Source organism: Mastigoproctus giganteus, chromosome 13 (genome assembly GCF_048544385.1).
Source record: "Mastigoproctus giganteus isolate SK-2022 chromosome 13, ASM4854438v1, whole genome shotgun sequence".
Classification (NCBI taxonomy): domain Eukaryota; kingdom Metazoa; phylum Arthropoda; class Arachnida; order Uropygi; family Thelyphonidae; genus Mastigoproctus; species Mastigoproctus giganteus.
This window is the reverse complement of record NC_143587.1, coordinates 125,964,492-126,173,765: the sequence shown is the minus strand read 5'-3', so window position 1 is coordinate 126,173,765 and position 209,274 is coordinate 125,964,492. Positions and strand designations below refer to the sequence as shown.

The 209,274-nt window shown below is 37.1% G+C and overlaps 2 protein-coding genes across 2 annotated transcripts; one reads left to right on the top strand and one right to left on the bottom strand.

Annotated features, from left to right (window-relative positions):
- Positions 1-1,103: 1,103 nt before the first annotated feature.
- LOC150076425 (uncharacterized) lies at positions 1,104-1,853 on the bottom strand. The gene has a single exon (XM_090387356.1). The coding sequence runs from the start codon at positions 1,851-1,853 to the stop codon at positions 1,104-1,106; it is 750 nt and encodes a 249-aa protein (XP_090243482.1).
- Positions 1,854-38,462: 36,609 nt separating this feature from the next.
- Positions 38,463-202,066, top strand: LOC150076424 (unconventional myosin-XV-like). The gene is made up of 16 exons (XM_090387355.1): positions 38,463-38,519; positions 58,667-58,800; positions 65,776-65,917; positions 78,530-78,602; positions 78,715-78,791; positions 94,244-94,326; positions 103,621-103,751; positions 117,186-117,280; positions 127,620-127,794; positions 133,972-134,201; positions 144,234-144,298; positions 159,375-159,514; positions 170,834-170,883; positions 181,033-181,116; positions 184,312-184,443; positions 201,953-202,066. Exons 1-16 carry the CDS (start codon positions 38,463-38,465, stop codon positions 202,064-202,066), a joined length of 1,782 nt encoding a protein of 593 aa, XP_090243481.1.
- The last annotated feature ends 7,208 nt before the right edge of the window (positions 202,067-209,274 follow it).

Here is a 209,274-nt window from a genome sequence, read left to right as displayed (position 1 = left end):
GTCAAATACAAATGCATGAAGATGTTTATGTTGACATTGTTTGCAAAGTAAAAAGTTACACTCGAAAAATGTTCAAGGTCTGATGCAGCCGAGTGGTCAAAGCGAGAATGCATTAGCACACGCTGTTTGAGTGAACGGTAGTTCAAGCCCTGACTAATAAATACGATTAATTATTGTATTCATGATTTAATGCAGTGGCGTAGCTACCATGCAGGCAGGCAAGGCAATTGCCTCCGGGCCCGGCGTCTTTGGCTGTCTTCTCTTTTTGCAATTTTCATTAATTAAGTAGGGGCCCGAACGTGTTCTTTGTCTCCGGGCCCGAAAAAGGGTAGCTACGCTACTGGAACATACAAAATGTGTTCAGGAGCCCTCAGGAAACCTAGAATTTTTTTTAGTTCTCTATCCCAATTATCAATGAGCATCTGACCTTTCTCAGGAAAACAGCAGATAATAAGTACTGTAATTGTAATAATGCAAACTTCCTTAATTCCCAAAAGTTGCATTATACGTTAAGTTCACTTACAAAGTTTTGGAATAGGATAAGAACTTCTGTGGCTTTGGGAATTTCCATTCAGAACAGCCAGCTCTCATCAGTGCCGCCCCGTGGGCAAGAGGTGCCTTTGTTCAAAGTTATATTTCAGTGCCCCTATAAAATAGAATTTGCAAATTAAAATGAAATTAATTTCAAGACATTTTTTAAATTTATTTAGTATATAAATACAAGATATACATATGTGTACATAAAAATAGAGCAGCTCAAAAAAAAATTTTTTTTTTTTTAATTATCAAAAAAATCACAAACACAATAATACATTTTGGACTTTGGTATATATGATGTCACTTATTACATATTTATCGTCCTAGCTTTAGCCACCATAAAATTCTTAATTATATCCTTTATATCTAAAGTATCCATAATATTATTTTCTATCGATATTATTGATAAATCGGTAAGGCGTTCTTCGGACATTGTTGATCACAAATAATTTTTTATTAATTTCAGCTTTGAAAAACTCCTTTCCCCGGAAGCTACGGATACAGGTAACGTTAAATAAATACGCAATGCAATGGCATTATTTGGAAACTTATCGGTTAATTTATTTTCATATATATAGTTTAAAACATCGTGAGGTGACATCTTTTTTTATAAAACATTGCAAAGTCTTTAATTCCTCAAACAAAGTCATACCGTCAATATCCTGATCGTCCGAATTTTTATTGTCGCTTAGTTTTATGTGTATATCTTTGCAGTGTTTCAATAAATCTTCATCACTCCATTCTTTTAATTTGCTTATGTCGCGGATAAGTTTAAAGTCTTCATTGTGCTGTTTCAACTGTACAAATCTTTCTGTAATTGTTGATATTGTGGTGTCTAAAACCGTGAAAAAAAATTGGATTTTAAAATTTTGTTTAGCATCATTTATTGACTCATCTGATGCTTTGTATCCAAACATTCTATTTTTTGTTCTCTTTCGAATTTCTGGAAAAACAGGATCGATGTTGAGATCGTTTACCACTTCCTTTGCAGCAGTAATAATGTTTTCAAAATTTTGATCGGTCCTGCGATTCTTCAAATCCTTTGTAATGAGATCGAGATTTTCTGTAACTGTTTGTAAATTAAATGTTGGATTCTGCATCATTTTGCTTACAAAATTTACGAGACTTAAGATGTCGTACCAAATATTAATAGAGCACACAAATTTAAATGAACAAATTTTTGAAATTAAGTTGTCAGCCTGAAATCTAGAATCTATATCTTTAGTATCATCTTCCGTAATATCTAAAAGAGCCTGATAAATTTCTCTGATGTTACTTTTTAGCGGCCTTATTGCTTCAATTCTACTTTCCCACATAGTAGTCGAAAGCGGTTTTAAACTTAAATTTTGAATATGTTTTTTTAATATAGCCCAACGCTTCACAGATACTGAAAAATAATTGTGCAATTCCTGTATTACTCCAAAAAAATTAACTGTTTCAATGAAATTTTAGCTGCATCATTAGTTACCAAATTTAAAGAATGAGCAATACATGGAATGAAAAAAAGCTCTCGAATTTATCTCAATGATTTTTTGCTGCAGCCCGTTATGTTTGCTTCGCATATTGGCACCGTTGCCATACGCTTGTCCGCGTAAATCCGAAATATTGATATTCAGCAATTTTAAAAGATTTATAATAAATTCGAATAATCCCTGACCAGAAGTATCGTCTATATACTGAAAACCCAAAAAATGTTCACGAATTTCTGCGATATTTGTATCTTTATTACGATAAACAAATCTAATAACAATAGTCAATTGTTCTGTGTGGCTCAAGTCCGGGGTAGTATCAATAATTAAAGAATAGTATTTTGACTCTTTAACCATTTCTAAATTTTTTTGTTTTATCGCTTCAGAAATAATATGAATGATTTCATATTGTATCCTGTCACCTAAATAATGAGCAACACACTGTTTTTTGTGATGTTTGGATACGATGCAAATGTTCTGCCATTATCGAGTCAAATTTAGCGACAGTATCCACTAATTTTAAAAAGTTACCGTTATCAAATAGATTCTTTCAGGAACCTCTAAAAACTATACGCTGTTTTTTTGTTTTGTTAGCGCACGGACTTCTGTGGCTATAATGCACTTCCCAAATCCATTTTCGAGATTCGAATCTGCGACCTTAGGGTTATCAGGCAAGCACTTTACCCACCTGGTTAGCCCGGTCGGCTCTATATACTGTCTAAACAAATATTGTATTATATAGATTAACCGTTCTATAACAGATTGCCAATATTTTTTCCCAGTTTCATATAATCTTTGTTGTGTTGAATCAATCGTACATTTATTACTTAACGACCATTTAAGTTCGCTATATTTTGAACCGTTTTTAATGTGCGCGTTTTTTTAATATATGACTCAAGTGTTTCCAATCATTACAACCGTATTCATTAGTAAGTTGCGTATTTTGATCACCAAATATTATACAAAGATAACAAAAAACCGAATTTCGCGATTCTGAATAAACTAAATAACTTCTGGTAATTTTTTCTCCATTTGGTAACATTCGATTATAATATGATTTGGAAAACTTGCGATTCGATTCGTCTTTAGGAAAATCCCTATTAACTACTTGACGGGGACAATTTTCAACTAAACAATCTCTAATTTTTATGATTACATGTTTTGGCCAAGTACCTGGATCGTTAACATTAAAATTTAAAGTAAAATTCGAAGTTTCGGGTTTCTTTGAATGGGAATCCAAGATTTCTCTGCAACTTCTGGTGACATTATGGTGGGGCCAGTTTCATCTTCATTAGATATATCAGTTTCTTCGGAGCAATATGGCCTTAGTTGCTAACGCTCCTAAAAACCAAATAACAAACAACAACAAACAACAAACAGTTTCTTATCTTGTTGTACTGTTGGTTCTTCAGTGTTCTCCTTTGAAGTAGGGGTGCTCGAAGTGCTTGCTTCGTCAAAACTTTCCGTTCTTTGTTTCTTAACAGTTACTGTTGGTGGTATTGAAATCAGAAATTTGTTCAGTGATCCGGCTAATTTATGTTCGATCTGTTCGCGTTGTAATCGTATTTTTCTGCTGTGAGCTCCAGATAACTTCTTTGACGTTTTTTCCGACAAACAGGGTTCAAATTACATATTATCTAAGAAAATATATTTTTTTTCCAACAAAATATTTTCTTTTTTCACAAAATACATCATTTTTCAACAAAAAATATAGAATTTACTTTAAATTAACTTGCACGGGAAGTAACTAACTTTCACTTTGTTTCAACACGATACGGCTTATTTTATTTATTTATATTTAAGAATAATAGGTATAATTGTGAAGAACCAAAGAAATACGAGTGAACAGTCGGGGGTTAACTATCGAATGCCTTTCTTATACTTTAAACCTATGTATAAGGGGATAGGTTTAAACATGTTTAAACCTATCCCCGAACTAAAAATCATACAATGCCAGCTTTATTGTCTTTATGTCATTCTTCGGTATAACCCAAACATCGTTATCGAGCGCTAAGACATTCAACAATGTTGCGGGTTCGGCGCCAGCTGCCCCGGTCTACGAAAATGTTGCTTACACAACGCGGCTACAATCAAAATTTCAGTTCGGCATTACACACACATTGGGGGTGGCATTATTCGCATTACTGAAAATAATCAAAACAAAAGTCGTTTCTGAGAATGTGGAGTGCGCGGATCACAAATCGACACGCTGATATCAACGCACTGAACATGTTCAAACCTGCTTTGACGCACCACTCATGAAGCGGTACGTCAAAGCAAAGCGGCTAATCGGTTGTTGAGTTTACTGTTCATTTTTTATCGCCTTACTGTTTATTTTAAGTCGTTCAATCTACGTAGTAAAGTTTTACTTCACGAATAAGAGCACTGTATAAAAATTTACTATTATTTATCGTCTTGAAATGGCGCCCCTCCTGATCAGACGCCTTTGTGCGGGGCACAACTGCACACCGCACGGGGCGGCCCTAGCTTTCATGTAATGCTTGGGGGCATAAACCAACCTGAAATGTTAATAAAATGCCTCTGTGTCATATTTTCCTCTTCAATCGGAAGCGTTTCTTCCACATAACGGTTGGCTCTTGTAGACTTTGAATTCTCTTTAAATATTCCACTGTGAACTTCGAGTTGACAATAGAATATTTTTTTTAAAAAAAGACCTGTATGCAGGAGAGCCTTGGATAACGGGCCGTACCTGAGGTGAAAGGTATAGATCACACATAAAGCAGTGCGCAATTCTGTCTATACCATGTATTGGATCAAGAACTCTCAAGTCTTTGAACAGACCCACCCTGGCAAACCAATGAGCAGACTCAACTTACACGGGCCTTCTTCGTTTTATACTTTATAAACTTTTTATATCGTATACTCCTTTACAATAATATATAAACAAGTATAATATTATACTTTTATATTTTACACCTTTATGACTTGGCGCATTTGTAGGTCTGTTATTGGGAGGGGAAAAAAAAAAAAAAAAAATCTGTGCATTTAAAAATAGCACAAACTTCATTAAAAACTGATATAGCCTTAGACGCTAATTTAATCCCCAGTTAGGTGTAAGATCTTTCTGCAGAGCCGGCCCGAACAAAAGCGGGGCCCGGTGCAAAGTTGACTTGCGGGGCCTTGATACAAATTTCATACAACAAAATAATTTATTGCATTTTGATATTTATTACATTGTACAAATTGGTTTAGTAAGGATTACATGAAAATGATAAATAATTAAATTATTTTAATAAACTTAACATTTCAATCACAAAAAAATCTTTAATAAATCAAATAATAAATAGGATTTGGTATGCGACTTAATCGAATAAGGTCACAATATGTGATTTTTGTTTCATTTTCTTACATGTTTTATAGCAAATTCGTTGATAATATCATCATAATTTAGTTTTTTGGCTATTTCAGATTCGATAGATAAAATGGCTAAGGAAGTAAATCGTTCTTGATTAATGCTAGATCTCGAGTAATTTTTTATTATTTTCAATCTTGAGAAAGATCTTTCTGCAGATGCGACGGTAATTGGTAAAGTTAATATATTTTTCAGAACAGTAACAAAATTTGGATACAATTCAAATAAATTATTTTTCAGTAAATATTGTAATAATTGTAGTATTGTGATCCCGGAAGGCAAAACTCGACGACAAATTTTGATTTCATTAAATAAATCAATGCAATCAATATCGTCTTGTAAGGTCGCATTTAAGTCTTTGCAACATTTAAGAAGATCGTTTTCGGTCAGTTTTTGAATATTATCCGAATTATATAAAAAACCACATGATGTCTCATGTTCGTGATAAATTTCGAATCTTTTCTTAAACGAAATAATCGCACCATCGATTATGACTAGAAAATATTGAATTCTGAAATATTCTTCGCCTGATGAAATAGGCTGATCGGTTCCTTCATAACAAAATTGCTTTGTTTTTCGTCCAGTTCTTTGATTCTTAAATTCAGATGTCACCTGTAATCCTTCAGCTATTTCCTTTGCAGTTATTAAAGAAGATTCGAATCCCGATTCACGATACTGTTCAAAAAATTTAAAAGGTCTTTTAAATGTGCATTTGCAGTACCGATATCTATATTTGAATTTTGAAATATCTTGCTTACAATATTTACTTCATTCAGTATGTCATACCAAATGACCAAACTTAATAAAAATTCAAATGAAGTAAGTTTATTTTCGATTGATTGGATTTCGGATTTCGTTTTCATGTCGCTGGTATGTTCACAAAGGTATTTCAAAGCTAGAGAAAATTGTGGTACTTGGTATCTCACAGATTTCCCACTTTCGAGGCGACATTCCCACCTCGTTTATGACAGTGGTTTTGGAGTAAGATGTTTGACACGCTCTTTTAATATAACGCAGCGTATTACAGAACTTGCAAAAATATTATATATGCTTTGTAAAATCCCAAAAAATGAATTTGCAAGAGAAGATGATTTTGAAATGTCTCCAAGAACTAAATTCAAATTATGACCTCCGTAGGGCATATACTGTGCTTTGGAATTCTTTTGCAGGATAAGTGCTTGCACGCCTTTATATAAACCTCTCATATGAGCTCCGTTATCGTACCGCTGTCCTCGACAGTTCCCTAAATCTAATTCCTCCTTTTCTAATATGCTTTCAGTTTTAGCTGATAACCCTTTTCCTGTCGAGTCTTTTACTGTTTCAAAACAAACAAATCGTTCTTGTATACTCACATCACTTTCAGAATTATCTACATTAACATATCTTAAAATAACAGATAATTGTTCTTGATGGCTTACGTCTGGAGTGCAATCTAATAAAACTGTGAAATACTTAGCTTTCTTAACTGTATTTATTATTTCCTTTCTAACTTTTTTAGCCAAAGCAGAAATCAGTTCATATTGTATTCTATGAGATAAATAGAATACAAGAATGCTGATTCTATCCACCAAATGTTGTTTCATGATTGGGTCAAATCTTGCAAGTAATTCTACAAGACCTAAGAAATTACTGTTGTGCGGTGTATATAAACTTCTGTTATTTTTATCTTTCGGAAAATCGTAGTTTTTTACTTGTGTTACGCCATTTTGTACGATAGCCATTCTAAATTTATCAGTTATAATTTCGGGCCAAGTACCAGGATCATTGATATCGATATTTTCCGTCTTCGCCGCTTTGTTGATTCTCTTGAAGCTGCGGTCCTCGGAATAATTCATCTTGTTCGACACTGACAAAAAATCCTCCGTCCGTACTTTTCCCTCTGCTTCGTGATTATCTTCCCGTTCTACGGTTTTCTTATCATCGCTTTCCTCTTCATTAGGACGAGAGGTGGCTTTATGATGATCAGGATCGTTTTCGTGGATGTCGCGCGGCGTAATTTCATTTCCGCGAGATTGATCTTCCAGTAACTGTGAATTATGAGTTTCTTCAGTTTGTTGCACATTTTCGGTTTTTAAAAATTTTGCGAGGGAGTTCCTCTGTTTTTCCTTAATTTCTTCTCTCTTTCTTTTTTTCTTCAATTTATCAGAGCCACACATATACCTTCTTCCTGCATCTCTGTCTCTACTAGTCATGTTGCGAAATTGATATTAATATGTTATTTATTTTCAAACCTCGCGAATCGCGATAAAAACGTACGATGTACGATCAGCTGTCATATATTCGTATTTGTGGGGAATATTTATTCAATAATTTCAAATGAAACTCCAATAAATTATTATTTTTATTTGTAAGGAGAGATATTTTAAATATGTTTGAAAGAAAATATATTTTTCCGTGTTCTTTGGGGAATTCTTGGCGGGCTTTCAGATAATGTTAATAACATGATTATTGACATTTTATTTCTTATGTATATTAAAATTATAGCCATTTTATGGCGATGTCGCTAGATTTTGCGACAGTATTAAAACAAAAAAAAAAAAAAATTAAATCATTTTTATTTTGCAAAATCAGTCAGCGCCGCAGGGCCTTCAGAAACGCGGGGCCTTGTGCGCTCGCACCGTTCGCACCCCTCCTCGGGCCGGCTCTGTCTTTCTGATTACTAATTAGGCATTTCAGGACATTGAATATAAAACTAAAGCATTACTGAATTAGTTCTCGATATCGCCTCTAAATAAAATCGCGAAAATTTCCATCAAAAGCTGAAGTATGTAGTGTCAATTAAATTCGCATTTAATTGACACTACATACATGCATATGGCGTACATTTTATAGGAAACAGAGCGTAACTTTCAAATTCATGCGCTTCTGTGGACTAATGCTTATCATGTTCAAATATCATTACTGGATGTAACTACTTTGTAATAGAGAGAGAAAGAGAGAGAGTCGTGATGTATTAAGTGAATGACCGCATTTTGAAACAAATGTGCATATTCTAATTAATAAAAAGAAGGAAGTATCGTTAGAGCATCTGGTTATAAGCACTGAACTGTAAAGAAGAGATTTTGCATTTCCTTAGCCTTCGCAGGTATTTTCATTTTAATTTTTGTATAAAGATTTTGTTAAATTCTGCAAATGTACTAGACACACAAATGTAAACAGATATATGAGATTAAATAAATTCAATATTATCAAACGCATAAGGCTATCTATTTATTATTTCATATCAAAGATTATTTTATGTCAAGCATCCTACTGTCCTTGTTCTTTGACAGAGAATATTTATTCATCAGTTAATGTGTATGACAGAAATTTTTTCTTGAATAAAAATCAAGCCCAAATCGCTCTGAGCAGAGCTAGCGTTAGGCATATGCTCCAGCATCCTGTTTATTAGTAATCAACTGTACGTTGATTACAAATTATGTCGTACCTAACCTTGAGTGGAAGGGGAAGGTATCCTTGCAATCTAGACGGCCGAGGCCAAAAATGCAGAAAATGCATCGAGAAAATGAATGGCAGCTGGATTTTCGTCGTCAGAGTCAACGATCGTTCAATATTTGGTGGCGGCGTACGGGCTGGAACCCTCAACCTCCTAAATTGTGACGGCATATGCTAACCACAGCGTTTATAATCACTGTGGTTATAAGTCTTCGCAGTAGCACAGTGGTTATAATTACCATCCTCCCCACACCGGTTCCCAAAAGACTGGTTCGAATCCCATCATTAATGAGAGGAACTTTAATGGGCTTTTTTCGCTCTGTGGCTGAATTAGTCGGTGTCAAGCGAATATAGCAAGGTTGCACCCCCCCAACCCCGGCCGGAAACTCGTGTTTTTCCAGCAAAACAGACAAACCGACCAGAGAACACACGAATAGATGAGGTAATTCTCGGGTGGCCCTATTATGACAGTTTTAACCACTACACAAGCCATCTTTCTCTGTAGCGGGATTTCCTTCTTTTTCCTTTTTTTTTTTTTTTTTAATCTGGCTATTAAAAACTTCTTAACAATCAACTAAGATCCAAAAAATATTGAAATCAACTGAAATATGTAAACTACATTAAAAATGAAACGTGATGCGTTATCTCTCTATACATTAAAAAAGTTTTCCGCCTAGTGATATTTATTCGAGCCAATGGGAGAAAATGACGGGGCAAATACGTCACTACAAATTCGCAGGTAAATAATTACATTGTTGTCATCCAATGAAAGACAACCGCCTCAATAACGTTCACCAACCTCGTGAACGTGCTTCACTCCGTAATACATGACCACACACGGCATCATTTCATGTTCCATTGTAATGTCAGCTGAAGAAGGAACACTGATATAGATTGTATATTTATAAATACTGTAGTTTAGTATTATGTAAATATTTTAAATATTTGTATATTTGTAAATAGTTTAGTATTTTGTAAATATTTGTATAGTTCGTAAATACTTTAGTTAAATATTTTAGTCCTGCTCTTTGAGATGAACCAATATTGCTCATGCATTATGGAACCCGAAGCAAAAGTCCTTTTCCTAAGTGACCTATGTAAATGCAGGTAAATAATTACATAGTAATATTTATTCTACCTTGAGAATGCCGTGTGGATGGGGGGGGGGGGTAGCCAATTGGAGACGAGGGATATGGGTCACGTGATACAAGTGAGCAGAGCAATTACGTCACTACAAATGCACAGATAAATAATTAAATAATTACATAGGTCATTTCCTGATTAGATAGCAATCATAGTGCCATAGTGTTGGGTAAGGTGCCACTTGTGGTTTCCCACATCTACACCATCAGTACTCTTGTGGTGAACACAGGACCTCTGTAAAAGCCAGAAAAGTGTTGTGTGTTGCATGTGTAATTTAGTGCTGGGTTCTGTTGTTTGTGCTGGCTTCTTGGCCACAGGTCCCCTAAAGTGTAGAGTGAGTTTAGTGTCAAACGGCACCAAGGGTTTCCCCCCCCCCCTCTCCATGTACTATACATTGTAGGTTTGAAGCAGAACACTGTCAATGCCAGAGGTTTAAAAGTGTATGGATTTTGTACATGTGTAGCGTCGTGTACGGTTGTTTCTCTGGTCATTCAGCTGCTGGGCCTCTAACGGGACCCAACGTTGTCGACACTCCGCCCAGTGGAGGCAGATCAGGTACACCAGTATTACAGTTATTTACTCTGGCAGGTCCTGCCACCTAATTTCCTGTGATTTCAGTGGCTGGGACCTAAAAAAAAACAAAAAAAAAAACTGTTATAGATAGGGGTCAGCCAAAAGGAGTGTTAGTTATGCGATTTGTTATTAACTTTTTGGGTGTAGGGCTCAAGCAATTTAGAGATGATTCAGACACTAGTACATTGGTGTGCAAAATTTAAGGACCAGTCAGGTTTTCACCTGTAGCTTCTCATAGGAGTGGCCTGGATATGGGAAAATTATACCAAAGAAACCTCGTGAGGTACAGAAATTACGAAGGAAACAACACCGGAAACAAAACGGTACAGAGGGACAACACTGGAAACAAAACGGTACTGAGGACCACCTCTCCCCTTTGTTCCGTCTTTGCCAGATGCATCACTGCCAAAGATGGAACAAAGGGGAGAGGTGGTCCTCAGTAGGAGATATGGCCACCCCTAATGTCGATGCAGGCTTTGCACCGCCTGTCCATACTTAGAACAATGTTGTTGATAACTTCTTGCGGTAACATTGTCCGTACGGCGCCTCCGTAGCCAGGTGGGAAGGAGCAGCAGTGCTTAGCACACGCTTCTTGATTAAACCGGGGTTCGAGCAGATCACCACCAAATACGGAGGATGCGGAAAGGTCAGGGAATGACCACCGCATAACCCGGAGCAATATGGCCTTAGTTGCTAATGCTCCTTAAAAAACCAAACCAAAACATTGTCCGTTCCTCTGTCAGCGCCGTCTTCAGCTGGTGAACATCACCCCAGAGCTTCCCATATGTGCGTTCGATGAGATTCAGATCGGCAGAACGGGCAGGCCAATCCATACGAACATTGTCTTAACTTTCCAAAAGCATATCAGCAGCTGCAGTGCGATGGGGTGTGGCGTTATCATCCATAAACACGAACTCGGGGCCAATGGCACCTCGGAACAGACGCACATGGGGAAGGATTACCTCAGTACAGTAGCGTGCACCGGTTACAGTACTGCCTTCCAGTATCTGGAGTTGTGTACGTCCATCCAAGATAACGCCTCCCCAGACGAGGACACCTCGACCGCCATATCGATCCCTTTCAATGATGTTTGCGGGGGTGATACCATGTGCCAACCTCTTGCCAGATTAGCTGACGTCCAGAATCGCTCCTGAGACTGAATCTACTCCCATCAGTAAAGAGTACTTTAAGTAAAGGTTTTGTTGTTATAGTGTTGTTATAGAAATAGTGTTGGTCCTTAAGTTTTGCACACCAGTGTAGTTGTAAGTTAGATAGAGGGGTGGGGGAGACTGAAGGCTGAGGGGAAAAGAGAGAGATAAGGGATCATTGGAGAAGATGACCCACAAATCAGTTGAGCAGGCCCATGCGCACAAGAGAGAAAGAGGGGCGGCGAGGGGGAGGAGACCAGGAGTCACCTCCCCCTCGCCCAGGGAATGGAGTCAAAGGACCACGCAAGGGAGCATGGCTAGGAAGGCCTAATGGCAGCTTCTGAGTTGTGCCGCAGGTCCCCTAGTGGGACTCTACATTTCCCGCCGCCACCACCACTGGGAGGTGAGTCAGGCTGGCCACAGTACGCTGGCTGCTCTCCAATAGGGGTCGCCTCTGCTTCCTGACGGAGAACAAAAGGAAAAATAAAAGCATGAGTGAGGGAGATAGCAGAAGGATGGGAGTAAACAGGGAGAGGAAAAATATCAGTGCGTTTCGACAGGTGTGTCTTTTACATAGAAAAGATTTGGATTACACCGTCATACCTCTACATTTTACGTAGAAAAGCGTGCGCGGGGGTTTACGAGCAAAGCGAGCAGGGGGAAACCCCCTAGTTTTCACTAAAACAGTTTTACTTCCGTAATTCTTAACCATTTTAAATATATTATTGATGAGGTTCTTAACCATTCTGAAGTACTAATCGCAAAATGAATATTAATAAAAGTTTAGAATACTGTATATTATTTTCTAGTCGGTAAGAGAGAGGAAGATCAAGGTGGCAGATCGGCGAAATCGAAAATGTTTAAAATAATTTGTTGCTTTGCTGTCACGTACTGCTGGAGGTTGGTTTCGTTATTATTTATAGCAACCCGGTGTATCTGTAATTCAATAAAGTTCGAGTTCATTGCCTAGCTTTGGTGGTCTTCCCCGCCAACGATAAACGTGTGGAAAAGACCATCAGGCTTTGTCCCTATCTTCGTGAGAAAAGATAGAAACAAGTACATGTATATCAAAGAGTTTAACAAATCAAACAGTTTATGGCTTAGAAAGTCATCTGTTACTGCTCATTCATTTTCTGTTCAATTGTAAGTAAAATAGCATTACAAGAATAAGGTACGAAGATAATAACGAATTATTTTCGTTATTATCTAATCTGATTCTCAGCAAATTCCTTAGGTTCCTGTATATCCCCCTGTAAGCCTCCTTTTAAATGTAGTCAAAGTCGTTTTCTCTACAGCAGGATTACTTTCTTTTTCTCCTTTTTTTTTTCTTCAGTATCTGGCAATTAAAACATTCTTGACAATTAACTGCGATCCTAAAAAACATATTGAATATGATTACTGTATTTTACGTGTATAAAGAATTAAGTGATCAGTTCGAACCGAATTTAACCTCCCCATTGCATTTATTGAATAAGATAGCTGAACAAAAAATATGTTAATGTATTATGAGAAGTATATTAGGTGGAAATTTTAAATTGAGAGGCTCACGAAAATTAATATAACATCAGGTTTAATTATTATAATTATGGTTATAAAAATGATTATTGTTATTATATAAATAGTATTCAGTTTACTGACATTAAATATGTCAAGTACAAATACACCAATTTCACTAATGCAAGGTCCTAATCAAAGTGCTATCCTCAACCTTTATCATCAGGATTCCACACGAAATAGTATGTAACTGTAGTTACTGGAATAATAAGCGACTGGAGACAGTATTTAAAAATAATTGAACTCGCCTCTGACAAGGTTTCCACATAAATGGTATTGAGACATATTATTATTGTTATTATTAGCCATATAGTGCAAAGAAGCCTGAGGCTTATGCTGCACCAGCCAAAAAAATGAGTAACCCTGAGAGAGAGAGAGAGAGAGAGAGAGAGAGAGAGAGAGAGAGAGAGAGAGAGAGAGAGAGAGAGAGAGAGAAAGAGAGAGAGAGAGAGTAGAAGGAAATCATCAAGAAAGAGAAGAATGATGATATCCAGCTCAGGACCCTGGGTGTGCCAAGCCCATACTCACCAGATGTGAGCCCCTGGGGTTGTATAAAATATAAAGTGAGTTCAACAGAATACTCGCAGCTCGCCTTTCCAGAATATGCAAAGCTCTCTGCTGGCCAGAGCCTATTACTTCGCTCCCCGCACAGCGTGCTGGATTATACAAGGTGTCTCAAAAATACACGGCATAACTTCAGGAATGAGTTCCTCATATGTAGACAATAAAAATATTTTATATCAACATAGTTCCGGAAATGCTTGGTTCCCTAGTTATTAATCTGAATGTCTTATCTCCCGCAGGTGATTTCATTCATCACAAGGTACTGACAGAATCTGGTAGTTTTCCATTCCGACCATGTACTCATATCAGGAGCAAGCGGATATGCACTTTATATACGGTTTGGCGGACGGCAATGCTCTGGAGGGTCGTCGTTTGTACCACGAAAGGTTCCCAGAACGAAGATGTTCAGACAGGAAAACGTTTGAAGGTATCCATCGCCGCCTTTGTGAACATGGGACCTTTACACCTCGTGCTGCCGACAGAGGACGACCAAGATCTACGACTCCTGAAGTAGAGGAGGAGATTTTGGATGTTGTGCATGCTTGTTGTGGGGCCATTCTTCTTGTGGGGCCATTTAAAGTCATTGGTGTATTCGACTCCGGTAGCTGATGTGGAAACTCTCCGAAATCGAATTGTGGCAGGTTGTGAGACAATACGAAACATGCCGGGAATTTGGCATCGTCTTCGCGAGTGGCAGAAGGTGGTCATTTTGAACAATTACTATAAGGTGATGTGAACAGTTAAGTGTCATAGACAGACCTTCAAAACTCGGAAACCAAACATTTCCGGAACTATGTTGATATTAGAGATTTTTATTGTCTACATATGAGGAACTCATTCCTGAAGTTATGCTGAGTATTTTTGAGACACCCTGTATAATCTTCAGAAATTCTTCCTAACAAATGCTTGAAAATATTTAGTACTTTGAAGGTTGACTCCGAAAGGCTTTATGACGATCTGATATACCGAGATCAAGTTTTTAGACTTTTTCTTCTCACTCTATTATGAAGAATCATTCCCAGTTTATTATCTTTTGAAATATCTGTTCTCTGTTTTTACGCACACAGCTGCGACAACGATTATGTGTCTGCTCAATACGGTGAATCCTGAATTTTAAGAATAATAAATGAGTATAGCTCACCCAAGAGTAACTGATTCCATATTGACAAAAGCTGTAGCGCGATTCTTGCAAATTCGGGTAAAATCGGATCGACACTGTTTTAAACAAATCTTAGATTGTTTAAAAGTGTATCGATTTGATTTAAACAAATCTTAGATTTTTGTTTAAGTCAAAGCTTATTCATTTGTAATTAATCAGATCAGTTGTAAATAAGACTTATGTAAACACATTTCGTATACACCTTATTTGTATTTCGAGAGGTGGAGCCTACATATTCCTCAATGTAGCAGTAGGTGCATTAACTAAAATTGCATCTTAGTTTGTAATAAGCATTCTTCTAACCTATGATTGTCCAGGGTTGGGAACACTAATGGATAATAACAAAATTAAAACTCTTTAATTTAAAAGTGAACGAATGACAATAAACAAAATCAAAACAAATGTTGTCCTTTAATGTCAATTTTAAATGAATATGTTCAGAGGAAAAACACTTTAGCAATGGATAAAAAAATATATATATTTATTCTTCTTAAGGAAGAATTATTATAACGATTAGAATAAAATCTATAGTTTGTGTGCGTCGGTAGGTTGGTGTTTATGGAAGAGATTAATCATAGATTTAACGAAGCCTTTCCAGCTGTATCCGCACTGGGCATTTTCATTCTCTCTTTGCTTTCAGTTTTCCTAAAGTGATAACACCCTAGTCACCGGTCACGTAAGCTCCGCATGACTAGTCACACTGCTGCAATTTATTATTATTAGTAGTAGTAGTCAAATGGTGCAAGGAAGCAAGATGTAGACATGTAGACATGTATAGTATCTTATGTAGGACGGCACCTGAACGAAAGTTCAACTCCGTCTTTGTGCACTGTGATGGTTACAGAGCACTGTAACAGGCCAGAAATGTGTGTAACGTTATGTTCGTGCAGTGTGTGTGTTGTTGTGTTGTTTAGTTGTTTCTGGCCGGTTTTGTCACCAGGCAGGCGATCACCTGGAAGGCCTGCCCAGTGTCCGTCTACACCACGGGGAGGTAGGCCACAACTGCGCAAGAACCATGGCCAACCTCAACAGTCACGTACTGAATGTCCAAAGAGGGTTTGGAGCCATTCAAAAGAACCCCGTGCCAGCAAGCCGGCAACAGCGCACGCACACACGCACACACACACACGCACACACACGCACGCACGCACGCACACGCACACACACACACACACACACACACACACACACACACACACACACACACACACACACACACACACACACACACACACACACACACACACACACACACACACATTCCCAGGAGACAGGACAGCAGAAGACGAAGAAATAAGAATGAGAATAGCATAAAGTAAAAAAAAATAAATAAAAAATAATAATAATAAAAAAATAAATAAATAAATTAAAAAAAAAAAATATATAGATATAAGAAGAAAAGAAAAATGAAAAATATATAGAAAATATATTTATTAAAAAAAAAAAAAGTAAAGTAAAATCTTTATCCATTTCTTGCCCACATCTTTATGTAGTGCTGCCCAAAGTGGTCCACAAAGAGAAAAGGTGTATTGTCAAACAGAAGTAGTAATGTCATTCAATCATGATCGGCAGGAACAAATTCTAGATATAATTCTGAATTCTGTTAAACTGGAGTGGTGTCAGAAGTCTCTGGTAGATGACGGTATCACTGAGCAGAGGTTTAGTTGAAGAGAGTCTTGATAAAGGATGAGTCAGAGAAGTGCAGCATCTGTTAAAATCTTTGCGTGTTCTTGAAAGCCACAACAATTTTGTATATGACGTCATCAAGACGACAGACGAGGCAACAGGCTGGATTGTGATTTCTCATCTGTTTTCAGTTTAATTTCTTGAATTAACATTAAGGTTAAAAGCCTTCCTGCGATTAAAAGCAGCATTGCAGAAGGTTTGAAGGGCCTGGAAATTGTTGACAGAAATGAGTATCTTCTCACCTCCGGGACACAGGTTGGGTACTGTTGCCTTAAGAGCCGATCTTAGATCCTCGTAAATGGAGCATTCAAAAAGTACGTGAGGAGAGTCTTCCGGTAGCCCACATCGACAGGAGACTGTATTCGAAAGTCTGAATTGGTAGAGTTTTGCATTAAGCGAACCATGCCCAGGAGGTAAACAGTGAGGGTGAAAACCATTTTCTGGTGGATGATGAGAGTAGTGCAGTTACGTCGGGAACGAAGTTTTTGGTGATAGCTCCTTTTTCGGTAGAATTCCATCTATTCTGCCAGGTGTTCACTAACAAATTCCAGCATCTGGTTCGCTCAGTTTTGGGATCAGTCTGAGGGTTAACAATGATTCCCTGAAATTCCGTAGTAATGCCTTTGCGGATGTAAAAGCAAAGCCCTCTAAACACAACATGCAGGTCAAGTGGTATAGTGCCTGCAAGAGTCTGTAAAGCTGGAGTTGATACTGTTCGGCAAACGTGAAGTAGGCTGAGGAGGAAACAACGTTGAATAGTGGATAACTTGGTCGGAGTTCACAAGATAGACAGAATACAAGAAACAGCACCTGAAGTATTTAGCAGTCACGGACTTGAACCCCGGTCACTCAAGGCACGTGTACTTAGCACCGCGCGTTTGACCACTCGGCTACGGCGGCCGTGACATAGCTAAAGCTACATGGTCTGAGAATTAAAAGTTGATTGCAGGAATATCTTGTCCTTTCATCTGTTCCTGATGTCGCAGGATTTTAAACTGCATTGACAGCACAATGGTCTTAATTTTCACAGCGGAATAAACTTGCATTTGTAACGCGTTGCCCTGGTGTTACACTACTTTCAAACATATCACTTCGCAAAGGGATAATTGGCCATTTGCTTAAAGGATGAGACTTTTACGACAGCATGCTTCAGGACTAACAGCTCTCTTATCAGATAGCGGGTAGTCTCTAGTAACAACACAGACAGTTTTATTACTAACCCCAGGGGCTCACATTTGGTGAGTATGGGCTTGGCACACCCTGAGCTGGATATCATCATTCTTCTCTTTCTTGGTGATTCCCTTCTACTTCTCACTCTCTCTCAGGGTAACTCGGAATTTTTTTTTTTAGCTAGTGCACCATAAGTCTCAGGCTTCCTTGCACTATATGGCTAATAATAATAATAATAATAATAATAATACCTTTGAAAACAATTTTTTTTCCTGATTTCGTATACCGCATGGCAACTCATATTGAACAACTTCTCTACTTCTGTTTTGTCTGGGTGTTGCCGCTAACGACCACCTATTAACTGATGAGGACCAATTAGCCCTGAAACAGGCTGTTATCGAAACATCTTTTAACCGTATTTTTATGGAATGGTCGATTAACCTTTTAGCAAGGCCATCGGTTTGAAAATAGTGCAATATCAGAGCAACTCGTTGGTATGGAAAATTTGATTGTATTATGAGAATTAAGGCCATTGCATTATCTTGAAAAATAATTTTCAAGATAGCAAGCATCTCAAAAAGAGAGAAATGTCCCATTTTTTTCATTAAATCCTTAAAGGCAAGTGCGATACTTGACACGAGTGCCGGCTTGCTTTCTTCATATTTCCGATTTTTAAAAATGTTGACTTTTTTGGGATGGGGTTCCCCACCCCGTGACGGGTACTGGTATAAGAAAAGAAAAAGAAAAAAAAAGTGAAGAAAAATATGGCTTTTAAAAAATACAGCAAAAGAATTCAATGTTATACCCACTTTTCCACGTTTTTGAATGAATCGTGTGCTTCTCCTCCGCCGCATGCAACCGGAACAGCGTTCCGGCAGAGTTTCACAAAAAAATATTATTATTATTATAATTAGCTGTATGGTGCAAGGAAGCCTGAGGCTTTTGCTGCACCAGCCAAAAAAAAAAAATTCTTTACCCTGTGTGTGTGTGTGTGTGTGTGTGTGTGTGTGTGTGTGTGTGTGTGTGTGTGTGTGTGTGTGTGTGTGTGAGAGAGAGAGAGAGAGAGCGAGAGAGAGAGAGAGAGAGAGAGAGAGAGAGAGAGAGAGAGAGAGAGAGAGAGAGAGAGAGAGAGAAAACAAGAATTAGAAGTAAAAGGGATTCACCAAGAAAGAGAAGAATGATGATATCCAGCTAAGGACCCTGGGTGTGCCAAGCCCCTACTCACCAGATGTGAGCCCTCGGGGTAAATATATATATATATCAAATAATGTGTGATTTGAAATTTGGTACCTATAGTTAATTTTTTTTCCATTTATTTTGCAGAACAGATTTAAAAAAAAAAATGCTCAAATCGAAGAAAACACACGAAAAGCAAATTGGAGACAGAACAAAACAGGTCTAGCTTTTTCATTATTTGAAGCTCATCCGCAAGCAGTTCACTCGATCAACAAAAAAAGTATCAGAATTAGTAACTGAATTCAGCTTGTTCTAGTTGAATCGGCATAAATAAAATATTACTTTTACAGTACACGTATTTCGTCCTTTTATTTATTCATTAATGGCTTTAAAGGTAGCTATTTAAGTAAAATTAAACAGAAATTGCTACTTCTTCGTACTGCATTATAAAAGTGCAGCAGAATTTATTTGGACAAATAAATAGTAATGATTTTTTTAAAAATAATTTTCAATGATATTCATTAGAAGGAAATTTCGATATAACGAAATATTTTGTACACTCCCGTGAAGTTCATTGTAACGGAATTTTACTATACTGTATCAAAACGTTGAGACATATGATTACAGTATATCTGTGCAGCCTTGAAGTTGATCGATGTTGTGCTAGAGCTAAAGTTTTACATTTTGCCTCTAGGGTGTGTAATTTTATTTCCTATAGCTTTCAAAAATTTTTAGCGGGGTGAGTTAAACCTTGTTGTGCATCGAACCCGTACTGTGAGAATCTGTATTCTAAAGTAATATAGGTTTCATAATATTTTTGGATTATAATGTGGGGGTGGTTTTATTATCTTTATTATTCTGAAAATCCTATTCCTCAAAGAGGCCTACAATTATATTATATTATGTTATATATATATATTTTTTTTATCCCCTTATTTTAACCCCTCCCACTTTAACACCTGACTTGATTGATTTCAGAAAATTCCCAGACTCACGGGGACCCCTAATATATTAAGGTATTCTTCCACTGGACTGGCTGAGTTTAGAAATGACAGACACACACACAAGAATGTAGAATATACAAATTTGTTTTTTATTGTCATATTATATATAAGAAAATTACAATAACCTTTAACAGAATATACAGTATTTAGTTTGACACTTGTTATTTTACTAATTTTTAAATGTGTATATATCTTGTAATTTACAGTCAACCTTGTTATCAAAAGAACTACTAAATCCTAATACTTATATATATCTACATATATATCACTGTGTCTCTTCATGTTGCTCTACAAAGATTTCAGTAGGTCCGGGCATTTTTTACCCCTCACAATGCACAATCTGTCTCTTTGCTCCTTAACAGTCCATGTAAGTCAATAAACCACCATCAGCCAATGAACAGACAAAATATAATTTCATAAGTGCTCGTTTCCCAACTTATTAGGAAATACATATATATTCATTCCAGAATCCTTACTTGCAAACATGTCAACAGTCAACAATATCCAACCAATTTACTTAGTTACCTTTCCGTTCAATTAATCCACTATTTCACAATTAGGGCTAGATGCTCATTTAATTGTTTACCTGTTTAATCATTTTCTACCCCAAATAAGTCATACTCACAGCAATTTAACATTCACAATAATTCAAGGACAAAATTTTTACTTCCTACTACAGATTAACTTACTCTTAAATTGCATTACTCTGATCTCTATACTAAATTGAATTATCACTCCTTAAGTATTACACTCGTTCAAATATATATGTATATATATTTAGTACTTTGACATTCTCTCTTAAAACTTATAGCGTCCTCCTAGAGTCCTTTTCATTATTAAATTAGTTCCCCTTTTTTTTCAAATTATATTCTCAGTACTTATTCTAACACTTACGCAATGGTCTGGTATTCCTCCCTGCTCGGTCTCTCTTCCTATCTGCTCGGGTTGAGGACTGGAAAGCGAAAGGTTGCTCATCCGGGGAACACAGTAATCTATCCTGGGTTTCTCTACCGGGTACGGCACGGCTGAAGATAATACCGGATCTTATCTCCTTTCTTCTTCCATCTGCGTTGCGTCCGAGGACTGGGATACCTTTCGGGTCGACTAGTCACTCAACTGCTCAATCGAGAAATTTGCTTCTAGGGCGTTTCACCATTCTTCCTCCATAGACTGCATTAACTTCTTCAAGGGAACGATACTTCCGACTCTATACTTTCACAAAATAAATTCTTATAATCAATTCTCCCACTACAGCTTCCATCTCTCCAGGACTGCTTCCACCACAAAAACTCCTCTCCGAATTGATCAGTATCAATTTTTTTTTCCCTTCTCTCCTTTCTCTCAAATTTCCCACCGCTTTCTTACTGGCCAATCGTTGACTTCCACATCCTTTCATTCGTGATCCTATTCGTCTCCCTTCATTTCCGTGGGCGTGCTTTCTTTTTCCTAGTGTGACCGAACTTCCGATAATCTGGAAAATACTGGTAATTTCTCGAAATTAAACGTAAGTTCCGGTCAGCTAAGAGTTTCAGGCTTTCTTTGTGACCTCACCCCCATATCCATTTCTAGTCGCCCACACCTGCTAGAGGTCGAACCGTGAAATCTATAATAGGGCCACTTCCGCACTCAGTGCCCTTTCTATAGAGTATGTGCTCCTGTCTTAAGTGGGATTTGTTTCGGTCCATTATGATTGCTTTTACTGACTCGCTTAAGGAATTTTTCCATACAACCGAGATTTAACTAACTGGGTGTGTTTGGACTAACCTTCGAATTTCAGTGTTTCTTAACAAATGATACTTGTCTGAAACTAACTATATACGCCACAATTAATTCTTCCAATATTTAACAAACTTTATAATTTATTGTAAGGCTGGGACCTTACATTGCATCTCTCTCCCCCTTAAAATTTATATCCCATATATATAAATTTTATACAGGTCCTCAGGCGGATGTGCCTTCTTCCAGGGCCTACTTATTAACTACAATCTATCCCTCCTTCTAAATTTTCTATATACAATTATATACATGACATTACTTAACGTATATTAAGCTTCATTAAACTACTCCCATCCTATATTTTCATCGAATACTGCTCCTAAATACATCTGCTGTATCCTGTTTATCTCCTTCAGTTTGTGGACCCTTTCCCTATTGGAAGCTTCAGTTCTGCATTTCCCCAATCCTTCGATTCTTTTAATTTCTGTTGTTCCATTTAGTTTGTGGTCATTCCCATTCTTTTCACCGCCACTTTCTTCCACTTTATTTAAAAGTTCGCTATCTTCATGTGTCTCTTCCCTTCGAGACGTTTTCTTTCCAGAATTTCCATTGACCCTTTCTGTCATTTCCAAAACTCCCACGTGTAACATCCTTCCACTTTCTCGACACTTTCTCTCATTATTCTTATTAGTTTTGTTGTTCTTCTTCAATTCCCTTAATTCTTCTTGTGCAACCAGAACTTTATTAACAGTGTTTGCCTTATACCCTTCTAATTCTTTCACACTCGTTCCCTTTGAAGATTCCCCTCTCTCTGGCTCGTACTGGGCTCTGCTGCCAGCATTTTGCCTTCTGTCTACTTTAGGCCTCACCTGGGTATCACTACCGAAGTTAATACTGCCATTTCCCACATCTACCTTGGCTCTTAATTTCTTTAGTAGGTCCGTGCCTAGTATTGCGTCATGTCGACGACTGTTTACTCTATTTGCCACTAAATATGAATGGGGCACCATGTTTTCACATCCCTGTAATCTTATCTTGTCTCTGACTATATAGTTGGTGTGAATTTCTTCAGCACCTACCCCTTTCACAAGAAATTCGCGGCAACATCTCACATCTCCCTTATTTGACCCTTTGCAGTATCTGATGAGGTAATCCCACATTAATATTGACCTCGAGGCTCCTGTGTCTACAAGAAATTTACCTGGTACCCCTCCTAAGCTTCCCTTTACATATAACAGGTCGTTCCCCCTTCCGTTATCACTTACAGCACCTAAAGATATGTTTTTTCTTTTGGCTGTGTTTATGTGTAATGCTTGTTCACTCCTCCCAGGGTTTTGCTCCTGGCTGTAGTTACTACCTCCGCGGTATCCCCTTTGGCTATTCCTGTGTGGACAATATCTAGCGAGATGTTCCTTGCCCCCACATATGTAACACCTCCTCTGTCCATTTCGCCTATCTTCTCTGACTTCCCCTTTCCACCCCTCTGTGTTGTTGTACTTGCCTCTTGTGCTCTGCCCTGTTTGTGGTCTTTCGCCCCCCTGCCTATTATTTTCATCTAGTGCATTCTTTTTTGTGTTTAATTGCTCTAATAATTTATTTAATTTTATTTCCATTCCCGCTATCTGTTTTTCTAGCCCTTCTAACTTAATTTCGCCTTCCCTTTCTTTATTACCTTTCGGTTTTGTCCCTTCTCCTGTGGCTAATACATTTATGTCCCCTCTTATTGCCCCCCGACCTTGGAGATCTAGCTTTTCCTCATCAGTGGCTAGTTTCATGGCCTCGGCTAATGAATTGGGTTTTCTTCTTAGAATCTCTCGCTTATATTTATCCCTGACCCCCATCAAAAATTGTCCCATCAGGATTTTGTCAAAGGCACTTTTTTCTTTTTCTGATACTTCAGTATTTAATTTTACTGTTAAAAATCTTTTGTAATAGTCCTCTATGCTTTCGCGATTATTTTGACTGTAATTATTTAATATCCCGATCCCTTCCAGAAACGTGATCTTTGGTGAAAATAACTTCTTTAATATCTTTTCAAAATTATCTAATGTTTCTATTTCCATCCCTTGGGTTTCCTCTAAATACCTAGTCTGGGCCCTGCCTTCCAGTTTGAATTCCGCCATCATGACTATTTCTAGTTCCGTTAATTCTTCCTTTTCTTTAATCATTTTCAGTTTTCTCAGAAAATGTTCCACATTTTCTGATGGTTCCCCTTTAAATACTTTTAAAAATTTGCTTAACTTAATTGGGCCCCTATTATCATTCCCTATACTAACAATTGTTTCTCCTGATGTCTCCTGCCCGTTGATATTTTCCTCCCTTTCTCTATCCCTACTGCTGTTCGCTCTCCTTGTAGCCATGACTTATCTTTCGAGGTGGGGTTTATTCTAATTAACTAGCTATTTTCTATCAATACCTTTCTTATTCTATAACTTATTTCATCTAATTCTAAAACACATGAAATTCTAATTCAGTACCCACTTTAACCTTTAACTACTTACTTTTTTTTTTTTTTTTTCTTTTCACTTTCTGGCTCGCCAGCTGAATTTTTTTCTATCAGTTTCAGCAACTGGATTACATATATATATACATATATATATATTTTTTTTCTGTCGTTCTGAACTCAGCCTTCCGTCGTGAAGAATTATCCTGGCTCTGGCTCGCCAATTGTGGGGGTGGTTTTATTATCTTTATTATTCTGAAAATCCTATTCCTCAAAGAGGCCTACAATTATATTATATTATGTTATATATATATATTTTTTTTATCCCCTTATTTTAACCCCTCCCACTTTAACACCTGACTTGATTGATTTCAGAAAATTCCCAGACTCACGGGGACCCCTAATATATTAAGGTATTCTTCCACTGGACTGGCTGAGTTTAGAAATGACAGACACACACACAAGAATGTAGAATATACAAATTTGTTTTTTATTGTCATATTATATATAAGAAAATTACAATAACCTTTAACAGAATATACAGTATTTAGTTTGACACTTGTTATTTTACTAATTTTTAAATGTGTATATATCTTGTAATTTACAGTCAACCTTGTTATCAAAAGAACTACTAAATCCTAATACTTATATATATCTACATATATATCACTGTGTCTCTTCATGTTGCTCTACAAAGATTTCAGTAGGTCCGGGCATTTTTTACCCCTCACAATGCACAATCTGTCTCTTTGCTCCTTAACAGTCCATGTAAGTCAATAAACCACCATCAGCCAATGAACAGACAAAATATAATTTCATAAGTGCTCGTTTCCCAACTTATTAGGAAATACATATATATTCATTCCAGAATCCTTACTTGCAAACATGTCAACAGTCAACAATATCCAACCAATTTACTTAGTTACCTTTCCGTTCAATTAATCCACTATTTCACAATTAGGGCTAGATGCTCATTTAATTGTTTACCTGTTTAATCATTTTCTACCCCAAATAAGTCATACTCACAGCAATTTAACATTCACAATAATTCAAGGACAAAATTTTTACTTCCTACTACAGATTAACTTACTCTTAAATTGCATTACTCTGATCTCTATACTAAATTGAATTATCACTCCTTAAGTATTACACTCGTTCAAATATATATGTATATATATTTAGTACTTTGACATTCTCTCTTAAAACTTATAGCGTCCTCCTAGAGTCCTTTTCATTATTAAATTAGTTCCCCTTTTTTTTCAAATTATATTCTCAGTACTTATTCTAACACTTACGCAATGGTCTGGTATTCCTCCCTGCTCGGTCTCTCTTCCTATCTGCTCGGGTTGAGGACTGGAAAGCGAAAGGTTGCTCATCCGGGGAACACAGTAATCTATCCTGGGTTTCTCTACCGGGTACGGCACGGCTGAAGATAATACCGGATCTTATCTCCTTTCTTCTTCCATCTGCGTTGCGTCCGAGGACTGGGATACCTTTCGGGTCGACTAGTCACTCAACTGCTCAATCGAGAAATTTGCTTCTAGGGCGTTTCACCATTCTTCCTCCATAGACTGCATTAACTTCTTCAAGGGAACGATACTTCCGACTCTATACTTTCACAAAATAAATTCTTATAATCAATTCTCCCACTACAGCTTCCATCTCTCCAGGACTGCTTCCACCACAAAAACTCCTCTCCGAATTGATCAGTATCAATTTTTTTTTTCCCTTCTCTCCTTTCTCTCAAATTTCCCACCGCTTTCTTACTGGCCAATCGTTGACTTCCACATCCTTTCATTCGTGATCCTATTCGTCTCCCTTCATTTCCGTGGGCGTGCTTTCTTTTTCCTAGTGTGACCGAACTTCCGATAATCTGGAAAATACTGGTAATTTCTCGAAATTAAACGTAAGTTCCGGTCAGCTAAGAGTTTCAGGCTTTCTTTGTGACCTCACCCCCATATCCATTTCTAGTCGCCCACACCTGCTAGAGGTCGAACCGTGAAATCTATAATAGGGCCACTTCCGCACTCAGTGCCCTTTCTATAGAGTATGTGCTCCTGTCTTAAGTGGGATTTGTTTCGGTCCATTATGATTGCTTTTACTGACTCGCTTAAGGAATTTTTCCATACAACCGAGATTTAACTAACTGGGTGTGTTTGGACTAACCTTCGAATTTCAGTGTTTCTTAACAAATGATACTTGTCTGAAACTAACTATATACGCCACAATTAATTCTTCCAATATTTAACAAACTTTATAATTTATTGTAAGGCTGGGACCTTACAATAATCAGTGTAGTAACTGATTATGTACCCAGGTTTTTCCTTGAGGGGCAGCAAAGGTGACAAAATAGGCGCTTTTACTGTCTGTTTGTAATATGGTCTATTTCCCTGTCAAGAAATTGTGCACCCTTCCATAGGTGCAGGGGGAGCATTTGCTCCCCCTGCACCCCCCTTACATAGGTACGCTACTGATCATAATACAATACTTGGAATATGTATCTTCTAATTTTGTTTCTGCTCGTGGCATCCAGGAAACTTTTTTTTTCTTTTCTTTTTTTTTACATGAATGATTATTATAAACACCCATGCTTGTGTATTGTGCAACTACAACAAAAATTTGGTCGTTTCATGCTAAATGAACACAGGTATCGCCCACATCACAGTCGTAATGAAATAGTTATTCGTCACTCGCGATGTGTGAAGTTGAATAAAACATTCATGTTAGTTCCGTTTCGGTTAAGTAACAGTTGTCACGGGTCAAGTTGTTGGTCTGTACAAAGTTGATTTCGATCTAGTTGGAAGCATGCATACGCGACGACACGCTTAACATGGGCATATTATAGTAATATTAACGAGAGTAGAAAGAAAAAATATAGAGAAATGCAGAAAGCTTTCTTACTATTTCTTGATTAGTGACCGTTATAAACGTATCCGCATCCAACAACGTGTAACGAACCGAGTAGCAGAAACATCAACCAGCACTTCCTTTCGACATTCACTGTGCATTCGGAGACGCTGATATAAGGTAACTCTGTATAAATATTATCTGTATGTTCCCTTCAGATCTGGATTTAAAACACAAGTCCAAGTGCTGCATGCAGAAATCTGTAAGTAAGACCAAAGTTCTTTTTATGAAATCAAGATTTGTTAATGTAATGCAGTCACATGTGATCACAGAAATTTGTGAATAAGCCTAAGCCACAGAGTAATATGGCCTAAGCCTTCTTGAGTGTATCTCTGCATTTAAAGTTAAAAAATTACAATAACAGTAATTTCGTATTCCCTGAATTGTTGCAAGCTAATGATAATCAGAATAAATATTGAAGATTAGTAATTACAGTTATGTCGAGTATATAATTAACTATAGTTTATTATTATAAATAATAATACAATTCAATACAGTATTTATTTATTTGAATAATAAATTTTACACTGAAAAATTTGTTAAGGAGTGGTTCCCTCCAGTTGTACATCATCATCATGAGCTTGGGCAGTGGAGAAATTTATTTAAATTAATTTATTTAACTTCCTCATTTTTCCCTTTCCTTTTGTGTCCCCATTTTGGTTTTCCCCTCCCCGAACTCAAAACCCTGGTGCAGCTGCACAATTAGATGATACGCCACTGGTTATCTTCTTATTAAGAAGTAAAGAATATTTATAAAATTATTACAAAAATCAGTACAGTGAAATGCTTGTACTGTTTAACGAATTTGTGTGGGTGAACAAAATATATTCGTTATAAGGAAATTTCGTTGGAGGGAAACACAATAAAAAAAATAAAATAAAATAAAGAGTTACATAAGTGGCACGCTTTTCCGTTTATACCACTTCGTCCAACTTTTTCTGCTAAAAGAATTGAAAGAATATTTAGGGGGGAAAAACGAAAAAAGAAGGGCTTTACGTCTAGATTTGATCAGCTTTAGTAATAAACAAATTAGTTAATGTATGCAGTAATGTTTTTGTTCCTAAATCAACTGTTTTTTTTTTTTTCCTTTTTCTGCGAATAATAGAAGTGAAAATAAATATAGTTATCTCCTTATCAATTAATTACTAATATTATAACTTTATAGAAAACTTAATAAAGCTCTATAGTTTTTTGTTCTCTAAACTTGGTCGTAATTTGTGTGAAGAAGAATCACAACTGGCCATGTGAAGAAGAATCATAACTGTATAATATTTATTGTTCTTCTCCTGTACACATTGTTTTGTCTCTTTTTCTCTCTATGTATATACAGTATATGTATCTCTTGACAAGCAACTACACGTTCGTTCACGAATCTTACATAATACACGCAAATCGTCCACTGCCTGAAGCTAACAATAACTGCATTAAAACTACTTTTAAAATATGAATTTCTTTTCCATTACAATTTGTATGGAGAAAATAAATATTAATTACTGGATTTATATTGGTCTGATTTTAATGAGATTTGGAATAGTAGTAGTAGTAGTAGAAGTGGCATGTGATGCAAGAAAGCAAGTGTATGAGCTTATGCAGCATCAGCCAAAAAAAAAAAAAAAAAAATGGGTGCTAGACAATTTTTTTAAAAGGCCCAAAAATAAAATTTCGTGAAAATCCGCTCATCGGGAGTCACTCTGTTACAGGCGGATGGACAGACGGACGGATATCGTGAAGACAATAGGCGCATATGCCTGTTGTCTTCACCATATATATATTTGTAGCTATTACTTTACAGATTCAATTGTTAACATTGTGTTATATTACTTTTCCAAACGAATCAATTACTTAAGTATTTTAGTATTTTAAAAATTAAATCATTGAATTCTGGTTGATATCATAAACTCGATTTCGGTTGAGCCTTTTCGAATGGCACACGATATCTTGTAGCTGTAAAACTCGAAGCTAATGTCATGATGAAACATGCATTATATTCAAGGGTTTTGATAAATAAATATTTTTCCGTTTATACTCTGGACGGTCGAGTTTACAATGGCCAGAAGAATTTACAACTTCACTGTAATGTTTCATTGCAGCCGACATAACAACGCAGCATCTAACTGCGTGGGCTATGCACCCATTTTAAATTTTGGCAATGCATACATTTTAAATAAATTTTAAAGTCCTTTATTTAAATTTTCACGGAATATTTTAAATAAATAAAAGAAAAATTTCCCCTTAAAATACTTTATTATACGCCTCATACTATTTTTAAATCTTTAATGAAAACATCTGTCTTTTCTGGAAAACAAAAATTAAGATGACATTTGTGATATTTTTCGTTCCTAATTTCACTCTGAAATGAGGAAGTCAAAAAAGCGCAAGTTTAACCCAGTCTAGAAATCCAATTTGCGGCCACCTATGCTTGACAGGAGAACCGTCTTTGGTATTTCTGTTTTTTACCACATTTTTATTGGTATATATTTATATAAAAATAACCTACTTATAAACAGGGGCGGCTCGTTGGGGTGACTGCAGCACCCCCAGCTTTTTAAATCGAAATGTACATTCAACGGAGTTATATTAAACTTTGTGAAGAACAATGCATCGCAATGAATATTTTTATTAACAAGTCCTACATATAGTATACTCATCCCCTATTTCCAATAATCAAAAAAAAAAAAAAATAAATAAATAAAATAAAATAATAATACTAATAAATAAATAAAAGAAAATATAAATTAATTAATTTAATTAAATAATTGCTTTATTTAATACAAGTATTAAACAGAGCCCGGGCCATCTAGGCCTAATGCCTTTGGTTCATGGGAAAACAACGATTTCCTATAATCGTTTTCAACTTTGAAGTTTAATCGTAAGCGGAATGGTGCGCTTGACAGTTCCACATTTTGCTCCCAGTGGTTGAGTCAATGCCTAGTCGGTGGGTTGCCAGTAACGATTTTTGATCTACACAATTATTGCAAATTAATTGACTTGCTGAAATTTATCTCAGAAAATAATTTAGCCAAAGTTCTTGGTGAATTTACAAAACTCATAAAAATTCTTTTGACCATTCTGATGACTACTTCAGAGCTCGAACCTACCATTCGACATTAAAAAGAATAAAAACATTTTTAAGGAGCACTATGAATCAAGAATGGCTAAATGTTCAAGCAGTGCTTTCAATAGAGAAAAGCTAAGTCAACAGTGCACCAAACTGGAATGAAAAAGTTATTAATCTATTTTCAACAAATAAAAACCGAAGAATGGATTTTATTTTTAAATAAAATTTCAAGATTACCCAAGTCTGTTAATGGTAAATGTCCAGTTAATGTTTTTTTAGTATTTTTAACTTGCTTATTATTATTACTATCTATGTCTATATGTCTTATAACCAAGGCAATTTAATGTAACTTTAAAAAGCAGCGCCCCCATACATCAGAGCCGCCACTGCTTATAAAATCTGTAAAAATCTATATTCTCGCTTTTTTTTTATTTGTAAAAAAAAAACTAATGTAATGGAGAAAATTTCAGGTAACTTTCTAAATTTTAAAAGTATAGTTCAGATTACTTATCTGCAGTAAAACACCACAGAACTTTCCTTAAAATGCAAACCGGTGTTATTTCCAGAACAAATGATAGTGTTATAGTGCAGTGATACGCAATATAGTTTTTGGATTAGATGACACCAGCAGCGGCCACGAGTAATTTCAATGGGTAGTTCCAATATATATATATATATATATAGCGCTTTTTTTGGGTCGGTACGCAACGGTACGGCGTAGCGGCACCTTTATTAACAGTGACATGTGACATTTGGATGCAGTACACTTCGAAATTTGTAATATTCCATAATTTTTTTTCACATGTTTACCTACTATTCAAATAAGCTTAAAATTATTTAACTAAATTTGCATTTTTACTGTCTATATTTAAGATATTTTCTATATAAGACTGTCTAACCATTTTTATAATTCTAAATTACTCAGTCGGGCCTCTGTTTGACGAAGTCCTTTTATAAAGCGAATTATTTTGAATTCCCCTTGGAAGTTACATTTAAAATAGTTTCCATTGAGTGAAGAAATTTTTCATATAGCGAACGGATTAAGAGAGAATTAACTTGGTATGCACTGTTCGCATTTCTGGCCTTCAGGCAATTAGTGCTGCTGCGCGAATTAAGAGCGCTAACGCATTCTACAATTAGCGTTACCTGGTAAAACCTATCCGACCACCTGTCCCACATACGGAGGAGTTGTGCTAGTCAAGAGTGAGCAGATCAAGGTGTATTCCCAATGGGCTCTGGCCCACCTTCTACTGCAGTGGTGTCCAACCTTTTCCCGTACAGGCGCCATATTCAAAAAAATTCAGTTAGATTTCTTTAGTGTGTTATATTTTCCATATCTTGTTGCATGTAAAAGTAAAATTGAAATATTCGAAAATTTTATTCAGTAAATTTGAAATATTCAGTAAATGTAACACAATTACATTTACTGAACATTATATTTAATGAGAAAATTTTTTTGATAATTAACAAAATTTAAAATTCTGTTTTAGTTCACCTTCCTCGCAGGCCGTAGGCCGGACACCTTTGTGAATCAACCGTAAGCGCGCCCCGTTCGAGAATTAGAAAAGTGATTTTCTTTCCCCCCGACAAATAACCATCTGTTGTTTCGCGGAAGTACGTTATCCACATTTTCCCGTAAAATTTCCCTATTTCTGTTTACATGGTCACAGTACGTGTATATCGGAATGACAACGACATTTTGGACAGCTTCAAAAAAAAAAAAAAAAAAAAAAAAGAATAGAAAAAATTCAAATTTAAGAACTAGTGACAATACCGATGAGGAGAGAAGGAAAACGAGGACAACGATGGTATTAAACCTTCTAAACATCAATTGTTGGCATTTGGTGAAAGTGAAGTTAGAAAATTGTCAATCAGGTTACAGTTAAATGAAAGAGAGGCAATTCGTGGAGACCCAAACGATAAGAAGGTTTCAGAAGAATTGAAGCATTTGATGAACGCTCTGAGTACGATACCAAATTCATCAAGTGAATGTGAACGAGGATTTTCACAAATGAATCTGATCGCCAGCCCGACCAGCGCTTCGTTGATGACAAAAACAATTTCTTCACTACTGTTTCTTAAAAATTGTAGGCCGACTGCTGACTCGCTTCGATCCAGCAAAATATGTCGATTCGTGGATGCTTCGGAAACGTCATTCAGGAACAACACACAAAGAGGAAGAAAAGAAGTCGGCAACCTACGGCTAGCGAGCCGCATGCAGCTCTTTTAACATGTAACTGCGGCTCTTTAACTTTACAACTCACATGAAACGCAATTTGAAATGGAGTTAAAGGACTGAAAAATCAAGGACATGTGAAGTGAAAGACTAAAATGCCTTAAAACTGAAATTGGGGATTTGGAGAGGCAAAAGGCTGCCCATGCCATTCTACACAAGTGGACGGCGATAGATGAGCTCAAAATGTAGACCAAATTGTGTTCGATGCGTGGTGTAGCTTACAGGACCCATATATAAATTCGAAAATATTTGCGTTTGGACTTTTCTCGATTTTTGGTTCGACGTATTTCTGCGAGCAAATATTTTTGAACATGAACTATATTAAAAATAAATCAAGAAACCGTCGTCTGAACAATGCGAGCATGTTTAACGCTCAGCATGTTTAATTACGACATACTCGCATGATGTTGGAAGACACTTGCTCAAGAAGTTCATCAGCAAAAGTCACATTAATTTGTACCTAATTGGATGTTTGTTACTTTTTTTTCAGTATTAATAAATAATATTTCAAAAAATAGATATATTTTTTAATAAACACCTTCCTACTCTATTCCATTTCTTAAACAATTTTTGCCCCATCCCCCTCCCAGCTTGAGCTGAGGTGCGGCTCTTCGAATTCTCTCTTCCTTTTTTTTTTTTTTTTTAATTAGATCAAAAATGGCTCTTCACTCAAAAACGGTTGCCGACCCCTGGCATAGGGTGGCGGATGAGAACTTAATAAAAATTTGGAATATTCTACAAAAACTTTATTATGAAATTATTTTTACTTATGTTATTATTTTTTACTTATTTTACTCACATTTTACTTATTTTTTTAATATACTTGGATAATAAATTTATGCTTAATAAACTGTGTGTTAATACACTTAATTTGTTGTTCTTATTCTGAAAACATTACCTACTAAAGTAACAATATCAGGAGAAAAAGAATTTCAGAGTACTTTTCATATCCTTTTAATTTTCAATTTTTTTGGATAGCAAAGAATGAGTACCGCACCTATTTTTTTTTTACAAAAAAAGCACTGTATATATACCAGTGAGTTAAAACCAGTAGAAAAGTGTGAACAAAACTTTGGATATGACAAATGCATCAGAGGTGGCAAAGCAGCAGCAAAGGATGCAGATGTATATACAGTATACGTATATTGTAAGGAATATAGCTGTTATATTTCTTGCAATATATATATGTATATATTAAAAAAAGGTTAAAAGTTAGACTATTGATTTCCACCCATAACATTTAAATCAGGTAGAGTTGCGCTTAATCGTTTAATTTCACATTTATGCTCGTAACACAGCGACGAAAAGTTTGTTTTTTTTAATAAATTCTTTACTAACGTATAAGTTAGTGCAATAGCATCAGTTTAATTCGTAGTCATCTACCAAAGTAGTTAAATTGGCATCGTTTTGATTATATCTCATATTGTGAATGCTTTCACGGCGAGTTGCCATGGTATTGTACTACCTGGAATAAGTAACATTTCACCAGTGGAGAAGACCACTGTTACTTATTCCCGGCGGATACCACCACCCAGACGGCACCCACCGTTTGAAAAATGTTATGGAATAAAACACTGTGTTATCCACATACTGTCCCTAATTAGACTTAGGAGAGGAAGGAGGAAGGAAAAAATGCCATCGAAAGAGGAAAGGGACAGTTACTCCTCACACTCACTGAACTAAACCACTCGTAAATTCCCCGAATAGGCAACGCTTCCCCATTAGGAAAAACTGTCGTTACCTATTCGCGGTAACGAGGAGCCCATTAATCCCCCCCCAGACGGCTCCTCATCGATGGGTGGGCAGGTACCCTGGTGTTGCAATAGTGACAACCCAGTTATGAAGTATAACTCCACAATATGAAAGATGCCTGATGATTATAATATGGTGTGCAGTAGTATAGACTATAGAGTATTTTGGGGAAAGAGCCTCATGCTACGTGGTAGAATAAAACGTATAGGTTAATGCAGTAGCATCAGTTTAATCCATGGTATTGTACTACTTCGAATAAGTAACACTTCATCAGTGGAGCAGACTACTGTTACTTATTCCATTCTACTACGTAGCATGAGGCTCTTGCCCTAAAATACTCCATAGTCTATACTAGTGGTCTCCAAAGTGGGGTGCGCGGATGTTCTATGTGGTGATCCGCGGATGATCCATGGGGTGATTTGGTAAGCAGAGCGAGCCATGCAATCCTTCCATTTGGATCAACGTACCTATGTGAGGTGACTTTCTCTGCAATGACTATTATTAAAACCACGTTTAGAAATGAACTTAACTTGGAACCAGATATTCCGGTAGCTGTGTCCCAAAATATGAAACCAAGATACACAGCAATAATAAAAAAATATTCAAGCACATTGTTCCCACTAAAAAATGCTGTTGATTTGATTTATTCCAATTTGTACTTTGATTTCAATTTCGTTTTGTTTTGTATTTTTGCATCGAATTAGATCGTGATTTTATATATGTGATTCTAGTATAATGCATACCATGTAAATTATTTATAAATAAAACAAATAGTATTACATTACATTTACCACAGTTGTTACCTTAATGATTTCATATCATTTTGTGCTTGAACTTCAATTTAATTTTATTTTGTATTTTTTAATTGTAATCTTTTAAAATTACATGTGATTTTAGATATAATGATTTCCATGTAAATGATTTATAAATTTAAAAAATATATTAAACTTATATATTTAATTTTTTATTGGGTGCGCAACTAAAAATGTTTGGAAACCACTGGTCTATACTACTGCACACCATCAGGCATTTCTCATATTGTAGAGTTATACTTCCTAACTGGGTTGTCACTTTTGCAAAACCAGGGTACCTGCCCACCCACCGAAGAGAAGTCAACAAGCTTGGAAACGGTGTCGTCTGGGGGCCTGATGACCACTGAGTTTCCCCGAATAGGTAACAACAATCTTCTCTACTGGGGAAGCGTTGCCTATTCGAGGAATTTATGAGCTTTTCAGTAGTATGAGTTGAAGGAGCAACTGTCCCTTTCTTCTTCCTTCGACGGCATTTCTTCCTCTCCAACTACACCTTCCTACATCTTTTTTGCTTGCCTAAGTCTAATAGGGATAGTATGAGGATAACAGAGATCTTTATCCCATACCATATTTCAAACGGTGTTGTCTAGGTGGTGGTATCTGCCGAGAATAAGTAATACTAGTCTTCTCCACTGGTGAAGTGTTACTTATTTGAGGTAGTACAATACATTGGCAACTCATTGTGAAGGTATTTACAATATGAGATATAATTAAAACGATGCCAATTTAACTACTTTGGTAGATGGCTGCGAATAAAACTGTTGCTAATGCACTAACCTATACGTTAGCTGTTCTACCCACGTAGCATGAGACTCTTGCCCTAAAATACTGTATAGTAAATTATTTACTTTATTCACTGCAAATAAACACTAACAAAAGCATGAGAGATTAGAAACTAAAGCTAATCTTGCTTTCTCACAATCTAGCGCCATCCTTCGACCTCTAAGAGAAAAGTTCTAAAGTATCGCTAGCATATATGCGGATTATTTCAAGAGTAGTAAGATATCTTACTACTCTGTGGGTTATTTGCTATATATAAGCAGTACGTGCAGGGGGCTCACATTTGGTGAGTGTCCTGAACTGGATATCATCATTCTTCTCTTTCTTGGTGATTCTTTTCTACTTCTCTCTCTCTCTCTCTCTCTCTCTCTCTCTCTCTCAGAGTAACTCGGGAATTTTTTTTGGCTGATGCAGCATAAGCCTCAGGCTTCCTTGCATCACATAGCTAATAATAATAATATCGCTTCATTGTGACGAACTATATAATTTATAACACTGATTATAAAAAAAATGCAAAATAAATAAAAATTAGTAATAAGCAACAATATAAATCAGTAATAAACAAAATGAATATAAATCAGTAATAAACAAAATTAATATACATCAGTAATAAACAAAATGAATATAAATCAGTAATGAATAAAAAAAGACGCAACGGTGTTTACTTTTATTTTTTTCAGGTTACTGTGGGAGTGTCATGGATCAATAGCACTTAATAGCCAACCGCCACTGAATTATAGTAATTTTTGATTTACTATAATCCAGTGAAAGATTGCTGTTAAGTTGGTTATTATTATTTGATTATAGTAATTTTTAATTTTTTTCAATCTTGGGATTTCACAAAAGTCCGTAAGGAAACGATTAACCTCTATACGATAAGTTTTTTTTCGTCCAAGTTGGATAAATAAAAGGGGGGAAACAAACAAAACGTATTGATAATATATACGGGGTATCCAGATAAATGAAATAAAAGATATTGAGACGAATGAAATAAAAGGTATCCAGACAAATGAAAAGATCGGAATGATGGTACAGTATCATTGTAGTATATCATTGCAGAAATCGCAATCACGTACCAGATATCAGAGACAATAACGCCTGCTACTTAACTAGAGGAAGAAAGCTGCGTAGAGATTCCACACATCAAATACAGTAGTTGCAAGCGACATACAAGAATTGAGCAATCGTTGCAGCAGCACTAACATTATACCATTAGTAAATAAAATGTGGTAGCCTGTGCAATGAAGCCATGGAAAAAGCAGGACATTTTCAGCCTCCTTCTTAACTGAACTCATCATTAAGCTGCTCTGTTGTTGGAGACCAGTAAGAAGAAACTATTTTTCTTTACTGTACAGTATTAGAGTAGGTGACAATAACCGTATTCTATATAAATATATATTTACATTTTGAAAACTAAATGCACAAGGCATAATGTATTATGGGTTGAAATTAACTATATAATATCGGTGTAAATACACCATAGTTAACTTCGCAACCGCGATGGCATGTTTGCATTATCAGGATACCTATCCGCCCACCGATGAGTGAGCCAACAAGCTCCGAACGATGCCGCCGACTGGGCTAGCCAATTGGGTAAAGTGCCTGCCTGACAACCCAAAGGTCGCGGGTTCGAATCCCGCCTCGGGCTTGGATCAGAATAAAATGCAAAAACTTTGGGAGGTGCATTATGGCCACAGAAGCCGATGCGCTAACAACTAACAAAAAAAAAAAAAAAAAAAAGAAAAGAAACGGTGCTGTCTGGGTGGTGCTCACCGACAACAAATAACAGTACTCTCCTCTACTAGAGAAGCGTTATTTATTCGAAGTAGTGCAATACATGGTATCTCGTTGTGAAGGTAGCCACAATATGAGATAAAATCAAAAGATGCCTTTACACTACTCAGGTAGTTAAATTTATGGGTAAACTATGGTGTATTTACACCGATATTATATAGTATATATTTACATTACATAAAAATCTCCACTTGCTTTCGAATTACTGAATACAAATTGCGGATGGAATTTACCAAGCAATATCACCGTTGTTTGCTCATTTCTGACTATACATACAATTTAAGCTACGAAAGTGATCCAGCTTGTATATACACAGAACTTCCAAATAAGACGACGGAATCTTACAAGAACCTCGGAGTGGCTGAGTACTGTACTACATAGTCAGTTACTCCAGGAACTATATGACAGTTTTAAAATAGCCCTTTTTAGCAGGGGTATGGAAATCGGATATTCTTCACTAGTCGGTTAAAATGCACATACTGTACTTGCTATTGTCTTGTTTTTACATGTTTTCACATTTTTTTTTTTATTATGGCTGGGATTCTCAAAAACTGTAAGTGGCCTTTGTAATGACCACTGTGAACCTTTGAAAACACTCATTTGCTGACTTTGAAAGCTTTTAATTTTTTTGTTATTAGTATGAACTTATGGGATCCAAAATATTATCGTCTGTAAGTATGTTTGTAGTTCTTCTTATCTTAAATTAAGCATTTTTATATAATTATAAACCATGCATTGACAACTAGTGAAATGCGAAAATATACGTGTGTGTGTGAGAGAGAGAAACAAGGTGAGAACTAAGATTGAAAACTCAGTTTATTTTTTCATTTTACTTCCTGGTTTCCAGACAATATTTCTCCTTTCCATGAAACATTCAACCCACCGTCGTGTTCTCTTTACTGACTTTCGTGATGTTTTTCAGAATGAATATTGAAACTTAAAAGCGCTTCCGTCACACGCCTGCGATTATAATATGATCAAGGCTGAAGTTTTGGACAAAGGAGACTCCGTATGGGCACAGAGCGTAAAGGTGAGTGCATATAATACAGTTACTCCCATTTGTCCTACATTCATTACGTGAAAGTCTCTCTCTTTTTTTTTTTTAATAAAATAAATACGAAAGAAACGGAAAAGTTTTTTTGTTGTTGTTCATTTTGTTATATGCAAAGCCTTTGTACGTTCATACTTTGTTTTTTGTGACGTTTTCGGGTAACGCTTTACTCGTTTGCAGAGGCGTAACTAAGATATGGCGAAAGCGGTCCTGGCCACTGAGTTAAAAACTTTAAAATAACTCAGTTTATAATTCATTATAAAAATGATTGCAACCGATATTATGCACACAAATAAATTACTATAATAATGCAAAATCTCTATATAAAAGCTATAGAATTTTCGACAATAATATAATTATAATTATATTTTTATTTTAGCGAGAGAGAGAAACTTTTTGTACATAGCTACATGTGTCCAGCTGTATACAAGTTTGCAGTCTAGAAACGATAATTTTCAAGGCTTTTTTATTTTTTATTTTTTTTATTATAAGTTTTTATGAAATTTCCAAGGACCTGCAAGATTCAAGTCCCGATGATGGTAGATTTGAGAGGTTCGGCAGCATAAAGGCGAGCAGGTGCGAGTGTCTTGTTATGGGAGAGTTCAGCCGTCTCTTACTGATTACAGCAACTGGGAGGGAATACTCATCATGGAGAACAAACTTTTTAAATCAACTAGAATGACTGCAGGCCGACCCGGCTAGCCAGGTGAGTAAAGTGCCTGCCTGGCACCCCAAAGGTCGCGGGTTCGAATCCCGCCTCGGGCTTGGATCAAAATACTGCAAAAATCTTGGGAGGTGCACTATGGCCACAGAAGCCGATGCACCAACAACTATCAAAAAAAAAAAAAAAAAAAAAAAATGACTGCAGCCTATACCAGCGTGTTCAAGAAATTACTGAGGTGGGGTAGAAAAGAGAATATTCTGACCAAGAATATACGTACATTGCCCGATTTAGGTAGTCCAAGGCCTCGTGGCACATAAATATTTAAAGCTAAAACCTTTACTACTTAAAGTAAATGAGTTGATCTGTGGTCCTTGCGACGTAGAGGTTCTACAGAAAACTGCACAGTTGCACCTCTGTAAATCACACGGATCCATATCAATTATGGAAAAGATATTGTTCAAAACTCTCTCAATTGTGCGAAATATTTAGCTTTTCCTCTTCCAAAATATATCATACTTGATCATTACCTCTGAGCTTGACAGTATTAGTATTAGCCAAGGAAGTCACAGACTTTTGCCACACTGGCCAAATATAATATAAAAAATAAATAAAAAGTAGATAAGAAAATACAAATTATGAGCTTCCCTCCTTATGTAGGTAATTATCCAGTTGACCTGTGAATTAGTTCAAACTATGAGCCTAAACTACCTGCTTAGGCAACTAATCTACATCTAATCTAAATCTCCTCTTCCCCTGTTATTTGAATTTATGGCCCCTAGTTCTGGAATTCTTTATTACAGTAAACATTCCACCTTCACTCATTTTACTAACCTCTCTCAGGGCCTTACAACCCCGATGAGGTCCCCCAATCTGAGTCTTAAAACCCCCAGTGAAGCCCCCTGTCAGTGCTTGGTTGCCAAGCTGTGTAGCCCACATAATCGAAGTATTTCCTTGTAGGGTCGCGCTTTGTCTATCTCACCATGTGAGTTGCTCGAGTTTGAATCCTTTCAAGAAGCTCAGTGTCTTTTCTTTTTTTTTTTTTTTTTTTCGTTAAGTTCTCCGTACTTGGATAGCATTCAACTTGCAATTCTTACAATTGTCTGATGCAGTGGAATTATTACCTCTGTAATAATTCTACTGCATCACATAATTCCTTTGTAATAAATCACCGATAGGACACCATGGGAGTAGTGACGGGAGGAATACTAACCGATTTCGCGGGGACGGGACGGGTTCCCAGGAAGATGCTGTCCTGATTAGGCGGGAAATAAACAGGTTTGTTTTTCTTTCAATAGATGGCGGTAGTTGTAATTTCAGAATTAAGTTAACAGATATAAGTTAACCTTAAAAATTTTCTGTTTATACAGAAATGGCTGTGTATTATGATGCTAAGCACTTTATATACATAGTCTAAATTTGTTCGCAGCTTGAGGCTCTAGCCCTAAATGCGCCTTAGTTAACAGATAACAAATAATTCTTTTCCGATTACGAAAATAGTCCTGAAACCAAGTAAGAGCAAGTCCTATTACATCCAGATCAGCAAGTTTATTACATAAAATTTCATGGGAAACAGAATCAAAAGCTTTTTGAAGATCTATATAAATGACGTCCAATTGTCTGTTTTTGTCAAGGGCTTCCCTAATTGTCATCTTATGCAAAGTATTTCGCGCTCATATGCATTTTGGTATGCGCGTGCGCATGTTAATTTACGTATGCACGTGCGCATATGCATTTTCGTATACGTGTTTTCGTTTCGTAATTCGTATAATTGCGGGTATTAATTAATTTTCGTGTTTCGTAATTCGACAAACAACTTTAGTCGACACTTGCTAATTTTCGTAAAGTATTTCGCGCGCGCATATTAATTTTCGTATGCGCATAGACATATACATTTTTGTATGCGCGTGCGCATATGCATTTTCGTATGCGCATAGGCATATACATTTTCGTATCCGCGTGCGCATATGCATTTTCTATATAATATTGGTGTAAATACACCATAGAAAACTCTTAAACGGAAAAAAACTTCATTTGTAGTTTGCAGGGGCATCATTTTATCTGTATCTCATATCTGTATCTCCTCCTTTACAACGAGTTGCCATGTTATTGCACTACCTCGAATAAGTAACGCTCACCAAAAGAGAAGTCTATGTATGCGCTTGCGCATATTAATTTTCGTATGCGCGTGCGCATATGCATTTATGTATGCGTATGTGTATACGTATTTTCGTTTCGTATAATTTAAATAAATAAGATCTTTATTGTAAAGTTCAGCGCAGGTACCACGACCCTACAATACCCTTCACGGCACCACGCCAGGGGTTATTTTGTGTAATATAATATTAGTTTAATATACTTCGTATAATTGTGAATATTAATTTTCGTGGGCGTATTTCGTAGTTCGACAGACAACTTGAGTAGTCGAAAACCGTTAATTTTCGTAAAGTATTTATCGTGCGCATATTAATTTTCATATGCCTGTGCACAAATGCATAAAACGAAAATGCGGACACTTGAAATAGTGGCTTTTAGTTACAATTTGTGCAGCCAGATATATTGCCCATTTAATAATTTTAAATTTAATAAATTTTTTATTTTAATAAATTTAAAAATTTGGTATGTTGAATTGTGATTTTTTTTCACAGTCCATCACTGTAATTAATATGTGCGCTCATATTAATTGCACACGCATAGGAAAACCGGAGCAATATGGCCTTAGTTGCTAATGCTCCTAAAAACCAAATAACTAACTAGCATAGGAAAATTAATATGTGCATGCGCATATGCATGCACAATGCACATGCGCATATGTATTTTCGTATACTGTACGTATTTTCGTTTTGTATTTCGTATAATTGCGTGTATTAATTTTCATGTTTCGTAGTTCGACAGACAACTTGAGTAATCGAGACCCGTTAATTTTCGTAAATATTTCGCGCGTATAATTTTTATATGAATATACATTTTCTTATGCGCATATGCATTTTTGTATGTGCGTGCTTTTCGTATGCGCGTGGCATATGTGCATGCGTTTACGTATTTTCGTTTCCTATTTCATATAATTGCGCATATTAATTTTCGTGTGCGTAGTTCGACAGACAACTTGAGTAGTCGAGATCCGCTAATTTTCGTAAGTATTTCGCGTGCGCATATGCATTTTCGTATGCATATGCATAAAACGAAAATGTGGACACTTGAAATAGTGGCTTTTAGTTACAATTTGTTCAGCCAGAAATACTGTCCATTTAATTATTTTGAAAATTTCGTTTCTTGAATTGTTTTACGGTGGCCCGCCACCATAATCACATACTTATGGCGGAAGGCCAAGGCAAAATTTTAAATGTGTATTTTATTTATGATGCTGCATAAGCTCATACACTTGCTTTCTTGCATCACATTCCACTACTACTACTAATACATGAACAAATTGTGGCACCTCAGTATTATGGACCACAGTAAATACACAATGCATCAGTTACAAGATGCCATTCTATGGGCAAGTGTGTATATAAGCAAAGTAAAATTGTACTCTTCTAAAAATAACATTTTATCTTTACACTCAAAAAATCTAGTCGAGGAATACTACAGAAACGCATAACGCATGTTAGGAGATGCCATTTTATGAATATACATATAGAAGCATAATAAAATGATGAACTTAGAAAAAAAAATTTTATCTTCGCACTCTCATACAAAAACATGAAATCGTCTGTCTTATAATTTTTAGTGTTACAAATGCAAGCACATATCTGTGTACAATTTTGGAATAAAAAGTTACACCACTTACAGGAGAAAAAAATCAAAATCAAGTACCTAATGCCTTGCGTAAGGAAAGATAGTTATTTACCATTATTTAGAAGTTTAAAAACTGGAATGCTTTGAACTTAATTTTAGAAAAAGTAAACTAAACAATCAGAGCACTGGTTATTCAGTTTACCAGAATGCTTGTTATTATGTTGAATTTGAGCATTGCACTAGATCGGGGTGGCCAACGAGTCGATCGCGGATTTAAACTTGGTCGATCACGACGAATTTTAAATATACAGTCATCCCTCGATTTGTGCACCTTGCGCAATGAAATTTTTGAGATGGTAGATCGCAGCACATTTTGAAGGAAAAAAGTAGATCGCAACACAAATTAAGTTGGCACTCCTGCACTAGATTATTGTTCTGCTTGAAAGCTACACAAAGTTGGCAGTGAAGTGGTCAAATTTGTTAAGCTAGTCATGACATAACTTAGCTATTTATGTTGTTTAATAACCCTATTCAATACCAAGGCTTTTTTTGGGTGGGGAAGGATTTTAATTTATGTTGAGGAAATTAAGGCCACGAGGCATCAGTTTCAGAGTGTGACATGTTCATTCACATGTGTGCATTCTGTTTGTGAAAATTACAACCTACAGAAATTCAAATCTAATGTCAACAAGTATCTTCTGTCTTCTCAACCTGCAACCAGTACATGTTACTAAGTTAACGTGACCATTTATTTTTTTCCTCAAAATGGGACATCCACTAATTTTACTAATTCAAAACGGGACATCTACTAATATCGCTGGCACCTCCATGGGCTATGCTAAATTCTGTACAACACTTTTCACATCTGACGTCCGATGGAGTACTTCTTTGCTTTATAAACGGGTGCTTAGTTTCTAAGTTAACATTAAAAATGCACTTGCGTTTAGCCAATGTTAAAATGAAGGGTTCATGTACAAGAAATTTAAATTGACAACAGTAACACACGTCGATAAAAAAACAATAATCAATCATCAAGAAAGATGCGCAAGCCATCTGTGTACTCGCAACCGAGGAGCGAGCGAGCTACCAGGCTTCTGACCGACTTACATATGTGTGAGACGTATTGCCATGCGTCATCGCTGCGTTACTAGGCGCTACTGTTGGATGATTTTTTGATTTTTCGCGCCTTTTTTTGAAATTGTTACTGTGGGTTGCTCTCTTTCTGAAAACGAGACATTTCGGCATCCTGAAGCTGTGCTTGGGGACAACGGGATAGGCTACCTAAAAACAGGATGGTCCCGTTCTACAAAGTACCATAGGTTATAATACTTTTTTGTGTTTGGACTTTTCATACAAAAAAAAATTGGGTTACCATGCATGTGCCTAGTTTCTAGAGACTGCAGTTTATAAAATGCTACTCTTTCTTGGTAAGAAAATCCTTTTGTGCACCAACTAATCTTGTTGCTCTTTTCTGTATCATTTCCAATAGATCTAAGCTCTTTCAAAAATGAGGTTTCCAATATGCAGTATTCCAGATGTGGCCTAACCATTGCCTTGTACAATGAGATGATTACCTCTTTAGTCCTACTGGAAAAGTTTGTGTATATCATTGACAGAATCCCATGAGCTGTGAATCTTCTCAGAGAATTTCATGTTGGTCTGTATAGTTATCCTTAGATTTTTTTCACACTTGACTACCCTTGAGGTTGGTGTCACCAAAATGTGAAATATCATATGCCATTTTTCAGCCCATTTGTCATCAGAGAATTTAGACCTCAAACTAGAAAAACCTATATTACTATCATTAATAAATGTTTAAAAAAGTAAGGGGATCAATATTGAATCCTGTAGAATCCCCACTCATCACATTATTCAGTGAAGAGCAGTGGCTATTTAATACTACTCTTTGTCCCTTACCACTAAACCATCCCTTTATTGACATTAGTAAATTGCACTAATTCTACATTGCTCCTATTTATACTACAATTGTATACATATATACAGGGTAGTAGTACTGATGCAAGAAAGCAAGCGTATGAGCTTATGTAGCATCAGCTGAAAAAAAAAAAATATTACAAAACAATCCCCTCTAAATATTTGTCCAGTTCCTCCTTAAATTTATTTAACCTATCAACTTCCAAAATGACAGATGGAAGTTTGTTCCACCATTTAACCACCCACTGGCTAAAGGCAAATTTCCGCACATCTGTTCTACCTCTGTCCTTCCTCAATTTCAATTTATGCCCAATTAGGTTTGTAATCTGTACAAGTGGAAGAATCCCATCAGAATTCAGCGTGTTCAACACATTCAAAGCCTTATTCACCTCAATCAGATCACCTCTCAGGTGCCTAGTCTCCAGCTGTTGCAGAACTTAAGCCTCTCCTGGTAAGAGGATCCCTTCATTCCCCTCACCAATCTTGTTGCCCTTCTCTGTACACGATCAAGCAAATCTACATCCTTCCTAAAATGAGGCCTCCAGACCTGCACGAAGTACTCAAGCCGTAGCCTGACCATTGCCTTATACAGAGGGACAATCACCTCCTTCTCCCTGCTAACAAAATTCCTGTCTGCATTGCTCAGAAAACGTCATATCTGACTGCACAATTACTCCCAGTTCTTTTTCATTTTCAACTTCCTTAAGTGTAGTACCACACAGTTGGTATGTTTCTCTGGGGTTACTTCTACCGATATGCAGTACTCCAGTGGTCAGGAGCGAGAGTGCATAGCACGCGTTCCTCGAGTGGACCGGGGTTCAAGCCCGTGACTATTAAATACAATAAATATTTGTATTGACGATTTATTGTAAACTCTACTGACTTGGTTGTCATGCCGGAGTATAAACAGAAAAATTTATTTATTTACTTTGCATTTTTCAATGTTAAACTTCAGTTGCCACGTCTCAGCCCATCTGCCCCAATTTTCTAGATCCTCTTACAGTAACACACTGCCATTACTGCCATTAACAACCCTGCCAACATTTGTATCATCTGCAAACTTCAACACTAAGCCTGATATACCTTCATCAGTATCATTAATAAATATACAAAACAACAGAGTACCCAACACCAAACCCTGTGGGACTCCACTAATAACATTAGTCCACGAAGAGCAGCACCAATTGATCACCACCCTGTGTCTTCTCCCACTCAGCCATCCTTTTATCCATTGTAGCAACTTACCCTTAATAACATTCTGCTCCAATTTGTAACGTAGTCTTCCATGTGCAACAGTGTCAAAAGCTTTCCTGAAATCCAAGTATATGATATCAAAATTATTTTTTGCATCCAGTTCTTTTGTAACCACATCATAATAACCAATCAAATTTGTCAGACAAGACTTTAACCTTAAAAAATCAATGCTGGGTCCGAGCTATAACTGAAGTCTTGTCTAGATCATTCTTCCGTGCTTCTTTAACCAGTGACTCCATTATTTTATCCGGAACAGAAGTTAAACTAACTGGTCTGTAATTACTCGTGTCACCCTTCGATCCCCCTTTGTGAATTGGGGACACATTTGCGCATTTGCAGTCCGTAGTGACCTCCCCCTGAGTCCAAGGATGCTCTCATAATTATGGCTAAGGGTTTGCTAACTTCCTTTGCCGACTGCTTTAATATAAGTGGCTAGATCCCATCCACCCCAGGTGCCTTTCTTATGTTTAACTTCAATAATTTGTCCTCCACTTTGTTCTCAGTTATTACAAAATCATTAAGCACCCTGTTACAATTTGATAACGTTGTGGCATTTTCAAACCTTAATAACTCATGTGTGAATATAGATGCAAAATACTCATTCAGTTTGTTTGCTATCTGCGAGGGGAATGTCACAGGTGTATTCAACTCTGGCAGTAAGCTAGATAATCTTGTAATAACTGAGAGTAAAGTGGAGGAGAAATTGTTGAAGATAAACACAAGAAAGGCACCTGGGGTGGATGGGATCTATTCAGTTATATTAAAGGAGGCGGCAATGGAAGTAAATAAACTGTTAGCCATAATTATGAGAGCTTCCTTGAACTCAGGGGAGGTACCCATAGACTGGAGATGTGCAAATGTGACCCGAAATAAAAAAGGAGGATCAAAGGCTGACAAAAGTAATTATAGACCTGTGAGTTTAACTTCTGTTCCAGGAAAATTAATGGAGGCACTGGTTAAAGAAGCACGGCAGGATCATCTAGACAAGATTTCAGTTATAGCTCGGACACAGCATGGTTTTGTTAAGGGGAAGTTTTGCCTGACCAATTTGATTGGATACTATGATGCAGTCACAAAAGAATTGGATGCAGGGAATAACTTTGATATTATATACTTGCATCTTAGAAAGGCTTTTGATACTGTTGCACATGGAAGACTGCTGCACAAATTGGAGCAGTGTGGCATTGGAGGCAAATTGCTGCTATGGATAAAGGGGGTGGTTGAGGGGGGAGAAGACAGAGAGTGGTAATCAATGGACACTGCTCATCGTGGACTAATATTACTAGTGGAGTCCCTCAGCGTTCAGTGTTGGGTCCATTATTGTTTTCTGTATTTATAAATAATATTGATGATAGTATATCAAGCTTAATGTCCAAATTTGCAGACGATACAAAGGTTGGCAGGGTTGTTAAGGACACTACTGACACTATGCTGCTGCAACAGGATCTGGAAAGATTGAACAGATGGGCTGAGAAGTAGTAGTAGTAGTAGTAGTAGTAGTAGTAGTAGTAGTGGCACATGATGCAAGAAAGCAAGTGTAGGAGCTTATGCAGCATCAGCCAAAAAAAAAAAAAAAAAAATCATCACGCCATTCCCTCCAAATGCCTGTCCAGTTCCTCCTTAAATTTATTTAACCTATCAACTTCCACAACGACAGATGGAAGTTTGTTCCAGCAATTAACCACCCGCTGGCTAAAGGCAAATTTCCGCACATCTATTCTACATCTGTCCTTTCTTAATTTGAACTTATGTCCCCGTAGGTTCGTAATCTGAACAAGTGGAAGGATCCCATCAGAATTCAGCGTGCTCAACCCATTCAAGGCCTTATAGACCTCAATCAGATCACCGCGCAGGTGCCTAGTCTCAAGCCACTGCAATTTGCAGAACTTAAGCCTCTCTTGGTAAGAGAATCCCTTCATTCCCCTCACCAATCGTGTTGCTCTTCTCTGTACATGCTCAAGCAAATCTACATCCTTCCTAAAATGAGGCCTCCAGACCTGTACGCAGTACTCAAGGCGTGGCCTGACCATTGCCTTATACAGAGGGACAATCACCTCCTTTTCCCTGCTAGCAAAATTCCTATATATCATTGACAAAACCCCATGACCTGCCCTAGCAGCCTGTCTGCATTGCTCAGAAAACTTCATATCTGACTGCACAATTACTCCCAGGTCTTTTTCATTTTCTACCACCTTAAGTGTAGTACCACACAGTTGGTACGTTTCTCTGGGGTTACTTCTACCCATATGCAGTACTTTGCATTTGTCAAGGTTGAACTTCAGTTGCCACTTCTTAGCCCATCTGCCCAAATTATCTAGATCCTGTTGCAGTAGCACACTGCCATTACTGTCATTAACAACCCTGCCAACCTTTGTGTCATCTGCAAACTTCGACATTAAGCCTGATATACCTTCATCAATATCATTGATAAATACACAAAACAACAGTGGACCCAACACCGAACCCTGTGGGACTCCACTAATAACATTAGTCCATGAAGAGCAGCACCCATTGATTACCACCCTCTGTCTTCTCCCACTTAACCATCCTTTTATCCATTGTAGCAACTTACCCTTAATACCATTCTGCTCCAATTTGTACAGTAGTCTTCCATGCGCAACAGTGTCAAAAGCTTTCCTGAAATCCAAGTATATGATATCAAAATTATTTTTCGCATCCAGTTCCTTTGTGACCACATCATAATAACCAATCAAATTTGTCAGACAAGACTTTCCCTTAACAAACCCATGCTGTGTTTGAATTATTGCTGCAGTCTTGTCTAGATGATCCTGCAATGCATCTTTAACCAGTGACTCCATTATTTTACCCGGAACAGAAGTTAAACTAACTGGTCTGTAATTACTCGTGTCACCCTTCGATCCACCTTTGTGAATTGGGGACACATTTGCACATCTCCAGTCCGTGGGAACCTCCCCTGAGTCCAAGGATGCTCTCATAATTATGGCTAAGGGTTTGCTTAGTTGCTTTGCCGCCTCCTTTAAAATAACTGGATAGATCCCATCCACCCCAGGTGCCTTTCGTATGTTTAACTTCAACAATTTCTCCTCCACTTTGCTCTCAGTTATTACAAAATCATTAAGCACACTGCTACAATTTGATAACCTTCTTCCATTTTCAAACTGTAATAATTCCTCACGTGTGAATGTAGATGCAAAATACTCATTCAGTTTGTTTGCTATCTGAACAGGATCATCAACAGTCGAACCATCGATGTCAAGTGGACCAATCATATTCATCCCCTTCCTTTTAGAGTTTATATAAGTAAAGAAATCCTTGCTGTTTTTCTTAGCATCCTTTGCCAAAGATTTCTCGTAATCCGCCTTCGCCTGCCGAACCTCCTTTGTGACCTGATTACAGACTAGCTTATATCTGCCACAGGCTTCTGCGTCACCTGATAATTTATATGCATCCCATGCATTTTTCTTCTCTGTCACGAGTCTCATTAGTTCATTTGATAACCATTTAGGCCGAAACCTTGAACGATATTTCTTAATCGGTATATAAAGTCTAGTAGCTTCCACGATTAATTCCTTGAATGCTTCCCACTTAGAATTTACTGTTGGTAACATCGTCAGTTGATCCCACTGTACAGAATTTAAAAACTGTCTGAGACCACTGTACTCCCCTTTACGGAAGCAAAAACCCTTTCCTTTACCCCTGATGATAGTTACCTCTTTGAGTAAATCCCACTTCAGCACACTGTGATCACTGCCACCTAGTGGTTCCTTTATCTGCAAATTCTTAATACACGAATGATCACTGCTGATAACCAGATCAAGAGTGTTACTTTCTCTGGTTGCCTCTCGAACATGCTGCTGCAGAAAACAATCATCCAATAAATCCACAAAAGTCTGACTGGTGTGTGAGTGACCAACCCACAAGTTCCAGTCAATATCTGGGAAGTTAAAATCCCCCATTATAAGACATTCAGATTTACTGGCCCACTCTATTTCTCTGTACAATTGTTCATTGTACTCATTCAAGTCATTAGGCCTATAACACACTCCTACCCTTATTTTTCCTTTCGCAGTGCTTATCTCGCACCAAACTGACTCAACAGAGCACTGTTCATCTATATTAACTGGGTGCACTTCCTTTGATTTTATGTTTTTCTTAATTAACAGCATAACACCCCCTCCCTTTCTGTCCTGTCTATCCTTTCTGTACACATTGTACTCCCCAAATTCCAGTTCTGCATTCCTTATATCTTTGTGACACCACGTCTCTGCTATCCCAACAATATCCGCCTTTGATGTCTTGACCAACACTTCAAATTCATCAAATTTATTTACTATACTTCTAGCATTGGTATACATGCAAGCATACATGCTCCTATGCCTATTCCTGGTTACCCTAACACATCCCATATACCCAACTATTCCATGATGACTGCCATCCGTCCCTGAAACCCCCAACACCCCTCGCTCCAGGTCGCTTCTTATTCTAATAGAAGTTGTGCAAGAATCGCCTTCACCTCTGCCTGCGGTTACTGTTAAACTATTAGTCTTTGTATCCCCCCAAACTAGCAGTTTTCCGACCCACCTAACACTGCCTCGATAGCATCAGCAAATATTCTTGCACCCTTTCTATTTAAGTGTATCCCATCCCTGTAGAAGCAATCTCTCCTATTAACAAGTACAGTCCAGGCTGAAAAAAATTCTACCCCTTGAGCCTTGCACAATCTTTCCAGGGCCGAATTGATCGACAAGGCTCTCATCATATACTCCCTCCTATCGTGTCTGGGCAGAATTGCAGACACTTTCAAATTCAACCCTATTTCACGGCTTTTTTTCAACAGTGACCTGTACTTGTTGAGTAATTCTGCCGGTCTCCTACTCTTAATATCATTAGTGCCAACGTGTACAACTATATCACCTTTTGTGCCCTTGAAAGATGATATCCGCTCTACAACGTCATCAACCTTTGCCCCTGGCAGACATACCCTGGTCCTGTTCCACCTATCCTTTTTACAAAGGATGTTCCCCGTTTCCCTGACAATAGAGTCACCAACAACAACTAGTTCCTGTGGGACCAGCGCATTCTGCCTTAGGGGTTGCCGCTGTGTTGCGTGATGACCAAGTGCAAGCTCTGGCGTTGATGTGGGCAGCTGAGAGCCTGATGGGCCCCTCAATTTAGTTCCTTCGAGGGCATCCACCCTGTCCTTCAAGCTCTCATATAGGCCCATAAGAACGCTGAGTTGTTGCCTGATTTCGATACACTCCTTGCATCGCGCACACACAAAGACATCCCCCATGGCAATATCATGTTCCGTTCCAGAGAGTTCGGCAAACATTTCACAAGTTGCACATTTCTTTAGGCTGTGATGCGTTGGAGAATTGCCCCCCCTCAGTTCTCCCCCGAGTCACAGCACTCCTGCCACTTTGTGACCGTTGCTTTGCTGCTCTAGTTTGGGGCATGGTAGTTTAAATTAATAAAATCAATAAATTAAATATCAATAGTATTTGAATAGAAACTATTAAATAGAAACAGTGAAGCGTATTACTATATAATTATGCGTTAGAGCTACCTAGCTACCTCAATTAAAAAATTTGAATTCCCTACCACTATATCCAAAAACAATGGCTACAGAAATGGAACGAAATAACGGTTTTACCTATCGTAAGTAAAATCCACAAAAACTCTTTATCTAAATTAAAAATAAAAAATAACCAGCGTAACTATAACTATATGACTACGTATTAAGTACAATATAAAATAACAATCATGTAAATAACAGGTAAACACTTATCGTGGCAAATGAAGTTTAACTTTGAAAAATGTAAAGTACTACATATGGGAAAGAGCAACCCCAGAGCAACGTATCAACTCTGTGGTACTACACTGACAGTGGTAGAGAATGAAAAGGAGCTGGGGGTAATTGTGCAGGCAGATATGAAGTTCTCTGAGCAGTGCAGACGGGCTGCAAGAGTAGCTCATGGTGTCTTGTCAATGATATACAGGAATTTTTTTAGCAGGGATAAGGAGGGGATTATTTCCTTGTATAATGGTCAGGCCACACCTTGAGTACTGTATACAGGTCTGGAGGCCTCATTTCAAGAAGGATGTAGAGCTGCTGGAAGGAGTACAGAGAAGGGCAACAAGATTAGTGAATGGAACAAAGGGTTGCTCTTACGAAGAAAGGCTTAAGTTTTGCAAAAATTACAGTGTCTGGAGACTAGGCACCGGCAAGGTGATCTGAGAGAAGTGTATAAAGCCTTGAATGGTTTGAGCCTGATCAAGGCTAATGGGATTCTTCGTCTTGCTCAGAATAATCACCCGAGAGGACATAAATTCAAATTGAGGAAAGACAGATGTAGGATAGATGTGCGGAAATTTGCCTTTAGCCAGCGGGTAGTTGGTTGGTGGAACAGAATTCCATCCCTTGTGGTGGAAGTTGATAGCATAAATAAATTTAAGGCTCAGCTGGACAGGTAATTTGAACGAACGGAGGGGTGAAGTGGAAATGTTTTTTTTTTATTTTTCGGCTGATGCTGCATAAGCCTGCTTTTTTGCATCATATGCCTCTATTAATTCTAATGCTAATCTGAACAGGATCATCAACAGTCGAACGATTGATATCAAGTGGACCCAATCAGATTCATCCCCTTCCTTTTAGAGTTTATATAAGTAAATAAATCCTTGCTGTTTTCCTTAGCATCCTTTGCCAAAGATTTCTCGTAATCTGCCTTCGCCTGCCTAACCTCCTTTGTGACTTGATTACAGACTAGCTTATATATATCACAGGCTTCTGTGTCACCTGATAATTTATATGCATCCCATGCATTTTTCTTCTATGTCACGTCTCATTAGTTCAGTGTGAACCTCAGGGTTCACACTGAACTCTGTGGGACTCCACTAATAGCATTAGTCCACGATGAGCAGTGTCCGTTGATTACCACTCTCTGTCTTCTACCCCTCAACCACCCCGCTATGCATAGCAGCAATTTGCCTCCAATGCCACACTGCTCCAATTTGGGCAGCAGTCTTCCATGTCCAACAGTACCAAAAGCCTTTCTAAGACCCAAGTATATAATATCAAAGTTATTCCCTGCATCCAGTTCTTTTGTCACTGCATCATAGTATCCATTCAAATTGGTCAGGCAAGACTTCCCCTTAACAAAACCATGCTGTGTCCGAGCTATAACAGAAGTCTTGACCAGATGATCCTGCAGTGCTTCCTTAACCAGTGTCTCCATTAATTTTCCTGGAACAGAAGTTAAACTCACGGTCTATAATTACTTGTGTCAGCCTTTGATCCTCCTTTGTGAATTGGGGTCACATTTGCACATCTCCAGTCTATGGGTACCTCCCCTGAGTCCAAGGAAGCTCTCATAATTATGGCTAATGGTTTGCTTACTTTCTTTGCTGCCTCCTTAAATATAACTGGATTGATCCCATCCACTCCAGGTACCTTTCTTGTGTTTATCTTCAACAATTTCTCCTCCACTTTACTCTCAGTTACTACAAGATTATCTAGTTTACTGCCAGAGTTGTATACACCTCTGGTATTCCCGTCGCTGTATAACTCCTCATGTGTGAATGTCAATGCAAAATATTCATTTAGTTTGTTTGCTACCTGAGCAGGATCATCCACAGTTGAACCATTGATATCAAGTGGACCAATCTGATTCATCCCCTTCCTTCTAGAGTTTAGATAAGAAAAGAACTCTACTGTTTTTCTTTGCATCCTTTGCCAAAGATTTCTCGTAATCTGCCTTTGCCTGCCTAACCTCCTTTGTAACTTGGTTACAGATCAACTTATATCTATCATAGGCTTCTGTGTCACGTGTTAATTTATATGTATCCAAGCATTTTTCTTTTCTGTCCTATGTCTTATTAGTTCATCTGACATCCATTGGTGCCTCCGTAGCCAGGCTGGAAGGAGCAGCAGTGCGTAGCACACGCTTCTTGATTAGACCGGGGTTCGAGCCCGTCACCACCAAATACGGAGGATGCGGAAAGGTCAGGGAATGACCACCGCATATCCCGGAGCAATATGGCCTTAGTTGCTAATGCTCCTAAAAACCAAATAACAAACAACAACAAACAATCCTAAAAACCAAATAACAAACAATAACAAACTGACATCCATTTAGGCCTAAACCTTGAACAATATTTCTTAGTTGGTATGTAAAGCCTTGTAGCTTCCAAGATAAATTATTTGAATTCTTCCCATTTTGAATTTGCTGTTGGTAACGTCATCAGTTGGTCCCACTGTATAGAATTTAAATACTGTCTCAGACCATCGTAGTCGCCTTTATGAAAGCAATAACCCTTCCCTTTACCCCTGATGGTAGTTACCTCTTTGTGTAAATCCAACTTCAGCACACTGTGATCACTGCCACCTAGTAGTTCCTCTATCTGCAGATTCTTAATGCATGAAGAATAACTACTGATAATCAAATCAAGAGTATTACTCCCTCTAGTTGCCTTCCGAACATGCTGATGTAGAAAACAGTCATCCAATAAAATCCACAAAAGCCTTGCTAGTGGGTGAGTGACCAACTCACAAATTCCAGTCAGTATCTGGGAAATTAAAATCCCCCATTATAAGACTCTCTGATTTACTGGCCCACTCTATTTCCCTGTTCAGTTTCTTATTATACTCATCAGTGTCATTAGGCTTATAGCACACTCCTACTCTCAATTTTGATCTCCCAGTGCTTATGTCACACCAAACTGACCTGACACTGCACTGTTCAGCAATGTCGACTGGCTTCACTTACTTGGATTTTATGTGTTTCTTAACTAATAGGATAACCCCTCCTCCCTTCCTATTCTGTCTATCTTTTCTCTAGAAAAGATAGACAGGATGGAATTTCCCTAAATTCCAGTTCTGCATTCCTTATATCTGTATGACACCACATCTCTGATATTCCAGCAATATCCGCCTTTGATGCTTTGAGCAATACTTCAAATTTATCAAATTTATTTACCAAACTTCTAGCATTGGTGTACACGCAAGTATACATGCACCTGTTCTTTTTCTTAGCTACCCTAACACAACCCATGTTCAGATGTTTACTTGTTCCGCAATGACTTCCAGCAGTCTCTGAAATATCCTGCATCTTGTTTTCCAGGCTTCTGCTCATTCCAACAGAAGCAGTGCAAGAATCACTTTCACCTCTGCCAGTGGCTACTGTTAATGTATTAGTCCTTGTATCCCCCCAAGCTAGCAGTTTTCCGACCCACCTAAAACTGCCTCGATAGCATCAGCAAATATTCTGACACCCTTTCTATTTAAGTGTATTCTATCCCTGTAGAAGCAGTCCCTTCTGTTAACAAGTACAGACCAGGCTGAAAAAAATTCCATCCCTTGAGCCTTGCACAATCTTTCCAGGGCCAAATTGATCTATAAGGCTCTTATCATATACTCCCTCCTATCGTGTCTGGGCAGAATTGCAGACACTTTCAAATTCAACCCTAATTTACAGCTTTTTTTCAACAGTGACCTGTACTTGTTAAGTAATTCTGCTGGTCACCTACTCTTAATATCATTAGTGCCAACGTGTACAACTATATCACCTTTTGTGCTTATGTGACACCAAACTGACTCAACAGTGCACTGTTCATCTATATCAACTGGATGCACATCTTTTGATTTTATGTTTTTCTTAATTAACAGCATAACACCTCCTCTCTTCCTAACCTGTCTATCCTTTCTGTACACATTGTACTCCCCAAATTCCAGTAATGCATTCCTTATATCTGTGTGACACTACGTCTCTGCTATCCCAACAATATCCGCCTTTGATGTCTTGACCAATACTTCAAATTCATCAAATATATTTACTATACTTCCAGCATTGGCATACATGCAAGTATACATGTTCCTATTCTTATTTATTAGGTACAGGGACATTCAAAGGGAATCCCCCTTTGAATGTTCCTGATTTTAAAAGCTGGTTAAAATTCATTTGTTGTGCATATGGCAAAGTAGTGGCAACCGGTAGACAGAGATATGGTCATGTTTCATTGTTGATGTTTTGAAATGTGGTTTCAAAACATCAGCAATTTTTGCAGAAACAACAGCAGCACTGTTTTTTTGTAAAAATGGTACCAGTGCAAAAGAAAGGAGATGGTACACAACATTTTTGAACACCAGTAGGGTGCAAGAAATAAGCCTAGTGATGCTGGTGATGTTGTCAAAGCATCTCAGAAGAGTGAGTTGAAGATGTACGTGCTGCTTTTGTTCGTAGCCTGTGGAAATCAGCCTAGTGTGCATTGAAAATGCCCCGTGCAACTCTGCACAGGGTCATACACAAGCGGTTGCATTTGTATGTCCTATAAATTGCAAATAGTTCAAAAAATAAGCCTAGTGACAAACCACGGCATTGATCAAAATGACAATTTCCTGAGTCATGTTATGTTTTCTAATGAGGCAACATTTCACATTTTGAGAAATGTTAACTGACACAAAGTTTGAATATGTGGTTATTATTATTATTATTGTTATTGCTCTTATGTTATTTCTCCCTGACTGGGGGATTCCACTCCGTGACGGGTACTGCTACCAAGTACACAGGGTAACACCAGACATTACAACTCGTAATGTCTGGTGTTACTGTCGGTCGAGGAAATCTCTCACTATCCTACAGGTGTTCAGGATATGGTCATGCTCCCTTTTGTACTACAATTGTATAAATATATACAATTATAATAATTATTATTATTATTAGCTATATGGTGCAAGGAAGCCTGAGGCTTATGCTGCACCAGCCCAAAAAAAAAAAAAAAAAAAATTCCCCAGTTACCCTAAGAGACAGAGAGAGAGAGAGAGAGAGAGAAGTAGAAGAGAATCACCAAGAAAGAGAAAAATGATGATATCCAGCTCAGGATCCTGGATGTGCCAAGCCCATACTCACCAGATGTGAGCCCCTGGGGTTCTGAAAACCTGCACTATATCTAATGAGCACATTCGAGGCAACCCAAAAATGAATGTGTGATGTGATCTTTTCAAGGATATGATTATCAGACCATTCTTTTTCTTGGAAAATATCATTACGGGAATCACATACCTAGATATACTGGAACAATACACATTTCCTCAAATTGCACACCTACAGTCCAACATAATCTTTCAGCAAGATGGGGCATTGCCTCATTGGTGCTTGCAGGTGTGCACTGCTCTGCATGACATGTTCCTGGACCATTGGATTAGGCACGGTAGACCGATACCATGCCATCCCCCTCATTCAACTCCCTTAGATTTTTTCTTCTGGGGATATGTGAAAGATGTGGTTTGTTAACATTGCTATCTTATATACGTGCATCGTGCAAGCAATTGCCACCATTAGTGCAAATACATTGGAGTGAAGATGGTCTGAAATTGAGTAATGTTTGGACATTCTTTGTTGCACCAAAGGAGCTCATATAGAAGTCTTCTTCTTGTTTATTATAAGCTGTTTGAGTTTTCTTTCCCAGTAAAAGTTATTAACATTTCCTAGTGTTCTTTTTTCTTTTGTGAGACCTTTAAAACCAGGGATGTTCAAAATGGACAGCCTGTAAAGCCTCTTGACTCATACATGTTGCACAGTACAAAAAGCTCTAATCATACCTAAGTATGCAGTGCCAAAATTATTCTTCACATCCAGTCCCTTTTTTGACAATTTCTTAGTAGTTAATCTGACTGATTTGCTACTATGATTGAGTTGATTTTATGCACCCTTTGATTTTCATTTACACAAATAACTAAAATTCTATAATTTTAATAAAACTGTCACATTAATTCATCTTACTTAGATAAGGACAGAACCTTAAAATCTGATATGTCGCATCTAAGTTTTTAAATCACACATAAATTATTTGTATTAACTATCTGATTTCACTGCCTTCCCTCTCGGAGTTTGTTTGATTAATTAGTATTAGCATTAGTAGAGGCATATGATGCAAGAAAGCAAGCTTATACAGCATCAATCAAAAAAAAAAAAAAAAAAATCCCTTCCCATTTCACCCATCCATTGGCTCCAAATGTTTGTCTAGTTCTTCCTTGAATTTATTTAAGCTATCAACTTCCACAATGACAGATGGAAGTTTGTTCCAGCAATCAACCACCCGCCTGCTAAAGGCATATTTCCACACATCTATTCTACAACTGTCTTTCCTAAATTTGAATTTATGTCCCCTCAGGTGATTAATGTGAATGACTGGAGGAATTTCTAAAGTTCCTTTTCAATTGAGGCTGTATTTAGCCAATATCAGCTGGAGGAAGTAGTTCTCCCCACAATTGTATGTTCTGTTTTGCAACCTGCTCAACTTCAAATTGGCTCATGAATGCACACTTCTACACACAAATATACAATATGGATATAAATGATAAAGTATTGATGCCATAAAAATAATTTATCTGATTTCAGTAATATATTTGTATTAATTTATTGCTTTAATTAAAAAAAAAATGTGAATAATTATATATATTAAATATGATTTAATCATGTAAAGATGAAAATTTCAAAACTTTAACTTGTTCAATAACTAGCAAGTTGTTGATAACTTTTGGGAATGTTATATTTTTCAGGGGAATTCAAGATTCTATGTTTCCACAGATTCTGATACAGTCTCAGCTGAAACTAACAGTAGTTCTCTAACAGATGAAGAAAAATATTCTTTCTTGCAATTTGCTATCCTTCATTTTCGAGAGAGTTTAGAGCGGTAAGTTGGATATTACAGTTTTTAATATACATTTTATATATTTCTTGTGATTCTTAACTTTATATAATAAGGTAGGGTGATTCACTACCAGTGTGGCAAACTTGCAGGAGGTGTAGGGGGCACAAAGACGAATCGGAATCACATAGCATTGCAGGGTCCGAAATGCCTTCATCGTGCGGTAGAGGACGTTGAATGGGAGGTCGCACGAACAGCGATCCTGCTGGAAGTCAGCATTTGCGAACCGTTTCTGTTGAAGAAACCAAGTAGCAAAAGTCCTCCGGAGTGGATAATCCGCAGGCTCCAATGATTGGACACATTGCAGATGGTATGAACTCATTTGGTTTGTTGACAGTATCCTCCATACAGTGGATTGGGAAATACCCAATCGTTGGCCTATCGCTCAAGTACTCGTACTCGGATTGCCTTCTGCAAGACGTAGGACATTCTCCTCATTGTCTGGCATCCTTGTCGTTCACTCTCGATTCATGGTACCTCTCGTGAAACAACCAGTCCCACGTAACCTTCTGTGCACACATGCGAAAATCGTATGATGATGAGCCCACCTGTGCGGGAAACGTTCCTGGTACAAGCGCAGAGCGGCACGCCCATTACAGTCCGCAGCTCCATACGCGAGGTGCATGTTGGCCAGTTCAACGTTTGAATACTCGTCCATCCTACTGCCTTGTGAACCGGTTCGCAAATGCTGACTTCCAGCGGGATCGCTGTTCACGCGACCTGCCGTTCAACGTCCTCTACCGCATGATGAAGGCATTTCGGACCCTGCAATGCTATGTGATTCCAATTCGTCTTTGTGCCCCTCTACACCTCCTGCAAGTTTGTCGCACTGGTAGTGAATCACCCTGTATAACAACAGTTTTTATTTCCTTGACCAGTTTGGAACTCCAAAATGTACTGAGGGTTTGTATTCCCACAGTTGCTAGTAGGTATCAGTTATACTTTAAGCATTTATGGAGACACATCAGATGTGTGTTTGGATGGGGGGGATGGTATGAGGGCTTCCCTTCCAGTGAACACAAGTGTTTCCTAGTCTTCAGCCATGCCATCCACATACTATAACTGATGGTATCTTTTTAAGGACAGTGGATGATTCATTATCTAATTTAAAATTTAACCTCAAGTGATGAAACTATATCGGGTCCTAATTAACCTAACATGTACAGTTGATAACATTTTTTGGAATAACACTATAATAGATAAAGCAATGACAATATAAGATCTTGCTTGAATCAATTATTATTATTATTATTAGTAGTAGTTGTTGTTGTTGTTAGGTTTTTTTTTAGGAGCATTAGCAACTAAGGCTATATTGCTCCTGGAATATGCGGTGGTCATTCCCTGACCTTTCCGCATTCTCCATATTTGGTGGTGATGGGCTCGAACCCCGGTCTAATCAAGAAGCGTGTGCTACGCACTGCTGCTCCTTCCCACCTGGCTACGGAGGCGCCAGTAGTAGTAGCAACAGCATATGATGAAAGGAAGCAAGCTTATAAAGCATCAGCCAAAAAAAAAAAAAACCTCCCATATCACTTGTCCACCTCCCTTTAATGACTTGTCTAGTAATAATCTGGCTTCCTTGTCCTTGATAATCTGTCTTCCTTGAATTTATTCAAACTGCCCACCTCTACAACACCAAATGGAAGTTTGTTCCAACAGTCAACCATCTGCTGGCTGAAGGCAAACCTTCTCACAACTGTTCTGCCACCATCCTTCCTCAATTTGAATTTATGCCCTGTGATGTGAGTAGTCTGAACAAGAGGAAGAATGCCATCAGTATTGAGCTTGCTCAGTCTATTCAGAGCCTTAAAAACCTCAATCAGATCACATTGCAGGTGCCAAGTATCAAGATGCTGAAATTTGCAGAACTGTTGCCAATTGGTCAAAACATGACTAAGCAGCATGTCAACATTTTGAAATGCCAGCCAGTTTGATCACATTGTCATTATTTGATGTTTGTGTTTGAATACTGCAGTTAAAAAATTTTGCACAAAGTTCATCCACCCTACAGTAGGGCATCTCTAAATTTTATTCCCATAACTGCTAATTTTAGTAAGCCCAAATAATGTGAGTGCCTATTGTCTCATTCACCATGTACATCTGCACGTAACAACTTGACTTCTAGTTGACAGATTTTTGTGAAATTTTATATTTGGGTCTTTTAGAAAGATTTTTTTGATCAGCAGGTATTGTGCCATAAAATCTTATTTGTAGCAGTTTGTCTTATTTATATTAAGCAAAATTTTTTGTGAATTTTTAGAAACAAGATATATATAAAGCAATAAATAATACAGGGTTGTTAAAATTAAAGTATCCTTATGTAGAGGGCTTTTGAGCGAGTTCTAAGGCTTGTACTTGAAGAGAAATTTGGACAACAGATACAATATAGAATGCGCTTGTTATTTATTGGAAAAAAAAAAATTAGCTACAAAATGTGTCACTGTAAGGCATGTAACTATCTTAGTTACGATTATGCAAATAACATATGTTATTTGCATAATCATAAGTTATTGCCACAGTGTCACTACTCAGCTGTACTGTACTGTATAAAATCAAAGCAGTTTCTTCAAAATCATACAGTAGATGTTTTCCTGTACTACAGCAGCAGCAGCAGCAATGCCAACAACGTTGCAGGAAAAGGCACTATTAGTGAAGCTGTACTATCAGAACAGCAACAATGCAGCTGCGGCTATCAGAGAATTCCGGTGTCAGACGGCGTGGACCTATGACTGTTTGTGCTGTCTGCAAAATGATTGCGAAATTTGAAGCAACAGGACATCTTGGTGTTCAACCAGGTAGAGGTTGAAAACAAGTGGACTTCTGTTGTGTTGAAGATGTGGCTATGGCTGTCATGGATTTATCAAGTCAACCTCCGTGTGGTAGTGCAAGTGTGCCAGCTGTTTCTCGTGAAGTGGACATGCTATATTCCACTGCACAGGGCTTGCTCCTAGGACCAACTTTCTGGAACAAGGTCCTGGATGAGTTCCTAAATCAAGATCTTGGGCATGTTAAGTCCCAAGCGTATGCAGACGATTTGATCCTTTCCATGCCTGCCAGCTCAAGAGCCCAGCTTGAAATTTCTGCTAACCGATCACTCTGGCTCTTCCAGGAGTGGGCTACGCAGCACAACCTGACAATCTCAGCTGAGAAAACCTCCAGCATCCTCCTTGAAAGGGAACCTAAGTTCAACCAGAGCACTGCAGATTAAGATCAATGCCACAACCATCAAGCACCACACCCAGCTTAAGCACCTTGCTGTAATCCTGGACTCAAAACTGTCCTTCCTCTCACAACTACAGTATATCCAAAATAAGATAAGAAATTACACAGCATTGGTGGCAAGGGTTACCCGCAGGGACTGGGATCTAAACCAACATACCCTAGCCCTGTTTTACAAAGCAGTCTTTATTCCATCCATCTCATATGCTGTAGGGGTCTGGTATCAACAGGCAACTATTGTCGCAAATCAGAAGAAATTAGCCACCATTCAAAGAGCAATACTTATCATCACCAGAGCCTGCTGCACGGTGAGCACTCCTGCTTTCCAAGTCCTCCCTCTAGACCTTGAAATAATTAGATGTGGCATGTTGTATCATCTGGCAGCACAGATGGACGACATTCATTAAGGGAGCAATTACAAAGAAATTCATCCCTGAAATAACGTTCATGTTCCGAAAAGCCCCAAGCTGGTTTTTCCCTAGCCTGTACATAATGTACCTCCTCACAGGCCATAGGTCGACACAAGAAAAATTAACGTCTCTGGGCATCATAGATGATCCACGCTGCCACTGTGACACTGACGAATCTTGGCATCATATAATGTATGTCTGTCCTAACTATGAAGACTCGAGATCTATTCTGATCATAAAGATTGTTAATTTGCCAAAGGACAAAGAACATATACTAATTCATGCTCATGACAATTATAAATACTTCACCACCTTTGCACAGGATGTCTACAACAGATGAAGAACATTAAGGAGCCTAAACCACCAAGACCAATAACTTGAGACTGATTCTGGGCACACCTCTCCAGTGAGATTTCAATTGCCTCATGGAAGCTCAGTTGAACTGAAATTCACTTCCTTCATCCAAGTTCCATTGGGCTGATAGCTGCAACTGAATCTGCAGGCAAGATCAGCTGGTACCTGATCCCACTCAAGACTCCAAACCCCGACACTGGAGACACCAGCAGCTTTTCTACCACAAGCCACATTGGCAATCAAACTGAGCACTCTAGCCTGGTTTTCTTTTACTCTCATCCCCAGCCGGGGGGGGGGATTGATTCCTGTCTTCCCCCTGATACCCCCTTATTCCGCCTGGTGAGGCATGGGGTCACTGACTTTCTGGGGTCGCCTTCTCTATCGTCCCCATACCGCTTTTTTTTCCCCCCAGCCTACAGTCTCTCCCTACTCTGTCTAACTCTCAGCAATATTATGAAATGTTGGCAAATTTAACAATACCAGAGCTGCAACAATGTGAGTGCCTTTGGGATACCATATTCCTGCAAGATGGTGTGCCACCCAACATCCACCGTTGTGTCCAAAGATTGCTAAGGCACCACTTTACAGATGAATGTCAGCCGTTGTTTCCAGACATCTTGGCCACCCCGATCACCAGATCTCACCTCATGCGACTTCTGGTTGTGGGTTTTTTTTGAAGAACCAGGTGTATCGGGAAGGATGTCAAACTGGCAAATCTGAAGGACAGCATTAGATGTCATGTGCTGGCTTTTCCAGTTGACATGTTAAGTTCTGCTGTAGAAAATGCTGTTCTTTGAATGGAATCTGCTGTTGACCAAAATGGAGGACACATTAAACAATTGTAGTGCTGTTCAAGTTATTTTTATTGCCACAGCACCATATAGTGACAAATTTTGTAACTAATTTTTTTTTTCTTCCAATCAATGGTGAGTGCATTCTTTATTTTATCTGTTGTCCAAATTTGTCTTCAGTATGAGCCTTAGAACTAGCTCCAGAGCCCTCTTCATAGGGATACTTTAATTTTAACAACCCTGTAAATAAAAATAACATGTGAAGAGTGAAGGAAAAGGCAAAATATCATAGCAATCAGTATTGAGCTTATGAATCAGAAAGGAGATGGGAAGAAACTTAAGGCAAAGCAAATATGGATGAAATCATGGTGCTATTTTGATACTTAAAATACAGTAAATATTTTGATACTTGTCCATTTTCTAAGGCTCATTATAGCAGATTATTAAAATAATACCAATTAAATCAAATTTAGGTGGCCACCGATAAGTCTAGCCAGGTTGAAATGTGTTAAATATTACATAGTGCTCCAATGGTATATAACATTTGTCAATGTTTAACATTGACAAATGTAAAGTACTACATATGGGAAACAGTAACCCCAGAGCAACGTATCAACTCTGTGGTAGAGAATGAAAAGGACCTGGGAGTAATTGTGCAGGCAGATGTGAAGTTCTCTGAGCAGTGCATACTGGCTGCAAGAGTAGCTCATGGTGTCTTGTCAATGATATACAGGAATTTTTCTAGCAGGGATAAGGAGGTGATTATTCCCTTGTATAAGGCAATGGTCAGGCCACTGACCATTGCCTTATACAAGGCAATGGTCAGGCCACACCTTAAGTACTGTATACAGGTCTGGAGGCCTCATTTCAAGAAGGATATAGAGCTGCTGGAACAATATAGAGAAGGGCAACAAGATTAGTGAATGGAACAAAGGGTTGCTCTTACGAAGTTTTTCAAAATACAGTGTCTGGCGACTAGGCACCGGCGAGGTGATCTGATAGAGGTGTATAAAGCCTTGAATGGTTTGAGCATGCTCAGTGCCAATGGGACTCTTCCTCTTGCTCAGAATAATCACCTGAGAGGGCATAAATTCAAATTGAGGAAAGACAGATGTAGGATAGGTGTGCGGAAATTTACCTTTAGCCAGCCTTTAGTAGTTGGTTGGTGGAACAGACTTCCATCCCATGTTGTGGAAGTTGATAGCCTAAATAAATTTAAGGCTCAGCTGGACAGGTATTTCGAATGAAGGGGGGGTGAAATTGGAGTGGTTTTTTTTTTTTTTTTTTTTTTTGGCTGATGCTGCATAAGCTTGCTTTCTTGCATCATATGCTTCTACTAATGCTATGCTAAAACAAGGGCTATAATCAGAAAATGCACTAAAGCACATTGAAATAACTCAAGGAAGAAGATGGCAATTATTCCTTTCATCTTAGTAAGCTACTAGACAAATGACGAATGGGAAAGCCAAGCAATTTTGATATATTTATAAGTTTTATATTCTTTGTATATTTATTTCTTTCAATTACAGTGTTTCTGATAACATAATGTGGGAATCTCTGATCAGCTGCACGTCAGTTATGTGCTTACTTAGAGTAGCCCAACAATCAAATGCATTAATGGGTTAGATATCTACTTTACTTTATTTTAAAAAAAGTGGCAGGTATGCTTAAAGAAGGCTGCTTAAAAAAAAAAGCACCAAATACCAAGGTGTGCCCTATTGTGCCCTGGTCCAACTACACCACTGTGCACAAAGTAGGCTTAGGAACTTTTCCACCATGGCCAAAATAGCTGATTCTCTAAAAAATCCCCCAACACCAGCAGCAAAACCTAGGTGACAAAAGGAATTGCTGTACTTTGCATGTTGATATCTGAAATCTTCTCTGAACTGGAAGCTTTAACCTTGAAATCTGTATTCTCATTGTATGGGAAGGTATTTTATTGTAACAAATATGAGAATTGGATCTATACTCTCAGGATTAAACTTGAAATTTGGTTTATATCAGCATATATTGTTGCTATTTTATCAGTGTGATGTAGAGGTATTGTGCTGGTTAAAATTATAATTTTTATTATCTCTATTTTTCTATTTTAAATGCTTCAAGGTATCTGGCAAGAGAGGTCTGTTATCCAAGTAAATTTAATGCAATCTAATATAAAACACAAAATATTTTGTTTTTCTACATAGGTATGAGATGCTGCATTGCCAAAGTGGTTCTTTACTTGGTACAATTAAAATGTTGGAATCACTGAAGATAAAGAAAAGAAAAAAACACAAGCAGTCAGACTGGACATGGAAGGAGGTTACTGATATGGTAAAATTTACCAAGGTTTGTTAATTTAGTGTTAAATTTTAATTTTAAGTAATTTCATATGTTTTTTTTTTTTTTTTATGAAAACCCCAAACACGAGAGGTATTAGAACCTATAGTACTTAGTACCGTGCTTGGGTTGGAGGGTGAGAAGACAAAAGAAGATATTTGTTGACATTAGACTTGAACTTCTGTAGACTGTAATTTTTAGGAAATATGTATGAGGGAAGGTTGTTCCAGAAAACTTCAGTTGAATGAATAAACGAAGAAGATGAAAATTTGGTTCGGCGAGTTTGAAGTCGTACAGTAAATAGATGTTGGCTGTGTTTGGACCATTTTGAAAGAGAGAGAGAGAGAGAGAGAGAGCAGGAATTATAGAAGCCAATTCTGAAGAACAGTGCCCATGGAAGTATCTGTAGAAAAGGCATGCAGCATAAACAGTACAGCTATGAGACAGTATGGAGAGACTCTGTTAGAGATGAGTCAGTAATTAACCTAAATGCCCTCTTCTGAATGGAATCTAGAAGCCTGAGAGAGAGAGGTTTTGAGGGAACCACCCCAGATGCATGAACACTATTCCCTGGTAGGGCGGATTTGTGATTTGTACAGAATGAACGGCTGTTTGGAAGAAAAGTAACGCTGAGAGCGAAAGAGAAAATCAAGTTTTAAGATGCAGAGGAAGCAATATTTGTAATGTGCCTGTGCCAAGAGAGAGATTACAAGTCCGGGTAATCCCCAAAAGAGATATATCATCTTGCCTAGAAATCAGAGTGTCACCAAAGATAAGCATAGGAGAATCCTTTTTTCGAGATATAAACACAGGACTGAGTTTTAGAAGGAATGAAATCAACTGAGTTGTCTTTGCTCCACTGGAGAATTACCTGGAAATCGGAATTTAAGGAATTGGTAGCGGATATTCGAGAAGTTGAAGCTGATTGAGCAGGGCAAGGTTTCTCAAAATGGAAAGTGGAATGCAATGTGCTATCATCGGCAAAACTATGGATAGGATTTCCAGTCAATGGAAGAAGATCATTAATATACAAGAGGAAAAGAGTGGGGGGAAGTACTGAACCTTGGGGGACACCAGCATTAGTGGAGAAGTTAGAAGACGGAGAGCCATCTACCATCACCCGCAGTGAGTGATCAGAGAGAGAAAACTGGATAACCAATTACAAAAAGCAGTTGGCAAACCATAAGATGGAAGCTTGATTACAAGACTTTTATGCCAAACATGATCGAAGTCTTTGAGATGTCATGATATTTACGCATTTATGGACAAATGCAATGGAAAAGTTTGGTGAAACACATAAGCCATAATACCACCAGTGGATCGATGCTGACGGAATCCGTACTGGCAATCGTTGATCAGACGGAAGGTTTCTAGGTAGTTTAAGAGTTGGTGGTTGATTGATTTCTCCATTACTTTAGAAAGAATAGAAGTACAGTAAACCCCCACTATTCGCGGTATCTGTATTCGCAGTTTCACGTATTCGCGGTCGCTGATTTAACATAAAATGAAACCTAAAAAAATGTGAATTTTAAAGCGCCGTGAACATTTTCCGCCATAAAAAAACATGGGCATTGCTAAAATTATCTTTTGGGTCAAAATAGTGCTCAGTGGGTGGGGGAAGAGGGGTGACAAAATCGCGAGCGTGGACGTTTCTTGCTAATCCTTGTTCGGTATGTGTTATGCGCTTGCCATGGAAGGTTTCGCCATTTGTTTTTAATTTATATGCCTTTAAAATTGAATAAATTTATCAATTTATAAATTGATATGCTTTTAAAATTGAATAAATTTATCAATTTATAAATTGATATGCTTACAAAATTGATAAATTTATCAATTTATAAATTGATATGCTTACAAAATTGATAAATCTACCATTTTGCAGTGTAAAACAGACTTTTTCGAGTGTGTTAACAGAAGAAAGTGACTTTATTTGGACAAGTTCTTTCTAACTCAGTGGCAAAACATTATAAAATCAATGAGTCAATGGTATGATCAATCAAGAAATCGGAAGAAAAAATCCGCCATAGTGTCCGTGAAAACGTGCTAATTGCTTCAAAAATTTGCTCTGTAACGCGTGATGTTAAATTAGAAAAAATGGAAAATCTTTAAATCTGTCGATAGAAGACTGAACTCAAAATAAAATTCCGTTAAGTTCACTCATCATTCGTGAAAAGGCAAAACTCCTTTATCAACACTTTAGCGAAACTGGTGATAGCACTGGCGGGATAAGTTTTTTATCTAGCAAAGGCGCTGGTTTGAAAGATTTGTTTGAAATTTCTAATAAATATTACATTTAATATTAAACTGTTTCTTATTTTCATTTCGATGCCATATGCTTGCATTTCACTATGTACTGTCTATGTACATAGTCATATTATGAAGGTACATATAATACATACATAGACAAAATTTTAGACTAGTTTTTCTTATATATTTCATACTTTGGAACGGAACCTCTTTATTACTATGGGAGCCATAACTCAGTATTCGCGTTTTCGGTATTCGCGGCATTTCTCATGAACGTAACCCCCACGAATAGCGGGGTTTACTGTAATTGCAATGGGATGATAATTGGATGGGAGGGATTTGTCACCCTTTTTAGGAACTAGCTGGATATGAGCAAATTTCCAAGCAGAATGAAAAACACCTTTGGAATAAGAAAGTGAAAAAAAAGGCGGCAAAGAATAGTAGTAAGTTCTGGAGCACAGGTTTTGAGAACAAGTGGAGAAATACCATCAGGACCTGGAGCTTTCTTAGCATCAAGATTCGTCAAAATCCTTCTGACATCTTTTTGACAGAAGACCACAGGAGGCATTGAATGGAGCATGTTGGGAATGGTGGGAGGTGCTTTGCCAAGATCATTAATACATGAGTTGTAATAAAAATGGCATGCTAGCAGGTCAGCTTTATCCTTGGCTGAAGTGACAACAGAACAATCAGGTTTTGACAGAGGTGGCTGCAGAGATGGACAAACGTTTCAGCCAATAGCTTTGGCAAGAGACCAGAATGCTTGGCTACCATTAGGGCAAGAAGCAAGTTTTCTACTCTTACCGTGTTCAAACTCTAGTTTGGACTAATTACTAACTGCTTTACAAGTGTTGCGAGTTTTGGTGTAGGCAGAAAATGAAACTGAAGAATTGGAAACAAGCCAATTATTATGATATGCAACATTCTTCTCTTGAACAGCCTTAGCACATTTATTGGAAAATCAAGGTTTAAATAAAGGACAAGATTTTAAAGTGGAGTGTGGAATAAAGGATTCCATTCCTATAAGAATAATTTCACTGACATGATCTGAGGAAATGTTGACATCACAAGTTTTGAAACAGTAATCCGACCAAGGAAAAGAAGAAAAGAAATCTCGCAGGTCATCCCATTTTGCATTCTTGTAATGCCAAGCAACACGAGGTTGGGAATAGTCATGAGATAAAGGCTCATTGAAGAAGAGACAATCACCAAGTTGTGATCTGAGATGCCAAAAAGAACCACTCCCTTCAACCGTGTACTTAGAAGGGTTGTTTGTGAGAAAAAGATCAAGTGTGTTGGTTGTATGGTTAGGATTGTCCCGTATTCTTGTAGTAAAACTCAGTTTACACTGAGTGGACAGAAATCATGGGATACCTACCTAGTAACAAGGAGGCCCACCTTTCACCCGGATAAGGGCAGTCACACAGCGAAGCATTGAGTTCACTAGTTCACGAAAGTGTTCCACAGCTATTTCTATCCATGCTTGCTGCACCGCTGTCCATAATTCCGTCGCATTCCTGAATGGAGGCTCTAAAATTCGAATGGACCTTTCCACAGCATCCCAAAGATGCTCAACAGGGTTCGTGTCCAACGAACAGGGAGGCTATTCCATGGTGGTAAAATCTACGGAATGCTCTTTGAACCATGTTCTGTTCACTATGACTGGAAAGGCACATTCTCCTGCTGGAGGATTCCATTGCTCTGTGTGTGTGCATGATGACTATGAAGCGAATGCAGATGGCCTGCAAGGATAGACATATAATCTGGACCATTCGGAGATATGTCTAGATGTACCAGAGGGCCCAACGTGTGCTAGTTGAACATGCCCCAGACCATTACCGACTGTCCACCAGCTTGAACAATTTCTTGTTGACACGAGTGCATAGCTTTGTGTAGTTTCTGCCAGATATGCACTCTTCTGTCCCTCAAAATAACTGGAAACAGGACTCATCGGAACAGGAGACTCTAATCATCCAAAGTAAAGTGCCAGTGTTCTTTTGCCCAGTTGAGGCATAGAGTCCTGTGTCATGGTGTTAGCAATGGGACTCTAGTGGGTTGGCAGTTCCCATAACCTATTGAATGTAATGCTCACCTGGTGGTCTTGATGGAGTCATTTCTGGCACCTCCCTGATTGAAGTCAGCAGTGGTTTGTGCCATTGTCACTCCCTGTTTGGCTGAAACAATGTGAGACAGACGTCAATGGCCACATTCATCCACCACCTTTCTCCACCTACATCGCTGTCCACAATGAGATATTATTCCTGAAATGGCATATTCACGATGCACCCTTGATACTGTTGAACAGGGATAGTGTAATTTCTGTACCACCTCCGCAATAGAGTGACCCATGTGTCGGGCACTCACTATCATTCAGGCACCTCCGTAGCCAATTGGGCAGGAGCAGCAGTGCATAGCACACGCTTCTTGATTAGACCTGGGTTCGAGCCCATGACCACCAAATACAGAGGATGCAGAAAGGTCAGGGAATGACCACCGCATATCCCCGGAGCAATATGGCCTTAGTTGCTAATGCTCCTAAAAACCAAATAACAAACATCGCTATCATTCCTCTTTCAAAGTTGGTTAACTCACGATGTTTATCTATACTGACATTGAATTACCATCTATGTGAATGCAGTGATGCAGTGTACCTATATACCTGCCAAGTTTTGGGTTTGTCTGCTAGCAAGAGGGGTGACAGTGTCACATTGTCCAGGAACCAGGTATCCCATGAATTCTGTCCTTTTAGTGTAATGTATAATATTTTGTTTTCAAAAAATTTTCATTTTTATAGGTGCTTATTTGCTCTGAGCTTGATATTAAGTTTCCTGTCTAGATTTTCGACATACAGTTATGAAAATATTTCATATTTTCATAACTATTAAACATATGAAAATGTTTTATGATTACAAATATCAGCTTCAATTTTTATTCTGAAAGTTACCTTCTGTAGTAGTAGTTCAGAGTAGTAATCAGTGCACCTGCAAATCCCTAGAGTAGAGTTTCTCGAACTTTTTATACTCTGAGTCCCCTTAAAATTTTTTATATATTTCATTCATCCCCCCCAAATTCCAGAACAAGTGCTAATAAACAGATTTAATCTAAAATTTAGCTATACATACTTCTATAAATTAATACAGTATATGCTTCAATATATTTAATTTCAAAGAAATAAAATATGAATAATAGAAATAAATAAAAAAATGCTTCGCAACTGGATTAGTGGGATGGTTTGTCCATATTTCATTAAAAAGTGTTTCATGAAAACAAGTTCCTCCCAAAAAAACCAAGTGTGCCCCAGAGTGGGTGCACCCTACACTTCGAAAACCTCTGCCCTAGACCAGTGCTTCCCAGTCTTTTTACAACATGGCACACATAGAAATAAGCAATATTTATATTACACACTGGTAAAAACCTGTGAAAGATCTGGGAGCAGCATACAGGGGCTTATGGAAATTTTTTATTAAATCTTTTCATGTACTAAAATTATGTTGCAAAAGTACAAATAAGAGTAGAGAAGATATGGAATAATATTTATTTTCAACTGAAAGTGTTTAAAGTTTTTAATGAGGTACTTGAGCCTGATTCTTTAAGCATAATTTTATTATATCAGGTTTAATGCTTGAAAGAGCTACATGCAATTCCTCCAGATTTTTTAAAGATGATCTCTTTAAATTCTTGAGTGATTATTATTATTATTAGCTATATGGTGCAAGGAAGCCTGAGGCTTATGCTGCACCAGCCAAAAAAAAAAAAAAAAATTCCCGAGTTACCCTGAGAGAGAGAAGTAGAAGGGAATCACCAAGAAAGATAAGGATGGTGATATCCAGCTCAGGATCCTGGGTGTGCCAAGCCTAAACTCACCAGATGTGAACCTCTGGGATAGCTGATTAAAATCTTCATTTGCACAAGTTGTTGTTGTTTGGTTTTTAGGGGCATTAGCAACTAAGGCCATATTGCTCCGGGATATGCAGTGGTCATTCCCTGACCTTTCCACATCCTCTGTATTTGGTGGTGACGGGCTCGAACCCTGGTCTAATCAAGAAGCGTGTGCTACGCACTGCTGCTCCTTCCCACCTGGCTATGGAGGTGCCATTTGCACAAGTAACTGATAGCAAATGATAGAAAAATGTTTATTGCTTTTTCTTCAGTCAGTGGAAACTCCTTTCCCACATTTAACCAGAATTTGGATAACAGAACCTCTTTAAACTGAACTTGAAGGGTGCGATCATGCTTTAAATCTAATAGCTCTTCCTTTTCTTTTATTGTCAAATCTAATTTCAAAGTATCTTGCAATGATAGTGCAAATAGATTTTAAATGCATTTGAACTGTTTCATTTCATTCCAAGTATTATAAAATAATGACAGAGTTTTTTTTCATCATGCACAGATGTTGCTTCACAAGTTCTACTACTTTTTCTTTGGGATTTAAATTATAACGTTGATTAAACATCATGATTTTTCCCTCATTTTTCAAAGTAGAATTTTATCTTTGAATCCATTAACTTGATAGAAAAATTTAATGTTCTCATAGGGTCCTTGCAGTTTTCAATAAAGTTCATTCAGGTGCTCAAATATATCAGTTAGGCCAATAATTATCCTTCAAGAAATCTGCATACTGAGATTCATTCACAAAAAATATTTTTAATTCTTCTTTTAGTTCATAAACTTTCAGCAAAACTCTTCCTCTTTGACCGCCAATTCACTTTGGTATGAAACAACAAAGAGTGATATTCTGATCCCATTACTCTGTATTTTTCTGAAAACAGATGGGACTATGGCAGTTTCAGTTTTATTAGATTTACCATTTTGATAATATCATCAAATGGGGATTTCAAATCTAGAGGCAAACTTTTTGATACGAGAGCTTTTCTCTGAAGAAAACAATGTATTACTGGAATCTTGAAGCTTTCAAACTGAATTCTTGCTGCAAAGCCAGACTTTTAAAAGAATTCCAGAGGGGCCATAAATTCAAATAACAGGAGAAGAGGTTTTAGACTAGATTGTAGGAAGTTTCTTTTAACCAGTGAGTCATTGATAACTGGAACAAGTTGCCTCCACAGGTAGTTAAGGCTGACAGTTTGAAGAAATTCAAAGGTCAACTGGATGGTTACTATGTGAGGAGGGAAGCATACAATTTGTACTTTCAAACCTTTTTTTTTTTGCTAGTGCAGCAAAAGGCTGGTGCTCACTTGCACTACATGGCTAATACTAACCCTTCCTATCATTGCATCTGCACCATCGGCACACACACACTTACACAGTTTTTTACAAGATTTTATTTGTTTCAAAGTGTTTATTTATCACCTTAAATATTTCATCCCTAGTTGTTTGTTTTGGAAGATCTTTGCAGAATAAATAAAGCTATTTCAAGCAATTCTCTTCAGGAATTCTAACTAATTCTATTAGCTGACAAAAGTTACTGATGTCTGTAGTTTCATCCATCTGTAATGAAAACTTTTTTGCATCAGTGGTCCTCTGAATTTGTGTTGTTTCTATGTCAACTGACATATTGACAATGCATCTGCCGATAGTATTATCTGAAAGTGGTGCTTTTTGTACTTCCTTTGCTTCATTGGTCCCAAGTATAGCATTGATTTCCATGCAATTTCCATGCAGGCTGGCAGAATGAGTGAGTCTGCAATTGTGTGAAGCTTTTTGATTTTAGTTATTAATTGCATTGCTTTGTAACTTGCTTCTTGAGCATGATCTAAAACCATTGTGAATAATCCCATGAAAGAACTTTGTTTTTTATTTTGTGTTTGTAGATATATTGTCTGACTAGCACCCTGAACTTTTTTTTTTTTTTTAAAACACTGTATTTGTCTTGCAAATCTAATGAATTTTCAACTTTGTTCGTTATGATGAGCAAATACTTGTAAAAATTAAATCTGTTTAATTAATGATTTATAATTATGTAATAATAAAAACATTAAATAATAATAAATAAAAATAACAATACATACCTTCTTTGTAATTATAAGAACTTGATAAAAGTGGATATTAAATTGAGAGAACAACAGAATAATTCTGCTTGTTGCTAAGTGAAACTCAACCAGAGATGACTTGCAAGTGAAGTAAAAATTATCTATAAATTGGGAGAATAAGAGAATAATGCTCTTAGTGTGTCCTGCTGAGTTGGCTGATATCTCTTTCAGCAGGGTGATTTCCTTTGCTGTGTTTGTTCTAGAGCATTAAATAATAAAGTGATGGATATTTTGGCAACATACTCTAAACTAAATACTAGAACTTTTTCCAAATTACGTGATAGGATATATATCAATAAAAGAAAATATTATATGCTTGTTTGCTTAAAGATAAATTAAAACGGTTGAATTCAGTGGAATTTCATGTAATACTTTTAATTAGAAGTTGTATATAAAATTTCCTTTGCTGTGTTTGTTCCAGTTCTTCAGTGGCCGACTGTGTATCTATGTATTAAATAATCTCTCTCTCTCTCTCTCTCTCTCTCACACACACACACACACACACACACACACACACACACACACACACACACACACACACACACACACACACACACACACACACACACACACACACACACACGTGTGTGTGTATAAAAATAACATACTCTAAACTAAATACTAGAACTTTTTCCAGATTACATTATAGGATATATATCAATATTATATGCTTGTTTACTTAAAGATAAATTAAAATGGTTGAATTCAGTGGAATTTCATGTAATACTTTTAATTAGAAGTAGTATATAATGGTACTGATATTAATATTATAATTAATATATAATGGTACTGATATTAATATTATAATTAATATTAATATCAGTATATCCTGCAGTTGTGATGCTACACCTGTCCAGTCCATCTTGAAAAGAATGAGCATTTTAATTATTGGTTGGTGATAACATTTGTGATTTTTCTGTACCTTCCTAAATATAGACAAATTTTTACTGAGTATGTCTTTTGATGTTTTTTCCCAGAGTTATAGCATTATTGCACCAATCAAGCACAGCACCACCTTATTTGTTACTGTTTTTCAATGGAAATAGCATATTTCACAAGTTCTGCTATGAAATATTTCTTCCATTTATTGCTGGCTGTTTTTGTTATTTTCTGTGTAGCTTTAGAAATGTCGTGAAGTGATAGATTGATGTTTATGTGAAATAATTATTTTTCAATATGTAATTAATCTTGAGGCATTTTTTGCACACATGTTTTTAAACTAACTTTCTGTTTCATAGTGTGTTTAGTCTTTTGGTTTCATATTTGATGCAATCATTTCTGTTCAGACAGATATTTTTCTAATCTAAGTTAGATATTGTGTATTCTTCTCTCCTCTGTTATTATTATTATTGTTGTTGCTCTTATATTATTTCTCCCTGATTGGGGGATTCCACTCTGTGACGGGTACTGCTACCAAGGGTGGTTGTAATAATCTGGTGTTACTGTCGGTCGAGGAAATCTCTCACTATCCTACAGGTGTTCAGGATTGCGACTTTCTGGAGTTTCTTGTAGGTGTTCTCTGGGAGACCTATTGCTGCTAGGCTGCTATGTAGATTCTTTGGTGCCATACCAGTGGTTGACATGATGATTGGGATGGTTGATACTTCTTGCATGTGCCGCATCTCCTTGATCTCATGTCTCAGGTTCGTGTACTTCCTAATTTTTTCCTCATGGGTTTTCTGGACATTGCTAGTGTTGGGCACTGCTATGTCAATCAGGTAGGTAGCCTTTTCCATCTTGTCCACAAGGGTTATGTCCGGTCTGTTGTGTGGGATGGTCTTATCCGTTATTATGGCACAGTCCCAGTACAGCTTGTGGTTCGGGACTCTAGTACTGCCTGGGGTTCGTACTTGTAGTATGGTACACTTTCTTTGGTCAACTGGTATTTCCTCGCTAGCTTCCGATGTATTATCCTGGCTACCTGGTCGTGTCTATGAGTGTACTCTGTCTGGGTGATCACCTTGCACCCTGTGGTGACGTGTTAGATCATTTCTGAGGACAGGTGGCATCATTGACATGTGTCATCTGACATTCCAGGCTCCTTTGCGATGTATTTTCTATGGCTTCTGGTGTTGATTACCTGGTCTTGGATGGCCAGCACGAATCCTTCAGTCTCGGGGAAGAGCATCCCGTTATTATTATTATTATTATTTATGTATTTGACAAAAGATTGCATTAAGAATGCATTAATTAAGAACATCAGGTAAAAGCCGAACTGGGTGGTAGTGATCACTGTGTACTTATGTGTGATTTACTTAAAGACATAACTACTGTCAAGGGTAAAGGGAAGAGCTTTTGCTTTCATAAGGTTACTGCAATGGTCTCAGATAGTTTTTAAATTCTATAGAATGGGACCATCTGATGATGTTACCAATGGTAAATTCTAAATGGGAAGCATTCTGGGAAGTAATTGTAGACGCTACTAGGCTTTTCATACCAACTAAAAATACTGTTCAAGACTTAGACTTAATTGGATGTCAGATGAACTAATGAGATTTGTCGCAGAGAAATTAAATGCTTGGGATGCATATCAGGTGATAAAGAAGCCTATGGTAGACATAAACTAGTCTGCAAGCAAGTCACAAAGTATGTTAGGCAAGCTAAGACAGATTACAAGAAGTCTCTGGCAAAGAAAAGAAGCAAAGACTTCTTTACTTATGATAACAGTAGAAGGAAGATATTGAATCACATTGGTCCACTTGATATTGATGGTTTAACTAGTGATGGTCCTGCTCAGGTTGCTGACAAACTGAATTTATTTTGCATCTACATCTACATCTACCTTTTTATTAAATAAAATTATGCTATGTAATCAACTTCAAGTATGATGCAGTGATTTACTATGTGCAGACCTGATGCAATGCACTAATTGTATGTGGAAGTTTTCCATAGTCTGAGGCTTTCAGCCCTAAATTTTTATTGAGTTTTGAACTACTATACACTGTTTGGCATCTCTCATATTGTGGAATGAATTTCACAACTGGGTTGTTAGTCGTTATACTGCATAGATGAATGGACCACATTTTAGGAGGGAATTAGATCTGTTGGAAGGGTTGTAGAGAATCACAGAAAAAATAGTTGCAACATTAAAAGGTATTCTTACTAAGAAAGACTGAATTCTGTATATTGCAATATCTGGAAACAAGGCATCTACGTGGAGATAAAATTGAGTTCTTTAACCTTTTCTCAGTAAAGGATAATTTTGCCTAGACTGCAAAGGAGTTTACTGACATATGGGTTAGTGCAAATTGCACCATTTTTATGTATGTAGGTATAAAATGATCATCTACCAAGGTAGATGAATCGGTGTCATTTTAATTATATCTCATATTGTGGATACTTTAAAATGAGTTGCCATGGTATTACACTACCTCAAATAAGTAATGCTTCACCAATGGAGAAGACTATTGTTACTTATTCTCGGCAGATACCACCACCCAGATGGCACCATTTCAAGGCTTTTTGGCCTCTCTTCGGTGGGTGGGCAGGTACCCTGGTGTTGCAGTAATGACAACCCAGTTATGAAGTATAACACCACAATATGAGAGACATCACTCATATTTCTCCTATTTCAAGGCCAAAAAGCCTTGAAATGGTGCCATCTGGGTGATGGTATCCTCCGAGAATAAGTAACACTAGTCTTCTCCATTGGTGAAGTGCTACTTGTTCGAGGTAGTGCAATACCATGGAAATGCATTGTAAAGGTATTCACAATATGAAATATAATTAAAAGGATGTCAATTCATCTATATCTTGGTAGATGATCATTTTATACCTACACATATAAAAATGATGCAGTTTTCACTAACCCATATGTCAATTTTCTGAGGTATGTATGTATGTGTTTACATATGACTAATGTGTATGGCAACACAAAAATAGCTTTGAAAATTGGAAGACAAGATTGAATTTGTTGTCTATAGGTGGCCAATTCCTAAGAGAAGTATATTCTCTTAGGCTTATAAAAGCCAAAATTCTTCTGTAATTTCATATATGGCAGTTTGTAATTTTATATCCTTGCAATTTTTTCAGTTATCCAAATTAAATATTTCTGTTCAGTAAAGTGTTATTTTCTTAATTTTTAATTTTTATAGCTTAATTTTTATAGCTGTGCAAACAGTATGCCCTTTGTATTTCTTGTTTGACTTTAATGTATATTTACTTTTATGATTAAGGTATGATATTGCTATGAAAACTCTTTGGACTGAATATTTTACAACTTTCTAATTGCTCTTTTGTAATAATTAAAGTTTGTCTTATCTTCTAATATAGTTTTATTCATAAAATGTGCTTTTAAATGTTTAATGTCAGGGAATGTATTAAATTTTTAAATTACCAAAGCAGTATTTTTGTAACAGATAGTTAATTAATATTTATAAATTTTCAGTGTCCAATATCAGCTTCCTTATTGAGATTAGAAACTCCTGATTTAAATCAGCTTGCAGTTCGCTGTTTTCTGGGTAAATTATTTTTTTTTTATTCTTATTTTTAAGCAGTTACAAGAATTACAGGAATTAATACAAAAATATTACTTTTTTAATAAGAAATATACATGTTTAAATTGTTTTTCAGCTCTGATGAAGTATATGGGAGATTATCCTATGGATGATGGTCAGACAGCAATTGAATGTGTATATACAGTACTGGTAGTAAGTAATTTTGAATATTAATAACATTTAGCATGTTAAATAAAAATCTTGTCCTTGCCTGACATAGAGAATCTGGTTGATCTTTACAAATCAGTACCTTTAATATTTTTACAATACAAATAATTTGAAAATTGGATAATCTGAATGGTTGTTCAGTATGGAGAGTTAATTAAAATTTTCCTACATAATTTAAACTGTAATTTATCAGGAAAAAGTTCACATCGAGGCAGTAGGGGATCCAAAAAAAAAAAAAAAAAAAATATGACAGGAGGAGCACCATTTGTGATGGGGGGGCACCATTTTGTGCACAGAACAAAACAAATACGACACTCAAACATAATGTGATTGGCAGACACAGGCACACAGCTAAAGTCAGAATTACTTTGAAGTAAGGAATTACTTTGGTTGTGCATAAACATTATGCACGACCAAACTGCATGACACCTTAAACTAGAATGACGATCACATCAGCATCAGTGCTGCCAACTGTAGTCAGTTGAAAATAGCTGAGCCACATTGCAAAAATAGATAAAATCCTATGTTAACAATAAAAAAAAAATTTTTTTTGTAGCTAAAGCGAATTTAAACGATTGGTGTATATTCTCCAAAAAATAATGGGGGCATGTGCCCCTACCCTGAATCTGCCACTGCATTGAGGCATGGGAACAGTTACCATTTCTGTTGTAAAAAAAAAAAAATAGCTAATATGTATAATAATCTCCACTTGCTCTCCATTACTGGAGAGCAAGTGGAGATTGCATCATGTTAATTTAATTGTTGTGTACAGAATATGATATCCTGAAAATATCTATCATTAAATTTAAGGTCCTGAGCATGGTCAGGTACACTATATATCATTCATTTGTACATACAAATTGAAATTTCCACAGTTGCTTGTTGAATAGACTTCTGTAATTTGACACAGTTGGTTTCAGAATAAAGTACTTCAGAATGATCCCACAGAAATAAATGTGGGATGGTTAAGGTAAGTGACCATGCTAGAAAAGGAGCATCATTGAACTGAGAGATGAGGTGACCTCAGAATATGCTGTATAGGACTGCCATGCAATTGGTGTGGGCTGTGGCCCTATCTTGTGGATACCACATATTATTCTTGGTTAGCTAACACTGAAACGTTGTAATTGGCAGGATTGTCTGTAGCATCCCTACATACAGCTCTGAGTTGTTGTCGTTGTTGTTATTGTTGTGCCATTGTCAACTGTGAAGAAAATGGACCCAAGATGCCTTTGACATACAGGGTGTCTCAAAAATATTGGTACAAATGCTTAGGGGAGGTAGGTAAAGAAATGTGAATCACATAGGAACCCATAACCGGAAACGTCACGGGAAAGTAGTAGTAGCAGAGGCACAAGAAGCAGAAATGACACAAGACAGTAATTAGTGGCAAACATTTGACATAATATTAACAATGGAGTACGAGATGGATGCATTTCATGATGTTACAACAGATGCTCGAAGGTTCCACCATGAGACACGATGCATGTGTGACACCGACGCAGCATGGATTGGCGGACACGGTCGAACACACCTGGAGTTTCTTTGACAATAGCAGCAGGGCAGACGAGTCTTGCCACAAGATCCATTTCTGTCTCCACAGGCGATTCATACACGATAGATTTGAGGGCTCCCCACAGAAAGAAATCAAGGCTTGATAAATCAGGTGAGCGTGGGGCCAGGCAATGGGTCCACCACAGCCAATCGCTCGACACCCAAAATGTCTGTTCAAATGGTTACGAACACACCTTCCATAATGGGCAGGTGCCTTGTCATGTTGAAACCAAATGTTGCATCTCACATTTGCTGGAACATCGTCAAGTAACCCTACTAGAACTTGTTCAAGAAAGATCTGATATTTAGCGGAGTTCATGCGGAATGGTAACAGGTATGGGCCGACTAAGCAGTCACCGACTATACATGCCCACACATTTATTGTGAAGCAATGTTGTGCCGCATGGGGGCGCACACTGTGTGAGTTGTTGTGAGCCCACACATGAGCATTGTGCTGATTGAAAAAGCCTTCCCGAGTGAAATAAGCCCTCATCCGTGAACAAAACATAGGCTGGAAAATTCAGCTGGAAAGTCTTGAACACTTTCTTGGAGTAACCACTGCGCAAAAGCCACACGTGCAGGATGATCTTGGGGTAGCAGTAACTGAACCCTTTGGAGATGAAAGGGGTGTAAGGAATCGTTGTGCCAGACACGCTGCACACTGCAACAAGACACTCCTAAGGCAGAGGCAACGGCACGTGTGCTGGTAGTAGGATTATTCTGGACGGCATTCAACACACTTTCTTCTATGGCTGGAGTTTGCGTCGAACGTGGTCTGCCCGCACTACTCCTGTTACTTCTGAATGACCCATAATCACACAAATTTTGATGCACACACACGCAAACAAACGGTGGTCCGGTACATGTCTGTCTGGGAAGCGTTCTCCATAAATTCATTGAGCGGCTCATCCATTGCCCTCTGCTAATCGATACACTAGGTGCATGTCTGCCAGCTCACAGTTTGTATATCGATGCATGCTCTTCATGCGGCGACTACTGCTTGAATGAGTAAACCAGAAATTTTCCCTCTTGCGAACTGATGAACAGTGCCGTCTACTGACTTACGGTGAAGTTTTCGGTTATGAATTCCTATGTGATTCACATTCCTTTAGATGTTACCTACCTTCCCTAAACGATTGTACCAATATTTTTAGACACCCTGTATATGTTGCACTATATCATGTTTTTTTTTTTTTTTTTTTCTTACTGTGTATTGGACTTTTTGTATGGAAAAAGAGAATTATCAGATGACTAGTACCAACATATACAGGATATGTTGGTACACAACAGGATAAGAATACCTATATCATATTTTACCAGCAGGTATTGCAAATGAAGGCAGAAGCAGACAGATAGACAACTCATGGATATCATAACAATAATATGACTCACCTGTCTGTCTGCTTCTGCCTTCGTTTACAATACCTGCTGGTAAAATATGATATAGGTATTCTTATCCTGTTGTGTAGCAAGTTTTTACATAATGTGCAAGAAACAGGATTGTATATGAGTGGAACTTCAGATTGGCATGTAGAATGTAGTTTACTGTCAGTAGAGAGGTACTGATGTATAAGCCAGCTAGCCAGCTGCCTTTTGATCATCATGGACTCCTGAAAATGGCTGCCTGAACTGCAGCAAATGTTCTGGTATTCTTGCTGTTTTTGCTGGTCCTGGTGGTGGCTAATAATAAACTCAACTTGTCTCTCTTTCTCTCCATTGTTTTGTCAATTTTCATATGTCATTGTCATGAATTCAGATTTCATGAAAGCTTTCATGAAATCTGAACTCTTGGCAGATTGCATGGAGAATCAGAATAACTGATTTAGCTTCAGCATATAGTTCCACTGCTTTTACATGCTGTACAATAGGCCAGTATTCCATGATAAACTAAACTCCAATATGCTTTCTTTTGTGTGATAGTATTCTCATGTGCCATCAACCAAGTTTCACTACCTTTGACAAAACAAATGCCAGATGTTCCTGTAGCTTTTAGAATACATCCCTGTATTAGGATACATTGTGTTACATCCCTATAACATCACTGAAAATTCAACCTTTATTATAAATATAATATAATGAACAGTAATAGTAATACTAATTACCAGTAATTTGAATAGAGTGTCATGAGTTTTTTTAGAAGCTTCCCAGTCCTGTAGTATTAAAATAAACTAATATATTGAAGTTTCTGAATTCATTTATGGAAATCAGTTTTTGGACTGGATTAGGGTTCCAACATAAATTTGTAAATTTTAATGAAATACTAGAATTGCTTACAAAATATCAAAAAGCCTGCAATGAAATGGATCTGGAAAAAATAACAATTCTGATAATTTTTAAGGTACATAGGAGAATGAAATTACAAAATCTGTTTTTAAAATAACTACAGTGACATGGAACAAATAAAGCCAAATCTTATCTTATTAATTGAATAGTAATCCCTTTTCAACATACTACAGAAACACAAATGATTGGTTATGCCTTTAGAGCACTAGTTTCAATAAAATTCCTGTCAAAACAGAACACTTCAAAAAACAAGATTAAGTAATATAGTCTAGGACTGTCATTGGTGTGGGCTGTGGCCCATCTTATTGATACCACATATTGTTGGTTAGCCAACACTGAGATATTGAAACTGATGACATATAACCAGTAAAACTTTATCTCTAAATCTGGGCTGAGTTATACATATTCCTTCACTGACCATTACTTTTGTATCTGAGATAATCTTGATTTCTAGATGATTCTTGAAGGTTAGTTTACGTTACCTACACTTCTGCTATGGATATTGTGTTCTTATGGATGGGTAGAAGTCCTGGAATCAAGTACATCTGTGTTATCAGTTATTATTCTTGCTGAGTCAGGGAAAAACTGAAGATATAGGTGATATTTTCTTGTGTTCATGCATTTGTCTAAGAATGATATAAACATTATTTAATATTCTTTTCTGTACTTACATAAGAGTTTAATTAATATTAGAGTGTTTTTATTAAATCATTTATATTAGAGTATTTTTTATTAAATTTATAACAATAAACATGAATTTTTAATGAATTGTATAATATAATGCATAGTACTACTACTACCTACTGTTACATTACATGGGAGCAGTGTAGCATTATTATTGTACTTATGTTTCTCCTAGTTTAGTGTGGTAATTTTAATTTAGAATTAAACTAAAATCATGCCTCAGGATAGAACAAAGAGCTAATAGCATTTGGCTTGGGGAAGAACTGTCAAGGGCCATTCTCCTTGAATGGCCCTTGGCAGTTCTTCCTCAAGCCCAGTGCTGTGATGTTATTTGTTATTTGGTTTTTAGGAGCATTAGCAACTAAGGCCATATTGCTCCGGGATATGCGGTGGTCATTCCCTGACCTTTCCGCATTCTCCGTATTTGGTGGTGACGGGCTCGAACCCCGGTCTAATCAAGAAGCGTGTGCTATGCACTGCTGCTCCTTCCCACCTGGCTACGGAGGCGCCCCAGTGCTGTGAGCAGGGCTTTATAGTCGGGTACGGGACATGATACTGCCAAGGGGGATGTCTTTGTGTGTGCACGATGTAAGGAGTGCAAGGAAATCAGGCGACAACTCAGCGTTGTTATGGGCCTTTATGAGAGCTTGAAGGACAGGGTGGATGCCCTCGAAGGAAATAAATTGAGGGGCCCATCAAGCTCTCAGCTGCCCACATCAACGCCAGAGCTTGCACTTGGTCATCAGGCAACACAGAGGCAGTCCCCTAGGCAGAATGCGCTGGTCCCACAGGAACTAGTAGTTGTTGGTGACTCTATTGTCAGGGAAACGGGGAACATGCTTTGTAAAAAGGATAGGTGGAATAGGACCAGGGTATGTCTGCCAGGGGCAAAGGTTGATGACGTTGTGCGGATATCATCTTTTAAGGGCACAAAAGGTGATATAGTTGTACACGTTGGCACTAATGATATTAAGAGTAGGAGACCGGCGGAATTACTTAGCAAGTACAGGTCACTGTTGAAAAAAAGCTGTGAATTAGGGTTGAACTTGAAAGTGTCTGCAATTCTGCCCAGACACGATAGGAGGGAGTATATGATGAGAGCCTTGTTGATCAATTCGGCCCTGGAGGGATTGTGCAAGGCTCAAGGGGTAGAATTTTTTTCAGCCTGGACTGTACTTGTTAACAGGAGAGATTGCTTCTACAGGGATGGGATACACTTAAATAGAAAGGGTGCAAGAATTTTTGCTGATGCTGTCGAGGCAGTGTTAGGTGGGTCGGAAAACTGCTAGTTGGGGGGGGGATACAAGGACTAATAGATTAACAGTAGCCACTGGCAGAGGTGGAAGTGATTCTTGCACTGCTTCTATTGAAATGAGCAGAAGCCTGGAAAACAAGATGCAGGATATTTCAGAGACTGCTGGTAGTCATTGCGGTACAAGTAAACACATGGGTTGTGTTAGGGTAGCTAAGAATAGAAAGAGGTGCATGTATACCTGCGTGTACACCAATGCTAGGAGTTTGGTAAATAAATTTGATGAATTTGAGGTATTGCTCAAAACATCAAAGGCAGATATTGTTGGGATATCAGAGACGTGGTGTCACACAGATATAAGTAATGCGGAACTGGAATTTGGGGAATACAATGTGTATAGAAAGGATAGACAGGACAGGAGGGGAGGAGGGGTTATGCTATTAATTAAGAAACACATAAAGTCCAAGGAAGTGAAGCCAGTCGACATCGATGGACAGGGCAGTGTCGAGTCAGTCTGGTGTGACATAAGCATAGGGAAATCAAAATTGAGAGTAGGAGTGTGCTATAGGCCTAATGACTCTGATGAGTATAATAAGATATTGTACAGGGAAATAGAGTGGGCCAGTAAATCAGAGAGTCTTATAATGGGGGATTTTAATTTCCCAGATATTGACTGGAATTTGTGGATTGGTCACTCGCACACTAGCAAGGCTTTTGTGGATTTATTGGATGATTGTTTTCTACATCAGCATGTTCGTGAGGCAACAAGAGGGAGCAATACTCTTGATCTGATTATCAGTAGTGATTCTTCATGCATTAAGAATCTGCAGATAAATGAACCACTAGGTGGCAGTGATCACAGTGTGTTGAAGTGGGATTTACTCAAGGAGGTAACTACCATCAGAGGTAAAGGGAAGGGTTTTTGTTTTCGTAAAGGCGACTATGATGGTCTGAGACAGTATTTAAATTCTATACAGTGGGACCAACTGATGATGTTACCAACAGCAAACTCAAAATGGGAAGCATTCAAGGAACTAATCTTGGAGGCTACCAGGCTTTACATACCAACTAAGAAATATTGTTCAAGGTTTAGGCCTAAATGGTTGTCAGATGAATTAATGAGACATGTGGCAGAGAAGAAAAATGCATGGGATACATACAAATTAATGGGTGACATGGAAGCCTATGATAGATATAAGTTGGTCTGTAACCAAGTCACAAAGGAGATTAGGCAGGCAAAGGCAGACTACGAAAAATCCTTGGCAAAGGATGCAAAGAAAAACAGAAAAGAGTTCTTTACATATTTGAACTCGAGAAGGAAAGGGATGAATCAGATTGGTCCACTGGATATTGATGGTTCAACAGTTGAGGATCCTGCTCAGGTGGCTAACAATCTAAACGAGTATTTTGCATCTACATTCATGCATGAGGAGTTATTCAGGAAGGAGAATGATGTAGGTAAAGTAAACATTGGCAGTGAGCTGGATGATTTTGTAATAACTGAGAGGAAAGTGGAGGAGAGATTGTTGAGGATAAACATAAAAAAGGCACCTGGGGTGGATGGGATCTATCCAGTTATATTAAAGGAGGCAGCAAAGGAAGTATGCAAACCCCTAGCCATAATTATGAGAGCTTCTTTGGACTCAGGGGAGGTACCCATAGACTGGAGATGTGCAAATGTAACCCCAATTCACAAAGGATCAAAGGCTGACACAAGTAATTATAGACCTGTTAGTTTAACTTCTGTTCCAGGTAAATTAATGGAGGCACTGGTTAAAGAAGCACTGCAGGATCATCTAGACAAGAATTCAGTTATAGCTCAGACGCAGCATGGTTTTGTTAAGGGCAGGTCTTGCCTGACCAATTTGATTGGATACTATGATGTAGTCACAAAAGAACTGGATGCAGGGAATAACTTTGATATTATATATTTGGATCTTAGAAAGGCTTTTGATACTGTTGCACATGGAAGACTGCTGCACAAATTGGAGCAGTGTGGCATTGGAGGCAAATTGCTGCTATGGATAAGGGGTTGGTTGAGTGGCAGAAGACAGAGAGTGGTAATCAATGGACACTGCTCAACGTGGACTAATGTTATTAGTGGAGTTCCTCAAGGTTCAGTGTTGGGTCCGTTGTTGTTTTCGGTGTTTATGAATGATATTGATGATGGGATATCAAGTTTAATGTCCAAGTTTGCAGATGATACAAAGGTTGGCAGGGTTGTTAAGGACACTACTGACGCTATGCTGCTGCAACAGGATCTGGAAAGGTTGAACAGATGGGCTGAGAGGTGGCAAATGAAGTTTAACATTGACAAATATAAAGTACTACATATGGGAAACAGTAACCCCAGAGCAACGTATCAACTCTGCGGTACTACACTGACAGTGGTGGAGAATGAAAAGGACCTGGGGGTAATTGTGCAGGCAGATATGAAGTTCTCTGAGCAGTGCAGACGAGCTGCAAGAGTAGCTCATGGTGTCTTGTCAATGATATACAGGAATTTTTCTAGCAGGGATAAGGAGGTGATTATTCCCTTGTATAAGGCAATGGTTAGGCCACATCTTGAGTACTGTATACAGGTCTGGAGGCCTCATTTCAAGAAGGATGTAGAACTGCTGGAACGGGTACAGAGAAGGGCAACAAGATTAGTGAATGGAACAAAGGGTTGCTCTTACGAAGAAAGGCTTAAGTTTTGCAAATTACAGAGTCTGGAGACTAGGCACCGGCGAGGTGATCTGATAGAGGTGTATAAGGCTTTGAATGGTTTGAGCATGCTCAATGCCAATGGGATTCTTCATCTTGCTCAGAATAATCACCTCAGAGGGCATAAATTCAAATTGAGGAAGGACGGATGTCGGATAGATGTGCGGAAATTTGCCTTTAGCCAGCGGGCAGTTGGTTTGTGGAATAGACTCCCATCGCTTGTTGTTGAAGTTGATAGTCTAAACAAATTTAAGGCTCAGCTGGACAGGTATTTCGAACAAACGGAGGGGTGAAATGGGAGTAGTGGTTTTTTTTTTTTTTTTTTGGCTGATGCTGAATAAGCTTGCTTTCTTGCATCATATGCCTCTACTAATGCTAATGCTAATAGTATGCACTACTTGCAGCATGTTTGCAAAGCTATTTGTAGTAAGATGTGGTACAGCCAAAGGGGATGCCTTTGTGTTTGATGCAAAAAGAGTGAGATAATAAAGTAGAAATTCAGCATTCTGATGGGAAAATGTGAGGGCTTGAAGAGGTGTAGCCCCCAAAGGAATTACAACAAGGGGGCCTATAAAATACTGAAGTGCCAAACTTAATACTAGAGCTCACATTCATGCATCAGACAGAACACTAGGAGGATGTCCAAATGTGGAAAGTATTGGTCTCGCAGGAAGAAGCCATTGTTTGTAACTCTGTTGTCAGGGAAATAGGAAATATATTGTGCAAAAAGGATAGATGGAATAGGAGCAGGGTGTGTCTTACAGGGACAAAAGTCAATGATGTTAGAGAACAGTTATCATCAAAAGGTGATATTGGACACCTTGGTACTAATGATATCAAGAATAGGAATCTGAGGATTTTACTAAACAAATACAGAAAAATTATGATAGAAAACCATGTTTAGGATTAAATTTAAAAGCGTCTGGGATTTTGCCTAGACATGATAGGAGGGAGTATATAATGAGAGCCTTATCAACCAGTTTGGCTCTGGAGAGTTTGTGCAGCACTGAAGAGGATTTTTCTCACCATGGTCTGTACATGTTAACAGGAGAGGCTCTTTTTACAGAGATGAGACACACTTAAATAGAAGGAGTGCAAGCAGAGCCAGCCCCAAAATTTGCAGGGCCCTATTCAAGAATTACTTTCGGGGCCCTGTTTGTTATTTCCTTATTTCCGTGCTTCCGTAGCCAGGTGGGCAGGAGAGCAGCAGTGCGTAGCACATGCTTCTTGATTAGACCGGGATTCGAGCCTGTGACTACCAAATATGGAGGATGCGGAAAGGTCAGGGAATGACCACCGCATATCCCCAGAGCAATATGGTCTTAGTTGCTAATGCTCCTAAAAAACCAAATAACAATCCTTATTTCCATAAGTTAAAAACTATACAGATTTTACTGAAAGTGAGTATAACATAAAAATTACATTTTTAAATGACATCCTATGTTCGATACCACAAAACATACACTGAGAATGAAGTTGAAGTATATGATCTACTTCTAGCAATTTTCAAGTCAACTTGTGCAAGTGCTCTTAGAGTGATAATAATGTGGGTAGCTAGACATTAAGACAGAGGTAGGCTCGTTAATAGAAATGCAGAAAAGATGTGGATTATATTATTATTTAGACCATTTGAGTTTGGGGCCTGTTCGACAGAACTGGTTGAATATGTTTGTGGCTGGTCCTGGGTGCAAGGATATATGGTAATGCTATCGAGGTAGTGGTAAGTGGGTTGGAAAACTGCTAGTTGGTGGAGGGGGGGGTAATACACAGATTAATAGTTTAATGGGAGCTGCAAGAAAATCTTTGTGAAACAAGCAAATATATGGCTGTGTTCGCTAAGAGGAAAAGCAGCACACACATATACATGCTAGTACACTAATGTTAGGACTATAGTAAATGAATTTGAAGCATTGGTTAAGTCGTTAAACGTAAACACTATAGGAATATTAGAAACACAGTGCCACTCAGACATAGGGGATGAAGTTCCAATATCAATATGTGGAGTGCAATGTATACAAAAAGAGCAGGAGGGGAAAAAGTTATGCCCTTGGTTAAGAAGCACATAAAATCTTAGGCAGGGCACTCAGTTGACATGAGCTGCAAGGATAACATCAGATTAGTCCAACATAAACATTGGTAAACCATAAATGAAAGTGGAAGAGAAATTAGTGAAGCTTAAAAAAGTAAATAAGACACCTGTGTCTGATGGAATCTATACAATTATATTAAAAGAAGCAGAAAAAAGAGGTAAGCAAACTTTTAGCATAATTATGAGAGAATTCTTGGTTGTTGTTTGTTTGTTATTTGGTTTTTAGGAGCATTAGCAACTAAGGCCATATTGCTCCGGGATATGCGGTGGTCATTCCCTGACCTTTCTGTATCCTCTGTATTTGGTGGTGATGGAGAATTCTTGGTGAGGTCCCTACAGATTGGAGATGTACTCTTCTATTCACAAGTGGGGAAAATAAAGGGACAAAGTGAGTAAATACAGACCTATGCTGGATCAACTTGACAGCAATACTGTTATAACAATCACAACACAGATTTGTTAAGGGGAGATCTTTTAATTAACAATATTTATGAAGGCACATCTAGTTTAGTGGCTAAGTTTGCCCATGATACAAGGGTTGGCAGGGTGGTTAATGAACAGGAATCATTGTGTGCTTCTGCAACAAGACCTACAGAAACTATGTAGATGACTTGAGAAGTAGCAATTGTGGTTTAGCATTGATAAATTCAAGGTACTGAAATTCAGGTAGCAGTAACCCCAATTAGGTACTATCCCACTCAAATAATGTAGAATGAAGGTAGATCTAGGGATAATTGTACAGTCTGATGTGAAGTTCTCTGAGCAGTGTAGCCAGGCCGCTGTGACAGCTCATGGGGTTTGTTGCCAGCATGGACAAGGGATGATTTTTCTGCTGTATATGTAGTGGCTAGGCTGCATATTGAGTACCACATACAAATCTTTAAGCCTCATTTTATGAATGATGTGGGTCTGTTGGAACAGATGCAGAGAAGAGCAATAAGATTAGTCAGGAGACACAAAATAATACTAAGACCAAGAAACACTTCAGTTCTGTAAATTGCAGCATTTGGAAACTAAGTACCTGTGAGGTGACCTGATTGAAGTATTTAACACTTTAGATGATGTAAATTGAATGCTAATGGAATCCTTACTTTTTCTTGGATGGTTTTCATAAGGGGAGGGGACATCAACTTAAATTGAATTGGTTATCAGATAGAAATGTGAAAATTAGCTTTCAGCCAGAGGGTAATTGATTGTTGGAATAGATTAGTACAGTTTAGTACTAGAATAGACTAGGACACATCTGGCGTTGTGGAAGTGAATAATTTGAATAAATTTAATAAAGAGTTAAACAAATTATTAGAAGGAATGGGCAAATTATGTGAATGTTTGTTTTTTTTTTTTTTTCTTGGCTGATGCTGTGTGAGTGTGCTTTCTCATACTAAAAATTGGAGAAAAGTAGAAATTTTTAAATTAGATATAGAGAAACCTTCTTATTTTTTTTATATAAATACACTGACTGAAAGTGTGGTTGATAATAACTGATAATACTGCATGCACTTAAAATAAAACATTTTTAAATTGTCGATTTCTTATGGTAATTTCATACTTCCAAATGAGGGTTTTTACTTGGAAACTTAAGTACAGTATTGCACTATAAATGGACAATAAGAAATGCCTAAGCTAAAGACTGAAAGCCTCTAATGTACATACTTAACATCAATAAGAATGTCACATGGTCAAATCTGTATTTTGATTTCAATGAGCTTAGTAAAGGAGATAGTAACTTCTTTAAGCTTATCATTTTTTTACAGTTTATGGTATTCTTGCAGTTAAAGAATTTAAGACTGCAGTAAACTGTATTTTTGTTTATGCCAATGTGCTTGCATTTAACATTTAACCAACAGTCACCATACAAAGTTTTTAATTTCATATTTTGAGGAAGTAAAAAGCTTTGTTCTAATGTGCATCCCTTAAGTTATGTGGCTAAATAAATCCTGGAAATTTTCACTTGAGTGAAAACCAGCATTTGTTATGCTATTTTCTATGGAAAATGATTTCTGATCAGCCTAAAGAAAATTTTTATTTTTTTGTGTACTTCTTCTGTGGGTTATGAAGAATACAAATGAATTTCATTCAAATTCCTCTCCACAGTGTTTATGTCTGTGAGTTTTCCAAGTACAATTAGCATTTTATTGATATATTTTATGTTTCTGAATGAGGTAAAATAGGGGAGAAATGCACATCTTCCATAATTACTATCAGATTAGCCTGTTGTAAGCTTAATTGTCTAATTGGATGCATCACAGAAGTAAATAAGTAGCTCATTGTTTTCCAAACAATGTATTTAATGGTGCTCCTTTAACTTAGCAACATTTTCATTTCATTCTCCTTCTCCACACCCTTTTCTTTGGGAAGAAGGGGATGTAAGAAGCTGGTCCACTGCATTAGCTAGTTCCTTTGTGAAGTATGCTAGTGTGTATTGTCAAAAAAGTCTGAAAGCCGAAATTTTTTAATATCCATTTTTGTTGACGTAAACATACCTTGTATTTGAAACTGTGATATAATAAAGCGTGATATATTAAGATTGCATTGTATTCAACTTTTTAAATAACACTTGTTCTCAAGACTATTTGCAAAAGATAAATTATATTTCAGCTTATATTTCTTGCTGTCTAAAGTACTCTGAAAGCAGATGCTGCATTATCAGTGATTAAGCACATGCTATATTCAACTGACATACAGGGTGATTCACTACCAGTGCAACAAACTTGCAGGAGGTGTAGGGGGGCACAAAGACGAATCGGAATCACATAGCATTGCAGGGTCCGAAATGCCTTCGTCATGCGGTAGAGGACGTTGAACAGGAGGTCGCATGAACAGCGATCCCACTGGAAGTAAACATTTGTGAACCAGTTCCCGAGGCAGTAGGATGGACGAGTATTCAAACGTTGAACTGGCCAACATGCACCTCGCGTATGGAGCTGTGGACTGTAATGGGCACACCGCTCTGCACTTGTACCAGGAATGTTTCCCACACAGGCATGCCCCTCATCATACGATTTTCACACGTGTGCACAGAAGGTTACTTGAGACTGGTTGTTTCACGAGAGGTACCATGAATCGAGAGCGAATGACAAGGGTGCCAGACAATGAGGAGAATGTCCTACGTCTTGCAGAAGGCAATCCGAGTACGAGTACTCAAGCGATAGGCCAACGATTGGGTATTTCCCAATCCACTGTATGGAGTATACTGTCAACAAACCAAATGAGTTCATACCATCTGAAACGCGTCCAATCAGTGGAGCATGCAGATTATCCACTCCGGAGGACTTTTGCTACTTGGTTTCTTCAACAGAAATGGTTCGCAAATGCCGACTTCCAGCGGGATCGCTGTTCACGTGACCTCCCGTTCAACGTCCTCTACCACACGATGAAGGCATTTCGGACCCTGCAACGCTATGTGATTCCGATTCGTCTTTGTGTCCCCTACACCTCCTGCAAGTTTGTCGCACTGGTAGTGAATCACCCTGTATATGTGAATTCATTGCTTCACCGATGACTTGCTTTTCCTGAATTTGTGTTTTTTAATATTGTAGTCATTGTTTTGATCTTACAAATGTAAAGGTACAATTTCAGAAGTTTTTTGTATGTAAATAAGTACGCACTACACACAAGTATCAATAGATACACTGTAACAACCTGCATTTATCCCCTATTCATCGTAATCATCAATGTCGATGCACATTTTCTATTACTGAGGCACATGATCTTGCAACTGGTCATGTTTACACAACTTTGTGATCTTTTGCTTACTTTGTTGAAGGCATTTGCAGATTGATTCGAACAAGTGTCTTTCAAAAGGCTTCTTTACCTAAATGAAAAAGTGTTTTATATACTGTATGTTGTTATGAGTGATGTAGAGGGTCCAAACCTGCTCATTACTGAACTTGAAACTTGCTTGCACTTTTTCACAATCTGCAGAGGACTGAAATGAACATATGCTTTCCTTGTACCATTTACATAACACCAGACAATCAACACCAATGCCACAGGGAATGCTAGATTTCAGTAATCTGGGGCTGTGGTGCACATAAATACATAAAATGTTATACAAGCTGTCCATCATTGACATATTGATCTGGTCTTATATAACTACAAAAATGCTACTTATGTTATTACTTACAGCAGTCTGACTCACCTTTATTGTAGTGTGGCTTGCACTTTTTTTTAATTTTTCTAATTTCTTGAAAGCAGTTGTCATATTTTGATGATTGAGAAGTGTGGACCAACCTTTGTTGAGCAATATCAGGTTAAAAAAAATACCAATTGTGAAATGTAATTTTGTTGTCTTTTATCATGTACATTGTTTAAAAATACAAATAATACCATGAATGGACATTCAAATGAATAAAACCAGTGATATTAATTATTTTTAAAATAATGAACAGCAACCCATTTGTTGTCTGTTTATGTTATTATGTTAATTTAATTAAAGTTCAGTTTATTATGCTCTTTCAACTTGGCATTGCACTATTTTTTAAGACTTTATTATAGTATAAATGGCATGGGAAAGTGTTAACGTTGATAATCATAAAATTTGTTTCTGTGGAAACTTGCAAATATATAATGCTTCGATATATATGTAGTCCTGCATGCAATTCATTCAGTTTAATTCTTGATGAGCTCTGCTGCTAATGGTTTGTATCTTTTTAATTTAGTATTTCATCTTTAAAAGTGTCAGATAAAAGGAAAAGTCAGTGCAGAAGCCATGCTCTTGTAATAGTATGATGTCATTAAATTTCATTTAAAAATTTATGCAATTATATTTTTAAAAAATTAAAAAAAAAAAAAGGTTGTGGCTTAACTCTTGAATACTAGTGTAATTGTAATGTATGCATACTCTTAAATTTTATGATATTTTATCAGGTTTGCTATAATCACTCCCAACTTAAAGATGAAATTTACTGCCAATTGATGAAGCAGACAACAAGTAATAAAAGTAGCAAAGAGTAAGTAGCATTACATTAGAAACTGATAGTCCAGGTCTCTTTGTTTTTGTAGTCATTACTCTTTCTAATTGATGGATGCATATTTTGTTATAACATATTTTTGTAATAAAATGGCAACAAAAATTATTATTATTATTTTTTTGTATAGTATGGTGTCCTGCAAATATGTAATTCCCTTATGAATCAAAAATTGAATCAGATCATCCTGAAATATCTGAATTTAATTGAATAGTATGTTGCTTAATATATAGGGAATGGTAATAATGAAGTGATTATCTCATTGCAAAAGGCAATGGTTAGGCTACATCTTGAGTTGCAGACAGATCTGGAAGCTCCATTTTAAGAGGGATGTGGATCTGTTGGACTGGGTGCTCCTCACTTGGAAACTTGGCACTTGTGAGTAGGCCTGATTGAAGTGTTTAAGGCTTTATGTGAATGAATTGAGTAAGGCTTTAGGGTTTTACAGTTAATCACAAAAAATAAATAGCATTTACATATACCACAGTTGGGATGAATATGATTTAAATTTTTAAATCAAATTCTACATTCAAATAAATAAAAAAACTGCATCTGTTAAAAAAACATTTATTTAAATTTAATTAAATATTTGCATTGATATAGAGGGAAAAAGAAAAATTGGCCTTCTATGTGGGAACACGATCAGTATATTTTAACATATAAAGATATTTGGATGCCACGAGGACAAGACTAAGTGTTTGATGGACATTGCAATTTTCCAACATTCCAGAGACCTCTATTTATGACATTGTGCATCGTTTCCTTAACATGAATTATTGAAGAGGCTTCCATTTTTGGGGCACCTGCGTAGCCAGGTGGGAAGGAGCAGCAGTGCATAGCACACGCTTCATGATTAGACCGGGGTTCGAGCCCATGACCACCAAATACGGAGGATGCGGAAAGGTCCGGAATGACCACCGCATATTTCCAGAGCAATATGGCCTTAGTGGCTAATGCTCCTAAAAACCAAATAACAACAAAATAACAACAGCTTCCATTTTTGGACACAGCATGGGTTTGTTAAGTGGAAGTCCTGTCTGACCAATTTGATTGGATACTGTGATGTGGTCACAAAAGAACTGGATGCAAACAATAATTTTGATATCATATACTTGGATCTTAGGAAAGCTTTTGATACTGTTGCACATGGAAGACTACTGTATAAAACTGGAGCAGTGTGGCACTGGGGGCAAATTGCTGCTATGGATAAAGGATTGGTTGAGTGGGAGAAGACAGAGCGTGGTAATCAATGGACACTGCTCTTTGTGGACTAATAATATCATTAGTGGAGTCCCCCAGGGTTCAGTGTTGGGCCCATTGTTGTTTTGTATATTTATCAATGATATTGATGAAGGTATATCAGACTTAATGTCCAAGTTTGCAGACGATAAGAAGGTTGGCTGGGTTGTTAATGACAATAACGACGGTACGCTGCTGCAACAGGATCTATAAAAGTTTGGCAGATGGGTTGGGATGTGTCAACTGAAGTTTAACATTGACAAATGCAAAGTACTGCATATGGGTAGCAGTAACCCCAGAGTGCCAACTGTGTGGTACTATATTCAGGGTAGTGGAGAATGAAAAGGACGTAGGGTGATTGTGCAGTGAGATACGAAGTTTTCTGAGCAATGAAGATGGTCTGCAAGAGCAGTTTATGGTGTCTTGTCAATGATATACAGGAATTTTTCTAGCAGGGATAAGGAGGTGATTATTCCCTTGTATAAAGCAATGGTCAGGCCACACCATGAGTACTTTATACAGGTCTGGAGGCCTCACTTTAGGAAAGATGTAGAGTTGCTAGAATGTGTACAAAGAACGACAACAAGATTAACGAATGGGAGTAAGGGTTGCTCTTATGAAGAAAGGCTTATGTTTTGCTAATTACAGTGTCTGGAGAATAGGCACCTGCGTGGTGATCTGATTGAGGCGTATAAGGCCTTGAATGGTTTGAGCAAGCTCAATGCTGATTGAATTCTTCCTCTTGTCCAGATTAATTGCCTGAGGGGACATAAATTCAAATTGAGGAAAGACGGTTGTATAATAGATGTGCAGAAATTTGCCTTTAGTCAGCTGGTGGCCGATTATTGATTGCTGGAACAAACTTCCATCTGTCATTGTAGAAGTTGACAGCTTAAATAAATTCAAGACAGAACTAGACAAACATTTGGAGTGAATGGATGGGTAAAATGGGAAGGTATTTTTTTTTTTTTTTTTTGGCTGATGCTGTATAAGCTTGCTTTCTTGCATCATATGCCTCTACTAATGCTGATACTAATCCTGCAGTGGATTAATAATGGTTGCAGCTTACCTTTTTCCCTTTTTTACATTGTACACAAATGGAAGGCATTTGGCTGTGCCATAATTGTCAGGAAGACTATAAAATTTGATCAGTTATGTTACAGATAAAGTATGCCCAAAGTTACTAAAGAATCATTCATGGCATGTAAAAAATGTATGAAAGAAATTGTCCTTGTGTATATTGTAAAGTGACTTTTGTTTCAAAAGGGGGTTCCATTCACAGATCTCTCATCATTTAGAGCTTGAAGGACAGGGTGGATGCCCTCGAAGGATTACAAGTGAGGGGCCCATCAAGCTCTCAGCTGCCCACACCAATACCAGAGCTTGACCTTGGTCATCGCGCAACACAGCGGCAACCCCCAAGGCAGAATGTGCTGGACCCCAAGGAACTAGTAGTTATTGGTGACTCAATTGTCAGGGAAACAATAGAGATTTTAATTTCCCAAATATTGTAAAAAGGATAGGTGGAACAGGACCAGGGTATGTCTGCCAGGGGCAAAGGTTGATGATGTTGTAGAGCGGATATCATCTTTTAAGGGCACAAAAGGTGATATAGTTGTACACGTTGGCACTAATGATATTAAGAGTAGGAGACTGGCGGAATTACTCAACAAGTACAGGTCACTGATGAAAAAAAGCCGTGAATTAGGGTTGAATTTGAAAGTGTCTGCAATTCTGCCCAGACACGATAGGAATGAGTATATGATGAGAGCCCTGTCGATCAATTCGGCCCTGGAAAGATTGTGCAGGGCTCAAGGGGTAGAATTTTTTTCAGCCTGGTCTGTACTTGTTAACAGGAGAGACTGCTTCTACAGGGATGGGATACACTTAAATAGAAAGGGTGCAAGAATATTTGCTGATGCTATCGAGGCAGTGTTAGGTGGGTCGGAAAACTGCTAGATTGGGGGATACAAGGACTAATAGATTAACAGTAGCCATTGGCAGAGGAGAAAGTGATTCTTGCACTGCTTCTATTGGAATGAGCAGCAGCCTGGAAAATAAGATGCAGGATATTTCAGAGTCTGCTGGAAATCATTGGGGTACAATTAAACACATAGCTTGTGTTAGGGTAGCTAAGAAAAAGAACAGGTGCATGTATACTTGCATGTACACCAATGCTGGGAGTTTAGTAAATAAATTTGATGAATTTGAGGTATTGCTCAAAACATCAAAGGCTGATATTGTTGGGATTTCAGAGACGTGGTGTCAGACAGATATAAGGAATGCAGAACTGGAATTTGGGGAGTACAATGTCTACAGAAAGGATAGACAGGACAGGAAGGGAAGAGGGGTTATGCTGTTAGTTAAGAAACACATAAAATCCAAGGAAGTGAAGCCAGTCGACATCGCTGGACAGTGCAGTGTCGAGTCAGTTTGGTATGACATAAGCTTTGGGAGATCAAAATTGAGAGTAGGAGTGTGCTATAGGCCTAATGACTCTGATGAGTATAATAAGAAACTGAATAGAGAAATAGAGTGGGCCAGTAAATCAGAGAGTCTTATAATGGGGGATTTTAATTTCCCAGATATTGACTGGAATTTGGGGGCTGGTCACTCACACACTAACAAGGCTTTTGTGGATTTATTGGATGATTGTTTTCTACATCAGCATGTTCGGGAGGCAACTAGAGGGAGTAATACTCTTGATTTGATTATCAGTAGTGATCCTTCATGCATTAAGAATCTGCAGATAAATGAACCACTAGGTGGCAGTGAACACAGTGTTCTGAAGTAGGATTTACTCAAAGAGGTAACTACCATTAGGGGTAAAGGGAAGGGGTATTGCTTTCGTAATGGCGACTACGATGGACTGAGCCAGTATTTAAATTCTGTACAGTGGGATCAACTGATGATGTTACCAACAGCAAATTCAAAATGGGAAGCATTCAAAGAACTTATCTTGGAAGCTACCATCTAGGCTTTACATACCAACTAAGAAATATTGTTCAAGGTTTAGGCCTAAGTGGATGTCAGATGAACTAATGAGACATAGGCAGAGAAGAAAAAGAAAAATGCATGGGATACATACAAATTAACACGTGACACAGAAGCCTGTGATAGATAAAAGTTGATCTGTAACCAAGTTACAAAGGAGATTAGGCAGGCGAAGGCAGATTACGAGAATTCTCAGGCAAGGGATGCAAAGAAAAACAGCAAAGAGTTCTTTACTTATGTAAACTCTTGAAGGAAGGGGATGAATCAGATTGGTCCACTTCATATCGATGGGTCAACTGTTGATGATCCTGCTCAGGTAGCTAACAAACTGAATGAATATTTTGCATCGACATTCACACATGAGGAGTTATTCAGCAAGGGGAATGCGAGAGGTGTATTCAACTGTGGCAGTAAGCTAGAGAATCTTGTAATAACTCAAGAGTAAGAGAAATTATTGAAGATAAATACAAGAAAGGCACCTGGGGTGGATGGGATCTATCCAGTTATATTAAAGGAGGCAGCAAAGATAGTAAGCAAACCCTTAGCCATAATTATGAGAGCTTCCTTGGACTCAGGGGAAGTACCCGTGGACTGGAGATGTGCAAATGTCACCCCAATTCACAAAGGAGGATCAAAGGCTGACACAAGTAATTATAGACCTGTGAGTTTAACTTCTGTTCCAGGAAAATTAATGGAGGCACTAGTTAAAGAAGCACTGCAGGATCATCTAGACAAGACTTCAGTTATAGCTCGGTTTTGTTAAGGGCAAGTCTTGCCTGACCAATTTGATTGGATGCTATGATGCAGTCACAAAAGAACTGGATGCAGGGAATAACTTTGATATTATATACTTGGATCTTAGAAAGGCTTTGATACTGTTGCACATGGAAGACTGCTGCACAAATTGGAGCAGTGTGGCATTGGAGGCAAATTGCTGCTACGGATAACGGGGTGGTTGAGGGGGAGAAGACAGAGAGTGGTAATCAATGGACACTGCTCATCGTGGACTAATGTTATTAGTGAAGTCCCTCAGGGTTCAGTATTGGGTCCTTTATTGTTTTCTGTATTTATAAATGTTATTGATGATAGTATATCAAGCTTAATGTTCAAGTTTGCAGATGATACGAAGGTTGGCAGGGTTGTCAAGGACACTACTGACACTATGCTGCTGCAACAGGATCTGGAAAGGTTGAGCAGATGGGCTGAGAGGTGGCAAATGAAGTTTAACATTGACAAATGTAAAGTACTACATATGGGAAACAGCAACCCCAGAGCAACGTTTCAACTCTGTGGTACTATACTGACAGTGGTAGAGAATGAAAGGGACCTGGGGGTGGTTGTGCAGGCAGATATGAAGTTCTCTGAGCAGTGCAGACGGGCTGCAAGAGTAGCTCATGGTGTCTTGTCAATGATATATAGGAATTTTTCTAGCAGGGATAAGGAGGTGATTATTCCCTTGTATAAGGCAATGGTCAGGCCACACCTAGGGTACTGTATACAGGTCTGGAGGCCTCATTTCAAGAAGGATGTAGAGCTGCTGGAACGGGTACAGAGAAGGGCAACAAGATTGGTGAATGGAACAAAGGGGTGCTCTTATGAAGAAAGGCTTAACTTTTGCAAATTACAGTGTCTGGAGACTAGGCACCCCAGCGAGATGATCTGATAGAGGTGTATAAAGCCTTGAATGGTTTGAGCATGCTCAGTGCTGATGGGATTCTTCCTCTTGCTCAGAATAATCACCTGAGAGGGCATAAATTCAAATTGAGGAAAGACGGATGTAGGATAGACGTGAGGAAATTTGCCTTTAGCCAGCGGGTAGTTGGTTGGTGGAACAGACTTCCATCCCTTGTCATGGAAGTTGATAGCCTAAATAAGTTTAAGGCTCAGTTGGACAGGTATTTCGAACGAACAGAGGGGTGAAGTGGAAGTGATTATTTTTTATTTATTTATTTTACTTTATGTTTTTTTTTGGCTGATGCTGCATAAGCTTGCTTTCTTGCATCAAATGCCTCTACTAATGCTAATGCTAATAAAGTTAATACACAGTGATATGTGTATTGAGTTCACATTAGGAGAAACTGAACTTTTGAAGTGTGGAAAAGGATTCTTTGGAACAGTGAAAATTTGTATATGATAAACTTCATTTAAAGTGACTTTGCAATTAACTGCAATTCTTTATGAAATCACAGTTAAGTCAGTTAAAAAAATTTTCATATGAATTATACTATCTTATCTTAGTTAGAAACTAAGATAAGATAATACAATTAAGATAGTGTCATAAGATAAGTGTCATTTCAAAATTTCATGTCTCTGCCATAATGCCAAACTTTAAGGTAAATTGACTAGCAATATATATTTTAGTAAAAATTAGAATGTATAAAACATTCATTCGTTCATTTATTGCCCATCAGTGTTGTATATCTATATTAATCTACTGTACATTGTGTCTCAGATACTGTACAAAGCTGGAATTGTGCATTAAATGATTTGCTTTTGCTCTCAATAACATAGTAACTCATTATCATTGGAAAGATAGTAACACAGTAACTCATTATCATTGGATTACGAAAAATGTAGGTATTGCTGTTTTGTGAAATCGTCGTACAGTACCTTGTTTGTCAATGGGTTTGACAGTTCATTCTGGTAGCTTCTTTACTTCTGTGATGCTGGTAAGTTCAGCATTAATTCAATGATTTCATGAACTTTTCTTCTTCTCAAGATAAAATTCTGCTAATTTTTGTGAACATTCTCCAATTTAATATTTAGCGTCTCTGGCATGTTTTTTCTTTAGTAAGAACAGAATGCATTACATTAACTTTACTTCCTAACTAAAAATAGCCTGTTTAATCCCAATTTTATATGTTTCTATCAATTTTTAACATCACTCAGTATTACTGTCAAGATTATTACATTCCCCCTCCCCCTCAATATTGATATAATCAGGTTTAACTGAACACAGTGCCATATGGAAGAACTTAAGCATGTATCAGCCTGGAGAATTTTTTGGAAAGGTCTGTAGTGTCCCAGCTGTGAAGCATAATGATGGCAGTTCAATGGTTTGGGCCTGCTTTTTATGGCATGATTCCGGGCTGATAGATTTTGTGTGTTTTCAAAATATGTTCCCTACCTCACAGAAGGGGCTATATTGTGAAATCCTCAATGATGCTGCTCCCTGTAACTGCTGCAATTTTTTTCAAACAGGTTTGAGGAGAATAACATAGCATCTTTAATATTGAGTCAGTTAGTACCTCTCTGGGATGAACTAGAAAAACGTGAGTACTGTCCGTAGTGGTCAACATCACTTGTTTGATTAAAAACTTTTCTGCTGGAGGATTTGGGTCATAAATTGGTGAAAATGTTCTATAAAGACAAACATTATATTACAGGCAAAGGGAGGCCTATGTTATATTAAAATTGTGATCTTTAAACCATATTAGTCTTTTTAGACTAGTGGTTTCAGTATTTTTGATGACATAGTGTGTGTGGATATAAATGTATGTACATTTTCTTTCTAAAGTAATGGAGAAATCTATTAGCTGCCAACTCTTCCGTTTTGCTGCTGATAGCACATTGCATTCCACCTTCCATTTTGAGAAAACTTGTCCTGCAGGCGCCTCCGTAGCCAGGTGGGCAGGAGCAGCAGTGCGTAGCACACGCTTCTTGATTAAACCAGGGTTCGAGCCTGTCACCACCAAATACGGAGGATGTGGAAAGGTCAGGGAATGACCACCGCATATTCCCGGAGCAATATGGCCTTAGTTGCTAATGCTCCAAAAAACCAAACAACAAACAAACAAACCTTTGCCAAATTTTTTTCTGTAGCCATGGAGCCAACCTGAGTGTCTATCTTGACAGTGCATTTTATGGGAGGAGATTGTCCCTCCTCAGAAGATAGAATATAGAGAAGATGGTACAGAAAAACTCAATCCAAGTGTATTTGTTGTTGCAGCCCGAGTTTACTCTGTTTGAGGTGATGCACTGATTTCTGATGGTGAAAGCAGGATGCTAGAAGTCAGCTTTATCTTTAGCTGAGATGGCAATAAAACCATACGGTCTTTATAGAGGTTGAACTACAGATGGACAAAATTTGTGCCAATAGCTTTGGCAATTGGTTGCAATGCTTGACCAGAATGCTTGACCACCATTGGACAAGAAGCAAGTTTTCTACTCTTAGCCTGTTAAAAATCAAGTTTGGACTGATTAATAACTGCTTTACAATTGTTGCAAGCCTTCGTGTAGGCAGAAAATGAATCTGAAGATTTGGATACAAGCCATTTCTAATATGCAACATTCTTATTGAATAGCTAAGGCTGTTCAAGATAAGAATTTATTGGAAAACCAATGTTTAGATAAAGGACAAGATTTTAAGGTGGAATGTGAAATAAAGGATTTCATTCTTACATGAATAAGTTCACTGACATGATCTGAGCAAATGTTAACATAAGAAGATTTGAAACAGTATTCTGACCAGGGAAAAGAAGAAAAGAAATCTTGCAGATCATCCCATTTTGCATTCTTTAAGCCAAACAACACAAGATTGAAATGATTACAAGAGAAAGGCTCCATTGGAGAAGAGACCACACTAAGTTATGAGGCGCCTCTGTAGCCAGGTGGGAAGGAGCAGCAGTGCGTAGCACACACTTCTTGATTATACCGGGGTTCGAGCCCATCACCACCAAATACAGAGGATGTGGAACGGTCAGGGAATGACCACCGCATATCCTGGAGCAATATGACCTTAGTTGCTAATGCTCCTAAAAACACAACAACAAAGTTATGATCTGAGCTGCCTAGAGGATCACTCACCTTGACCTTGTATTTTATTTTCATTTATTTTTATGTATTGTAATTTATGATTAATGTTTAATACCTTAGAATGTATGTTTACAATATATATATTTTTTAATTTTTAGTTGAAGAATATGTTTCTACCCTTATTCCATAAAATTTTGAACCACCTTGTATATTTATTTATATATATGGATTTGTGTATGTGTAATTAATAAATATTACTAATTATCTTTGTATTTTTTTTTTTTTTAGAGATAGCTGTGAAAGAGGCTGGAGAATGTTTTCTATAGTAGCAGCATACTTTGATTGTTCTTCAGTACTTAGGCCATACTTGTTTAAACAGCTCGAAACAGTAGCAAATGATCATCGCAGAGAAAATCATGGTAAATTTTTTTATCAGTTCTCTTAATTAAAAGCCATTTTGTAATTTAAAAACACCAAACTTTCAACATTATTCATTTTCTAAAATAATTAGTAATGGGGCATGATAATTTAAACAGACAAACTGAAGAATTCAAATTATATATTACAGCAGGCATCTGAAACCCTGTTATTAATAGTGTCAAAATTGGAAGAGGAACAAATGTTCTTAGTTGGAGGTAGTTTATATAGGGTGATTTAGAATTGCATATAGAATTATAAATTCTATAGTTGGTATCTAACAACAAAAATAATCAAATATTAGGAGTTTTTTTTAAAAAATGGCATAGTTTTTATAAAAAACTAATAATTTTTTTGACATTGCTTTCAATATCATAGAATGGATGTGGATTGATGTGATTATACTGAAATTTAGATAGCAAATAACATTGAGTATTCTCATGCCATAATCAGAAAATAAAATTTATTAAAAAAACATGAAATGCCTATTGATTTATAGGCTACTGCTTCTCACATTTAATCTGTCATGTGCCATCAAATCTCACATTTGATGGCACATGTCTCTGTAAAATGCTATACTGTGTGATAATGCAGCACAGGAAGCATTCGCAAAGTATTGTGAATACTTTTTTGTGCCGCACTCTATTATGAATTAGAAAAACAATGTATTAGAAATAATATTGTTTTTCTAATTCACAATGGAATGCAGATCAGAAAAAAAAAGTGCTATTTGGGGTGTTGACTTAAATTATTCTGTTTGAAAAAAAAAAAAGAAAACAAAACTTAAAACTATATAAACCTGTAAACCTTACCCTAGCTTTTTTTTTTTTTTTTTTCTGTAGGCATTCTCTTTTTATGTTGAGGCAGTTTATGTTGGAGCATCATTATGTCATTCTGTGTAATTAAAAGGCTTACTATTGTTCAAGTGCATAATTTCCTTTTAATATAATAACTCCAAAAAGACCATGCCATCTTCCTAGAAAATAAATGAGGAGAGCAGTATCTTGTGAATCAATGTGCATTTTGTGTTTTGTTTAAATAAATTTTATTTTCTAAATTCATGTTGTTGATTATGTCATGCATGTGTGTTCTAATAAATAATTATGCCATTTTGCATCCATTTTTGCTAATACCAGAAGTGATACCATGATATTTTAACATCTTTTTCTTAAAAACTATGCAATTTTTGAAAACTCTTAAGAACATTTTCAATTCCTTTGTCAGGAATCCACAATAGAATTTATGACATCAAATTCGGATTCACCCTGTATATATAATTCTTAAACTTTGATTTACATTTCTTAAAATATCAATAAGCCGACTTCCCATCTACTAAAGTGACATATACTCTGGCCTCGAGTGCCAAGTGTTATAGTGATAAAGCAATTCTTTGAGCAATTTATAGCGCGTTTCCTCAAAGCTACAGTTCTTGTCTCTGTAATACCAAAATTTTTTCCAATAAAACACAAACACAACAGTTACTGGTAGAATCAGGAATGTACACATGCTAAACAGGAAAAAAAATAGTGCTTCAAATTTGTTTCACAAGTTCTCTACAAGTAGTAGCCTCATTAAGAGATCTCCACAGCTGGTGATGAGCACTGAAATCCCCAAGTAAGCTATCCCAGAATGGAGATGGCAGCTGGTCTCTTACATTATCTAGGTCATCTGAGGAGAATGAGAAATTAGGAGGGAGATATATATATAGAAGTTAGGAGGAAGATGTATAGAAGTTATTGTAAGAGTGATACCAATTACAACAAGGACATAACAGACTCATCCGGAGGAAAATTCAAATACTTAATGGCAAATACGTGCAGTCCCCAGCCTTAATACTAAACTGGAAAGAGCAAGAGTTGTCCTCACTGTTAGAAATAGCAAATCCCTGAGCTGCATCATTTGCCAGTATATCGGCAGTATTCACTTACAACCCAATCTTTCAGCAAATTAAGGCATCTGCAAAACATCAGAAAATAAACTTCTTTGCAATGGTATTGCACCCGTGTGACCAGCCATTCACATCAACAGTAATTTTAGATTCTCTAAATAAATTTCAAGTAGTGCTGCTGGTCCATATGGAGTTTACTAAATAATGTTGAAACAACTAAACAACAAAGAAAAAAAGTTCATTATTAAATTTCTACAATTGAATATTTTTAGAAAATACTTACCCAAAGTCCTGTCATCACTCAATTGTCCTAGCCTTCCTGAAGCCAGAAAAGCATCATACCTTTCCACATAATTACAGGCCAATTTCACTGACCAGAAAGTTCCATACAGTTTGTTATTGTTATTATTTGTTTTTTTTAGGAGCATTAGCAACTAAGGCCATACTGCTTTGGGGATATGCGGTGGTCATTCCCTGACCTTTCTGCATCCTCCGTATTTGGTGGTCACGGGCTCGAACCCTGGTCTAATCAAGAAGCATCTGCTACGCACTGCTGCTCCTGCCCATCTGGCTACGGAGGCACCTCTGTACAGTTTGTAACCTCATCAACTTTAAAAGCCTCAAAGCCAAGTTCTGCTAAATAAGAAGAAAAGCAAAGATGCCTGGATTGATTTGGAACCACGTAAACCAACTGTGAACCATTTTTGTCAAGATTTTTATGCAAATTCTTGGAAAAAATAGTTCTTAGGTGGCTAAAAACTTGCCAAACAGTAATCAGTACGGGTTTTGGAAGAATGAGTCCATATTAGACTTGATGGTCAAAGCAGAAGTAACCAGCCACAATGCTTTCGTAGTAGACAACACCTGGTTATGGTTAATCTTGATATTGAGAAAGCCTTCGATATAACCTGGAGATATGTTGTTCTTCAAGATCTTCATTTTTTTGGTTTGAGAGGCCAGTTACACCAATTTATACAAACTTTCTCTGCCACAGAACATTTCAGATTAGTTATCTGAACAATTTATCAAATCATTTTTCAAATGGTCACGAACACACCTTCCATAATGGGCAGGCGCCCCGTCATGTTGAAACCAAATGTTGTGTCTCACATTTGCTGGACCATCATCAAGTAACCCTGCTAGAACTTGTTCAAGAAAGATCCGACATTTAGCGGGGGGGTGGGGGGTTAGTTATCTCGGTTTTTAGGAGCTTTAGCAACTAAGGCCATATTGCTCCGGGATATGCAGTGGTTATTCCCTGACCTTTCCGCATCCTCCGTATTTGGTGGTGACGGGCTCGAACCCCGGTCTAATCAAGAAGCGTGTGCTACGCACTGCTGCTCCTGCCCACCTGGCTACGGAGGTGCCGATATTTAGCGGAGTTCATGCGGGATGGTAACAGGTATGGGCCGACTAAGCAGTCACCGACCATACCCGCCCACACATTTATTGCAAAGCGATGTTGTGCCGCATGGGGGCGCACACTGTATGGGTTGTCGTGAGCCCACACATGAGCATTGTGCTGATTGAATAAGCCTTCCCGAATGAAATAAGCCTCATCCGTGAACAAAACATAGGCTGGAAAATTCAAGTCTTGAACACTTTCTTGGAGTAACCACTGCGCAAAAGCCACACGTGCAGGATGATCTTGGGATAGCAGTAACTGAACCCTTTGGAGATGAAAGGGGTGTAAGGAATCGTCGTGCCAGACACGCTGTACACTGCAACAAGACACTCCTAAGGCAGAGGCAACGGCACGTGTGCTGGTAGTAGGATTATTCTGGACGGCATTCAACACACTTTCTTCCATGGCGGGAGTTTGCGTTGAATGTGGTCTGCCCACACTACTCCTGTTACCTCTAAATGACCCATAATCACACAAATTTTGATGCACACGCGCAAACAAACGGTGGTCCGGTACATGTCTGTCTGTCTGGGAAGCGTTCTCCATAAATTCATTGAGTGGCTTGTCCATTGCCTTCTGTTAATCAATACACTAGGTGCATGTCTGCCAGCTCACAGTTCGTATATCGATGCATGCTCTTCGTGTGGCGACTACTTCTTGAATATTATTGCTTATATTAATTGCAGTATTGCGTAAGTATCTAAAGCCGTGGGTCCTAGGACTTTAACTACTTCGTCCTAGGACCCACAGCTTTAGATACTTACAATAAATACTTTATTAATTGTATTTTATTTCAGGTAATTTGTTTTTTAGCATACAGGTTTTCTCAATTCTTCCATGGTTATTACACCTGATAGCTCAACTCCCCTACCAAATACACAAATACACCGATAATTACCTTTTTTGTCTATTTTTCATTATGGTTGCCGGTTTGTTCTACGTTTACCATAGTACCCTGGATCCATAATATATATTTATTTTTTATATATATTTTTCTTATATATATTTTTTATATATATTTGTCTTATACAGGGTGATTCACTACCAGTGCAACAAACTTGCATGAGGTGTAGGGGGCACAAAAACGAATCGGAATCACAAAGCATTGCAGGGTCCGAAATGCCTTCGTCATGTGGTAGAGGACGTTGAACGGGAGGTCGCGTGAACAGCGATCCCACTGGAAGTCAGCATTTGCGAACCGTTTCTGTTGAAGAAACCAAGTAGCAAAAGTCCTCTGCAGTGGATAATCCGCAGGCTCCAATGATTGGATGCGTTGCAGATGGTATGAACTCATTTGGTTTGTTGACAGTATCCTCCATACAGTGGATTGGGAAATACCCAATCGTTGGCCTATTGCTCAAGTACTCGTACTCGGATTGCCTCCTGCAAGACGTAGGACATTCTCCTCATTGTCTGGCGTCCTCATCGTTCGCTCTCGATTCATGGTACCTCTCGTGAAACAACCAGTCTCACGTAACCTTCTGTGCACATGTGCAAAAATTGTATGATGAGGAGCACGCCTGTGCAGGAAATGTTCCTGGTACAAGCGCAGAGCGGCACACCCATTACAGTCCATAGCTCCATACGCGAGGTGCATGTCGGCCAGTTCAACGTTTGAATACTCGTCCATCCTACTGCCTCGGGAACCGGTTCGCAAATGCTGACTTCTAGCGGGATCGCTGTTCACGGGACCTCCCGTTCAACATCCTCTACAGCATGACGAAGGCATTTCGGACCCTGCAATGTTATGTGATTCCAATTCGTCTTGTGCCCCCTACACCGCCTGCAAGTTTGTCGCACTGGTAGTGAATCACCCTGTATATATTTTTTATATATATTTGTCTTATATATATTTTAATTTCTCATTTCTGTTTACAAAGACTTTCAGTAATTTCACTGCATCTTTATATATATATATATAGATATATATACATAAATTTTATATATATATATATATATATATAGATATTTTTTTTTATTTATTTTTTTTATTTATTAAAACGTGAACAGTAGATACATTTTCAACAACAACTATTTACATTCTATGTACAAAGCAAAAAAGGGAAGATAAAGAAAACTTTTTAGAATGAAATACAAAGTTTCAATATTTTAATTTCAGGAAATAAGAAAAACAGTTTCTTGGGGTTGGATCATTCTCATATTAAGTGTCACATGTTGAAGTTGATGGACTGTTCAGTGATGGTGAAGAGGTGACTGCCACTTTTCCATTCGCTGTTAAGATGATCCACAGTTTCTGGTTTTTTGCTGTGGAATTCGAGTAGAAGTCTGCTCTGCAACTTCCTCTGTAGGCTCCACTTCAGATGTTGCGCCGATGAGTCGACAGGAGGCATGTCATCACTGCTTCTTGTGTGCTTCAAGTAGAAGTTGTAAATGATGGCCTTGGCCGCAATGAATAGGAAGTTGCAGGTGGTGTGTGCTGTCTGCTCAGAGTGAAGTAGGTACCAGTAGTCCTCTGGAGTGTGGGCGTGGTTGCAGGCAAGCTCTGCTGCATCCAAAGCGTATTTGACGAGTTCCTTGTTCACAGGTCATGCCAGGTACATGTGTTCCAGGGTACCTGGGGTGGCACAGAAGAGGCAGTAGTTTGAGGAGCGTAACCCGAAGATTTGTAGCTTGACTGGGGTGGGAAGAATGTTGTGCCACAGTCTCCACTGGATGTCTGCGTCCGATTTGGAACATTTCGTCCTGTATGGAAGGTTCCACTGAAAGTTTGATGATGGCTTGTGGCGAGTGCAGAGGAGTGTAGGGACAGCTTGGCAGGTGGATGACGGGAAAATCGTGGTTGTATAGCGAGACATGATTAGCTGATAGACGTTTTGGAGGGTGCAGGAGACAGAGGTATCGTGTTTTCTGGTGATGAAGGTTGGTGTAGACGAGGATCCAGTGACATTTCCAAACCCTTTAGTTGTAGTGATTGCTGGAAGAGCTTGTATGATCGCTGATTTTAGATGTATGTGTTGCTGCTTTGCATTTATGGTTTTAATGGGCAAATCTGATCCTTTCCATTCAAGGCTTGGTGTCAGGAGGTTGCCTATGGTTCTTATTCCTGCCCAGTTTCACGTAGGGAAGAAGAGAATATCATCATTTGCAGGGTCTATTATTCTTTTATTGTAGAAGAGCGGTTCTGAAAGTATTCCGGGAAGGGATGTTCTCTCAAGATTATGGTGAAGGTTTAGCTTTTTCCAGCGGTATAGTGCGTCTTTATAAAACGGCGGTAGTTTGAGTGGTGCTGGTGCCATATCCATTCTCAATATTATTGAAAGGGATAGTCCTCTATAGATAGATAAATAGATAAGTAGATTATGGTAAAGGGAGAGGAGATAGACTAATGAAACCAGCTATTACATTATGTACAGTGTTCTCTCCAGGGCCTATCAAACGGTACACTGCCCAGTGAATTTAACTGACTGCCTGGCTAAATTTTAAGTGATTCTTGCAGTACCGTATAGTACTGCTCACTGATCTCAATCAGTATTAATTTGAACATACTAAGCGATTGAGATCCATGCGACAGGAACATATAATGTTAAATTATGCAATTAATTTTTGCTCTATGTCGCTTAAGTTACATTTATAAATAACAGAAAATTTTATAATATTGCAAAGTATTACACTTCCCCACCCAGCTACTTCATAATGCCACCTGGCAGCAAAATTTTCTAGGGAGAACACTGTTATATATTAGTTTGTAGGTAGAGAATATAAAGAATATAAAATCGTAATTATGATTTCAGTTGCTAACGGAACTGAAATCGTAATTACTTAGAACAAAGAAGGGGCTGAAGATAATAAGAAGTACTTAATGCTGTGTATTCTATGACTTCAGCACCTTCATCCAGGGTCAGCTGCTGAAATCAAAGTCAAAAATGGCAATAAGTATGTAAAGCCTCTGTTTCTGACATGAAATATATGCAGCACATGGTACATGTGAAAAGTTGGTAATGCCTATAAGGTTTAAAATTTCAATTTCAATCAAAAGGCTTGCATATATTTCGTGGCTGACCCACAAACAGAATCCAAAATACCATTAATTAATAATACTTTATACTGTTGCATTCTTATAAAACTTATATATATATTTATGTATAATATATGTATATGTTATATAACTTATATGTTTATATAGTTATATTTTATATATAACTTATATATGTCTGCACTGGGCAAAGGTGATGACGTTGTAGAGCAGATATCATCTTTTAAGGGCACAAAAGGTAATATTGTTGTACATGTTGGCACTAATGAGTAGGCAACTGGCAGAATTACTTGACAAGTACAGGTCTTTATTGAAAATTCAAATTGAGGAAAGACAGATGTAGGATAGATGTCCAGAAATTTGCCTTTAGCCAGTGGATAGTTGGTTGGTGAAACAGACTTCCATCCCTTGTTGTGGAAGTTGATAGCCTAAATAAATTTAAGGCTCAGCTGGACAGGTATTTCAAACGAATGGAGGGGTGAGGTGGAAGTTTTTTTTTTTTTTTTTCTGGCTGATGCTGCATAAGCTTGCTTTCTTGCATCATATGCCTCTACTAATGCTAAAAAAAGCCGTGAATTAGGGTTGCATTTGAAAGTGTCTGCAATTCTGCCCAGATACGATAGGAGGGAATATATGATGAGAGCCTTGTTGATCAATTCGGCCCTGGAAAGACTGTGCAAGTCTCAAGGGGTAGAATTTTTTTCAGTCTGGTCTGTGCTTGTTAACAGGAGAGACTGCTTCTACAGGGATGGAACACACTTAAAAAAAAAGGGTGCAAGAATATTTGCTGATGCTATCGAGGTAGTGTTAGGTGGGTCGGAAAACTGCTACCTTGGGGGATACACGAACTAATAGATTAATAGTAGCTGCTGGCAGAGGTGAAAGTGATTTTTGCACTACTTCTATTAGAATGAGCAGCAGCCTGGAAAACAAGATGCAGGGTATTTCAGAGATTGCTTGGAGTTATTGCGGTACAAGTAAACACATGGGTTGTGTTAGGGTAGCTAAGAATAGGAATGGGTGCATGTATACTTGCATATACACCAATGCTAGGAGCTTTTTATCGAAACCAATGCAATTTGGTTTGGATATCCCCTACACTGTCAAATCTTCGACCCTTCAGCTTAATTTTCATTCTTTGGAGGAGGAAGAAGTCGCAGGGATCTAGATCTGAAAAATAAGGGGGGAGGAACGATGTCATGTTGTTGGATGCCAAAAACTGCGCCACAGCGAGAGATGTGTGGGCTGGCACATTTTCATGATGAAGGACCCAGTTCTTTGTGTGCCACTTCTCTGAAAGTTTCCTCCCTACAGCTTCCCTTAACCACCTCAGGATGCCGCAGTAGAACTTTGTGTTGACGGTCTGGCCAGGATAGACAAATTCCTTATGGATAATCCCATCAATGTCCAAAATACAGATCAGCATGGATGTCACATTGCTCCTCATTTGTCGGGCTTTCTTTGGTTGGAGCGAAGATGGGCACTTCCACTGGGATTATTGTTGCTTGGTTTCTGGGTCATACCCATATACCCAACTCTTATCACCAGTGATGACTGTAGAAAGGAATTTTTGATCCCTCCTGGCCTGTTCTTGAAGGTCTCTGCTAACTTCCATGCAATGCTGCTTTTGGTCTTCACTCAGTAACCGTGGTACGAACTTGGCTGCAATCCTTCTCATGTTCAACTCATCTGACAAAATCCCCTGACACGTGCCGTATGATAGTCCTACAATGCCACAGATGTGGATGAGACACCTGCAGTCTTCATAGATCACCACCCGAACTTTTGTGACATTTTCTGTGGTGGTGCTCGATGATGAATGCCCAGAACAATCGTCGTCATCAACCAACATTCGACCGTTTTTAAAACAGTTAAACCAGTAGTAGGTCTGTGTCTGGCCTAAAGCATTGTCACCAAAAGCAAGTTTAAACTTCTTATGGGTTTCTGCTGTGTCGTTAAGAAGGAAACAAAGCTTGATGCAAGCACATTGCTCTCTCACATCAGCCATCACAACAATCACAAACTGTGCGAAGCACACTGCTAAAGAACTGCGCATAAATATTTAATGACTCTATCCAGGCCGACGCCACGTGCATCCTTTGTGAATTAGTGGCACACTGATTCACAAAGGATGTATGCAGTGTTACCTAGTGCCACAAGTCTGTACTAGACATAGCTCCCATACAACATTCAAATTTCGGAAACATTTGGGTAGCAAATGTTCTGCTGGTTAGCTGTTTATAAATTTTTAAAAATGTTTAAAAATTTATAATTTTATAAATTAACTTATCTGACTTAAATATGAGGCAGTTTTAAATATTTACTTACTTATATTTACTGCATATATGTTAAAAATAATAAAACTATAAGTATCGCCTAAGAATCAAATTCTAATAAATTAATTTTTTAATTTTCAGTAGATATTTTAATAATATTTGTTTTTCAAAGTCTTTCAAAAACCAGAAGGTATATGCTATTCACCTAAAAGAATCCAGAGGATATACGCTATTCACTTAAAAGAATCCAGAGGATATACGCTATTCACTTAAAAGAATTCACAGGGTATACGCTATTCACCTAAAAGAATCCAGAGGGTTTACGGCATATACCCTCCACTACAGCCCTGGTTCTCATACAAATCAGAATCCCATGATTGTGTGTAACTATTCCATGCTTGCTTCTTTTGCTTAGTTAAACTCTTAACCTCACTTGTCATCCATTTTAATATCTTATGGAACTTTACCATTGGTATAAATACATTTGTAGTTTTGAGGATAGTAGACTCTTTGTAGACTTTTCTTAAAACCCCATTGATTAAGAAAGATTCAAAGAAGTATAATGTTTATAATGTTTCTAAATAAATAACAGGCTAAATACAAATGTACATTAGGCATATTTTTTAACAGTCTCGAAGTACACATAATCAGTATATTTACACTTTCATTCAAAGGCTGTTTAAGTTTATAAATTAACTTATGTGACTTAAATATGAGGCAGTTTTAAATATTAACAGCTCTCTTCCTAAAATGTACAAAGATTTATAAACTTTTAACCATTTCAGTTTCCATTATTATCCATTTAAACTTAAAAACTCTGATGTTCTCTCTATATTTCTTTAGTCCTTGCACTTAGATTAGTTTTCTAGAGCTTACTTTTAGACCTTGGATAATTCCATTTTACTCTGTATGTGCACATATTTTATTGGCTGTAGACGTCCTTAATTCATTCTGCGTGAGGCTGAATATTCAGCAGAAAGACATATATAGACCTATTCTCATAAATAGGCAAAAAACCATAAATAAGTAATTAATTCTTGAACATCGAAAGTCAGACCATATTTTGATATTACTTTATTTTAAGCATTCATTGGCATCCTAAATTTCATTATGCTAGGTTAAGGAAAGTTCAGAAGTGGGAAGTTTATGAGTTATCAGTGTATGGATTTTACATAAATGTATACAGTATTTAGATCACTGCAAGAATATTAAAAATATTCAATGAAACAATTAAAATGTAAAACTTATCTTCACTTGAAGTTTTTGCTTTAAGTGAACGCTTATCTTCATTTGTGGAGTTTTCCATTATCATCTCAAGACTTCATGTGGCTATCTCTCTCTCTCTCTTTGGGGCCGACCGGGCTAGCCGGGTGGGTAAAGTGCCTGCCTGGCAACCCAAAGGTGGCGGGTTCAAATCCCGCCTCGGGCTTGGATCAGAATACTGCAAAAACCTTGGGAGGTGCATTATGGACACAGAAGCTGATGTACCAACAACTAACAAAAAAAAAAAAAAAAAATCTCTCTTTGGGATGAAAAATTTGTCCAAGTACAGTTGAATAGAATCCTTTTTTCAGTATAGACCTTCATGTAGCATTTCATAGGATTCTACAAACAACCAATCACTTTACCATTTTATTCAGGGACTGGATCTGGATTTGTTTTAATAATTTCTTTTATTGGCTCTAAATGCTTTAAACTGATTCAAGATTCTCTACTTTAAGAGATTTTAATGAAGGAGTTTCTGCTTTATCTCCATCCCTTATAATGGTCTCAATTTATCCAGCTGGATGAGCTCTTTGTTTGTCAAAGCTCAACTATTTGCCTAGTTGCACAATTTCAGCTTGTATTTGTTATGCAGTTTCTTTAAATCCCATGAAGTGCTACATGCCCCTTTTTATATTGTTAATAGGACATTCATTCCAGGCTTCATCGACATATATATGTTTTTAAGGGTGTTGAAGTCCTTCCAAAATTTGAGTTTTAGTCCCTTCACTCATCAATTTCACTTGCTGCTTTGTAAAATGTTTACCTATGGTAATAGTGCTTTAAATTTGCAATGATTCATATGTTATAATAGTACACTTACTTGTCTTTGTTGATATGAACAAAAACTTAACTTTTCCTTCAGGCAGTCTTCTAGAACTGGATCTTTTGGATGCCCAAGAGCATTATCCAAGATTCACAACACTTTATCCACTAGGTTATTTTTAGTGCCATCTTTATTAAGAGCTTGGCAGAAATAATTCATAAACCTTTCTTGAAAAACTGTCTATGTAACCCAGATCTTTCTATTTGTTTTTCAATGAATAGGCAACCTCGACCTCAGATTGCCTATTTGAAAGTTAAAAGTCCCCTTGTGCTGGGGGATTTTAAGTTTCCAGATATTAACTGGAACTTGTAGGTTGGTCACACAGTTGCAAGAATTTTCTGGAGGATTTTTGGGATGACTGTTTTCTAAACAAGCACATTAGAGAGACAATGAGAGAAATCAATATTCTTGTTCTGATTATCAGTGGTGGCTCTTCATGCATTAGGAATCATTGGATAAAGGATCCCTTAGGTTGCAGTGATTACAGTGTATCAATGTGGGATATAACCACTATCAAAGGTAAAGGGAGGAAATTTGCTTTCCACCTGCAAATTCTCAATGGAAAACATTCAGAGAAATAATTGTAGAAGCTACTGGGCTTTTAATATTATTAAGATATTTTTGTACCACTGTTCAAGTTTTAGACCTAGATGGATGTTAGATGAACTGATGCAACTAGTGACAGAGGAGAAAAATACATGGGATGTGAATAAATTATTAGGTTATTCAGAAACCTATAGTAAGTATAAACTAGTCTGCAGTCAAGTCACTAAGCGAATTAGGCAACTTAAGGCAGATATAACAAAAATTGCCAGATTGTCTGGCAAAGAATGCAATGAAAAGTAGCAAAGACTTTACTTATGCTAACACTAGAAGGAAAGGGATGAATACATCGGTCTATTAGATATGAATGGTATAACTGTTGATCCTATTCAGGTTCTGACACACTGAATAGATATTTTGCATCTATGTTTACACATCAGGAATTTTTAGGGATGGGGATTCCAGAAGTATATCAAATTCTAACAGAGAGTTTGATTTTTTGGAAACAGAGAGGAAAGCAGAAGAGAAATTGTTAAAGCTAAAAGTAAATAAGGCACCAGGGGCAAATGGGATTTATCTAGTTATATTAAGAAAGACAATAAAAGTGGTAAACAAACCTTTAGTCATAATTATGTGAGCATCCTTGGATTCAGAGGAGTTCCCTATGGATGAGTTGGTGTGCTAATGTATCCACAATTCATAAAGGAGATCAAAGGGTAAAGTGAGTAATTGCAGACCTCCATGCTTAACTTCTGTTCCAGGGAAAATAATGGTTACACAAGTAATAGCGAACTGTCTAGAGAGGAATGCAGTTATATGGCAATCACAGCATGAATTTAATAATGGGTGATCTTGTCTGACTAGCCTGATTGGTTATTGTGATGAAGCAACAAAGGAACTGGATGCAAAAAATAATTTTGACATTGTATACTTAGATTTCAGAAAGCTTCTGATATTCCACATGAAGAACTGCTGTACAAATCATGGTTTTACTGAATTTCTCTCAATTCAATGTAGACAGGCTGCCAGGAGAGTACATGGTAGTTTGTCAATGATATATACAGCAATTTTTCGGATAGTAACAAAGAGGTAATTATTCCATTATATAAAGCCTTGGTTAGGCCACACCTTGAAATTATATATGCAGTTTTGGCACTCCATTTTCAGTGAGGATGTGAATCTGCTGAAAAAAGTACACAAAGAACACTAGCTTTGTAATTTTTTTCTTTTTTTTTTTGCAGCTGCTGCTAAAGTTTGTCTTCTGAATCTCATAAAAACATTTAAATATGGAGGCAGAAGAAATGTTCCAAGTATAGAGGAAATAACTGCAATATCAGTAAGTAATAATTATATTAGCATTATATGATTTGCATTCATTGTAACCATTTAAAAGTTTCCTGATCAGCCCATTATCAGTAAGTTAATATTTACATGTTAGTTCAATATGAGATTTTACATTCCTAATAATGCAAAGACAAGCAGTTTGTGAAACAAATGCATTGCACTGTAGTCTAAGGACATAATTTTTAAAAACTTAAATTAAATAAACATTACATTTGGATAAATCAAACATTTTTAGACCCTTTAATTCCATCTTCTGTGGCAAATAACATAAAAATTATAAAAAAAAGATAAACAAGCACTTTGACTGTTATTGTGATGGGTGCATATAGAAAAGATTTATGTTAATCTGAGATTACTGCTACCCATATGTAGTACCTTGCATTTGTCAATGTTAAACTTCAACTGATATTTCTCATCTCATCTGCCTAATTTTTCTTTATCTTGTTGATAAAGAAAAATTAGCTCACCTTGATTACTGTCATTAAACACCCTGCCAACCTTTGTATTATCTGAAAACTTAGACATTAAGCCATTCATCAATATCTTTAATAAATATAGAAAATAACATTGGATCCAGCACTGAAACTTGGAGAACTCTACTAATAACATTAATCCACAAAGAGCAATGTCCATTAATAACCACTTCCTGTCTTCTCCCACTCAACCATCCCTTTATCCATAGCAGTAATTACCCTTAATGCTGCACTGCTCCAATTTGTATAGCAGTCTTTTATGTGCAAAAAATAATGGTAAATTCTTTCTAGATAGTGGTAAATTTCCTCACTTTCTCAGGAAGACATACAGCTTTCTTTCAATACACAAATTAATAAGGTGTCATAGACAGCCTATTATCAGGAAGTGCTCAATCTCCTCTTTTAATACCCTTGTTACTCCAGTTCAGCTTTTAGGTCTACCATAACAGGGGAATTATCAACACAAAGTGCCACACAGTTTTTAAAGGAGTTTCACGTGATTCAGGCTGCTCATAAGGTGGTGCCCAATGTGGTGCCCTGTAGAGTCACCTAATGCTAGCACTGAGAACAAGGCTGCTTTTGATTTTTTTTTTTTGGGAGGTGGGGTTTGGATGCCATAACAGTAACCTTTTTGTGTGTGCAATTATGATTCATCTGATCATCCCAAAATCTACTATAGCAGATGTTATTCAAAGATGGAAGACCATGGATAATAACTCAATGAAAAAAAAAGAAGGGGGATCTGAACAGTCTTGAACTCACAGAACACATTTTGAACCATAAGGGAAGGTTTGTTCCTCACACACATCATTTGCAGAAAACCTCACAGAGCAGATCCAAGAAGCCACAGGAACATCTGTCATTATATCAACTATTCATATAGGGTTGCATAACCTTAGGTTACATGTAGTGGCCTTATTTTAAGATAGAGGCACTGAAAGTAAGGCCAATACCAGAGTAACCAGTGCAAAATGGTATTTAGATTGGTATCATTATTGACATTTACAAACTCTCTATAACAGTGGCAGAAGGTGCTACAGAGTGATGAATCTTGCTACAACATATTTCATTCTGATGGATATGTTTTGATATGGTGATTTCTTGGAGAGGACTTCCTGTTGGAGTATGTGGTCTTGACCATGAAAGATTTTGGAGGTAGTCTTATGGTGTGAGATTGTTTCAGCTGGTACTGGTCCATTGGAGGTAGTGCCCAAGATCATAAAGTTTGTGGATATAGTTGGACATTCTGGACAATTTACACCATAGAGATGCTATGGAAATGGGCCCCATCAGTATCAGCATAACAATTCTCCATGTCATACAGAACTAGGTAGACAGTTATGTTGAAAAGATGGACTAGCCGACTCAACCCTACTTAAAACCTCTGGGGGCAGACTGGAACACCAGAATAATATACCAAACAGGCTTCGGCAAATGCCTTGCAGAAGAAATGGAGGCAAATTCTCTGCTGGCACCTATTGAAAGTTAGCAGAAATTATTCCCAGGAAGTTTTGGGTTATTGTAGGTGGTCAAAGGTGACCTCATTAAATTAAAGCCCCCCTTTTGAAACTACCTGTGTGTGCGTGTGTGCGTGCGGGCGCATGCGATTGGTCTTGTAGTGTATATGCAATTTAAAGGCATGATGTAGGTAGGTACTTAAACTATAAAAAAAGAAAAACAAAACAAAACTAATCCTAATTCAAGTTGTGAAACACCAGAACGCATGCCTAATATACTTTACTTCCCTGTTATGGTGGGTAGGAGTTCTTTTCTATTGACAGGCATAATAAACTAAACAATAAATTCTTGTAAATCTTTATTATTAGTGTCATAATGCATTTAATACAGGATAATTATAAAGTCTTTTACAACTTCAAATATTTATAACAACTTTATTTTTCACATGAAGGTAAAAGAAATGAGCTGATGAAGAGAAATTACATCAAGTTTACAGATGTTAAATATGAATTCCAAGTGTCATGCAGCAGACATCCCAGTGAAATTCAATTTCCTGCCACAATTTATAGAGTATATCAGGAATTATTTAGGACATAGTGATGGTAATGCTGTCCTTCAGTTCACTAATGGATTTCAGTAATGATGGGTGATAAACTGCACCTTTGAAAAAACCCCACAGAGAGTGCTGATTAGGATTAGGTCTGGTGAACAAAGCCCCTTAAGGAGAGGCTCCCACAACTGATCTATCATCGTGGGAACTGCTAATTTAAATAATCTTACACTTGCAGCAAGTAATTGGGATTCCATCTTGTTAAAAAATGTTTCTTTCCTACAGATATTAAATATGATTTCTGACAAATGTTTATTTACAGATGTTAAATATGGATTCCAAGGGTGAGGTGACAGACATCCCAATGAAAGTCAATTTCCTGCCTCACTTTATAGAGTGAATCAGGAGTTATTAAGACAGTGGTGATGGTAATCTCATCCTTTAGTTCACTGATTAACTGAGGAAAGGATGGAATTATTGCGTCAGGTCATCTGCTGCTAATTTGTAATAGCATAAAGTTCTCAAGATATCCATATACACAACATGACTGTAGTAACTGTCTTTTTACAAAAAAAGAAAGGCCTGCAACTTTCATTGACCTCTGAAAAACCAAAGACATTAATTTTAAGATAAAGACTCAGATAAAGTTTGAGGTACTACCCTGAGTGTAGTACCACACACACACACACACACACACACACACAGATTATCAGTGTGGTACTACACTCAGGGTAGTGGAAAATGAAAGATATTTGGGATAATTGTGCAGTCAGGTGTGAAGTTCTCTAAGCAGTGCAGGCAAATGTTTATTTGCCTCCACTGTTTAGAAGCGCTAAGAAGTGCTAAAATTCTATTTCAATACTAAGTGCAATACTAAGAAGTGCTAAAAGTCCATTTCAAGTCTTGTTCTGCCAGGAGAGCTCATGAGGTTTTGTCAGTGATATTTGGGAACTTTGCTAGCAGGGATAAGGAGGTGCTTATCCTATTGTAAAAGGCAATGGTATAACTACATGGTGTACACCTTGAGTACTACATACAGGTCTGGAGGCTTTAGGAAGGATATGGATCTGCTGAAATTGGTGCAGAGAAAGCCAACGAGATCGGTGAGGGGAACAGAAGGGTGGTTTTACTAAGAAAGGCTTCAGTTCTGAATTGCTGCATCTGGAGACTAGGCATCTGAGAGGTGATCTGATTGGGGTATTTAAGCCTTTGAATGGATTGAGCAAACTCATTGCTGAAGGCACTCTTTCTCAGATTACTCATATGAGGGGGCATATATTCAAATTGAGGAAGGATGTTTGCAGCCTTCAGCTAGCAGGTGGTTGGCGGTCGGAGTAAACTTCCATCTGTTGCTGTGTGAATGGGTAGTTTGAATAAATTCAAGGAAGAACTTGATAAATTATTGGAGGGGATGGACAGGTGATGTGGGAGGTTTTTTTTTTTTTTTTTGGTTGATGCTTTATAAGCTTGCTTTCTTTCATTGTTTTCCACTACTAATACTAATACTAAGAAGTGCTAAAAGGAAAGATAAATTTAAAGAATTTCAACTGATGCATGCCACTAAAGTAAGAAAGTTTTGAATTATGTGTCACATTGACTCTATTTGGGTAAATGTTTAACTAGAACAGTGGCAACCTCTGATCAGTCTGTTTAAAGAAGAGGTTGGAAGTGGTGAGAAATGCCATATGAGTACTTTTCGATATGGTAATGCTGCAATCAATAGTGAGTGGTACTGACTCATATCCAAATCCAGTTCATGATCCAAAAGATGTTTTGAAAGAAGCCAAATTAAGGAAATCCTCAAGAAAAAGAACTTCTGAATCACAAACTTCTGGCAAAAGCATCCCTAAACAGTCCAAACAGGCTGATAACTCTGGCATATTTTCAGTCATGTGGAAAGTCTGTTCATCTTTCTTCTCTTCTGGTTTGAATAAAGCAATTTAAATTGCTTTAAATGCTATGCCTGGTTTGAAAATCAGAACATAGCTTTTCAAACCAACATATCTCATATCCATTTACTAATGTCCATTTCAAGTCTTGTTATTATATTGAAGAATATAATAATAAGGTTTGAATTGGATAATAAGATCAGAAATGTGTAAATTTATAATGACAGTTTTTAAATCTCCTGTTTTGTTAGTAGATTACCAAATTACTAGAATAGTAATTTGGTAATCTACTTTGTATTTTGGGAAGCATTCAAGGAATTAATCGTGGAAGCTACTAAAAGTTTCATACCTATTAAGAAATATTGTTCAAGGTTTAGGCCTAAATGGTTGTCAAATGAACTAATGAGACTCGTAACAGAGAAGAAAAATGCATGGGATGCATATAAATTATCAAGCGACTCAGAAGCCTATGGCAGATATAAGTTAATCTGTAATCAGGTCACAAAGGAGGTTAGGCAGGCAGATTACGAGAAATCCTTGGCAAAAGATGCTAAGAAAAACAGCAAGAATTTCTTTACTTATATAAACTCTAAAAGGAAGGGGATGAATCTGATTAGTCCACTTGACATCGATGGTTCGACTGTTGATGATCCTGCTCAGATAGCAAACAAACTGAATGAGTATTTTGCATCTACATTCACACGTGAGGAATTATTAAGGTTTGAAAATGGCAAAAGGTTATCAAATTGTACCAGGATACTTAATGATTTTGTAATAACTGAGAGCAAAGTGGAAGAGAAATTGTTGAAGTTAAACGTAAGAAAAGCACCTGGGGTGGATGGGATCTATCCAGTTATATTAAAGGAGGCGGCAAAGCAACTAAGCAAACCCTTAGCCATAATTATGAGAGCATCCTTGGACTCAGGGGAGGTTCCCACGGACTGGAGATGTGCAAATATCCCCAATTCACAAAGGGGGATCGAAGGGTGACACGAGTAATTACAGACCAGTTAGTTTAACTTCTGTTCCGGGTAAAATAATGGAGTCGCTGGTTAAAGATCCATTGCAGGATCATCTAGACAGGACTGCAGCAATAATTCAAACACAGCATGGGTTTGTTAAGGGAAAGTCTTGTCTGACAAATTTGATAGGATATTATGATGTGGTTACAAAGGAACTGGATGCAAAAAATAATTTTGATATCATATATTTGGATTTCAGGAAAGCTTTTGACACTGTTGCGCTTGGAAGACTATTGTATAAATTGGAGCAGAATGGTATTAAGGGTAAGTTGCTACAATGGATAAAAGGATGGTTAAGTGCGAGAAGACAGAGGGTGGTAATCAATGGGTGCTGCTCTTCTTGGACTAATGTTATTAGTAGAGTCCCACAGGGTTCGGTGTTAGGTCCACTGTTGTTTTGTATATTTATCAATGATATTGATGAAGGTATATCAGGCTTAATGTCGAAGTTTGCAGATGATACAAAGGTTGGCAGGGTTGTTAATGACAGTAATGGCTGTGTGCTACTGCAACAGGATCTAGATAATTTGGGCAGATGGGCTAAGAAGTGGCAACTGAAGTTTAACCTTGACAAATGCAAAGTACTGCATATGGGTAGAAGTAACCCCAGAGAAACGTACCAACTGTGTGGTACTACACTTAAGGTGGTAGAAAATGAAAAAGACCTGGGAGTAATTGTGCAGGCAGATATGAAGTTTTCTGAGCAATGCAGACAGGCTGCCATGATATATAGGAATTTTTCTAGCAGGGAAAAGGAAGTGATTATCCCTCTGTATAAGGCAATGGTCAGGCCACGCCTTGAGTACTGCGTACAGGTCTGGAGGTCTCATTTTAGGAAGGATGTAGATTTACTTGAGCATGTACAGAGAAGGGCAACAAGATTGGTGAGGGGAATGAAGGGATCCTCTTATCAAGAGAGGCTTAAGTTCTGCAAATTGCAGTGGCTGGAGACTAGGCACCTGTGTGGTGATCTGATTGAGGTGTATAACGCCTTGAATGCGTTGAGCACGCTGAATTCTGATGGGATCCTTCCCCTTGTTCAGATTACGAACTTAAGGGGGCATAAATTCAAATTACGAAAGGACAGATGTAGAATAGATGTGTGGAAATTTGCCTTTAGCCAGCTGGTAGTTAATTGCTGGAACAAACTTCCATCTGTTGTTGTGGAAGTTGATAGGTTGAATAAATTTAAGGAGGAACTGGACAGGCATTTGGAGGGAATGGTGTGATTTTTTTTTTTTTTCTTTTGGCTGATGCTGCATAAGCTCATACATTTGCTTTCTTGCATCACATGCCACTTCTACTACTACTACTACTACTGCTATTTCAAGACTAAGAAGGATGATTTTTACTTAATCATAGGCATGTCTAAAACTAAAGGAGAAGATTCTTTTCTTTTGTTGAATGAGGAAGTACTTTATTGCTGCATATGACTACATAGTGTACAAGTTGTCATTTAAAAATGGTGTTCTTATAAATGTGAAGGAAACAAAAAATTCATCAAATGGCAGAGCATCATTTTCAAGTTTTCAGTACTTTTCAATATCATTGAAGATAAAGAAATAGATGAAGCAATAGTTGTTTTGAAGTATCAGTTCTTTCAGTTTCAGTATGAGAACCTACCAGACACAGTTATGAAAGAAGAGATACACTGGTCTTAAGTTGGGGAATTGACGAATAGGGAAGCTTGAAATATAAGATATTAACCAAAGTTATGTTGGCATTTTAACCTTCTGGTGGACATGTCAAATCAATTAGAGCAGAAGGTGTATTGGTGTACACATTTCACCAATCGAGTGTTTTGGGAAAAAGGGGAACAGAAGGGTGTTCCCCTTTTTCCCAAAACAAGAAAAATTTATTCTTAAGTCTTACACTATATTGGATAATAAGGTCAAAAATTATATTTAGAAGCTACAATCTTGCTATTCAGAAAAATTAAAAAGTTATTTCCCTGACCGTGCGAAAAGTCACTTTTCAGTTGTGGAATGTGCAAACATAAAACTAAAACAAAACTCTATGGAAAATTAACAGTGCAGGCACATTTTTACTCCAAAAACAGAACCTTAAAGAATTTTTTACAGCTGTTTATGAAGAAATAATTAATGTTGCAGTTGGGGAAGGGCTTTTACCATTCTTGAGCAATAATAAAATTTTAAAATACAAAATTCGTAAAAAAGTTTCTGATTTTAGTTGATGACAGGAGCAAAGCACTTATTAATATGTTAGTAGCAATACTAAATATGAGAGGATATTCAACTAGGTGGGGGAAAAATACACTGCAGATTTTCACTTTCTGGTGAAGCTTTGGAAATGCTCTTGAGAGCAAGTCTGAAGAGCAGGTGCATTGTTATAAGCAAAACTTTGACTCAACATTTCTGAAATCTCCAATGGTATCTTTCTGGAAGCAGTCATAATTAGTTTATGCTTAAGAGACAATCAAAACAGAAATATGCAGACAGAAAATCCTAATTAAGCTAATGTTTGAAAGCATACTGCACTGATAAACAATCCAATGGCTGTATTTTAATATAAAATGCTAATGTTGTCAGTAAAAGTTAATTTAAAGTCCAAAATCTGGATTTTAAAAAATCTTCTGCTTTCCTCCTGCTTGCAGTTATGTAATCTTCAGCTTTTAAAAAAATTAAAAGTTTGTAGGTATGAAAATGAGCTCCTTACAGCTGATCTTTATATACATTGTCTCTCCAGTCATAATCTTCCCTGATAGTTACTTTTGAGAGGTAGTAAAAGTACCCCAGGGACTCACATCTGGTGAGAACGGCTTTGGCAGACCCAGGGTCCTGAGTTGGATATCATCATTCTTCTCTTTCTTGCTTTCTTGGTGATTCCTTTCTACTTCTGACTCTCTCTCTCTCTCTCTCTCTCTCTCTCTCTCTCTCTCTCTCTCTCTCTCTCTCTCTCTCTCTCTCTTTTTGGCTGGTACAGCATAAGCCTCAGGCTTCCTTGCACCATATGGGTAATAATAATACAGTAGGCCCTCGATTTAACTAATTGTGGAAAGGGGGTGTCCACTATTGCTGAAAGTCTGTTAAATCAAATGTATTTTAAAAACATATATTAATAATGAACTGACAATGTACAGGATGTATTAAAATGTTATTATAATGTATAAGTATGAATAAAATATTATTATAATGTACATTGAGTAATTTATACACGCCAGTAAAACATCTGTTAAAAATATAAAAATAATTTACCATAGAAACCAGATTTTATTTTAATTGTTTGTGTTGTTTGTTATTTGGTTTTTAGGAGCATTAGCAACTAAGGCCATATTGCTCCGGGGATATGCAGTGGTCATTCCCTGTCCATTCCGCATCCTCCGTATTTGGTGGTCACGGGCTCGAACCCTGGTCTAATCAAGAAGCGTGTGCTGAGCACTGCTGCTCCTGCCCACCTGGCTATGGAGGCGCCTTATTTTAATTAAACACATCAAAAACTATACAGTGTAACTAATGGAGTGTTTCCACCACTTTTATTTATTTATTTTTTCTTAAAGCTCACACAACGTTGTTTTCAATATGAACATTAGTTTTTTCATTTAAATCCATTTTAGAGGGAAAAAAATACTTTAAAATTCTTAAACTCCATTGAATAAAAAACATGCAAAAAAAACGTTAAAAAAAATACATAATATTCAATATTAATATTAACTTAATTGAAAGAATCACAATTTTCAGAGTCAGAAACAACTGCCATATGGAGGGAGAGGTGTTAATTCTTTGCTGGTAGAGGGTTCTGGTGAAACAGGTCCAGTTGATGAAGTGGTCTTGAAGAAATCATCAAGCTTCAGTTGCTTTACACTTTGGTACTGCTTCCTTATTACTGCAGATCGAAATTCTCTAAAATTCATAATAAAGAAGTACATCAGGGTCTGTTGATGATTCAATATAATGTATGATGTCCTCCATATGTTATCTTATAACAGACAATTTAGGATGATGTGTAACTGATTCTTCGTCTCTGTCATCATCATGTCCTCTTGTTCTCCCTGAAGAACATTTTCCACAATCTTTTCCTCAGAAAAAACTTGATAGCCCGGATGACCTTCATCACCTTTGAGCCATTGTTCCACATCATTCTCAGAAGAACCTCAGAAGAGTGTCCCAAAAATTAAATGCCTCAACTCCCTCAAAGTACATTTCAGGTTCTACGTCGTACAACTTCTTCCAAGCTTTGGCCAAGGTAGTAATCCTCATATCTTTTTATGCAGCTGCTAAGTTGAAGATAGCAGATCTGATGTTGTATGCATGTAAATTTTGAAGTGTCCTAGTGCCTCTTATATCTTCTTCTGCATCATCTGTTTCTTCCAAAACAACCATCACCTCTTCCAAAAACTTCTTCTTATACAACCTCTTACATGCAATGATTACACCCTGATCCATTGACTGTATCAGTAAAGTAGTCTTAGGAGGCAGAAAAACACATTTAATTCTCCCATCCCTGCTAACTAACCTCTCAGCATTAGGGTGAGCAGGTGCATTATCTAGTAGTAAAACAGCCTTTATTTCATGAGAAGTAATTTTCAGTACATCTGTCTGATATGCGATGCTATCAGATATAAATAGGTTCTAAATTTTTCCTTTAGGACAGAAATTTTTTGTCTGTTAAATCGGGGTCCGTTAAATTGAGGACCTACTGTAATAATAATAATAATAATAATAATAATAATAAGTCCATAATCAGAAAGAAACAGTCATAGTGGAATTGCCATCATAAATACTTAATGAAATGTGAAATACTGAAATGAAATTTTGTTTGAGTTTGTATTAACTTTGGTTTGCCTTAGCTTGATACTGAAGAAAGGCAGCAAATGACTAAAATGCCCATGTTTGTAATTGTGTGATAATAAAAATCAGTTTCTGCTGTTCTGTTATTCAGTAGTAATAATTTTATAAAGGTATGCTTTGTGTTCCTGTAGGAAGGGGATATGGTGAAACTGCAGATGTATTATCTACCAGGAGGTATTGAGCAGGTGGTCAGTACACTCTCTACAACAGTGGCTGAAGATATAGTACAGGATATATGTCACAAGTTGGGAATCCATTCAGAAATAGAAATGGAAGAATTCAATTTGTATTGCATAGTAGAAGGTGGTATGTGTTCTTAAAAGTAATTTGGTAGTTTAGTATTTTAATCTCTCTCTCTCTCTCTCCTCCCCCCATTTTTAAATCATTTAGCTAGTTTTATTGTAAATGAAACTAGCCAAACCAAAATGTGCACAACATATGTGTACATTTTGGTTTGGCTATGATTTTTATATCTAAGACAGTATGATTTGGCTATCATTTTTATATCTGAGACAGTATTTGTCAGACTTCAGTTGTGTATTAAACAAAGAAAAAAAAAAAAAGACCTAGATTGGTTTCTATTCTTTTGGTGTCATTGTATCTTTAATGACATGATAGACAAATTTTCCTCTAATTCCTATGGCTAGAGCAATTAAAAAATTTGGAGACTGCTTTAAGCAATACTATACCACCTATTTTGTTTTCTTTGTCACTCTGTTCCACATTAACGCATGTGTGTGTGTACACGCGTGTGTGTGTGTGTGTACACGTGTGTGTGTGTGTGCATGCGTGCGTGCGTGTTTAATGGTGCAGAAGCTACATTAACACGTGCAAAATAGAGTAACATAATTACTGCTAATTATTTTGATACACATCATGCAAAGAATATACTAAATACCTCAGTTAGCAGTCTATTTTTGCATTAGGTATTCCATTACTCAAAATTTTTAAAGTATTTAACCTGGCAGTAGCAGTGGACACCTTACAGATGCCCCTCAAATATAAGGTTCCCATGTTAACCGTTAATCGATGATTGAAATTCTGAAATTTTTTCTACCTTCCTAAATATGATCCTGATCCTACCTTCCTGAATTTCAGGTAGTACTCAAAATATCAAAGGCAGATATTGTTGGGATATCAGAGACGTGATGTCACACAGATATAAGGAATGCAGAACTGGAATTTGGGGAGTACAACGTCTACAGAAAGGATAGACAGGATAGGAAGGGAGGAGGGGTTATGCTATTAGTTAAGAAACACCTAAAATCCAAGGAAGTGAAGCCAGTCGACATTGCTGGACACTGCAGTGTCAAGTCAGTTTGGTGTGACATAAGCATTGGGAGATCAAAATTAAGAGTAGGAGTGTGTTATAGGCCTAATGACTCTGATGAGTATAATAAGAAACTGTACAGGGAAATAGAGTGGGCCAATAAATCAGAGAGTCTTATAATGGGGGATTTTAATTTCCCAGATATTGACTGGAATTTGTGGGTTGGCCACTCACACACTAGCAAGGCTTTTGTGGATTTATTGGATGATTGTTTTCTACATCAGCATGTTCGGGAGGCAACTAGAGGGAGTAATACTCTTGATCTGATTATCAGTAGTGATTCTTCATGCATTAAGAATCTGCAGATAAAGGAACCACTAGGTGGCAGTGATCACAGTGTGCTGAAGTGGGATTTACTTAAAGAGGTAACTACCATCAGGGGTAAAGGGAAGGGTTTTTGCTTTTGTAAAGGCGACTACAGTGGTCTGAGACAGTATTTAAATTCTATATGGTGGGACCAACTGATGATGTTACCAACAGCAAATTCAAAATGGGAAGCATTCAAAGAATTAATCTTGGAAGCTACTAGGCTTTACATACCAACTAAGAAATATTGTTCAAGGCCTAAATGGATGTCAGATGAACTAATGAGATATATGGCAGAGAAGAAAAATGCATGGGATACATATCAGTTAATGGGTGACATGGAAGCCTGTGATAGATATAAGCTAATCTGTAACCAAGTCACAAAGGAGATTAGGCAGGCAAAGGCAGATTATGAGAAATCCTTGGCAAAGGATGCAAAGTAAAACAACAAAGAGTTCTTTACCTATGTAAACTCTAGAAGGAAAGGGATGAATCAGATTGGTCCACTGGATATTGATGGTTCAAGTGTTGATGATCCTGCTCAGGTAGCTAACAAACTAAATGAGTATTTTGCATCTACATTCACTCATAAGGAGTTATTCAGGGAAGGGAATGCCAGAGGTGAGTTAAACTCTGGCAGTGAGCTAGATGATTTTGTAATAACTGAGAGGAAAGTGGAGGAGAAATTGTTGAAGATAAACATAAAAAAGGCACCCGGAGTGAACGGGATCTATCCAGTTATATTAAAGGAGGCAGCAAAGGAAGTAAGCAATCCCTTAGCCATAATTATGAGAGCTTCTTTGGACTCAGCAGAGGTATCCATGGACTGGAGAAGTCCAATTCACAAAGGAGGATCAAAGGCTGACACAAGTAATTATAGACCTGTTAGTTTAACTTCTGTTCCAGGAAAATTAATGGAGGCATTGGTTAAAGAAGCAGTGCAGGATCATCTAGAAAAGACTTCAGTTATAGCTCGGACATAGCATGGTTTTGTTAAGGGAAAATCTTGCCTGACCAATTTGATTGGATACTATGATGTAGTCACAAAGGAACTGGATGCAGGGAATAACTTTGATATCATATATTTGGATCTTAGAAAGGCTTTTGATACTGTTGCACATGGAAAACTGCTGAAGAAATTGGAGCAGTGTGGCATTGGTGGAAAATTGCTGCTATGGATAAAGGGATGGTTGAGTGGCAGAAGACAGAGAGTGGTAATCAATGGATACTGCTCATCATGGACTAATGTTATTAGTGGAGTCCCTCAGGGTTCAGTGTTGGGTCCATTGTTGTTTTCTGTATTTATAAATGATATTGATGATGGTATATCAAGCTTAATGTCCAAGTTTGCAGACGATATGAAAGTTGGCAGGGTTGTTAAGGACACTAGTGACTGTACACTGCTGCAACAGGATCTAGAAAAGTTGAGCAGATGGGCTGAGAGGTGGCAAATGAAGTTTAACATTGGCAAATGTAAAGTGCTACATATGGGAAGCAGTAACCCCAGAGTGATGTATCAAATCTGTGGTACTACACTGACAGTGGTAGAGAACGAAAAGGGCCTGGGGGTAATTGTGCAGGCAGATATGAAGTTTTCTGAGCAGTGCAGACGGTCTGAAAGGGTAGCTCATAGTGTCTTGTCAATGATATACAGGAATTTTTCTAGCAGGGATAAGGAGGTGATTATTCTCTTGTATAAGGCAATGGTCAGGCCACACCTTGAGTACTGTATACAGATCTGGAGGCCTCATTTTAAGAAGGATGTAGAGCTGTTGGAAAATTACAGTGTCTGGAGACTAGACACCTGTGAGGTGATCTGATTGAGGTGTATAAAGCCTTGAATGGTTTGAGCATGCTCAATGCTGATGGGATTCTTCCTCTTTCTCAGAATAACCTGAGAGAGTATAAATTCAAATTGAGGAAAGACAGATGTAGGATAGATGTGCAGAAGTTTGCCTTTAGCCAGTGGGTAGTTGGTTGGTGGAACAGACTTCCATCCTTTGTTGTGGAAGTTGATAGCCTAAATAAATTTAATCCTGGGCTGGACGGTTATTTGGAATGATTGGAGCGGTGAAATTGTAGAGGTTTTTTTTGGCTGATGCTGCATAAGCTTGCTTTCTTGCATCATGTGCCTCTACTAATGCTAAAATGCTAATATAATAAAACTTTTCTGCATTAGTTTCTGAAGTGATTTTTCTTATGGTTTTTATATAGAAATTGAGTAAAAGAACTTGTTGGGTGCCCTGCCACCATATTTGCAACTGTTTGGATTTTGCATGAAAAATGATGTGGTACCAGACAAGTGCTTATTCATGTCTTTATTCAGACTTTCTTGGTTACTTGATTTTCCTCTCCTTCTAGGTTAATAAACATATACTGACTTACCCTAGTTGTTTTCACAGCATAAAGCCAATAAGAAAAAACCCAGCATCCTCTCAAGATGGCTCCTACTCTCTGGGAAGCAACGTATGGAATTTCAAATTTTGCGTGCTGTGAAGGGCACCAATTTTGAAATAAGCTGAAAATGGAAGTAACTAATATTATTGAATATACATAATTTGTTAATAATATTTATATACATAATAAGCTGAAAAATATGTGCTTATGTATTTTCAAAATACACTTAATGGTCTTTTAAATTGGAAAATTGAAGAGACTAAGAGCCTGATAGTTCTATTTTATATTAAGTATACTTTTCTTGTAATTTTTAGCAAAATTAATATATTTTTTGAAAATAAAAGGTGTAACACACACTTGTATGCTTTAAAAAAATTTTAATATGGTTTTAAACTTAAGAAATTTCATACAGTAAGTATCACAATCCATTAAGAAAAGATGAAATACTGGCACTATTCAAGCAGAATTCAAACAACCCAATATATTTTCCAAAAATTAACCAGGTAGTGATGGCTGTGCACCTCACAGGTTCTCTCCCCTCAAAAAAAAAATTATGTTCAGCAATAACCATTAATCAGTGATGAATTAAAAATCTGAAATTTTTACTACCTTCCTAAATATAATCAGACTTTTGCTGCAATGGTTTTTTCAGTGATTTTATTGCAGTTTTTTGTATAGAAATTGAGTGTGAGAACCTGTCATGTGTTCCACCACTGCTTTTGTGACTGTATGGATTTTATTTGAAGAATGGCATGCAAACACACAGCGTACAGGACAAACACTGAATGCTGTGTTTTTCAAAGTTTCAGGTATCTTGGTTTTCCTCTCTTTAGGTATAAACATCTACTGCCTTACCTTAGTTGTTTTTGAAATATTTCTCTGCACCTGTTCCAAGAGATCCACATCTTTCTTAAAATGAGGCTTCCAGACCTGTATGCAGTATTCAAAATGCTAACTTAACTGTTGCCTTATACAGTGGGATAATCATCTCCTTGTCTCGGCTGGCACAGTTCCTGTATATTATTGACAACCTCCATTAGCTGCTCTGGCAGCCTGTTTGCACTGATCAGAGAACTTCACATTAGACTCTACAATTATTCCTAGGTCTCTTTTGTTTTCCACCACCTTGAGGTGGTATCACCTGATTAGTGTATTATTTTGAGATTACTATTGTCTATGTGAATGTTATGAATGTTAAACTTAAATTGCTACTTTTCAGCCTATCTACTTAATTTACCTAGGTCTTGTTGCAGTAGTATGCCTTGGTGTTCCTGTCATTAATCACTCTGCCAACTTTTGTATCATATGCAAAATGTTGACAGTTAAAGTTTGATATGTCAATATCATTAATAAATATTGTAAACAGTACGTGACCCAGCACTGAACCCTGAGGGGCTTTAGATTTGATGGTCCACTGATAATTAAATTTCTTTATGTGATTAACTTTTATTTCATATGATAAAATAGTTATTATTCATGTATCAAATGAACACAAATTGAAAAAATGCATATGATATATTACAGGTTCATTCTTGTAGTTATTAACGTCATACATATGAACAAGTTTCATAAGATGAACATTCCTGGAATATTTATTTATTTCTCTCGGTAAATATAAATAGATGAAATTTGCTATATTGGTTAACAACCAATGGCAGTCAAAATGCATTATGTCAGCCTGTGTTTTGCAGAAGAACTGTAGGTTTGAAAAACTGTTTTGAGTACCCCATTGCTAATTATCACTGAGTCAATAATTTTATTGATGAATAGCATTAAAGAATCCTAAAGCCATATTTAAAACTTTGCTTCACTTAGTAGAATTATTAGTAAGGAATGAGTAATAGAGAGAGAGAGAGATGCCAGGTGTAGGCTTGTTTGAGTTATTGAATGAGATTTAGGAAGGGATTATTATGAAATAGTCTTGTGGTTGATATTATAACCAGGTATAAACTAAAAAAGAAAAGGGGATGGGGAATTAAATGTAGGCAAAACAAGGTAGTTAAAGAGAATTGTAGTTGGCATGTTTATCTGCTGGTATGTTTAGTTGAGCAGTTGAAATAATAACAGCTGCAGCTGAGAGTTATGAACTTGACAGATTTATGAGCCTAAGAATTTGAATATTACAGACATGTATACACAGTGTTAGAAACAGTGGCAAAGAGAGACACTAGAGCAGACTCTGAACATTATGAATTGGCAGCATTATATGATAATGTAGACTTTAAATTCACACACTAGTTTCTCACTCGCCTTAATAATTATATCTACCCATTTTAACTATGAAATTTTCTGTAAAGTATATTGTGCTAAGTCACATACTGGTTCATATTCATGTGCCACATATTGGTTCAGAGCCGGGTAAGCCATATGATCCTTTATTTGAAAAACAAAGGTCACAAATTGATAAGTAATTTACAATTGTTTATTACTGATTATATCTATTTTCATAGATATCTACACAGTACCTATTAACAGAGATGAGTATATCTTGGACATTACAACGGAATTACAAAAGAATAGTCAGCCATTTTACATCATCTTTTGTCGTTCTTTGTATCATTCGCCTTTGAGATTAGATAATGAACTGTATATTGAAGTCATCTTTCATCAGATTGCACCAGACTATCTGGAAGGATTTTTTCTACAAATTGCCCGTGGTGTTTTGTCTGAATTTTTTGTGGTAAGACATGTTTTTAAAATGTTCATATTCAATTGTCCTTGTTTTAAAAAAATTCATAATCATAACAGGATAGTAATAATTTTCAAACAGTTCTTACAGTAAACGAGTGTTAATGCTGATTGCACTAAATAAATATAAATGTTTGGTATATGTATTGTATAAACCTTGAACTTGGAATCCAAGAAGTAAATTTTTATTATATATATATATATTGCATAAATCTTAAACTTGAAACCCAGGACTGTTTCAGTGAAAGATTATTGTAATATTCATTTACTTGTAACAGTATACATTATTTTTTAAAAATTCATATGCATGAAAAATTCACAAATATCTCAGATGTAAGAAAAATTCATGATGAATAACTTCTTGTTATTACCAGAATTTTTTTCTAATTTGTAATTTTAGACAAACAGAAATGCAATGGAACTTATTCTTGATACTAGTGATGGGGATTGGGATGTTGGCTAATAAGAAACGTGATTAACTGTTTAATGCCAGCATAGCTGCATCTGACAGATGCCACTTTTTTAAATTATTATTATTTTTTTTATAATTTGTAAATAAAATCGGCTAAGGTAAAGAAAGCCTGCCCGAGAAGCATGCAAAAGTTCAATGAAATTTACCGGTAAAAGTACTTTGCCATAACGGCATTTGTATTGTTGCTCGCTCGGTAAACAGATGGTGGGTGTTATCGGTCTGGAGTAGAAGTTGAATCCCACAGGAGCTTGAAACCCTCCCGAAGTGGAGAGGGATAACCTGACCTTTTTTCTTTAGAATCACTAATTGAATTAACTAGTTGAATCACAAACAGAGTCATATTGGAAGTTCTGGCGTCGTAAAAAATGTTCGTAACGTAATTTCACAGGTAAACTTTTTCGAAGTTTGCTCTCTTGCCTTTTGTTTTTTTCTTCTTAATAAACAATTTATCCACTAGTCCACCAGTCATTCTGGTGGACTAGTGGATAAATGGGATTCAATTTCTACTCCTGACTGATAACACCCACTGTATGTTTATTGAGCGAGAAACAATACAAATGCTGTTATGGCAAAGTACTTTTACCGGTAAATTTCATTGAACTTTTGCGTGCTTCTTGTGCAGGCTTTCTTTACCTCACCATGAAATCAAATCCTTCAGTATCTTTTCCTATCAATCTTTTCTAAATGATTATATAATATTTGCTGTTTGTTTTTTGATATACTCTGAGTTATAAGGGATTAATTTTTGTTTGGTGATTTAGCAGATACCATGCAGACGGTTGTGTCTATATTTTTTTGCATTCCATACCACATTGCAACTATGAGACACCAGCAAAACCAGCACCAGTTGTCTAGTCTGCCATAGAGCTTTGTTTTCCTAGCTCTTCACTGAAATGAAACATGAACAGCTGTGGCATTTGTAAATTCAAATTCAGGGGAAAGGACCCTGTAAATTTTAGGGAATATCACATAAACCATTCATTGTTATTATTATTGGTTTTTATCATTTAATTTTTTATACATTGTAATTGAGTTTTGTAAATCATAATAAAACATTTTAGTTAAACATAAAAAACAAAACATTAATTTTTTTATAATTAGAAATAAAAGGTGTCTGATAGATGTGAGTATACAGTATTTGTTCCATTTAAGGCACAAATGATGGAGGATTAATCAAACAGTATAATGTTTTTAAATTAAATTCTCAATGTATGTATGAGTATTATATGTGCATGAGAGCATATATAAGTGATAATAAAAGAGCAAAGAAATATAGAAAAAAGGGATAAATATGTCAACAGGGAGAAGAAATATATAAAAGAGTAAGGAGCAAGAAGAGTAAAGAAATAAAAGAAAGAAATTATGGTGGTGTGTGTGTGTGTGTGTGTGTCTGTGTGTGTAAATTATTAAAATTATACACAAATGTACAAATAAAAATGGAAAGATAAATATATTGTCATATATCACACAACCCTGATATTGTAATCATGAATCAATCAGAATTGCATGAAAAGACAACAATATAACTTTTGTTTCTGATGCAAAGCAAATGTCACTGCAAGGTACAATTAAAAAAATTATGAAATAGGTATAATTTAATAAAATTAAGAATTTGAAATATAAAAGTAAGTGCTGAAAGGATGTAAATATTGGAGAGGAAACTGTATAATGTCAACATGTGGTTTACAGTTAACCCACAGTTCTCTCTATTGACATATTTATCAATTTTTTATATATCTGTTCGCTCTGTTATTATCACTTACATATGCCCACGAGCAGAAGCCTGGAAAACAAGATGCAGGATATTTCAGAGACTGCTGGGAGTCATTGCGGTACAAGTAAACACATGGGTTGTGTTAGGGTAGCTAAGAATAGGAACAGGTGCATGTGTACTTGCGTGTATACCAATGCTAGGAGTTTGGTAAATAAATTTGATGAATTTGAGGTATTGCTCAAAGCATCAAAGGTGGATATTGTTGGGATATCAGAGACGTGGTGTCACACAGATATAAGGAATGCAGAACTGGAATTTAGGGAGTACAACGTCTACAGAAAGGATAGACAGGACAGGAAGGGAGGAGGGGTTATGCTATTAGTTAAGAAGCACAAAATCCAAGGAAGTGAAGCCAGTTGACATCGCAGTGTCGAGTCAGTTTGGTGTGACATAAGTATTGGGAGATCAAAATTGAGAGTAGGAGTGTGCTATAAGCCTAATGACTCTGATGAGTATAATAAGAAACTGTACAGGGAAATAGAGTGGGCCAGTAAATCAGAGAGTCTTATAATGGGGGATTTTAATTTCCCAGATATTGACTGGAATTCGTGGGTTGGTCACTCGCACACTAGCAAAGCTTTTGTGGATTTATTGGATGATTGTTTTCTACATCAGCATGTTCGGGAGGCAACTAGAGGGAGTAATACTCTTGATTTGATTATCAGCAGTGATTCTTCATGCATTAAGAATCTGCAGATAAAGGAACCACTAGGTGGCAGTGATCACAGTGTGCTGAAGTGGGATTTACTCAAAGAGGTAACTACCATCAGGGATAAAGGGAAGGGTTATTGCTTTCGTAAAGGTGACTACAATGGTCTGAGACAGTATTTAAATTCTATACAGTGGGACCAACTGATGATGTTACCAACAGCAAATTCAAAATGGGAAGCATTCAAAGAACTTATCTTGGAAGCTACTAGGTTTTACATGCCAACTAAGAAATATTGTTCAAGGTTTAGGCCAGATGTCAGATGAACTAATGAGACATATGGGAGAGAAGAAAAATGCATGGGATACATATAAATTAACATGTGACACAGAAGCCTATGATAGATATAAGTTGATCTGTAACCAAGTTACAAAGGATGTTAGGCAGGCGAAGGCAGATTATGAGAAATCTTTGGCAAGGGATGCAAAGAGTTCTTTACTTATGTAAACTCTAGAAGGAAGGGGATGAATCAGATTGGTCCACTTGATATCGATGGTTCAACAGTTGATGACCCTGCTCAGGTAGCTAACAAACTAAATGAATATTTTTCATCGACATTCACACATGAGGAGTTATTCAGCAAGGGGAATGCCAGAGGTGTATTCAACTCTGGCAGTAAGCTAGATAATCTTGTAATAACTGAGAGTGAAGTGGAGGAGAAATTGTTGAAGTTAAACACAAGAAAGGCACTTGGGGGTGGATGAGATTTTTCCAGTTATATTAAAGGAGGCAGCAAAGGAAGTAAGCAAACCCTTAGCCATAATTACGAGAGCTTCCTTGGACTCAGGGGAGGTACCCATAGACTGGAGATGTGCAAATGTGACCCCAATTCACAAAGGAGGATCAAAGGCTGACAAGTAATTATAGACCTATGAGTTTAACTTCTGTACCAGGAAAATCCATGGAGGCACTGGTAAAAGAAGCACTGCAGGATCATTTAGACAAGACTTCAGTTATAGCTCGGACACAGCATGGTTTTGTTAAGGGGAAGTCTTGCCTGACCAATTTGATTGGATACTATGATGCAGTCACAATAGAACTGGATGCAGGGAATAACTTTGATATTATATACTTGGATCTTAGAAAGGCTTTTGATACTGCTGCACATGGAAGACTGCTGCACAAATTGGAGCAGTGTGGCATTGGAGGCAAATTGCTGCTATGGATAATGGGGTGGTTGAGGGGGAGAAGACAGAGAGTGGTAATCAATGGACACTGCTCATCGTGGACTAATGTTATTAGTGGTGTCCCTCAGGGTTCAGTGTTGGGTCCATTATTGTTTTCTGTATTTATAAATAATATTTATGATGGTATATCAAGCTTAATGTCCAAGTTTGCAGACGATACAAAGGTTGGCAGGGTTGTTAAGGACACTACTGATGCTATGCTGTTGCACAGGATCTGGAAAGGTTGAGCAGATGTGCTGAGAGGTGGCAAATGAAGTTTAACATTGACAAATGTAAAGTACTATATATGGGAAACAGCAGCCCCAGAGCAACATATCAACTCTGTGGTGCTACACTGACAGTGGTAGAGAATGAAAAGGACCTGGGGGTAATTGTGCAGGCAGATGTGAAGTTCTCTGAGCAGTGCATACTGGCTGCAAGGGTAGCTCATGGTGTCTTATCAATGATATACAGGGATATTTCTAGCAGGGATAAGGAGGTGATTATTCCCTTGTATAAGGCAATGGTCAGGCCACATTTTCCCTTGAGTACTGTATACAGGTCTGGAGGCTTCATTTCAAGATGGATGTAGGGCTGCTGGAACGAGTACAGAGAAGGGCAACAAGATTAGTGAATGGAACAAAGGGTTGCTCTTACGAAGAAAGGCTTAAGTTTTGCAAATTACAGAGTCTGGAGACTAGGCACCAGCGAGGTGATCTGATAGAGGTGTATAAGGCTTTGAATGGTTTGAGCATGCTCATTGCCAATGGGATTCTTCATCTTGCTCAGAATAATCACCTCAGAGGGCATAAATTCAAATTGAGGAAGGACGGATGTCGGATAGATGTGCGGAAATTTGCCTTTAGCCAGCGGGCAGTTGGTTTGTGGAATAGACTCCCATCGCTTGTTGTTGAAGTTGATAGCCTAAACAAATTTAAGGCTCAGCTGGACAGGTATTTCGAACGAACGGAGTGGAAGTGGTTTTTTTTTTTGGCTGATGCTGCATAAGCCTGATTCTTTGCATCATATGCCTCTACTAATGCTAATGCTAATAATATATTCAAAATAAAGGTGGCATCAAAAAATGAACAGTTTGAATTATTTCTGAATTTTAAGCTTATAAATGAGGTAACTTTTCGTCCAGTGGTGGGATTCAGCTGGTTCACACAACCTGTTCCTGTAATTTCCCCGAGTTTGTGTTTCATCATATTTTATTATAGATCATTCTATTATGTTTCATTATATTTCATTGAAATGAAAAACATTTCAATGAAAACAGGTTCTTGAGTTGTAGGGTGGGAAAACCTCAAAAGTAAATGGTAGATACAGTATTGTAACATTTTCTGAGAAATCCCTATGTACAGAGCTACAGTATTGTAAGACATTGTATATTGGGTGATTATAGTTTTTATTACTGCTGTAAGTGTACTGTAAAAAATTCATCAATTTTCTGACCAGAAAGTCAGATAGGCACACACGTATTACTTCTGTTTCAGAATGAACATTTCTTTTCTTTGAGTTTCCATCTAGTTCCCCTTATTTTATGAGCAACCTTCAGCTACCCAGTAGCATCTGAGAAAAAAAGTAATAGTAATGTGAAGACAAAAAAAAAGTTAAATAAGGCTTAAAACAAAAAAAAACAGAGCTGTATCATGTTACTAAATTAAAGTATAATTCATTGTTTAAAAAAAAAATAAGTGGGTATAGCAAAATTGGCTGTCCAAAAAGAGTGTATTTGTGGTGTAGGTATTTCATTATATTCAGTAAACAGGAAAGATTTTCCTGTCCCTAAAATTTTGAGCTGCCCTAGAAAAATTAGTAAGTATTTGCATATAAAATAAATGTATGTTTTATCATAGAAACAGTGGCATTGAAATGTCTCCTCAAGCGGGGTGATAGCTTGAACACACTGTTTCATGAATTCCATAAAGTTACAAAACCATTTAGAGATATGACTCCATGCTGTCAGCAGTGTATCCCATAATTGCTTTACAGTGGCTTCTGGTGGATCTTGAGCAGCACTGTTCATGTGCATGTAGATGTTTGGTGGAGTGGAGATCTGGTGAGTTGCTTGGCCATGGGAAGGAGGTGGTCTTACAGACGTTCTACAAAACATATGTTTGTTCAGGTGGTATGGTGCATTGTCCTGTTGAAAGATGCCATTATCGCTGAATAATAAGACCACTGGTAGAATTCCAAATACAGCCTCTGTACATGCAAAACAAATAATATCTGAAGATAATGCAAAGCATTATTATTATTTTTTTGTATAAGTTTGCTTTCTTGTGTCATATGCCTCTACTAATGCTAATTCTAACCTATGGCTCACCCAGGGTCCTGAGCTGGATGTCATCATTCTTCTCTTTGTTGGCGATTCCCTTTTCTCTCTCTCTCGGGGTAACCCAGGGAATTTTTTTTATTTATTTTTTTATTTTTTTGGCTGGTGCAGCATAAGCCTCAGGCTTCCTTGCACAATGTAGCTAATGATAATAATAATAATAATAATGTTTGTATGTAGTTCTACTGGAATCTAGTTCCCCTTTTCTGCCCAAGGGACGGGTGCAGAAAAGAGGAACCAGATTGCTGAAGGGAACAAAAGGGTGCTTTTGCCTATGAAGGTTCCAGTTCTGCAAATTGCAGCACCTGGAGGCTATGCACCTGGGAGGGGATCTGATTAGGGTGGCTAGGGCCTTGAATGGATTAAGTAGGCTAAATGTTAATGGCATTCTTCCTCATTCTGAGACTATACACGAGAGAGCATAAATTCAAGGAAGAACTACACAAATTGTTGGAGGGTGTGGATGGTTGCAGTGTGTATTTTTTTTATATTTATTTATTTATTTATTTTATTTTATTATTTTTTGCTTTCTTCCATTATTTGCCACTACTACTGCTACTACTAGTATTGTTCCAGGCCTTTGAGATCTCACTTTTAGAACCTCCGAAAATATGTGCACCTTCGCTCCAGACTAAGTAATTTGACATTCAATACTGCTCATTATAATCACTGGTCATTATAAATCTTGTCAATGAATCAATGAATGGATATCCCTAAACTGAGTTAAATTTCCCATAAAACCAATATGCCATTGTCGAGGAACAGCTCAAAGTTACCATTACATCATGTCTCTGACATAATCCATAGCAGACAAATCAGAGAACCTATTAAACTAGGTGTAAAGTTGATATAAAGAGATACTGATAATATTAGTGATATATTTAGGTGAGGTGTGTGTGTGTGTCAAACATCATAGCACAACTAAGGCGTCTGCATATTGTGTCTAAATGGATTTCTTTCAGTCGGTTTTCTCTTTGCTGTGCGAAAATAACTGTACAAGTTTCCTGGGATGGACTATGCAACTCTCACGCTAACTCAGCCCACGCTGTGAACAAGAACATAATGTCCCCAGGTGCTCACATCTGGTGAGTACGGGCTAGGCATACTCAGGGTCCTGAGCTGGATATCATCATTCTTCATCCTTCTTTTTTTTGGTGATTCTCTCTCTCTCTCGGGGTAATTCAGAAAAAAAAAATTTTTTTTGGCTGGTGCAGCATAGGCCTCAGGCTTCCTTGCACCATATGGCTAATAATAATAATAATAAAATAATAATAATAATAATATAATGTTCTATGTCTGAATTATAAGGCTGGGCACACACCACTTAGTCAAACCAAGACAAAACAGCTTTAGAAAGCCTTACTTAGAGTGATCATATTGCAGTTTGTGTTGCAGTGCACACCAGCTTAGTCTTGTCTTGATTCTGTGGGTGTTTGTCATAAACTGCAATATGACTGACTGCTTCTGAGTAACTTATCTAAGCTGTTTTGGGTATTAGTATTGCAAAATGGTTCAAAGAAGTAAAGTTTATACAGCATCAGCCAAAAAAAACTTTTTGCTAACTTCATTTGTTTATTCCTTCAAATAACATTTTACCTATATTTAAATTTATTCAAATTATCCATTTCCACAACACTGGGTGGTTTATTCTAAGAATGAATTACTGTCTGGATGAATGCAAATTTCTGTGCATCTGTTTTCTGCAACCATACTTTTTAATTTAAATTTATATCTGTTTGTGTGTCATTTGAGAAAGAGCAAAGATGCTATCCGCATTTAGATTACTCAACCCTTTAAAACCTTATGCACTTCAGTTGAGTCTCCACACAGATGCCTAATAAAAATATACCACCAACTAGTCTTGTTGCTCTTCTCTGTATCTATATCAATCGTAAAATGAGGTTTCCAAATCTATATGCGGTATTCCATATATGGCCCAGCTGGTAGGATAATCACCTCTTTATTCCTGCATGAAGCATGGAAATACCCAACTTGTGTTGCTATTTCTACAGGTCTTAATGTTGGAGAAATTGACCAGGTTTTAATGAAACTAGGGGGTAATTTTCATGAGCACCTCACGTTGAATACTAGGAGATGCATATGGAAATGGGCTTAAGTAACATGAGCCCTAGAAGTATTTAAAAGCTTGATGCTTGCTGTTCCTTAATGAATTCAAGACTTCTGAAAATTTTCACAGTGTAAATTGCCACCTTGCATTCTGGCAATCAACTACATTCATTTTTGTTATCAAAGGCTTGTGGGCACAGTTTATATTTGAAAATTCATAGTCTGCAGCTTTCTACATGTTGTGGAAACATTTACAGGTTTCCCCATGACTGCTCACAGCTCCAAACTCAGGTGATCTAGTGTCTGATGGTGAGGTAACTTACCATCTCAAGGTGTGTTGACTCCTGTCAGTCACTATTTTACACGTATCTGGTCATATCTTGGGCTTGGTGGCATCCTTCCATTTCTTCAGCATATTGCCAATTGTCCTGAGCAGTAGCATGCTCAAAACTTAAACAGTATACTCATTCAGTATATGTTGAAGACTAAATGCACAAGGCATAATATGTTATGGGTATAACGGCATCATTTTATTTTATCTCATATTGTGGCTACCTTCATGAGATACCAGGTATTGCACTACTTTGAATAAATAACGCTTCTCTAGTAGAGGAAACTACTGTTATATTCAGTATGCACATTTGAAAAGTGGTTAGTCAGTGCTGACTACTGATCACCTTTATAGGTGAAAATATTTGTATATTTCATATTCACACACAATTTCCTGCAATCAGATTGGTGTCCCATGACATTTTGGAAGAGTAATGTATAATCTAATGAGTTTGATGTGACAACACTATGCTATGACCCACCTGAGGATTAGTCATAATATATTTCTGTATTATACATACATTTTACATCAAGTCCTTATGGCTATAGTTTTCTTGATGTTTACTTTACCATAAACTTCAGCCTCTGCAGCTGCAATAAAATTATCAAACAGCTGCTAATTTCATATGTGGAATGAATCATAAACAGTCTCATAGTCCATAAACAGATAAAAACATTAGAACAGAAAGTTATCTTTTTTTAAATAATTATGTCTTGATAGCGTTTTTGTACTTTTTTTGACCTATTTGCCCAGTAATTATCAGAGTTGTTGAATTCTTAAGAGAAATCAAAGATCAGACTTTCATTGAAAGGTATTGTAAATTAATATTGCTGAAGGGCAAGAAAGAGTTTTTTCCATTGGAGGTTATGTTGTTATGGTTAGGTTGTTGCACCTGACTGTGTATTAAAAGTAGATACTGATTACATTAAACTCCATCTTTTATCAAGTTGGCATAAACGCAAAAATTACAATTGCTCATTCTGCTTATGCAGACTTTAGTAGATATTAGTTATTTTGTTTTCTTTATATTTGTTAATTACTCAGTACAAGAATTTTATAGCATAAATTAAAGTTGGCAAGAATACTAATTGTTGTTATATTTCGTAATGTTATCAGTGTAGTTAATAAAATATTAAAACTAAGTTTTGTATACTCTTCCTGTCTTAGGTAGATATTGTTACAATTGCAGCATTACTGCATAGAGCAGCAGATATGAACTTCATTCCCACTGAGTAAGTGATTAATTCTTTGAAACAAAACAAAAGTATTTCACATTACTAATTTTGCTGTCATGTTTCATAAATAATCTTATAACATTTAGTAACTATTGCCTTTCATATTTAGTATTCGTGTTCTGTTTATTATATGTTATTTTACTCTGAGCACATTTTCTTTTGTTGAGTTGTGTACAGGATGTTTCAGTTAAAAGGCACTAGGGTCTGTCTCGCTTATTTTTAAGTTTGTTTTTTTATCATCTTTGAACTGAAATTTTTGAATTTGATGCTAAAATTGAAGAACAATTTAAATTCTTCTAAAAATTAAAATTTTGCATAATTACCTGCTTTTTCCCCTCAATAGTAAAGTTGTTTTCCCCATCCTTGGTTTAGCATAAAAATGTCATTTATGTAAATCTGAAACCAATATAAAGAAGATTTTATTTAGTGGGGGAGAGCAAACATGTGGTTGCAATGTAACATTTGCTCTTTATTACACATGTTTAGCTGCACAGAATAGCTGGCTGTATGACGGCAGTTATGTATTGCCTCTCAATCCACAATTTTTTTTTTTTTTTTTTTTTTTTTTGTATGTTAGTTTCAGAAATACATTGATATGTACTTCTGAAATATCTTTTGATATTTCAGAAGTACTTATCAATGTACTTCTGAAATATCAAAGTGAAAAAGAAGCAGTTGATTCAGGAAATTTTAAATTTAGACATCATAAAATCTACTAAGTAATATTTAGCTCAACTTTAAAACTAAATTAAAAAATTTCAGTTCAGGCATGACAAAAAAGGTATCCACACACAAGGTGTTTCAACTAAAAGGTACCAGATGCTGGTACCTTTTAATTGAAACACCCTGTATGTAGGGTGGAACCCAAACTCAGTATCCAAGAAGAGCAACAGAGTTATATTGGATCTGCTGCTGGGATAATACCTGTCTAATATGGGTATGTGGGATTTTTTGACTTTTCCTCAACTGAATTTAAAGATATTTTTTCAATAAAAGTGCACTTGGTCTGCATGGTTGAACTTGGCTTAAGGATATGAATGATATATCCCCACTTGTATCACATTTTAATTACAGTTTTTCAGTGCATTAGAGTGGGTAAGAAGGGTGGAAGTGTGGCTTTATTTGTTGCTGCTGGGATTTTAATCTGCCTTCATTTTTGTGTTGAATTCTTCTCTGTTTGAAAGTGTAGCAAATAGATTTTGCTTCTTTATGCAGTCAGTTCTTTTTATGTTGTTTACTGTCTATTCTCCTCTATCTAATGTTTTATGTGATGAAGCTGTAGGCTGGCTATTGCTTGCAAATGATATCATTTGTTATAGCCGATTTTAATTTGGGATTAAATTTAAATATTAATATTATTGCCTGTTTTGTGAATCAGTTAGTAGTATTTCACTGTTCTGTATTGGCATCTCACCTCCCTCTGTGAGTTACCCCTGGATTGGGTGTATTTAAGTTCACTGGTGAGCTTCAAGTCTGATTATAATGCACTTGTTATTGAGGCTAGTTTGAGCCTACAAAATTCGGGAGATTTGTATACCAGGCAATTCCAGCTATTCAGAGAAAAATGATTTTCTTTCCAATCTGTCTGTATAAATCTCTTAATTATGGATTTCCTTTTTGAGTTATTTCCCTGTTATATTTGCACTAAAATTTACCCATTTCATGGTTGGTTTTGGCTTATTAGGTGGCATACATTTATCGCATTTAATGCTATGTCCAAAATATGTTCCATCTCAAGTCGCAGCAAGTTACTGTGGTGGAAAAATACGCCATATTTATTATTAAAATTAAAGAGCATCTTCATTGTTCTTATTGTTGATGCCCTTCAACAAAATCTTATAGTAATTTTTCTTTTGTTCAGCCTAATTTCAGTGTGGTAAAATTTTAAGAAATTGATGAATATATTCAATCCAGAGCTATTATGAATTCTAGATTTTTTTGGATTCTGGAATTTCCTCTGCTGAGAATTTTTTCTGGAAGGTTGAATGCAACATGTGACCAAGCCTAATCTGCCCCAGTCAAATTTGTCTTCACAAGTTTTTGAAATTGAACTGTCCTTTGATGAGTTCAGTCAGGTTTCCATTCCACGGTGCAGCTTAAATGTATTAGTCAACTCATTAAAGAATTTCTTGGCCACAGGTAATGAAATGATAGCAAGTTTTGCGGGCAGAGTGGGCAGTTTTTATGTACTGGACACTGTATTCTTTATATGTATACTTTTAAGTACTGATTTCCAGATTTTCTATATAAATATAGCCAAATTCCTATACCTAAGGTGAACTCATCCTAAGAGCTATTGAACTTTCAGCTTATCTCAATCTCCTCATCATTACTGAAAACCTTAGATAAAATTCTCTTTAAAGGATTAGCTGTTTGTTTTTATCTGAAATTTATTTGGCTTGTAATTCAAGGGAAAACTTCTATGTGGTTTTCTCATTATTGTGGCTGCATTCAGTACAGTGGCTGTTGACGGTCTGTTATTTCTTTCAGCATGTTTTTTACAACTAGAGCATCCTTATTTAAATTTCTTGATTTTCTACTGTGCAACATTTGGTTAGTTTTAATTTATAAGACTGTAACAGTTATTTGGTATACTAGTCTGGAGCTTCCTCAAGGAGAATCTCTTTTTCCATCTTCATCATTTTCTTCAGTGATACTGCATCTCTTTCTTTAGTCCAAGATTAAATGTCATTGGCTATAAATATCATTGAAAAATAGAAAAAGCTATTTATATAAATATAAATAGCTTTTTCTCAGCACCTTTTAAGCTATAAATATCATTTATAGCTTAAAAGCAGCTTAAAAGCAGGATCTTGATGAATCATTGATTATATCAGTTGTTCTGGTTTGAGGGTTAATGTCCAAAAGGTTTTTGCCTTTAAGTATTTGTTTTTTCTGTCAGTTCCTGCATTTTATTTTTAGACATCTGTATTAATAATGTCATTTTTCCTCCATCAGCTTCTGTAAAATTTTTGAGTATTACTCTTGATTATAAACCCAGTTTTAATTGCACTGTTTGTAGGTACATATATTCATTTTTAAGTCTTTTTGACTTCTTAAGTTAAGAGTAGTGTTCATTTACAACCACAACACTGTCATTAAGGACTTTATCATATTTTTGTGTCTGCTATTTAATTATGTTCCTCAGATTTGGTCCTCAGCTTCAAGATCTTTATTTCAACTCATCCTTGCAGTGGAATATCTGATCTCTCTCTCTCTCTTTTAGTATGGTTGGACTTCAGATTAAAATTGACATCTAATTTTCAAGAAAGGAATTATGTGAAAATTTGAAACTTTCATCTATCTTGGACTGTTGGAATGTGAGGAAGCTAAGATGGCTAATTGATTGCCTGAATGGTAGCAATGACCTGGCACACCCGATGCACCTAATAAATCCCTAAACAAACAAATAAACAAGCAAGCAATGACCCCTTTCTGTTGTGGAGGTTTATGCAGTGGAGAATACCAGTGTGGACTTATCAGGTTAGACCTTCAGCCACTATACATTAACATGAATCTAGAAAATGGATGACATTTTTCTTAAATCTTTGGCAACTCTTTTTAGTCAATTTGATGTATACCTGAATCAGTGGTGGCTGCAACTGGATCATTATCATCATATTGTGAGCTTATTTAGGACTGTGTAATTTCTTTTTCTGTGACATTTTGTGTATTTTTTATTTAGAAAAGGTTTTACTTTTGTAAACCTCTCTATAATAACATATCCGGCTTGCTTTTCTTCCCCTTTAGTTTAGGTAAAAAAAAAAAATATATATATATATATATATATATATATATACAGTATATATATGTATGGAAATGCAGTGTCACATCCTTTTGAGGACAATAAGGCAGTGGATTTGAAATCTCTTCTTGGTCTCTTAGTTCAGGAAAAGCGACTATGACAATTCTGTCAACTTGAAAGTCAATATGGACAAGGTAAATTGTGGAGTAACTTTAACACCACCATCATGAAAATCACAAATAGATATATAAAAATAAAAAAAAAGTTTCATTTCTTTGATAAATGAAGGTGTTATTTTATTAAAATACAATTAAAAAACCATTTAAGAAGTCATGACTTTTGGAGCTCTTTAACAAAAGCATATGCATGGGGAAAATGATGTATGCATCAAACTTGTTTCAAGCACTCCTCTGAAAAGCTGCATAGAAAATGGGAACCCTTGTGCCCTGAAACTATAAATAAAGACAATAATGCATGAAACTGAGCTTTCTGTTATGTTGAGCTGCAAAAGGCAAGGTCGGGTCAGGTATAAAATCCCGTAGCCAAGCCTAAAATTGTACAAAAAGTTTTTGGTATCATCATTATCAAAGACTGACATCACACAAAATGTGACAGTATTAAATGCAGTGGGCAGTTCATGTTGTAGAGTAGGTGGGAGGGCTTTTTGTTCATGCATTCAGGACACTAATTATCAGAATAGAGGGGAAAAAGAGAGTAAGATTGCAGTAAGATTAGTGATGTAATGATCTCTGAGAAGCACCTCTCAAAAAATTTTAAAAGAGTAAGATTCCTAGGAAGATGGGATGAATCCAGATATTATTAAGAATGAAAAAATAAGTGCAGCTTATGGCATCTAATGGTAAATGATCTTATCTTTAGATTTCTACTGAGATCATCACTCTATTCTTGGGTGATTCCTTTGGACTGGAGAACTGCAAATGTCTAACTCATTCATAAGGGAGAAATGTTAGAAATGAACAACTATAAACTGGTGAGGTTGACTTTTGTAATGGGTAAGATAATAGAATTGGTGATTAAGGATACAATACAGAAACATCTTGGTAGCAATGAAATCCTAAAGGGAGATTCATAGAATGGGTTTGTGAAGAGAAAGTCCTGCATGATAAGTATGATTAATTACAGCATTTAAATACAATGATGAAGTCATAGAGTACTTAAATGCTGTAAAACAATTTAAATATTGTGTATTTAGATTTTAGTAATCTTTTGATTTGGTTCCCAAAGAAAGACTACTATGAAAAGTGGAGCATACTCAGATTAATGAGAAGATCCTCAGGTGGATCAGGGGCTGGCCATGTGAAAACCCACATGGGTGGTTATTAATGGGCATTCTTCAGAGTGGACTAATGCAGCAACCAGGGTCCTTCATGGTTCAATGTTTGGTACTTCTTGTTTCTGTTATCAGTGATTTTTCTCAATGATATCGATTTAAGTTATACAGGGAAAACTGGCAATGTTTGCTGATGATTTAAAGATAGGTAGGATGGTTAACAATCTGAGCTAAACTATGATTTCAGAATGACTTAGATCAGTTACAGGTATGGTCTAACAGATGGAAACTGAAGTTTAATCCTGCTAAATGTAAGAGTTATGCATTTAGGGAATAGGAATCCTGTGGTAGCATGCACACTAGGAACAAGAATCAAAAGTGATTCATGATGAGAAATGTATGGGGTTACAATACCAGCAGATATGAAGTTTTCCTAGCAGAGTAAGCAGAAAGGCCTGGGTGTACCATTATTGATCAACAGGACCTTTGCCATTGTGGGGGGGGGGGGATATTATTATTCTTTTTATTAAAAAAAATGGTAAGATCTCATCTGGGGTAGTATTCAGATCTGGAGGCCTCACCTGAAAAAAAAAAAAAAAGGATTAGAATGTCTGGAGAGTTTCTAAAGAAGGGTAGCTAGTTTGGTTGGGAGTGTTAAGGGTGGCTCCTGTAAGGAATGTCTTAGAAGATGTTGGATTGCAGAGATTGGACTAGATACTTTAAAGGCAACCTGATAGAGGTGGTATTTTAAGGCCCTTAAAAGAATAAGCAGAATGAATGAAAGAGAGAGAGAAAGAGAGAGAGGTATTTTCATATTGGCAGGTGAAACAAGAATAAAGGGATATAAACATAAAATTTTGGGAAACAATAGAAGGGTAGATCTCATGAAGTTTGCCTTTAGGCAGTGTATTCTTGATTACTGGAATAAGTTTCCTCCTAAGGCAGTTGAAGAAGGAGCCTGACAAGTTTCAAGGTAGAAATGGACAAATTATGATTGACTTGGATTTTTTTTCCCTTTTTAGCTGATGCATAATAAATTTGTTCCTTGCATCTCTTGGCCTGATTAATCCACTCATAAATCAAATATAGAAATCAACATCTGAATAATCCTATGATTAATAATGCCATTAAAAAAATATAGCACAAGAAGGATACTGAGCTAGACAAATAAGGAGCTAGCTATAGTTTAATTAAGCAAGTAAAGATAGCATGAGGCAGTTAGGAGGGATTTAAAAGTTCTGAAACATATATCTTTTATATTTTTAAAAAACACTTAAACCACAAAAAATACAGCAAAATAATTAATGTTGTTGATAGGATTATAGGTAAGGCAAGGTGATATTTTGCTCCTATAAACCTCACCACTCCTATACCAAAACAAAAAATAAACATAAAAAATCTAAATAAAAAGAATCAAAGCAACACTCATCCCCAGTGGAGTGAATGAATGATACCGTGCCCGAAGAGAGCCACACCCACACCCTTAAGAATGAGCTCTACCAAAATAAAATACTAAGATCTGCCAGTGCCTGCATTGTATCCTAAAAGAAAACCATGAAGAAATAAAGAGCCCATAAGCATTATCATTTCAAGGGACAACAGCACTTGTGAACTCTGAAAAAAGAGTCATATTTCATCACTGATTGTTATCTTAGCAGACTATCAGTGAATATCCGAATATGCTGCAAACATTAAGAGAAATAACAAACCAAATATAAAATATGCTATGTAGAATAAATAAGGAAACATAACAAACAAAATGAAAATTTATACATCGACTCCTCCAATCCACAGATCCAAAAGAACATGCAAATATATATTTAATTATTTTTCCATATTTTTTCATGGATTTTAAGTGTTTTTTTTTTTTTTAAATTTAATCTGAAACAGTTTATCCACATTTTAATTCTTCATAATACATAGTTAATGACTTTTAATATTATCTGTAATAGCACCATAGAAATGGTTAGGCAAAGGCTCAGTGTAAAAATACCGAGTAAGGGAGCACAGAAATGGGACATTGATAATATAGATCTGCCAGTGCCTGCATTGTATCCAACACAATGCATGCAGTGAGCAGCAAGGACTATTAATACCTGACCAGAATTTGCTGTTGTATGGGTTACAATGCCATCAAACAGCACACCTGGAGCATAGCAGCACATCACAAAGTTTACCTAGTGATCCCCTTTAGGGGATTTCTCCTCCTACATTACCTAATGCTTTATCCCCCACCCTTCAGTAGCATCTAATGCAAATTCTACTCCTCCTTTTATGCTATGCTATTTACACTTTCCCATTCATACTACATCTAATTCAGTATGGGCCTTTTGGAGAGGACCCTCTTACTTTCTTCCCCCCCACCTCTAGCATTTGCCTTTTCCCCATGACAACAGTGATTATCACCTTTCTTTCTGCTTTGTTAAATTTTCTTATCTTTTTTCTCAAGGGATCATCATCATCATCATCATCATCAATCATTTTCAATCCACTGCAGGATGAAGGCCTCTCCAGCAACTTTCCAGTTCCTTCTGTTTTGAGCACTGGCCATCCATTTACTACCCACAAACTCATGAATTTCATCTATCCATCTCCGCCTTTGTCTTCCAGGTTTTCTTCTGCCCAAGACCATTTTAGTTCTTGTGTCCTGCCCAAGACCATTTTAGTTCTTTAATTTTGATAAGAATGTCCTTTACTTGAGTTTGCTGCCTAATCCACGAGTTTCTCTTCTTATCTAACAGTCTGATTCCTAATATAATTCGTTCCATTCTACGCTGTGTAGTTCTCAGCTTCTCTTCCATTCTTTTGGTGAGTGCACAAGTTTCACTTCCATAAGTCATGGTGGGGAGTATACATTGGTTCATTATTTTACATTTCAGACAAACTGGGATATTGCTCTTCAGTATGTGACTATATTTCCTGAATGCTATCCATCCAAAATTTATTCTTCTCTTGACTTTCAGCCATTTATCATTATTACAGCTAATAACTTGTCCCAGATAAGTATATGACTTCACCTTTTCAATTACTGCTCCTTCAATCATTATTTCCCTTTCTGTAGCATACTTGTTCATCATTATTTTTGTTTTAGCCATATTCATCTTTAGTCCAAAATCCTTACTAACTGTGCATAACTGATTAAGATTTTCCTCTAATTCTTTGGGATCGTGGCTTATGACCACAATGTCATCTGCAAATCGTAAGTGGTTTAAGTACTCGCCGTTCACATTGACTCCTTTCTGCGACCAGTCTAATCTTCTGAAAGCTTCCTCAAGGGCAGCAGTAAACAGCTTTGGAGATATTGTGTCTCCTTGTCGAACTCCTTTCTCGACTTTAAATTTGCTACTGTCTTTGTCTAGTCTAATAAAGGAGGTAGCATTCTCATATATTTTCTTCAAAATCATAATATATGGGGTATCTATGCCTTGTCTTTCCAGTGCCCGAAACATTGCCTTATGCTGTATGGAGTCAAAAGCCTTTTCATAATCCAAAAATGCCAGGCATAATGGTGTTTTATATTCATTTTCTTTCTCTATTAGCTGTGATATTACGTGAAGGTGATCCACAGTTGAGAATCCTGTCCTAAAGCCAGCTTGCTCTTTCGGTTAATTCTCATCAAGTATTCTTTCTAATCTGTTAGTAATGACCCTTGTGAACAACTTGTAGATGTGGGATAACAAGCTAATTGGTCTATAATTTCCAATTTCTGATTTATCTCCTTTCTTATGCAGCAAAACTATGATTGCATTATTCCACTGCTTAGGCGTCACACCTTTTCTAATGCACTTAGTGAAGAGCCTTGCCAGTTTTTGTGTTATGTCTCTTCCTCCCAATCTTAACAACTCTACAGTAACTTCTTCTTTCTCCGGGGCTTTCTGATTCTTCATTTTCTTCAATGCATGTTCTACCTCATCAGGAAGAATATCGGGTATGTCGTATGTGTTGCTACTTTGCAATCCATCTTCCCCACTGCTGGCATCATTCCCCTGCTCCTTGTATAATTCTCTATAGTAGTCTTCTGCTATTTGAATTATGCCTTCTCTGCTGTTTATAAGCACACCATCACTATTCTTCAGTTTCAGTATCATTTGTCTTTCTGTATTATTGCTCATGGCTGCTGATTTAAATCCTTTGTTTTCCCTTAATGCTTGTTCTACTTTTCTCGTGTTAAATCTTTTTATGTCCTCTCTGAGTCTCTTTCTAATGGCTTTGCATAACTCAGTATACTCAATTTTCTCCCTCTCATTGTTTTTCTTGGTTTTCATTTGTCGTCTTCGGTTCATCATGACAAGTTTTTCTTGACTAATTTTTTCTTCTTTGGATTTCTTTTTTCCTATAGGTTTTTTGGGCTTTATCACTTTTAGAAAGTTGTAATATTCCTCATCGATATCTTGGTCCTGAGCAGTCTGCAGAAGCTCAAACTTGTTCTTAAGTTCCAGTACATACTGCTTTTTCTTCTCTTCTGTTATCTGAAAGACCTTTGTATTATTTACTCGAGTCGGTTTTTTCCTTTCCTTTCCTACATCTGTATCAAGTGTACATCTTACCATTCTGTGATCACTTCCAACATTTACTTTATTCAGGACGGTAACATCATTCACAATATATCTTCTGTTAGTGAGGTTGAAGTCGATTTTATTAGTAGTTAATCCATTTGGACTCTTCCATGTCCACTTTCTGTTCACCCTTTTCTTGAAAAAAGTGTTCATTACTGACAGTCCTTGAGATTCTGCAAATTCCACAAGTCTTTCACCTCTTTCATTTCTTTCACCAATTCCAAAATTTCCTATAGTTCCCCTTTCTGCGCTGTTTTGTCTTTTTCCAACCTTAGCATCGAAGTCTCCCATAGTAATAGCGTAGTGGGTTTTCTGCTTATCTAGAAGACTCTCAATTTCGGTGTACATTTCTTCAACCTCTTCATCATCATGGCTCGATGTCGGTGCATAAATCATTATAATCTTTAGCTTGTACCTCTTAGAAATCTTGAGTATTAGTCTTGACACTCTTGGTGATGTACTTTTGAATTCCAAAATGTTGTTTTTAAAATCTTTATGGACCAGAAACCCAACTCCACCTTCACTCCTTTCACTGTTTCCATTGGTGTACAGCAGATTTCCACTTGATAAACTTATAAGTGATTCATTTCTTCTTCTTGTTTCAGCCAAACTGATGATATTCCAATTCACATTTTCTAATTCATTTTCCAGCTCTAATATCCTGTCTTTACCGATGAGTGATCTTGCATTATAACAGGCCAAGTTCAGTTTCCGTGCATGGCAGCCTGGTCGTACCCAGAGATTCTTAGCACCCTCTGCTTCCACTCTGATCTTCTCGCTGCCGTAAGAGGGAGAGTGAAAGCTGCTGGGGACTGAGGGCCATTTGTTTTGTTGTGCTGTCATATGCTGGAGGGTTTGGTCTTTTCCTCTTCACGCTGACCAGGCGTCTTGAAGAGAACCACTCTACACGTTCGTTGCCACTTAAGTGACGTAACAGGGCTTACCATCGAGAAGGTGTGCATGAGTGGATTTTAGGGAGGCAGGCCAACCGGACTTCTCCTAAATCTTCTGTAATAGAGAGATATTGGATCCATCAGTGTTTTAGGCTGAGTGTCTGATAACACACAGGATACCTGTTCCCCTCTAAGCCCCTCTCAAGGGATAGCCTCACATAACTCCAGGGTTGGAAGAAAGCCCAAAATAGAGATCTAATACAGTTTAAACTCTTTTTAAAATCCCAACATGTAATAACATCCTTATGTGGTTGGTCCTGACCAATTTCTCATTAACCTAATGCTATTTTACATTCAATATAATGACACTGAAAATAAAAGGATTTCTCTGTAATGACCATAAATTTCTACCTCTTAATCTGACTTTTTACTTTTTTATTACAATATTTGCATTTAAAAATGAGAGAATGCTTCAAATATATTGAAGTAATTGATGAGCTTGCAGCCTGACTGTGAAAAATCAATTGTTAAAATTTCCCACGCTCCTTCTTGCAGTGTGGTAAAGAAATGAACATTGGCTAGAAGTTAATTTCATTAGTTAGAGTGTATGTTTATTGATATGGCTCCAAGAAAGCAGATAGCTTTGCCAATCGCAGATAAAATTAAGGTTTTGCAAGCTATAGATAATGGTGTGCATTCTAAGGCTGAATCGGCAAACAGTTTGGCATTCCTAAGGGTACTCTGTTCACTATTCTTAAAGATTGGAAAAAGATTGAAGGTTTAGAGAAATCTGCTGCACCAGGTAGGATTCAAGCAGGAAAGCCGAAGTATCCAGATCTTGAAAAGGTACTTTTGGAATGGCTAATGATGATGCATGCAAAAAACGTTCCCATAGATGGTAGTCTTTTAAAATCTAAGGCTGATTCGTTTGTGCATCGAATGGATATTGAAGAATTTAAAAGTTCTGATGGATGGTTCCAGAAATTTAAGACTTGTCATGGTCTGTCTTTGGAAAAAAGTGTGAGGCAAAAGTTCAGCATTGGACTTGATTGATGCTACAAAGGAATGGAAGGAAAATTATATAAAAAATGTTTTGCTGGCATACAACCACAATGACATCTTCAATGCTGATGAAACTGGAGTCTTTTTTAAATTGCTACCGGATAAAAATTGCTGCTAGGAGAATAGTAATCTGTTGTTTCCCAATGAGTAAAATAAGCTTCTTCTTTTACTCATTGGGAAAGCCCAGAAGCCTCATGCATTAAAGGTTTGAAGACATTACCAACTATGTATCGAGCAAACCAAAAGTCATAGATGACATCACAAATCTACGAAGAATGGATCAGAGACTTAGATTGCAGAATGAGTGAGAAGACTAGAAAAATTTTGCTGTGTGGAAAATTGCATCCCTCATTGTCAAGTAAATGACCTATGTACAGTCACTGTCAAGTAAAATAAGGTAAAAGGTTAGGTAAAAGCAGCAGCCATTATCAATCCACTGCATGATGGAAACCTCCTGAACACTTCATGTTGAGGGGACCATAATCTGCCACGCTGGTTCAATGCAGGTTGGCAGATCGACTGTATTTAGCAGTCAGGGGCTGGAACCACGGTCTGCTTAAAGAGCATGTGCTACTGCACTCCTGCTCCTTACCACTCAGCTACTGTTGAGTACCTACCACCAAATATGATGTCAGTTCTTCAGCCATTTGATCAAGGTGTTATCCTGTGTTTTAAGAAAAACAACCAAAGAATGCTATGTATTAAACAAAATCGTGCTATGTCTTGAAAGCAAAATTCAGTGTGAAATCAACAATCCTGTAGACAATATATTTATGTGTTTCTGTATGGGATAAAGTTGATGAAAAAGCGATTGCCAACTGCTTCAGACATGCTGGATTTACCACCTTGAACGATGCAATGTGTGAATTTTTGCTTGCTTCTTCGTCTATTAATTGCAATGAACAATCCGATAATAGGGAAGAAATATTTGCGCGTCATCACCTAAACTTACAGGAAAACTTAAGCTTCAAAGATTATGCAGAAGTAGATGTGGGCATTGAATGTTTCAGGATATGTACAAATGAAGAGGAACTTATTGAAGACATAATGGAATCTTCTGAAGTTTGTAGTGATGAAGATGAGGAACATACTGTGGTTGAATAAGAAGTTTCAGTGAAAGATGCTCACCAAGGATTAGAACTTGTACATCGATTTTTTTCAAGCACAGTCTAACTGCAAAAGTGAAATAATTGTTGTTGTGCACCTTCATAATTCTCTTTTAAAACATGCTTTACCATTGAAATAGCATGTTTTGACAGATTATTTTAAAATATGAAACAATTTTCTTGTTAGATCTTGATAGGTACGTAGCTTATGTAGTTGTTGTTATTTGGTTTTTAGGAGCATTAGCAACTAAGGCCATATTGCTCCGGGGATATGTGGTCGTCATTCCCTGACCTTTCCGCATCCTCTGTAATTGGTGGCTGTGGGCTCGAACCCTGGTCTAATCGACAAGCATGTGCTACGTACTGCTGCTCGTGCCCACCAGGTGCATCCGTAGCCAGATGGGAAGGAGCAGCAGTGCATAGCACACACTTCTTGATTAGACCGGGGTTTGAGCCCATCACCACCAAATACGGAGCATGCGGAAAGGTCAGGGAATGACCACTGCACCGAGCAATATGGCCTTAGTTGAATGCTCCAAATAACAACAATCGTGCCCACCTGGCTACGGAGGCGCCAAGCTTATGTAGTGAAATTTACAATTTAATTGTAACCTTACTGCACTTTACAATCAATGCAAAATTTACAATCATAATTTTCTTGTTTAATACTCTAGTACATATTATAAATAAGATTATACTATATTGTATTGATGAACAATTCCACTAAAACACTACGTTAGTAACAAACACAATACTTAATTAAATGTAATGATAATTCAAAAGCATTTAAGCATTGTTTTTGTATAACATAGTTTTATAATGATTTCCTTCTAAAACTGTTTACTCCCGGAAAACTAAAATTTGAAAAGTTGACTCTTCTTTGGAAAATCAAAACTAGTATGCTGCCACAGAATTTTATATTAGTTAAAGATCACTGTGGTGTCTTGAAGGCTGAGAAATTTAGATTGCACATCACCCACTTGTTGAGATAGAGGTACTGATGATGACTTACACTGCTGGTTACGGTTCTATGAAGTGCTATTGTAATAGTGATATACACTGTGCTGCCACTTTATTAGATACACCTACCTAGTAGCGTGTTGAGCCTCCTTTAGCCTTCAAAACAGCCTGAATTCATCTAGGCATGGATTGAACAAGATGCTGAAAACATTGTGCAGGAATAGAGTACCATGCAGACATCAATGTGTCACGCAGTTCCTTGAGATTCGACAGAGGTATAGGCCTGCAGTGAACAGCCTTTCCAGCTCATCCCATAGATATTCAATAGAATTGAGACTGAGCGGGCCACTGCAGCAAAGAAACGTCATTGTCATGTTTCTGGAACTATTCCATAGTGATTCGAGCTTTGTGCACCGGTGCATTATCCTGCTGGAAGTAACCATCTGACTGAGGATAAACTGTCAACAATGGATGCACTTGGTCAGCAATGATGTTTAGGTACGATGTGGCATTTAGACGTGAATCTTGGCACACATTGGGTATCGATGGACCCAATGTGTGCCAAGAAAACATTCCCCACACCATAATACTGCCCCCACCACCACCTTGCACAGTAGTCGTCAGACATGGCGGGTCCATGGATTCATGTTATTTTTGCCAAATTCTGAGCCTTCCATCAACATGATGCACCAGGAATTTTGACTCGTCAGACCTAGCAACTGTTTTCCAATCCTCGATAGTCCAGTGCTGGTGTTGCTGTGCCCACAGGAGACATGCTCTCTTGTTCTTCATTGATAACAAAGGTATGCAATGTGGCCATTGGCTGTTGTAGCCCATTTGCGACTAAGCGTGACTAGTGGTCTGTTGCGATATTTTGTTCTACACACTTAAGGTTGTATTCTGACATGATGTGCGACATTGTGGCCCGTCTGTTTGCTTGCACAATTCTAGCCATCCTCCTCTGACCTCTCTCATCAACAAGCGATTTTCTTCCAGAGGAGTGTTGTTGAGAGGATGTTTTCTGTTCGTTGCACCATTCTTGACACACCCTTGAAACTGTGGAGCGTGAAAAGTTCAGGAGAACTGCCGTTTCAGAGATGCTTTGTCCAGCACATTTTGCACCTACTACCATGCCACTTTCAAAGTCCATTAGATAACTCCTTTTCCCGATTCTTGCTTGCAGTTTATACCCTTAACTGATACTAGAAAGGTTGTTCTGCTGCATTTATACTCACAACTGTAGTCATGTGACTTGCAACGTTGTGGGACAAACCATTTGTGTGCCCAACAGGGTTGTACCTAATAAAGTGGCAGCACAGTGTAGTTTTAATAGTAAAGTGCAAATACAGTAAAAATTTTAGCTATATAATGACTCTCGTTTCATCCTTTATATCTAAAAATATATTTTTCAAATATTAAACTTTGAGTATAAAATTCCCATTTATAATAATTCTTTTAAGGAAAGAAGTGGTCTATTTGATACCAAAACCAGTGCTTAATCTAAGGCAATTAACTCTGTCTCAGTGGACAGCAGCAGTTCAAGAGAAGTGGACCAATATGACAGCTCTCACACCTACTGAAGCTAAAGCCCAATTTCTTGGTATGTAAACTTTTTTAAGAAAAAAATATATACAGTGTAATTTTTGAATGGTAAAATGGATAGAATACAGTAAATTCCCATTATAATATTGCTTATAGCATTATCTCACTTTTAGTGCTCTTTTCTTCTAGTCCCATGACCAATCTTGTTGGGGGGAGAGGATCCTGCTTATAGTACTCTTTGAAGCCAATCCCTTCAAAAGTATTATAATTGGCATTTACTGTGTATTAATTGGTAACTATATTACTTCTGGAACAGTCTCCCATCCCCAGAGCTAATTGCCATAAAAATTTACATCTTATAATCAGTCAAAAATGGCTTTTTAATACATACCTGCAAAAGCTTTGGATTTCCTCCATAAAAAAAAATTGTAGGGTATTCAGGAATAATTTAGTCTGCATTATGTAATGCTTCAAAATGTACATTCTCACTTCCCTATTCTCCTCCAAGCAGTATTCAGCTAAAATTTGGTCTGCCACTTCTCTTACTTTGCCTTTTTTTTTTTTTTTTTTTTTTTTTTTTTCAGTTGACAATATCTTAAAATGGACTAGCATTAGATGTGTATTTACCTCCTCTGTTCAAGTTCTCAAATGATAGCCAACCTTTAATTTCTTTCCTATCTATGCTTAAAAAGTTAAATTAGTTTTGTCGTTTGCAAATCTGTATAATCAAAAATGTCTCTCTCTCTCTCTCTCTCTCTCTCTCTCTCTCTCTCTCTCTCTCTCTCTCTCTCTCTCTCTCTCTCTCTCTCTCTCTCTCCCCTCCACTCTGGGACACTGTTGCATGGCATATTCTCCCTTCCCAAAAAAAGAGAGAAACATTAGCCCTCTTTAATCCTTTTAAACAGTAGACTTAAATTCATTGACATAATGTCCCTAGTTTCTGCTTTTGCATTAAACCTAATTAACAGCCTTAATATTGATCCTACCCTTGTTCCTGATGATGCTAACTGTTCTGAACAAATTGTACAATGATATCTTATGAATGGTGATGTAATCTTATTTTAGCCTATTGACCTATTTGTCAACCTAAATACTGAATGTTTCTATTCTCTGTCTCTCACTTACTCAAAAAAAAGGTCTTAATGAATGTAAATATTGAGTTACCTGTTGTTTTTAATCCTGGTATAATTAATTTTATAATTGTTACTTTGTAAGCCCCACTGGCCTATTACCATCCAAGATGAGTAATATATATTTATTTATAACAGTTAAATATTGACGCCTTCGTAGCCAGGTGGGAAGGAGCAGCAGTGCGTAGTAGATGCTTCTTGATTAGACTGGGGTTTGAGCCCGTCACGACCAAATAGAGAGGATGTGGAAAGGTCAGGGAATGACCACTGCATATTCCCAGAGCAATATGACCTTAGTTGCTAATGCTCCTAAAAAAAAAAAAAAAAAAAAAAGTTAACTATTCTGTAACTTAATGAAAAATACAGAATGTGACACTCAGAACATTTTTTTTTTTTTTGTGTGTGTTCCTTGGTTATATGTAAATTTGCAAATTCTAAGAATGATCTTGGCAATTATAGGCTTGTAACTCTGACTTCTGTGGCAAGTAAAATTTCAAAATGAACCACAGGTTCACCTCAATAGTAATGATATTATAAAAGAATCATAATATGGATTTTGGTAAAGAAAAATCTTCTCTGAATAGTCTGGTGGAGTATTATGTGTTAGCCACAAAAGATTGGATTTGAATTTTACTAATGCAAAGGCAACTAAGGCTATGGTGTGCTACCACAAAGGAACTGGATGCAAAGACTCCATTATGTAATAATAAATTAGTGGAACACTGATTAGGCAGAAAAATAATAAGTAGCCTTAATAGTTAAATGTAAACTAAATATAACAGACATTGATAAAAATAAAAGAATAAACTAAAATAAATAAAGAGTAAACTAAATAAACACAGAGTAGCTTTTGGAACTGTATGTGTTTTTTTCAAACTCACTAATAGTAGCTCATATATATAGAAAGACAGAAATTTAGCCATGTGGTACATCATAGTCAAAAGAGAAGAAATAATGGAGAAGGAAAAAATAGAAATATGTGAAAGCAAAGAGAAAGAAAATGGGGGGGGGGGGGGCTAGGGAAAGGAGATCAGCTTGTGCTCTGAGAATAAATAGACAATGTTTCATAAATGATGTACCAGCAATCATTATTATGCAAAATAATTAATTCCATAATGAGGTTTGCTTATTACGATTAGATTTGGGACCCAGTTAAATATTTTTAATTGGTCTCAGTGCTAATCCCAATGCATTTTAATGCTAAACATTAAAAATATGAAGAGCTCCAAACCAAGAGTGAATCTGGTAATTTCAGGCATGGGCAACTATTTCAACTTTGTAAGAATGTTTTGCTGCTCACATTAACAATACTCTGAGAAGGCAGAGTGAGTGAAGTTAACATTAGTCTTTAATAGCTGCCTCATGTTTGAATACACGGCTCAGGCTTCCTATAAGATTTCCTAGTATAACTGAATTCTAGTTTGGGCATCACACAAGTAAATTAGCTCACTGTGCATAAATAATGGGATGAGGTCTTAACTTGTGTGAAAATGGGCTTGAGCCTCCTGGAAGGAGGCTCAACACACTGAATAGGTTGGTTATGCAGCATCATGGTGGGACACCCAGGCAATTCTGGGTAACAGCTTATCATCAAAGATGTAATGGTGCATCTTTCTCATACAGGTTGATGAGAAAGATGAGATGTTACAACGAATTCAGAGATGCAGAAAGACACACTGGTATTGTGACCTAACAGTACTCTTTTGTAATAGTAAGAAGTCAAGGGCACAGGGTCTCCCCACCTTACCAGCCCTTGTGGTTTCTGGAAGTCGTATATGGGGTGCAATCATGCTCGCCTCAACAAGGCATGAATGGTACCCTATAAATGGCAGCAAGCATGAGTTAAGTTGCAGTTTGTAAACTGACCCATGCACATTTGTTTCATATAAACTGACATTTGTAAGCATAAGTCAGACATGTTTCATTGTAAACTGTATGCAATCTGTATTTTATTTTATAGATTTCATTAATACTTTATTTTTATTTTATCATTTTGAACTATAAGCAAATTCAATAGTTAAAAATATTCAAAATTAATAGTTCAGTAGGACAGGAGGTAGGGATGCAGGGGTTATGTGCTTAGTTCAGAAGCACATAAAATCAAAGGCACTTCAAAGTTAGCATTAGTAGAGGAATACAATACAAGAAAGCAAGCTTATGCAGCATCAGCCAAAAAAAAAAAAAAAAAACCCCTCTCATTTCATCCCTCCATTCATTCCAAATGCCTGTCTAGCTCAGCCTTAAATTTATTTAGGCTATCAACAACAAAAGATGGAAGTCTGTTCCACCCATCAACTACCTGCTGGCTAAAGGCAAATTTCCGCATGTCTATTCTACAAGTCTTTCCTCAATTTGAATCTGTGCCCCCTCAGGTTCTTAATCTGAGCAAGAGGAAGGATCCCATCAGCATTCAGCTTGCTCAACCCATTTAAGGCTTTATACACCTCAATCAGATCACCTTGCAGGTGCCTACTCTCCAGGTGCTGCAATTTGCAGAACTTAAGCCTCTCTTGGTAAGAGCACCCCTTTGATCCCCTCACCAATCTTGTTGCCCTTCTTTGTACTCATTCTAGCAATGCTACATCCTTCCTAAAATGTGGCCTCCAGACCTGTACACAGTACTCTAGGTGTGGCCTGACCATTGCCTTGTATAACGGAATAATCACTTCCCTGTCCCTGCTAACAAAATTCCTATATATCATTGACAAGATCCCTCTGCACTGCTCAGCAAACTTCATATTTGACTGCACAATTATCCAAGTCTTTTCCACTTCTCTGAGTGTAGTACCACACAGTTGGTACGTTTCTTTTCGGTTATTGTTACCCATATGCAGTACTTTGCATTTGTTAATGTTAAACTTCAGCTACCACTTTTCAGCCCATTTGCCCAACTACCCCAGGGGCTCACATCTGGTGAGTGTGGGCTTGGCACACCCAGGGTCCTGAGCTGGATATCATCATTCTTCTCTTTCTTGGTGATTCCCTTCTACTTCTCTCTCTCTCTCTCTCTCTCAGGGTAACTCGGAAATTTTTTTTAACTGGTGCAGCATAAGCCTCAGGCTTCCTTGCACTATATGGCTAGTAATAATAATAACAACTTATCTAGATCCAGTTGGAATAGCATACTGTCTTTACTGTTGTTAACAACCCTTCCAACTTTTGTATCATCTGCAAACTTGAACATTAAACCTGATATACCTTCATCAATATCATTGATAAATATACAAAACAACAATGGGGCCCAGCATCAAACCCTGGGGAACTCCACTAATAACATTAGACCACGAAGAGCAGTGTCCATTGATTACCACTCTCTGTCATCTTCCCCCTCTCAAAAATCCCTTTATCCATTGTAGCAACTTACCTTTAATGCCATACCTCTCCAATTTGTACAGCAGTCTTCCAAGTGCAAGTTGAGTCAGTTTGGTGTGACATAAGCACTGGGAAAATAAAAATGAGAATAAGAGTGTGTGTTATAGGCTGAACAACTGTGATGAGTATAGTGAACAACTGCACAGAGAAATAGAGTGGGCCAGTAAACCAGATGTCTTGTAATGGGGGATTTTAACTTTCCAGATATTGACTGGAACTTGTGGGTTGGTCACTCACATATTAGCAAGACTTTTGTGGATTTATTGGATGACTGGTTTTAACAATTACATGTTAGAGAGGCAACAAGAGAGAGCAGTACTCTTGATCTGATTATCAGCAGGTGATTCTTCATGCATTAATAATCTGCAGAAAAAAAGAGCTAGTAGGTGGCAGTGATAACAGTGTATTGATTTAGGCTTCACTTAAAGATGAAACTGTCATAAAGGTTACGAAGAACGGTTATTGCTTTCGTAAACAAGATTACTACAGTGGGACCAACTAGCAGAGATAAGGAGGTGATTATCCCCTTGTATAAGGCAATGGTCAGGCCACACCTTGAGTACTGTATACAGGTCTGGAGGCCTCATTTTAAGAAGGATGTAGAGCTGTTGGAACGAGTACAGAGAAGGGCAACAAAATTAGTGAATGGAACAAAGGGTTGCTTTTACGAAGAAAGGCTTAAGTTTTGCAAATTACAGTGTCTGGAGACTAGGCACCTGCGCGGTGATCTGATTGAGGTGTATAAAGCCTTGAATGGTTTGAGCATGCTCAATGCTGATGGGATTTTTCCTCTTGCTCAGAAGCTACCTGAGAGGGCATAAATTCAAATTGAGGAAAGACAGATGTAGGATAGATGTGTGGAAGTTTGCCTTTAGCCAGCTGGTAGTTGGTTGGTGGGACAGACTTCCATCCTTTGTTGCGGAAGTTGATAGCCTAAATAAATTTAAGGCTGGACTGGACAGGTATTTGGAATGAACGGAGGAGTGAAAGTGGAAATTTTTTTTTTTTTTTTTTTTCCTTGGCTGATGCAGCATAAGCTTGCTGGCATCATGTGCCTCTACTAATGCTAACTAATGTTTTTACCAACAACAACAACTTCTAATTGGGAAGCATTTAGGGAAATAATCATAGGAGCTATAGGCTTTTCACACTAACTAAGAAATACAGTTCAAAGCTTATACCTAAATGGATGTCAGCTGAACTATTGAGACATGTGGCAGAGAAGAAAAATGCATGGGATCCATATAAATTATCAGGTGATACAGAAGCGTATGGTAGATATAAACTAGTCTGAAATCAAGCCAAAAGGATCTAAGGCAAGCCACGGTAGATTATGAGAAGCCTCTGGCAAAAAATACCAAGAAAAGTGGCAAAGACTGTTTTAGTAGAAGGAAGGGCTGAATCATGTTGATCCACTTGAGGTCAATGGCTTAACTGTAATTGTTCCTGCTCAGGTTGCTGGCAGGCTGAATAGGTATTTTATATCTATATTCACACATGAGGAATTCTTTAGGAAGGTTGATGCCAGAAGTATATCAAACTCTAACAGGGAGCTAAATAATTTTGTGGTAACTGTGAGGAAAGTGGAAGAGAAATTGCACATGGGGTGGATGGAATTTGTTCAACTATACTAAGAGAGGGAAGAGCAAAGGAGGTAAGCAAACCCTTAGCGCCATAATTATGAGAGCATTTTTGGATTCAGGGGAAGTCCTGTGAACTGGAAATGTGCAAATGTATCCTCAGTTAACAAAGTGGGATTAGCATTAGCAGTTAGCAGAGGCATATGATGCAAGAAAGCAAGCTTATGCAGCATCAGCCAAAAAAAAAAAAATAAATAAAATAAATAAATAAATAACAACTTCCACAACAAGGGATGGAAGTCTGTTCCACCAACTAACTACCCGCTGGCTAAAGGCAAATTTCCACACACCTATCCTACATCTGTCTTTCCTCAATTTGAATTTATGCCCTCTCAGGTGATTATTCTGAGCAAGAGGAAGAATCCCATCGGCATTGAGCATGCTCAAACCATTCAAGGCTTTATACACCTCTATCAGATCACCTCGCCGGTGCCTAGTCTCCAGACACTGTAATTTGCAAAACTTAAGCCTTTCTTCGTAAGAACAACCCTTTGTTCCATTCACTAATCTTGTTGACCTTCTCTGTACTCATTCCAGTAGCTATACATCCTTCTTGAAATGAGGCCTCCAGGCCTGTATATAGTACTGAAGGTGTGGCCTGACCATTGCCTTATACAACGGAATAATCACCTCCTTATCCCTGATAGAAAAATTCCTGTATATCATTGATAAGACACCATGAGCTACTCTTGCAGCCCATCTGCACTGCTCAGAGAATTTCATATCTGCCTCCACAATTACCCCCGGGTCCTTTTCATTCTCTACCACTGTCAGTGTAGTACCACAGAATTGATACGTTTCTTGGGGTTACTGTTTCCCATATGTAGTACTTTACATTTGTCAATGTTAAACATTTGCCACCTCTCAGCCCATCTGCTCAACCGTTCCAGATCCTGTTGCAGCAGCATAGTGTCAGTAGTGTCCTTAACAACCCTGCCAACCTTTGTATCATCTGCGAACTTGGGCAGTAAGCTTGATATACCATCATCAATATCATTTATAAATACAGAAAACAACAATGGACCCAACACTGAACCCTGAGGCACTCCACTAATAACATTAGTCCACGTTGAGCAGTGTCCATTGATTACCACTCTCTGTCTTCTCTCTCTCAACCATCCCTTTATTCATTGAAGCAATTTGCCTACAATGCCACACTGCACCAATTTGTGCATCAGTCTTTCATGTGCAACAGTATCAAAAGCCTTTCTAAGATCTAAATATATAATATCAAAGTTATTCCCTGCATCCAGTTCTTTTGCGACTGCATCATAGTATCCAATAAAAGGATGACATGAGTAATGACAGACCTGTTAGCTTAACTTCTGTTCTGGGGAAAATACTGGAGCTACTGGTTAAAGAAATAATGCAGGACCATCTAGACAGGAGTGCAGTTTTTTTTTTTTTTTTTTACTAGTTGTTGGCACATTGACTTCTGTGGCCATAATGCACCTCCCAAAGTTTTTGCATTTTACTCTGATCCAAGCCCGAGGCAGGATTTGAACCTGCAACCTTTGGGTTGCCAGGCAGGCACTTTACCCACCTGGCTAGCCTGGTCGGCCAGGAGTGCAGTTTATACTTCACTCACAGCATGGGTTTGTTAAGGAGAGATCTTGTTTGACCAATTTGATTAGGTACTATAATAAAGTGACAAAGAAACTGGATGCAAAAAATTATTTTGATTTAATAGAATGGATTTTAGGAAAGCTTTTGATAATATTGCACATAAAATACTTCTGTACAAATTGGAGTAGTGTAGCATTAATGGAAAGTTACTTCTATAGATAAAGGGATGGGTGTATGGGAGAAGACAGAGTGGTTATTAATGGATAATGCATTAGTGGAGTTTCATAGGGTTCAGTGCTGAGCCCATTGTTATTTTCTGTATTTATTAATGATATTGATGTGTTGTGTTATATCAGACTTAATATCTAAGTTTGCAGAAGGTACAAAAGTTGGCAGGATGGTTAGTGGCAGTAATGAAATTATGCTGCTGTAACAAGATCTAGAAAAATTAGGCAGATGAGCTGAAAAATGCAATTGAAACAAACCCATGGCATAACATTGCCAAATGCAAGGTTCTGTATATAAGTAGCAGTAATCCCAGAGTAACATATCAACTGGGTGGTACTGCTCTCAGGGTAGTGGAAAATGAAAATGACTGGGCAAAATTGTGCAGTGGGATATTGTACTCTGTGTAGAACAGACTGCTGCCAGGACTGCTCATGGGGTTTTGTCTATGATATACAGGATTTTTGTTAGCAGATATAAGGCAGTGATTATCCCATTGCCCATTGTATAAGGAAATGGTCAGGCCACATCTTGCATACAAGTTTGAAGGCTTTATTTTAGGAAGGATGTAGAGCTGCTGGAATGGGTATAAAGAAGGGCAATGAGGTTTTTGAGGGGAACAAAGGGGGGGGCTGTTACCAACAAAGGCTAATTCTGCAAATTTCAGCATCTGGAGACTAGCTGAGGTACTTAAGGCTTTGAATGGCTTGAGCAAACTCGTTGCTAATGGGATTCTTCCTCTTGCTGAGACTATGCACACGAGGGCACATAAATTCAAATTGAGGATGGTTGCAGAATAGATGTGTGGGAGTTTGCCATTAGCCAATGGGTGTTTGATTGCTGGAACAGCTTTCCATCCATTGTTGTGGAAGTGAATAGTTTGAATAAATTCAAGGAAGAACTAGGCAACCTATTGGAGGGGATGGTTTGGTGAAATGGATTTATATATATTTTTATGGGTGATTCTGTATAAGCTTGCATCATTTGCAGCCACTAATACTAACTCCTAAATCTGTGAAATCATTTGTTATGCTCAGTCTGCTTTTGCTAAGATTCATGACCTAATCATGCCTTCTATTTTTCTTGTCCTTCTTAAATACATTGTGCATACTGTGTTGAAATTCACCATCCCAAATTTTTGGGTGACACCACATATTGTTAGCCCTATTATGTCAGTGTTAGATGTCCTAATCAGGAGTTCAAATTCACTTATTTTATTGACAAGATTCCTGACATTAGTTTAAGCACAGTTAAGACCAAATTTCTCGTATAGTGAACAAACCCGATATGACCCTTTAAGTTATTCAAAGTTGTTTCCCAAGCATTAGTTTCCCATTGATTTGAAACATCACACCCTCAGAACACATTGCCATTATTGGCTCTTGTTTGTTTGTTATTTGGAGCATTAGCAACTAAGGCCATATTGTTCCGGGATATGCGGTAGTCATTCCCTGACCTTTCCGCATCCTCCGTATTTGGTGGTGACGGGCTCGAACCCCGGTCTAATCAAGAAGCGTGTGCTACGCATTGCTGCTCCTTCCCATCTGGCTATGGAGGTGCCTATTGGCTCTTGTGGCAACAAACCAGAACTTTTGAGATGTGTGCAAGTGTTACTTTGACCCTTATCATCAGGTAAAATGCAGATCTATATTACCTCTATCCCCATTAATCATCAGTTTCCCTGAACCTTTAAGATACCCTCAATGCAACTGGCAAATGCACCATGTTTCTTCAAGTGTATTCTATGTCTACAAGGATTCCTTCTACCTACAGGTGTAGGGCATGCTGATAAAAATTCCTTTCTAAAATCCATACAGAATCTCTCAAGTCTTCAGTTAATCCAAAAGGCTTTCAGCATATATTTCCTCCTATAGTGCTGGGGTAGAATTGCAGACACATGCCCATTCTGATCTAATTTGCATCATTTTTTCAGCACGGTTCCATATTTTTTTGTGAATCATCATCATCAGTACATGTATATTTAATCACATGTATGCTTAATCTCATTAGTCCCCACACAAATAATTATACTCTCTTTATCCCTGACAATCTTTTGGTGACATCATTAATTGTTGTTCCTGGTAGTACAGTACCAGTGAAACTCATTCTGAAAGCAAAATTTATTTTGCTTGGAGCATTAAGATCATTACATTAACTAAACAGCTTAAATACTGCAGCAACAAAAAATCATGAGAGGGCAGGATAATTCTGTAAAATTTAATTATTTTATTTTATTTTTATAATCTATTCATTTTTAATAATATAATTATTAAATTAATTAATATTATTATAATATGCTAATGTAAACCATAATTTAATTGTTATTATTAAAAGGGGGGGAAATGGTAACCCTATAAGAGTATCTAATGTATATATAATTTTTTGATTAAAAAAAAATATACATAATATATGCAAATGTATAGGTTTACAAATTTGAGCACTTAACAGTAATGTAAACTTGAAAATGGAAGGGATTAATAGTTTCATGTTTATGTTTTATGTCTTTAATGTCTTTTTTAATTTTTAGCAGAATTAATAAAAGGTTTTTTTTTGAAAATGGGTTTTAGGAGAAAGTTGAGTACCTAAGAAAGAAAGTCATAAAAGTTCTGACCGACTTGTGGAGTTGGAAAAAAGAAGCAACAAATCAATTTGACAGATGGGATAAAGAGATTTTAAACCAGATAAGATTTTGTACACACACACACACACACACACACACACACACACACACACACACACACACACACACACACACACACACACACACACACACACACACACACACACACACAATCTGACAAGAAACTCATAGCAAATATGTGCACAATTCCAATAATTTAAGTGTTTTGTTACTTGAAAAATAAAATAAGCTATTATTCAATTAATAAATATGCAACATTTCTATTATAATAATACTATATTATACTATGGTATAGATAGTAGAAAAAATATTTTTTGCCGTAGAGAACATGCATAGAATTATTGTAAGCAACTTTCAGGTATCTATCTCAGTAGCAAAGTGTTGTTCCTGAGCTGTGGGCTTAATGAAGGATGATTTTTGGCTCCCTACACCAGGCTATGGGACACCATCTGAGGTTATAAAGTGGATCACACTACAATGAGCTATATTGAGTGCATGTGAATGTCATTATGCCTCTATTCAATATATCACATTGTGCATATAGGATACCTGTTCCATTATAACTGAACCAGTAGTAATTGCATGGGTGAAAGCATGGAGGGTAAGTACCACTGGTGGTGCAGCTTATTTACAGCCATAGCAGCATGCAATTAATTTACAGATATCAGAAAATCTAATTTTAATCTCACTTTCCCTTTTAATTGCTTAAATATTTGATTTTTATTCTTCCTCCATCCCCATTAGAGGAATAACTGGGCTGTATGAGTGTATTCCTAGTATAATTTTGTTTTTTGTCATTACAGTTATCCTTCAAAAGTGGCCTCTGTTTGGATCGTGCTTCTTTGCTGTGAAAGTAAGTAATAAATGTATTTTTTTGCATTTTTCATAATTCATAAATGTGAACTAGGGGTAGTAAAGGTCACAGTGGCTATTCAAAATTATTTTAAGGCTAATTGTACATTAAAGAAGAAAATAAATGTTAAAAGCTAGCTTATATTTCTATTTTAATATTGCAGTTCATTCTTAAATGTCATTTTATTATTAAATACTCATTATTATAGGATAAATTGTTTATATCTTTAAAATAACTGAGAATTTATTTTCCCTTATGTTAAAATTTTTTATTGTAAATGAATTGTGTGATGTGATGTTTTATCTATATTTTTTATTGACTTGTGTTTTGAAACCACAAATGACTCCAAGTTTAAAATATATTTATTTTTGTTTAACATTATATTCAAAATTAATTTATTCCTTCTATCTTTTTTTTTTTTTTGCTTTGTCTGAGCAATAATCCTTTCTATTTAACAATTGCACTTCACACAAAAATTAACTTTTATGAAGTGAACTAAGTATATCAAACTTCCTTTTAACTAATTGCTAAAGCACTCATAACTATAATTTATCTTTTTCACATTTATAGCTGTTTCATGCAATTATCTCTTGTGTGGCTTTTTTTACTTAAGTGTCACATGATCTCACATAGGCTCGAACACTCTTCCCACATTTATGCACATCGTTTATTTAATTGAATTTCTTTAATAAATTGATATAACTTTACAAATTAATTGTCTTTATCCATTTTACAATAATTAACAGGTATATAGATGCATTTAACTCTTTTTTTTTTTTTTTACATTATCTGCTTTCAATCAGTTTACAGATGTCCGTTTTCTAACTATCACAACTTCCTTTTTTATTTCACAGTTTGCTCTTCATGTAGTCTCATAGGTGAAAAAAAGGGCTAGTGATAACACTATTAAACCTTTTTCAACATTAAATAATAACTTATGGTATCCTTAATGTCTTTTCCTTCCCTACATTTCAACAATTACTGCTTCTTTTATATTTTTATTTATTACAAATGTGTCTATAGAGTTGAGAAATTAGCATTTGTAAATATCTTGTGATTCTATAATTCTTTCTACAAAACAATCTAAGAATTTACATACCTGAAAAAAAAAGTGTAACAAGCATACTGAGATCTACAGAAAGACTATTTAAATGTCTAGAGACTCCAGCTAATCACTTTTGTGGATAAAATTATGTAAACATTTGAGGCCAAATGGCAACAAATAGTAAACCCAGTAGTCAAATGGGTTTGTGGCAAAGGCCAGTAAACCTCTAGAAAAGCCAGTTTAGACAATTTAGAAAACTGTTGCAAATTAAATTCCAATGAAACGATGCTTTAATTAAATAAATTTCAATTTAATATTAGTATTAGTAGTGACGAATGATGCAAGAAAGCAAGCTTATGAAACATCAGCAAAAAAAAAAAAACTTCTCACATTACCTGTCTATCCACTCCAATAATTTGTGTAGTTCTTCTTTGAATTCATTCAAACTACTAACTTTCACAACAATAGATGGAGGTTTGTTCCACAATAAACTACCTGCTGGCTGAAAGCAAACTGTACACATCTATCCTTCAACCATCCTTCCTCAATTCGAATTTATGTCCCCTCCTGTGTGTAATCTGAGCAAGAGGAAGAATGGCATCAGCATTGAGATTGCTCAATGCTGATGCCATTCTTCCTTTCAAATTTACCTAAGGTAAATTTGAAAGGAAGAATGTATTATATGCTCCATCACCACGTCAAGGTGGAAACCTGTCGATGCAGTTTTTTTCTTTTCTAAATTCTTTTTCTTGTTTTTCTTTTTTAAGTTCTTTTTCTTGTGTTTCTTTTTTGGCTAACAGGATGTAAAATACAAAGTAAAATACTGACAGGTTATTGTATGACAAATAATAGAACCAGTATGGTGGGCAACTGCAATAACGCTGACTATGATGCGGCAAATTTACATAACACAATTCGGCGAGCAATAAATTGTCGACCGGCAGCAGACCTATAGGGCATTTGTGACTTTGCATGTGAGAAGCTTTGCATGGAGCATAGCAGACACTTAAAAATTAAAATTATATAATTATAATTACATATATATAAATGATATATATAATATATAAGTATATATATATATTATTAATTTATAATCATAAGCGAGAATTAAATTTGTTATTTATTTTTCTAAATATTAATATTTTCGGCACTTTAAACTATTTAAAGAAAACCTAAAACATCATTCGTATGTCGTTATGTTCCATGCTTGCGGTGCTTTTGACCGCAACGTAACATATGGGACAGAGGGTATTTGAAAAAATTATTTAAGATCAACAAGTGAGGGCCCCCCAGAAGGCTGAGGCCCCTGGAACCTGCCGGGTGCACCCATGTGTTAAAACAGCCCAGCCTGATATATTCTTAGCAAAAATGCCAAGTGTTAACTGTGTTTTAGGTAACATGAAAAAACCAGCTGTTCATTCAGCATGGAACAGGGACCTCTTTCACATCACTTCTAATTCTGATATCTTTACAAACCTACTTATCACAAATCTACCATGATCTTTTCTAATATTGACTTGTAAACAAAAATTGCATTTTACTTATATAAAATGTTTTAACAATAAAACAGATCAAGTAACAGTTTATGACAGTTCCAATATTTCGGGTAATAGTACATTGTGGTCATGAAAATGACCACAATGTATTATTACCTGAAATATTGGAACGCTTATAAATAAACAAGCTTTATACCACTTGTTGGTTACAAAAATATTGTAGTAGGGCAGTGTAGTTATATGTAAATGAAAGTGTATAAGGTAGAAGTGTCATTTTACAATTGACATAACATGCTAAAGTTGAACTGATCAGGAACACTGCATATTTTGATGGGATCTCTGAATAGATTTTTTCTGTAAAAAAACTGCATTGGGTTGCCATAGAATCACCTAAAAGGTCCAGGAATATGTGTGAGTATTTGTTATTGTGTATGCTGTATGCAGAGTATTGCACTAATAGGAGTTTCATGGACAAGTTACCACCCACAAACCTTTCAAAATTTTGGAGGAGTTAGTATCTGCATAAGTGGAAAAGGATTCTCTTGGATGATAGTTCTTGATATACTCTGTGTTTGTTTTGTGAGATGGAAGAACATGGCCATGGTACTAACCTATTTAGCATTTGAAAAGAACTGCACCATCCCAGCTAGGGCTTACAATACCGGGATCCTGGTAATTTTTTTCCGGTATTGAAATACTGGTATTGATACAAAAAATACCGGTTTTTCAGTACTAATTAAAAAAAAAAAAAATTGTTTATAATTTAATCACATAAAGGTTATAAAATCACCTCTATGTGATTATGACGTCATTATCTCTACTAACAAATGTTTGATAAATCATCGATAGGGCAACATTGCAACCAGTCCACAATTCTTGGACAACTTTGTGTCTGACCGTATCATAACTCCCAAATCTCGTTCCTCCTTCATTGTTCCCCTGGTGGTCTTGCATTTTGCTGAATTAAAGCATAGCTGCCACTTTTCTGACCATCCCGGAAGTCTATCTAGGTCACTCTGAAGAAGGTCTGCTTGGCGGTGATCATTAACTACTCTACTGATCTTTACATCATCTGCAAGTTTAGATCTCACGCCCTCCATCCCTTCATAGATGTCATTTAAGATAATCAAAAACAACAGTGGTCCCAATACTGATCCTTCGGGAACCCAACTTCTTACATTAACCCAATCTGAGGAATAACCATTTATCACAACCCTCTGCCTGGTGCCCTCAAGCCATCGTGCTATCCATCTAAGGATTTTCCCTATAATTCCAGACTGCTCCAACTTATAAAGTAACCACTCATGTGGGACTGAGTCAAATGCTTTGCTGAAATCCAAATAAACAATGTTGAAATTATTCCCTAAATCCAGCTCACGAATGACCTGTCAAAATGGCTAATCAGATTTGTTAAACATGATTTTCTTTTTACAAAACCATGCTGTGTATCCTATACAGAATTCCATTTCCATCTAAATGAACCTGAATTCCATCCTTGCTCATTGCCTCCATGATTTTCCCTACTACTGAAGTTAGACTGGCCAGGCGGTAATTACCCGTTACACTCCTAGAACCGCCTTTATGTTCTAATTTACACCAATCCAACAGAATCTCTCCTGTCCAGTGATGCTCTCATAACTAGCATCACTGGACAGGAGAGCAGTGATGCTCTCATAACTAACCTTAATGATTCAATGCACTCACTTTCAACCTCCTTTAAGATTATAGGGTATATGTGATCAACCACAGGAGCGTTACTTGCTTGTAGGCGTGAAAGTTCTCATTAATCATTTGAAATTTCAAAATCATTAATTACATTTTTTTCAACTTCACTTACATAATATCTCATTGACACAAAGGGTTTTTTTTATGTAAATATCAATGCAAAGTAACTGTTGAGTTCATCTGCAACTCCAGCTATGTTATCTAATACTATCCCATGTCCATTACATAAGGGTCCAATCTGATTTGTCCTGTTCTTTGCATTTATATATGTGAAGAATTCCTTAACTGCACTCTTTGCTCTCTCCCAGACTCTGTAAAGATACTATAGGGAAAATTATACTTCGCTGAATAAAACATCTTTCTCCTTCAGAAAATGATGAACATAATTCAACCATGGAAGACCAACATGGAACAGAACATCATTGTCCCGCAAATTCTTTCCAAAATAAGAAATTGTCTGACTCCAATGAGATTTTAAAAGATGAACTTGAGTCAGAAATTAATGAAATACTTTTTAACTATTTTTTCTAAAAAAGTTCAAAGCCTAGAAAATGTGGACTGAGATCGTCTACAATTATCTCAGTACCAGAATAGAATCCGAAAGGGCATTTACTGCCGCTAATCAAATACTGTATGTACCAAAATTAGATCCATTTTAAATGATCATACTATTGATTGCTTATGTTTCTTAAGAGCTCGCTTTATTCTGACAGGTAGTGTGAATGCTTAAACATAACTAAACTTTGCAGTAACAATATGTATTTTTTTGGTTTTAGAATAAATGTATTTTAATAATTTTTTTCAGAATATTACAATAAAAGTTTATTTAAAACATGAATTCAAGTAATTACAGTACTTGTTTTTTTCCTTATTTTATTGCATCTAATTGTCATCAAAATTTGCCCTAGTAGCCTCGTCTGCTGACGAGGCTACTAGAGACGGTCGTGTTCCAAGCTGCTAAGTGGATTTTTCTTATTTATTGATTTGAAATTATTGTTTTTCTAAAACTTTTGATTTAAATTTAGTAGTATAACATTATTTTGTGATTTTCTGATTAACTTGGTGTATTTATTCTTTACTTGGCCTTGTAATTGCATAAAAGTATCGGTAAAGGTTTCCACGTGTTTCAACTCCGCTAGCGTTCGTAATTTTCCCGCCATTGTGATACGATAGTTGTATGCCGTACTAGATAGCGTTAGTTGAACTTCGTTAGCAGTTAAATTGTACGTTTAAATAAATACATATAACGACTTAGATTACAAACGTAATATAATTAATAACATAACATAATTAATTATAATTAATTAATAAATTAATAGAATCATGACTCAGACCAGAGCAGCAAAGCAAAAGGCTCAAGCTAATGGAAGCGCTGTGGCTCAGAGCAGAACTGAGGGGGGCAGTTGTCCTCTGACTCACAGCCTTATAAAATGCACTGTTTGCTTGATGTTTGCAGAGCAATCGGGTACGGTACATGATACTGCCAAGGAGGATGTCTTTGTGTGTGCGCGATGCAAGGAGTGTATCGATATCAGGCAACAACTCGGCGTTCTTGTGGGCCTATATGAGAGCTTGAAGGACAGGGTGGATGCCCTCGAAGAAACTAAATTGAGGGGCCCATCAAGCTCTCAGCTGCCCCCACATCAACGCCAGAGCTTGCACTTGGGCATCGCGTGACACAGAGACAACCCCCAAGGCAGAATGCGCTGGTTGCGAAGGAACTAGTAGTTGTTGGTGACTCTATTGTCAGGGAAACGGGGAACATGCTTTGTAAAAAAGATAGGTGGAACAGGACCAGGGTATGTCTGCCAGGGGCAAAGGTTGATGATAATATTAAGAGTAGGAGACCGGCAGAATTACTTAACAAGTACAGGTCACTGTTGAACAAAAGCCGAGAATTAGGGTTGAATTTGAAAGTGTCTGCAGTTCTGCCCAGACACGATAGGAGGGAGTATATGATGAGAGCCTTGTCGATCAATTCGGCCCTGGAAAGATTGTGCAAGGCTCAAGGGGTAGAATTTTTTTCAGCCTGGACTGTACTTGTTAACAGGAGAGATTGCTTCTACAGGGATGGGATACACTTAAATAGAAAGGGTGCAAGAATATTTGCTGATGCTATCGAGGCAGTGTTAGGTGGGTCGGAAAACTGCTAGCTTGGGGGGAGACAAAGACCAATAGATTGACAGTAGCCACTGGCAGAGGTGAAAGAGATTCTTGCACTGCTTCTATTAGAATGAGCAGAAGCCTGAAAAACAAGATGCATGGTATTTCAGAGACTGCTGGGAGCCATTGCGGTACAAATAAACACATGGGTTGTGTTAGGGTAGCTAAGAATAGAAACAGGTGCAGGTATACTTGCGTGTACACCAATGCTAGGAGTTTAGTAAATAAATTTGATGAATTTGAGGTATTGCTCAAAACATCAAAGGCAGATATTGTTGGGATATCAGAGACGTGGTGTCACACAGATATAAGGGATGCAGAACTGCAATTTGGGGAGTACAACGTCTACAGAAAGGATAGACAGGATAGGAAGGGAGGAGGGGTTATGCTATTAGTTAAGAAACACATAAAAACCAAGGAAGTGAAGCCAGTCGACATCGCTGGACAGTGCAGTGTTGAGTCAGTTTGGTGTGACATAAGCATTGGGAGATCAAAATTGAGAGTAGGAGTGTGCTATAGGCCTAATGACTCTGATGAGTATAATAAGGAACTGTACAGGGAAATAGAGTGGGCTAGTAAGACAGAGAGTCTTATAATGGGAGATTTTAATTTCCCAGATATTGACTGGAATTTGGGGGCTGGTTACTCACACACTAGCAGGGCTTTTGTGGATTTATTGGATGATTGTTTTCTACATCAGCATGTTCAGGAGGCAACTAGAGGGAGTAATACTCTTGATTTGATTATCAGCAGTGATTCTTCATGCATTAAGAATCTGCAGATAAATGAACCACTAGGTGGCAGTGATCACAGTGTGCTGAAGTGGGATTTACTGAAAGAGGTAACTACCATTAGGGGTAAAGGGAAGGGTTATTGCTTCCGTAAAGGCGACTGCGATGGACTGAGACAGTATTTAAATTCTATACAGTGGGACCAACTGATGATGTTACCAACAGCAAATTCAAAATGGGAAGCATTCAAAGAACGTATCTTGGAAGCTACTAGGCTTTACATACCAACTAACAAATATTGTTCAAGGTTTAGGCCAAAATGGATGTCAGATGAACTAATGAGGCATATGGCGGAGCATAGAAAAATGCATGGGATACTTACAAATTAACACATGACACAGAATCCTACGATAGATACAAGTTGATATGCAACCAAGTTACAAAGGAGGTTAGGCAGGCGAAGGCAGATTACGAGAAATCCTTGGCAAGGGATGCAAAGAAAAACAGCAAAGAGTTCTTTCCTTATGTAAACTCTAGAAGGAAGGGGATGAATCAGATTGGTCCACTTGATATTGATGGGTCAACTGTTGATGATCCTGCTCAGGTAGCTAACAAACTAAATGAATATTTTGCATCGACATTCACACATGAGGAGTTATTCAGCAAGGGAAATGCCAGAGGTGTATTCAACTCTAGCAGTAAGCTACAGAATCTTGAAATAACTGGGAGTAAAGTGGAGGAGAAACTGTTGAAGATAAACACAAGAAAGGCACCCGGGGTGGATGGGATCTATCCAGTTATATTAAAGGAGGCAGCAAAGGAAGTAAGCAAACCCTTAGCCATAATTATGAGAGCTTCCTTGGACTCAGGGGAGGTACCCATAGACTGGAAATGTGCAAATGTGACCCCAATTCACAAAGGAGGATCAAAGGCTGACACAAGTAACTATAGACCTGTGAGCTTAACTTCTGTTCCAGGAAAATTAATGGAGGCACTGGTTAAAGATCATTTGCAGGATCATTTAGACAAGACTTCAGTTATAGCTCAGACACAGCATGGTTTTCTTAAGGGGAAGTCTTGCCTGACCAACTTGATTGGATACTATGATGCAGTCACAAAAGAACTGGATGCAGGGAATAACTTTGATATTATATACTTGGATCTTAGAAAGGCTTTTGATACTGTTGCACATGGAAGACTGCTACACAAATTGGAGCAGTGTGACATTGGAGGCAAATTGCTGCTATGGATAAAGGGGTGGTTGAGTGGGAGAAGACAGAGAGTGGTAATCAATGGACACTGCTCATCGTGGACTAATGTTATTAGTGGAGTCCCTCAGGGCTCAGTGTTGGGTCCATTATTGTTTTCTGTATTTATAAATGATATTGATGATGGTATATCAAGCTTAATGTCCAAGTTTGCAGATGATACAAAGGTTGGCAGGGTTGTCAAGGGCACTACTGACACTACACTGCTGCAACAGGATCTGGAAAGGTTGAGCAGATGGGCTGAGAGGTGGCAAATGAAGTTTAACATTGACAAATGTAAAGTACTACACATGGGAAACAGCAACCCCAGAGCAACGTATCAACTCTGTGGTACTACACTGACAGTGGTAGAGAATGAAAGGGACTTGGGGGTGATTGTGCAGGCAGATATGAAGTTCTCTGAGCAGTGCAGACGGGCTGCAAGAGTAGCTCATGGAGTATTGTCAATGATATACAGGAATTTTTCCAGCAGGGATAAGGAGGTGATTATTCCATTGTACAAGGCAATGGTCAGGCCACACCTAGAGTACTGTATACAGGTCTGGAGGCCTCATTTCAAGAAGGATGTAGAGCTGCTGGAACGAGTACAGAGAAGGGCAACAAGATTAGTGAATGGAACAAAGGGGTGCTCTTACGAAGAAAGGCTTAAGTTTTGCAAATTACAGTGTCTGGAGACTAGGCACCAGCGAGGTGATCTGATAGAGGTGTATAAAGCCTTGAATGGTTTAAGCATGCTCAATGCTGATGGGATTCTTCCTCTAGCTCAGAAAAATCACCTGAGAGGGCATAAATTCAAATTGAGGAAAGACAGATGTAGGATAGACGTGCAGAAATTTGCCTTTAGCCAGCGGGTAGTTGGTTGGTGGAACAGACTGCCATCCCTTGTGGTGGAGGTTGATAGCCTAAATAAGTTTAAGGCTCAGCTGGACAGGTATTTTGAACGAACAGAGGGGTGAAGTGGAAGTGGGTTTTTTTTTTTTTTTTTTTTTTTTTTGGCTGATGCTGCATAAGCTTGCTTTCTTGCATCAAATGCCTCTACTAATGGTAATGCTAATGCTAAATTTATTGAGAAGAACGTTTGTTTTTGGAATACTGGTATTAAGATTTTGACCGGTATTGTAAGCCCTAATCCCAGCTGTGAAGTGTGGTGGTGGTGGCGGCAATCTGATGACCTGGACCTACTTTTTTGTGGTATGTGACACTAATGATTTTTTGGGGATGACTCCTTTGCAGAAGGAATGATAATGTGACCTGCTTGATAGCATCATTTTTCCGACACTGATGGAGTTTTATGACATGGGACCTTACTTTTCCAATGGGAAATGCCCTCTGTTTTAAAGCACAGTGTATGTGAGGTTTTGTTTAAGGAGAATAACATGACTGCAATGGACTGGCCACATGGAATCATGTGGGATGAATTAGAAAGATGTGTGAAGACTCAGTTATTGAGACCACCTCAGTTGTCCATTGACATATGTCAAAAATTGGGAGAGTGTTCAATAAAACCTATCTACATGCTATCTTGCAGCCAAGGAGACTTTACACCATATTAAAATATACTCTGTAAATTGTCTTTTCTCTTATCATTTATAGCATTCTCATGATTATTTGTGCACAGTACTGTCAGTTCTACCATTGCCACAATTGTCTTTTTTTTGTGAAAATAAACTACAGTACCTGTATGGTTAATTGCAGTACCATTTTAATATATTTTTTTTTAGGTAAGTGAAACAGACAGTGTAAGTGCAGATTACATCCTAGCCGTGAATAAGGATGGACTCAGTATTCTGAATCTTGTTACTCATGTGAGTTATTTCAGTTATCTAGTGTTACATTTTTATTGGAGAATGATTTTTAAATGTTTAAAAAAAGTTATGTCAATGATAATTATCAATATTATTGACATGCAGATTTGGCTTTGAAGCAATTAAAGCCAAATATGCATGTAGCCAGTATATGCTCCAATTAAATGATAATAATAATGTTGCAGACATTATTATTATCATTTAATCATTATTGTTTTCATTTTATTATTATTGTTAATTGTTTAAAAAAAGGAGTTTGGAACACTAATGCTTTTCTTTTGCACTCACTGCTTGGCTTCTTGGAATCAGGTTGTCCTGTGGGATGCTGTATCAATACTTTTTATAAATAAAAGTTAGCAAATGCAGGAGAACACAGTCTAAGACACACACTTGTAGGATAACACACACATGGATGGATGAACTGAGATAAGAGATACATGAAATTTGTGTGTGTATTTTATGTATTGCTGTGCAGGCTGCTACATTCAGCTTGGTGCTGGGTTTTGCGTTCACTTGGTGTTACTTGCAGGCGAAAATTGCGTTATAGTCACATTGTTCCCTAATATATCAGTCACGTTGGAGCAAATTCGCATTTCTGAAATGCATGTTATAGCAGAACTGACTGCATTTAATTTGTTGCTTTGTAATTTTAGTTAGTAAATGTTGTGTTGCAAAATTTCATTTTGGTTTTGGCTTGTTGATTGGCTTTACTCAACACAGAAATTTACATTTCACCTCTTTAGTTTGTTTGATTTCTTCCTACTAATTGGGTTAACCATATTTAAGGTTTAGTTCCATTGTGCCTATCTCAATCCCTTGAGACATGGTTCTTTTGCTGTTAGTAGGCCATGATAGAAATTCAAGTGTTTTGGAAATTTCTATAGAGCCAATGCCTTCTTGAAGAAGTGGTCAGTGTAGTTTCCCTAAACTTTTTTGTTTTATTTCAGATGGACGTCAGTATTCACCTATTTGATTATTAAGTGGTGAGTTTCCTTGCTTGTTTATGGAAGTGTTTGTGCCATTCTTTAAGCTACAGACTATGATTCTGTGCTTGTCTCAGTGAGTGTAGGCCACTGTTTTATCTATTTTGTGATTTAATTAATTTATTTTACTTGGTAATTTGATTTTTATTTAAATGAAGATGGCAGTTGGCATCTCTTCATTCATTATTTATATATATATATATATATATATATTTATCATTATCATTGTTCCTAATATATCAGTCATGTTGGAGCAAATTCGTGTCGCTAAAATGCGTTACAGCAGACCTGACTGTACGGGCGGGGGGTATCAAAAAGTTCGTACCCTGACCTAAATAAAACATCAGTAGGAAATGCCATTTTTAATATAAGTTGTCTACATATTCAGTAACTAACATGTGAAATTTTATTCCCGTAGGTGATTATACATCAGAAGTGGAGCCCGGAATCTGAGGAAGGATGCTATGGTTGACAAAATGGAGTATCGAGCAATGATCAAGTTCTTGCATTTGCAGGGCAAGAAAGATCAGAAAACTGACGAAAAAATAAAAACTGTGTATTTTACAGTGTCCATCCTATGACACTGTAAAAAAGTGGAAACGGGAGTTCGAGTGCGGTCGTACAAGTGTCTTTGATGAGCCAAGAGAAGGGCAGGCTATCAACATCCATAGACAATGAGATGGTTGCAAAGGTTGTGACATGTGACAATTCATTTCATTGCAAATGCAATGAGAATTAGTTATGGGTCTGCTGACAGCATTTTACACGACCATCTGCACATGTCTAAGGTCTCTGCACGATGGGTTCCAAGATTGCTAATGCCTTTGCAGAAGCAATGTTGAATGCAGTGTTCTCGCCAACCGTTGGATTTGTGTAATGCTTGGAACTACTGCAGCACACACCCTATTCTCCTGACCTAGCACTGTCAGACTTCTTCTTGTTTTGAGAAATGAAGAAACCATTGCGTGGATGCCACTTTGATTCGTCTCAGGAAGTCATCAATGAATTGGAATCGTGCTTTCAGGCAAAAAGTGTGGACTTCTACGATCAAGGCACAAATAACTTTTCCATAGATGGGAGAAATGTGTTACGTACATGGAGAGTACATAGAAAAGGATTAAAGTTCCTGTGAAGTTTCACCTTTCTAGGGCTATTATTTCTAGGTAAGGGTACGAACTTTTTGATACCCCCCTCATATTTAATTTGTTGCTTTGTAATTTTAGTTAGCAGATGTTGTGTTGCAAAATTTCATTTTGGTTTTGGCTTTACTCAACACAGAAATTTATATTTCATTTATATTTATAGAGATCACTGGTTATTAGAATCTGCCGCTTTAGAGAATCAAATTTCAAAGAACCGATTCAAATCAATAAAATGTACTATGCTTTTGTCATTTATTCAAATCACATCTTCGGTTATAAGAATCAATTTTGAATGCCTCTGTGATATTTTTCTTAAGTACATTTCTGGAGATCACATTTCTAGAGGTCACAACCATAAAACAATAAAAACAATTTGCAGTTTTCAGTTTATTGGGCATTTTGTTTGTATAATCTGTTATAAACAGCTTTAACAGAAGAAGAAGAAGAAATTGCCCAGCCTGTTACTGTTAATTTTTCCAAGGAGGAGATAAATGAAGGTGAATTTTCCAGTTACAAGATGGCAAACTCGTGAAGCTATAGCCGTCCTGAGGACATTGCAAGAAACTGGTGCAAGTGTTCGTGGATATAGACTGTTATACAATATTTAAAATCTATAAATAGGCTTTGTAGTGATAATTTAAAGCAATCTAAAATAAGTGACTATTTAAAATTATAATCATATTAAGCTATGTATGTAAGTATAAATTTATTTTTATTTTGCTAACCTGTGGATAATATTATTCCGATTTTCACGCATCATTTAATTGGTAATAAACTTTTGGTAATAAAGTGTAAATTCGTGCTCTATATCTCTATTTTTATAGCCTATGGATAATATTCATCAATTCCGCTTATTAGAATCGCCATTTATTAGAGTCAAAATTCAATTTGCAAATGCGATCACTATAACCAATACTTACTGTATATATATAAATAATCAGTTTATATATAATAAAACCAACAGTGATATTTCTTATCAAAAGCAACTTTTTAATATATATAATATCTAATATAATAAATAATAACTTTTAAAAAAACGAGTTCTTAATTTTTTGCAAATTTCTTTCTAGGAAATTGTTTGGAACTTCAGTTTTTCAACAGATGTATTTCTACAAAGCACAACAGAAGAAAATAAATATATGGTAGACATAATATGTGAAAACACTACTTTGAAAAAGATAGTTTCCTTAAAAGTAGATCATGTAAGTAAAATGAATTTCAATTTCAGACATTTAACACAAATAGCAGCAGATTAGATAGCAGGCAATCTTTATATTGCAAAATACAGTTATCTCTCTCTGTTATCTTGAGATCCAAAAAATCCTTTACAGTAGGACCTTAAAATAGGCAAACTCAGAGTTCACAACCCGGTTCATATGTGACGGATTCCTGCTTCATACTTATGTTCATGACTCATAGTTATAGACTTGTCTGTTCAGAATGGCAGTTGGCGACACATGAGAGGGGAAGGGGAGAAACGAAAAGCGAAAAGTTGATGTTGTGAATGTACAGTATTGGTTTCTTGTTCAGATGAATAAAAATTACATACTTGAACTAGATAATATAGTACCTTATAGATTAATAGCAATAATAAATTAGCTTAAATACAGCCTCTCCCTAAAACTGCACCCTTTATGGGGTGGACTCATCCCGACTCTACTTTATTTAAGATTTATTAGATAGTATGAATCAGAGCTGTAATACTCAATATGTTCTACGTTGATAATAATATCAGTAAAATAATAAGAGGAGTTTACCTCAATATAGTACGTAGAACACGTCAAAGTGTTCTACATACTATATTGAGGTAAACTCCTCTTATTATTTTACTAATTTAAGATTTATGTACAGTCAAGTTTACTTGTTTACATACATGCATACTTATACACATTAGATACATGAGACCTAAACTTACATGAATTATCACTTACACAGGGCTACCACAGACCTAACCCTTAAGTATTATGGGTCCCTACTATATTAATTTTCACTTCTTTTATAACAATATTTAATATTTTTAAATGTCTGGTGTTTACTGACTATTCAAAACAAAGTAATAATTTATATATATTATATAATTTAAATACATTGATTATATCACAATCAGTGTTTAAACATTATGTAAATGTTTAAATAACGAACATAGAGATTGAATTATATTATTTAGATGTATCATTAAAATGTATGACCATATTTGAAATATAGTATTCCAAAATCATTATTGCCTATGCAATAAAACATCGAATTTTGACTACAAAATGTTGAGTTTTCATTATGAAATACTGATCGTTAGATTATCGAACTTACTTGACGATATAATTAAATTCTGAATTTCTTATTTTCACACAAATTGTATGAAAACACATTTTAAAACTGCTTTGTTTTCCTTAAAAAAATAATTTCTCTACTTACTCCATAACATGTGTTTTGTTTAGCTGTGAGATAAAATGGCTGCCACTGACTGGACAAATCATTACACACATAATCATGACATAGTTCCAAGAACAACTTAAAGAGTGTCTGGAGTTTTTGCTAGAAATGAGATACTAATTGAGCATTAAAAAAAGATAGAAATCTGGATATGTAAAAAAGCTGAGAGCTTAGTAAAATTAAGGCCTCAATTTTGTTTGTGGCTAAAAAAAGTATGTTAAAGCAGTTTCCTAATTTGGTGAATGTGATATTGCAAAAATCACAGAGTTAGCATTGAATATCTTTATTTGTTTATGTGATAAGTTTTTTATGACAAATTTAGTTTAGTTAGATAGCATTTGACTATATAGTTGAAACTGATCATAGCAGCAAAGGGAACGGAATGCTGATCTTCAAGCTCTGGAAGATATAAAAGCTTGCTTATTTTCACTTATATTGAAAATTCAAGGTAACAAACATAACAGCCTGAAAGATTTCATTTCCTGAAAGATTTGGAAATGAGATAAGCTCATTTCAGATTTTTTTTCTAAACAAAACACAAAATTGGCAGATATAAAAAAACTAGAAGAAAGTTCCAGTAATATGTTTAATGCATAGTCAAGAGCATTTGATTTAAAATATAACTAGGATAAAGTTTAAATGGCATTCCAAATTTAATAAAAAAAAACAAAAAAATTTAAAAAAATGGAAGAATAAATTAACTGTTGTATATGTTAACTTTTAAAGGAAGAATAAATGTTGAACCTCTGTTTACCTTTTAAGGTTTCTCTTATTTTTTATTTATATCTAATCAACATTAACAAGTCAACAAGAATTTTGAACTTGATGATTTATGAGAAACCAAATCTTGTGATATTTTACATTATATCGAGGAACAACAAGGTGACATACATAACTTGAATACTGAAAAAAAGTACTGAATAATGAAATTTATTTCATTTTATTTAGTACTGATGAGCAGACATAGTCAAGAGTATAAGAACACAGGAAAATAAAAGTATTCTAGTAATGCTAAATGCAAGTATGGCTGATCTAATTATAAACCATGAAGTTAATTGTTTATGATTAAATGGTTTAATTAATAGAGGATAGATGGAACGAATGGAGGATGCAATCTGAATTCAAAAGACAAAAAATATGTGAGTCATTAATGATTATTTAATATTGGCAAAAAATATATACAGGCTAGTTATAATTAAACTTTCAATTTATTAACAGAAAACATCTTTTTGCACAGCTGAAATTTAGAGTATATGTCAAGTGATGCGGAAAATAATGATGCAAAAAAAAAAAAAAAATGCATAAAGTGCCACTAAGAGTGAGAAGAAGGCTCAGAACGGAAGTATTAGATAGATTATAGAAACCGGTGGTTCTATAATCTATAATCACCGGTTCATGAATCCCTGGGGGTTCGCACTAAAAATTCTATAATGGAAACTGCTTAGATTTACATAGGTATATTATTGTAAACTATAAAATATAACTAATAATAAACAAAGTAAAATAAAATTAAATAAAAAGTAAAGAATTGCCAAAGAAAGAAACCACAATTCCTTATAATTAGTTTACTATTTTACAGTATATCATGTTAAATAAATGTTTTCCATACTAAATTTTTTTTTTCATTCTCAGCGACCATCGTTACGTATAGGTTCTTTTTTTTTTAGAACCAAGAGTACTTAGTACCATGCATGGGTTGGAGGTTGAAAAGATGAAAGAAGATACTTGTTGACATTAGACTTGAACTTCTGTAACTTGTAATTTTCAGGAAATACATATGAAGGAAGGTTATTCCAGAAAAGAGAAGTTGAATGAATAAATGAGGAAGAAGAAAAGTTGGTTCTGTGAGTTTGAACTTGGACAGTAAAAGGATGTTGACTGAATTTGGCATGTGTTCAGACTGCTTTGAAAGAGAGAGCGAGAATTATAGAAGCCAATTCTGAAGAACAGTGCCCGTGCAAATACCTACAGAAAAGGCATGCAGCAGAAACACAAAGTCTGTGAGACAGAGTGGAGAGACTCTGTTAGAGATGAGATGTTAATTAACTAACTGCCCTCTTTTGAATGGAACCTAGAAAGAAGCCTGAGGGAGGTTTTGGGGGCACTGCCCCAGGTGTGGGAACAGTATTCTATGGTAAGCCAGATTTGCAATTTCTACAAAGTCAACAACTGTTTGGAAGAAAAGTAACGCCAAGAGCAAAAGAGAAAACCTAGTTTTTTATATGCAGAGGAAGCAATATTTGTAATATGCTTTATGCCAAAAGAGAGAGAGAGAGAGAGAGAGAGAGATTAGAAGTCATGGTAATCTCCAAGATCTTGCATAGAAATTGGAGCATCATCGAAGATGAGCAGAGGAATCCTTTTTGCGAGATATAAGACAGGACTGAGTTATAGAAGGAATGAAATTAAGTTCTCTTTGCCCCACTGGAGAATTACCTGTAGATCAACATTTAAGGATTTGGCAGTGGATACTCAAGAAGTTGAAGCTGTTTGAGCAGGACAAGGTTTCTTAAACCAGAAGGTGGAATGCAATGTGCTATCCTCAGCAAAACTATGGATAGGATTTCCAGTCAACAGAAGAAGATCATTAATATACAAGAGGAAAAGAGTGTGGGAGAAAGAACTGAACCTCGGGGAACACCACAATTAATGGAGAAGTTAGAAGACAGAGAGCCATCTACCATCACCCGCAGTGAGCAGTCAGAGAGAAAACTGGATACCCAATTACATTTGCAAAGTTATCCATGATGCAAATTTACAGATTTGTAAAATCTTCAAGTATCTGAAAGATCTCTATCTGACTATAAATGCAAGCAAATTTGCTCAAATTACTTATTCCCTTCAGAAACAACCCAACCACATAGAAATAAAGATTGCAGATGTCCCAATTCCAAATGTCTATGCCCACAAAGACTTTGGAGTTGTTTTTGATAAAATCTCTCCTTTAATGCCCACTATTTATATGTTACTCAAAAAATTCTAAAAGCAAAGAGGTTAATCAAAAAAGAAACAGCAGCAATTCAAGACAAAAAAAAAAGTCATTAAGCATGTTCAGAGATTCTCTTTCCCATTCTGTCCTATGCTTCCAAAATCTGGTCTGATCCTCCTCAAGTAACCATGAAGAAATTCCTTGCCCTAGAATTTTGGGTTCTTAGATGGTTCAATAGTAAGCTTTGTTTTCCCCATACAATAGCCAGGCAACAGCTTTATGAAAACTTAAAAACAAAACCTCTGCAACAGATTATCAATGACTCTGGAGTCATGCTTCTTGCAAAGTTAATTACTTCTGCATGCGATTCACCAAACTTAGCCAATATAATAGCTGCTTCCAACAGAGAAAATTCATGAAACCAACAATTCAGATCCAACCTCAAATGGACAGAATGCTGCTCCCCAATGCATTCCTTTACCTCCTAAATCATCACAACATTGATTGCAAAAGGTAACTCAACTCTAAAGCCTACAGGAGTCAGATATCCGATAAATGAAGAGAAATAAAAACAGCCTTCAACAAAAAACAATATAGTACTGCAACTGAAAGCCAAATTTGCTGTTCTGCAAAATTTTTATTAATTCATAAGTATAATTCCTATTCATTGTTAATGTTTATATGAAATCTGCTATGTATTTGATTATTTTATTTTATTTCCTTTGTATCATATTATCTGCCCTTAGCCATGTGCTGTGATGGGCTTGTTGTATTTGCAATAAATGAATATTTATTTATTAAAGAACAGCTGGCAAACCATAGGATGGAAGCTTATTTAGAAGACCTTTATGTTTATATAAAATCTGCTGTGTATTCGATTATTTTGTTTTATTTCCTTTGTATCGTATTATCTGCCCTTAGCCATGTGCTGTGATGGGCTTGCTGTATTTGCAATAAATGAATATTTATTTATTAAAGAACAGCTGGCAAACCATAGGATGGAAACTTATTTAGAAGACCTTTATGCCAAACATGTTCAAAATGAGTAAGCCAATGAGTAAGCCAATGAGTAAGCCAACAAGCTTCGTAAGGGTGCCATCTGGGTGGTATCCGCCAAGAATAAGTAACATTAGTCTTCTCCACTGGTGAAGTTACTCATTCAAAGCTGTTCAATACCTCGGCAACTCAGTGTGAAGGTATTCACAATATGGGATATAATCAAATGATGTATGCATACTACCTGGGTAGTAGAAACGATGGAAGCACATTATCAAAGCCTAAACAACCTTTTTTAAATAAATATGTTTTCCATATTAATTTTTTTTTTCATTCTCAAAGATCATTGTTATGTATAGGTCTTTTTTTTTTTTTAGAACCTATAATACTTAGTAGCATGCATGGGTTGAAGGTTGAAAAGATGAAAGAAGATACTTGTTGACTTTAGACTTGAACTGATGTAGATTTAATTTTCAGGAAATATGTACGAAGGAAAGCTGTTCCAGAAGTTGAATGAATACATAAGGAAGAAGAAAAGATGGTTCTGTGGAATTGAACCTCGACAGTAAAAGGATGTTGACTGGTTGCGGCACGTGTTTGGACTGCTTAAAGGGAAAGTGGGAATTATAGAAAACAATTCAGAAGAACAGTCCCATGCAAGTAACTACAGAAAAGGCATGCAACAGAAACGTCTATGAGACAGAGAGTGGAGAGGCTGTTACAGATGAGACATTAATTAACTAAACTGCCCTCTTTTGAATGGAATCTAGAAGCCTGCTAGAGGTTTTGGGGCCACCGCCCCAGATGTGGGAACAATATTCTATGATAGGCCAGATTTGTGATTTCTACAGAGTAAGCAACTGTTTGGATGAAAAGTAATGCCAAGAGTGAAAGAGAAAACCCAGTTTTTTAGATGCAGAGGAAGTAATATTTGTAATGTGCTTTATGCCAAGAGAGATTAGAAGTCAGAGTAATCCCAAAGATCTTGCCTAGAAATCGGAGTGTCACTGAAGATAAGCATAGGAGCAGAAGAATCCTTTTTGCGAGATATAAGACAGGACTGAGTTTTAGAAGGATTGAAATCCACTAAGTTGTCCTTGACCCACTGGAGAACGGCATTTAAGGAATTGGTGGTGGCTATTCGAGAAGTTGAAGCTGATTGAGCAGGGCGAGGTTTCTCAAACTGGAAAGTGGAATGCAATGTGCTATCATCAGCAAAACTAAACTATGGATAGGATTTCCGGTCAGTGGAAGAATGCCATTAATATACCAGAGGAAAAGAAAAGAGTGGGAGAAAGAACTGAACCTTGGGGAATTTCAGCATTAGTGGAGAAGTCAGAAGACAGTGAGCCATCTACCATCACCCGCAGTGAGCAGTCAGAGAGAAAACTGGATACCCAATTATAAAGAACAGCTGGCAAACCATAGGATGGAAGATCTTTATGCCAAACACGATCAAAAGCCTTTGAAATGTCAAGAGCAATGACTTGAGTTTCACCAAACTTTTCCATTTAGTTTGTCCATAGATGGGTAACATGAGCCAGAATATCACCACTGGGACGACACTGACAGAATCCATACTGGCGATCGTTGATCAGATGAAAGATTTCCAGATAGTTTAAGAGTTGGCAGTTAATTGATTTCTCTATTACTTTGGAAAGAGTAGAAGTAATCGCAATGGGACGATAATTGGATGGAAGGGAATTGTCACCCTTTTTTAGGAACTGGTTGGATATGAGCAAATTTCCAAGCAGAAGGAAATATACCTTTGGGATAAGAAAGCGAAACAAAATGACACAAAACAGGAATAAGCTCAGAAGCAAGAACAAGTGAAGAAATACCATCAGGACCTGGAGCTTTCTTAGCATCAAGATTGTTCAAAATCCTTTTGACATCCTTTTGATAGATAGAAGACTACAAGAGGCACTGAATGGAATGTACTGGGAATGGTAGTTGGTGGTTTACCAAGATCATCAATACATAAGTTAATAGAAAAGTAGGCTGCTAGCAGGTCAGCTTTATCTTTGGCTGATGTGACAACAGAACCATGTGGTATTGACAGAGACAGGAACAAAGATGGGGAAAAATTGCAGCCATGAGCAAAAGAAGCAAGTTTTCTACTCTTAGCCTGTTCGAAATCTAGTTTGGACTGATTAATAACTGCTTTACAAAGTATAAATAATAATTTTTATTATTGTGCAATGTCACTTATAAAAACATAGTACTGGAAATATTTTATAATAAAAATTCAGAACTATTATACGATTTCAGAGAATATAGGCCTAGGGGTTTACAATAAAAATATTACATTGAAAGGAGGTTCGCAAGTCAAAAAAGGTTGGGAACCTCTGCTCTAATGATATGGCCATGAAAACTGGTGATAACAGAATGGACACAAATTCACCATAAGACTTATGCTGAACGATTGTACTTTGTTGGTTAAGCTCTATTAGGAAAGCAGTAAACATTTCTGGGGCTGCTGATCACAAATGCCCCTGTTGGGAAAGATTGAGACAAGAGTCTTTCTTGCAAATGGGCTATGCCTCTCAGTAGTTCTTGTTTGCTGCCACAACAGCTGATATTGGCAAGATGTTCTGAGGGTAGCAATGGCTTAAATCAGTGAGAAGCTAATTCTAGAGGAACAACTTTAAATAACTTAATTGGTTGTGTCAGGATAGTCAACTGCACAAGAATACTTAGTCTTACGTGTGTTTACAGTAATGGCATGAGTGTCTTCAGTAAAATGAATGAATTCATGCTCCTGGTTAGGACAGCTAATGCTAACATAATATGAGAGCTGTTCAATAAAGAATGATCATAATTTTTCGTGAACAACCCTACTACTTGCTATTTCTAGCTGATCTGTTGAATTTAAGTTGAAATCAAGCTGCATCACATAGCAACTGTGCAGTTGACTCATGCACATGGTGTGAACCTTGGTGGGTGGTTAAGTTTATGCCTGTTCAGTTTCGCCTATGTAACAATGGATGTAACATTGAAGAACAGTATGCTGCTCTCAAATTTTGTTTCCGACTCAGGAAACCATCAACTGAGGTGTATGAAATGTTAAAATAGGCTTATGGTGAATATACGCTTCCATATAGCACAGCTTGCAGGTGTTTTAGAATGCTTCAAGATGGACATGATTCAATCACAAAAATTGGCAGTCCTGGAGTTCCAACCACTGTCACCACAGAAACCATAAACACTGCTTCTCTAATCCTGAGAGAAGAACGTCCTATAACAATAAGGCAACTGGCAGAGATATTGAGAATATTAGTAGGAAGAATGCATTGTATTTTCCATGACCATTTGCATATGATACGTGTTTGTAATGGTGGGTTCCAAGCCTACTGGGCGCCTCCATAGCCAGGTGAGCAGAAGCAGCAGTGTATAGCACACACTTCTTGATTAGACCGGGGTCGAGCCCGCCACATATCCCCGGAGCAATATGGCCTTAGTTGCTGATGCTCCTAAAAACCAAATAACAAACAACCAAGCCTACTCACACCTGAACAACAGCAAGTTTGCTGCAATGGATGGTTACAGAAGATTTTGAGGTTCTGTACAAGACGGTAACAGTAGATGAGACATGCCTTCATCATTTTGAACCAGAGATATGCAACAAAAATCTGTTTGGGAGTCTATGTTATCACCAACACTGAGAAAAGCAATTATTTTTTATATAATAAATATAATTATATTATATAAAATATAAGCAGGAAGCTTATGGTAATTTTTTTTTTGACATTCAAGGAATGGTTTACCAACATGTTTTGCCACATCATCTAATTGTTACAGGACCTATACAGAACTGTAGTCTGCACTTTGCAAGATCACATTTGTTTCTAACAACCACAATTGCATGTAGGTGGATGGTTGCTGCATTACAACACTGCAAGACCTCACATTGCTTATACTGTCATTGAGTACTTAGCCAGAATTATGTCAAATGCTCCTCATCCACCCTGCAGCCCTGACCTTGCAATTTTTGTTTTTTTTTTTTCAAAATTAAAGAAGCTGCGAGGAAAACATTTCCAGTCATCAGACGAAGTTGTTGATATCGGAGGCATTTCTGAAATGTATGTCAAAAACTGGCTTCCACCATATTTTTGAAGAATGGAAGAAATGTTGGAGTAAGTGCATTTCATGAAATGAGGACTACTTTGAAATGGACCATCAAAATATGGATTATTTATAAAGATATGTGAAAAAAAAAATGATGATTATTCTTTATTTAATAGCTCTCATAGGGCTTGCAGAAATGTAGTACCACCTGGAAATAGAGGATGATGATGATGATGATGAGTTTCATCGTGGTATGCACAATGTATTTAGGTAGAATTGGGAAATAGAGGGCGTGGCAAGGTCATACTTCTTATCAAAAGCAGTCCAAGCATGACAGATGCTTACAAGATTCAGATGCATACTAATATAGAATCTGTGTAGTGTGAGTTAATTGGAAGCAAAGGTATAATGACAGTGGAGTAACCTACAGACTAGAAGACTGAAGATTATGATGAGCCACTACGTGCAAAAGGAATGGACAGGTAAGTGTGAATATGCATGATTTCAATTTGCTTCTAATTAACAGTGGGAGTAGAATTCACAATAGGGAACAAAATTTTTAAATCAACTGGATGATTATTTGTATCAACATGTCAGGAAAAATATTAAGGAAAAGAATATTCTAGACCCAATCATCACCCGTGTACCAGATTAAATCATAAGGCTGACATTACAGAAACCATTTAGTGGGGAGTGATCATGGAATTCTAAATTAGGATGATGAAGACAGAGGTATATACCTCTGTCTTCATCTCTGTCCTCATTCTGTCTATATGAATACATTAGAATTATGGTATACCTTTAAAGCTATAGTCACAGAAGCTTTGAATACCTACACATACAGGGTGATTCACTACCAGTGCAACAAACTTGCAGGAGGTGCAAAGGTGACAACAGGAGGTGTAGGGGGGGTACAAAGACGAATCGGAATCACATAGCATTGCAGGGTCCGAAATCCCTTCGTCATGCGGTAGAGGACGTTGAACGGGAGGTCACACAAACAGCGATCCCGCTGGAAGTCAGCATTTGCGAACCATTTCTGTTGACGAAACCAAGTAGCAAAAGTCCTCCGGAGTGGATAATCCGCAGGCTCCAATGATTGGATGCGTTGCAGATGGTATGAACTCATTTGGTTTGTTGACAGTATCCTCCATACAGTGGATTGGGAAATACCCAATCGTTGGCCTATCGTTCGAGTACTCGTACTCGGATTGCCTTCTGCAAGATGTAGGACATTCTCCTCATTGCCTGGCATCCTCGTCGTTCGCTCTCGATTCATGGTACCTCTCGTGAAACAACCAGTCTCACGTAACCTTATGTGCACATGTGCGAAAATCGTATGATGAGGAGCAAGGCTGTGCGAGAAATGTTCCTGGTACAAGCGCAGAGCAGCGTGCCCGTTACAGTCCGCAGCTCCATATGCGAGGTGCATGTCGGCCAGTTCAACATTTGAATACTCGTCCATCCTACTGCCTCGGGAACCGGTTCGCAAATGCTGACTTCCAGCGGGATCGCTGTTCATGCGACCTCCCGTTCTGTCCTCTACCGCAAGACAAAGGCATTTCAGACCCTGCAATGCTATGTGATTCCGACTTGTCTTTGTGCCCCCTACACCTCCTGCAAGTTTGTCGCACTGGTAGTGAATCACCCTGTATACCATTAAAAAAATAAATACTTAACCTTACAGACTGATCTATAGTAGTATCAAGAAACAGGCTGGCAAAGGTAGATTATGAGAAATTACTGGCTACAGAGAGCGGGGACAAGGAGTTGTTCATGTATGTGAATACAAAGAAGAGAAGAACAAATCAGATTGGATCTTTGTGTAATGGTTGTGGGGAAATGTTAGCTAATACAATTGATTTTGTGGATGAATTGAACAGGTACTTTGCTTCAATATTTATAAAAGGGAGAAACTGTATGAAGTTGGGAAGCATGAATTGTTAGAAAAACTTTCAAACCTGAAGTTGAATAAGGCTCCTGAAGTTGACAGCATATACCCAGTAATTGAGGGATGCAGCAAGAGAGTGTGCACTGAACTGTTAAAAACTGTTAAGGTTAATTATAAGGGCATCACTGGACTCAGAAGAAGTGCCAATGTATCACCAATACATAAAGGCAGTTCTAAGAATGAAGTGGGTAGCTACTGACTGGTCAGACTGACTTCAGTTTTAGGGGAACCATTGAACCAGTGATCAAGAGGGCAGTATAGGATCATTTGGATAGAAATGGAAATCTGAAGGAAACAACATGGTTTTGTAAAGGGAAGATCATGTTTAACCAACCTGGTAAGCTATTTTGATAGTCACTCATGAACTAGATATAGAAAATAATTTTGACATTGTTTATTTGGATATCAGCAAAGCGCTTTACTTAGTCCTACATGAGAAGTTACTCCATAAGCTAGAACACATTAGAATTACAAGAACAATTGTTAGATGGATTGCAGGGTGGCTGCATAGTAGCAGGCAGAGTAGTAGTAGGTGATTAATGGTTACTCTCCAGATTGGGCTAGCATAAGAAATGGAACCATTGTCTTGAAAGCATCCAAAGACAGGCAGTATGCCTGATGAGATTGGCAAAAGGACATCTAAATGAGGAAAGTCTCCTAATATGTGTTCTTCCAGAGCTTGGCAACTAGGCACCTTAGAGACCTTATAGATGTGCAAGGCTCTGAGGAAAGAAAGTAAAATGAACCAACGATTTTTTTTTTTTTTTTTTTTATGAAAACCCAAAACTCGAGAGATATTAGAACCTATAGTACTTAGTACCATGCTAGAGTTGGAGGTTGAGAAGACAAAAGAAGATATTTGTTGACATTACACTTGAACTTCTGTAGACTGTAATTTTCAGGAAATACGTATGAAGGAAGACTGTTCCAGAAAACAGCAGTTGAATGAAAAGTTGGTTCTGTGAGTTTGAAGTTGGACAGTAAATGGACTTTGGCTGGTGGCAGCACGTGTTCGGACTGTTTTGAATTATAGAAGCCAATTCAGAAGAACAGTGCCTATGGAAATACCTGCAGAAGAGGCATGCAGCAGAAACAGTATGAGACAACAAGTGGAGAGTGTTAGAAATGAGTCATTAATTAATCTAACTGCCCTCTTCTGAATGGAATCTAGAAGCCCGAGAGAGGTTTTGGGGGCACCACCCCAGATGTGGAAACAATATTCCATGGTAAGGTGGATTTGCAATTTGTACAGAGTGAACAGCTATTTGGAAGAAAAGTAACGCCAAGAGCAAAAGAGAAAAACAAGTTTTTTAGATGCAGAGGAAGCAATTTTTGTAATGTGCTTTAGTCAAGAGAGATTAGAAGTCAAGGTAATTCCCAAAAGAGATATATCATCTTGCCTAAAAACCCTAGTGTCACCAAAGATATAAGCATAGGAGCAGAAGAATCATTTTGGCGAGATATAAGGATTGAAAGGATTGAAATCAACTAAGTTGTCTTTGCCCTACTGAAGAATTACCTGGAGATTGGCATTTAAGGGATTGGTAGCAGATATTCGAGAAGTTGAAGCTGATTGAGCAGGGCAAGGTTTCTCGAACTGGAAAGTGGAATGCAATGTGCTATCATCAGCAAAACTGTAGATAGGATTTCCAGTCAATGGAAGAAGGTCATTAATATACAAGAGGAAAAGAGTGGGAGAAAGAACTGAACCTTGGGGTACACCAGCATTAGTGGAGAAGTTAGAAGACAGAGCTATCTACCATCACCTTCAGTGAGCGATCACAGAGAAAACTGGATAACCAATTACAAAAACAGTAGGCAAACCATAAGATGAAAGTTTGTTTAGAAGACCTTTATGCCAAACACGATCAAAAGCCTTTGAGATGTCAAGAGCAAATGCTTGTGTTTCACTGAACTTGTCCATAAATGGGTAACATAAACCAAAATATCACCAGTGGATCGACACTGATAGAATTCATATTGGCAATCGTTGATCAGACGTAAGGTTTCTAGGTAGTTTAAGAGTTGGCAGTTAATTGATTTCTCCATTACTTTAGAAAGAGTAAAAGTAATTGCAATGGGACGACAATTGGATGGGAGGGATTTGTCATCCTTTTTAGGAACTAGCTGGATATGAGTAAATTTCCAAGAAAAAGGAAAAACACCTTTGGAATAAGAAAGTGAAAAAAGGTGGCAAAGAACAGGTGTAAGTTCAGGAGCACAGGTTTTGAGAGCAAGTGGAGAAATACCATCAGGACCTAGAGCTTTCTTAGCATCAAGATTCGTCAAAATCCTTCTGACATCCTTTTGACAGAAGACCACAGGAGGCATTGAATGGTGCATGTTGGGAATGGTGGGAGGTGTTTTACCAAGATCATTAATACATGAGTTGGAAGAAAAATGGGATGCTAACAGGTCAGCTTTATCCTTGGCTGTGAAGTGACAACAGAACCATCTGGTTTTGACTGATGAAATTTTCACTGTTATAATTGATTCCAGAACTAGAGAACATAAATTCAAATTATGGGGAAGAGTTTAGACTGCATTGTGGAAATTTTTGATTTATGGAATAACTGCCTCCCTGGGTGATAGAGGCTTTCATTTATAATACAAGATTCAAAGGTTAATTGGATAGATATTTACTAAAGGAAGGAATCAAATAGGTAGTTTATTTTATTTTATTTTTATTTATTCATTATTTTCATTTCATTTTTTTTTTTTTTGGTTGGTGCAGGTAAAGCCTCGATCTTCCTTGGACCATATGGTGAATATTAATACTACTATAATATTGTGTAGCATGATGCTGAAGTTTGCAGAGATTGTAGTTTTTCTCTATGCCATATCAGATGAAAAGGAGCAGTTTCTGGGGATTTTGTTGATTGAAATTGCTGTTATAATAACAGAGCATACAACATATTTCACATTTGTCTGCTCGGCAAATGTTAGAGCAGCTACAGATATCTGAACCTTTCCATGAATGTACTATGAAGTATGCTACATTGGTACCTGTATAAACTGCACATGGAGTAGCAATTGACTCCACTGATCCTGAGAACGATTTGGATTTTCCTCTTCAGTTTCCAGTTAGGATGGAGGTGGATAGTACAGGGCAACTGGTCTTGGCACATTCTCTGGACAAGCAAGCACAACTGAAGTAATGTGTGACTCATCTGCTATGTCATTAAACCTCTTCAAAGAAGAAGATCCTATTGTGAACATCCCATCCACAGGTTATTTGTTTGTGCTCAATTACAGGGCTTATCTTCTTTGAAGAAATTCAACCATATGGTCCCATAATGTGTACTGTGACATGTGACTGATACACCTCATCTAGTATCTTATTCTTAATCCTTCAAGCTATATGCTTCTTGGACACAGTGGTTTTGTGCAGGATATTGACCACTCATGTTGCCAATGTCTTTTACAATTCAGACACATTGGCAATGTCAGTGGACATGGGACAACTGTTTTAAGAATTTATTCTTTGTACTGTTCCCTAGGGGAAACAGCACAAGGAATAAAATTAAAAAATAACTATGCACATAATTTGAAATATGTAGTGTAAGTTGGTACACCATAGCAGGGTGAGAAGTACTTGTTTCCAGACCTTAGTCTGCATGTTTTGGTTCTTACAGCTTCCAACTTTATGACAGAGAATCCATCTTTTTTGACTCAATCTGACCCTTTTTGTTTCTCCATTGTAACATAATTTCTCTGCATTTGGGGAGAGGAAACAACTATGTTAAAATTTAATTTTTAAAAATCATGCAAATTTCTTACTTTCTTTAACATTTTCAGCGACATGTTCCTTTTGGTGGGCACAATACATACTTGACTTTAAGACAGTGTGCTCACCCATGTGCACCACTTATATGAGTTTTGCCTATAGCAGTGTAAAGAATGGTCCCTCAGTATACTAATATAATGTTTGGCTGGAAAGTTGGGATGTAGGAGCAACACTAAAATGAACACTAGAACTCCAATACATGTATTTTTTTTTATTTATAAGTAAAAAAACAGCACTTAAAGCTTACTTATTAGAAAAATAACATTAAAAATTATAAAAATTATTTAAAAAAATAAGAAAAAATACAAGAATATCTTAGCTAACAATATCAAATATGGAGGAAATGTGAAGAAAATTTATATATCTGAAATGATATAAATTTAGAAACTAAAAATTAAAAGTATTAAACTTTTCAAAGTCAGCATATAGAAAATACATGTTGGTCCCTGAATAAATATACCTGTTATCACTGTGGCACTGAAAGTATTAAAAAATATGGCTGTAATACAGTGAAAGAATAGGTTGATGTAATTATTGAGCTATAGAAAAAAAGTGAACTTTATTCTGCAGGTTTTTAATTTATAATATAATGAATAATGAGACAGTCTACAGATGATATTCTTCCTCAGTTTAGAAAGCAATAAAGATCAGTAAAAGAACTGAAAAGTTTATAAAAAAACTGAAAAGTTTATAAAAAAACTGATATCATTAAAGATTTATTTTCAAAGAAAATAAATGAATGTGTTGGCAACTCCTCTAACTGATTTGCCACAAGACTAGAAATACTAGCCTTTACTAATTTCTTGCCCTTCCTTGGCAAGAAATTAGTAAAGGCTGCCTTCCTTGTCAATCACAATTATAAAAGACCAGTGAGAGACTAATACAGAGACAAAATGTCATGAGTTTTGAAATAGATTGTTGGATTATGAATCAGTAATATGCCAATATTTGATGTAACCTTTTCCTTCTCAAAAGACGTTTTGAGCAGAAAAATCTCCTGCTTACAGTTATCCAATCTCCAGCTTTTCCATAGTCAATTGGCAGCTTTGAGTTATCTATATATGCATGTTAATTATAAGGAATTCTTTTGAGACAGGCATAACTGAGCATGCTAAAATTTTGGCCAATTGCTATGAGCCTTCAGAATTATTGTTTAAATTCTGGATAGGATCTTCAAATGGAACATATGCAGGTGAGGTTCAAGGTAATGTCATTTATTTGCAAGGGTAAATATATAAATAAAAAATATTGACTACTGGGAAGTAGGAAAATAAAAGCAAACATAATGAAGAAGTTGAAAGGCAATCTGTCACATTCAGGTAACATCTTGGATACGTAAAGTACAACACAACTCTGCATGAAAATAACTGTTTATGTACATCTGCTGCTGTTCTGATAGGTACAAAGTAGGTGCCAACAGACAGCGTGGCATAAAGTAAAATAAGAAATAAATGATAATTTCTTTGATATATTTATAAAAGAAAGAAAATTAAGTTAAAATTAAAGTTAAAATTAATTAAGTTTAAAATTAATTAATTAAAATTAAGTTAAAGTTAAAATTAACATAATAAAATTAACACGAAATAAGAAATAAATAACAAAACGAGAAATAATTTCCTTGAAATATTTATACAAGAAAGAAAATTAAGAAAGTTAAGTTAAAATTAAAGAACGTTAACAATAAAATTAACACGATATGAAGGGTAGTTAAAATAATGCTATGTTGGGGGGGGAGAAATATACTGTGCCTTCCATCTCAATTGGAGATGTCGGTGAAGTGCTATTGTGGAAGAGTTGTCAGCTGTAATTAGCATCACTCCATAGTTGAGATGCAGATTGTTCAGAGATGTTCTTGCAGTCTAAGAGAAACTGTATAGTCATTATCTACGTCATCAGAACTGTGGCCTGATTGGATGGCTTGTTGTGCAAGTCTGTCTGGAATATGTTGTGATTGTCCAAGTGCAGGGGAGGGTTCTCATGGCAATGAAAGCTGGAGTCATCTGGTTAGCTGTGCTATCTGTTGGCACCTACTAGGAACCCACACAATAAGCCTGTTATCTTTATGCAGAATAGTGTTGAAATTCTGTATCTGCAGTTTGGTGGAGAACCACTGGCACTGCCCAATGCACTATGTCCACTATATACAAAAGAAAACAGTGAATAAAATATTTTAAATCTAAATCTCAGTTTTCTCTATCCTTGAAACATTTAACAACCATATTATTTGTTTTTCTGCTTGCATTTTCTCTGAGCTTTTCCTGAGTTACATTTTCTCTTCCAAAAAATTCCTTAAATTTCCAAGTTATCAATGTTTTTTTGGAATGGTACCTTGTCCCCATTCTATAGTTGAATAAAAGTTTTTGAGTCATGTATTCTTATAATTTACAAATTTCATTTTAAAAGAAATCTGATATTAATTTAATAAATAAAATTATATGAATATGTGCTAACCATTTTAATAGGAATTAGCTATTATAAAAACTATTGTATAAACTTGGTACATGTGACAGCATTAAGCAAAAATTAATGTAAAATGAAATTTTCTTTCAGGCATATGAAGTATCACGGCTAATCCAGCAATACAAAACTATTCAAAAATACCACCTTTCAATTAATGGAATTGATTTTGATTACAACTGCCGTACAGTTGTGTTTAAAGTATGAAAAAATCCAGTGTAAATTGTACACTTCAGGAAAGTGAGTATATGAAGATGAAAAAGATAGAACATAAAAAAAAAAAAAAAAAAAAAAATGGTATTCAGCAAAAATGCTTAACATCATTGCTCCAAATCTTAATAAATGAGACAAGGTAATGATTCATAAATTTTTGTTTGTAATACAGTACTACTTTGATCATCATAACCAAAGCATTTCTTTTAATAATCTTTACAACTAACCAATAGCTGCATTTCACAAAACTTTTATATGCAATAATTCAATCAAGGTAACTTTTAAATCTGAACTTTGCTGAAAATTATTACAATACCTGAAATACTGACATTGTATTTACTGAACAAACCATTTATTCTGTACTGAATCTACAGAATATACATTTCAAATTTCATTGTAATTAATTTCTATTACAGCTTGTTAAAGACAACTTAATTCATTGGATACAGGGTATGTCTTCCTATTTGACACTGTTTAAGAGTCTAGAAGTTAGATGCATTGAAGAACACAATATTTTGAAATAGCTGCTACATTCTCTACATTTTGTTTTATCTATTACCAGAGCAAGTCTACTAATAATATCTGTAATTTCAAAAATAGTATTAAAAGTAATGCAGGTGTTAAGCCATATTTATCCAGCATTAACCAGAAGTAATTTGAGAAAAAATTAAAAATATTAAAATATGAAAATTTTGTTTGCAGAGTTTCCTAATATACATTTACTGGATCTTACTGGCATGGAAACAAAGTTTTCCATGGCTATGTCTGGCACCTTTAGTAAAGTAAATGCTTCCTTATATTTTTTCTTATTAAAATATTAAACAGCCATACAGTATATAAAAACACAAATATCTGTTTTTATATACTTTATTTTATATTTAAAAAACACAAAAAGGGCAAATGTAGCAAATATGGTTACATAGCCAACCCCAGGGGCTCACATCTGGTGAGTATGGGCTTGGCACACCCAGGGTCCTGAGCTGGATATCATTATTCTTCACTTTCTTGGTGATTCCCTTATACTTTTGACTCTTGTTTTCTCTCTCTCTCTCTCTCTCTCTCTCTCTCAGGGTAACTCAAATTTTTTTTGGCTGGTGCAGCAAAAGTCTCAGGCTTCCTTGCTCCATATAGCTAATAATAATAATAAACACTTAAAAGTTTCTCATGACTGTTGCATGATTGTTCAGTTGTCCATCAGGAAAACTTTGTTCTGCATAGATTTATCAATAGTGTGTATTTTTCATTTCCAATTCAATACAAATGATGCAGCCCATGGAAGATTCCTCCCCAAACACCCAGCTTTTAAGCAATATAGATTTATTTTTAGAAAATAAAGCTTTATTGCTATTCCAAACTTTGGAGGCCATTCCAAAGTACAAAGAGGTTTATTATGTAATTTGGGGTGTCTACTGAACTGACAATCTAGAATGAGCCAAAGAACATTATTGACCTGTTGCATATTTATGGAAAATTTCCAATAAAAATATATGTACTTTATACCCCCCCCCCCCGGCTTGTCATATACTATATAAGAGCTTAAATTCTGTGTTGCGCAGTTGGGCTACGTTAAGCAAAAATGCAAAAAGCATGCTGCAGTGGGTGGAAATGAGATATTTGCAATGCAGACAACAGTTACAGTAATTTGACCAATATACATATACAGTCATTAGCCGAGGCATATATATGATGTAAGAAATCCAAATGTTTGTCTCGTTCGGCCGTAAATTTATTTAAGCTATAAACTTCCACAACAACAACAGATGGAAGTTTGTTCCAGGATTACTACCCGCTGGCTAAAGGCAAACTTCCGCACATCTATTCTACAACTGTCTTTACTCAATTTGAATCTATGCCCCCTCAGGTTCTTAATCTGAGCAAGTGGAAGTATCCCGTCAGCATTGAGCCTGCTCAAACCATTCAAGGCCTTGTGCACCTCAATCAGATCAGATCACCTCGCAGGTGCCTAGTCTCTAGATGCTGCAACTTGCAGAATTTAAACTTTCTTCGTAAGTGCATCCCCTTTGTTCCTCTCACCAATCTTGCTTGCCCTTCTCTGTACTCATTCTAGTAACTCTACAACCTTCCTAAAATGAGGCCTCAAACCTGTACACAGTACTCAAGGTGTGGTCTGAACACTGCCTTATACAAAGAGATAACACCTCCTTGTTTCTGCTAGAAAAATTCCTATATATCACTGACAAAACGCCATGGCCTGCTCTGGCAGTCCATCTGCACCGCTCAGAGAACTTCATATCTGACTGCACAATTACCCCCGTCTTTTTCATTCTCCACCTCACTGGGCAAGGATATCACCCCAGAGAACATCACAGATGAACTCTTCAATAGAAACTTCCAAGAATTAACTGACATAAGTAATGCCAAGGAACACATCAAACCAAAATATCACACTAGCTCCAAGTTTCCCCAGCTATACAATTGGGTGGTGGAGCTTTCTCCACAGGCATGGAACATCCTCAAAGTACAGGACAGAGTCTTTATGGGTTGGAGCAGTCACCGCTTCAAGGAGCACGTGCCTGTTCCAAAGTGCTTCCGATGGTGCCATTTTGGGCACGCCACCCACACATGCATGCAAACCGTGTCTACCTGTGGGCACTGTGCCCAAAAAGGGCATGACTATAATTCTTGCCCAAACAGATCCACAGATGCAATTTGTGCAAACTGTAAAGCAGCAAAGCTCGATGCAGCACATTCTCTCAGGGACAGTAAGTGCCCTGTTTATCTAAAAGCTAAGAGGAACCAACAAATAAAGACCGATTATGGCAGCTCGCCCTAAATCATTCAACAGCAATATCATAAAGTTTATCCAACTAAACGCCCAGCGAGCCCATGCAGTAAGTGCCCAGATTAGAATCAGGGCCGAAGAGGAAAATGCCGACATATTAATTCTACAGGAGCCATATACCCATTCAAAGCTAGTCAGAGGATGCCCCGACTTTCAAAATCATACATACAGATGAAGACACGCCCTGGGCTGCCATAGCTGTCCGTAACCCTAACATCATGGTTACAAGGATTTCCTCCCTATGCACTGCATGGGTGGCGTGTGCCCATGTAATTTGCCCGTTGGGAGCCTTTTACCTCATCTCCCTCTACTGCAGACCTGTCCAAAATATCACTCCAACAATAAATTATCTACGTACAGTCCTTGCTACACTTCCCAACAGCAAGATTATCCTTGGGGCAGATGTAAATTGCCGCTCTCCTACCTGGTACAGCCTGACCACTGATCGCTCTGGGTGCCACAATGGGCAGCTTCTTGAAGATTTCCTGGCCACTTCTCCCTTCCTGGTCCTGAACAAGCCCAATAACCTGCCTACCTATTCCAGCACTCTGTGGGAATCCACAATAGATATCTCCATAGCTACATGATCCATTTCCAGCAAAATTTCTGGGTGGCAGGTCAATGAGGCCTGGACCACCTCAGATCACAGAGCTATTACATTTCAACTCACAAGATCCATTGATCCAACTCCACCACCTCACTACAATATTAGTCGCTATGCCATTAACAAGGCCAATTGGGAAATATTTTGCTCCACGCTGCAGACCATGATCCAGAACCACAGCTCTTCTGATCTGATCTTCCAGCACTGGACCCCAACCAACATCAAAAGCTCACAACAGAAATCATCATCCAGGCCTGCAATCAATCAATTAGAAAGAAAAGACCAATGCCTAATGCCGTCCCATGGTGGTCCCCAGAGCTGGAGCACCTTCGCCGAATTGTACACTCCAAAAGAAATGCCTTTCAGAGAGCTCGTACCTCTTGGCCCCCAAATGAGGTCAACACCCTCCGTGAAGAATATTGAAGAGTCAGAAACGACTACACCTCCCTTATCAGGCAGTGTAAAAGATCATCTTGGGAATGACTCGTCAAAATGACTGGCAATACTGAACCCTGGGTGGGGGGTGGTGTACCGCATCACCACCAACAAGCTCCCGAGGGGCGAAGTTATCTAATCCACTCTCACACCAAACGGCACTATGACTACATCGTGGGAGTGGCTATGGCCAATATTCTGGACACACTTTTTGGTACAGATACTGATCCTCTGACAGTACAACAGCAAGAAATATGCCAGGCAAACAACATCTACTTCAACAATGCTGTAGAAGACCAATTTACCACCGATGAACTGCAGCAGGCTCTTACCAAAATGAAAGAGAGGAAATGTCCCGGACCAGATCTCATTGAACCCGAAGTCCTTAAAAAGACCGCCCAAATTAACATCCAGTTTCTACTCGACCTCTTCAATAAGTGCTTGTCCCATGGATCTTTCCCAGAAGAATGGAAAAACGCCAATGTAAAACTGATCATAAAAAATCCGTCTAAACCGCTCCAACAACCAGAGTCATATCGACCCATTGCCCTTTTATCCATGGTCAGTAAACTATTTGAACGACTAGTCCTAGTATGACTCCAAGACCATTACACCAAAGCTGGGCTCCAGTCCAACTTCCAGTTTGGATTTCGACCGGGGCGTTGCACAGAAGATGCACTGCAAAGGATCATCTCTGCAGTCTCAACTTCTACCTCCAAATACTACCTACTAATAGCAATGGATTTCGCAGGAGCATTTGACAGGCTCTGGTGGGCAAGTATCCTTCGCAGACTTAGGCAAGCAAATATACCATTAAATTTATACAAATGCATCGAAAACTACTTATCAAATAGGAAAATTACAATCTCCTCAACATACCGAAGAATTACCAGGTCAATCTACAGAGGTTGCCCCCAGGGTTCAGTCCTTGGTCCTTTTTTGTGGAACATTGTCCTGGATGAGCTCCTTGGACTGGACCTAGGTCCTGTAGCTATACAAGCCTTTGCTGATGATGATGTGACCATCTTGATTGAGGCTGACAGCAGAGCTTCTCTGGAAGCCAGAGGAAACCAGGCACTTCAAATCCTTCAGAACTGGGCAGCCCTACACAAACTAAGACTCTCACCCCAAAAGACACAATCCATTCTCCTGAAGGGATCACTGCAGCCTACTAGAAACCCCACTATCAAACTTCAAGGCCAAACCGTCAAGCTAGTTTCTACGTTAAAACTATGAGTGTAGTACCACACAAGAGAAATGTACCAACAGTTGGTACATTTCTCTTTGCTGCCCATATGCAGTACTTTGCATTTGTCAATGTTAAACTTCAGTTGCTACTTCTCAGCCCATCTGCCTAACTTTTCTAGATCCTGTTGCAGTAGCATACTGTCATTACCAACTCTGCCAACCTTTGTATCATCTGCAAACTTTGACATTAAGCTTGATATACCTTCATCAATATCATTGATAAATATACAAAACAACAATGGGCCCAACACCGAACCCTGATGGACACCACTAATAACATTAGTCCATGTAGAGCAGTACCCATTGACCACCACTCGCTACCATCTCCCACTCAACCATCCCTTTATCCATTGCAGCAACTTGCCCTCAATGCCATACCACTGCAATTTGTACAGCAGTCTTCCATGTGCAACAGTATCAAAAGCTTTCCTGAAATCCAAGTATGTGATATAAAAATTATTTTTTGCATCCAGTTCTTTTGTGACCACATCGTAGTATCCAATCAAACTGATCATAAAAGACATCCCTTTAACAAACCCATGCTGTGTCTGCACTATTACTACAGTCTTGTCTAGGTGATCCTGTATCACCTCTTTAACCAGTGACCCCATTATTTTCACCAGAACAGAAGTTAAACTAACAGGTCTATAATTATTTGTGCCACCCTTTGCACCCCCTTTGTGAATTGCGGATGCATGTGCACATCTCCAGTCCATGGGGACCTTCCCGGACTCTGTAAGGATGCTCTCATACTTACCTTGCTGTCTCCTTCAATATAACTGGATAGATTCCATCTGCCCCAAGTGCCTTTTTTATGGTTTACTTCAACAATTTGCAAACCCTTAGTAAACCCAATAAGCAAACCCTTAGCCATAATTATGAGAGCTTCCTTGGACTCAGGAGGTACCCAGAGACTGGAGATGTGCAAATGTGACCCCAATCACAAAGAAGGATCAAAGGGCGACACAAGTAATTATAGACCGATTAGTTTAAAGTCTGTTCCAGGGAAATTAATTGAGGCACTGGTTAAAGAAGCACTGCAGGATCATACAGACAAGGCTGATGTGAAATTGTGTAGTCAGATATGAAGTTCTCTGAGCAGTGCAGAAGGACTGCCAGAGCAGGCCATGGAGTTTTGCCAATGATATATAGGAATTTTTCTAGCAGAAACAAGGAGGTGTTATCTCTTTGTATAAGGCAATGGTCAGGCCACACCTTGAGTACTGTGTACAGGTTTGAGGCCTCATTTTAGGAAGGTAGTAGAGTTGCTAGAATGAATACAGAGAAGGGCAAACAAGATTGGTGAGAGGAACAAAGGGGTTCGCTTACAAAGAAAGTTTAAATTCTGCAAGTTGCAGCATCTCGAGACGGCACCTGTGGGGTGATCTGATTGAGGTGCATAAGGCCTTGAATGGTTTGAGCAGGCTCAATGCTGACAGGATACTTCCGCTTGCTCAGATTAAGAACCTGAGGAGGCATAGATTCAAATTGAGTAAACACAGTTGTAGAATAGATGTTTGCCTTTAGCCAGTGGGTAGTAATCCTGGAACAAACTTCCATCTGTTGTTGTTGTGGAAATTTATAGCTTAAATAAATTTACGGCTGAACGAGCCAAACAGTTGGATTTCTTACATCATATATATGCCTCGGCTAATGCCTGTATATTGGTCAAATTACTGTAACTGTACACTCCTTACAATGATGTAAGGAAATCAGGCGACAACTGAGCCCTGTTATGGGCCTATATGAGAGCTTGAAGGACAGGGTGGATGCCCTCGAAGGATCTAAATTGAGGGGGCCCATCAAGCTCTCAGTTGCCCACATCAACGCCAGAGCTTGCACCTAGTCATCACGCAACACAGTGGCAACCCCCAAGGCAGAATGTGCTGGTCCCACAGGAACTAGTAGTTGTTGGTGACTCTATTGTTAGGAAAACGGGAACATGCATTAGCATTAGTAGAGGCATATGATGCAAGAAAGCAAGCTTATTCAGCATCAGCCAAAGGGGAAAAAAAAAAAAAAAAGCACAACCACTACTCCCATTTCACCCCTCCGTTCGTTCGAAATACCTGTCCAGCTGAGCCTTAAATTTGTTTAGGCTATCAACTTCAA

Excerpts from the sequence above, each read along its gene's own strand:
- LOC150076425 (XM_090387356.1), bottom strand. The coding sequence starts at position 1,853 with ATGTGGGAAAGTAGAATTGAAGCAATAAGGCCGCTAAAAAGTAACATC.
- LOC150076424 (XM_090387355.1), top strand. The coding sequence starts at position 38,463 with ATGATCAAGGCTGAAGTTTTGGACAAAGGAGACTCCGTATGGGCACAG. Across the intron at positions 170,884-181,032 it reads CGTGCTTCTTTGCTGTGAAA|GTAAGTGAAACAGACAGTGT; the intron begins GTAAGTAATAAA and ends ATTTTTTTTTAG. Across the intron at positions 184,444-201,952 it reads TTTCCTTAAAAGTAGATCAT|GCATATGAAGTATCACGGCT; the intron begins GTAAGTAAAATG and ends ATTTTCTTTCAG.